This window comes from Haemorhous mexicanus, chromosome 6 (assembly GCF_027477595.1).
Source record: "Haemorhous mexicanus isolate bHaeMex1 chromosome 6, bHaeMex1.pri, whole genome shotgun sequence".
Lineage (NCBI taxonomy): Eukaryota > Metazoa > Chordata > Aves > Passeriformes > Fringillidae > Haemorhous > Haemorhous mexicanus.
The window spans coordinates 39,373,863-39,662,220 of NC_082346.1; the positions used below are offsets into that span (position 1 = coordinate 39,373,863).

Genomic DNA, 288,358 nt, shown 5'->3' on the forward strand with positions numbered 1-288,358 from the left:
TGTATTTTGCTCACTCTTAGCCACTAGAATGTCAAGAAAGGCTTTATCCAGGAAAGCTAAAACAACCTGCCCAAATATGCAAATCAAAAGAAAACAACAAAGAACCACTCTAATGTGTGCTGAAAAATCAGTGTAGAAAAGTTGTTTCTATGCACTGCTGGCTTTTTGGAGTGAAAATTAGGACAACAAAAGCCCAAGATGGTGTAGAGCAGTTAGCTAATAAAGGATGTTGAAGTAATAAAGAGGTAATATGAAGCAGCTAATTTGTCTTTGTCCATTTTAATGCTAATCTCTTTGTACCACATCATCTCCCAGAGACTGTTCTCACTGCAGGGTAAACCTGTACTGAGTTAGGAAGGACCAGGAAACACAACTGCTCATCACAATATGTTTGACTCTCTGAATACATTTCTCTGTATGAGTCTGGCACTACACAATTGTTTTCAATGTCTGTATATGTTGTAGTGTAGAATTTTTTTCTGATGTACCTCATGGCAGTTGTCTAGCGTTATCATTTCCAGCTAGCCTCCCTGCTTTTTTATAATTGAGAACATAAAATTATATGAGCTAGGAGCAGATAAATTTAATGTACTGTTTTGGGCAAGACTTCACCTTTTTTTGTGGTTGAATTGGTTTTTCTTTTTCATATACATAACTTAATATTTGTCTATTTAAGTTTAGTCTTGTATGTTATTGCTCAATTTTTTCTGCCTTGTGACATCTTTCATTTACTCCGAGTTTATATTTGTCCCCATACCTCCTACAAACCTTTTCCACTTGATTTTTCACCCATTTTTCAGGTCATTAATCCGTTTATTGAGAAGCATAGTGCTTAGCAGAGGTTTCTGTGAAACCCTGCTTGTGATCTGCATTTGCTCTTCATTCCACTGTTTACTGTTTTCATTATTTATCCTTTCAGGGGCCTTCCTTCTTATGCCATGGCTATTTAGACTAATTTAGCCTTTGGCACTGGATTTTGTTAAAAGCATTTTGTTGGAAAACACCAGTGCTATGCTTTTCAGGAATAGTGGGGGAGGGTCTTCCTCTAAAGAAATGGTGTTGCCTCATTCTGCTACAGTTTCTACAAGTTTTCATGACATAAACATCATGTGAAAGGATCTGCAGAACCTTTCTTTACAGTCTGACATCCTAAGAACGAAGGAAGTTCCAAATGGAACATCATGCACACCCTAACCAGCAATTTACCTTTTACCCATGGCTTCTTGGAGATTGCCTGGGTATGAAATGCCTGGACCTTACAGACTGTTGGGTTGTTTCATACTCTCCTACTAGGCCACCACTTTCACACAGATCCTTTGCTAAATCCTCCAGTAGAATTTAGAATTTTCCTGATTTGCCACAATAATTTTCAGCTTCTGGTTGAATATTGCCTTTGAGTTCCACATTTTTCCTTCACCTCATATTAGAAAAACAAACTGTAAATAACAAAGATTATGTTGGGTCATTGCAGTGTCTTAAATTCTGATTTATTCCCATAATCAGGAACTTGAATGGCCATGGTTGGATTTCCTCAGTTAAAAATTGATGGTCTGGCTTTGCTGCCATTAAAGCCTTGGGGGCAGACTTTTTAATGGACTTTAAATCAGTCACATTAAAAACTGTAATCATGATTCATGTTAGTGTTCATGTTTAATACTGGAATTACTGTGCAAACCTCTTTGGTCTATATCCTGAAGGAATTGAGGCATCATCCTGTTCTCTATCAGATATACTTTCGAAGAGTGTCATATATGGAATAGGAGGCCGAGCAGTCCTAAATGAAAAATTGTCCAATTTGTTCAGAATTTTTAGTATTATAATAGGATGATTGTAAAGGAGGTATTTCTGAAACACACTCCCTAGGAATGATATAAAGAGAGAAACCTAAACTGGGTCCATTAAAATTCAGTTATTTCAAAACGTTTTGAAATGGTTTTATTTCTTAAATCATATAGGAAATCAGCAACAAGATCAGTGTAGCATGTGATATTAAATTCAATTTGCCCTATTTGTAACTGACATGATATATTTCAGGTTTTTTGTGTACTGACATAATTTATCTTTGTAGATGATACAGTTAATTGCATTTTCAAGGAAAAGTATAATGAGTCTTATAACTTGGCAGAGAATTCCTGAGACTACTGAAATGGAAAAGACATTATAATATAACTTGTCTGTGTGAGACATTTGTTTCCACTGTATCTATTCAAGAAAATTCAGCATCAACCAGCTCGGTAAATCTGATGTTAAAATTTACATCATTAGATTTCAAAGTCAGCAAGCAGACAAAATTATTTACTGCTGGAGTTTCTCTGGGTTTTTTGTGGCATTTTTGAGATTGAAATAAATTATTTATGTGGCAGTCAGGTGGCTGTATAGTGATTGTGGCTGATTTTAACACTATGTGACAGTAAGGGAAATTAGTGCTCATTAACATTCATTCGACCCAGTGTCTGCACCACTGATCAATGACTGGACTACTCTGTGGCTTAAAATGTTTAATGATGCTTTGTTTGACAGGAGCTAACTGCTGCAGGAGGAAAAGGTGGATGATCTGATGCTGGCAGAGTGAATGTGGCCTGCAATTCATAAACAAGGGAAATGTGAACAACTGGGGAGCAGAATGAGAGCGAGAAGCCTTCCAGGGCTTGGGGTGATTGATGAACTGTATTATGGTTGACACAGGCATTCTGTGTTTGGTGTAAGAGTGGTAGCATCTGAGTGAGCAGAAAGGCAGGGGAAAGTGAGATTGTCTGTGTGATTAGTGGAAGGTAATCAGCCATCTGCTCGGTGTAATGCACTTACTGAAGATGAAGAAAGCAAGCATATGTGTGCATGTGCTTACACAGGATCTCTCACCTTTTATACAAGGATCCGTGACAATGTAAAACTGTATATAAAGAATTAACACAAGGCAGAAAAATATGCTCATTTCATCTATTTTTTTTTCTCCCACCAGAAGGAATGCAAGCTGGTAGCTGTGTTATACAGCTCTTAAATGTGCCCCTCAGCAGACTGAAACAGTAGTTTTTGAAGTGGCAGAAATAAATAATTGGAGAAGTATTTTTAGAAATAATGTTATAATAACTCTCAATCTGATTATGACGATGAAAATAAGGTTATGCCCTGCACATGTTGAAAGATTGAACCTTTTTATTGATCAGGATATTTGACATTGGATTTTCATCTGTTCACCTGTAAATTTAAAACAGCTAGTTTGTATAACTCTTCTGGATACAGAAAAGGTTTGGCTTAGAAAAAAGCTGGAATGTGATTTAGTGTTGCTCACCTAAAACTGTCATTGATGCTACCAGGATTTTGTGATGCAGAAAATGAGGCTGAGCATAGCTTTTGAGTTTTATAAAAAAATTTGGAGTGATAAGGTCCTGCTTAGAAGGAAAAAAAAAAAAAAATCCCTTCTTTACCTTATTTCAAAAATTATTTTTGCAAGGTATAAAGATCACCTCTAAAAGAATTTATTCGGTTTTGATGTGTTCTAACATATATTGTAGTGGTTTGCAATCCACTATTTGTACATTTTGTCACAAAATCTGGAAAAACAATACTCCAGAAATATAACCAAATTTAAGGCCAGCATTTAAATCAGTCACTTAAAATATCAATATAGAACCCCAAAGTATTGTTTATTTTTTCTAGCAGATCCTACTTCTGATCCCAGAGTGTTTCGACAAGTTTTATAACCCGTGAATTGCATAAAGGGGCTATGTCTATGAGGTTGGCTGTTGCTGCTGGGCCTTGCTGTCTGCCATTCCGTACTCCAACAGCAGAAATTTGTAAAAGCCCCTCTGTCGGGAGATTTCCCTGTTTTCGGCGGTGCCCAGGGCGGGGCGGGAGGGGCGGCGGAGGTTTCGCTTTCCCCGCCGGCTGCGGGGGCTGCAGCGCGGCCGCGCTCCTCCCGTGCGGAGCTCCTGGGGAGCGCGGGAGAACCTTGCCGTTGTCCTTTCTCGCAGCACACTTGGATGATGATGCCTTTTTGTTCTGCCAAGAATCAATCTAAAGAAATGTGTGTCCTAGTGTTTGGATTCAGTCATTTATAGCTGCAGGTTTCTGCTTTCAAGCGTTTGTGAGCTTTTTAAAGCTTTCTCAGACCATGCTAATTAGTGTCCACAGTGTATTTTATTACTTTCGTAGATTTTTTTTTTAAGAGGATGAAAAGAATGATTTATTTTAACATTTCTCCGCATATTCTTAATTGAAGAGTTGCAACTTGTGATCTGACAGAGAGGAAAGAATGCAAAGGACTTGACTGTAAGAGCTGCTGGGATTAAGGAGGCATTAGCTGTAATGCTGGAGAGCCACTCTGACAGAGTCAAGCACACCGTGACAAAAGCCAGGTCAGCAGGTTCCTAATGGTTGCTAATTGCCCACTCAGTGCCTGAAAGAGAGAAGGGCACTCTGCATGCAGCATGGAGCTGCTTTTGTTTGCTTCTGCAGGAGCATGTTTTCGGTTCTGTTTGCTAATTGCTTTAATGTCCTTACTAGAGCTGAGTCATACTGAAAAACTCTGCAAGAGTGCCAGAGTTGCCTTTTTTTTTTTTTTTTTTTTTTGGTGACAAAACTAGGAAGCAAGCACTGCTCTTCCTGTGCTTTGGTATCATTTAGTGATTCACAACTGTTTCTCTGGTAGGCATTTTTAACAGTAAACTTGCAGAAATAAGGACCACGTGTGTTTCAGCGAAATTTCGCTTTCAGGAGGAAATAATGTGAAGAATATGTTTAAAATATTGAGATAGGTTCAGCTGTTAGGTGAATTCTATGCTTTAGAACTGGGGCTATGATCAGCAGTGTCTCAGACAATAATGTTATTACTCTGATTTTTTTCTAACAATTTCTGTTGAGTACTTATGGCCACAGAGTTTAAGCTGAAAAATAGGTAAAAAGATGAACTTAGGAAATACTCAGCACGCTGAAATGTTGCTTTCACCTAACTTTGCTGCAGAACTTTCTATTTAACACAATTTAATTAACAATTTTTCAAAATTTGAGCTAAAAGTGTTGGAAATTGTACAGCAGGCACTAAGAATATTTGGATTCTTCTTTCATTTCCTCGCTTGATTGCATTGATAGAAAATTTTGTTCTGAAGTGCCAAATTTATATTTAGTGTTAATATTTAGTATAACTTTAAGGTTTTGTTTTGTGAGTGTGATAGATGTGCAAACACTGATTTACTAAGTAGCGGAGGGGTAGAAAAAATCAAATTAACACAAATGGTGGTACTCCCACTGCCTGCAGGAGTAGTCTCTGAATGCTGAGAGTCCTCTTGAAATATTTAGGAATATAACTCAGAAGTCACAGTGTTGATTTAACATTGAAAAGTCTGTTTTTTCCACAGCCTTCTAGATTTTATGTTAAGCAAGTAAAGTTGTTTGGGGTTATTTTTTGCTTTGTTTGTTTTTGTGGGTTTTGGGTTTTTTTTCTTTTTTTTTTATGCATAGGGTTTATGGCAGCCTTCTTCATGTGTAGTACACAAGTAACTAGAACATACAGAGGAAGAGGTACAAAGTAAAATGTTTTATTTACTTTTTCAGTAAAATGTTTTATTTACTTTTATTTACCTTTTTTTAGTGGATCTCATGAGTGTATATTGATGACACAGCATTTGGCCTTCATAAAGCCACTTTGTAAGATGGTGTTTTAATTTTAGGTACATGTTTTAACCTTGGGAATTATTATATCTATGTTTTGTTAGAGTTGTTGCTTATTGCAACAGTCCTTAATCTAACAAAACTACTATAATTTAAAGTTCAAAAGGAAAATCAATAAATCAACCAAGTGTCCTCAATAATTGCTTCAAGTTTGCGTGCAAATTTTTTGTTGTGCGTGATCAATAGTCAAGTGGACAGTAGGGAAATGTAAATAAGTCTTGAAATATTCTGTGTTTAGTCTTAAATTTGAGGCCAGGGAATACGCTCCAATATGTACTAGTTTATGAATACCAGTCTTGTATCAACTTGTGGAGTTCAGTAAAGTTCTGCTGACTTTGTCAATGTTCATTTATTTATGTTACAGTGTAAAAAATCAGAACATGTTTTTCATTAATGAAAACTATAATTTCCAAGGTGATTGGAAATTAGACGAAAAATTACTATTGAAAATTGCAATGAGAGAAATGCAGTATTTTACTTTTCACATACAAGGATCATGTTTAAATCAACAAGGTTATTTTGAAAAAATCTATTTGGTCTTGAACTTCTGTATAGATTTTTAGGGTGAAGAATTTATTTAGACGTGCAATAAATCTCAGACATTATCACTTCTTGTCTTTGAGCATTTTGTTGCTAAACTTGGTCTCAAAACAGCGGTGTGTTTTCTTTTTATCTTTGCAGCTGGTTTTGAGAGAAGTATGGTTTAGGCTTTGGGGCGTCAGCCATGGATGTAGCTCTTTCTCCCATGAGGACGCAAGAACTGGATCCCATGCCGTCTGATGCCTCTCCCATGCTCATAAACATGACTCCTACAGTGGAACAAGAAGGGGAAGGGGATGTCATGAAGGACCTTGACTCTGGCCAGCAGTATGAAAAGCCCCCTCCTCTGCACACCGGCGCTGACTGGAAGATTGTTCTGCACTTGCCGGAAATCGAGACCTGGCTGCGGATGACGTCGGAGCGCGTCCGGGACCTGACCTACTCCGTCCAGCAGGACTCGGACAGCAAGCACGTGGATGTGCACCTGGTGCAGCTGAAGGTAGGATGGGTTTTACATCTCAGGGAGGGTGTCTCATTCAACTCTGCTGTTAGTAAAATCAACGAAAGGGCTTTTCCTGACTGCTGAAGCATATCTGACAGCCTGTGTTAAAAAGTGAATAAATCCTTTTAAGGGAGATAATAGAAACCACGCAATTATCAGATTTTTTGCAACGTTATTTGCTCATTGCTTAATTCAACAGTCATAACCATATTCATGAACATGTTCATATTCCAAAAGCAAGCAATAAAACATTATCAGTAACTTGACTGGACATCTCTCAAGTGCCCAGAAATATTCCCACTTATTTTAATGGGCTTTTGTACCTAAAACTCCCAAATAAAATTCCAATAAAATTCCTAACATTCCAGTAAACAGGGCCACTCATTTGAAATTCAAGGCAAAATTCAAATAATTAGTGCCTGGGACTGTAAGTGTATGTTCATTTGCATGGGCTGGTTTGCTGCAGCAGATGAAGCATGCTTTTGAGGGTAGCAGTCTCCAAAAATAGCGCAAGTGTTATCTCTTCAGAGTGAGCTGTCTTCAGAGTTGCATTCTGAAGCCTGTTTATGAGAGCACAGTCTTCCTTCACGCTCACTGCATTGGTATTTTATTTGTGTTTATTTTGGGACTGTAGCTGCAAGCTGTCTTAAAATATAACACTGTGTACTAACACCAACCCGAGGGATTGTACTGTAATCAGTCCTAACCAAATAGAGAGCTGATCTTGATTTATTAATGGTCCCACCATTTTCCTAAAAAAATTAGGATAGATATTGCCAGTTTTTGACAAGAAGAAAGGACTAGATCCACAATGTGCAGTAAGTTTTTAGCAGATACTGTGAAAAGAGTTCTGCAGGCAGGCATGAGGATTCTTGCTGGTCTTGGTGCTAGTTCTGATCTGGAATTTCTTGTGGCTGTATTAACGCAGCACTGAGCTGAAACTGGAGCTCTGTGGAGCTTGTGGGTGGTGTTTGCACCCAGCTTTGGGCTGGTTCAGAGCACAAGCAGAACTGATTTGTGCCTGCTTATGAAATGAGAATGTTCTGTACATATATCTCACCCTTTTATGTCCACTAATACATTTTATTTATAAATGGAAGTCAGTGAATGAATAGCATTCCTCATGGTTTTTCTTCTTTGTAGAGTTTATTTGTGAAGTCACATGAGTCAATGGGAGTTCATAAAAAACTGTCCTAAGGGTTTTAGCTATGTAAACAAATGAAGGAAAGTTTTAACAAGCACATTAGGAAGACAGAACTTCTGTAACTTGCTGACCTGTAAAACTGTATACAGGCAAAAAGAAATATGACTGTAGAAACAAGTGTTGTTAAATTATCTTATATGGTATAATATAACACAGACTTTAGATAAATTTTGAATAGTTTATCTACTATATAACAAAAACTAAGCAAAAGAGAAAACAAAACCAAAAAATCCAAACCAAACAAAAAATCCAACTACAACTTGATACAGATATTGGTTTTCTTCTATCCTCTGAAATTATTCCTGAGGGGCTACTTCCCAATGATGTGTGTCCTTCTGGAACTGTTGTGCCCAGGCTCGACAGTGGGCTCAGTGTGAAGCTTGACCATTGCTGAGTAGAGTGGAAAAAGTGTTTCACATATCTCTCAGGCAATACATACCAGTTTAGTGTTTTCTTGCTTTCCAAAACAGCAGGAGATGCCTAATTCAAGTTCAGCTTGTAGTTCACTGCAACTCCCAATCTCCTTTCCCACAATGTGGTGTTTTCTCCTCTCTCTTATCCATGAAATTTTACATGTAGGATTTTACTTTTGTCTAGAATTAAACTTTTTTTCTTTTATCTCATTCCACAAGTATCTCCTCCAAGCACTCTCATTGTTCTCATCTGCCAATTTAAGAAATCTTCATTCTGCTCCTTTGTCCAAATCACAATGAGAAAAATTAATTAAATGGACACTGGATAAAATTCTATAACATAATGATTTCTGAATAGAATTTTCAAAATGCAAATGTAGCAGTAAGACAAACACTTTTTCATTTTCTCATAGTTTGTTTTCTTCAGCCAGGAGATGTCTGATTTCATTTTCATGAATCTTTGAATTTGTTTTGGATGCTTAGAGTTAATTTTCCTCTGGCTGTCAGTTGGCTTGTGGTGATAAGACTGGTTTGGGGATCCAGGCCACAGCAGACTTTTTTTGTATTATTCCTTGGAAAAATTGCTCAGCACACAGATCATCTCTTTCTCTTGTGAAAATTTTCTCAATATCTCAGTTGCAGCTCTGTCTGTGCTTCTGCTCTTTCTGTAATCAAGAGCATTGTTTCTTTATTGTGGCTAGTTCCCAAGAGATTTTGGTGTTTGCTGCTGGTCTCTTTTCGTGCTACACGACTTAGGGCTTCACTAGCCACCACTGATCCTTTGAAAATTCTTGTTTGTCTCACTTTTGCAATGCCCTTTCTCAGAACTAGCCACACAGCATGAGTGGGATGTTTTTCTTATATTGTCCCTTGAGAAATTTCCTGGAAAGCTCAGCTTCACATGAGTGCTTCAGGAATAGAGTTGGATGAACTGTAACCCTTCAGATTCCTGAATGCCCTATTTTAGTCATTCATCTGGCATCAGACTTCAGTCAAGCTGTTCCATGATACTTTTACATTGCTCTAACACAGTCACTGTAGCTGTTAGCAGTTGCAAATATTGTAAAAGAGATTTTTAAAAATTATTGTTTTGCTACGAGCAAATATAGAAGTGCTCTCTGTGTCCTTGTATTGTCTTAAAATGCTGAGATGCTTTCATGATCCATTTAGGTTTTTATATTTTTAATAAAATATATTTGCTTTAACAGCAAAATCTTTCTTGGAATCCTTCTGAGGTATAACTTGGATTCAGCTCCTGTTCTGCTTTACTTTATATACCTTTACTCTCACAAGGAAGGGTCTGCTATTTCAAACTATGGATAGCTGCTTTGTATCTTTTGGAGAAAAAAACAAAGGCAATTTGAGATGATCTAGTGCAATATTCTGTATCTGAGATGTCTGTTAATTTATAACCTATTTTAGAGTAAAGCACTCCCCCTCTGCTTTGTGATTTTATTATCTGAACCATATATCACATGTTGACCTAGAAACAAACACAGTTTATGATATGACAGTGTCTTTTTTGCAGACACTTTTGTTGTCTCTCTTTCCAAGTAGAGAGGCTTCAGTCATCTTTTTCCAGGATGCCTGGGTTGGTCACAAACACTTTTTGACTGAATCTCTCACCTTTTCCTCTTGACTCCTACCAGAAAATTTTCATGAACTTTGGATAGAGTTCAAACATCCCATAACCATTATCCTTTCACTGTCTCTCTTTCTACTGTTTTGAGGGACAAAGATTTTTCACCTGCTCTTTTTCCTTGAATTTAAGTCCTGGCTAAGAGGATAGTGTGAGAAAATGTCAAAACAAGTTCTTAAAGATATTAAAGCATATTAGAGTGTAATATCTCTACAGTTAGGTAGAGGTTATTCCTTTCTCCATTACACTATGAGCATTTTGAAAAAATGTAAAACCCAGGGTACAGTAGATATCTTTCTCATCCCCTCCTCTTTAATTAGCCTTTTAAAATTTTCCAGGTAGTTTAGTAGGCCTACATTTTTTAAAATGTTCAGTTTTCCCCTGTGGCCTGAGCATACGCCTTGATTTGGAAAAAAGTCAAGGAATAGCAGAAATAGATAATTGTTTTCCAATGTTATCTGGTCAAACAATCAGATTGCTTAGAAACCTTCCAGCTTTTCTGGCAATTCTACGGTCTTGCTCAGACTGAAATTTTTATGGAAAAAAAAGTGACTTGTTTACCACATCTTAATGTGCTCTATGACAATAACAGCACATCTGTAAAAGTCATCTTGGTTTTGTAGCTCTTGGGCTAACTTCTCTTCTGCCTAAGAGAGGAAAAATCACTTTCCCCACATCCCTCAAAACCTGTCCAAATCCCTTGCTATGTTTTATCAAGCATAAACAGAGGCTAATGCTGTGCAGAGGGCAATCCTGGGCTGTTCACTTGCCTACCAGGTCAGTGCCTCCAAGGATGAAAGTGATTACCAAGCCAATTTTCTAGGTACTAATTAACTTTACAAATTAGGTGCAAAGTTCCTTGTCAGGATTTATGGCAGTCTGAGCTCAGAAAAACAAAATTTTAGGCAGTGGAATACTTACACTGAAATGAGCAACAGAGGTGTTTTTGTGGTGTTTAGAAATCTATAGGCTACATGACAACTGAGCAAGATGATGCAGGACTGTGCTTTGTATGAGCACAGAAAGGGCAGATGTATTTTACTGGAGACTCAGTTGCCTTCTAAAGAAAGCTGGATCAAATTAAGATAGAAATCTGTTGGTTAGAACAAAATAAGAGGCTCGAAGAATTGGGAGCTAATGAAAAATAGAAAAAATTGAGAAACAATAAGAGGTTCCTATCTGTATCTGAGTAGAGAAGTGAGTACTGTTTGGTTAGTCTGCTGTTATCTATTATCAAGGGAATAAAAATTGCTGAAAGCTGGAGAAGCCCTAACTGGTAGCCCCAGAGATAATGGAAGATCTGGCTTGCATAATTTATCAGGAGGAATGAATAATTAAAAAATGTTGCAGACAGCATTCTGGACACTTTTAAGCTTGGACTTCCTTTCTGAAGAGGCAGGAAAGGTGACCGATAAAAATTGTTGGAATTAGTGTTCTTGTGATGAAGGAATTTGAATATTCTTTGGAGGGGTAGAACATCAGCTCTGGATATTCCATTCAGGCTTGGGCAAAACAGATTAAAAAAAAAAAAGGAGAAAAGAAAATGCATATGTGCATATGTTACCTGATACTCACTTGAGGTCACAGACATGGCCTTTGGAAAGGAATTTTGAACGATGTGTGGAGTATCTAAGCCCTTCCCTTAAAGCAAGGGACAATACGAATAGCTCCTTAAATCAGCTTGAGTTTCTACAAAGCAAACACCTAATGACACGCTGAGCAAAAATTCTGCAGCCTGTGATATTTTTTTCCAAGGATAGAGATGCATTCATTAGTTCTCAGTGACATATTTGGACAGAGAAGGGCGATGTGTAATTCAGGGACTTTGTAGATATGAGTACAGCAGCATCTGCAGTGCTGTGGAGGTGTTGAGGTTGTCCTAAAATAGACATTTAGATTGTTCAGCAGTCAGGAGACTGGGAAGAAAAAGGTGATGCCTTTGCCTGTGATGAGGAAAAAAGTGGGTCTTCTACCACTTGCAATTTCTTCTAGCTCTAAAATAAAAACTCTGCAAAATCTCATTTTCATTTAGATATTTACACTTTTGAAACATACTTACTCCAAAATTTCTGTTGTAGATGTCACCAAGACATGAATGCATCTAAGCGCACTTTGAACCAATACAATTATTATTTCTTCCTCTCCTCTCTCCATATTGCTCCTACATTAAAATATGTTAATACAGGCTGTAGAAAATGAGCTAATATGCTCTACCAATGGTCTCTGGAGAAATATTAAAGTGACTATCATATTCCAGCACAGATGTTACCTATTACAGTCTCCTCTAGCCAATATCTTAGTCTGATTAAAGTATAAATATTTACTGGATACAACGTTGTAATGATATAAATTTCATTAGGATGAAAAAATTTTGTATGTCAAGCCATTGGGCAAATTCGTTAACATAAACATTTGCTGAGTGAATGTATTGTGTTGTTTAATATTTGTGTATGTGATGATTATAACACATATTGATGGTCAGATTTCCTGGAAAACTATAAATTTATATTATTTCAGTGGTGTGAGTAAGAATTAGTACTATCAAATTTTAAAACAAGAGGTCATTGACAGTATATAAATATTTTTATTCAAAAGTAAGTGACAGGAATTTGTTATGATAGCTGTGATGGTTGCAAGAATTTTTAATGGATATCTATGCAAATACAGATGTGTGTGTAAGCAAAAGCAGACACAGAAAAGCAATGCCACATAAATCCTAGTGGGGATTCTTCTCTTGATGATTTGTGTGAGTCCTGTTACGAGGTAGAATAATATTATGTATTATGACAGTCACCTGTTTCTGATCTGCATTGAGAACGATGATGTTCACAGATGTTTTCTTGCTTTGTGTATTTCAGCAGTCTTTGTGGATGTATTTCTTATTGGCCATTATAGGGGCTGGGTTTCTTACTTTTTCAATTTATAATTATGTGTCACTGATAATAGATATCTAAAAACTCTAATATGGCGTAAGGGAACAGTCGCAGAAAGGCACAGAAAATTGCACAAAATGTAAGAAATTTTTATTTTTTAGTTTGTTACATTGCACTTAAAATTTCCTTATGAGCTTTTATTATGGAGAGTTGACAGAAGAAATTTCAGTTTATAGGATGATTGCCGTCTGAATGCCAAAAATGCAGCATGAATATCTCAAATACATAACAAACTTGTATTTTAGTAAGAACAGGTTCTGAAAAGTTGGTGATTTTTAAACAACCTTGGGTATTTGCCTCTTGCATTATGTGAATTACTCCTCAGAATGAAATCCCTTTTTCAGTAGCTAAGTATTGTAAACCCTGCTGTGGATTGATGTGATTGCTTCGTAAGTCAGCAAAACAAACAGGTTCTATGTATTTTTTTTGTGGAGAAGGCAAAAGGAGAACTAATACCTGCCAGTTTCTCCCTGTAAATTATTCCCTGGAGAAAGACAGCAGCTTTCATGTAGTCAGTTATGATTCTAACCCTTGCATTTCAAAAGATGGAGCACTTCTTTTTTTTGGACTTGTTTCCATTTGTTTTTGGAAAACACATGTAATTCAAAAGGCATAAAGCAGCACTGCATTACAGTGCTACTACTACAGCAATCACAGCACTCCAAAGTTCTGACAGAACATTTATAAGCTTTCACAAAATATAAAATCTACTAGTAGTACATAGCAATTTTCCTTTCCCACTGAGCAGTGTACTTCCTTTTCCTAATCTATGCTAGCTGAGAAAAGGCATCACACAAATGTCTGAGCCATATTCTTTTATTCTCCTCAGCTGGCTCTGGAGCCATACATGCCCTTCACTGTGGTTCCACACTTCAAAAGGGCCTTGAAGCAAGCTTCAGGATACAGCCTTCTCTTTTGGTGTGGCCTTTCATCTCTTTGTGTAGAGATGAATACACTTGCTTCTGATAAAAAACAATGCAGATATTCCACAGGCAAGAAAGCAAGTTTCTTCATAATAGGTTCTGTGGATTTAATCATAGCTTATCTGCTAATGTATGGGGAAAAGATGATTTTATACATGCATTTCCAGTGTGATTGTGATCTGAAATGATGAAAGCTGTTATTTTTATAACTGACACACATATATGGGCATGTGTAAGTGTATTTGTATGTGTATGTTTGTAGTATCATAACAGAAATACAGCGCCACTACTCCCTCAGTGTTTGCATATACACTTATTCCTCATGCATTTCTGGTTTTTCTCAAAAATTCTTCTGAATTACCTGCCCTATAACACTAGAGAAACGATACTGCAGTTCACATTAGTGCACCATTAATGTTTGTAAGACCTCACCTCTGTGTTTGCAGTTCACCTTGTGCTTCACAGATATTGAGGGGTTACTCTGTGTCTGTATGCCTGTTTATACATACACTGACATCTTCTGATGTGATGGAATATGGTTAGTACCCTTTGGGAAAAAGAAATGATAGTTGAGGAGAAATGTTTTATTTTAAATGGTCCCAAGTGTCTGTACTTTTGGGTACAGTAAACTATCCAAAAAACCCCACAAAATAAAGAAATAGAATTATATTTTAAGACCATTAAGCTGTGTGGGATGAGCGAAGTGGTTGATACACCACACAATCAGCCTGTATGGAAGGTGTCACCGACACGTTCTATGAAAAATCCTTTCCTTAGGATTTTTCCCTCCTGAGAAGCTGAGAGGCCTCAAGAACAAAATGCAAACAATTCTTATCTGCTGCTGTGGAATGCAACAGGTGGATCTGTGATTGGTCTCATCCGGTTGTTTCTAATTAATGGCCAATCACAGTCCACGTGTCCAGACTGTCTCGGTCAGAGACAAGTCTTTGTTATTCATTCCTTTTCTTTTCTTAGCTTAGCCTACTGATGAAATCCTTTCTTCTATTCTTTTAGTATAGTTTTTAACATAATATAGATCATAAAATAATAAACCAAGCCTTCTGAACGTGGAGTCAAGATTCTCGTCTCTTCCCTCATCCTGGGACCCCTGTGAACAATGCATCAGGAAGGCATGGCTGACATCCCTTTCTACATCAGCACTCTCCAGCAGCCAAGCAGACAAAACCATCAAACAGAAGTCTGCAAAGTAATTAGCCAACTATGCTCTAACATCATAGAGCTAAGATTCTAAACTGAACATTCTTGCTCTTCCACAGGTATTTTGAGGAAGAAAGCAAGGCTAAAATACTTTTAATTAAATCTAGGATTTTTAGGCCCTAAATGAATTTCACAATCTGGACATTTAAGAATATTATCAGGTACTGTAAGACTCATGATAAAACAAAGGGAAGAGGGCTATTTCCAGGGGCAATACAGTAGGATTTGTACAGACATGGCATCACTGTAGCTAGCCTGTGTTTTCTTTGCTAAGATCATCTGCACTCTTCCATACAGTATTTAGGGGGACTTCCCAATAGTTCAGATGCTTGGTATAACTGTTTAACTGTGACAAAACAATTTACTACACAATTGTTTATCTATTATCAGATACAGGATCCCTTTTTCACATGGGACTAGAATCTTAACTTGAAATAGATAATTTTGATACATTGGATTAAAAGACCAAATTTTACACAGTAAAATGGATAACCTCATATGTATTACAAATATAACCTTCTCTTCAAAGTGTACTTTAAGTATCCACCTTGTTTCGGAATCTAGACCAGCAGTTCAGTATAAGGAATTAAAACAGAGGTAAATTGAAGAATACATGGGAAGGGAGCCCACTCTCTTCTCCAAAGGAACTTTACATTTTTGTTTACAAATAGGATTGCTTTCAAAGACCTCTCAAAATCCTGAATGCTGTATTACTTTCAAACTTCAGGTAGACTAAGAAGTGATGAAGACTTTTTTTTAAGCCGCGTTACAATTTAAATGATATGCTTTTGATTTTCAGCTGAAATCTGCAAGAATAACTTCCCTGTCTCGAATCTGTAAAAGATTCAGTTTTGATCCTAAGTATGAATGAAATAGTTATAGTATCTCTCAATGTTGGTTTTATCTTTTTTAAGCTGATGAATAGCTAAATCACCAAACTGACCATTTGAGCAGCAAAGACTTCATGGTGACCTCCACTGCAATTTAAATTACTGTGCTCAGGCTTGTAGTTACAGTATTTGGGTGTGATTTGTGAATTTTGATCAATTCCCAGTTAGATGGATTTTCTTTTCTATTGTGTTATCTGATACAGGAGACAGCAAATCAGAATCAAAGAGCCACACCTGTAAGTTATTAAAGAGGTTGCTTGAAAGTTGCCAAGAAAACCCCATGTTATATGGGTGTCTTACAAAACATCTGAAAAATGCATTTTCCTTTATTCACAAGACGTGTCAGATTCAGGTGCAGATTGGCTTGGGACTTTTATTTGTTAGCTTGAAAATCATGTTCTAGCTGTTGTTTGTTAGCTTTATTTTCCAGCCTCTCTCTCTCCTGCTTTATTTTCCTTTCAGCTGTTTTCAGGTTCTCTCTCAAAGATTTTGTTTTCCAAAACTCCCATCTGATTCCTGTCCTTTTTAATTTTCTTTTTCCTGTTTGTCCTTGGCTGAAGCACAATGCTGAGTCATCTGCTGCCATGCTGAATCCCTGCTTCCTTCCTTAACCTGGACCAGCACCACGTTCTGGGGAAAGAGCAGGAGTCTGACAGAGCTCATGTTTAAGAATACTTACTTCATTAAAAGTGAAGGAGGGAAGTAGATGACAGTACTACACATGGGTCTTACTTCTGTATAGAGCATTTTTGGTTTAAAATCTGGTCTTGTGTAATGTCTATGACCAGAAAGGAGTGAAAAAAAATCAGTTTAAAGTGTTTAATATGTTTTCTAGTAAGCCTAAATCAATGAATGCATAGGTGCAGGACTTGCTTTTACTTCAGAGTTTTGAGTGTGGCCGTGGTGTGTTCTTGCACCATCCTGGCTTTGTGTTGACACTGTCCTGCATTACTAGAATCCGACCTTGCCAATTTTATTGGATGTTTTATACTTAGTTTTGTTTGTTTCCCTATGAAAGATGATGATTCTGTTGTTATAATTGATTAATGATTTTGTTGCCTTGATGATTGAATAATTTGTTCTTGAACAGGAAATACAGCTTTTAACATTTATGGAAGGGAGGTGATTTTAATTTTGGTGGTGAAATACTGCAAATGAGAAGGAACTGCAAATTAAACAGCTACAAAAATTTCTGAGAATTCTCCATTAAACAGCAATTATTAGATGCTTCAAGTCTTCTCTGAAGGCCCCACTTCATCAAACTGTTCCCAGCAAATGGACTCTGCTCTTTGCAGAACCAGTTGCAATTGGCAAATTACCAGCGCATGGAAGTCTACTTAGCAGGGCCAACCGAACAGAAATAATAATAATAACAACAATAATGATAACAGCAACAGTAACAATGGCAAAAATACAACAAAAATTGTAATTAATTAAAGAGAAATACACAAAGTAAAAATATTTGCATTTAGTAATATAAGGAAAGCCAGGAAACTAATGGACTTTTAAGTATAGTTTTGCAAATGCACACATAGGCAACTTTATACTCCTGAGAAGCTGTTGAACTGTATGGAAATACAGAAATGGGGAGTTTAATAACACATTTGAATTACTTTTTAAAGTGTAAATAACATTTATAATGCTGTGCTTTTTTTAGTTACTTCTGTGACTCATTTATTTCATTGTATTTCTATTAGAAAAATTACTTTCACAGGGTACAAGTTTTGTGTTGTAGTATTGTAGGAATGTCTTTGCTATTTGTCTTCTTGGTTCACTGTATAAGATAAAGTATCTAAGTGATAACCTTAAAAATTACTTTGTGTGTAATTAATTGTATTTATTATGTATGTCAATTTCCTTCTTGTTCCTTATTTCTATTCTTAAAGCATGGGCAAGAAAACCACACAAAGCATAGGGTGCTAGAAAGCTAGAACTTATGTTAAAATAAAGAAAAAAACACAAAAAACAGCAACATGAAAACCTGGAGGGCCTGGGCAATAGTATTTAGTAGCATGTTTAGTAACTTCAATATTAAAAAGAGCAGTGAGACATTTCAGGTCCAGCAGACGTCAGAGGCAGCAGGTTCTGCTGCAGCTGTGCTGTAGCACCATCTAGTGCTGCAGGAGCTGCCTGGTGCTGCTGAGGAGGGAAAAAAGAAATAAGGAGGAATGGGAAAAGTTTGCTATCACGTGCACAGAACTTTGGAGCATTACCAATAGTGATTGGCAAGTTTTTAAAAATATTTATGTGAAGAAAATTGTCTTTACTAATGTCAGTTTTAGCATACTTGTGAAATTAAATGCTTGATCTTGTAGTGGTAAAGATGACATTGAACCCTCAGAGAAAAATGAGTGCATTTATGTACATATATATATATATATATATATATATATATTTTTTTTTTTTTTTTTTTTTTTTTTTTTTTTTTTTTTTTTGCTACCCCGAACCATTCAATATCTACAGTGAATTTCTGCTATTTTTTTATATCGAAAAAATACCAGCCTGGAAGTACCACTAGCAGGAGACTGTTTAAAATTAGGCTGTCCCTGAAGATGGAGATAGCTATAACCCCAGCCCTTCTGGCTTGGATACAAAATTAAAGCTTCTTCAGGTTTCCATGGATTACTGGGTAACTTCATATTTTAGTAGGTTTTGCCTACTGTTTTGAAGTTGTTTACATGGCACTCTCACTGTATACTTGGTGCAGTGCAGACCATACAGACACAATAGGGCTTGTAGGATGTACAAAATAAACTGGCAGTGAAATCAGAGGTAAGAGCAAGTTATGGCAGTTCAACCCATCGTGAGACCACCGCTGTTATCACCCCTCACCCTCCCAGACAGCCCTTAAGGCAAGCTCTCTCTCAGCAGCATGGTTCTCTTACTGTTTTGCTTACAGTTCCAAATTTATTTAAATCAAAATGAGCAGTTAATGACCATTTTGTGGTAAGGGTTGTTACAAAATCAGTTTTCTGGAAGAGGTGTAGACATCAATTTAGCAACATCCTAGAAACATAATGGACCCAGCATGATAAAATTTTAGAATGAGAAATATCCTTATGTATTAAGGAGACTAATGGACTTTGTTTAACTTCCTTTGATAAGTTTAGGACCATCTAAATATCTATTATCTAAATATATTTCTAAATGATCAACTCCTTTTATCCAAACGTACTCATCATTCACTGAAAAAACCAAAACAATCCAAACAAAACCAGTGAAAAAGATGAAAGGTAGGCTAAGTTTGAGGTAGCTGATTATGGGAGCTGGCATGGATCTTCAAAAGTTATTTGTGCTCTGTCTTAAAAATCTCTGTGTGAGTTTTCCGCTCCTTTCTTTCTGTCTATGAAGTTCTGTAAGAATTATCCTCCCATAGCACATACAGCTGTGCACATCAAATGCTAATAAGAAGCAATGTGAAATATGCAACAAAATACTGTACTGATTTTGTGTGTGGGTTGAATAAGGGGCTTCCAGTCCACTGAAGCATTGATAAGACCAAGATTTTTGTAGGTTTTGTTTTCTTTCTGTTGCTTTGGAACAATATGGGCATTCATTTAACTATGGAATTAAACAATTTGGTCTTCTGCACAGTTTCATTTCACTGCAACTCACATGGCCTGAAAGAACAGCTGAATAACTTGATATGGAAAACTTACAGGTCATGAATATTGGATGTAACAGCTGTTTTCTTTTAAAAAAAAATTGAATGATGTAATCCCACTGCTTAGAAATGTCTAGAATGTGACAATCAATTGCTTGGAATAGGAGAAGGAAAACCAGTTTTAGCCAGCCTCTCATTTCCTAGGAAATACCATGTTTAGAGTTTGTCATTATTAAATCCTTCAGAAAAAAATAGAAAACTGTTTTTGTATTATGAACTCAATATTTTTTATATAAAAGACTAAAAGTGCAGTCCTTGTTCAACCTATTTATTCTATTTGTTCTCTGTGAAATTTTAGAAATGCAATTTAATGAAAGCGTTCCTCTGCAGTAACCTTACTTACCTTTGGCTTGTCAGGAGGATGATGAAATGTTATAACAGAGAAGTCTGACTCCACTTAGAGTCTTTGAATTGCAGTATATGTCTTCAAATATGTCAGCTCATACTTTGTAATGATAATGCATTGAGGATTTTTTAATAGGATTCTGAGCTTGAATTGTGTGAGTGAAATCTGCAGCCCCAACTGTTTTCAAGTTCAGCTGTTTGCTAGAATAACAAGGGAGTCAATGTGTGCACTCCAAGCTGGTCCATTTAATTCTTTGTTTCCTGAAAGAAAGAATTTGAAAGTGTGGGGAAGAAGAGATTAAACCTTCAGTCTGGCTGGGTACTAATGGAAGATAGGCTGCAGCCAAGGGCTACCTAATAGGTATGCAGTGAAAAAAGAGATTCTCAATGATTCTCCATTTAAATTACTGTAATGAAAGTGCCAAAGGTGGTATTCACTCTTTCCTTTGTCAAAAGGAGATGTTAGTGTCTGCTCCCTCTCTTTGTCTCACATAGGTGCATTTCTTCCTGTAGTTATTCTGAAGATATTAAATAAATGCAAACACAGGCAATTGGACAAGCACTTGGGAGATATTTGCTGTTAAACTTTAATTTTTAATTATGGAGGTAGATGGCAAAACCAGTATTTTTAAAATTCATCTGCTTTGCTTTCAATCTGTTTGTTGTTTGTAACTGAGATGTTTTCCATTTCTGCTTATAATGACTTGGTGAGGTGTTTAGGGAAAATTTTAGGGGAAATAATAAAACTGTCTGTTAATTGAATCTTCATTAAGTTTGAACATTCCCACTTCTTTATTTAGACTTGGTTATATTACCTGCAAGAGAATAAAACCATCCTATTCTGCTATTTTCAAATCCACAAATTGAATTTTATCTTAAATTTTTTATCTTAAAACTTTTAGAAGAAGATCATGCATCCAACATTTGTCTTGATACCTGCCTTGAATTATTGTGTGTAGGTCTTTGATGTACTCCAAGGATAGCTACACTTGTGTGATTCAGTAAATGCCAAGTAAAAAAGAGGTCTGAATTTTGGTCTCTTTTGTTGTCATTGAGAATCACAGAAATGTAATAGAATGTTGTAAAACAATTTTTTAAAATCATACACATTTCAGTCACCTATACAAAGTGGATATCATGGAGAGAAAGCCTATTCTGCTGTTGAGAAGCTTTTCCAGTTGAAATTTCTTAGCAAAATTTTGATTTAAATCAATACTTTTTTTTTCCAGTGAAGATTTCTTTAACTGGAAAGTTTGAAACCAGCTTAACTCTTCTTATCCAGGTCAGTTGGCTATACTTATAAAAGATCAAGTTAGTTGCAAACAAGGGCTTTTAGTCTTTTATATAAAAAAATGTTGAGTTCATAAAACAAATTTTGTAGGCTGTCTGATTTGTAAAGGTTAGCTCAAGGGGAAAAGCATAGGAATTAAACCAGAAGTATATAATTGAAAAAAGTTACAGTGATGTTACAAGTTTGAAATTAGAAGCCTTTCATATAAGTTCTGAATTTTTTTTTCTCTAAAATAACTGCCAACCCCCTCATTTTCAGCAAATAAATATATAAATCAATAATAATAATACACACACCCCCTCAGTAATTTCATTTAGACTGCATAAGTCAACACAAGTGATGAAATCAATTGTGGGTGTCACTTCATTGAGCATTTTACCTAACCCTTCCACAAGTGTGTTTGTATTTCAGGGAAAACATATGACTCATATGATTCATTTATGCTAACCTCAGATGTTTTCCTTCTGGCCTTCTCTCTTTTCCATCTCCAGAATAACTCACTAAAAACATGTCCTGTTCTGCAGTTAGCAACAAAGATCTTTCAAAACACTTGTGATGAAACCTTGCACCTTTGCTGAATTGTCTTCCTACTATACAGTGTTTGTTATTAACATAATGTATATTATTCTGCTTGTATTCCTTTCACCATGGTATGATTTTATGATTTTTGTAGTTTTCCTCATTAAGATGGTTGTCCATTTCCAACTCCTCAGTAGTCTAAGTGCCTTTCTCACCCAACTTGATTCATCTCCTGCTCCCTCTTGAAACAGGGATTGCAGTCAACAGGTAAAAACTACCTAGTAATGCAAATAACATTCTGAGATGTGTTTCTTGGAGTTACCTGACATTCACAAAAAATGGATTTCCTGCTATTAGGCAGGTATGAGTCAAGTTTCAAAGAGAGAACTGAGCAATTCACCCTCAGTTATTCTTTCTCAGTGTTTTACAATTTAAGCCCCAAACCAGAGGAAACCCTGGTAGAATCATAGTATCTCAATGTGTCATGCTGTTGTTTTCCATAAATAAAATTACAGTTTTAACTAACTCAGAAAATCTATTTCACATTGCTAAAAGGATACAATCTACTGTAGCCTATGTAGCTACCTGTTTAAATACTAGCAGCTGAGGAAAGCTGAGGTTTTTTCTAGGAAAGATACAATATTTCTAAAGCCAGATTATCTAAACTGAAACTGAAGAAATTATTAACTGATTTTTTTTTTTTAAATTTAGCCAGAAATTGTTCTAAACTTCCTTATAGTATTTAGTGGCTGAGGCTATGCTGCAGTAGCAAGCTAATGATTTCATGATGTCTTCAAATTGTTATGTTATGGTATTTAATAAGAAATGTTCTCTCATAAAGTTACTCTTCTGAAGGAAGGTAGTTATGTAATAATGACAGTAATGTTTCTGATATTTATGTTCAGATTTCAGCACTGTGTATGTGTTCAGGTGCTGTATACTATCTGGGGTGACTGCAGTATCCTTCTGAGAGCTGACCATCTCAAAAGTATATGAATGGTCAGTTCATTCAAAAATTCCAGCCCTTTATCTTGTGATATATTTGAAGACTTTGCTGCCTATATTTCATTTTGCATTTTGCTATTTAGGATATCTCTAATGGTTAGCTAGTTGCTAATTGTTTTGAGTGCTGTTTCAAGTTTGTATGTAACTCAGGATACCTTTGATATTTTAAAAGGATAGCGGGAGTTTATGTTGTTTTCACCATTGTTTTCTTAGTGCTCTTAGTATTCTTAAAAGTGCATTTTGCCTATTTTGCCTCCAGTGAATTTTGCTACAACATCAAAGGAGTAGTTTCATTGTGATAAGTGATGTGTAGAAGTTATGAAATAGTTTGCAGAAGCAGCAACTTTTCTTGGATTTTGTTTGGCTGGTTGGTTTTGTGGTTTGTTTTTTCTTCCCTTCATTTCATCTCCTTTAAAAGAAACTCTCTCATTTAATAGCATTTCTGATTGTAGTGCCCTCAGAAAAGCTTCTCCTGGGTGTGTGTGCACACAGGTGGACTGGCTGACCAGTACAGCTCTAACCTATACAGTCAGATGAGCTGTTTGTCGTGGTTCCCTGTGTGAGGTTCGGTCTGCCACTACTGGAAGTATGAGGATGGGTGGGAACAGGAAAGCTGATCCATGAATTAGAAAAAAAGAAAGGAGGGGGGAAAGGGGAAGGAATGAGACTGAACACTAAATGAGGGCGTGGAGGTATGACTGAGCCTTTAAACATGACTTAGAAATAGTTAGACAGCCAGAGAATTCCAAAGGAATCTGGGGTTACCAAAGGCCTGTACAGAAGAGGGAGCCCTTTTCAAAATAACCAAGGGGAAACTAAAAGGTATTGTTTTAGAGAGTCCAGCTGTAATAAGTTCAGCAACTCAAACTTATTTTCTTCTGGCATTTAGAATGCAATAGGTAATAATTACAAATATGAACATTGCAAAAGTAACAGTCTCTGTTTTGTAAGTAATGAATCTCTCCATTAGGGAAGTAATAACTTCCTATTAATACATTTGTTCCAAGCATATGATCTACCAAGTCCTAAAATAAATTCTAAGCTTCCTTATATGAACCAAGTAGATATTTCCACTCCTTTCAAAGCTTAAGAACAAAAGCTGAAGTAAATTTGGGGTCAGTTATTCAATTTTATGCTGCGAATTAGAGGGTCTTGTCTCCAAGATCAGCTTTACAGGGTTACCAAGTGACTGATATGATACTGGATTCCTTCCTGTCATAATGCCATAAACATTCTGCTGGAACTTAGGTCAGTGCCTAAAATAACCTTGCTAATTGCAAGTCTCCAAGTGCCGGCTGAAATTTCAGTGAGGTGCCACACAGCAGATCTGGATGTTGGGAAATCACTACTGTAGCTCAGAACGTGCAGGGGAAGAGCAGACAGGCCTAAACTTGATCTGCACAACAACACAGGTAGAGGCAACAGACAATTCTCCACATTTAATGTAAAACAAAAGCTGTTGACTCTGCGCTGAAGATGGATTGGGTTACAGATCATCTATGGCTTACTTGTCTGTCTTTTAAACAGACATATATTTTTTGAATTGCTGGTTGCATGTAACTCCTTTAGCTGAGGAAAGGAAATGGGACATTCTTTTTTTTTGCAAAGCTGATAACTGAAAACTCTTCTTCCAGTATAAGTGAGGTAAGACACCGTTAAGCTGAAATATTTTACAAAATGTTAAAAAAGTGTGAAGCAATAAATTTTCAGTTTGATTTTTTTTTAATAAATCAGTTAGTTTTTAAATTCTTTAGAAGTACTGCATGACCTAAATGTGTTTGGTTTGTGTTTGATTTGTGTTTCCTGTATACTGTGAATCTAACTTGCAAAACTACAGATATTTTCTCTGTAGTTGTAGATTTCTTAATTCTTCAGTCTCTTTCACTCACTGTTCTACACACTGTAAAGTTTCTGCAATCACAATCTTAGGCTTGAACAATTAAAACTTTTCACTTCTGAATGTAAAAAAATGTTTGTCATGTGTAAAGTTCTTGGTCTCCTGTTTCTATGTGGATATTTTAGCTTTTTACTGGGTGTTGAGGTGAAACTTAATGCTCAGTCTTCTCTAGTCTCTTAGACATTACTCAGCTAACTTTTTATAGGTCACAGTATAATTAGAAATAGACACTTTAAGATTCTAATTGCATTACTTTGGCTACAATTTTGACCTATATTGTAGAAAGTTTTAGGAAACCATCAGAATGAAAATAATGTAGGTAATAGGAAACAAGGAACTTCATCATTATATGCAGATTTTACTAATTCTATTAGAACCTTAAAAAATTCTGTAGCTTTTCATAAGGAGACCAAATGTCCTGAAAAAATCTGTTGCTTATCACAGTTGCACTGGTTTAGCAGACCATTTAAAAAGTATTCTGAGCATTGTATGCTTTTCAAATGCCTTTTGTTTTAGTTTTGTTCTCAGCTAACAAAATTCTGTGTGTGCCATATCCTGAGGAATATGCTCAGACTGCTCAAAAGCATCTGTTCTCTCTGAAAAATTATTCATTCTTTTGAAATTGTGTCTACAGAAAAGTTCAAGAATTTTTAGGTTAGCCAAGGCTGGTTTTTTTAAAGATTTGCATTGGCTTAAGATGATAAAGGTTTTTGACTTCTCTGAAGCAAAAGTTGGCAGTGGATAGAGAATTGTTGACGTGTAGCTTCTACAAGGTGCCAGACGAATGGGAAATCAGCCCATGGATTATGGCAGCAGTTGCATCTGTTATTTGGATAGGAATTTTTCGTTGACTTTTAAAAGATTTTTATTTTTGCTCTTCAGCTGCCCATGCATCAGTGGGCAATTGCTCTTGTTTAGACTTTGCTGGCTAAACAAGTTAGTACTTTTCTTCTCTGTCATGGCAGTTGCCATATTCTTCTCCAAAGTGCTATTTGTGAAAGTTTCATTTAGAGCTCAGAAAGGAGGAGTGGAAAATTCTGCTACAGCTTTATGTGCTTAAGACTAGGCTAAGTGTAGTAGGTGCCTATTCTTGCTCCATTTCATATCCTTTTCTGATTGCTGCTTCATCTGTTGAGATGTGTCAGTAAAGTAGGAGTCTGAATTAATTCTATTCCATATAAGTAAAACTACAGAGGAGTTTTTGCTCTTCTCTAGGCATGTCCATAATACCATTTTATTTTGGATTGGGAGTGTGATTTTGAAGTGGATCTGCTGTTTATCCCTATTCAGCACTCCTGGGTTCATGCTGGAGAGCAGTCCCACCATGTGCAAACTGCTTGCTATTGCTCACAGTCCCTGCCATGTAGAGGTTTCTTTTTAAAATTTTCTTACTCAATTCCCTTGTCTCTGCTTATGTTTCATTTATTGTCACATCTGTGGTGATATTTTCTTTTGCCTTTCTTCTAACTTGGTAACTTTTTGTGCAGTCAGATTTTGCATTTAATGTTGATGTGATTGCCTTGAATGAGATACATAGTTGGTAGGGTAATTAATTGCCTCTTCCATATCTATTGTCTCTACTGAAAAGTGAAGAAACTTTCTCAGGAATGAATACTTCTCCTGGCTTACTTTGTTTGCACTATGCTTACCTCAGACACAAAATCAGAAAGTGTAGAGTCAAGTTTAATTCTGATTATTACCTGAATTTCATTTTAAGTCTGCAAAACGATTTTCATAAATTAAAACATATTCAGCTGAAATTTATGAATTATTTTGATGATCCTGATTCCATCTGACATCGTAAAAGACATAATGAAATATAAACAGTAATGGTAAATTTTAGAAATTCTTCATACTTTGAAATTCAAAGGATGGTAAGATTAATGTTTTGGGAAAGGGTCATTACAATGAGCAATTGTAATGTTCTGCCATCCTTCATGCTTCAGTCTTGGAGTGTGATACACCTCTGTTAAGAACTGTGGCCTCCCTTGACCCTTTATTAAAGGAGCTAAACAGTTGCTTTGGGTTTTAGTACCTCTTCTTGCTGGAAGTTAATTTATAGTAATAGCTGAGAGGAATCACAATGTTCTACATAACATATTAATATTTGATTAATGTAGGACATTTTTGATTAATATTGGGCTGGATACTGAATTATAGTCAGTGGTAGAATTTTAAGAGAATTGATGTAGAGGGGATATATAAATATATTAGGTTTGGCAGACTTGCTGTTATCAATACTATTTCAAGAATTTCTCAGCTGACTAAGCTTCCCATTAGCTCAGGGTGACTCAGTGTCTCACGAAATTCTTGATGAGGTCTGTGAAAAGGCCTCAATATTTAGGAGCTTTAAGAGAAATAAGAAAAATTTGTTTCAGAATATCAATGCTCCTTTTGTTTTACTCAAACTTGCCAATATTGGCTGATCTGACTGTGGCTTATCAAGAAAAGGAAAATATTTTTTGTTTTTCTATAGCCTTATGGATTTCATGTGTCGATAGAACATGACCTGCACAGAAATACATAGTATTTTTGAAATGTGTTGAAAATTCAAAATGTTCTTTTCAAGATTGTTGCACAGTAAAACCATAAAGATTGCTGTACAGTAAAACCTACCAGAATTAGACAGTCCCTCAGTGTCTGTGGGTGTTCTATGACCTGTGTGAGGGGAGGCAGTGCAGCTGGGCAGGGTGAGCAGGCTCTGGCAGGGCTGTTGGCTGGAGCAGTACTGAGCAGGGGTTACTGTATTTCCAGGCTCACATCCAGCCCAGCCCAGCACACCCCCTTCAGCTCAGAGGAAAGCTTGTGACCCAGCTAGGGCTCTGCAGAGCCAGCCCAGTTGTTACAAGAAGAATATGGAAATATGAATACTTGTAATTTATGTGCCACTTACCTTTTCTCTTCCCTGTCTGTTCTTCAGAATACCACAATTCAGGGATCCAGTGCCATTTTTTGTTCATCTTATTATCAGAGGAAGAGAAAAGATTTGCCTTTGTCTAAATTTTGGATTCAGTTCAAGGCTAAATTGATGATGGCTACTTTTGCAGGAGATATAAATTTTTACACATGATTTAAAGGCACAAACACACATTAGAAGCTTGAAGCCACTAGGTTCATTAACTTCTGCACAGACAAGTTTGACTATTGAATTTCAAAGGGTTGCTTTACAAGCCCAGGCATGGGAACAACCATTCTCTTTCTCATTGAGCCTGCACAGTGGCAAGAGTTACAACTCATCACTGAAAGCTACAGTCTAGACAAAGATAATTTATAACTTATCACTTTAGCTTGAAAATAAAATGGCACATAAAGAAGCTTGTTCAGGGATAAAACTGTTTACTGTCAGCACAAGAAACAGTTTATCTCACAGGCCATCCTGTCTTGCTTTCCTAAAGAGGGAAAGGACACTGTCTTTGAAAGTGCTTTATAAATCAAGGATCCTATCCCAGTATTCCAGTTAGCAACCTGTAATAAACATATTTTCCCCTCTCTCTCTATATATATATATATGCATAAAAATGAATAAATATTTAGATAAACACTGCTCATTTCCTCCTTTCAAAGCACTCCAGTCCTACTGTGTAATGCACAAGTACTTTCTCAAGCAGCAACATCTTAACAGCCATTTAGTGCCTTACACCAGAAAATTCTCTTGTAAAGCCAAAAATCAGCACCGTTAGAATTATCCTAACAGAGCATAAGCTGTATTCTCAGAACTGTCACACTGGAATATGCCTTGTAGGAATTTGTTTTTGGAACGTGCTCTACAGCGTTGTAACATGTTTCTAAATTACAAGCACAGTGTGTTTTAATAGTTTTAACTAAAATATTATGTCTAATTTAAATATTTAGACCCAATTCTAGTATTAAAATGCTAATGTCTATCATGCCTATATTTATAAGCAGCTAGAACAAGCAACTATTATTGACAGAGAATTTTAGTTTCCTTAGAGACAATTTTTTTGTAAAGAAGTGCTTTATGTTGCAGATATGGCAATTTTACTAGCTTATCTTAGGAGAATTTCTGACCAATTTTCTGCAAATATGGTGCAAAAAGTGAGGTTTTGATCATTTGTATACAGCACACTTTCCTACATCTAAATCAAAAATTTGAGGATACTATGGACATAATTTTTAAAAAAAAATTTATATATAAATCTGTATTAATATTATAGCCATGTAGGATGACAGTGAGATTTGGAAATAATCAGAGAGCATGAAATACTAGTTAATATTAGTTAGTTGCTTTTGTGTGTAAAGTCCCGTGTAAGCATGCAGTTTGAATGGTTCAGATAGCTTTGAATGTCATGCCAGTCCCATAAGTACAGATTTCCAGTTTGTTCCCCATGATATTCCTTCTAAAAAAGCCTGCAAAACCCCCTACCCTAGTTTTCCTTTTGTGAGTGTGAACTTGGTGGGGGGGATTGGTGGGGTGTAGTTTTGTCTTTATTGCATTTCAGGCCAAAAATGACAGGAACATTTTCTGTGATATATGTTAAACATATCAGACTAATGAGGAACAATTTTTAATGTATAATCTAATCAGGAATCACAGAAATCATAACCACCAGGAACTGTAGTGACAAGACAAGGGGAAATGGCTTCAAATTGGAGGAGAATGGGTTTAGGTTAGCTATTAAGAACAGATATTATTGGGGAGGTGGAGGGGCTCTGGCACAGGTTGCCCAGGGAAGCTGTGGCTGCCCCATCCCTGGAAGGGTTCAAGGCCAGGTTGGATGGGGCTCTGAGCAGCCTGGCCTAGTGGGAGGTGTTCCTGCCTGTGGCAGCAGGGCTGGAATGAAATGATCTTTACGGTCCCTTTCAACCCAAACCATTCTCTGATTCTGTGATGAGGGACTTGATCAGTCTGCCCAAAGAGTTCTTTCCATAATTAAATAAATTTCACATGCAATTATAGAAATGAAATTAGAAAAAAAGTCATGTACATTTTAGATGTCTTTAAGACATATTTTTTTTCCTAAAATTGTTTTCTTTATTTCTTCATTCACTTAAGACATTAGGTAGGTAAAATAGTTTTCTTCCAGTCATTTGAATAGTTTTTCCTCAAAATAGAAAATTTAATTTTTTTTTTGTTTGTTTGCTTGGTTTTTTAATTGTTTTGGTTTTTTTTGTGTGTGAATGTTTTTTAATGTGGTATGTGGAGATTATTTTATTTATTTATTTATTTATTTATTTATTTATTTATTTCTGGCACAGCTTTATACATTCTGACCCTGACTCTTACAATATAGTAAGTGATATCCAGAATGGAAGAATCCTCCTGGTATGCTGGGTAGGTGGTAGCTGTTTCAGAGTGCAGGAAGTGCCTCCAGATGCTCTAAGTGTTTTGTAATTGTTACTAACTCATTGGGAGATCTTCAATGGCTTTCCAACTGACTTCAATGTTTGTCATTCAGCAGAGAGGGCAGGAAGGTCACAAAAATCAAGAGCACACAAAATAGACTCCAAGGCTTCTTTTCCATGTTTCTAAACCAAGCAAAAAAAATCTCAGTAATTACCATAAGATTGCCTTAATTAAATACTAGCTTTTGGTCTTTTCCAGTCAAAATGATTCTGTGATTCATTGAACAACATAAAAGTGGACCACAGTGCCAATAAAGTGAAGTCTGGTAATAAAGACCAAGAGAGATTGTGTCCCTGTTGCTGTCCTAAATAATGACTGATGGAAAATAACTTCAAAGACATGCCACAGAAGCTCTTGGAAGCTTAGCTGCAGTGATATAAACAGCCACTTATCTTGAAAACTTCCTATCATGCTATCAATTTTCATTATAGGAGACCTGGCACAGATGGTAGTTCTTCACTTCTGACTCTTCATATCTCATTTGAGATGAGAGTAGAGTCTCACCATCCTTTATTAAATTCTGTTATAGTCACTAAGCATCAGTCAAAGAGAGTGAATGGAGTTAGTATTCTTTGGCTTAAGCAAGTCAAAATATTTTGATTTAAATTTTTCGGTTGTATTCTGCATGCCTCTGCAGAAGGGCCTGAGTTTTTCTCATGTGTGAACTTGAAGTTCCTTTCATTCAGCAATTCAGTGTTGTGCAAAATACTGTGCTATTTATGTAAGGATACATTTTGTTTGTAATTCAAAACTTCATTATTTCAAGTACAAGACTTTTTTCCAATAATTTTTTTCTCTTTTACCTAAAATCTTCTCTTGAGAGCAGCTGTTTTCAATGACCCTAATTAAATCTATTGAATTTAATAAAAACCTGAGTCTTTCTAAAGAAATCTATAAACTGAAAAAATAAGATAGAAACACCTATTTTGATTGTCTGACCAGAAAATCGAACTCAGACAATAAAGAACCTATGATTCTGCAGAAAGCTTAAGCAATTACTGAAATTTTCTAAGTCTATGGCAAGAGTAATTCCAAATCTTCAAACTGAAAATTATGAGACAACAAGAGTGGGACACATTCAAAGCTGAACTGTCAGGGTTAATAGTTTGCTAGCCTAGATGTTTGAAGCTCACTATTTTCAAAAGGATAACCAGTTTTGCTGGAAAATTATTGAACAATTTGTGCAATAGCATTGAATTCAGCTAGCTACTTCATATTGTAGATAAAATTATAGAAGTTATGATCAAATAATAGGAGTGGTCTTCTTTCTGATTCTTCATATAGCTGACATGATTTTTATAGCATTAAGTTTTTGTCTGCATTGGCTGGAATGGTAGTCAGGGTTTTCTCACAGCCAGGGAAGTGTTCTCTACACTTTGAGGTCAAAATCTGCCTCTTCCTGGCCAGGCTATCAGGAACAGGTTGGCTTAGCTACTGCAGAGTTTAAATGTTCACTCTGAGGAAAATGTACTTCCATTTGCATCCTCAATTTTTATTTCTGTGTGTTTATAATTAAAAATAGTTAGAAATGCTTTTAAATTACACTTAGTAGATATGGTATATAGAAAGTAAGAAAATGCTGAGTAAAGAGAGTTAAAAAAAGTAAGAATCAAAGGCAGCTATCAAGAGAGTTGGAAAATATATCCTACAGTCTTCTATTATGGTAGAAAAAGTAGAGTTATGTGAAGAGGATGACAAGGTATTTGAAGGATGTTTTCATAAATCTCTCTTCCATTTAATAAATATGAATAGATATTCCATTTAGATATATGGATATATAACACATGATGAATGTGCTTAGTATAAAGCTAACTCTTTTTTTTTTTTCTTATTTCTTTGTGATCTTAAAAAATCAGTGTAATTTAGAAATATATATATATATAAATACTATTATCCAATGAACTGGCATTTGAAGAATGCATTTTTTTTCCCAACTTGTCTCTACTACAACTTGGTTTACTAGGTTTTCATAGAAGTTTGGTATTTTTCCTCTTTTGTCAGAAGTAGCTGGAGACAAAACCTGCTACTCTATTGCACAGTTCAGCACTATTTATCTTCTTGTGTGAAGAACTGTTCTAGAGTACCCCTGCAATGATGCCTTCCAGGATGTAGTGCAAAACCAGACTTGATATCAAATGTCATATTTATGCTGAATTAAGTTTTAATTATTTTAAAAATTTCAAAGATAGGCCTTGGTAAAAATCAGTTTGCTTTATCTTGACTGAGATAAATGAAAATTTGTACAGTTATGCATGGAAGGACTGTTATTCAGTGATAACTTTAATAGGAAAATTCTCCAAACACCGTGGGCACATTGCACAGTAGAACCACTGGAAGTTCAGGAATGTGAAAACAATATTTAGTTGCAGAGTTTACATCACTTCCCACAACAACTTTTTGGCTGCATTCACCTTGGATTTGCAGTTTCTCTCACAAATGTAATTCATGTCTGAGTGTTACCATTGTCAGGAATATCTCAGAAGTGGCTGGCCCAGACCTGTCTGCACAGTTCTCTTTCCAAACAGCTCTGATGTGCCTCATTTTATTGCCATAACTTTTCCTGTGACTCTCCAGTTTCACTGCTGGCCTTAAGAGTGATTTTGTGCCTCAGCTATTTGAAGATTCCTGAGTGATCCAAATGCTTCCTTGTAATTAAGAATCTGGCCTGTGGTGAACGCTGTCTTCAGAAAGTCTTTTTCCATTAAATTACTGATTAAATTTAGTAGGAGAAATAAACATTTGATAGCAGCCTCTCTTCCCTGCAGCCATTCCCTCCTGCAGAAAAAGTGCAGGCTGGCCTAGGTTTGTAAGACAGTGCAGCTGGTCCTGGCAAGTGATCTGGAATAACTTCCAGCAGCAACTGCCCTGTTTCTGGACAAAAGGATCCTTTTGCATGTTCCCAGTCTGTTTGATCCTTTGGCCCTAGCAATGGTCCATATGGCAAAACAAATGCAAATTGCTGGAATCCCAGCACAGGAGTTTCACCATTAACATTTCAGGCATTTTTCCTCAGCCTGAAGTGCTTGGCGTGTGATATCACATCTTTCTTCCATTCTTCTTGCTCATTTTTCTTGCAGAAAAATAGTCAACCAATATACTTACACAACAAATAAACTAATAAGACACATAAATACTAATAAATTATCACAGATACACTCTGTAACAATTACATAGAAACCATTAGCAGCTCTGTCAAAGAACTGATGATTTGACATCTTTTTCACATTATTTCTAAGTACAGGGATATAAGAATGTAACTCACCAATTCCTGAGATAACAAAACACAGTTGAAACATGCCTACTTAGGGTTCACAAACCTAATATTTATTTTCAAAACTTTTTTGAGAATTTTTCAATTGCAATATTTGTTCAATAGAAAGTGGATCATCTTAGATCCACTTGCTGGAATTTTGCAATAATTTAAATGTTCCTCACTTAAAATAATGAGAGTAAATTAATCAAAATAAAAGCCAAGCTGGAAAAGAGAATAATGTATAGAAAACAATGGCAGGCCAGGAAAAGAAACTATCAGTAGCATGTGTGGTATCATGAGGGAAGAGCAGAGAAGCTTTGGGGACCAAGGTATTTCCAAGGTGTCAGTGTCAGCAGAAGGCAAGGGTCAGGGATTTCAGAGCCTTCCTGGTAGCTGCTTTCCTTTGCATTCTTCACCCAGTATAATGCATTCATTTCCCTCAGTCACTGAGTGCCACAGCCACACAAGGTGCACTCCAGCACTTCAGAGGCTTTTTGACAGGCTGCAGGTAACTTGCAGTCAGTCCAGGCCTTTCCCTGACAGTTGATTTTGCTTAGTCAAAGTCTGGATTTTTCATGTATGGTTATTTTGTTTGACTTGTTTACCTAAAAATAGCTGCAAAAAATTATGTGTGGCATTTGCTCCTAAGGTTTTACCAGTAATAGAAGAGAACAATTTTATCTTTATTGTAACACAATGTACAGCAGATATGGAGGAGAAAAATGAGAAACTATTTCTTTGTGAAGTCAGAGTGCATTTTAAAGGAAAAATACCATTCTAAAAGATGTTCAGAAATAAAAATCTCTCTCTTTTCCCTTCTAATATATACATAAGCATAAAAGGGCAGTGCAGAGAGTTAATTTATAATTTTCAAGATCAACTAAAGTAACAAATCTAAAAATTCTGTGGCATTTATTCAACTTTTTTTTTCTGCAGAGAAGAATTTGTACATTCTGATTGGAATATTTGTCTTCTGAAGAATTAAAAAGCACTTAGACCAACTAGATAGACATTTTCTTAAGTCATACATTATATTTACATGTGCAGCAGTTGTGAGATGCAGTACCAATCTGTTTTTCCTGCTGAGGTTTTACTGCAAGATGAAAGAAAACAATCTCCAATATAGCTTCTCTGTCACTGATACCAACTCTAAAGCAACATAGTCCAAACTTGCATCTTTCAGTACTTTCACATACATCTTAATACAATTTCTTAGGGACCAGAGAGAAAATACTTTTAAAGGTCAACATCAAAGTGGTTTTCATTGACTCTTGACTCTTGTTTATGCTCTTTTTCTTCATCTACTGCAGTGTTTGAAATTCAGGTTATTTTAGTTAACATGGAGGGCTATGAGGAGGCTGAAGGATTCAGCAGCTGCAAATTACAGGATCAGCTGTCTGCAAGACTGAGTGAAGTGGGCAGTTGGCAGCCAAATGGGGTACAACCCCTGTAGCCTTAGAAATTCCACAGTCATACTACAGGAAAGCCCATGAGAGGATGATAAAATCTTTACCTTAATGTTGTTATGAAACAGTGTAAAAATAAAAAAGCCTAGCTGACATGTGAGATTAATGATTATAAAAATTGGTTAGGCAGTGGTGCTTTCTAAAAATCTAATTATATTATCTAAAAATTTCATTATCATGATATGAAACTATATACTATTAAAATAGGGAAGATTTTGTCCATATATGTATAGGCTTTATATTATTCCTGTTGACATGGAACTATGCTTATTTACAGACAGATGCCCATAGATTATTACTTAAAAGTGCATTATTTATATTATCTATCTGCCACTTCTGGTAAGAGCAACTGGCACTCATGGCAGCATTTAGTTACTATCTCGTGACACTGCTGTTCTTTATTTATAAATACAAAGTGCAGAAAGGCACAAAGCAGTGTTCTGCTGGTTTTGCTCTATCTAATGCTGTCACCTGCAAGGAGTTAGGAAGAATGAGTAGAATGAAACCATGTTGCACCAGGTCTTGATACTGAGCCTCAACAAAATCATGAACTTACTGTAACTTTTACAAGACTTTTTTGTGCACTATTTGAACTGTGTGAATTATTACAGAAAATTATTAAATTCAAAGCTGTGCTATTTGTAATTATTTAACTTTACTCAATTATATGTAAATCTAGATATCAGGTACAGTAAAAAGAAAAAGTGCAACTAGAAAATGTCAACTGGATTTGACATTGCATTGTTTCCTCTCGATATGCTTGATTTGTGCCAGTCAAGTGTAGAGAAAAGATGCAAGTAAATAGGATGCAGATTTAATAATGCTGTTCTGCTGAACACTAATCAGCATTAACTTACATGGCAGAAGTTAGCATTTCTTTGTAATTATTTTCACCTGAAGGCTAGCATTAACTTTTACACAGTTATTCTGTCATTGGCACAGCCTTCACCTTCACACCATCATATGACAGTTAAAATCAAGGAAAGGGGGTATCAGTAGGGCCCAAAATTATTTTTTTAAAAGCTTTATGTAAGCCACCCATGCTGTCTATAACCTAAATCCTTTAAGAGCTGGTGCTTTGTCTTTTACTGACATGGTAGTCTTATATGATAAGATCAGAGAATGTGATTTTGGATGTGACCAAATGCGGGCTTAGGTCTTCTCCATGTTACTGAAGCTGTAAGGAGCTGTTAATTCCTTGTTAGTACATAAAGCACTTGGCTGTTGCTGTGTGCCACAGTGATCTGTAAGAAAGTAGACTTTGCTTTTTGAGGAAAAACAAGCAACTTCTAGCTAGCCAACTTCTAGCAAAAATTAACAGCATATGTTGAATATCTGCTTCTTTCAAACCTCAAGTGGTGCTGGGATTTGCATTTCAGTACAAAGTTGGTTTGTCGTGGAAAGTTTGTCTACTTCAGAAGCCCGAGATGCTTTTGTAGCTAGCATAATGGGACATCAAGAGAAAATTTGTTTGAAGTGTGGGTCTGAGTTCTTGATTTAGAGTATTATCTAGATACAGTAGCCAGTATTTTCAGTGCATTATCAAAAAATTGTCAGAAGACACTTGTTCATTGTTGGTTCTTTTTATGGCTTTGTGTTTTCAACCACTTTGAGAATTCATGTGGTGGTTGAATTCAGCATGTAACTGTATGTGTGAAGCTTGAAAAAATTAAAAACTTGTTTTGGAGTCTAGCACATCTTTAAGGTCATTCACATAAATAGTCTAAATGTATTAAGTACTTTTCTGTAGACTGTATCTAATTTACAAAATTACTGTTACTGGACACAATCTATTATTTAATCATTGAAATGAAAATGAAACTGCGTTATAGCCAAGAGGAAAAAACCATTAACAATCTTGAAGAATTAAATGCAAATTGAGTTAAAGTAATTCATTAGAAATATTCTTTAAACATTTGAAGCAACATAGAATTATAGCTGTGCTTTTCAGTCGTGTATCAGTTGTAGTTGGCTAAATGAATAATATGATCTTTTTCCAAAGCTCAGCGAGTTTTAGCTTTGCATGTTTGTAGCATAGATGTGCACACTAATCTGGTAACAGGAGTGTGCATTTGCTCACCTGGAAGTGTGTGGAAATAGGAAGCCCTGAGCACTTGTAGCACTACATGTTGGCAGGTGAGGCTGTCTGTGTTGTACTTGCCAACAGAGATGCTGACTGTTGCAGCAAGGGGCTGAGGGTACAGGGGAGGAGATGCTGCCTTTCTCTCAATGCATCTGCAGTGATCTGCTCATTGAAACCCCAAAGTTTTGTGCTCATCTGGCATTTCTGAGAACTACAGCAGAGGACTTGATGTAACTGTCAGTGTTTTATTAAAATGAGCCCCCACCAATGGAACCTGATAACAGCTAATATTGTACTATCTGTTGTACAAAATTATTTAATATTATCTAGAGATTTGATTTTAGTTTAATTTGTTGCATACATGCAATTACATATTAAATACTTTGCCTTTACTTTAATATTGAAGATGCCAAATCTGATCTTAAAGAAAGTACTGTACTATATTATTAATTTATAAATAATCAGGCTTTCTGATTTTCCTGTTATGCTACTGCTGTATAAAATGCTTAATCATCAGAGACATAAGGTTTCATTGTAATTGTCTGATAGAGTTGTTTCAATAGCAAATTTGAAATGAAAAATTATAATTATTTTCACTTTTATTTATATAGATATATAAAGGAGATTTCAGAAGGTTTGAATTAAATTTTTTTTTTTAGGAAGTAGCTCTTGGATTTAAATATGTTATTAAGTCGCCTTAATCTTAGTCACCTTAAGTCACTGCCAGAGACATTGGATAAAAACTTCTAGGGTCCAGTGCCAATTTTTTTCAGTGTTTTAGTCACATTTCCTTGTATATAACATGCTTTTTACACATAGTTTTCCAGCAGAAATGTTATATAGAGTGTTATTTGCTCAATAGCCTATGCCTAAATGTTCTTTAGCATTGTGATTTGTCCTTTCACAAAGAGAAAGAAGAGTAGATTGGAATTATTTTACTGTGTATGCAACACAATCTTAATAATCTGTAACATTCATTTTAAATTTGGAGGACACAATCCTATACAAAGTTTAGCTTTGTAACCTGGTAACCCATATTTTCTTCCTTCTTTCTCAACATAGCTGTTTCCAGCTTCCCTGTTTTCCCTCTTTCTCCTTTTCCACCCACCTTCTGTTCAGTTTGGTGCCTAGAGCAAAAATCAGTGCCCTGTCACCACCACAGACAGCAATGGGTAGCAGAAGTAGCTTATTCCCATTGAGTCTATCCCAGACTTTTGTCCTTCTTGGTTATAAAGGTTAGATTTAAATTCTGTCCAAATGAATTTTTTTTTATGATGGCACAGACCAGGTTCTTTGCATTTTAACTGGAGGGTACGTGTGTGTGAGTAGCAGAGAGGGAGACAGCTCCTGGCAATCTTATCACTTTCATTGCTATTGCTGTCTTCTAGGATGTCACTTAATGGTGTTAGTTTTCTGCTTGTGATTCATGTGATCTTGTTGTGCCATCCTTCTTTATTGTGTGCTGTCTCTGCACTTACTGAGCAGTACTGCCAAACAGGACAGCTGCTGGTTCAGTTGCTGTAGCATTGCCATGAATTAAAAAAAAGAAAAAAAGTCTGGATGTATTAATTACAGTTTACTTCCTCTATGAAAAATCTATTCTGCATTTAAGTAAAAGTACGTGAAAAGTAGATCTGATCCATGAAATGACCATGCCAGTAGCTAAATATCTACTTTATTTTTCCATTACAGGATATTTGTGAAGATATATCTGATCATGTTGAACAAATTCATGCTCTCCTAGAGACTGAGTTTTCCCTGAAGCTTCTGTCTTACTCTGTCAATGTGATAGTCGATATCCACACAGTGCAACTGCTCTGGCACCAGCTACGTGTTTCTGTCCTGGTTCTGAGAGAACGTATTCTCCAGGGACTACAGGACGCCAATGGAAACTACACCAGGCAGACTGATATTCTGCAAGCATTTTCTGAAGAGACTAAGGAGGTACAGTAACTAAATCCCATTTGAAGGGTTTTATCTGTGTTCCAAGCACCTCATCCCTCTAGCAAATTTAAAATTGGTAGGATGACAGGTTTAAGGATGACTTAATTCTAGATATTTTGCTAAATTGGTTTTAATTCGTTAAAAAAATTTTAGCTGATACCTGTTCTTTTGAACCAAATTAGTGCAAATTAAGGTCAACTTTCAGAAATGTCATACTAGTGGCAATATTTTCTAGCAATGTTTCCTCTTGATTGAAATATTTTTCAGAAAGGATTTGAAAGACTTACAGAGGTGCATCTGTTCCAAAGCTAGTCATCATCTGGTCACTTGGATATTTAAGGTTTACAGCCAATTCAAAAGTTAATTTCAGTCTACTGTGATTTCTTCAGTGAAAGTTTAGACATTTCCTTTCTGCATACACAAATGTGAAGCTTACAAAATGTTTCCAGAACTTTCCAGCTTAGGTCAACATTCCCCTATAGCAAGATGATGGTCTTTATTTGAGTGGCAATTCTGCATTATGCCTTTAAACAGTAGTGAATTTTTTTCTGAGAAACAGTGATGCAAGAATCGTACACAGTTTTCTCTGACTGTGTGCCAAATTTACATACCTGTAAATGGTTTGTGAAGTTGGGTTCTATTAACTAAAATGCCTTTTCCTTTGAATTTATCATTACTAAATTAACTTAGTCAAAAGGACACTCCTGGCCTACTTTTTTAAACTTAAAGATGATGGACATTTTTGGTAGGGTAATTAATGGTTAATAGATAGCATGCCAAAGACTTTTCATTTCAGTCCTAAATTTAGGATAAAATGCTTTAGTAATGGTTAGGTGCATTTTCAGAAAGACACCTCTAGATCAGTGGCATAAATTCTGTGACCTGTTTTACAGAGGAAGTCAGAAGTCACCTAGACATGTCCTGAGTTTCATACCACTCAAGTTCAAAGAGAATATGAATAATTCTCTGCTCCATGTTGGGTTTTATATTTTTCTTTGGCATAACGAAGAGGGTGGTCCAGAAATCAATGCTCAGAGATGCCCAGGCCCATCTTTCACACCCCTTCTTCCTGGTGTGTACATACCTGGCTCTTTCAGATTCAGTTTCTGCTTTGCCCTTGCCGGTAAAATGCTGGCAGGGCTGAAGGAAATCTACTCTTGTCTTTATACCCAGGTTTGTGAGTCAGTGGGGAATCATTATTTTATGGCAAGGACATGGTAATTTCAAGACATAAAGAAGCTGCATATTCAGATACTAAGAAACAGGAAATGTTCCATCTGGATCTGATTACAACTGCTGTAAAAAACATCCCTGCTATAGAGAGAAGGACTGACTTAGGAAGAAAAGATTATTTTTCTGTAGGGAAAACACATGTTGCCAGATAGGCTTACATGGTACTATGACATGAAATATGCTGACATTACTTTTTTTATCCACTCCAATTAAAACATAAATAATATTTGATAAATTTAATTGCTAGCAATAGCAGGGACACAAACTTGATATCAAATTTCTGCCCTATTGCTTGAATAGGTCCACAGAAATTGCTCTGCAGTTTCTAACCTTCAGGTACTCGAGCTTTTTATGAGGTATAATGATACTGGCTTTAGTTGATAAACATAAAAAATAAATAAAATACAATGTAGGGACAATTGTATCTACTCTTAAACATCTTTTTTTTTAGTGTTTGGATCTTTAAATGAAGCATTACTACATATAAAGGAAAAAAAACCCTACGGCATTCCAATTGATGGCCAAACAAATAAATACATTTAATATTTTTCTGAGATAAAAACAATAAAAGCATGATAATACTGGCATTAAATAAAATTCATATGAAGCACACAATTCAGAGGCTGCTTGGAAAATGATCAAGTAAGATGGTTTAATGCATAAGATTGTAAATTCTGTTAATGTAAATAAACACATTTTTAAGAGACAAAGGAATGGACCTCATTTTCTGAAAAAATAAAGGCCTTTAGGGCCTTGGAAAGGGTTTGATTTATATATGGTTTTACAGTTTCTAATAATTTCCTGAGATTAGAAGGACAATGCAGCTTGCTTAGTCACTATTTTCCTTAACAAATGCAGCTCCAATTTATAAGTTTGACAGATTTATAGAAAATTCCCCTTTTAATTCTGAGCTGTTGACAATGCCAAATTTGTGGCATGGGATCTACATCTGGATAGAATTTACTAAAGATACATGCAGTATCCAAGACTATGCCTGATAACTACCCTTCTAGTAAATTTTTAACAAATATTTTTATCTTGAGGATTTTGTTCTATTTTTACTTTAAGTAAAGGGGGGGTGGATGGAGTACAGGGCTCAGATATTGTATGTTTTTATCTTTATGGGCATTGGCAAACAATAGCCTTCTTTATCAATATAATTCCTGTTCAGACCAAATCCATGTAGTTTACTGTGGGATGGAGAGATTACATGGTTACTGCACCTTCTTCAAGCTTGATGCTAAGGGTCTTTAAGCTATGGACTTGGGCAGTGTAATGAGACAAGTTGTTCCAGGGAATAATTCAGACATATAGACCTATTGCAGATACTCAGGAGTTTGCTTCAAAAAACTGTTATGAGAACAAACCTGGAAAGAAAGACCAGTATACTGATTTAGGCATGTAAAATTAGAATCCTAGAACATGAATTTTTCCCCTTTGTGATATTTTTTTAAGTAGTCTCTATAAAGAAAAGTCCTGTGTATTAGAAGATCTACTGAAAATATGCTTTACACTGAATATTAAAAATAATTTTGCTGTTTGATGTAGTCAACACAGGAAATACTTCAAGTCTGCTGTATAGAATTTCTGAATCCCCACCTACACCTTAAGTAAAACTGAAAGCAGAAATAAATGAGGAAAATACCAATACAAAAGTGAGTTGCTGTTTTAGGTACCTTGCTGTACCAGACTGAAATGAAGCATTTTTCAACTTACTGCCAATTTTAATTCCCAAATACTTCAAAATGGTTAGCTTATTACAGGGTACTGCAAAAAGAGACAGGTCAGTGATGAACCCTTCTCCAGATGTTAGGCAGTGAAACACAGGAATTGATTTTTATTTCATTACTTTGTGTGTTCTGTGTATGAAAATTAATATTCCAAAAAAATACAATTTCTTTGTGTATTTCAGGATCGTCTCGACTCTTTAACTGAAGTTGATGATTCTGGACAGTTAACCATCAAATGTTCTCAAAATTACTTGTCCCTGGATTGTGGTATTACTGCATTTGAACTATCTGACTACAGTCCTAGTGAAGATTTGCTTGGTGCTCTGGATGACATGACCTCCAGTCAAGGGAAAGCAAAATCATTTGAATCCTGGAACTACAGTGAGATGGATAAGGAATTTCCAGGACTTATCAGAAGTGTGGGTTTACTTACAGTAACAACAGATTCCATTGCTTCCCAGTGTAATGAATCTTTGGAGGAGAAAGAAAATCATGTACCTCTTTCAGCAGAAGATGGAGAAGAAACCAAAGACAAGAAAACATCACATGATCTCTCACTAGCATCTCCTTCAGGAAATTCCTCTCTTTCTAAAGGACCTTTCTCTGAAAATGGTGTTTTACCTACTGACAGCAAAGCAGTTTCCATATCAAAGAATCCAGAGTGCAATCCTCCACAGCACACTGGTGAAGATATCAAACACACTCACTGTGAAAATTCAACACCTAAGAGGTCCATAAGAGACTGCTTTAACTATAATGAAGACTCTCCTACACAGCCTACATTGCCAAAAAGAGGTCTGTTTCTGAAAGATGATGTCTTCAAAGAGTATATGGAAGACAATGATTTAAAAAGGCAAATCTCTCAAATAGTTAAGAATGAAATGAGTAGAAGTACACCCTCATTGTTAGATCCACCAGACAGGTCCAAGCTTTGCCTAGCTTTACAGCCACCATATACTAACAGTCCATCTGCAGTTAGTCAGTCATACGATTGCTTAAATACAATAAGTGATAAGAATCTTGAGTACACAATAAATAATCACTTCAAAGACAGTCCCATAATTCTAGGAAAGTGTACTTTCTACAACAGTAAAGAAAAATCAAAGCACAAGAAGTCTCATGATTCCGCAGAGAAACTGAAAACTGACAGAACACCTAGAAGTATGTGTAAAACAGCTCCATCCGCCCAGGTCAAAAAAAGAGGGTGTTCTCTGCAGAATGGAATTACTTCACATAGCTCTAAGTCTCTGGAGGAGACAGAAACAGATTCTTCTGCATCTTTAGATTCTTGTAACCAGAGAGATCCAAATGGGCAATCACAAGGTAAAACCGAGCCCTTCAGCTCACCAACGCATAGCCAAAACAGTGCTTCTTCAGCTGGTTCTGAGCTTTCCAGCTCATCCCCTCTTCTGCTGAGAAGAAAGAAAAATAAAAGCTTATCTTCAACACCACACTATACTCAGAAAACCACTAAGGACAATGAGGTGTGGTATGGATCTGATGAATATTTAGCACTTCCTTCACATCTCAAACAGACTGAAGTATTAGCTTTAAAACTTGAAAATTTGACAAAGTTGCTGCCCCAAAAGCCCAGAAGAGAAACCATTCAAAACATTGATGACTGGGAGCTGTCAGAAATGAACTCAGATTCAGAAATGTATCCAACATACCAGACAAAAAAGCACAAAAAAAGGGGTAGAATTTCACCAAGTTCTTCAAGTGATATAGTATCCTCCTTAGGTGACAGTATTGAATCTGGGCCTCTCAGTGATATTCTCTCTGATGAAGATCTTTGTATGCCTGTATCTTGCGTTAAAAAATACACTGAAGAAAAGTCAGAAAGGACTGCTGCCACTCAGCCCACAGGGAATGAGACTTCCCCTTCAAATAAATCAGCTTTAATTCATCAACTGATGCAAGATATACAGCATCAAGAGAATTATGAAACCATATGGGAAAAAATTGAGGTAAGGCAATAATCCTATATTCTTTTACTATGTTCTTGAGAAGCCTGTATGTGGAGATGGAGCTGCTGGCAGGGATAAGGTTGCTTTCTTTGTTTTCTTCTAATGCTGAAAATCATTTTATCTAGTGACTGCTGGAAGTAGAGAAGAGCAACAATTATTGTAATTATAATGGAATGAACTTAACTTTAACTAACTAAACAGCATTTGCCTATGTTATTTTACTTACATCAATGCCTTTAAACTTGGTAAAACATGATTATACCAACAGCACTTCTCTTTGCCAGGATTGGGTACATGACAAGTTATTTTTTGTAGGAAAGGTAAAATAAAATTAAGGAATCAGGGATCTTTGCTGTATTTGAATGAAATTATACCGTCTGCACATTTTGTTCATTAAAATGATTTGCTTTAGTCCAAGAATAGGATTCTTGATTCCTGTCAAATTAGGTATAATAGCAACATTTCTTTCTAATTAGTTCTCTTCCCTTGCAGTGATTATTTTCCCTCCTGTGTTGGTGGAACTAAGCTTCACCTTATTTTTATTAACTTACATAATCCTTCTTAAATAATAGCAGTGTATTAGTGCAATATGCTAGAGCAATAATTGTATACTATACCATTAAACTTCAGATGAGATGGGACTTCACTGAGAAGTCTTTTTTGAGAAAAAAGATAAACTTTGGAAAGGGAGGTGAATTTGAATGAATAATCAAGTAAAGATCTAGCCATCTCACTAATACAATTCTTAGATTACATTCACAGTAAATGTTTCTTTCTGTTTTTTGATTAATTTATCTTCCTGGCCATTGCAGAGAACTCTTCACCTCAGAACATTTCATGTCCATCCTCAATGGCATTTAAAATTTTTAGAAAAGAAAGCTCCATCTCTATTGGATTTCAAAATGCTTTAAAATTCCTAACACATCTGTTAAAGGGTGATGTTGGCATCCAAATGCTAAATCTGATATGTGCAATATTTTCTGTGTTATCAGGTTGTGTATGAGCTGAGAAAAAAGGACTAGTTTTATATGGCCAGAAAGTCCTTCTTACCAAGCACAATTTCTATAACTTTTGAAGGCACGGGAAGTATTATGACTAGTAGGGAAATAGTTGAGCTAGAGATATTTGAATATAAAGTAGGGGTAGAAAATACAGAAAGAGAAATTTCTTCTAAAACAAAAGAGGGTGCAGCAGCTGTCAGCTGTAAAGGGCAGTGTGTAATGATGCAAACTTCTCCCTCTGTCTTCATGGGCGAGGCTCATCTTCCAGACTTTGATGAAAGAACTGTCTTAGTAAGTGCAAATTGTTTCTGTCCTTGAGTCTGTGTAGTGTTGAAAATTAGTCCAGCTGAAGCTGACAGATATTGAGACCTTCATTCTGTGAAAGCAACAAAGCCCATCAAAGCTGCTTGTGAATACATAAGATGCTGTTTTTCAAATGGCACTTCAAGAGCCTGTTTAAGAATGGGATTGTTGAGTGTCGAGGGACCAGTGCCTTCCACTAGACGCTGACTTCCTTTTGGCACGAAACAGGAGGCAGAGAAACTTCTTGTATCACACTCTCAAATCACCATATTTATTTTTATCTAACTTTTTGAAAAGGTAATTCTCTTTTGAGGGGCTGTCTCTGTGTGAGTCCTTGCAGCTGCAGTTCAATCCTACCAGAATGGAGGAGTAAGAATCTGCTGTAACAACTGGCTGCAGCTGTAAACACCCTCTCCTCCTCCATCCTTTCCTCCCCTCCTCTGGAGAGTGGATTGAGCTTGTGACAGGAATTAAAAGTAGTTAGCTGTTCTGTGGCCAGGGTAAACCCTTCCAGCTAGTGACTCCAGCTGCTGCTCCTGTCCTTGAGGAACTTGACTGCTGCTGACACTGCATTTTCTACAATTTCTCAGTGTTTCTGGTTGTGATAAATGTTTGGAAAATGTTAATGTGGAATTTGAAAATAATCTCATGAAGTGTGTTTGGCTCATAGTAAAAGAAGGGTTTTAAACAGAAAGAAGAGCAGATGCAAAGAGGACTGCTAGGAAGAGAGAGCTGAGCATTCCATCAGCTTAAAAGCAGCACATAAGTTTCATATTTCACTAAATGTGCTTCCTGAATAGTGAATAAAAATAACCAGGTGAAAATTTTTGAAATACTTGAGAAAAATTATACTATATTAAAGAAATATAGGTTTTCTCCAAGCTGCTTATTTACCCAAGTTTTTCTATTACTGCTAGTTATTAAATCTTCTTCTTATAAGACTAGTTAAAAACTGATTTTTCACTTTTTTCAAAAGCTCTGACCAAGGTAAATCCTGCCTCAGTGACAATACGATGCCTTGCTGAGATATTTTAGTTTGACATAAGTAATAAGAAAATAGAAAATTCCTTCTTTATGTGATGCTATGAAATATTGTGAACAAAGAGGAATCTAAGGAAAAATACCACACCTGTATAACAATTAAGTTCTTTCTTTTACTAGAGCTCCTGTTTCACAATTCATTAAGAAAAGAATAAAAAATATGTCATTGCTTTTTTCAATTACTGTAGATTGGCTCTTATGTAAATTCTGTTATCTAAGAACATGTATCTGACTCAAAAAGGAGTTTCCTAATTTCACAAATATATGTCTTAGCAATAATTCAATGCTGCTTTTGTTAGTAGTTTTGTGCTGAAGAAATCAGATCTGAAAGGTGAACTTCATATTGAGGACAGAAGAAGCATGCCTATTCCTATTAGTAATCCAATCCTGTTGCACTACTGCAAATGTCTAGCATGATGTATTTTATTTATGAAGATTCTAAACAAAACTAAAGTAACTTAGTCTTTCATTTTGAGGTTAAACAACTGGAAGCCTCAAAATCATTGAAAGTAATATTTTAGCTAGGCAATAGGAAAAAACAAGTAAATTTTGGTATTTTATTATGATTATTATGGGAATAATTTTGAATTAGTATAAATCTGGTAATATCTTCACAGAAAGTAATTCGTTGAAAATATGCTTAAGCATTTAAAAATTTAATAATTTCTTAGTTATAGAAATGGTAGTCATGGGCAGAAACTGATAAATTGTTATTTTTCATACTTGCAAATTATGTTGATGTCCTTGCATGGGCATTATCATCCCATTAATATTCCTGTCTATCTACAGATAGAACTCTGCTCAAAAGCCCCATTTGCTGTTACATAGGGCCACTTTCTTGCTTTGCAATAAGTATTGCATAATCTTGTCATATTTTGTCTTCCACGGCAGGTAACCCTCTGGCACATGTTTTTTGTACCCTTAGCAATAAGCACCTTTATTCTGGGGTGCAAAACAATTTATGTGGCTGTTACTTTTATGTTTCAGAAATTATTTTTTGGAGTTAAATGTGAAAACAAGTGATAGCAAATTCTGAAAGTTCCTCTCATTGTTTTAGTTCAGCTTTCAAGAGCTGCCCCAAATGAATTTTAGAATGCAGATTAAGCTCTATAGTTTCTGTTACAGTAGCTAAAAGGGGAACAGATATAACAGCAGCATTCTCACAGATAACACCAACAGAGTTCTTTGCTATAAGAATTTGGCTCTTTGCCACTTCTCATATGTGACACTAGGACTTCAGAGTATCAGTTTGAGAATGCTTCAAGGTTTGCTTTCTGTGAGAAAGCTAAGTTTTCCTTAAAATCATATTAATAATTGGGTTTTTTCCCCCCCATTTTTATGTGCAAACTGAAAAACTGGGAGAAAAAACTTATTTTGGACTGATCTAATGGCAATATATTTTCAATCATTTTATGTGAATAAAATATAATAACAATAAAGTTACCTTGTTCAGGCAGTTTTATCTCTTTTTCCAGAAAGCGATACTAGGGTAACTATACTGATATCCTTGTGCTGTAATATGTAGTCATTGATAATTCCATCTGCTTGTTTTTGGAGGGCACTATTATAAAGGTTAGGAATGTAACCATTTGCAAGACACTTCATTTAAGTGAAGATGTGTTTGCTTTGTAGGCCTCAGGGTTAACTGTATGGAGCAAATAGCTGTTTTATTTTGGTTTTGTTATTGTGTTGTTGTTGTATAGATTTACGGCTTGTTTTATCACAGGCTCCATTTTTGAAAGAGGCAGCTGAATTTCCTCTGCAAGAATCAATTGATCCCATATTTTCAGTACATCACATTTCATAAACTTGTCCTGAGATCTATTGGCTCCATATTTTGTCTGTGTAGCCCAGTCAGTCTTAGCATCCTGCCTTCTGGATGTGATAAGGAGATAAAATAATGCTGCTCTATGAGTTTTTCAGCTGTCAGTTACAGCATGCCCCAGGGTTCCTACAGCAAAGAGATGGATAAAAATTTTACTGCCTTCCAGGACCAGGCAGGGAGCCCCTCAGCCTTCTGTAACCATTTACCACTCCTGAACCCAGGATGCCCCAGGAGAGCAGAGATCTAAGAACCCTGTTTTAAATTGTAGTAATGGGAATAACTTTCCTGTTGAGGAGGATCTAAGGATCAGTGCAGCCTGCAGAAGAGAGTGCAATATCATATCTAAACTTGTTACTGTGACAGACAGCTGGTCAGTTGGGGTGGGAAAGATTTCCATTTTTAGAGAATAGTCAAAAAAAGTAACTAAATAATAGACTTCTGCAAGTGCTTAATGGACTTGGTAGAGCAAGTTTGTGTTGGAGATGTGGCTGGAAGTCCATTTGAGTAGTGGAGAGCCAGTTTGTTGGGAAATGGTTGGAGAGCTGACACAGATGGGAAATAATTTGTTTAAAATTGAAAGAGGACAGACTTGCTTCTGGAAAAAGAGTGGACTGAAAACACACCAGTATAGCTAAGGTAGAAGCTGGATTGCTTTAGGGGGAGTTTACTTGTGTTTGGAGGTGATTAGAGGGAAAAGCTTGCAGAGAGGTCAAATGCAGTATGAGCTGTTGGGCTACGGTACTGAAAAACTAATAGGAACTGATAACTCTGATGAAGCTTGGTAACAAAGAGAAATGTGGAACTGAAATCAGTTATGTCAGAATGGGAGGAAAAAAACCAAACATAATCAACATGGCACAGACCTGGCTTTTTCGAATTACCAGATAAAGGACTTTTTAAAGAGTTGTAGTGCTCCCCTTATATCTCTTGCTTTCAATAACTTAGTGCTTCAATATTTGCTCCTTTAAAATAAATGGCTTTTCATAGTTTTCCTAACAGTATGCTTGCCAAAATCTGTTCATTTCTGAATCTTACTGCTTCATACAATTTAGATTGAAATACTGCTTTTGGTCGCTGACCAGTTTATAAAAAACAGTAAGTGAAAGAGGTACCAGATCCAGAAATTCCTTGGCAGCTCTGCAGTTTTCTCAGCAGTCTTGCTTCTTGGTGCAGCATAATTGAAAATGTCACTTCACATTTTGTTCAAGTTTGTGCTTTGCTGTTTTGAGTCTGATGATGCTCCCCTGCTTCAAAAGCCTTCAAGCTGGTTAAACCATTATTAAGCAATAATGTTGTATACATATGGAACTCTCTGATTTAGGCAGACAAATAGAGCTTTGCTAGAAGATATTGAAATACAGTGAGCCCTCTGTTCCTCCAAAACACTTAGTTCCTAACAGTTTGCTTGAATTTTAAACAGCTCTTCCAAGTACATTCACTTTTCTTTGGCATTTGCTTTGCCAGAAATAGTTTGAGCATGTTTGAAACCAGCAATTTCCAAAAAATGGCAGCTTCTTTCTAAGCTGTGAGTATTCTGCATTTTTAACTCTGCAACTGACTGCAGGAATTATGCTTCCTTAATGAAACATATCTATTGTGGAGCATATGCTTGTTCAGAATGGTTTGAATTTCCACTGTAAAGACCTCAGAATGATTTGGCAGTGAGTAGTTTTAGATCAGGGATTTTTTTACATTCAGGATTTTGCAAGTCATTCCAAATAATTTGTGGTGGGGGAAGGAAAGGGAGGAGGAGAGAGAGGGTGAGAAAGAAATAGAAAGAAATCTGCTCCCAAATAATTTTAGTGGCATTGCTTTGAGGGTATGTCTTCACTAGCATTTAGAACTGGTAGTAGTGGATATGCCTATGTCCAATGTCTGGCTCACATCTGATGTGAGACCTTTAACTGCAAAAAGCCTCATAACTCTGTCCTTTTTGTACATATTTAGATACCACAGCGATGGCTATGAACAGTTTAGATGAACCAAGAAGCAGCTGCTTTTGCATAAATGTTTGTGAGCTCTCCATTTCCATTCTTTCACAGTCAGGTCAGCTTTATATGACCATTGGCTTTATGACCTAGAGTCATATCCTAATCATCTATACCACAGCGTAACCACAGGCTACAATCAGAGCATCCACATTCTTTATTTGTGAACTGGAAACTTTCTTGATATTGGTTGAGGATCTGTGGATCTCTGCTGTTAGGCTAAAGGGTGTAAAAGGGTTGAAGGTGGAGAGATGGAAGAGTAAGACTGCAAGAGGTGAATTCCTTTCTGTCACTGTAGCCAAGGATAGGCAGGAAGGTGAGCAGTGGGTACCAGGTGACTTACCTGGATAGCCAACAGAGGCTTCAGATTCATCAGGGACACAGCTGTAATTTGGACAATGAATCATTGGTGACTTCAAGGTGATCCTATGATATACTTGTTTCTATCAGTGCAGAGAAGCTCTGTTGTCTGTGATTGTTTGGTGCATTCAGTTTTCTCATGAAGGCAGAGAAAGACACACAGAAATCACTGAAGTAGGTTTGGAAGCTTTCAAAACAGTCAAATTGTGATTGGGAATTTACTTCAGTGTGAATGTGGTGGTTTAAGAAGAATCTTCTGTTATTTAGGATTGAATCATCTGTAACTGCTGTCTTACAGGTGCTGGTGCTGGGGAGAAGGTTGGTTCATTGTGAAGAGTTTGAGATAACTTCTGATCTGTCCTGTTACTTACTTACTGTATTGATTTTATGGCTCCTTGAAGTTGCCTCCATTATTAAACAGAAAACTATTACATTTGAAATTCCAGTTACTAATATTCACTTAAAAATGGTAAATACAAAGGAGTGAGAGAAAATGCTCACTGCCTTTTACATTCATACTGCCTTCCACAATGTTTTAAGGTCTAGCTTACAATATTATGTTACATAATATACTTAGTCTCTGTGGTACTCATGTTTTATGTATCTTCTGTGAGGAAGTACAGGATATTCCAGAAACATACAGTATACCAAAATCACTATGCTCTATTCTAAATATTTAATTTTTTAAATAATACATTGCTGCTAATTTTCACCTAAATCAAATTCCAGTCAATCTACTGTTAACACATCATTGCCTTAAAATGTGTACATGCTAGAGATGAGTCAGAGCAAGACAAATGAGCAAGGGTCTTGAGAGGATTAACCTGAAAGGAAAGATCAAATCCAGTTACATAAGACTATTGCATAACTTCTCAAAATCTCTTCATATCTTTTTCTTCTTGTGTGTCTTTATATATTTTGACAGCAACTAGTTTTCTTTCCTTTATCCTTTCCATACCTTATGATCAGGAATGAACCATTAAATCATGCTGACTCTCAAATCATAGTTGTCATCATTAGGCATCAGAGTGAATATAATTTGTGGTAAATATGGTCAGGAAGCTATCTCTCAGAGGCTTGTTTCTGACTGTCTGCTTATGCAGTTTTTCTTTATTTATCTTGAAAGTAACCAAAAGGGCAAAAAATTGTTTTCTTGTATTTGCTTCAGGTTTTGAAGCAGAGAAAAACCTCACAAACAGCTGAAGTATTCTTCCTGTATCAAACTGGGGTTATATCTGAATTTTCCTAAATTCTTAATACTTATTTTGATTGCTGACTTAGATTCAGGTCAAGTAAGATTTTCCCAAGCGAGAGCTAGATTTGCTTCTGGTTTCCTTTGCCAGTGTTTGGAGTCTCTCCAGACTAACACTGGGAGAACCACTAAGCAGACAGATTTTTGGTAGTAGACAGTGTAGTTGTTCAAGTCACAGTAACTTAATATTACCAAGTGCTTTTTCTCTGCTGATGCCAGCATGTGACTACATGAATGTTTCCTCATGGAGCTGTATATGACTAAAGACACCCAGGGTAATTTAAAATCATCTGTTGCACCATTAGCTGCAAGACAATTATAGCAGCTAACTTAAAAATGTCTCAGGTAAGTCCAAACTAGGGTCAAGTATTGCAGTTCAAATCTCTTGCAGCTTTGTTGAAATAGAGAAAGCCAGGGGATAAAAAGTGAATGTGTAAAAAACCAGAAAATCATCTGCAGTTAAAAATAACGAAGACAAAAGGAAACAAGTACCGAGATTTTTAAAAAAATTTGTTCCATAAATATGTCCAAATCTGTGGATAAAAAATGTTCAGAATTAGGGTCTAAAGAGGGTGCAGAAGAAGGCCCCCTAGAGATCACTAAAAAAAGAAGCTTTCTAAAATGGAAAGTTGATGAATTAGGAAGCAAATGAAAAGAAGTTAATGGAGGAACTAATAGTGACAGGATTTCTTTGGAGACTGCAGGTGAACAGGAACCGGGTGCATAACAGGAGGCTAAATGAGGAAACCAGAGGAATAATAATGGAGTAAAGAGAAGAGGTGGTGAATCTTAATCTCTCCTTACTGTTGCCATATTTAACAAAGAGTGGCAATCACAATTTCCCTTTTTAAAAATTCAGGAATCTTAACTGCAAAACAAGTTCATGGGTCAAAGAATTACAATATCTCTTGTGAGGTGACAGACTTAACCTCTTCTAACCAATTAGCCTTGAAAAATAGGAAATGCTGAATTAAACGTTCTGATTTCGAAAAGGAATGGTGGTCATTATATCCTAAGTCATGTCAGTGATACAGCAGAGGTCAATATATTTAGCACTTGCCCACAAGCAAACGCATCTGTTCTATTTTAGTAGAAAGTGATTTTTTCCTTCTTTTTCGAAAACTTTTCAGACGTGGTGATATATTGCCCTCTTGAGGGAAACACTGCTCACTGCAATTATTCTACAGCTCTTTGATTTCCTTCTCAAATGAATGAGCCCCGCACAACTTTACAAACGTCGTTGTTAGAAACTCGGAGAATAAATATAAGCTAAAACATTTCCTCCTTGTTAATATAATTTTTTCTCTAGTGTAGTCTTCAAGAAACTTTTTGCTATGTATTTTATCCCAACAAATTTAATGTTGAAATAGAGAACTAGAGTAATGTTATCTAAATAAACAGTGTTTGCTCTGGCTTTGCAACCATCAGGTCAAGAATATAGTGGCTTTCTTTCTTTATCTGTCACTTACTGGCTTACTTACTAAAAATTTTACGCAAAAATAGTGAACATAACTTTTATTCAAAAGGCACTGAAAATCCCATTGAATTAATTTTGTGCTATGGTGTAAGGGTATAAAATCTGGCTAATTTCATTCTTCTAATGTGATTTATTCTTTGTTGTGAAAATGTAGCATTTTTGGAACTTCACAAAGCATTGCTTAATTGACATAATTCCACTCAGACTTCAGGCTACAGGCTCAACATGGTGTGTGTATATCATGTGTACCTTTCAAGGAATTAAATGCTTGGGGAATGAGGTTAATTTCTAGCAACTGTGAGATCAAAGAGGAAAGAAATGTTGGGACCAGTTGGGGAGGTGCCACCATGGCTCAAATTGAGTGTCCTCCAGTGCCCAACATGCACGTGCAAGGTAGCAGCTGACCATTCAGCTGGAAACAGCAGCTGCACAAGGGCATTCCACCCCCAGTCCACTCTCTGAAGCCCAGACACTCAGGGTATGTAAACCAAGGAATGATGGCCATCCATAACTGCCTATCTTTCAGAGCAGAATAAAGCTTTATATTAATATATTACATAAATGATGTAATATGGATAAAGCTGTAAATGGAGATTAGTTTGTCTTTTGGATGCAGTTCATCTCATAATCAATACATACATTAGCTGTAAAAAAATCTGAAAATAAATTATGTTGTCAACACAACATTTAAAATAATTACATGAAGAGGAAATGCAGTACTTCCAAGTACCCTTACATCACTGTAAGTTGCTTCAACATCCACAGTTATATTGGCAGCACTTTTACACAAAGCATCAGGCTAAGTCCTAAATTTGCTGAAAATTAAGATCTTATTTAGAGACTTCCACTGTCATTAGAGTTTGGATCTAGGTTTCTGAGTAACAGACATTTCAAATTGAAAGAAAGGGAACAGTGCTTATCAGGAGACTTGATTTTAGGTTTACCTGTAGAAGAAATAATAAATGTATATTTTCAAACAAGAGGTCCTGAACTAGCTTCTATATTTTCTATTCTAGTTTAGAGTGCACAGAAAACCCAGGGAATTTGGGACAGTGAAGTGGATGTGAATTTACTACAGCTTTGTGCTACTATCCTTTGTACAGTACATAATACCTCCTTTTGGTGTCTGGCGTTTTTACCAAAGACAGGCCCCTCTCCTGTGCTGCTGTGCTCATGGTCCCTTCAGAATCCAGACGCTCCTTCCAGCTGCTGCTGCTGCAGAGCTGAAGTCACCCTTTCTGGGAATTACTGGCATCATCTTTTTTGGCTCAGATTTATTTGCTGTTATCATCCTTTTCTTGATACATCCTTGGCTACAAATTTCTGGAGACATTCTTTCTCCCTAGTTTACTGAGTGAAAGAAGAATATGTGACCTAAAAACACTCACATGTCTTACCTGATCTCTGGATATGGCCATTGACTTAGACAGGATCACATAAAAAGTATCAGTGAAAAAGGCTTTAGTTTAGTATATTTGCTGCTGTGATACATCAGACAAAACTTATCCTGTATTAGATGCTTTGGGCATCTTTCTTTGTTTGCTAGATGCTACTTAGACCTCCTGAATTTTATGTAGAAAATAAATTACTCAGAAAAAAAAGTTGTTTTAAGAGCAGGGAGAGTTTCTATGAGACATGACCAATAAAAGACATTTCTCTTTGTAAATAAATATATTTTCAGAAATTATATGTCAGTCCTAGTAGTATGATGAGCTTTGAAGACCAGACTTGTATGATACTTCAGAAGTTTGTACATGACTCAGACCACTCAATATCATGACTTCTGACTGTTCCACTTTTAACTCTCAGAGTTTCTGCCTGCCTGTTTTATTGCCAAAGACCATCACACTTCCTTTTTTTTAAAACTACCTATAAATAGCTATTTATTTATTTTCCTTGTATTTCCTCCTCCTCCATTTTTCTCCCTGCATATATCCCATTTCCTTATAGTCTGTTCATTCTGTTTCTGTCTCATTTTCAGAGCTCTTGGTATCCTTCAACTCATGGGTTTCTCCTTTCTGCTGCTTATACTAGGCACTCCATAGTTTCAATCTTGTTTCCTAAGGAACCTTTTTCCAGTGTACCCCAGTGATTTCACCCAGACTCAGAATGCTGAACGAGTTGAATGCTAGAAACATTTTAATATAGATCCACACTGTAGAGGGTTCTTGACAGAAGCCAGTGCTGATTAGAACAGTGGAAAGCATTTGCTTCTTTAGCTGATACCTGTGTGCCTGTATAAGGCAGTGGAGATGAAGCTTGTCTGTGTACAGGGATGTGTTTTGGTCAGGGTGCCTCCCCCTCTTCCTGATGGCTCAGCAGCGCTGGCAGGGGGCACGTGCTGCCTCCACCAGAGGGCTCATGCCCACTGGCCCACTTTGAAAATAACTGGAATTCAAAGTAGTGGGCATGATAACTTAGGATGCAGACAAGCAAAATTATTGTCTGTCATCCAGAATGTGAATGCAGATGTAGGATTTCTCTGTACCATGAAGGACATGCTCATTAATTTACTCGGTTCCCCAGGAGTGCTTTGAACCTCACACTGCTTTTGAGGTACAGCACCCATATTTTCTCAGCATGACCTCAGTCCTCACCTGAATGAGGGCAGGAACTTTGGCTCTGTTCCTCTTAATGTTACATCTCAGGTGGGATGAATGGCCATGTCAGCATGAGGAGGCCAGCAGCCATTGCCATCAGAGCAGATGGCATCTCTGGAGGTTTAAAGCCAGCCCATACTGCTGTTCAGTTCATACCAGAGGATTCTTTAAATGATGGAAGAATAAGGTGTTTCTGTCTTTCTGCTTCCTTCTCTCTGCCAGTCCACCTTGCTCTTCAATCCATGCAAAGCCACAATGACACTGACTTTTCCTCTGCTGCTGTATTGCATTCCTATTCAAAGCTCCCTTCTCCCCAGCACTGTCCTTCCAGCCCATGGATTTTGTTTCTGTGGCTCTGGCTGTTCACTGATCCTTCAAAAGGCTGGGGGAAATGTTACCAGTGGCGTTGGAATCTTCTCTGCTAATCTAAGAATTAGAACAGGGCTCTCTGGAAGCATTGGCCTAGTTTTCCCATATCTATCTTTCCTCCACTGTGAATCTGCTGGTACCAAGGATCCCTTTTTTAGATCTTGCAAGTTTCCAACAGCAGTGAAGGCCTTGTGATAGTACTTTTAAAGAGAAAGTAGATCTTCACCTTGAGTCAAAGGTAAGACAATGCAAAGGGCAAAGAAAGAATTATGTTGGTAGCATCATAGAAAAGTTTAAGTATCTACAGAGATACATTAAAGAGTGATTTTTAATATTCAGATTACCATAACCTGCTTTTTTGTCTAAAAGCAGAAACAAAGTCAACAGTCCCACTGGGGCGGTGAACTTTCTATTGCACAATTGGATGCACTGTTGTCAAATATAGCTGTTTATAGTGGATTAAACAGTAACACAACATGTTTCTCTTCGCTTTTCATGCTTTTAAAGCAAATCCTTCTTTTATAATTGTGGTTCTTTTACCAAAAGGCTTTAGGAAACTGAGAAATTAAACATCTGTTTTGCTATTCTTGCTATAGTCAGAATACAGTATGGAAAAATAGCTTGGACTCTAAACCCAGGAAAAGTAATGAGCTATTGACTATCCTGTGGTTATGGAACAGAAAGTTCCATAACCATATAATTCATGGCCTATTCAATAGAAGCCCATTAGAGAAAATGCATTTAATAATAATTTCTGTGTGTTGTAGGTGGGTACAAAGCGTAAAGGTGGCACTCAGGAAAGATTTGTGTAATTAAACAGTCTTTGAAATGCTTAACTAGACAATATATGGAAGTAGAAGTTGCCATGTCTTTACATGTCCACTAGGAAAAGTATTTGATCTTTATCTTTAACCAGTTTGGAGGGAGCATTTAAGGCACACATTCAATAAACTGTGGTTATTGAGTAAATGTTGTGCTTCTTTAGGAGAAAGCCTCCAAGTTCTGTTTCTGAATGGTTCGTGAATATATCCTGAATCTCATGTTAAGTATTTCCATCCTACGGATGTGTTTGGTCAGTTTTATGTTTCTGTGAGGTCACTGCCTGTCACAGCATCTTGATAATATCACACAAAGAATATTTTCCATTGTGGCATCTTGGTTCCTTTGGGATCCCTAACATCTGTATTGCTAATGGTTTTATTGTTGCCTCTGGCTCTACCTCCAATTAAATTGACCATGGCAGTTTGTTGCAGCCTCATCCTCTTGAGTACCTGGATTTCTCTGACTTACCTTTGCCTATGAAGAAAGCACACTTTTATCCTTTTGAAAATAAAGTCCATGGGCAGGAATGTGTTCCTCCTGAGACTAATATGCAAGTCCTTTTGTGGTTAGACAAAGGGTTTTCTTAATGTATTCTGTGATAGAAGTGCCCTAAGAGCCAGCCCATCCTTGTACACAGACACCTCTGTGAGCTCAGTCTTTTTGTAAATTGGGAACAAACTTTACAACACTGCTGGCTTGCAACAAAATTGGGCATTCATTTTTAAGCACACAGCCTCATAACCAATTCTTTTAAGAAGAGAACTCCCTTTGTGTAATAAAAGGGAAGGTAGAAAGAAAAAAGGTCTGGGGTAGTGATTTAACAAGCACTGTTGTCTGGTGCTTCCACGCTGAGGCTTGTGGAACAGAGTAGACCTTCCACCATCAGACTTAGCTAACATGGCAGATAATTTTAGTATGTTTGCATTTAATGGTTTGGAGTGTTGCTTTTATTCTGATTTTAATCTTATTTTAGGTTATTAGAAGGGCTTTGTACTTTTAGAAATGCAATAAGCAAAAGTGTCTTCAGTACAAGCCAGAATGCATGTAAAATGAAAATGTAAGAGTAATAAATTGAGTGGTGTTAAAATTGCATAGCTTGAAATTACAGGCCAAAAAAAATTGAAATAAATTTGCTACCCATGACATGTAGGCAAAAAAATCTGGGATTTTTTTTCCTCAAAATGGAAACCCAAAATTGGATCTAGGATCAGTACTGTAAAACTTTTCATAATGATGCTAGTTGGGTGCAGTTGCTTCCTCTGTTTTATGGCATAATATTGGCAATATTAATTTTGGTATGTGCACTTTCTTAAGTGTGTATATCCAAATTCCCCATCTAAAGGAATCCCATATGAAAAATCTACCAAAGGCATATAAAATGCTGCTACTTTTAGTATAACAACAATAAAAAAAGGTTGCATGTTTCTACATTCTAATTTTTGTTAACCCTAAATATGCTTTTGGACTAAAGCTCTAAACTACAGAACTGGGCCTTGGTTTACTTCCATTCTAAATGTGGTCCAATTAAAGCTGGAGCTGTTATATGATAGCTGCAGCTGAGATAGAAACTGCCTCTTTTCCTATTCCATTCAATTAATGAAAGCTGAACTTCAAAGTCTAAATGAGATCATTTGAAGTGCTAAAATTATTGAACACCAGAACTGTTTACTTTCCTATGTGACTACAAAAAAAAAAAGGAGAGCTTGTAATGTAAAAGTAAAATTAAACCACTGCCATGAAGTTAGGAAACTTTAAAAGTTCTAGTGCAAGAAGTGGTGTTGACCTAGCTGAGAGGAATGTGTGCAAAGTTTTAAGTGACTCAATAGCCAACTCAGTTTTTTCATGACTGTGATAGTAAAGCTTTTCTGGGAGGTCTTAGTTGTGTGCTGCTCAGAAAATTGCAACCCAATGAAAAGATGTCTGAGCAACACCCCTGACAAGCATGAGAACATACAAAGATATTGTCAGGAGCTGGAGCCTTTCTATAATCTCATAAGCACTTCAATAGTTATCACTAGCTTTCTAGTTGTTATCAGAAGTTTTTTGTTAGGTCAGCTCCTTGTTACTTTGCTGGCAGCCCATAATATTTTTCCCGGGCTCTATTTTGTCCTTTTAAACCATGAGCATTGGCTGTCCCACCAATGCTTTGCTCCAGAAGCAAAGCTACAACCAGCAGATACCAAAGCTTATTTGATTGACTCACTTGGTGGCATTAACCTCATTGCGGGGTCTGTTACTACAAACTAGGAAGTGGAAAATTAATGGAGATATATTTCTAAAAGAGGATGGATCGTCTTTGGCCAGAGATGCAGTGAACTTCTGAAATTCAGTGGGAAAGCATAGGAGGGGACTGAGGAAGTTGGAGAAATACAGAGAGTGAGGGAATCCTGGTCCATGCCAAGAGGCAGTAGTGGGGTGCAGGTGGTGAGCAGTGAGGTGTGCTGACCAGTCATCCTGATTCGGGAGGAATATCTAAACAGAATCCATCAAACAGGAGGAAGGGATGGAGTCAGGCACAAACTGTTTGGTTGCCAAAGGCTACCTACTTCTGTGTCTATTAAAAATATTCCATTCTTATGATGCACATTTGGGATAGAACACACACAGAGTCCTTTCAAATGTAACAAATTGCACGTGAGACTTGTTCCACCTCTGGAGGCCTTGCCCCCATGCTCCAGGGTTTCCTCCACTGGTGGCACAGCACTGCAGCTGCTCCCCTGCTCTGTTATCCCACATGCCAGACTAAACCAGGCTGCCTAAACCAAGATCCTTTGTGCAGTTGTACTGGGTATACAGAGCCCTGCAGCCCTGTGCAGCAGGTGGGGCATCTGTATCTCCCATATGACCTTATGTTTAACAGAACAAGGGTAGGAGGCACATTTCCAGACACATCCTCCCTCAGCCCAATATCTGTGCATGCCTTTGGCCTCTGAGCATGCCTTTGCATGACTCAGCAAATGAATTCTCATTCTTGTGCTTCCAAAAATTTGAGTGTTCTGGTCATTAATAAGGAAGTGTCAAGATATTTTGTCAAATCCCATCAAATTTATATTTAATACTTCAGTTAATTAATTAATTCCTTAATTGTGCAGAACAATTGAATTAAGTATATTTTCATTTTATAAGATAATTAAGCAGACACACTGAGTTAAGCTTCCTCCCCCCTGCAATACCTAGAATTGTCTGTCTTTTTCATTCTTACCCATCCAGAAAAAATAGAATTAGACCACAAAAAACCCCAACTTTCTATGTGCTAAGTTTCAAATGAAGCCATTTTTGCTCTAGCTTTTTTTCAGGGGTGTGTGATCAGGACTTTCTTCTTCCCCCTTGGAGAATCTGTAAAATTGTCATGAAACAAAATGGAAAACTGAAGGTTTTAAAGGTCAATGTTTAAAAATTTCCCATGTGAGGCATGGCTTTATCATTATCTTCAAACTTTACTATAGAAGCAGCTACAAATCATCCAATAACAACCAGAAACATTTGTTACTCTACTAAGCAGTGTAGACTAAGAATAATTTTATGCTGTAGGAGCTCAAGTTTTTATGTCTAGCTTGCTAGCACAGTGCAAAACTATAATATTTGCAAAACTGAACCAGCTGCTCTAAAGGTAGAGACTGGATTATATTAGTGTCTTTTTTTTCTGTTCGGTTCCCTTCTATTCTCTCTGAGGAATTGTACAGTAATTTTTAGATTCAGTGTAGCCAGCTATGAGTTTTCAACTTCCAGTAAATTTTGATGGAAAATACAAAGTTTTAATTTCCTGTTAATTTCTACCAAAGTACAAGCTGGGTAGCTTTGGCAGTATTTTCATTCCTGTTTGATGCTGTGTAGATCAGACCCTTACACAGGAAAAATCAGCATACCTTTACTGAAGTTTTTACCTGTTGAAACTTCTTCCTTTTTCCCATCTTAAAAATTATGAAGAAAAATATCTAGAGAAAGAAAAAAATCATCTCAATTTTAAAAGACAGAAAGGTAAGTGTCTGGAAAGGGACATAAAGTGTTTTCATGAATATCTTATTAAATGAAGATAAAAAACAATCTCCTCTATTGGTTAAAGTCTGTCATCCTAAGAATTCATTTATCTCACTGAATATTCCTGGACTAGGATTTAGAATTATCTATTTAGGTTGCCTATCCTTTGTTTTAACATAATTTATCTTGTAATCTGTTTTTAAGAGTATCTCTGTGAGAGAGTCACAATAGATTTTTTGTGTTGTAAGACAATGTTTTCCACATTATTTTTTAGGACTGGTTTTGTCTTCGCCTTTTATTTAAAACGTATCCTGGGAAACATTTGAGCTGGTAAGGAGAGGAACTATTCTAATGCTATTTGTGTCCCTGACGACAGGTGCATCATTAATTGAACTCTAGTTACCTAGGCCACCTTGATTGCACAGAATTGGCTCTGTGGTGGTCAGTCTGCGGAGGGGCAGTGGCCCTTCAGTCAGGGATAAGTTATGTTTTCGGCTTCCACTCTGTTATGAGCCTTAAGGGGATTAAAGATCCGGGTCTATACTTGTGACAGGGAGCACCGACACCGCTCCTTCTCTGAGCATGGGAGAGCGGGCGGCATTTGTTCGTGCCTTTGGCTGCCGGGCCCGCCGGGCAGGGTCGTTCGTGCCGGGGCTCGGCCACAGCCGGCGGCGAGCGCTGGCCTCAGCCTCAGAGCCTGTGGGAACGAGCGAGGGCCGCTCAGGGTCCGGCCGGCTCCGTGCCTCCCGAGCCGCTGCCTCGGGGATCCTCGCACGGGGTTCAGCGTCCGAGCCGGGGCTGCTCCTCCCTGGCAGGGAGAGCCGCGGGGCTGGCGGCTGGCTCATCAGGGCGGCTCCTTCCTTCCCCCCTGCCATCAGGCTGTTCCAATAAGTAGGATGGAATCCTTGGCACGGCAGTGAAAAAGAGAACCCCGGGGCATTGTTTTGATCACTAATTCAGGGCGAATGAAGTGGGACCTGCATTGCTGAGATTTAATCTCACGTATAATTTGCGATACAAATAATTTTCTATTTCTCACGCTCTCTAGCAGCTGAAACCGGACCGTCTGTAATTTGTGCCCGGGTATGCGCAAAGGGGTGTCCCTTCGGTGGTATGCCGTCGCTGGTGTCCCCGCCGTGCTGTCCCGGTGCCGGGAGGTGGCGCTGTGGGCCCAGGCACGGCGCGCGGGCGGGCGCGCGGCGCTCCCTCAGCCGGCGGCCCGCGCCGCCCGTCCCGCCCTGCCCTTCCCGCGGCCCGCGCTCCGCCGCGCTCGGCTGCTACAGATGTGCGCTTGTGAATGGTTTCAATAAAATTTTATAGCCGTCATTTGAAAAATGGTAGGATTATTGTGATTTGTGCAGCCTGGCAGAAGACAGCCCGCCGGGGCTGGCCGCGGCCGCTGCTCCCCCTGCCGCGGGCTCCCCTCGGGCACAGTGTCCCCCGCCACGGTCCCAACGTGCCAGGTGGCACTGGCACTTCCAGCTTTTTCTTTTTCTTTTTCTTTTTCTTTTTCTTTTTCTTTTTCTTTTTCTTTTTCTTTTTCTTTTTCTTTTTCTTTTTCTTTTTCTTTTTCTTTTTCTTTTTTCTTTTTTCTTTTTTCTTTTTTCTTTCTTTTTTTTTCCTCAGATAACGTGCCTCATGGTGGTTTTGTAGCAGACTGTCTCTGGTTTTTCATCCAGGCCTCCAGACGAGGCCCCCGGCATTCCCCGCTCCGCGCTGGGGCCCGCAGCCCGCCTGGCCTGGTGTGGGGACACACGAGGCTGCTGGAGCTGGATGCTTGCTGAGCACCAGCGGGAAGTAGCAGACTTTGCAACACAGGCAGGTTTTGTGAGAGGACAGAAGTAATTCCGTGGCTAATAGTTGCTTTTTATACTGCTGCAAGCCTTCAGTGTTTCCAAGCACCCTTTTGAAGGCATACAGATATTGAGTACTGCCGGCAGATGTTATACGTGTCTGTCTCTGTAAAATACATGACGCATGTACAAGAGAGAGCTTTTTTTTTTTTTTTTGCTTACCATATCACCTTGTCTCTCAAGGACAGCACATTGCTAAAATGCAGGCAGAGATTTATTGGAGGGACAAGAAGGACTTTACTCCTCCTGTTCTTTTCCTCCTCAGCTCGCGTCTCCCACTCCTCTGCCAGTCTGGCATCTCATGCTCTACTGTGAGCTGGAAGAAAGTAAGCAATAGAGCAAGAAGAACATCTTGCCCCTGCCCTTGTCTGTAGATTGACATAGGGGAACATACCTCCTGTGGTATGATAGCCTGCTGTTGGGAGACAGCAGATGTAGTTGCCTTCATTACTTGCCCCAGAATAAAGGCACGTTGTCTCAGTCACCATAGCCACTGGATTGCTTTCCCAGTCTTTCTTGCCTCTTTCTGGAATGTCCTGGAAAATAGCCTACCATGAAACCTGCACAATACCAGTTTTTCTTCCTTGATATACAGTGGATTCCATAAGTAGAGACAGCAATAGTCTGCTTATCCTGAGGTCTTGTGTGGAGTCACATAAAAAAGTCCTCAGAGTGCTGAAGTGGGTGCTGTCATGCCTGCAGTATGCACTGCAGCTTCCTGTCAGACTCTAGCTTTGGTTTAGAAGCACTGTTGTTTCACCTGGGAGCCAAGAGTTGGTTGCTGTACCCTGATTCTTGGCAGTGCTGGACCAAAATGGCTCTTCTGCATTGAATTTTGAAGGAAGTGTGGTTCTGCTTGGTCTCGGTTATTACCATTACCCCTTTAAATAGCATAGCTGTGCACCAGCTGTTCAGTCTCAGACTCCTTCTTCTGCCTTGTTTAGAATTCCAGTTTCACGTGCAACTTTGGAGAAGAGGATTTGGGCTCCTGAGACACTTAGGAATGTTTAAAAGTTCTATACTTAGATGCTTTTAGCCATCTGAATGGACTAAGCAGAAATCATTTAATAGAGTGGGGAGACTGAGGTACTGAGTGTATATACTGAGTGTATATACTGAGTTGTTACCCAACTGGAAATTAAAATTCCCACTATGCTGGAAATTTGTAGCTAATGACTAATAATATAACCAGTATTAGACCTAACTTAATCTAGTCTTAGAACACTTGTAATAGATGCACATTCCTCTTCAGAGTTAATTTTCAGGGTGCTTATAAACATCACGGTCAGTTTATTCCATTTACTCTCTTGCTTTGTGGTGGATAAGACTTCGGTAAAATTATCTGTACTCAGTATGTGCTGATAGAATCATCCAATCATGTAAATTCAGGGGCACTATTTTTAATCAGACAATATAATTGGTACTAATCTTGAAATAAATGGTGCTCCTGAGAAGCAGGAGCTCCTGTCTTCTCCGGAGCACCATCTGTGTGGCTCAAATGCAATCAGCAATATTTATATTAAATGCTATATATTCTGCCTCATCTACTGTTTGATTTCCTCTCTCTGAGTCTCATGCTATGAACCAAAACAGGAATCACAACACCCAAGTTCTGACAAGTAATTTCTTCCCTCTGTCTGCTCTGTATACCTTGTTAATACAGCTTTGTTCAGTCCTTTTGTCAACATTCAGTGCTCATAGTACACCCAGTCTGCTCAGTGCAAGGTCTTAAGCTCAATTTTCATTATAAATTCTATGAAGCTTTTTATATATCTCCCTCATATTCTCTAAAACTTTACTGTTTTCTTTATTGCATTACAGTCATATGGATCTCGCATTGTCTTGTCCCAAAATATCACACTGGATTATTCCCAGAAACACTGTTCTGCTACTCAGTTACCAGCAGTAACTGAGTGTTTTCTTTGTTTGTTTTAGGTTGTAAGAGGTAAAATTTTACTCTTTTGGCTAAAAAATATAATAAAATTGAGCATACATTTTTCACATTGCCATTTTACTAACCAGTGCTTTACTTGTTCTTTCTTTTTTCTCACATGGTAAGGGGTTTGTGAGCAAGCTGGATGAATTCATTCACTGGTTAAATGAAGCCATGGAAACAACAGAGAACTGGACTCCTCCTAAAGCAGAGACAGACAGCCTGAAACTGTACCTGGAGACACACTTGGTAGGACAAGATTATACTATGATTGCTATCCGTAATTGAAGTGTTCTGCTGTGCTTTTTATTTTATTATTGCTTTTTAATTACTAGTGTGCATCTATATTTTAATGTAAGATTTGCAGCATTGCAGTTTATTTTAATGAAAATGCCAACAAATAATTTTAATGAAGATACCAACAAATTATTTTCTGTACTTGAAATATGTGCTGATAACTTTATAAAAATTAAACTATTCTAGCTGGTAAAAAGAAAAAAAATGTACAGAAAATTAAACTAAGAAATTTCCTCTCTTTCTGCCAAAATCTTAGATTCTTACCAGTATGAAATGGAAGAAAATGTGGTGATAGTACTGCTCTGAGCCAATGACCTAGACACCCCACTTATATGAAACAGTATACTTGCTGAGGCCACATCAGATCATAAACCCCCAAAGTTCAGCCTCATTTCCAGTCTCTGATAATATTATGGTAGAAAATTATTTGACAGTCCCAGGAAGTCACATGATGCGTTACAGGAAAAAATGTCATCTTAATCCCTACCGTAATACTGGAGTCACCATTATTAAATTAATTAAGTATACATCAACTACATATACTGCTAAAATCAAGCTGAAAACTGTCTTTGGGGTTTCAGCTATGCAGAAAGCTCTTAAACATTTCTATTGTAGTAGTGCCTATGGGCAGTCACTGGATTAAGTGCTCATCGTGGTAGTCTGTCAAGTGTTGTATGAAGACACTTCATTTTTCCTTATGTTGCAGATTTTGGTTTTTGTGACAGAGTTCAGATTTTTGCCCTGCCTTCTGCACGCACTCAGTCCCATGATTACCATTGTGTTTACAGGTGCTCTGAAGGCACAGAGCACGTCATGAAATGAGACCTCAGAAAAGGCATTGGTCACTTAAATTTGTTTTCTTTGTACTCTGCAACATGAAACTTCTGATGAGAAGCTTTTATGAGTAGAATCGCAATTTCCACTCTTGCCTGGATAAAAGGAAACATATTCCAGGTAACAGGGCAATCACCAGGCTGAGTAACTCTCCCATTCAGTTTCTTTTCCCCTTTCTTCCTTGGAGAGGAGCACAGTAGCTCATTTGCAGACAAATTACTTCCAACTTTGCCATGTGGTTCTTGGGGAGGTGAGGGCAAACCCATCTATATCAGAACTGAAATGCGGAATAGTAGCTCAGAGGCAACCCCATCATTGCTAGAGGTAGTCCAAAAAAATGAGTATGTGGGCACTTGTACTTTCCCCTGTCAGTAGTTAGGCTCCTAGGTGCCCTCTGTGTATCTGGGCTAAGAAAATCCTCATATGCTTTCAGGATCATTATGTTATGAAGCAAGGTGGGAATTTTTTACTTCATTGCAGAAGTAAAATATCTAAAGAATGGTTCCTTTTCTATTTGATAATATTATAATTATTTTAGGACATCTATATCCAGTGAAAAACTCACTGCATAACCTGAAAGACCATAACTGAGTTTTGTTTCTTGGATTTCAGAAAATGTGTGCTATCATTCTAGTTTTTACACAGCAGAAAATACAGAGCATTTTGTAGCATGGAAGATAGTTATTTATATTAACTAGATGGTCAGCTTTTCAGTGGCTTGTATCTGTCAGACATCCTAATCTGTGTTTAAACAGAAGTATATGAACTTCAGTTCATGTTAAGCTCACTGTTGAAATTTCCTTTAGTTGGGCATTGTAAGGCCGTGGTGATCGTGGCTTGTGTGAAGGACTTATTTTCTTCTTTTGCCAGTCAGGTTATCCATGTCAGACTCACCTAAGATATAATGAAGTAAAGTATTTGGAACTTTACATGATTAGGTTCCAGACTTATGGGTTTATAATACAGACACTGGTAGTAAACTAGATGGGAAAACAAAGAAAATTTCTTGGTTGTTTCCTGTCTAGTGCATCTACACCAGCATATCTCATAGCTGTTTCCTCACTGGTGCAGGGTTTCTCATCACAGAATGGGTGAAAACTTGATGAAGTTGATTTTATCGGTAGGGACATATCCTTAGCCTTTGGCACAAGTTATCAATTTCATGAAATGTGATACTGCTTTCTTTGAAACACGTTTGTTGTGATGACAAAATTAGTGCCATAAAGAGAGAATATTTTGCATTTATGAATGAAATATCTTCTGTCAAAATTTAAGAAAAGAAAATAACAGGAACAAGAAAACACAAAAAATGTGCTTGTTCCCTTTGTCATTGGTTGGGAAAAGTTCTGCAGAGGAGACAAGGAGAAGGTTGTGAACAACTTCCAGATTTTCCAGTATGTAAAATTATAGGCTGTCACTTTAGGATTTTAATGTAAACTGTTGAAAAAGGTTTGAATTTTAAAATCTCTCCCCACTCAGCCTTGCTTTTCTTCATCTTTGACATTTCAAGAAATGGTGTGGCACAGACACATAAATAGAGTGCGTTTAAAAGAAAGGCATCACAAGAAACCTATAGCATCAACTTATAAAAATCTTTGCATAAAGTAATGCTCATGTGAGGCGTCAAATCTCTTGAACAGGATGGCAGTTCAAGTGTGTGCATGACATCAGCTTAAACTGGTACAATTCCCCAAACAATTGTTCTTGTTAATTCTTACACCTGGCCTGGCAATACTGTCCACAAGGATGTTAATCAATATTTTGAAGCACATGAATAGTGTTTGTCTATTGCTCTTGGCTCAGCAAGAGCTGCATGCAGAAGAATCTCTGTGAGTGTCTGAAGGTCCTGCCTGGACACCTCCTGAAGTGAAGCACACTGTGATGAAGGTGGAAGGCAGCCTCTCCTCAATTTGGTCTGTTTTTTCCAATTATCTCATCTGCACAGAGACTAGCTGGGGAGTTCATGGGCCACCCAGGGAATTCACAACTAAATGCATTGTGTGTGCATGCAGGCACAGGCTTAATACCAAATACACTGCAATTATAACTAGTAACTGTAAGATCTATTCGAATTTCATTCTTAAAATCACAGTTACCACTTACACTCCATAGATTTTGCCACCATGAGAAATCATATATTTTGCTAAAGAGTATGATCTTTTTCTACAGACTGAAAGGTATTCTGCATCTTGAATGTGTGCTGGAATAGACAATTTTCAGCTTGGAGAACAGTTTTCTTGCAAATTTTAAAACCTAGCTCCCTGATGTTGTGCAGAACAAAAGTTGCTATATGCTTCATTTTAGATAACACCAAAGCACAAATCTATAAATTGAAATGCTATCAGAGATCCCTGAAATAGTGACTGAAATTATTCTTTCAATTTACAGGTCTTCACAACTCAGTAATGTTGGTTAAACTGATTTGGGAGCTGTGTGCTTCCCATTCATATGGAAGAGCTGACATGGAACAGCCACCCCTTGAACATCTGGCACTCTGCAGGCAGCCACCCAAGCCAGCAGATGTTGAAAACACTAATACGTTTTCATAAAACAGGCGTGTTTTTCAGTAGAAATCTACTTTTCCACAAACGTCTCAGTCAGTCCTACTAGAGAGAAAATGAAGCAGGTTTTAAATTTTTGAACAATTAGGTTAAAATCCGTTCCTAATGAAAAGATAGCTTCATTTGCCTCACCAAAAAGGAACTTCTGAAACTGGTTCCTGATTCACTTCGTCTTTGGTATCTCTCCTTTTCTGTTATGCTGATTCTTGCCCATTGGCGCCCTGATCAAAATCAACTGCTAGCACACCCTCTGCTTAGACTTGGTGGTATGCAAATCAGTTTTCATTAAAGACAGTATCCTGAAGGCAACTTATGAGCTAAAAGCATCTGTCTAGGTGGTACTGCTGTGCTTGTGAAACCAAGCAGACTTTCTAACCAGTTTGACAAATAAGAATACACCATGTATCTCCTGACCATTTTAGTTGGCTGAAAAAGACATTTAACTTTATCCATGGCCTGATAAGATACATTGTTTTAGCACAGTAAAGAAGTAAGCTTGCTGCTGCGAAGAACCACTGAGGAAAAGGTTTAGACAAAAGGTACTATATATATTTGCTGAGGCCTGGAACTTCTATAGTTTTAACTTTTTCCTTTGCTGTTAACACAGTACCTTGTGTTTTTGTTACTGCTCAACTCTTACTTTTGCGCTGTAGTGTGGTGTGCTCTTAGGTCATTGTACTAAGCCATTTCTGTGTCTGGAATCATACTTAGGGCTACGGAACACAAGATATTTAAAAGGGATCCCGCAAATGAAAAATATAATATTTTACACTTATTTAGGTGTAACTTTTTAAATACTTCTTGCATTATTAGTAGATGCTGGCAAACAATATTTTTTCAGTAGAGATAGAGCTAATTAAGGTAAAGTCTTGTTAGAAATTTGGAATTAGTAGTCAAGCATTTTTCTCTATTTTTCTCCAGTAGGACTGTTCTTGGTTCTTGGATATTTTAAGCAAAAATAAATGTTCTGTTTAGTTGAAACTAGAATAGCAAATATTGTTCTGTAAAACCACAGGTGGTGAGGATTGCATGTAGTTATTGCAGTACAAAGTGTGGTTTGGGTATACTAACTGGTAATATCCATGAATAGTAATTTCTTAGTTTTCTTTTCAGATCCCTGTCAGTAATATTTACTCTGTTTTAGTCACAAGCTTTGTGCCACATTAAAATCCTTTTTAGCCCAGAATCAGTTCATTATATTAACCTTCTTAGTCACCATATTTACTTTACTTGTTAGAGTCTTAAAAGTATCATAGTGCAAGCATCATTAAAATTTCAAAGCAAATTAGACAAGTTGATTCACACTAGCATTTCCTTTCCTTCTGTACATAGAGTTAAGATATCATCTCCATTCAGAACCAAACTCTTCTTAAGATACACGGGGCTTGAGTTTTATTATCCAAAGAGAAATGAAATAAGAATTTTTCTGTCTCTGTTATAAATGTTTCTGGCCACATCATAGCTCAGCAATTTCCGAGCTGAAAATAGCAAATGCCTTCATACAGAAAATAGATTGTATTTTCACATTTAAGAAATTGTGTTGGTGAAGTAATGATGCCTCAGTGATATTTCATGATACCTGATTGTCTGTTTGTAACAAGACTGCTATGTCTGAAAAAAAAGATCATTCTCATCTCTCTGGAAAATCTCATTTTCTGAAAAATGTCAGTTTAGAGAAGTATTAAATATCTATTCTTATTGAAAGTAAGGTTAAATACACATGCCTTGGGCTAATCTACCAACTGTCTTTGTAGTAGCAGTGGTAATGGTAATTTTATTAAAGGTATTAAAGCTTCTGAAATGACTAAGTTATGTATTGTACTTTTGCTATATGGGAATTTCCAATGTGCACGGAAGCTAATTTAGATAATTTCCTCAAAATATAGAATACTTTCCTCAGGATCATGGCACTAAAGAGTGTGCACCATGTGTGGCCTAACATTTTGTTTCTCTAAGGATTTGGATTTCAATTTGTTTAGCCTACTATTATTTTGAATTTTTAAATTTTATGTTTTTTTTTAATCTTGAAAGGTGTTTTGAGTGTGCATGGCTTCCTGAATGTCTGTCCTTTTCCATTGGAAGCTGTCTGCAGAACATACTAATAAGAGATGTAGACTAAACTCAGCAGATTTCATAGGCTAATAAAATTATTTAATAGGAAGTAAGACAGCAAACTTAAACAAATAGAATACAAGTATATTGTCAGTTTTGACTATTATTCAGCTTTCAAAATCTGTAAACCAAATCACCTCTATGTAAACTTTTCTGTTTCTTGAGTTAAAGCGTAGGAAATGTTGCTGTCATTTCAATACATTTGGCTTTACCTGTATTATAGTCTGAACCCAGGGAATGTAAGTTGCAGACTGTGGGAAAAATAGAGGTTTTGGAACTGTTTGGACTGTTCTTCAAGTTTAAAAAACATTTTTGGTGACTAAGGAAGAGTAAAAGCAAGCATATAAGAAAGAAAATCCAGGTATATTGCCCTTCTAATAGCAGCACTGCTGTCCTGACCAATATAAAAATACTGCACATGATCTAAATATGATTACCATAAGGTCATGCCATGAAGAAAAGCTGATACAAATCTTTTCTTTGTAAAGGAGAAAGAGTGGGCCATGGTTATGGTCCTAGGAGCACAGAAGTAGATCTATTATGATTTGGGTCAGTTATTACTATATATGTTTTTAATGAAGGAAGAGAATGTCGATTTACTGTCTTCCTGTACACATAGTCCCACTCCAGAGGTTTGTTTTGTGCAAGCTTGCAGTATAAGAAATAGTTTCTTTGTAATTTTCCTAGAGACTTCATACTCTTAAGAGTACTATCGTTTTTTCTATCCTGTCTTTCAAATTTGTAAGTACTTACCCTTGTGTAGGTATTTTGTACCACTGCAAATTAAAATAATATTGCATTTACTTTGGTTTTGGATGGGTTTGAAGCTTCCCAGGACAGTCTTTGCTACCCCCCCCCCCCCCCCGATTTACACAGTTTTGCATAGGAAGGGGATAGGGCACAATAATAAAATTTAGGTCTGTTGGGCCTGCCTGTAACATATTGATTGTTAACTATCTTCACAGATAGCTGTACCAGCTTTTCTAGTTGTGAGAGCTACAGTCATCTCTGGACAGAGGAGGCTTTAAACCAGAGGCAGAGCATATTAGGATGTCATCCTAAAATAGCTTTGCTTCTTCTACTGACAGAAAAGGGAAATTGTAATGTTCAAAATCTGAACTTCACTTGTGAGAATTTTGAAGTCTTGTATTCTACATGTATGAAAGTATAGTGTATGATCTGTGCCTCAAAAACAAATGTATTGCTCTCTTGTTTTGGTTTTTTTAATGCATGATGTTTGAGGTTTAAAAAGTTAGAATTCAGACGTTGTGAAACTTTTAAATTCATTTGCACTTGTTGGTAAATCTGTGCGAGGCAGGATAACTTGATTTGGCAGTGTTGCAAATGTTCACTCCCTCTCAATTCTTACTAACCAAAACTGTAAAACTTTTAGGTCCTGAGGTATTCCAAAAAGGAGATACTGTAAGTCTGAGTGGTGAAAGGGATTCCACTGGGTCTGTTGTGTGTTTGGCCTGCAGAAGACATTATTTGCATATACGTGATTCAGAGACTATAATAATACAATGAAATCAAATTACCACTATAAAATACGAGGCACTAACCTAAAAAGAAAATTTTAGTGAAAAGTATTTCACATAAGTTGTGACTTAGAAGCTTTGGAGCTTTGTGTATGACAACCTGGTCATTCTCTTTACACAAATTTATCGTAGTAACTTTTGAAACACCTTTAAAAATTATTTGAAATTAGTGTTTATTTTACTAATAAACTGCATCATGCTTATGTGGGAACTCTGTTAACTGTAATTTTTTTGTCTATTAAAATGCATGCTATTGCCTAAAATTTTAGTATTGTTAGGCTGGTATTATCAATATAGATGTAGTCAGTAATTTGTTTTTGGAAATGAAATTAAATTTATTTTTATTAAATTTGGAGATTGTAAATCATTAAAAAATATAATGCCAGCATCTCAGAGGACAAACAAGCACACTTTCAGCAACATTTAAATAGATGCCAAGAGCTATTGACCACTCCCATGGTTCTGTGCTATGTTACTCAGAGGCATGATATCGTTCACATTTTAAGTACTCAAAGTAGCACAATTATTGTCTGTGTTTTGGTGCTTGCAATGCCAAAGCATTCAGGAAATATACAGAAAATCCAGGAAATGAATGGAGGTTTTGATTGGTAAATATTTTTATTTGCATCTCCTATGATACTTTTTTCTCTTTCTTAATTCTACAGATTAATTTGGTTAATAATCTGGGATCGGAATTTATTAGCTATATTTTGCTAAGATGGAATTTTAGTTTACCTTCAAATTACATGAGAACTTTTGTCTGTAAAATATAAAACAAACTAAATCTCCTTCATATTCCCCTGAAACTAAAATCTTTCAAAAACTCTTTTAAAACTACATAGTGTTATTTAATTCCAGAGAGTACATTTTGGTCTGATAGTAAGTAAATTTAAATAAGATTTAAATAATATACAACTGTAAGTTATTTTCCCTTTGGTAACTCCATATTTGCCAAGGCTGCTATGCCCCATGAACTCATCTTTGGTTTCAAAAGCTATTATCTCTTAGTTGGCTTTTTTTCTGCATGTGGTTGGGCAATACAACTTGGACATATTTTCATTAAATAATTTTTGGGCATGGTGTGTCTCTGGGTGAAAGAGATGTACCTAGAAATGTGTAAGATAAGATAGAACAACAAATCAGAAAACTGTGGTTTCTGCATATTATTTTCTGAGTATCTCAAGAAGGCAAGAAATGATTAAGGGCAATTGTATACAGTGGGCTGCATGTGAAATTCACCATGATTATGGCAACTTAGCAATCATTTCACTGTATAGCAATTTTACCCATGCCATTTCCTGCCTGTGTTCTTCCCTCGTTGTCTCTTGCTAATAGACAAACAGAGATTCAATTTAGGAAGCCTCATGTGAACTTTTTTTTTTGACAATGAAATATGTTTGGACAGACACAATCAAAGAGAAATTTACATAGTGAAACACAGAAAAAATAAATTAGAGCTGGCAGCAGAAGAATTTAAGTGAATTGAAACAAAAAATATCCGTAAAAATAGCCTCTATATCTTCTAAATCTGCCAAATAGGCATCCTGGGGAGTAGGGCTAACTATCATTTTTCTCAATGTCTAAAATTATGCATTCAAAACTTGGCTAAATTACCTAAAAGGTGGCAAACACAATGAGGAGTGAGAAACAGAAATTGAGAGACCTAAAGCGCTTAATGTGAGGAAGATTAGGTTATTCATATTTAAGATGTAACAAAGGGAAAATCCCCATTGATTGTTTAATACCAGTATGGCAGAAGCTGTGACAGAGAAGAAAGGGGTGAGGTGATTTTACAGAAGTATGAATTACTATGGGACTGCTGGAGTAGAGCCTGCCTCTTTGTATTTAGTTTTGCCCACCCAACACAAATTCTGTGGCCATGTGACAGAGCTGGGTTACTGCTCTGTCAGTGCATTTGCAGCTCTTACTCCTATATTTTTATCCAGTCTAGATTTAATGGTCTCAAGGGATCCGGGCTTTCACTGTTTCCCTTAGGAGGTTATTATACAATGTAATAGATCTGACTTTCATGGGAAATTTCCTATTTGTCTTAAATTTTCTCCTTCTTATTTTAACTCCTTCAGTCCTATCTACTATACCTTCTGATACTGTGCTAAGTCTTTTTCCTGCTTGGTGTTCAGATTTATGAAGTATAAAAAAAAAGCATACCTTTCTTTGAATCAACACTTAGTCTTGTTTATTTCTTATTTGTTCCACATTTCCGCTTTTAAAGAGATTTTGCTTGTTGTTCACTAAATACGCAGCAGTTTGTCTCCTATAAATGCAGTTGATTCCAGACAAAAAGTACATTCAGATTAAGTGAAAGATGGAGAATGCATATGAATCATCAGAAGGTAAAATCATTCCCAGGGTTGCTATAGTTAGCTCATTACTAAGCATTTTGATGCCAGAATTTTCAGTTAATATTATGTTTAGATGAATTATAAACTTACAGAGAGAAATTATCTGAGCAGTCAAATGGACTTACATCTGATCTACATCTACAGTAGCACAATGCCCACATCACATGATGATTATGGGATTTCAGTAGTGAGGTTCCCAGTTTTATGTCAATTTTAAAGGCATTTTAGATTATAATCTGGTATTGTGAACCAACATAAGAAGTGAAATATTTTAACCATTTTTATCTGCCTACAGATGCCAGTGGAAGGAATTGCCCCCAGAGAAACTCAAAAAATTTTATCTTTTAAAGTCTTCTCATTGTAGCAGAGACTAGAAGACCAAATCTGCTTTCCACTAACTATTCACTCTTAAAAAATATCTAACAGTTTCCGCTGGTTACAGAAGAAAATGTGTGGTTCATCTAAGGCAAATGATGGTCATGTTGTGTTAGGCATTAAAGGTTTGTTTAGCATTTGGTGATAAGTGGTCATCATTGCTATAGGGAAGGCATGTTCTTAGTTTCAGAAGAGAAGAAAAAACACATAGTGGGTGCTGCTGCTTCAGAGGAGAGTTCATCACGCTCTCCTTAAAAAGCAAAGGTAGAATCCCTGCTATTTTAAGGCTAACCTTGCCTATGGAGCTGCATAAAGCATTTCCATAGTGCTTGTGTTCCTTTTAGCAGGTGGAGTGTCAGATGAAACTGCAGCTTAAATGAAAAGAAGAAAATTAAAAATTCTTTGTAGATACCTAGGTTTTATGGAAAGCATGAACAAAGGAGACATTGACTGAAACAATTTCACATGTAATATTTATTTCCCAGAAAAATATATCCTAGTGGTGCTTATTTAATACTAAGTAAGCTTAATTTAAAAAGTGAGGCTTTAGTAGAAGCTAAATATATAGCCATTTCCATGTTAATATAAGGACAACTTACACAGAAGTTCTTTTTTTGATTTACTGAATGTCATTGGAAGTTAGTAGTCAGGAATCTGAAAATAACACTAGGTTATTACATGGCTTATTAGGTTATTAACTCAAATTATTAACCTAAATTATTAACTCAAATTCTTAAATAGTAGGCACTGTCCAAACAGGGACTTTCTGTGTCATCAAAAATGCTGAAGGAAAAAAAAAAGAAAAAGAAGAAGAAAATAGACAGCTGCCATTCCATGACCAAAAACTGAGTCTGAACTTGGTATCTTGGTATTTTGTCCTAGCAAATTATTGGAAGATAACTGTGCCAGGAGCAATACAGCTACTTGCAAAAGTACCTGTATATTAAGCATATAAAAACAAATTTTCAGGAATTGTTTCAAGTCATATTCCCTTTAAGACAAATGAAGTGGGCATCCCGTATCTTATCTACCAGCAATTGTTCCAATTACTCTGAAATTTCACAATTGAATTATATCTGTCACAGTGGGTGTTATATTAAAAGTGCTACATTCTTAGCCAAATTATATATACAGCTATACCTAAATATAGAAGTCCATATTTCAGTAGTGTAGATTTCTCAAAAACACTATTAGGAAATTTTAATTAATCTTCCTTTTTCAAATTCTGACACCATAAAATCCAGGACAGATAATTTTTAATTGTCTGTACTATTGCTCTAAGAAATAAACACTCTAGAAATAGTAATATTATTCATAAAGGTATTTAAAAATATAAAAAAATTAACCTCAAGAAAATTCTCTTTCAGGGGTACCCCACTGTACCACACATTCTGATAGTATACTGAACTGAGAAAATTAAGATATTTCTTTTAATACATTGTCTTAATCTGAAAATAGGTGTAAACTGCTGTGTCATCCAAATTAACCTATATTTATGAATACATTGTAGGTTCACATGATACCTAGTTGCTGATTTATATTTCAGAGACAGTACACAAGAAACAATCAACTGATACATTATGACTTGAAAAAAATCATGCTTATAGTAAGTCTCCATGCCTCAGGAAACAAACAAACAAAAAAAATGCTAGTTATCTGTCCTTACTGCAGATATAAATAGGTAAAGACCCGGGTGTTTTACCAAATTATTAAGATTTTCCAAGAACAGAGGGGGAAATGTTGCATATCAGAGCTTAATATGTGTACACAGTGTAGGATACCTACACAATAGAAGCATCCTAACTTTAAGTAGCTACAACCACCAAATAAATCCTATGAGGAACTTAAAATATTTTTTTTTTCTCACAATATTTTTCTTCCCCCACTTGTACAGAAAAGTGAGATATGAGGGAGAGATTATTATATTCTGGGAAAGGGCTCTTTTATTTTAGTGTTATCAGAGTCCAGCATAGATCAGGAGGTGCTGCTTTTTTAACCCATGGATGTTCGGCACAATTGTAGTCTTCTGGATCAATAAGTTTCCTGAAAGTCAGGGGACGCCTTCATTTTGTGAAGGCTGGGCTCCTTTGCCCCATGCCATCAGCAGAAGATAGCACTCCTGGCACCTTGTATTTACCTTGTTTTAATTTCATTTATTATAGTAGTGCAGCTTTTATAAAACTGCATGATTCCTACCTCACTTTTCCTTTCTTGCTAAATAAGGGCAGTTGATAGTTATATATAGGTACATGGTGATCACAAAAAATGAAGAGAACTTTGTAAGGAAATTTGGCTTGTTGCAGCTTGTAAATTACGTTTTATACACTGTAGTTCTAGGGATGACATTAATGTGTTGTTTAAAAAGCTGCTGTCAGGCCAATGCACATGCATTTTCCATAATGTATACGTGCTCATGTGTGATATTTAGACTGCTCTGTAGCTGCAAATGTGCCTGGAAAAATGGCTTTGATTAATTGACTTCCCTCCTCTTCTTTCCTCTCTTCACATGCAAAGGCTCCATTCATTATCAGGAAAGATCAGAGGAGGAGGGGAGCAGAGTACCTGGGTCACACGCTGTTAGAGTTACAATTTTCCAAATGCCATAAGTAAACGGTAGGGAACAGGAAATATCCAGGTTCGGAGAGGACCTCTGTGTTTGAAGGTCTTCCTTCTTTCCAAATATTTGGTCTGATTTCATCTTTAGCTGTGCAAATTTGCATTTCTTCATTGTATATACATGTAATACTTGTTACATTTTCAACTCTTGTCTTTTTCATGTGTCACATTTTCAGCCCTTCAGGTATGAGAAACCTTGAGCATTGATTGAGGGCTATTCCTTCCACTGTTCCTTGTCCAGTTCTTTTTCCTTAGGAAATGACTAGGAATTATATGTACATATCTAATTCTAAATTCAAAACTCATTGTGAACTACATCAACAACATTCACTTCTGTTTATTTATACTTATATGAATGGTTCTCTCCTTTTAATGTGTGTTGATTTTGGATGGGATAGAGTTGATTTTCTTCACAGTAGGTAGTATGGGGCAGTGCTCTAGATTTGTATTGATAATACAAGGATGTTTCAGTTACTGCTGAAAAGTGCTTGCACAGAGCCAAGGCTTTTTCTGCTCCATGTACCACATCACCAGCAAGTAGGCTGGGGGTGCACAAGGAGTTGGATACAGATGCAGCTGTGACAGCTGAGCCTGAGTGACCAAAGAGGTATTCCATACCATATGACATCATGTTCAGTACCTAAATTTGGGGGTATAAGAAGGAGGGAGGGGATGTTTGGAATTACAGCATTTGTCTTCCCAAGTCACCATTATGTGTGATGAAGCCCTACTTTCCTGAAGATGGCTGAACCATGGGAAGTGAGAATGAATTTCTCATTTTGCTTTGTGTATTTGCACGGCATTTGGTTTTCCTATAAAACTGTCTTTATCTTAACTCACAAATTTTCTTGCTTTTACCCATATGATTCTTTTTCTCATCCCACTGAGTGGGGAGTAATTGAGAGGGTTGCTTAGTGTGTGTGCTGCTCAGTTTTTGGCTAGGGTTAAACCATGACATGCTGCCTCACTGCTGGGAAAAGTTTATTTCTGCTAAATTTCATGCATGTTCATGACATTTGTGCCAATCCTAATTTATCCATAAAATAAGAATTTTGCACAAGGAGAATATTGCTAGTCAGAAACCAAAAGTTTGGCCCCATCTTTATTCATCCTATTTTGCTTCTTCAGTTTAACGTTATTACTGGTTAATAGGTGCACCTGAAAATCAAGCTGTATTGTGGTAGCTGGTGCGTTATGTTAAATGAATCTTTTCTAGGACAGCAAGTCTCTTTTTTTTTTCCTAATGAAAGAGAATACCTCATCTTTTCCAATTTTCCTATCAAACACATCCACATCATCTTGAGACACTGCCACATCCAGCTGCATCTATACTCAACTTCAATTACATGAAATTACACAACCTACTCTCAGGTCCTTTAGGTTCTCTTTGCTGTGTGAGGCACACGCATAGTGCATTTCCTGTGAAGTGCATGATTATAAACTATTCAGTACAAGCCTGTTTTAAGTAAACAGTAAATTAAATATTGTCAGTGCTTGTTCAGACACGCTCTTATGAAAGAAAAAGAACTTGTAGATTTGGGTTCATAAAACTCTAGATTTAAGAAAGGGACAGACATAAACTAGGCATCTTTTTTCCTTTTTAACTTCTCTTGACTGGCCCAGTTGTTCAGAGCTGGTAAAGACTCTATTCAGATGTCCCTACAAGGAAAATTGGGCTAGTAAAAATGCTAAAGGTAGCAAAATTTCTGTTTATTGCTCTTTATTTGAATGAAAAATTCTCAAAAACATTCTGTCACTGTCAGGTACAATGCTGCCTGAAAAACTGTTAAGACTCTGAGCAACATGTCTTTTTCAAGAATGAAAAATTACAGTAGAAGTACTTCATTTTATTACTGTTCTGGCAAATTTTTTTTTTTTTTTTTTTTTTTTTTTTGCTATGCCAATCAACTTGACTGCAAGGGCTAGGAAGAAAGAAAATGGTTTCTTCCTTAAGAATTAAGGGCTCTTGAGTATTCTGTGCTACCTATCACTCCATTTCTAGCATGGTCACTACCATTTGAAGTATTAAGTTTTATGAAAACCAGAAGCTATGAATGTGCACTTGCAAAGTCTCCTTTCATCTCTGCCAGTTAACTTATTCCCAAGAGAAGGAAAAGCTCTTTTTTTCCAAGTGGTCAAATATTGTTTCCATTTATTCTATAGACATTTCAAAGAGAAAATACGTTGCCTGTATGCGTTTTAGGTCTGCACACAATTTATGATTAAATACAGCAAGTATCCTGTTCTCTATTGCATTGTGTTTCCCTTTCTTACAGGCAAGTATAGTGAGAAGGTCTGGAAAATGATTTCAAAATTTATCTGAGTTATCAATGGTGTATTAAATAGCATAACATATAGTAGATCATGTTTCGCGTTCCTTTATTACTAGATCTTAATACAATTTGTAAAAATAAAATAATAATTTAAAAAAAAAAATTATTGACTGTTAAAACAGAGATCCTTTGCAGACTACTAAAAATATTAGGAAAAAAAAGGTTGAAAAATAGTTGCTTTAAAAAGTAAGAAGGCAGAGATCTAAAATAGTCTGATTTGTTCTTTGAAAATGGATATGAATGTTAACTCAGGAACACAATATTAATAGATTTGTATAAGTGCACATAAGGCCAATATATTCAATGTTGTAATTTTTTTATGGTTTCATAAATAGTGCTATCACCAACATTTCAAAGAACTCTGAAAAAAACAGAGCTCATATGTGCTGGCATAAATTTAGTGTATTTTATAGAACACTGTTACTCCAGATATAGCCTACGGGTTGTGACTTTTCATAAAACCTAATGAATGTCTAGATTTGTCAGCTGTTTCAACACAGATGCACTTTGCTGATCTAATGGAAACATTTTGAGCCCAGATCCAAAATATCAATAGCTTTTAGTATCACAAATTAGTTTGGCTATTGGGTGAATTGGGATGTGGTTCTTGATAAAAACCAGCAAGTAATTTTGTATGTGTGTTTTATGATAACTGCCTCTCCAATGTCTGATGCTGAGGTTTCTTTCCCTCCCTCTTTTTTTTTCCTTTTATTTCTGCAGAGTTTTAAGTTGAATGTAGATAGCCACTGTGCTTTGAAAGAAGCAGTGGTAGAGGAAGGACGCCAACTTCTTGAGCTTATTGTATCTCACAAATCAGGTAAATCCTTCTGAAATATTGCAAGTCTTTATGTCTCCAGACTATTAAAGAATGAAGAAGCATTGCTGTAAATTACTGCATATATTCACTTCCTTATGTATTATTAATATTTACATTATCAGATTGACCTTCAAGATTTATAAATGTTTCATATACTGCATACAATGCAGTGATACTTATAAAATGAAATACTGCCTGCAAATAGTCTGTTCATTTTATTTTGGTCTTGCTGTTCGACTGAGTTTCAATTGAAATCACATCACTGAAAACTTCACACTGACATATTCTTTGATGTAGGTGCTATGGAAATAACATTAAGATAATGAACTAGGATTTCAAATATATATATGTATTTACATACTCTGCATGAGTAATTGCATTGGTAAAGCTTTATTTTACCACTTAAACTAATTCTTACATTGATTTAAATATATTTATGAGGACTAGATTAAAATTAAAAATACCTTTTTCCTTTGGTTAGGCTTGTCTTTTTCTTCAGAGGCCTTAAATTGAGAGGAGGGAGAGAGATATTCTTATTTCCCTTTATCCCTACAACCTCCTATATTTTTAGATGTTTGCGTGACTTGTCTGCTAATAGGGTTTTAATCAGCATATACTGCTATGGAATGCCATCTTAATTTTGGCCTACTTAACATGCTTTTCATCCAGGTTGAAGTTATTCTTTGCTATACTGTTTTCTCATCATGTTATTTGTGTGCATCTATTGTTTCACAGCATCAGACATATCTGTGTACCTTGAAAGCTATAGGAAATTACTGACTTCTATGTATAGTTCCAAAAAGATAGAGAAGCCATAGCTAAGGAGGGTAGTGGGTAGTGCATGTAATCACAGATGTAGGAAAAGGTAACGTGTAAATTACAGGAAATATTTAAAGGAGTTGGAGGTAAGGAAAATATCTTTGGAGGATTACAAAATGTTTAAAGACAAAGACTGGATATTAGAGGGAGAGATTTCTCTGCAGAGTTCCCGTCTGCAGAGAAATGACAGTTTATGTGGAATTTTTCTCTTGAAATTGTCAACTGAAACTCAATCAAAATTTAACATGATGGCTAAAACAAGTGTTTGTCTCTATAGCATTGTTTTGCAGGCTAAACAATAATAAAGCTTGGATTTATTGATGAGAAAACACATTAAAACTCTTGTTGCATTTATTATTTTAAATATCCTTCTAATTATTTGAATAAAGGGCAATATTTAAAGATGCTGTTGAGTTTACAGCTTTTATTTTTCCCCCTTCATTTTGGAGAAGGACTGAAGGACATGCTGCAGATGATTGCAAGTCAATGGAAGGAACTACAGAGGCAAATCAAACGGCAACACAGCTGGATTCTTAGGGCTCTGGATATCATCAAAGCAGAGATACTGGCTACTGATGTGTCTGCAGAGAATGAGGAAGGGACTCGGAGCCCTAAGGTAAGTGGCTTGAAGTTTGCCTTATTTCCTCTTATTTCCGTCTTCTTTTGAACTAGGCACCACTGAAGTTTTCTTTCCACCCTAAGGCTTTTCATTTCTACTGGGTAAACTTTTTTTTTTATAAACAAAATGAAATGCCTTACTCTGAAACAATAAAAAAAAATCTTAGAACTTTCAAGTTTTCCAGCAAGACCTGTCTTATTGTGTGTAGAGGGGCACGAGGGGAACATAAAACATTTAGTAAACAAAACATAAAGCATCTTTAACATGAATAATCAGAACGCTTTTAAATTGTTTTGTTGCAACTATAAATCACTATAATCAGTGCAATCACTCAGCTCTGACATCCATTAGCCGCTTGGTTACAGCAAATTAACAAAGAAGAGAGAAAGTGATTCATTATCTCATTCCTGTTAATGACTATCAGATGCATTGCTTAATTAGGGGATGGCCATTGTAGTAGGAAGAAGGTCATATGCCTTTCCACAAATCTTTTTGCTCTAAATCGTCCATAATAGTACTTGTGTTGAATACAAGTACTTTAAGAGTAAGTTATTGACACCTGTCATAATTTTGTGGATATTAATTATTAAAGGGGGCTATAGTAGTTACCAGTTGCCAAACCTAGTATTTGTAAGAGCATTTTAAATACAGACATGCTTATTCAAATTGATGCAAGCAGTATAGGGATACTGCACACAGTAGAAACTTCTGATTTAGGGTCCATGACCTTTCATCACCATCAATTGTGAGCCAGAGCTGTTTCTTAAGCAAAGAACATGCAGGAGAACAATCCAGTAGCTCAATATCTTGGCACACATCTGGCTGAAATGTTCAGAAAAATTTATGGCTTTCTGGAAATTCTCTTTCTGGAAACAACAGAGATGCTTGTGCTGAGTGGATTTTCTGGTTCTGATGCTAGACAATTCTTAGCATTGGTATTCAGTGCTTCCAAGAGAGTAGTTTGTTGAGTGACTCTTGGCTATGATTATATGAAAAGTTCTGTTTATGTCTTACTATTCTACATAGCAAGAATGGTCTTAGAGATGGAGGAAGAATCAAGGAGAAAAATGAAACAAAAATACAGAAAAACACATATATGCAGGAGACAGAATTTGAACTGATATCCCTCATCACTTTCATGATGGAAAGTGCTCCTAGGCCATACAGCTCCTCCTTTATAAAGTAGATTGTTGGAGTAACACTTGATTTCCTAATGGGATCTGTGAAACTAAACAACTAGCCCAAAGCTGTTTTTAGCCTGCCAGTAATATGATCCCATATCTCTGAACATTTTGACTCATCTAAGTCAATGTGGCCAAATGTTTAACAGCTTAATCAAAATTATCGTGTAACAACTATTCTAAAATCCAGCTGGATTTTGTGATGAAAATTGTGGCATCCCTGGCTTGGAATGATTATATTCAAATATTTGCTTGAAAAGGTAGAAATGGAGGCAGGGTTTATATTGCAGTAAATTTCTCATATAGATAGGGGATAGCTCCTTGCCCTGTGGTTTTTATCATAGAGATAGGAAACTGAAGAAATGCTTTTTTTGTTTGGTTGGTTTGGGGGTTTTTGTTTGTTTGTTTTTGTTTGTGCCAAAAAATAAATCTTAAATAAAGTAGACCAAAAAAAGAAATCAAACAAAAAAATATGCGCAGGTTATTTCAGTGATGTAAGTATGTGCAGTAGAGCAGTTGAATACCATCTACTTCTTCACACTAAAAGATTAACTAAAACTAAAATAGAGCTAATAATATAACTGCACATTTCAGTTTGCATTTGTTTCAAAAACCAAAAAGAGCCCGAGAAGTGTAATAGAAAATTGAAAGATTATACCTAGAGGGTATTTTTATTTTTGCCTTTTTTGAGAAACTACAGGAGCAGTGTTGGTGTTAGAAATCTGTAAAGAAATAGGAAAAGGAGGAATTTCAAAGACCCTAGGAAACTTTTCCCTTAGGACTTTTTAAAACATGTTTTCATAGCACTGTGTCATCTTTAATGAGAAAACTGAAGAGTGGGAGGGGGAAGGGGATGTTCTGAACTCTAGAAATATATTGTCCACATTTGTAGTAAAGAATTCAGATTTTGCTTAGGAAATTTTCTCTTTTTTTTCATATGGATATTTCCTAGTGCCATAGAAGATTTAGAATTGATTTTAAACATTTCAGATCCCTAATCTCTTCTAATATATTGTGTCCTCTGTAAAATCTTAGGAAAACAGTGAGTTCTTTAGGTATTTACTACAACTATTTTCCAGTCATTTTTATAAATGAAGATTTGATGACTGTATTCAGTTTAAATTGAAGGATATAAAGTTTTGCCTTCTTACTCCATTGAGAAGTTCTTTTAAAAATGACACAGTCCAACAAGTACTGATCTAACGATATGAGTAGTACATGAGATGTAAAATACACGTGACTATCCTTTTGAATCTTGAGACACTTAGCTGCAGTGTATATTTCTTTTGATGGAAATCAAAATAATATTCAAAAATATCTGGAAAATAGGAAGGATGGTTTCATATATGTGTGTATTTTTCATTTTTTTCACCTTCTGAAGATGTCTGAGACCACTTGTTTTGTAAGTGATCTCTTAAATCGGGTCACTTCTCCACACAAAAGCAATACTGGAACAGTATTGCTTTAAATAAACAGTAAAGAGTGGTATTGAAAAATAACACAATTTACTTTCATATCTAGTGGCTGTGAGTGTAAATACCTGAATGTTACCCTGATCTATTTAATTCATAATTTGTTGGAAAAGTTCATTGCTTTCTGAAGAGCCTGCAAATTTGTCTTGTAACTGATGTCCTTTAAAAGCATACAAACCTTAATAGCATTTGCCCACATTGTACACATTCTCCTTCACTGAACATTGTATGGAATAATATTCTTAGTGTCAATTGCAAGTTCTGCTCCCAGCATGCATTTGTACATTTAGTTCATTACTATGATTTTTGAGATCTGGATATCTTTCTTCTGCGAGTAAGTGTTTGAATTAAGTTTTATGGGTTGTTTTGGTAACAGTTCAGAATATAACATCAGAACTTAAAGGCTGGTAGGTCAAAAGAATAATGGTATACTCTGCAAATATATCTATATATGTATGTGTATATATATATATATATATATACATATATACATACATATACATATACACACACACACACACGTATACATACACACACACACACACACACACACACACACACACACACACACACATATTGTTTCCCATTCCAGCTTCAGAAAACTAAGCATGTAACTGGTTAAGACATTGGACTTAAAACACAGAACACTGAAATCTGACTCAGTTGTTCTAGGTAAAAAACAGTCTTGGGAAGAATGTGTTAGCTGTAAAATGGACTTGTCAGTGGGTTAATGATAAAAGCAGTCAGGATTTGAAGAGTATCCTACTTGGAGGAAGAGGTAAAAAACCACATTTAACAAAATAAATGTAAAGCCACAGAAATAGTAGGTGGCTCAGGAGCAGAATTTGAAGTGTTTAAACCAACCTTTGTAAAAGGGAAAAAGAAAACTCTTGTATTTTTATCTTGATATGTAATCAAACAGCACATGCTTCCAGGATCATTTCCCGCTTAGTTGCATATAATTTTACAGCTTTTACAATAATTCTAAACAAACAGTCCTCAGTACACAGAAAAGTGATTTTCATTTAAAAATTGGAAACTTGGTGAAGCTGTTTTGTATTGATCACTGTTTGGGATTCTGGGAATGCTGCTTCACAGACAGGTTTATAGTGACACTGATCTCAGTCCTAGTGGGTGGACTAAAGACCACAGCTCAGAACAATTATATCCTGCTCAGTCTTTTCATACAAAGATGAATTTGTGAAATGGCCAGCAAGGCAGAGCAAAGTTTAGAGAACAGCCTTTTTTACTTCAGACTTGTAACTTGTCCTGGCCATCTAATCAGGCTGCTATGACTTCCACATTTAAATTAATAGTTTGATGTAAAAGGAATATACAAATGAAATGTTTTGGCATCTTTGTGATTAGTGCAGAGTAGATAATTTTCTTTTCCTCAGTGTCTTTATCAATTCTGTATTTCATGAGTGTGGAGCATGGGCTGTAATATTAAAAGCAACATACCAGTATTTTTTTCTGACATCTTTCATTGTTTTAAAACAGGGGAAGTTAATTACTGAGACAGATTTAAATATTATCAACAGATACAGAGACTATGATTTCAGAATCTAATATTTTTACTTACATAGCCACTTTGAAAACTGGTGACCACTATATGCAACTGGAGTATTGCATATATTATTGTAGTCGGTAGGGCTTTGAAGTTGTCAAATGGCGAATGTAACTGGCCTTCATTCTCTTCTCCTTCACTTGCTTCTGGTGGAAGGGCAGGAATAACATATGCTGGAAAGATCATTTTACTTACCTTGCTATAGTTACTTCGATTGCAGCAGAATTTTAAAACTTTACATCTCAAACTGAATTTTTTTATTTAACTTACAGTCTCTCTTTCTCAATTTTTCTACATGCAAAAACTCAGGATCAGGCTTTTGGATTAAATCCTATATCTCATGTTCATAATACTGTGGAATAAAATGTCAAATAAATAGCCTTTACTTATTCAGTAAAAATTTGAAAAAATAATGAAATGGAAATAAGACTTTCATCTCTGATGTACAGACATATGGAAAGGGTTTTCATCTGGTGATACGCATGCCATTCTGGTCTATTGTCTCATGGCTTAATCAAGTCTTTTTTTTTGGAAAAGAAATGTACAAGAAAAGTTGGTGTTTGTGCTTTAGAAGAGGTAATTTTTTCCTCTAATGTGTCCATAATGAGCCACATTCCCATCTAAATATGAGAGAGTTTTATCTCATGAGTGCAACACCTCATAGATGAGACATTAAACTGAAGTTCTAACCACCTTTACCCAGGCTTACTTCCAGTATTGGTAATTACCATCTGCCACCTTAATTCTTTGCAGTTTCAGCTGAATGTGTTAGTTTCTTCTGTTCAGAGCAACTGGATAGTCTTGGGCTCAGTTAAATAGTTGTTACCTTTCACTGGTAAAACCAATACTTTATAATATCCTGCAACGTATTTCTGTGCTGAAGAATATTACAGCAAATCCACAGTTCACTATTCACTACTTCAAAGATGGTTATAGGGAAGTGCTTTCCGTTAATTAGAACTGAGGGCTCTGATATGTTCCCATTGAGGCATAGTCTCATATTGTTGAATATCTGAAATGCTATCTGTACATAAATACTATTATTGTGCCTAACAGCTGAACAATTTAAAAGCAAAATGTGACATTTCAATTCTGAATCTTTGGAAACTTTGGAAGTCTAGACTAAAGATACTGTCATCTCAGTCATAAGTACAAATTATGCTGTTAATTCTACTGGAATAGAAAAAATTAGTTGCAGTTACAATTTTGCTTGGCTTTAGGTATTTATTTATATGACATTACAGTAGTCTTGATCTGTCAGCTTCTTGGGTGGGGATTTGAACCATGTATGAGTTGGCCAACAAGATTAAAAGGGTAGCGGTGTTTACAAAATCCTTCTGTAAATGAACAGACGTAATTTTGGTTTTGTGAGAAATAAGCCTGTCTTTTAGAGCTTTTACTGGAGTATGTGAAACATGACTGAGTTCTTTTGATATTACTTGTTATCCAAATACTGAATTGAAAACACTCATTAAGAATTTCCAAGCTAATCAAAACAAGCTATGTTGATGTAACAATGAAAAGGACATAAAAAGGAAGCAAGAGGAAGAAAAGTTTGTGTCCTTTAGCACAGTTAGACACTTCACGTTCCTCTGTTTTCTGGGTTTTAATACCTTGCTTTATAAGTTATGTAATTATAATGTTACAGACATTATCTAGACTGTGCACAGACCTAGCTATCATTGTAACAAAAAGTATCTTCAAAAAGGATTTGAGAGATGACACCATAATTCTACATGACATTTTAGAGTGGAAGAATAGAAGGAAAGAGAAAGATGGTTTAAAATAAGTTTAGAAGGAGAAACTAGCATTCCTAAAATGAGAGTCTGAATATGGATTATTGAATGGGACTGACGTATAGTGAGTCTTTGTTGAAGAAACAAGAAGAAAGGGTCTACTGAAGGATATAAAGGATGTGACTGCGGCAACTGAGTAGAAAAGCTTTGTTGACTTGTAGTACTGTGTCGCACTCAGAATTAGCTGAAATATTTTGTGTGATAATTTAAGTTCAGATAGAAAGAAAACAGTTTTAGTACTTTTTAATACCTTTTTGGTACTGGGCTTGTCAGGGTACAATCAGTGCCTTGACAAGAATATGTGACTCATCATGTTTTGAAGCAAAATTTTCTTCAACTGAGCAGAATCTTTCAAAAGCCCAGGCGAAGCTATAGTGATCAGGTAACCTCTCATGTACAGCGTGTTTCCATTAAGCTTCTAAATGTATATAATCTTAAGGTGATGTTTCATTCAGAATTATAGTCATAAAACTGCCATTATTCTTCTGTCTTGTATTTTATATCTATCCTTGAGTAAAGGAATTATGTAGCTGAACAAGTTCTTGCTTTGTTACAATACTTTAACTGAGCTAGTAATTTTTGGGTGATTTTTACATTTCCAAGCTGATAAAATTTGAATTTTTGTGTCATTATACCACGGTCTTTTTACTAAACATAGGCATAAGCAAGCTGAACCTTGGTCAGCTCTTTTACAAGAGCTTACTCCTCTGCACACCCTGAGAGAAGCAGGGGTCAGAACTATTGTTCCTTTTCCAGAGGGTGAATGTTACATTTCATAGGGCTGTTCAAAAGGATTTACACAGCTGAGATCTTCCAGGAAAGGCTGTAAATCAAATTATGTCACAGGTAACCTCCTCTTTTGTCTCTGTGAGCCCATTGTGGATTGTGGTAGTGGTTGGCTGTTTCATAGGGAAAGAGGATGTGGGTTCTCCCCATATGCCTTCTCCCTGATTGGCTGGAAGTCACAGTCTGTATTACTGAGGCCACCTGGGATAAATCTAACTCAATGTTTTGAGGGTGAAATGTTGCAATAATAACTAAATTTTTGTTGTGTGATAACGCCTGGCTAAGGTTCAGGATTACGCAGGTGGGCTTGTAAATGTAACGCTAGACCACTGCTTTTGGAAGTAATTTTCAGTTGATAGATTTTCAGGTTACATATCTACAAAAGCTCTATTTTGAAAATGTTTCTGTTGTTCAAATAGTCATAGTTTTTTTTCCAGAATGATTGAAGCAAAAGCATCAAATGTGCACAAAAAAAACCAACCCAAAAAACCAACAGGCTGTTAGATGTGTTGTCAGGTTCCACATGGGAGATTGACTGCTTTTTATTGGAAGCTGTTTCTCTTGATTTCCTAATTGTATGCTTTTTAGTGGGCAGGAGGAATGATTTTGTGTTTAATTTAGAACCCCCCTTCACTGAAAAATGAAGGAATCTAAGCAGTCACTCTTTGGGCTGCAATAAGACAAGACAAAGGAATAATAGCTCCATCCTAAACCTCATCTTTCAGGTTACATGAGCCCTGGTAAAACTTCTCTATATCACAATCTAACTATATATTTTTCTAGTTTTTCAAGTAAAAACTAAAAAAGACTAGTCTTGGTCAAACAAATCTGGGTCCCATTTTAGCGCAGAGATATGGTTTTCTCCTATATCCATCAATCTCCTGCAAATTCTATATGACAGTATTGTTTTCATAGCATCTAAAATAATTTTAATAATTTTTAACAAGCAAATTTCTAAAAAGTAGTGAAGGTCCTCATTTTTTTCTTTCATTGAATCTGACAGTAATCTTATCTGTGGCTTATTTAGCTCACTACCAGGTTTAAAATTGAGAGAGCCATACTTTAAAAATCATATTCTTTTGCAGCTAAATTGTATCTACTGTTAAGCACAATATTCAATCCTGTAAAGAAACATAGGTGCTTTTAAAACCAGCATATTATAAAATTTACTACAAAAATATCAAAAGTCGTATTTGAATTGAAGATGTGAACAAGTGCTCTGAGGTGTCTGTGGAACTTACAATATGCTTCTACAATTTTTACACTTTAGTGATTCTAAATATTTTATATTGATGACTTTAGCAGCTATTGCCTTGTTAACATCCGTCTCTGTTAGTAGAAGCAGTTATGCTTACATAGTTAGCAAAGAAATTATGACTTTTTACTTCAGGAATTAGAAGGGCTACTTTCTATTAAAACGTAGATCATGTTCAGTTTGAAAGATATTTTTAATCTAAATCTCTCCTCTGAGAACAAATGCAGAATAAGAACTTGGTGAGGACAGATATTTAAACCAGCATACACTCAAGGGGCTTATTTTATCCTAATGCTATTTGAATTTGAACATTATTACCTGGAATTCTGAAAGTATGTTAGGCTGTTGTTACTTCACTTGCATAACTGGACCAACTCTGACAAGTTTTATTTAGGCAAAAATCCCATTTGGGTTTGTCCTGTATTTGAAAATAAAAAAACAGAAGGGCATTGAGTATGTGTTCATATGAACACATTTTCCTTAAGTGACCTAAACAAAGTATTAACCACTCAAGGGCCTTGATTTCCTAATTTGCCAGTATCTGTTCATTTTGCTCTCTCTACACAATCATATTGTTGCATTTTTGTTCTTTTATTTTTTATAGAACATTTTTTCAGAATTGATGGAAGCTTTCACGTATTTATATCTGCCCCATTGTTTTATGTGCTTATCAGATTTCTAGAAAAATACACATTTAATAACTTTTAGTAACATGCACACACAAATACAGACTTATTTTATTGAGAAGTCAACGTCTCCCAGTCTACAGCAGAAATTTCTGGGATATCCTGTCAGAGCTATTACTTTTCTACTTCTCTATAAGGGTTTAGAATCCCATGAGCTCATTCAAGGTTTTAGAACACAGCAGAAAGAGAGCTTTTTAAAAAAAATGTTTTTGAGTTTGAGTTCGGAAGTTGATGGAACACAATAAATTAATAAATAACCAAGTGAAAAAAAAAAGCCTAGCTGACTAAAAATGCCTTGGCAAAGCAAGTTTGTAGTTGAATTTAAAGACCGTGATCAGTTAAAGCAAATTAGTTGAAATTCAGATCTTTTCAGTTCAGTTTCTCATATCTTATTCCGGCTCCCTCTCCCTCCATGCCATCTGTTGCTCCTCCAAACAGTTCAGGATTTCAGCAGGATCACAAGTGAAATATAGGACAGGAGTGTGTGGGGAGACTCTCTCCCAGAGGTCACTGCTGGCAGTGCATGGGGTCGGAATGTCTGGCGCTCCGCAGGCATCGTGTCTGACTTCTGACAAACGCGGTGCTGGCCAGATTGAATGGGAAAGCTTGAATGTGTCTTCTAGCCAGGTGTTGTTTACCAGCCATCACAATGATCAATATTTTTGACTTGATCAGCTGATGTGACATAAGATCTAGGTGTTGGACTTAAAAGGTTATCTTCTATTTCCACTAGTCTATTTCTTTTCTAGCTCTGGTAATAGCAGTGTAATATCAACTCATGCTTCTTATCCTAAATACCTCTGCTAATGCAGGATTTAGTGGCTTAAACTAAGATTACCTTCTGTACTAAGATACTTTTTTCTTTTCTTTTTGTGCCAGACTGTTCCACCATGTTTTTCTTTTGAAAAAAAAATCATGTTTTAAAATCTAATTTTTCCCTTTTGATATAGTCTCATAGAAATCTTGTACTTTAAATAGGACAGCTCAATAGGGATGCTGTTGTCAATTTTCATCTCTAAAGACTGTTGCTTCTGTTAATAGCATTCTAACTTTGCCATTTTATTAAACTCATATTACTGGTCTGAAAACAAAAATTACTGCTTTATTCCAATAGAGTGACTGGCATGGCACGCCTCTGATCTTTAAAAAGAAATTTTACTTTCATTGTATTTGTGCATTAAATTAATGCTCCTATCTACAGAATAAACTAATTTCTGATAAATATTACTGTGCTTAATTATCAGTTAGGTATTTGAGTTTTTGCTGTTATGGTTGATGTCCAAGAGTGATTAAATGTGTAATAGAGAACAAAAGAAACATTGATGTGAACAAAGATACTATGAGATAAAGGTAAATTTTGTCTTCTTCATGCTTTTATTCTTTTAAAATTATTTTAATTACTTCTATACTCAGCATGATTTGATGGCATTTCCCTTTGTTTTTTTCAATATGCTTCTTATTTTAGTCTTTCACAATATCTAGCAATGATTTAACTTGTAGTATCTTTTAGTTCTTGCCTCAGCTGTGTACTTTAAACATCTGTTCTTCACTAGGGAGGTCACAAAAGAGAAATCAGTTAAAACAATGTTTGTTGGAAAAATCTATTTGGAGATCCTGCATTTTCAAACTGATTTATTCTTAATGTCTTGTGGCATAGTATACTTGACTACACTTAAACTTTAAATGCAAAGTGATGTTACAGATTTTGCTAGTTTTTAAGCCAGTCTATTAGAAGGCAACAGAATATGGTGCTAAGAATAAATGTGTGACCTGATTTCTTTATGTGTATTTACATTGTGGAAAAAAAAAATTGAGTAGAGCATTTGGTGAAATATAGACTAACATTAAAATGCCTGCAAGTTGCTTATGTTAAAAGCATATGTACATTTGTATATCAGGTCTAGTAACTTTTGGGTTATACCTTTTTGTTTTGGTTTGGGTTTTTTTGGTTTTTTGTGGGTTTTTTGTTGTAGTATTTTGCCTGGCTTTTTAATTTAGCCTTTCTTAAAGTATCTTAGATGCTTTAAGATGCTCATTTATTGGTAATTATACTTACCCAAAGTAATGTAACTAATGTGGGAGATACAATGGAGACTGCATCACATTTAGCACTTTAAACTTGTTCCTTAAACACCTGGAAGAAACTGCAACAAAAATATGTGTGGTAGTAGTGTACTTTGCCATATCTCATGGGCAGCTGTAAATGTTAATTACAGTTAACCTAAGATGGCTTTAAATGCAAAATGGGTTTTCTGACCAGAAGACAGGTGGTATGCCATATTCTTTTATAATCGCCCCATAGCATGCTTTATGAACCATCATGACGCCAGAGAGAAAGAATAGCTCATCTGGGCATGTACACTTCATTTCTTCATCCTATTTTCCCTCTTTGCGGTCATGTTGTAGAAAGGAGACAGGCATTTAGCACAGAATGCCTTAATCCTTGAATTTATGAGCCCTAAGAAAATCACAAGTATGGTTGAAGCCGACAGTCTTCATCATCCCTTACAAAATGAAGAAAAATCTTGAGAAAATAGAAAGAAAATTGCAAAGGAAAAAGTTCAGATCTGATTAAGGGCTCAGCACCATGTGTTCTGAAATACTTTGACTTAAAGCTATGTTACACAACAGAAGTTTAGAATGTTGCACTTATGGCTGCTTACATTCAAGGATTATCATTTCAGTTTGGAGGAAGGAGAAAAGAAAGGGATTGAGGTCAGGTCAGCATGTCTTTTCTGTCCTTGCTGTTGATTTGGCTAATTTTCCTGGAGACAACAAGGTTATTGAGTAGCTTATATTACTTTGTACAGTCTGCCCTTCCTATCTTAGATTTGAGGGGCAAGCAGTTAAAGCATTGCATAACAACCAAGTACTACTAGAACTGCAAAATAGAAAAAAATAGATGCAAAACCAGGGTAAATTTACCTTCTAAAAATTCTGTGTGTGGTAAGATGAAAGAGCCCTGAAACAAGGAACGTATGTTATGTGCTCAATTTTTTAAAATATGGCAGTTAATGGGTTACTTTGCAAATCTGTGGGTTTTTTGATATTAATTAATCAAGAACAATAAGGTTTAAAAGTTCATACTTTCCTAACGTATTAAAATGCTTTTAGACAATGGATAGGAAATGTATTAAGTAAATAAACAGAACAAATATAAGTTCATCTTTTTGCTAGTTCATTTATTTGGGCATTGATTCTTACTCTTCAGTATAGGTCCTGTATGAAGCATCCATATTTATCTCAGTAGACTTATTCCTGACACGTATAGCTACAAAGGCTTTTGTTTGTAGAGTATCAGCTAATTAAAATAAATCTATAATTAAACATGAAAAATGTTGATTTCCAATTCAGTGAATCCTAGCAATATTAAAATAAGTTTGGTTTTAATTCCCGAAAAACATATTAAAATTAACTTTTCTCCTATTTATGTAATGCATATAACTAAACTTCCTTCCTACTGTGAGACAGTTTCATTTATTGTTATTTGTAAACAGCTTAGTAAAGATGCATAGTGGATTGGTCTAGAAACTCCTTGAACAGTTTCTTTTGAAATAACACTACATACGTTAAGCTCAATTACACATCCAAACAGCCACAACACACTTTTGGTAATTTATTCATTGATTTAACATAGTACCCAGAAGAGTCATGCCTGCTGTCAATTTTGTAATATATTATGTTTTAAATATACTCATGCTCACCCATGCACGCCATTAAGGTGTGCATAAACCTGTGTTTTTCTCTCTTGACAGCTATAAATGTTTGTTATTATTACACAAAACATATGTTCATGTTGTTTTTGTCTAAATTATTCTATCTGGGGCTATAAAGTTTTAATGTTATTAGTTGCCCTTAGAATTTTAATGTTTCACTGCTGTAACCTTCTTAGGATTTCTCTGCAATTAAATAGAAACTATTTCACTACAGCCTGGAAGAACAATATATTTTATACAAATAAAAAAATCCTTCTTGCTCCATTTTCTTCCATTGTAGTAAAATGTCTAGCTGACAAGGCTCTATACACTACAGTCCTATCTGTAGTATTTTCTGGAACTGAACTGAATATTATACTTTCCTGTGGTATTGTCATTAATAAAAATCCTAGCTTAAGTCGTCTAAGATAGAAGGCAAGTCATAAGCAGTTTGCTTTGAAAGCTTCTGTTCTCTGTTGTCCCCTTATTCAGAAAATAGAGAGGAACCTCAATGAATTTAACACTTATACTATGAAAAAAGCTAAGTCTTTAGGAGATGGAATATGAATGTGAAAAAATAATTTGGAGAAATTTCTCTTCTGTTTTCTTTTAAATAGCAGAAGTGTTGGCAATAGGAAAATGGTTCCCCCACCTTTCAGTTTAGAGGCCTTTTTTCTAAAGACAGAGAACATATGGGAATTCATCTGAGACATTAAAGGATATTTATTGCTTTTAAATGAGCAAAGGCCTCACTCGGGCTATTCTTTTCTGCATACTGTTAAGGCATTATACGGACTTACCTTTTTTCTGGTGTTTTGGACCAATATAGGGGAACTGATGTAAAATTGTGCCACGCAGTCTTTAACCAGCTGACATTTTCTATCTTATCTATAAATATAGCACACTGGTATTTCTACTAGATTCTTCAGGCTTTATTCCACAATCTGACCATAACACTACTCATGTGAAGAGGTGCAAGGGTAGTCAGAATATTCAAAATAAACCAATTAGAAGATGCTTACTCTCTTAAATTGGTTAGGTAAGATTTGTTTTAGGAAAAAGAAATAAGATATTTCTAAGTGAATTTGTGCAAAATGCTTGAGATGTTTCAGCCTGAGAATTTGAATTGGGAGGTGTTTCATGAATTTTTTATTAAAACTGAGGAAGAAGACATGCTTAATGGCATTGGTAACTATTAATTCTTAGTATTTTTGAAGCACAGCATATGTAAACATCATAAGGCCTTTTGAAAAAAGGTAATTTTCACAGAGAAAGGAACCGAAGCAGAGAGGGGGAAGAGCCTTCCCCACAGCTACAGTGTGAGTTGTTAGGCCAGCTGGAATAAGAATTTATCAGTTTTGTCTCCCAGGCTTGTGTTGAGCTCATTGAACCAGTAATTCACACTTCTACAGTAACATCCTTTAACATTTAATGCTTCCAGGAGTCTGCCAAGAAGACTTCTTTTTTTATGGAATTTAATTCTGTGCCCCCAAATTTAATTTGTCTTGCCTCTTTTCCTTGCTCTTTATTTGTTCTTCCATTCACTTTTTTTCCTTTGGTTTCCATTATGCTCCCAAATATTTCTGTCTTATTATAATTAATTCTTCCTTTTCCTTCTTTTTCTACATGCCATTAAAGAATTGTGTCTTTTCATCCCCTACAATATTTCTTGATTTTGTTCCTCATTATCCCTTGGCATCTCAAACCTGCCTTCAGAACTGCTCTGCTTTACAGGGCCACAGTTGCAGCTCACAAACATTATTTCATAGCACCCTAATTTTCAAGATTTTAATTATATCTGAAGTTTTGCCAATTATATTGTGAACTTCTGCATTGGAAAGAATAAGACCACAGGCTTCTATACTCAGAACTGAAAAGCCTACAATAGAAAAAAAATGTACCATTTGTTGAAGAATAGAGATAACGGGGGAAAAGCAGTGTGTCAAGGTACTTGGTTAAACAATAATCTCTTACAGAGCACTCATTACTGCTAAATAATTGCCTGTGTTGGGAGAAAGGTTTCTATGTGAAGAGAGGTTCAAGAAGGTCAGTTATCTAGTGGTAATGACCGTAGCGGTCATTAAAGGGTATTAATGTTATTAAGAACAGAACTTTAACTTTTTATTGAAGTTTTTATTTAAATTATATTAACTTTGATTCAACTTTTAATTGAGGTGCAACCATCCAAATTCTATAGTCAGGAACCAAGAAGTAATGAACATAAAATTACATGTTCTTCTGATAGGCTGATGAGTCTTTAATATATTATAATTTCAGGAGTCTCTACAGAGCAGTTATTAGTATAAAACTATTCAGAGGTATTCTATTAGAATTAGGGCTGGGTGACTGATTCAGGAAAAGATCCCATCTTGACCCGTAGCAAATGTAGCCAGTATATTTTCTGAATCAAAAAGAACTTCTTTTCATAAAAATAGTTACATACAATCTCAAAACACTTGCTAAGTTAAAGCAATCCTCTGGTGCTTAAAATTATATGGTTTATAAACCTGATACATAGTGGCAGCAGCACGGATTTCCTTCTGAAATTTATAGTTCCATTTTAAGTTCAGTGCTTGTTGTATAGAGAATCTCATACTGAAAGGCTATAAGGACAGTACTACTCTTGTCCTTCCAGACACGACAAGAACCAGAGTCAGGGTTTGGCAGGGGCCCCCAGGAACCTGAAACAGCAGCTACTACACGGAAGGGGTGAACTAGTACTCAGTATTCCTCCCGGTCCAACTTTTGTTGTATTTTTCTCTAGGACATTTCAGGACTAGGCTACTGAGTTAAGTCTAAAGGGCTGAAGCACTAGAGAAGAGATGTGAGACTGGAAAATTACCTCTTAGGGATCCAGAGGAGTCTCACTTGTCATACCACCTTCTACTCTTGCAACAGAATTTTTTGTCCTTGCCTTTCAAACCTGAGGATGCAGTAACATGCTGTAAAATAAGAAATCAAACCCATCATGCTACCAGAGCAAGATACTAAACAGTGCTTCATTCACATGGAGGAATGATAGACAAAAGCATGGCTGATGTATGTTAGGAGTTAATCACATTGCCAAGTGCATGTCTGGGCAGGTGCTAAGAGACTTGGGTAAGAAAGGAGCAGCATAGCCTTCTGAGGATTGCTAGCTGAACAGAATCCTCAATGCTGTCATGGCAACTTTTCAAGGTACTGTTTCAGAGCCAAAAGCTATATTGTATTTATGAAAACCTATGACATTGAGAGATCTAGCAGTCTTACAAAGTTGCAAGGAGGAAAGAATCTCAGGTTAAGGCATTTGTTACAAAGGAGAGCATGCTATCCAAAAGATTTTTTGCTGCTTTTATGTTAACGCATTAGATAAAGCAAATGATGTCAAACAGTAGGTATTTATTGCATTCTTAGCTAAAAGGTTTTGATTTGCAGTGAAGAAAAGTGCCAATTGACCTTACTAGAGGAAAAAGAAGGTCTGGGTTTTGGAAATGTTCTGCGTGTTTCCAAAACTTCCATGAAAATATTAAACTTTCTGCTCCATTGTTGATTATATATTTCTGTAGTTTCACCATGTGGAGTTATGTACCATTCTATGAAAGCATCTTCTACTTCTAAAATCCTTTGAACTTGTTTTATAATAATTACAGACTTGGGGAATACTTTGTATTAAGTTGCTCTACTGCTGTTTTCTTGCAGAGAAATTTACCATAAGAACTGATTATGGCTGTTTTCCTCTTTTAAAAAAAAGTAAGGGGCTTTAAATTTTTGGTGGGAAGCCAGGTTTGTGTCATTTAGACATGTCACATCATTATGAAAACATCATTCATCATAACACAATATAACAATGAGATCTACTGAGCTGCTGACTCCTCTTGAAAAATTGGAAAGTGGCGTGTGCATATTTCCGTGCAAAGAACTTCTTCAGTATTATAGAGCATTTTCCTGGGGCTACCTGGTGGAGTGGTCTAATGTATTATCCTTGTAACTGGCAGAAGATAGGTTCTAAAAAGTGATGTGCAAGTCTTTGTGGTTCTAATTCATAGGTACATGAATATACAAAAAAATCATAGAAGAAAGTATTAATAGACATTCTGTAAGGTCATTTAGTTCTCTGCCCTGCCCAATGCACAAAAAGTTAAAAAGCATCTGAACTGTTTCTGCTGTTTGTCTGTTTTCTTACAATCAGCCAGTTGTGGGTATTCTGTGACATCCAAAACAATTTCTTTCAGTGCTTAGCAAACTTGAAAGCTTTTTCTTGCTTTCTTGACTAAATTTACCCTACAGCAGTTTATACGCAGTTGTTCTTGTCCTATCCCCAGAAGACAGAGAGAATTGTTACTTTATCCTGTGGGGCAAGCTCTGATGTATTTGAAGATCACCATCAATTTGCTATTATATTTCACATTGTATGGGTTTGTTCTGTCAAACTATGACCAGAGTATAAAACTAATAATAAATAAAGGTCAAGATAACTTCCATGGTAAACACACAAAAAAAGAAGTGTTATCCTCTAAGGTCTAGGGTGTTTTAATACTTTGCTGTTCAAAACTCCTATTTTCTTTAGTAGACAAGACTCTCTTGCCAACCTCTTTATTAGGACAAAGTTTCTTTTCCTTTGCTGAATATGTGGAAATATTCCTGGATTGTACAAGGAATGAACCCCTGCATTTAACTTGCTAGTAAACACATATTTACTCAAAGAGCTGCACACTTTCTCTCCTATTCCTTTTGTTGCTTTAAATTCTCCTCATTGTTTAATGTACCTTCTTCTGAACCTTACATCTCATAGTAATATCTATGTTTAAAAAGGTATTTCTACTAGGTTCTTCTGTTAAGACAGTTGTTTTTAGTTTTTACTATGTCTTGAGTAACTTTAAGGTCAGTAACAGTTAATGTCTTTGGGATGTTTCATCCACAGGGTCATTCCTTTGAAGGAGACCTTAATTGAAGACAAATAGATGAGTAGGTAGGGAGGGAGGTGGAGCACTGGCCAGATAAAAGCAAAAATACTTTATAGTATTAATCACTGAAGTATTAGCACATGCATTATCTATGTATGATCTTATTACAGATAAAGATTAACATAAGTAGAGCTAAGAAAGTTCTCAAAGGCTGCCAGAGTTGTGATGTCTGTATAAGCACACCATGATTAAGGATAAAAAAATTGTTGGTAGTAGGAGCTTGGAGAAATGGGGGAAAACAACAGTAGAAGGTGTACACATTCCATGTGTGCATTGTGGTAGCTAAAAATTAGGGGTCAAACTCATGTTCGTTTGAATATTTGCAGTCCTTTCTCAATTGCCTGTTGGAACAGTAGTCTAAAGAATTTGTGGAGAAGGAAGATGTCTGAAGCAGGCTGAATGTGTTTAAAAATTGAAAAAGTAATGATAAAAATATGAGGAATAGAAGCAATATAAAGCAAAATAACGGGTCAAAAATTAAGGTTGCTATCTTTTTTTCTTTAATGACCAGCCTATCTAAGCAAGAAAGTGGGCTCTAAGCTTGATGGAATCAGAGCCGCTCTGCATTACCTCTCATGAATGGGTACTGTTTTTCAGAGGTGGTAAAACAATGGGGAGCATACCTAACACCACCAAATGATGTTGTTATGAATGATACTGAAGATGTATCTGGAGAAGTTACAGTTACAAAAACACAGCGTGGGTGAACAGGCTAGGCAGACCTAAAACTTATTTCCCTGGTGCAAACTGATGCTGGGATCAGGGCTTTCCTGGAAAAGCTCAGCTCCTCTCAGAAGCTCTTCCCAGAGGAGGTAGAGATAGGGGCTCTATGAGCAGTCTGGAATGAGTAATAATGCCCATCCTGTGGTAGTACTATGGCATATGGTGCATTTCATATTTTCTGGGTTTAAAGTGTGCTATGAAAGTAAAATAAGGCAAATTTTCATACCGTCTAGTTTATTTTGAGAATTTTGTGAAAGATCAGCTTGAGTAGAGTTCCTTCCTTATAAGAACACTAATATTATCCCCAAAAGACTGGGGAAAAAACGACCTTTAAAACTCGTTGACTATATGAATAAATGAGTCATCTTTTGACAACTCTCATATGAATTGCACTGTTGGGCTCATGTGTGCTATGTGAGCAATATTGTCAGAAAAGTCAAATGACCACAAGTATTGATTTTTAACGGTAACTGAAATAGCTTAGTGTCACATGGTATCTGGTTCCAATTTGTGACTTTGATTTGTAGGGATTGTGAACTAATTGTGCCATCACATGTTACATTTGTAAACCAAAGTTTTAAATTGTGCTGATCAGACATATGTGGAAAATCACAGCTGCACTGCAGACTTGCACCTGCAATTTCATCTTTTCTAGTCCCTATTCAGAGCACACATGTAAGCTATGAGAAAATTTATGGTGTGGGAAACCTGTATTAGTAGTATGTGTACCAGAAACAAGTGAATAGGAAGTAAGATGTAGTTCTCTTTTATAGTTAGGGAATCAGAGGCAAAGAGATGGCAGCATGATTAAGAAGTTCTCATAGCAGGTCAGAAACAAAGCAAAATCAGATACATATGTCCTGACTCTCTGTTGCTCTCTATGACTCTGCAAGTCCAGTCTGCTTCAATTTCTAGCCCACTGGTAGCTACCTAAACGTGGTAGAACGCAGTGCAATTTATCTTCAATTAGCAAAGAGTACTGGAAGAGCTCCCACAGGGAGTGGTCAGCAGTGATACTGTTTCTTTTGCATTTAAAAGCTTGTTTACACTGTGAGCACGTAGGAAATCTTACTAAATTTATGAAGTTATTGTGCAAAAGTTAAAGAGCATTAAATTCCCATATGAATGTTATGAAGTCACCGTGGCTTGCTCTATCTCCTTTGAGAGGGATTAAGCTACAGGAAATTAAGGCCACTTTAGTCCTGAATGAGTGTCCACACGTGTTAATGCACTTTAACTCACACACATTAGTTTTGAAGCATTAGTTAATTAATCTTTCAAGTCTTTTCCCCTGTTCTAGTAAGGGCACAGAGAGCTTCCAGAGATGTTGATTCCCAAAGCAACAGTGAGTTAATTTTTTTTTTTCTTCATCTCTCCTTATATGACATTTTCTGAAGGCACATATTCTTAAATATTTTAAGTTCTGTATTTAAACACATAATTTCTAAATGTGTGGTTTATTATTTTGCTTATTTAAACTGCAAAAGCTCCATCTCTAATAGATTATGTATGTTGACATCATAATTGTGTCAGAGTAGAACTCAGTACAATTCAGTAAATGACAATCATTTTTAAAGGGGGAAATATCACATAAAAATACGCAGAGTTAGATATACATTCTCCACAAAATACTATGATTTCTGATAAGTATAAAGAGACTTTTCAATTTATCCTACACCAGGCATACCTGAATTTAGAACAGAAAACTGATATTAAAAATAAAGAATGAATTTCTAGTAGGTAGAATTGTCACTACCCATAATAAAAATAATTCCATTTAAGGTGTTTGGAAGCTGGATGTTGAAAAGTAGCTGAATGGACATTAATTTCAATGGAGGCATTGTAAGAATGAAAAAAATGACAAATTGGTCTGAGTTCATTTATCTGTGATTATTTTCTTAAATGTTCATCTTGAGTGCAGCTGTTTGAATAGGAAGCTGTCTAGCTATAAAAAGGGAACATTGAAAATGCTCTGGGTTTTTTTTCTGTTGCCTAACCTAATACTGTGTAATTGATAAAATTAACCCTGAGATAAAACTGCCTCAAAAAACATGCATTTTCTCCCGCCCAGACCAAGATAGATCCAGAACATTACTTTACAAAGCTGTTTATGTTGTTAAGCAGATATTAATTTATCCCCTTGTATACTTTGTTGCTCAGATTGTGGAGCATACAGAAAAAAACCCCAAAAATGAACAGAACAAAGCCCTAAAACAAAACCAAGATAAAGTCTCAAAGGGGAAAAGATAACGCTTTATTCATCATGCATGCAGAGTTGTCTGTTCATTAAAGTATACCTATAATTAAAAACTTAAGTTAATTAAGTTTTTGGTTTTTTATGTTCTCATTATCATAAAAGGGAAGAAAAGTCTGAAGGGATCTTAATATCTCACAACTGTTGCTAGTTGGAAAAGATCCCACCTTTTTTCTCACTGAAAAAAATACAGTGTGGTTTTTCAGGATGAAAACTGAAATGTTGTGGGTGACAATTTATACTAAAAAATGGTCATAAAACATTGTTGTAAAGTGCTTTTTACAAAACAACAAAATATATTGTTAAACAATACAAGCAACTGTCCAGAAAATGAATACACAGTGTGACTTCTTGCTTTGTAGGCTGGTCCTCCATATACTTTTGTGTCCTAAATGATTTTTTCCAGTCCTAACATTGTTTTGTGCAAAGGAATAAATCAATTACTACTGGTGACCATAGTTTGACATACGGAAAAATTCTATCTTTTCACCTCTAGGATTTAATCTCGATGATGAATGTAATATATTTGAGACTCTGTATGTTTTCCAAAATATATTGTTTAACACATTGAAAAAATGGAAGTGCTGGGAAATTATCTACATGTTTTACTCAGCATTCATTGCATTCAATTAATTTTAAGTAGTAGGTGTGAATGGGTTTGGGAATAACTGCTATTGACAGATTTGTACTTAACACTAGTAGCAGATTTTGCTGTCTTTTGCACCTGAAGTTTCATCAAAAAAATCTTTCTAATGAACTTACAAACTCAGAGAATTTGTGGAGAAGGAAGTCAAGCTGGTTTCTACAGATCCTTTGGGAACGACAGTGTCGAAAGGAAGTCTTAGTTTTTAAAGCTGTCATTTATATACTTTATGTCATTATTCAGCTTGTGATAAATCGGGAAAAGCAGCTATGTTTAAATTCTTCTTCACTTTGAATTGTTTAACAAGTAATCTTTACTTTTTTCTGTGTGTTAGGTGTTCTGGTTTCAAAAATATAAAAGAAAAATAATCTATTACATGTTGCTGAGTTTAAGTGCTCTCAAATTATTTAAACCAAAAATGGGGGTGAATGAAGGAATTTGTTCAGTTTTGAACTAATTTGTTTGTCTTCTTCCAAGTATAATAAAGCTTTACTGAGTGCAAGCCATTCACCACATGCGCGGACACATCTATGGACACACATACACATGGAGACACACACGCAGAGATATATTCCCATGAGGAATCAAATCCCTTAATATGAACAGTCCTGTTCCAAGGGTTCTGGAATGGTGGCTTCAGCAGCTTTGTATGAAGGTCCTCAATGTGCTGCTGAATTTTTATAATTAGCTGGCCCATGGTCCCATGTGTGAAGGGGCCATTGCCACCAATTATTAGCAATTAGATTTAAAGCATCTATTTATTGTCTGAATTATGTACAAAGGAATGTCTTTCTGCATAAGCATTTCTTCATCTGCAGAGACAGTTTCTACTGACTATTTACAAGTGTATTTGTATTTATGTCCAGTTCGGTCAGTTATGCCTCAGGAACTGCTGGGCAGCCTCTGGTCCTGCCAGGTTATCCACCCGGGATGCAAATCAGCACTTTGAAGTGTACAAGTAGTATCTGTCAGTTGGTCTAGGCACAGCAGGAGCTGCCTGCAGGAATTTCCAAGACTGAGAGTCCCACCTGGAGAGCTCATGAAACAATTAGCGTAGCACTTTTTTGTGAAGGTGGCAAGGCAGTCAGGCACATCTATGGACACACATGCCTCTTAAGTTGGTCTGTTGTCTGCAATCAACCCATTATCTCTGTTCAGAGACTGGGAAAGTTGTTCCTGGGCCATCCAGGAATTAATGACTAAGAGCCAGACCCATGATGTCCTTGATTTCCAGCTGCACCACAACTGCAGCTTTAGCACAAAGCTGAATTTTGTCCTTATATTACAAGTGTATCTTAAATTCCATAGCCCTTGCCACAAATCTCTGCTGTGAAAGACTAATTTAATGTAGGAAGAAATTAAATATTTCTTGCAAAGGTATGAAACCATGAAGAAAAAAGAATTACAGAGGTGTTAGTATGTAAGAAACAAAATTCCTTGTTTTGTCATATTAAAATATGAGCATGAAAGAAAGAGGATTTGTATTTGCGTATTTCATTGTCTTTTTCTATTTATGTATCTGTCACTCCAAAATCTGGACTGAGCACACAATAGAGATTAATTAAAATCAGAGTTACTTCAGAAAGCACTTCCTATAATAGAGCTGTATTAGTAAATTAGTTGTGACTAATAGTCTTTTGTAGATGGATTAGAGGAATGAATTAAAATGTAATCTGAAATAGCATTGATAGAAATTATGTCTGATAAATCCAAGGTAACTTCTATCCTTGGCTGGAAATAGAATGTCATTATGCCATTGTGTACTCCTACAGCAACATAGACTACAAAAAGTAACTGTGGTCTTGGCTGTTCATTTACAAAAAATTCATTAACAAGAATAATCACAAGCCCAAACAATGCCCACTTATTGATTAGCTGAGCCTATCTTTGGATTCTACACACCTAATGCCCTCTGCTTGTGTATTTATACCAAGGCACAAATTAAGCTAATGTTATATGTATATGTATGTGTGTACATATTTTCTATTTATAATACAGTGTTTCTCAGTGTCTAAGGGGTTTTTATAATTTAATTCATTACTGTGACTATTTATTACTACTTATCTGGTCTGAAAATCCCAAGTAATTTTTTAAAAAGAGTTCTATTTTGTAGAGGCAGATGAGGTGTTCCTCTTAAAATTTACTACTGTAGGTTATTACCTGCAGGATATTTTCCAGATTAGTTTCCATGTGAGAATAATGCACGATATAATAATTTTATAAACACTTTTTTGAAATATAATAAATCTGAGACAATATAATATAAACCTCCATCCATTAAATCTAGAAATACTTCTAAATTAAGAAATATTTCTGTACATACAAAGATGACTAATAAAAGTATTCAGGTTGCACATATCAAGTTTCTGAAAGACCTTTCACAAACTAAAGCTGTTTGGACATCTCAAGTTAATTTGCATGTTTTCAAGGTCTGTTTTGAATGATCATCATGAAACTAGTAAGTTAAAAGCATCTTGTATCATTAATTCACTGTTTGAACACCAAAACCAAAGTTTACTTTGGGACACATACAAAGTTTAGCAACACTTCATTGTTTCCATGGAAGGCTGTTTCAGACTGAGCACTTTTCAAGTCCCAAAAGCATTATGTATTTAGACATTGGAAGCAAGGGTGATTTTTTGAAAGAGATAGGTTTAAAGGGAGATTTGTATGAGGATTCAACTGCTGCTTGACACATAGGATTTGGGAGGCTGATGAAAGCCTTAAGAAGTAGTACGAAGAAAGTTTAAAGCTGGGAGTGGGACTTGATAGAAGATAAAATTCACTGCTATGGGAAAGGCCAGCACAAAATCTATACATCACTTAGATCTTAGTTAATCCCTCAACGCTGAGGTTTATATAGCTATGAACTGTTTGAAGAAATTATGATGGAGCTTAAGGGGGACTCATGCAGAGCACTGATCTTGTGCCAACTCACTACAAAATGAGCACTTACCATATGGGGAGGATTGTGGTGAGTCTTAGGAGTCATATGAAATATATATATATACACACACACACACACACACACATATATATATATATATATATATATATATAGTGAAATGAGAGTACAGGTAAAGAAGGGGTCATGATGAAGACTTTAAAAGTATAACAGGATGAAAGGAAAATATATTAGGAAGTATAAAGAAAATAATATTTCAAGATGTACCTTCTTTAAGTAAATGACAAGTTATGAGTCTTCTCTGACTAACATAAAAATGAAATTAAAATTTAAAAAATATGATCTCTAACACCTATCTTGTTTATACTAATCAGGGTTAGCTTTATCCTAATCAACAATCTTAGATTCAATCTGAATAATATTTCATTAGCTTTTCAGATCTACCTTTCCTGTCTAGGTCTAATTATATCTAATGGAATGTAGCTCAACTCACTATATTAAATCATTAAAAAAACCCTCATCATTTTAAATGATTATGGGGCCTTGGGAAAGAATAGTCCCTCCTTCTCCTAAGACCTTAAGGGCTTGCCCCAGATACTTGTCATCATTTTTCTCCAGCCTGTTGTACGTCTGGAAAGAAACTTAATATATCCATTTTCATTTGTAACCATCTATAAACAGCTACATGAGTAAAAACATAAACATCTGTTCTAATCAATCCTTAGAGAAGGTTACTTATTCATAGAATTCTGCATTCTCTGAAATGGAGAGATTTGTACAATTAAAATACTTTTATCAATATACTTTTTTGTCTGTTTAGTGTCTTGCATATTTTGTTATTTATAAAAGGAATAAAGCATGCCTTGACCTGTATTCAAATAAGCTATGTATGAAATTGCCAAAATTGTCAGTACAGTTCACCCATGCTGTAAATATTAGAAATAGAGACATATATCACTTAAAGGATGTTTGCCAGAGCAAGATATAATATAAAATAATAAGCTAAAAGAAAAAGTTCAAAATATTTTAGAAATACTTATTCCCAGGCAGATTAGAAGTCTGTACAGTGACAAGGAATCCTTACTGGAGAATCCACAGAAAAACGTAGCATACTGGTTGATCCCAGGATGTATCCTAGATACTTAGGAGTGCAGTAAAGCAGAAGTTGGAGAATAGTGGAAGATGCTTGAACCTTATCAGACAGGCTCAAGAAAATGATACATCTGGATTTCATCTCTTATTTTTTGAGTAGCTGCTAGCTGTGTCATGTTTTAAGGGCTAAAAATACACTTCAGGAGTTCCCAAGAATTTAAGGAATTCAGGGAAAAAAAAGATATTGCAGGTTTTAGCACTGGTTATTTATCTTGCTGGCAAATATAATTCTGTATGTGTGACTGTTGTATTGTGAACCTGAAAGAATAAAGCAGTAAAACATTGTAATTCTATATTTTTATGTGTTAAAGTTGGAGACCAGAAGCACATATCTTAAGATGGAAGGGAGAGACCCAACTGTGTCATTCTAAGGAATCTTGTCTTGAGTTTAGAAATTTTATCTGTTTATGTGAAGAGGCACAGAAGTCATGTTAAGACATTTCTGCTGAAAAATGTGTTTCTAGCTCTTTGACCATTCAAGAGTTCGGCTCTATCATTAAGAAAAGTATTGGTTAAGAGTAGATTTCTGTAAATGTGCTATCATTTGTAGAGAAGAACTGGAGATCATTAATAGAGTCTTTTTGTTTGAGGGAAGCTATTCCACAGCATAAAATGCTGTTCAGCTAGTTAACTAGATATCAGTATTACTTTACTTAGGATTTTATTCATGTTTGAAACTAACTTTAGTGTTATTTTGTTCTTGTTATATTTAGATATATATTGTTGATAAGAAAACAAAATTAAGATGAAAGATTACGACACAGTGGTTGGGTTTATATTTTGTAACTTTACCATTGCCCTTTTGGAGTCTTACCCTTATTCTGCACTTGCATTCGGTAATAGGCTTGCAGTCAGAAACTTTGTATTTGCACAGTTTTGCCAAAACTGTCGTTGGTAGAAGAATTCTGTTTCTGTTTAAAATTTTAATGTAACTACTTGCCTCCCTCTTTCAGTCAAAAGGTGGGGTTTTTTTCACTGATACTTCCTGTCTATAGCTGTCTATTTTTCTCATAGATTTTAATTGTAAATTTAATTCAAATAAAGTGCAAAAAGGAAATCCTTGAAATTAGATCTCTACCTCTTGAATAGATGGTACCAATAGCAGAAAATTGGACCAATGCCCATGCGTAAAACTGTGGAAGTAACTTTTATGTTATACTATGTGAAAAGCTGTGTCCTGGCTACATGTAAAAGTGAATTGTTAAAAAATTGTTGAATAAGTCCCAATAAATTTATAATGAAGCCATTAAAGTACTAATAGTACTGTGAGTACACTTTCCAGGGTAAATGCATGATGCTGGTAGTATACATTGGAAAACGGTCAGCTCAGCAGAAATCTGATTATCTTTTTAGTCTTCATTGTTTCATTGTTTTTTGTTTAAACAACCACAGCTGACATAAATTAGTGTACATACAAAGCTGCGAATATGGTTAAAGAATACATGTATGATATATGTAATATATATATTATCCATTACAATACATAAAGAAAGGAAGGAGAAATGATAGAGAAAATGCTCTTTCACTCTTGAAAAGGAGATATTTTAAGATTTTGTTTCTGTTTGAAACATACCTTTTTTCAAAAATTCTATGCTGAAAAATTACTATTGGTCTCTAGGTTAGGGCCAGGAAAACAGGCTCTCTTTTGCTTTTTTTTTCTTTGCTCGCAAGATTGTCCTTCTCACTGGATGATAGGTGGGCAACTCCCTTCTGCTCTGGCACCATGAATCCCACATTTCTGATTCTCACTGCCTAGCTTCAGAAGAAAGAGCAGACAATGCCTTTCATGCAGTCTAACTATCTGAGCAGTTACTATAAGAAATCAAATCTCTATTTTCAAGAGAAATGCTGTAATTAACAAGCTATCAAGAAACAGATTAATTGTAGCAGCTCCAATCCCAGATTTTTTTTTTTTTCCAAAGAAAACAGTGGTCTACATTTCCTGTAGAGCAACCTAGAGGGATATCTTATATACATTTTCTATGTTCAGGAGGCATTTTATGGTCTGAATTCCAGACCTCTGTGACCTCTATCTGAGGCTTATAGGTGACAGCAGGAAATTTGGCCTTTCTTCATCATTTCCTATTGATTCCATTTTTAATGTTATGCTCAGTACACTGAATGTCAGAAATCCCATTTTTGCTACCCAGCTATCTCCATGCTTTGCAAGGAGAAGTTGGCCACCTTGCCTGTACTTTGAACTCTGTTTCTAAATTCTCTCCCATGTGTGTTTCTTGATCTGGGTCTGATATGTCTCTCTAATTTTACACAGCTTTTAGGTACATGCTATTCAACATGTGTATAAGTCATGGCAAATTCAGGATTTTAGTTACAACTTTGGGCTGAAAAAAAGATTAAACAGCAGGGAGCCTAATATTAAAGTGCTGAATTGAGTAGGTGTAAGTCAACAGAGAGTTATGCATAAAATTTTTCCCGACCTTGGAAAGGTCACTTAAGTAAAAATATTCAAACCTAAGTGTTTAAGACTGCATACTTAAATCAACACTTCAATGCCTGAGTATCTCAGGCTTTTTTGGCAAGAGCTAGGGCTGAGAGGGACAAATTCTGACAAGCAGGCTATTTATTGTAACATCCGGGTAATATTTTAGCTATATAATTGTATGTCTGAATGTTTTTATCTTATTATCTGCATCAGAATGTCTCCTGGAAAAAAGGTTTTCCCTCTGAGGTCCTCTAGATCTCTTTACTGTTTGTTGGGCTGAAGTTTAATTTCACTGCATTCAAGAGGAAAAGAAGTTAAAGAATATGAATCATAAGTATTCAAACAATATACAGGGACAGCTATAGATCAGCTATGTATGTGCATATTGTTTGTAATCTTCTTAACTATTATTAGCAGTGGCTTTTCCTGTCAGCCACTGTATGAATAACTCATGGTTATTCAAAGTAACACACCATCAAAGTTTATCCCTTTTCTTGTAGATAGTCCAGGGGGTTATCATAGGAAAATACTCCTGGACCTAGCCTTCCATATCCTAATTTATAGTTTATAATTTTAAATTTGCTCTTGTTGCCTCTCCAAGTTGAAATATTTGCTACATATAAATCACACTGTCTGCCTCCAAGATAATGTTCATTTCATAGCCATACCTTTTTCTGATAGTGAGTAGGAATTACTTTCTGTTTTCAGCTACACAGAATCTGTCCATTTAGAAAAAGAGAATATCCTCCCTACAGTGATCTGGTCCTCAGGAGATCTGTAGTTCAATTTTATATTCTCTTTTCCTGTAGGAATATTCAAATGTGTACTAAGCAAGATGCTGATCTTCACTACTTTTTAAATATACTTTACACATCCTCCTCAGAATTCCATTTTCCCTGATTTACTTAATTTTACTTTCACTCCTCTCTTTCTCGTAATCTTATGATGACATTTTCTTTGACAAGGGGCTGGATACTCCTTCACTTGGAGACCAGCTGAGAATGTCTAATGACTTGAAAGGTTTTCTGGGAGTTCTCGTAGGGCTGCCAGCACTGAAGATATAGTTAGCATAAGCACCACTGTATTCAGCCAAAGAAGTCACAAAACAGTCAGCTCTGTTAAAGATTTATTTTGTGTGGCAAATACTGAAGCTAAATCCTTTATTATTATCTTGATCATAAAATGTTCACAAGCACATTACTTATATTTACACAGTTCCCCTATAAAAGAAGAATATCTGCTTTCTCAAAAGACTGTCCTTTCTAAAGGTCAAAAGAAGTCACTACCATTCTGACAATTTGCACCAAAAAATAGAGCAGAAAAAGTTGTTATTAATTCCTATGCAAAAATCTGTGCACATTTTAAAAAGCAGTAGTGGCTAAAGCTTATTTTTAGCAGGTGCCATGTCATGCTGATGCTGAAAAAGTTCCTTTAATTAAAATGACTAGAACAATCAAGAATATTGTTTATATCTCCCTATGCAACAGTGCAAATGCCAAACTGCCAGTTCGAATCCAGACAGTCCTACATTCTGGAATGGGTTCTTTTTTATGGTTAAATCTTGCCACATTTCTATAAAAGGCTACAAGAGATCTCAGTAGCCAACTATCACTATTTTTTCTCTCATGTTTATATATATTTTTAATTATATTTATTTCTAGTTACTATCTCATGATCCCCAAACTATGCTGCAATGCCATAATCCTGTGCATTTAATATTACCTTTTGGGAAAATTAATTGTAATGAAACAGTGAGATATAATGTAACAATAAAAAAAAAAAAAGTGGCAGTTTTCTTAAAAGAAGAGTTTACAGGTGTATATTGTGGTTGATAGCAAGCATAAGAGAGGATTTCAGATAGTCAAAGAGCACATACTTTTCAGGCTTCAAAAAATACTATGGTGCTGCAGTCACTGAAAGAGACAGTTGCTGAGGTACTTTGATGCCCAAACATCCCAAGGGTCTGCAAACCTGTAGGTGCTTTTTAAAGAATTATCTGTACAAACTGGGCATTGATGACACCCAGAAAATGATGGGAATTTGGACACATGCATACATAGTTGTGAGCTTCTCAGTGTTAAAATCTTCATCTTGCAACTACTTATTCCTGAGCGGATACCTACTGGTCACAGTGGAGCTTTCTATACTGGGGTCCAAATGGGTTGGTCTGTCAATTTGTAGCAGGCTGCAGGAATTGAAGATAAAATTTAAAGAGTCTCTGGGAAGTTCTCATAAAGGAAACTGTATTGAGGTGGTAAAAATTTGGGCTGATTTAGATCAACCATTTTAAAGGTATAAGTCAATATGGAAGAATAATAAATAAGAATCTGCGATAATTATGCTCTTTCTTGGTGTATAAAAGTTATTGTGGGCATAAGTAGCTCTTAAATGATTGAAAATGCATTATCAGTAGAAAGAAAATGTTTCAGTGTCAAGAGCAAATCAATAAAGACATGGAAACAGCCAGGGAAACTTGACTGAGTAAAAGAGATTTTATTCATCCCTCCAAATGAACAGGCAGCTTTACCTGACGCATTTCCCTTACCTCTTGCATAACTGCTCAGAAAGAGACTGTGGCATGAATTCAGTGAAATGCTTAAACATGCACTAAACCTTAAAGCATATATGTTGCTGCATTGACCTTGCTGAAGCTGCTCATGAGTCTAAAGTTCCTCACTCCACTGGGGCCAACAAACACTGCACTTGAAGGACTGGTTAATGACAAAGGTTTTATTGCAGCCTTCAGTTCTGGGTATAGTGAAGATAGTTATATTTACCAATGGTAGTTAAGCTCCTGGGTGTTCCATTTTCCCCAGGCTTTTTTTTTTCAGAATAAGGAATTTTCAAGTCCGAGTAGTACAGCCAGAGATGTGTCCAGTATTTCAAAATCCATTTTCTCTTTAAAATCCTGGCTTGGATTATTTAAGAATTAAAAAAATTTTTAATGCAGCATCAAAATTATAAATAGAATAAATTATGACATATAACTGTTGTAAGCATTAAATCTTCTTTGATATTAAGCTCACATCTGTGTCTGATCATGAAACTGTTAAAATTAAACAGAATTATCTGTAAGACAGGTTGGATACTTTATAAAATTTAACCCTACTAGTACATGCATTTTGAATTGTATATCTCTGCATCTGCATTGTGGAATGTCTAAATTCCTTGTGCATGTGTGTTCAGCAAAATAGTAAAGTGTTGTGGTGCTCTTGTTTACAGAAAAACCCTCAACAAAAACACAGGTACCACTTTTTCCAGTGTTCCTTCAGATGGTGAACTAAATTGTAAAGTTTTATGTTAGCATCCTGTTCCATTAAAAGCCATAAAATACATTTTCCGACAGTTAAAATGAAAAGGCCTTAAAATCTTCTAGTATGCAATCCCTGAACACAGGTAGCCTAAAGGTCTCTCCTGAAGAGTGGGCTTTTATGCACTGGACCCTGAGAGGAACAAAAGGCAGCCTATACTGCCTTGATAATAAACAAACTGCTCAGTGTTGAATTGCTACATATCTACTGCGGAAGAGGGCTGAGACACTGTTTGGGTAAGACACTGTCACCTTTCTTGCAGCTGCTGTGCTATTCCAGTACCTTTGAAAAAAATAGGGTAAAATCCTCTTTTAGTTTTGAAAGAAAGTTACTCCTTTTTTGAAGGAGCTGTAAGTGTAAATTTTAGCTTTCACCTAATCCTAACTGCTTTCAAAATGCTTATGCATTGCAATCCAGAGTCTCAGTGAACATATATGGTAAGCAATACCTAAAAAACCCAGTCTTTTAATGTCTTTTAAATTAGTTGCCTTTTATTTCTGAAAAGCTAATATCCAAAATAGCAACAGTAAAGATGTCCAGGTTTCAATGAAATATATTTCATAAATTAGCTTATCATTGCACTGATTTAGCATGCCTAGCAGGTGAAAGACAAAAACATGTGTTATCTTCCCTAGGGAACCTTCAATGAATGTCATTCTAGCTTCATATGTCTTTCTTCTCTCCCCTTCTTGAACTGATATAAAATTCTAATGTGTGCCCTCTGGTTCCATCTTCATTGAAATCTAGCAAAACCGCTGAAGGTAAGATAGTGGCAATGGTGCATGAAAAAAGGGAAAAGGAATACAGTGATTCATAGCATACTTGAAGAAAGTTGCAGTTGTTAACAGCACTACTTTTGTGTGTAGACAGGTTAAAATGTGTCATATATCAGTGTTAAAAATAAAGTTATTCATCTTAGCTATTTTTTCAAAGTTTTGGAAAAAAAAGCCATAAAACCTATGCCATGTGCATCTTTAAAAATTATTTCACATATCTCTGAAAACAAACAAATTCACTTGCTCCCAAAGGTAACAATAGTAAAGGCAGCATTTTTACATGGATTTGCTTGTGTAATTTCTATAGTTTTGAATAGTGATTGCTCTTTACTGAACATGTTCATGTCTTCAATCCTTTTTAGTCCACAGACATGAGTTACTAGTATTAGGTGACATATTTTTAATTTGAATTTTTCTTGGAAATCAACATTAAAAGTAGATATGGAAAGCAATCAATAGATCATTGTCAGAATTTTAATTTATAGGCACCACATTGACAAAAATTCTTGCTTAACTTAATAAATTTGCACAATAAAGTAGAAAATTTAACCAAATAAGGCAAAGTATCCTGTTAAAATTGAGCAAATCAATAGAAGAAAGTTAAATGAAAATAACACCGTTTCCTTGAAAACAGAGAAAACACTCTGTTTCCTTGAAAACAGAGAAAATACTTTCCAGAGAAAATACTCTGTCTCCTTGCATTCACAGTAATGAAAATGAAGCAAGCAATAAAAGAGTTATTCAGAAATGAAGTACTATGACCAAGTTCTTTCTTCCTTCTGTGAAAGGACAGGAATGTGTCTTGGTACTTGCTATGTCAAAGAAATGGAATCTTGATCAAAAGATTTGACAGGCCTTGCTGCCTTCACTGGTACAGACAGAGTCTGTGGAAGTTGGCTGGTCCAACTTTACCATTCCATTTCACAGCTAGAGCAAAAAGTAGTAACAGCCTCATCTGACAAACCTATACCTGTGGAAACAAGTGATCACTGGATTAGCTGCCATGGATTTGGAAATAGGACAATAGGAATTTTCTCCATTAGTCCATTTGTGGAGTCTGACTTGGTGTGCTGCCTACTGAACTTGCACTGATGTCACAGAAAACTGCACATGTTAAAACGTAGGCAGTGCTTTGAAAATATACCCGGAGCACATCAGGGGAGTAGGACATCCAGTGACTTCTGACAGGCATTATCATGCTGTTCATCTTCAGCTCCTCAGTTGAAGTCTTCTGCAGCTCACAAATGCACAAGCTGGTTTGGGGGTTTCATCACTCGCTTTTCACTGTTATATGCTAAAAGCCAAGGATGACTTTTGGACAGTAAATCGTTGAAAAGATCTCTAGCCATCCCATTCTTAAATGACTAATGACCCTATAAAAGCCCCTATCCCCTAACTGTATTTCAGGCTTTCATGATATTTTAGAATAACTGTAAAGAAATAGAGGTCTGGAGACAAATATTTTGAATAAGGATATTTTAATTGGTTCATTGGACTTGCAATCAGGCTATGAAATTTTTCTTCATTAAACACTTGAGGAAAGAGGGGAGAAATATAAACTGTACTGACTATGTGAAATAAGTCATTAATGTGTTTATGACAAGACTAAGAGTCCAGTGTCATATCTGTAGAGGAGAGCTTTCCTCTTTTTCAGACTTGAAATAAAATCACCTACTGCAATTAGTCTTTCCATAATGGTGAATTTTTTCTTAGATTTTAGACCCATATTTAAGGAAGATTCAATTCATAAGTAAATAACACAAAAAGAAAAATAAGTAGATGTGGAGGCCTCGAGTCACCAAAACTTTTAAGCAAGTCCATGACTTGAAGCAGTAACTGTGGAAATAATACTATTGCCCTTCAATGGGACAGATGTATGCTTGAAGGTGTTTTACAGAAATAGGGTTTTAGCAATTTCATTTGTGTTTTTACTAGGAAAGTACTGTCACTTTTCACAGACAGTATTTTAGATCATATAATTTATAGCTAGCAAGTGGTAACAAACCATGCATTGTAAGACCACATTAATACCATATCCTTATGTGGTATGAAACTATACAAACCAGTTTGATTTTAATCACTTTCTCACTAAAAGAAAAAAAGTAGGTTATTCAGTGGAAAGTGGTCCACGTAGAAACCAAAATTACATCAGTAAGACTATTGGATAGGAAAACAGTGAAATACTCACACATGGTAGATAATTTTTTTAAAAAAATATTTAAAATTAAAATTTCTAATATTTGTTTGCTAGTTATAAATTGAACTGAATCTGTTTTTTCCAGTAATGCATACAGAAAAGAAATAATTTGCAAAAGGATTCCAGTTCATACTAAAAGTATTTATGGACACACTGCAGAGAGTTTGGTTAATATTAGTAACAATGCATCCAAAATACTTGGAGGGACTCACTCCATCTTTGTTAGATTAGGGTTTCTAAATGGCTGGTAATGGATTCAAGTGTACAGCCAAATGAAGCTGCCTTACTCATAAGCATATGTATCCTCATATTCAAATGTAGTAAATCCAGTTAAGCTTCAGCCCTTCTTAGTTCTTCATTCATGAGATGATACCTTTACAGCAAAAGCAAATAAGTAAAAAGTTTCTTTTACCCCAAATTAAAAAAAACACAACATTTTTTAAATATAAGTTTGAAGTTAGTCTTCCACAGATAGCCAATTAAATTATGCTAAAAATGACATTTTTAATTAAACACCAAGGTAAGCATAAATGGATTTCAAAATAATTAATCAAACATCAAAAAATTGAAACCTTTTTCTGCTTGAGCAGCAGAAATGAAAGAACCAGTCTTCAGGTCTCATAGAGATTCAATCTAATTTAATTCTCTGTCTTCTCTAAATAAACATTCCTAAAACCTTTTTTTCATCTGGGGGAATAAGGATGAGAGGGGTAATCAATATTTCTAGCATTTTAATTAAAACCGTTAGTGGAATAAATCCATTTAATTATCAGTTAATGAAATACAAGGTCATTTACCTGACAGGAACTTTGAAGGTGGATTACTAGCTGGAATAAAGTAGAAGAACCCAATGTCACAGCCATTTAGCTTCTGTCAAATTTAAGGTTAAAATCCTTTTAGACTATTTAACCTATTCTCTACCATTTTCTATTATGTATGTCAATTGGCAAGAAGAAATACATGATCAAAACTGGCCTATCTTTAATTTTTCTCCAGTTTCTGCTAAATTTCTAGACTTTTTTTTTTTTTTTTTTTTTTTTTTTTTTTTTTTTTTGTCTAGAGAGATGCAAAATGCCAATGAATCCTGGGGTATTTTGACTTATTGCAGGTCTTGCCCTTGAATTATATTAGCATACTATGCCTAAAGATTATCAGGAAATTATTACCAATTTACAAAATAAACACAGATGTAGTATTTATATTTATTAGCAAGAAATATTGTGCTTCTCTATTTTTTGACCTTATGTAGTAAAGAAAAATAGGTAAGTTTTTTAAAGAGGCTTCCCACTGCTGGTGTTCTCATTAGATGGGTAAGAAGGAAAATGGAAACAGAAAGTGTTCTCTTTCAGTACAGCAGCAAACTTCCCATGCTCCTGATAATGTTTCAATAGGACAGCAAATCAAGTGGGGAACAAAAGTTCTGCCAGAGGCACAAATAGTGAATGCCAGCATTGGCTAGCAGCAAGACCAGCACAGAAAGAAATACTCTTCCCAGGATCCTGGGACAGCCATGCAAACACAAGGGGGAAAAAAAATCAGCATGTAAGTGGATTGCTTCTACTTTGTGGTATGATGTTTAAGTTCAGGGTTGAGTTTATGTAATTAAAAAGGGTTATGTGCAACTCAGATATGAATTGGAATTAGATCACACTTCTCTGCTATCTTTAAATGTGTCTATCAGTGTGACTGTTTTTCATGTTCCAATGTCTATACTATGACATTTTAAACATAGAAAAATAAAATGAAGGATTTAAAAATTGGTTTAGTAAGCTGACTTCCAAGGTGAATTCCCTTATTCACTGTTACTTTTTTAAGTGTAAGTCACATTTGCCAAATTAGTTATAAACCTTCAAGAAACAAAAACAATAGTTATCATTCCACTTTTTAGAAGATGTTAGCTATGTATTTTCATAGCCTAAGAAAAGTAGTGGTTCTTAACAAAAAGACATTGGGTGCTATATAGCACATACTTTTAATTTTTAGTCACTACAGAACTGTTACAGGTGTGTTTAAAGTTGTGCTTCAAAACATGTCAAACCCTATAGGGTACAAGATTTCTCTAACTTAAGTGTGTAAGGAGAGCTATGAACTGTAGATAGGGGAGGCAAAGTTTAGTCTCTTTTATCAGACCACCTGCTAGAATCAGAAAAAGATAAGAAATCTTCAGGGATGGCTCTCAGTTCAGCCCAAGGTAGGTGGTTGGTTCTGGTAGGAATGACCCTGCTGTTTGCACCTTTCTGTGTCATGGTTCACCTATAGCTACAAATGACTAATTTGTGTTGGAAGGAGTGGCAGCTAGTACTGGAGGGCAAAATCTGCTTCCCAAAGGGAACAAAATAGATTTGGTATCCCCAGCCCTTCCTTCCTGCAGTATTGGAGAAGCAAGGCTGATATTTCAAGTTCCAGCCCAAGTCACTGAACATGATATTGTCCTGTTTATCTCGTGATAAATGTGGCCTACATTATTCTTAGAGAAGTGAAATTCTGACTGAATTTGCTGACTTTTCTAAATTTGCTTTCAAACTTTGCTTTGCTTACAACCTAATATAATAACTAACCCCATCAGTTATGCAATGATATGAATTCCCTATCTTAAAAATGTGTAGGATATTGCTGTCCAGAATCCTTTGAAATTATGAATTTAGATATATATTAATTTTTGTCACATGATTTGTAGGAGTATGTTCTGAGCTTGCTTGAAACAGTAGTAATAAGAAACAACAATAAGAAGAAAAATTCCATTGAATTTGACAGAATGCAACCCATTCTTCATTTTCTAGGTTTACCCAATTTTGTTAGGGGTGTTAGAAGATTTTGATGCTTAGCACTTTAATGACCTCACTGGGGGGACAAAAAAATGGAGAAACATTTCAAGATGTCATGAATGCAATGCATTTCATTCCTTTTGTATTTATACTTGTTACTGAAAACTTCTTTGAGGCAACTGTTTTTAGAGAGATCACTGGGGTGAAGAAGGACATCCTACCTATAATGCTGACCAATCTGAGAGATTAATTTCTATATTTTAAAGATGATAGCTTTAGCAAATTTTGAAGTAGCATATTTATAATATTGTATGACTAGTGTGTGTTTTTAGTATGTTAGGACTGTTTTAACCAGTTCATTTTTTAAAAAGTGTCTGAACAAATTTGCATAAGGAAACTCAGAATTGGTGGAGAAGATTAATAAAGATTTGATATTTATATGATAGAATTTCTGAGTCAGTCAATCCAAATTTTTATTTTTATATTTAAAGGGTAAGTGTGCCTATTTTAACTTTGTGGTAATAGAATGAAGAGTATAGTGTTTGTAAAATCCATCACCCAAACTTCATACTTGTGGAAGTTGCAGCATTCTGTAAAAGCAAAAATAAACTCTCTTTCATCCAAACTCAACACCCCTTGCAGATTACTGCATTAAAGATTGAAGTATTTCATTGTATCTTTCTGTTGTCCCCATTGCCCAAAAATAGGGAGGATTCCTCTGAAACAGTAGAACCAACTATTTCATTAGCTTGTAATGATGACCTGAGAATGATTTTCTGATGGGGCTGTAGAGGACCTGGCCTTTTGCAGAATTGAATTGTTCTACAGAGGAACAGGAGCTTCCGTAACTCCTTGATCGTTGTGTGGTCAAGACACTGTGAGTTCTCTACCTCAGGATAAGTCTATCTTGATTCTCATTGTGTTGCTTAGAATTTTTTAAGGTTGGTTTGACATATTTTATTCTTGTTTCACTGTTACTTACCATGGGAAAAAATATATAGTCAAATTCAGTCAAGTAAATAAAAAAATTATGTATGGATTTATTCAGCATTGCATGTAAATCTGAGTATGCACAGACCTGGAAGAACTCTGTATTGTGAAAATCACTGTTTTTAATATGTCATCACATTGCTTTATAAGAAATATTTTTTTTCTCATCACTGTGAGTTACTCAGATATAAGTCAGGTCAGATTTTTTGTTATTTATGTTGGTTTTGGTTTAGCTGTGGTTTTGCAGGTTGTAAATTATGGTGAATTCAATGGGATGCCATGAAAAGGACTCAGCAAAGTATTCTTTTAGCTGTAATACTCTTTTACTTTCAGGGAGAATTGTCAAAATTCCACAATATGTCCTGCAGACTCCCACAAAATCTGGCAAATTGCACCAAACAGACCTAGCTTTTTTTAGCTGGAAGCATTTTACATTCAGTATCTGGGAAGCCTTACATTTGAGATGTGTGTGCGTATGTGCTACGAATATGAAACACAATGTGGGATTTCCTCCCGTGGAGAAAAAGTACTTAAAATTGATTAAGTGAATCTTTCCAGTTTTAAATATTTTTTAAAAATCTTTGTGTTTCTTTCATTAAAGTTCTTTCCCATTTAACAAAAAGAAACAGAGCCCTGATGTGACATTGATGTGGAACTTTTAAGGAGCTTCAGAAAGGACATAGTCTTTTCTCTGCACATGTGCATGCTGTCTTTGAGATCTTCGGATATTTGGATGCAATATGAATAGAGTCTATAGATCTTTAACATCAACCATTCCTTTCACTGCCAATTGCAATGGATGTTCAGAATGTGCAGAAATTGCAGAAAAGGATCTAGGTTTAAACTGACTATTATTTGAACTGACACATCTAGCATTCTGAGAATTATATAAAATAAATTAATACATGTACCACTTGCACATATTAAGAAAGAAAACATAGGAAATAAAGTGAGTGGACTGGATCAGAAATCCTCTTTGTAATAATAATGAGTTAGTAGAAATGGAGCTTACTATATTTAAAGCAAAGCTTTCAGGATCAAATGGATAAATATATAGCAGAAGGAAAGTTTAAAGAAGTTGAAAGTATCTTTGCTTTATTTGGAAATGTATTTTGAAAGATACTGATGTTAAATTTTATTTCAAGAATTTTAAGCTGGAACTCTGCAACATTTAATTTCATGAACTTGGAAGGAATTCCTTATGTTGTATATGTCTGAACATACTATGGTTCTAAATAATTTTTAATTTTAATCCCAACTCAAAAGGAGATTGTCTGTATCAAAGAAAAATTCCTGCTTTTGGTCTGAAAGCATGAATGTATCTGCACTTGTTCCCTTCCTTGTGAAACTCCCCTGAATACAGAGCTTGTACAGCTGTAAATGGGAGCTGCTGTGCAGAAAGGCTGATCTGGAGCCAGCTCAGTGGTATCACTTCAGCTCTCCAGTTACTTGGTGTCCCAGAGGTGATGGCACTCCACAGTGGGCTTTATGACACAGTTTGAGGCAACAGGCTAGTTCTTGAAGAAGTTATTTAGCCTTTGTGCAAGTTCAGTTCGTATTCACACACATTTGCAGTCATGGCATGGTAAAATGAGCATGACTGGAAACAAAGCTGGTGCTGCTGAAAGGACATTTGTTTTCAAAATGCCAGTTCTGGAAAATGCTGTCTTGGACTCCACCATAGAGTTAGAAGTAACCAATGAATCTGATTACAATTGAATTATTTTAATTTATAAAGTAACTTGATACAGACACGTATGTAATATTTATAAATTTCAGGTAAAAGTTTTGAAGTATTATGTGAGATTCCTTCATATTTTAGATATTCTTAAGACATATTTTCCACCATTTAAAATGTTCTGTTAAAACACAGATGTACATTTTGTATGTCTATTTTTATTTTTAAAATATCTTGATGTATTTAAAGAAAAAAAGAATTTATATGTTGTATGATTTACAGTCTTGGAAAAAATAACATAGTCATAACTCTGCAGTTTTTGTGATGCATGAAGATCAGATTTTTTAATGTTGGTTAATGCTTTACTAATTAAAGTGTGCATGTTAATTAAAGCAGAGGCTAATGTTAATTACCTATATTAATGGAATCTCATGTAGCACCTGCCTGAAGCAATGGGTTCAATTTTCAAAATATCTCAATTAAGACTGAAACTTTTGATTTGCATCTAGTAGGGTTTCAATTAACTGCATTGCAAACTTAAATAACACACTTAAAGGGATAATATCACCAATCACATACAGCACAGTGGAATTGGTCGGTTCAATTATCGACTACGGCTGTGAGAGCTTTCACAGTCGGTAGGTAAGTACTGTGGTATTGGCAAGTGATTATTGTCTAGGGCTGTCATCACTTCTGTGGCTGTTGTAAGAGAGATGTTAAATTGCTGTACTTGGGCCGCACTGCAATTCCATTGTTGAGGGAGACAGAAATAAAATGATGTTTTCTCACATCCAGCATTTAATGGTGAAGATTCAGCTTGTTCCTTTGAAATAAATGACCACTGTTCCATGACATGGTAAGGCATTTTATCAAATGGGAAAACAGCATTTGTGATAAAGTGCACATGTTGCAGAGTACTTCTCAGCCAAACCATGAGATGTGATTGTATTCCCAATCTGTGTTTCAGCCACCACAGCATTACGTGTTGACATAGGAGCTTTTAATGAGCAGCTTCAGGAAGCGATTAACAAAGCACTAGAAATAGATGCAATCATGCTGATTGGAAATTCTACCTAAGCTCCATAAATAAGACCATAATGTCCTGCTACCATACAACTTTCTAGGATAATTATTTCTGATAGCTCCAAGACTTGAACTTTTAATCTGAGCCTACTCCATTGAAATATTGATGGTTCAGTTACAAAAAAGTCAAGATGCCCAAAAAAGCATGCTAACTTTTTCTGGTTTGGACAAACAATTGAAGAATAAGTGTAGGGTTTTGTGGTTGGATCCAAATTTTGTGTGTACGTGTAATGCAAAAGTACCTCTAAGCATAATTCCTATGTGGCATCTGTGGGAACAGATTACTACAAAGTCAGTTTTCAACCATGCTCAGCAAAGAGGACCTGGAGCACAAGGTTACTTGTGTAGCTGTAGTCTCTCACCAGTGCCTATCCATTTCCTGCTAGAAATACCCTTAGGCTTTAGACCATTCCACTACATGGGTCCTGACTTCTCTGTATAATAGATTTCCTGTGCCTATTAATAAAATCTCTAATATAACCTTCCATTGTAACACTCAGGCTTAATGCTTGCATTTTAATTAATGCTATGACAAAAGCAAAAAAATATTCACAGTATCAGTTAATCTGTTTAAGAAATTTGTGAGACTGTAGTAAAACCTTTTTACCAAACTGCGTTTAAAATATTTATTTTTAAATATATTAATAACCCTTGACTTATCAGTTTGTGACCTCTCTTAGGTCTAGATTAATCAGTGTGTAATGATTCTTGTTGATAATTTCTCTTCTATAGAGCCTGTGTCCCACACCATTTTGTAAGGTCATTAGATGGTTTAGAACTCATGCTTGTTTTTGTCTGTGAAAACAGATTACAGTCTATTGTAACCTGAGTCCCCAGAATTCCCACGTAGTGATATTCAACTTTAACAGTTTAATGTAAAAATGTAATTTACTGCCTTGTTTGTGGTTACTGGAAATGTGCATCTTTTCATTAAAGCTTTCCCTTGACATATTTTTTGTAGTAATTGAACTTCAGATTCCTCGAGTCACTATTCATCTTCTTTTAACTGCAGAAAAGTCACATTTTCATGGGTCAGGTGTTAAACTAAAAAGATGCAGCAGATATGATTATTATACTGGGCTATGTTATTGTCATCTCAGTTATACTTCCTAATGTTTGAAGGAAAAAAAAAACCTGTAAATGTGTAGTCACGTGAACATTTGTTACGCACATCTTTGGACTTTATAACTTGAGAAGGGTGATTTTGCTATTTTTCAATCTATTTCCTTTTAATTTTGAAACAAAACTATTTGTTCATATCCATTTAAACAGCTGTCTAAACTTTAATAAAATAGCTAAATATCTCCTTTTTGTTGGACTTTCAGAAACACAGAACTCTGTCATAATAAATCTTATAATAAATAATCTGGCAGCTTTAACTACATTCTAAATGAGAAAGACTACAGCACCAAACAGGCAGAATCTCATGTAATGGTCATGTCTTTGATGAAAATCTGTTGAAATCATTGTATTTACAAGATTACTGAGATTAGGTCTCTCTGGGTATTAGCTGGCCCAAAGGCACTTAGCCAATTAAGGCTATTGAAAAAAAATGAAAGCAATCCAACCTGAAGCTTTCTAAAAGGAATCTTTAACACCATTTACATCTCCTGTATAGGGACTATAATACAGCACTTCCAATATCTTGAGCATGCTTCATTTGGTTTTACATAGCTGGAGTGTTTTTCTAAGCATGAGACAAAAAAAGTTTAATTTGCTGTTTAAATTACAAAATAAAATTACTTAGAAAGCAAGCAATAATACTGAACAAACAATGCTAGGGTATCATCGTATTAGAGAAGAAGGAAGAAGGTGTCTTCAAATCACTATTAATAGAATCCATCCAAATTTGGATGGATTTCTTTTAATAGTGATTTGAAAAGTAGACCTGTAAAACTCTTATTCTTACATTTTGGCATATATACTCCTCCTGGAATGTTTTCTTTATAAATTAAGATTTTGGGTGCTTTAGCCAAATCAGCTGTGCAGGTTTGGCCTCTGGAATCATGACAAGCTTGTAACAGAGGCCTTGACAAAGAATAAAGGCACAAGTAAACAGAATGCAGTCTGTTATACTGCAGCATTTTCAACAAAAGTGGAAATAGAATGTTGGTGAAGTCACATTAGACATGGGCTAGATAGAACAAGTGGTTTATTTTTTGAATATATAGGGTTCACCTATAGCCTTTGCTCTGAAAAAATTCCCTTATACACTGTGGAAAGCTTACCTAAATAAAGCAGCTAAGGAATTTGAGTACTGGATATTGGCTTTACTTTTAAAGTTATTTTTGGAACTTTGATACATATAACATAGATGTGAATCAAAATGTACCTTAAACTGCTGAGAGAAAAGTTTCCACTGTATTTTGTCTTGCTAGAGCTATAAAGTGCTATCACACTGGAATTGTCAAATTAAGGTGTCTGACATGTTTCTGAAAAGGCACCATTCACCAAAAAAGGGCATCTTTTATTGTTAGAAAAGGATGGCTCTTTTTGTACAATTTTGGGCTTTAATTATTCTGCTACTTTGTTTTAGCCTTGAACAGTCTCTCTACATGAGTGGATCTTATCTTAGTATTTTATATGTCTATATAAACACACTATTAAACATTTTTTTTATCACATCTGGTTTTACTGCGTGTTGCTGCATGTCTCTAGAGGCATACAGAATTTTTATTTTCAAGCAAATTTATATTAGTTACAGTCTCCAGCTGTTTTAGATATAGAATCATTTCCTGTTGGTACAGTTTCCAGGACAATGCCCTTTTTTTCTTCTCAAAAGAATGAGAAATTTAATTTAACAAAGACATCCTATAATTGCCTTTGTATCTACCAAGGTATCTAGCAATCTAAATATTTTATTTTATTTAAAACATCTGTCTACATAATATCATATGACTATACAAACCTATATCAGCCTTCTGAAAGACAGCTGCTGCCACTTTTATTTCATTTATAAGAGACCAACAAAATTGCTCAAGAAAAAGCCCGTCAGCCACTGAGTCATATATAAAAAAACTTTGCAAGATGAAAAATTGCTTCATTTACAGTTCTTGTAAAACTAATCTAGGTCTTTTACAAATTTAGAAGCGTCACTTTTCCTTTTCCCTGTTCTCTTACCCCCATCCCAGTCACTATGGAAACATAGGAGTTTTACATACACTTTTTTTATAAACTCTTTTTTTTGAGATTGGAGGCCCATTTCTTTGAAGGATGAAATGCAAACTAAAGTCATATCTTAATTGCCCACTTGTGGGATCTATTTATCTCCTGCTATCTTCATTTTCACAAACATTTGGTGTGCATTATATTGGTTAGAATTTTCATGCAGTTTTTTAGAAAATATATAGGGGAAGTGATAATGTCAATATAGATCTTTATCTGTTTTGTGCTACTAAGCTTTACTTGCAGTGATTGTAAACTGCTCCTTTTTATGAAGCAACTCATACTGAAAAGAAAGTATTTAATGGATAGTTTCAATATAGGCACAGCAGCTATCCTAGAAAAATAGACATAGGCATTTCAAAGTATGTCTAAATAAGACAAGTTTACCTTTTTCCAGGGAAGTAATGAAAATATTCCTTTTTGGAGAACTAAGAGTATGAAAGGAAAATGTTTATGGTTCCCTACTGGCACACAGTTATGACTGACAGGAAAAACCAACATGAATGCCACATGAGACATCTTGTTCAGGAACTTTCAGGAGGGTAGTAAATTGGTGTTGGCACAAACACAAAAAAAATAAAATGGCTTGATTCAGCAGTTTTCAATTCTAAATCCCCAGGCTCGAAAGAAAGAAGTAAATATTCATCAAATGATCAAAATTTATATTGATTTTTATTCTGCATTAGCAGCTCAAAGTCAAGATTCTTGACAGGGTGGATGTCGGTTTGAATGATTCTCTTTGAAATAAGGATACAGGCACTGGGCTGAGTGCTACTGTGCATTCCTGAACCATAGGAAAAGACTATTAGAACCCTAGGAAGCTAAATTTTTTAAAGAATAGTATAAAAGCATGCTTGTTCTGTACTGTTTTGATAACTAAATTGTTGTTATTAGTATGTAAAGTGATTCTTGTTGTTCCTGCTTTACTCCATCCTTTCCATTATCATCTAAGGACAACTTTTTTTACAGTACTTCAAAAGAAACGGTACTTCTTGTACTATAGTAACGGAGTTAATACCGGTGCTTCCCAAAAGAAGTGCGTTAGAGTGCTAGTCTGGCAGAGAAAAGGAAGCAGAGATTGTAGCTGCACATTATACATCTGTAATTTTGCAGTTTCTGCTAGGGAGTAAATAAAGATCTGGGGGAGGGGATGAGGGAAGGAGGGTGGAAATCCAGGGAAGGAGAATGTGAGTGTGGATGAAGCACTGAAACACAAATGTGATGACTGTGATTACCGAGCTGTGAGATTTAATGAGAAAGCCTGTATTAGAGTGAAGTAGAAAATCATAACCATCACCTCTAGACTATTGGAGTATAATTGGATCTCAGCCCCAGCAAAAGTAAATAGGTAAGTTAGTGACATTTTAACAAACTTAAATATATTGAGAATAAGAGGGGAAGTTATCTCGATTACTGTACTGTTGCAGTATACTTTGTTTTAAGTTTCTCAGCTTGCACTAAAAAGAGATTCGTTGTCATAAAATGAAAGAAAATAGTGTGGTTTTGTGAGGGGATTAAATAGGAAGCAAAGTAGGGCAGAAATAATATAACTATCACTGTATTAACAAATTTCCCAAATGTCCTAGGTGCTTACAATTCAGTAAACATCTTTAACAGCATAGCTTTAAAATTAAATTTTACAAACATTATGGGTAATGCTTTAATAGTATGCAAATTGCAATGAAGTCAGCAACGGCAAAGCTGACCTCTTAGCAATACAGATATTTTATGTTTAAAACAGTTATCTTTTTACAGTTCCCTCTACCTCAGTAAGTGTCAGGTGCGTCAAGAGCCTCCTCATCAGAGGAGCATAAATAAACTCAAAGGAGCAGCAGCCTGTGCCTGATTTTTACACACAGCAAGGCAGTTGTACAAATCAACATTTTAAGCGATATGTTTTGTTGTTGCTAGAATAATTGCTAATATTTTTGCTAAAAATCATCTATACATACGGATAGGGAAAGTTATGTAAAGAGGAAAATGCTTAGCCTGCATTTCCCTGCTATTTTTAAATAAATTAATTGACATTAGTTGACATATCCTCCTTCAGAGTCTGACTATTCTTGCTTAATTGTGCAGTGGAGACAGAGTAGTGTTCATATTGCACAATTTTATGTTATTAATAGTTCAATATCTAAAAAGCTGATAAAAATTCCCAGTAATTTCTTCCTGTAGGAGGAAAAAATTGTGTAGTAAGAAAACATTCACATCTCTAGGGGTAACATAGCATCAAATAGACTATCAAGGCATGGAAAGAATCTCCTTCAATTTCAGAACATGTTAAATAAGCATTCCGTGAGTGTCTTTGAGGAACACAGTGTAGGAGTTTTGACTTCAAAATGTTTGACACTTTTGAACCTCTCAAAATATTTGACTCAAAACATTGAATCAAAAGGAGATTTTAGGTCAAAATTTCTGCATTTTTGTGAGTTGATATGTCTAGGAAATTTTGGAACTAGTTATTAAGCACAAACATATTTTTAATTATTAGGTTAATAAATATGTAGCATTTCTCAAGCATATAGAAGTTTAAAATGGACCTACTAGGGGAAAAAATAAGCTGCATTTGTGCTAGTAGTACAGCATGATAACATTGCCAAGGAAAAGGCTGTAACATTTTTATCTTTGCTCTGCCATGCCTTCCTGGTCTGTTTTGCATAGTATTCCATAGGAAGCATTGGTTTTGAGACACTTACCTTTCCTTGCTATTTTTAAGTAGACATGTATGTGTCAATCTGCTGTGGGAACGGTGGCGCAGAACGTGCACCAGCACTCTGGAATTTCTCTTGCATGAGTTGTTCTGTCCTAAATCCTGAACCTGGGTAGCTTTAGCCTTAAGAGCATGGCCATCCTGAATGCCCAACCCTACAAGCTGAGCTAGGTGTATTGCTGGTCCATGTGATTTGGTACAGAAGCCCTATAGAAAAATGCAGCTTTTAGATGTATCTGTGCATTGGATGATAGATAGACTCTTTAACCATCTTTTTTTTTAGGGCACTGCATTGCTTAGGAAACACAGAAGATGGTAGGAACAATAAGAACAGCGCAAATAATGGAGGTTTTAATTAAGTAAGATTAAGTTTATAATTTTAGCACATTCTGTGCATGACTAGTCTTTCCTCTTCACTGTTTGAGAGTCCTGAGGCTGACACAGAAAGGTCTTGAATCATCTTTATGTACAACATATTTTTGTTCTGGCCTTCTACAACAATTTTTTTCTCTTCCTGACAGGGAAAAAACCAAGGTTGTGTTGACTAATTGCTAATTTAAGAGGACAATTTCTGAGTTTGTAAGAATTGGGCTGTGTGGGTTTACGGTTGTTGGGGCATATGAAGAGGAGTCACTGAAGGACATGGAAGGCATGTAGCAGCTACAAAGAAATGAACTCTGTTATGTTGATGGGTTTGGCTGGATCTGGATCCTTGTTAATTTGTGTCTTCCACATGTCTTTAGCAAACACTGCTCTGTCATCCCAGCCCTTTCCACTGTCAGAGGAAGGCTGTTCCCCACCTGACCCCCAATTTTTACTCTCTCTGTCATTCTGCAGGCTGGAGATGCAGACCTGCATGACAAGAAAAGTAGAAAAGGGTCCCAGCCTTTATGTGATTTCCATTCTTACAAGAACTTTTTTTCACCTGGCAATTTTGGGATGCTGTTATCAGAAACTATTCAGTCTTAATTAACCTCTGGAGAGGTTAATTCTTTCATAAATTTTCTTCAATGCTTTTTGATATTTATGATGTAGAGAACTTCTCTGGGTTTATAACAGATCTGTATAATAGACAGGGCATGCCATGCTCTTGTGTTGTGTTTAATGTTACCCTGAATGGAATGAGAGGCAGGTGAATAGTCAGGAATAAAGACACAAGAGGTGCAGATTTTAAATTAGCAGCATGATCATGGCATCTTCATGGATTTGGTCAGACAATACTGCTGAGGCCACACTACTGATTGCATTTGCACTCCCCAGTCTCGATGTCACAGGTCATGGATTTCAGAAAGCCAAGGGAAACCCTGCAAAAAGGTATTACTATTATTTTATAGGCTTCCTCCCACCCCTCCCCCCACAATTTCTGATGGCTCTCAGAACTGCCTGAAGTTCTTCTTGCTATAACACAGCCCTAAGTATCTAAAATTTCATTTTATAGTGTAAAGAGAGATCTAAAATTCACTGTGCTGTTACTTAAACTCTACATGGAGTTTAAGTACCCTGATATGTATGAATGTTGTTGTCTTGTAATTTTGCTCATTCTCTGTGGCGGTTTCACATTGTTGTGATGGTTTTAGCACACTGAAAAACAAAGCAATAACATTATTTTTAATATAAAAACATTTCTGAGATTTATGACAATAGAAACACTTAGCTAAGATTTTAACTGGTAACAAGCATGCCCTGATTAGCAGAATTAATTTCCTGCATGATCAAAACACAGTGTGTCCTTTTAAATAGGACTTTTAAATATTCAGCTCAAAGTAAACATATTTCATGATACAGGATTTTAAAAAAAAATTGATTCAGTTCTGAAGAGAGTGTGCAAGATGAAGAGTTAAGGAAGCCAAAAGCAGGAAGGGTAACAGACTAAGAAGGTATACAATAGCATCAAGGTCTCTGTTTTAATTATGCAGAGTAAGGGGGGAAAAACAAATGCCTAAACTTAGGGTAGAAGCAGTCGCTTGAAGTCCAAGAAGGCTAATGCTGCCAAATGATGGCCCAGTGATCTTAAAGGTATTTCCAACCTAAATGATCCTATAATTCTGTTATACAATGCTTTTTAAAATGCTGATGTGTCTTCTTGAAAGTATTCCTTCCACCTTAGGTGTTTTCTTCAATAGAAGACCTGTTGGCTGGGCGTAGGGATGGCGTGATGGATGATTAAGTCTGTCTGTATAGAGTTTTTGTACAAACTCTTGCTTGCCAAAGAATGCTTTCTGTAATCTACATCTTCATGGAAGATACTCTGAGCCATAAAATTCTCAACATCATTTTATTCAGTAGCTATGCTGGGACAGAGCCAGAATCTTTTTTGTGTTCTGTAATAAAGCCTCCAAATAAATACAGGGACAAGTATGCAGAATATTGTGACAGAAGAAAATGCATGAGTATTTAAGCACATAAATGCTACTTTTGTCAACTTAATTCTGGAAAGAAATTATTCTCAATTTTAAATCTCAAGAAATTTCACCAATTGCAGATATACAGAATGACAAGCTGGAATGTGCATCCTTTTAGAAAGGGACATCTGAGTTTGCAGTTCTTTAAAATATACATATGGGTGAGTATTCTAAGTCTAACTGCTGCTTGGGGCCACCCGACCACTTACTTGTTGGCACAAACTGGATTGTGTGTTTTAATTTCAGAGGCTGTTTTTATTCAGCTTAAGTTCTAATAATGGCAGAGGAACAAAATGTCTGTATTTCTTATATCATTCTCACTAAAGACAGTGTAGTGTGGCAGAAGTAAAGTTTCTCTACAGAAATGTAAAGAAAGGGTAATGCAAGATAGGATGTTTCCATAATTTAAATTTAACTTAATGTATTATATAAAATTTGTATATTTAAAACACAGAAGTATTTGCCTACAGTAACATGGTTCCTAACAAATCACTTTTGCTCCCTGGGAGACACTTTTGAAAATACTTTCCTTTTAACAGCAAATCAATTATATTTATTCTGGTAAATTCCAAAATAAAAAAAAAACTGTAGCAGAAAATCACTACCTCTGAGTTCATGTCTCCATTTTACATTGGTGTAAATTTTGAGTCTCTGGTTTGACACATTATACAATATAACCTTTCAGTCTCCTTCCTCCTACAATAAGAGTCATTATCCCTTGTCTTTCTCCACTTCAGAATTAGGTCATTCCAACATGTAGGTCTAATAAGAAATACAATGTATTTTCATTGATTTCTATTGTCACTGATTACTCCTTCATGTTATATAGTGATCTGTATAGTAAAGGACATTTTATGTTGTCATGCAAAGCCAATCTTAAGGAACAGGTTTGTACCCAGGTTCTCCCGATTTATTTCTATGTTCTTGATTTTTAGAAAATGAGCTTTAGAAAATAACCCTGAAATTATTTACCATTATTAATCAATCACTAGAACTGAGTATTAGGCACTAGTCTAGATTTGTTTTCACTTTTTTACCCCAGACTACAGTTTTTTCATAGTCTTGTTCAGAGACTGGTTCCCTCAGGCTCTGGAAAATGAGAGAATTTTGTTATTTGATTACTGGAAATATTTCAGTTTAATTTTAGACAGAATATTTAAAAATCATTCCATCCTAGTAGGTAGAGAATCCCTACAAGTGTGTAACAAGACTGTCATCAGCATCTTCATTGTCTTTTTATTGCAAAAATAGTCACTTAGAAGAGGAATATGAAGTGGAAAACTACTGCTGTGTATAATTCCTCGCCATTTTTTTCCTTTGTGTTCAATTTTTCACATAATCAGATGCACAACATCCTCAAAAAAATTAAGGATATGAATTTCAATTCTAAGATGGGGCACTAGGAGTAAGTGAATGATTATCTCCCACCCGATTTCTATTAGCAACATTTGGGACTATGCATATCCAGTAGACTTTTTGAGGGTTTGCTAGATATCTGTGTCCATAAAGCTGTGTTTGTTATAGAGATTGTTCTTGAAGTTTGTGTTATGTAATGAAAATTATATGTAGGGAAATCTGAAAATGCACATAGTGTAGGTTTAAATGTAATCAAGTAGCTTTTCTATATTTGATTAGGAATTTATGAAGTTGTTACTTTATTCCCCCAGAATATTGCAAAACTAGTCCTTCATTACCACTAAAGATTTTAAGTTGAAAATGAACTACAGTAGGTTTATTGCATACCTGTGCTCTGTACTTTTTTGTATATTGTGCCTTGTACCTGCTAGCTCAAATTGTGTAAAATGTAGTTTTTTGAGACTTAAGCTGATCAATACCTACTCAAGGTCTTCAAAGCCTCTTTGGATTTGCAGTTGATAACAGAGACAAAAAAAATGTTAAAGTACAACAGTGAGATGGATGAATACACAGAAAAAAGAAATCAGAGAGATCCATCTGAAACTCTGTGCTGTCTGAGTCTGAGTTGCTGTAATTGTTCACGAACGTTGAAGACAGAAATTGGGTTTAAAAATAAAAATAGTTGATTTATAGAGACATCATATTTCTGAAGTGAAGGAACTGGGTTGTATTCAGGCTTTGTAGGGTATGATGTTGATGGAGTTCATAATCCTTATTATAACAGGGCCTTACAGCTGCAAGGAAGAAATAGCGGATTCTTATTTATCACTCTTCATATATTTACATGCCCTTTACATCCTGCTTTTTCTTTCCCCCACTATTAAATTTAATAATTCTTTTTCTTCTCCCATTTTCCATATTTGTCATTGGTTTCCCTACAAATATTTTTGCAAGTGAATAGGGCACGACCAACCTGTGAAAAGCTGCTGCCTTTATTTTTACCATTTTTTATTTTAAAATATTGAGGAAATTGTAGGATGGGGAATTAGAAAATACAGGGAAAAAAAAAAACTAGCTAAATTATTGTGATTGTTTTGCTATTTAAGAAATAGCCTGTGTTAATACAATTCAGGGCTCAGTTTTAATTATTATGTGTGATGTTCCAGAGCTTAGGCTACTCCCTCTTTATGGAGTCTTGGGGTGGGAGGGGATAAGGAAGGTTGTGTACACAATTTCAATAACAGCCAAGAAAACCCCAAAACCTCTACCTAAGCTCCAGCCAAAACCTATAGCTAAAAAAGTAGGAATTACTTATCTTGATTTACAAACCTTTCCTGAAAATAAGGGAATTTTTTGCTTCAAGTTTTCCACAAGATTTCCCCTCTAGGCTTAAAACACTCACAGATTTTAACTGATAGATCTAATTGTTTTAGCAAATTACTGGTCACTGACAACAGAGCTTTAGACTGAATGTGTCATGTCAACATATATAACAGAAATTAAAATTATAACAGTGGATTACTGCTTTGTGGTAAAAAAAAATGAGCACATTCATAGCCTTATGTGCACAATGCAAAATATTCTGCTGAAAGATTATCCTTACTGATGAAGAATCCTTCCAAAAAAAGAAATTTGTTCAGGAACCTCAGTATACTGTGGAAGTGGACTTTTTATGAATTCATAGGAAAATGCACTTGTGGGTAAAAGGGGAACAGGAAGGTGATGCAGGTTATTTGCTGGTGTGGTTGTTTCTGAGTTATATAAATGGCAATTTTAGTTATAGTTTCTGAGAAAGCAGAATAGTTTTATAGCTCTCTCAAACCTTAGCATTTTACTCTAACTGGACAGTCCCAGCTGGTTTAGATAATGTTTCTTCACTGGTAACTTCTGTGATTTAATTTTCCACTATTTTAAAATAGGTAGGAAAGCCTTGAATTATATTTAAATACACAGTGAATTACCTGCATGGACTAGTCAGAATTTTTAGCTTCTCTCTCCTTGGAAAATTGCTAGCATTTTCTGTATTTTCTGGGGTTTTTTTTTTGCATGTTGCTTTGTTTTTAAATTTCTCAAAAGCATATTGGGATTTACTGAAAAACATAACTAATTTTACTGTAAGAAGCAGTTGAGAGAGAAAGCTATAAAAGTTTGAATGAGAAATTTTAAAAGGAAATGGAAGTTCCAAATCACTTACATTATTTTTCAGCAAAAAATTACACCAAGGCAAGGCCTAAGCAAATATAGAAACTGTTATTGCCACTAGCTTATAAAGACATTCCAGTCTTCTTTCAGACTTTCCCTACTGACATTCTTCAGTGCCTGTTTCCCTTCACTTGCTTGCATTTTTCTTACATTTTACAGACTGCCCTTCTCTCTAGCCCTTTCACTACCTTCTCTTTATGACTTCTGTTGTTCCACAGATTGGTAGCTCTGCTGTGCTGTCAGCAAACAAATAAACTCCTTACTTCCCCGCCTCACCCAGCAGAAAATACAGGCGAGTCCTTACACCAAATTTCCTCCATGCCATTTGCATTTACTTGCCAAAGCACCAAATAGTTAAGCAGGCATTCCACTCCTAATGGAAATAGCAGTATGTAGTTACACAGAAGTAGTGATTTTTGAAGCATTATCAGAATTTGTAATGTGTTTTTCTTTCAATGAAGTATATTAAAAGAAAACAATGGCATATCAGCCCCAAAGTGCTTTTGAACTTACTCTATGCTCTGTTCTTTCTGCTGTTCCTAGGGGCAAGTGTGGCCAACAGCAGATTTTATCCTTGTGTCATCTGGTTCTCTGAGCCTCAGAAGAATACTGATCACCACAGCTGCAATAAATAAAGTGTCTATTCAATAAGTTATGATGCCAAATATTATTCCACATTCTTCTGGACAGGCACAGTCTGATGAAAAACAGCACATCTCACTTATTGCCTTTTTCCTTGCAATTAAAGTTGCAGAGTAATCAGTCTGTTCCAGATACAGGAAAGGAGAATGTGAATAATGCCAATCTGCTTGGGTTTGTTTACAATTACTGTTTAAAGGAAAAATACCTATAGCAATATGGCTTTCATTAATTATGAAGCACAGACAGTGTGTTAACAACATAAATCTTGAAGCCTGTAAGAAATATAACTTTATGTATCTACCTGTTCTATCACGGTGCTTGGTTTCTAATATATTTATTATTCATGTCCAGACATTTTTATGCAGCATTTGATTGGATATACATCTCATGGACTATATAACACATTCTCTGATAGAAACTTCAATAGCTCATTTCAAGCATTTGGGATTATGCTGTAGTTCTTTGAATTAATGGTTCAGCCTTTTTCACTATGACGTACAAGGAGATAACCAATGGTGTGAATAATTTGATTAAAACTGTTGCAGTCCAAAAATATTTGTTTTAAACGTATTCCTTCTGAATTATTTTTTTAATGTTCTGTTTTGTTTTTTTCCCTCTTTGTTTTCTTTTTCTAGGCTGAGGTTCAGCTATGCTATCTGGAAGCACAAAGAGATGCTGTTGAACAGATGTCCTTAAAACTGTACAGTGAGCAGTACAACAGTAGTAGCAAGCGAAAGGAAGAGTTTGCTGATATGTCAAAAGTTCACACAGTGGGAAGTAATGGGTAGGGAACTATTCTTTTTGTTGTTTTATTCTCACTGATCTGTTTTGTTTTTTTTTTTTACACGATATACTTTTTCTTACTACTAGTTAACCAGGTTTTTTCTTCCTAGGCCAAGAGGCAAGGAAAAACTGTTTCTATTGCTCTCTATTTTTTTTTAATATATGGATGCAAAAATAATGGGCTCTGGATAATTTATCCAAATGATGGTTTGTTCATAGGAATACCTAATACTATCCAATAGTAAACTGTTACCTGGGTTTAAAAAAATTTATTTTGTCCTTTTTCTTTAGGCTTTTCTTCTCCAGTAGCTTCATATTATTTGATTTCTTACCATCATCCAAGGAAGAATCTTGATAGTGTAATCGTATCTCTGCAAGACCTCTATAATCATTGTTCTCCAAGTGACTAAGAAATATGAATATGAAGCCATTCAATTGTAGTTCAAACATCCAGGGTTTTGTACATCAAGAAAGCATTTATTTTAACTGTTTTGCCTTTTTTTAAGACTGTTTTTCCTCTACTTGTTTTTTCTTTTAATTAATGTTAGCACACATATACACGTGTTTATCATATAAAAAGTGTGCATTCAACAGCATTCTTTCTTAATATTTTGAACAAATTAATCACTGGAATGTGCTAAAATGAGTTCTTGCTTTCCTCTCTATTTCACAATCAAGGAAACCTTTAGTTTTGGAAGAAGACTTTTTCTTTAAGGTCTTCTGAAAACCATGTCTTTCAACTACTAGTGCCCCAAAATGAACTTGTGGGATCATAATAGTGTAGGCAGGCCAAAGGACCCAGCTAGTGCTCATTGTTCAGGAATGCCCTCATCCTGAAGTTTCCTTGTAACTGGCAAGTAGAGTAGACCTTTTGCCTGCAGTTTCCTATGCAAGAAAAGTCATTGACAAAGGTGTTCATGAGTTCTTTATCTCCAGAAATCCCCTTTCCAATTGTTAACTCGATGTTCAGGTCTTGGAAACACAGTTTTATTAAATTACCAACTGCAAAGATAAATGAGCCTTGTAAACATCCCCTCTTATTATACAGAAAGGTGTCTGTTTTAGAAAAGTTGATGTGGGCTAATTATGTAGGATTACTGAGATCTTGATTACATATGCAGAAATCTGTCAGATTCTCAAACATGCCAGCACAGCTAGTGCCAACCATAAAAATAATTTGTTCAGAATTGGTGTGTATATGTATATAAATGTACACTGAGGGCTACATGTTCAAAACCAGCTTCTAATTTTGCAGCCATCACTGAATGTGAGCAAGGCTTAAGGTTGGAATATCGAGGAGGATGTAAGACACATCAACAGACACTTGATTTTCCTGAGGGGAGGGGATGTAACATGCTTCACAGAGAAATCCAGTTTGTAACTCTACATACCATATGTGATAATCAAATAGTTTCTTAAATGCACTTGTTTTCACTTGTAATTACATGCTTTGAACTGGAAATTACCATTTGCTAGTATTTCAAACTTTTTAGTGCTGTGGCCCCCTTTCTGGGCCCATAAGGCCATCTCAGACCTTAGAGCCTCAACAGTGTGTTCAGGGGCCAAAGGGCTGGAATCAGACCAGTACAATACCACTTTTTCAGCCATTGTAGAAACTAGTGGGGACTAAATTCACCTGGAAAACTTTTAGTTAAACCCATCTGAGGTGCTGTGTTGAAAAAAATGGAAATTCCTTTCAGTTATTTAAAAATGTAATTGATGCAACATTTCCTTACTGCATAAAAACCATGGACAGAAACTCCACAGTAGCGTGACCTAACTGGGGTCTGAGTTCTCTACAGAGAAGGGGACATTTGAACAAATGAGGGTATCTATCCATTTGCTATTGTGAAAGTTTGATCTAGGAAAAAGAAGAATGTCCACAGGGAGAACAAGAGCTATTTTAAACTTAAGAATTTTTTATATGATGTGTGCGTGTGTGTATGTATGTGTGTGTAGGAGATTTGGGAGATGACTTTGTGCAGGAAATAACTAAACTGAGATAGGTAGGGTAGTATTTGCAGAAAAGTGAGATTCTAGTGGGTGTGTAAGGAACCAGCGATTTCCTGCAAAACAGTAATCTTGTTAAAACAGCAATAGAGAAGGTTTTCATGTATTAGCATGAAAATGGACAAAATGACAAAGAAAGAGAAAAGGATGAGTATCCACTGCAGGAGAACACCAGCTAGCCAGGAGGTAAGAGGTACCTGAGAGTAGTTTAGGGCAAGTGCAAAATGTTATTGCAAATCTGGCTGGAAATACTGTATCCCCTCAAAACTGGAGATGAGTGCATTCAGGTCCTGTTGGGACATATGGACAGCGCCATTGCACAGCATGAAAGCCAGACCCTAAGATCCTGTCATCAGTGGGTATTGGGCCTTCATGCATGAGATTTTTGAGAGAAATGCATTAGAGGGGGCTTTAAGTATGTGCTGAACATAGGAAAGTTTTAAAACTGTTAAGGTGACAACTCTGAATTCGCCTATATCTCCCTGAAAAGAGTTCCATGAAATTATGACCTGGAAACTTGAAGGGACATTATATCTGGTTGAATTTTTTGGTGGGTGTACCAGTGTGTTTACAGTACTTCTAAATGCCATGTGAGCTGCCATCAAAGAAATACTACAAACTGGAAGTGCGTGTTAAACATGGGGGAAAAGGCTGATGGAAATAGCTTCACATTCCTTTTTATTTATTAATGCCACAGAAGAACTGGTGTTCTCATGAGAAAGGTGCTCATGAATTTTCATTCAAAATAATAAATTGGTGTCCACATTTTAAGAAATATGTTTAGGGTTCAAGGGATTAGACATGCAACTCTGCATATCTGATTCCTGGTTTACCAAGACAAAATATACTACTTAATGTAATTTTAGTTATTACATAGCTAATGGTTTTAGCTTATTAACCAACAAACTTCATCAAGGAAGCAGTTTTTACCTGCCCTTTAACTAATATTATAGCATTTTTGTTGGCAATGTTTGGGTACTTTTAATAGAGGATTTTTTTTTCTTTTTAAATAAACAGATGAACTAATTTATTCATTTTTTAGTGTTTGGTGAATTAATATAATCAACCAAAACTGGATCTTTTCTATGATAATTGTATCTTTGACACTCATCGGTATTTCAGAAGCCATGCTTTCCCTGGTTCTGCCTGTGGCAATATAAAAGAAAGATCTGCTAAGCTCAGGAAAAGTAGATTCTGAATAAAAAAGAAATATTAAATATACCCCAGAAGTACTGACAGATATGTTTAATCTTAACCTCTCTCTAGTCCTACAATTTCTTGATTTTTCTGAATATCTTTTTAGCAGCTTAGTTACTTGCATCCTCTTCCAAACAGTAACTTAATAGCGATCACTAAATTAATTCATTTAGATGCAAGATATTAATTTTAAAAAATCTGGTTTTAAAAATATGTATCAGAGATATTCTAAGACCATTGAAAGTATTGCAAACATATTAAAAAATATTGATAATGCTCTGTAGGCTTTGCTATCTTCAGGGTCAAGCAAATTTCTGCTGTAGACAGTTGCTGCTTAAAAACACTCCTAGATGACTTGACTTTATTTCAGAAAACAAGAAAAAGCAATAAAAAACCAAAACAAGCAGACAAAAAAACTCCACCAAAAACCCACCCCCCCAAAAACGAAAACAAAAAAACCCAACCAATGAAAAAAATAAAAACCCACTAAAAAAAGAAAGAAAGAAAGAAAAAGTACATTATGTAAACTATTAGGAAGAAAATCAAATCTCTTTTGTCTTGTATCACTTCCTGGGCTTTTTCCAGTGAATCCTGTTTCTCTCACTCTTGGTTTTGGGTTGAGTTTCTGTTTAGAACATTACTTTGAAATCAAATTATTCAGTTGTTTTCTAATGCTTATCTATGTTTTATAAAGGTCAAAGAAAAGTGTGTTTCTGTTTCTTTAAAGGATTGGTTCATTTCAATACACAAATAAATGGACCAATTTGGACTGTAGGTAAGATGTGGACCTTTAGACACAAAGCAGATGTTTGGATCCAGCAGATCTCTTGCCTATTAAAGAAAAATCCAAGTCCACGTTCTAGTGCATTTTCCTAAGGCATCCCATGCCGTTCTGTATGTAGGCTTTGTTTCACATCATCTTCATATATTAATTTAGGATTTGCACTGGTACAAACCATCCAAGTCCAACTGAATCTGTACCAATTTACAGGTTATGAAACCTAACATCTTCTGTTATAGAAGATAGGTTTTAACAACTGCCTGCCAGGTTTACATCTTTGAATAATATTTGGATAAGATGGAAGAGAAGAAAAGGAGCAGTAGGTACTGAAGATGCAGAATGGTAGTACTGCTTTCTGAGGAAGGGATGAAGATTCAGTAACACTGCCAAATATACAATTCAAAATGGAGTTTAGTTTTATTTTAGTTTCCAAATGATATCTGAGTCAAACACCTCCTGAAACAGGAAAAAAGCCCTGAACTCTAAGTGAGACTTATATTTCAATAAAAGTAACCCGATCTTTTTTGCTTGCTCTTCTTTCTTTGTGGTAACACTGCTTACCTTCTCGGGGCAGCAAGCAGTTTTAAGTAAGTGCACCTCATAAATTATTGAGTAAAAGTATACTAAGTACAGTGGATTAAACTAGAGGGTTACTTCAGACGCAGGAATCAGCATTCGTGCATTATACAATACTTTCTTTGTTGTCAATTCATTGAAAATAATACCACGGAAAGCAAACGCTTTCTTGAGCAGAGACAGTTCTGCTTGTCACAGCTTTATCTATAACCTTTCAAAATTACCACGCACGTGGTACTCTCGTTAATAACAACTAAAACTGCAGTAGGACTAATGACATTAAAAGCCTGTTTAGCTTATTGTTTCTCTGTTGAACCACTCCTCATTTTTTAATGGAGTTGCAAAAAAGTTCTTAATAATTGGAGAAATTAGCTTCAGTGGAACATGCTCTATTCTTTGATCAGTATGGGAGTTTTTTGATACTGGCAAGGCTTTTGTTGGTTCCAATTTTGCAAGTTTGAAGATCCCTTTTCAAGAGGTATCTATTTGACGAATGTGCACTTTTTCAGCATGTACTTTCTGTCTTGTATCACAGTGTTTTAGAAGAATCTATGCTTTGCTTATTCACTAGGCTTTCAATAGAGAATCACATTAATCCTTTTAAGCTCCTTATTCTAATGATTTATTTTGTTGAAAACCGTAGTGATCCTCCTTTGAATTTTAATGATTGCTGGCTATTCAAGGATTCATTGTTTTGACTTCCTGTCCTTACCTTTGTTTCTTACATGTCTGTAGGGAACACCTGTCTAATACTGTATCTGGCCTTAGTTCTCACTGGCTTACCATATTCACTCAAGCCTATCTTAAGGCATTAAGTTGAAATGCTAGCTACTCATCCATGAAAATAAACGTAGGATATTTACAGAGATAGGCAGATAGACAGCAGAGGGATGGCTGAATGGATTGAGTAATTTTTTGATGTAAATATTATTTTCATATGAATTATATCAAGGTGAATGTTGCAAAATTTGCTCAATATAAAGCTAGCACTTAAAAATAATTAAACAACACCTATAGGGGATTTATATTTCAAAATTTTTGAAGCAAATGCAGTATGCCAACAGTTGTCAGGATTTGGCATCAGCTGCTGAATTTAGGTCATGGCACTGGCTTAAATTGGATTTCAGGTTTCATTTTCATCCGCACTGTATAAATACAGAATGTCTCTTTAGAAATATAACTTGGAACATCATGAGTTTTCAAGAATATATTATTCTAATTCAAGATTTTAACAACTACACAGTATTTATGCATAATACATTTTGTTCCTTATCTACAGCCTTTTGGACTTTGATTCAGAATACCAGGAGCTCTGGGATTGGCTGATTGACATGGAATCCATTGTGATGGACAGCCATGACCTGATGATGTCAGAGGAGCAGCAGCAGCATCTTTACAAGGTTAGCACTACCGTTACTGCCTTTACCTAGCTATAGAAGATCTGATTAGCTTGACAAGTCTTTCTCTCACAGGATATCGCGGCGTTCATTGTATGTATCATGGTGTCTATTAGAATTCCCTTCCCTGTCCCCAACCTCATTTCCATCCCCTGTGCACTGACAGGCTGCACCGACATCATAATTGCAAGAAAGTTCCCTTTATCACATTCTATTTGGTGTAATTCTATAGAAGGACAAAGATTTGTCTTCAAGATGAATAGAAATAAATGAAACTGCATTAATAAATAGACTGAAACAAAATGAAGGAAAAAAATGAAATGGGAACTTTTAACAAAATGTGTTTTGATTGGAGCTTTCAGCTGGATTTTTATCCACCTTTCAGACCTCATCTGGAAAGAAAGACATTTGCCTTGATTTTGGTTTGCTGCTGCCAGGATTCAGGACTCTTCCAATTTAATTTTTATTAGTTACACATAAAGTACATATTGTCATGTTAAGTCTTCACACTTGGTTGTGATTTGAGCAACATGATTTTGAACTTGTAGGGTGAATCTATAGGGTCTAATTCTAGCATATATATTTGTACATATATGCATGTGTATATATGTATATATGTATATATGTATATATGTATATATGTATATATGTATATATGTATATATGTATATGTACATACATGCATATGGACACACATGGTTTCTTTTATTTGCCATAGCAGTCTTAACCCAGATTTATAATTTCTTTAAGATAGATAATACTTGTAAGAACATTCCTCAAAATGTGTGACTTGATCCTAAAATTGTTTCAGGCTTCACTGTGTGTCTGAGGAGCTATGGGTCTGAAGGGTGGGGGTGCAAGGAGGGGCTTTCAACAGAAATATCAGGCTGCAGTAAATCTTCCTCATTTAGGCAATTTTTATTGGAGTAATTCTGACAGTTGTCATCCTTGAATTGCTTTGAGCATATGGCATATTTCAAAGAGCAGATTGTGAATCATAAAAAATAAAATTAATAACTAACCACAGAATCAGCAACACTATAATGACAAGAAACAACTACCCTCTAGCTTTTTTTTATTTCTTATCAAATAAATGGTACATTCAAGGTCAAATAGAAGTTGTTCTCTTTCTCCTATGATTGCATGATTTGATAATTTGTTAAATACAACTATTTTTTTCTTGCTTTGGCATCCTGTTTTCTTAATAGTTTCTTTGAATTTTATTCTTTCTTATTTTAGTTATTCTATTTAAAATGCCCAGTAAGAAGGGGTTGTCATGTGAGTTAAAATATGTTTATAAATGCAAATATAATTTGGATCCAAACTATTTTAGGCTGTGAGTTTCATTCACTGGTCTCCATTTCTTGCTTTGACAATTATCCTTTATTTTTGCTATTGTCTTTTTCTTAACACAGTAAGTACTTAATCAGACTTAATTGCACATTAACAGACCTGGCCTTGGTCAGGCTCAGAAATAAACAATGTCAGAAATGAGTAAAGATTTTCTTGTGACTCTAAAATAGGGCATTTTGGTAGTTAGTACCTGTCCGTATAAGGCCAGATTGTAGCATGACTGATTTAACCGCTAGTTTTAGTCCTATACTAAAAAAAAACCTGAGAAATATAAATTGTAACTTAACAATCCATCCATCAGTATGAGAAGGAACAAAGATTAAGCGGCCAGTTCAAGTATTTTAGATACTATTTAATATACTTCCTTTCTTATTTCTAAATGTAACCCCTAAGAATAATTATAGATGGTAAGGCTGAGATAATAGTGCATGATGAGCAGAGTAAAAAAGGGCAACAATTTAATAATATGTGCAGTATAATATGGTGGAAAAATGGGTAATATTATATATGCAAAATGGGAAGAGTTTCTTAATATTATGAAATTCTGAACCGTGATAGGCATGACACTTCTGAAAGCAGAAAGTTTGATAGAGTAGCTCAGTCTGCAGCCTGTGCAGCAGAGACAAACCAGCAGTGATTCCAAAGAACAGGCAGCTTATTTTTCCTGTAATTTCTGCCAAGAGATCACAGGCTACTGTATCAGATTTGAACCCCTATCTCAAAACTGCTTATCTGGTACTTGGTCACTACAAAACCACTTGAAAAAGGGTAGGAATAGACTCCTTGCCCTCCTGCAGTGAATATTCACTGCATTTACCTTTCTAGTAAGAGCAGCAAGGAAATTTTTAAGGACTGAATAAAAGCCCTAAGTAGAGATGTGGAGTTTGCTTAAGAGTTGACTGAGAAGTGTCCACAAAGCAAGAGGAATATTTGCAGGTAATGTAAAATTCTTAAGTGCATTGCATTTAGAACGATCATTCTTTCAAAAAAAAAAAAAAAAAAACAAACAAAAAAAAAAAAAAAAAACAAAAAACCAAAAAAAAAAACCAACAAGAAACCTCCAACACGACAGTGAGCAACCTCTCAAATTGTTGAAAGCCCGATAATTTCAGACATTTAAAAGTAGACAAAGGATAACATTAGCTAATGGAATTGAGGGAACAATTCTGCACTAGCAAAGGAACGACCAGATAAATCACTAGCTCTTTACCATCCCTAATTTTAGAGATTTGTGTGACAATGAATCATGTCCTCAAAAAGAGTATTAATAGTTTTATAAAACTAGCCTAGTAAACCTCTCTTTTAATCAGTGGTGACACCCATTTTATTCAGAGGCTTTTTGAGAGTCGTGAATGGTCGAGTGCTCATGAGCACTGCCTGCTCTTCCCAGAGAGCGCAGCCGTTCTGGTCTGCAGGGACAGAAACCCAGGCAGCTATTATTACCAGAGCTCCTCAATGACGTGGGGTCTTATGAAAACACAGGTCTTGCTCTGGTTTCTCTTTATCAATTACAGCTTCAAATGTGAACCTGCTAATTGCACTCTCTGCATTTTCGTGGATTCTCCTAAAACCACAGATCTCTCTTCTCAGTTGCTGAGCTGACAAGTAATTGCAGCTCAGAGCCAGCTCAGCAAGCAGCCCCTGCCAGGGAACCTGCTGTGGTATCACTATTACCAACAGTAATCATTGCCCCTAAGGAGTCTATGAATGGGAAGGAGCAATGATGAAACAGGTAATTCAGAAGGGGCAAGCATACATTAAAGCAGCATAACACAATATATAAATGCTAATATTGTATATAGGAAAATGAAATATATTTTCATGGTTAGAGTATTTTCACAGTATCTATTTTCAGAGGCAACATATACTTAAGGAAACTCTCAGCTTAATTTTTTTTTTCTAATATTCCAGGAACTTTATAGTTTTTTACTAGGATCCCTATTATCTCTCTTAACTAGGTTTTATTTTTCCCTTATCATAGGATGAGCATAGCCACATTTTTTGTAATACTGAATATGAATATACTACTTTCTCCAGACTTCCTAGATTTCAGTTCATAAATTTTAAAAAAAGAGAACATAGACCTAAATGATTTCTGCATTATAGCCCTAAACTAGCTAATGATTTTGAAAATCAGCTAGTCTTTGATAAAATGGCAGTAAAAGAATGAATTGATGACAGTTTATTTTTCCTCTAATGCTTTATCTATTATTTAAGAAAAAACTAAAAGGAACACTTCCATGTTTTGGATTCTTACTTCTTTGTACTTCTATAGCAGCTCAGTTTGATGCCAAATGTATCATGTTTATTTCATTTTAATCTACTGCATGTGAGCCTGATCTTATAAGCTCTAAGTACACAGAACTTGCATTGACTTCAGCTGTATTCATATGCCGTTACTGGAGGATCAAATCCAAAGAATTTAAACTCTGCTAATTAGCCCTTTAGTAGGAACTTGAGTGATTCTGTACCTTGAATGTTCAAAAATGAAGCAAATCAGTATTTACAAGAACTGTTGAGATTAGAAGTGAGTATACTGGCAGAAAAGTTAATGATAATTCTTTCCATTTTCCTCTGAAGATTAATTACAAAACTTAATTGTGTTAGATTAAAACCCCATTTAAATAAGTACAGTATGATTGTTAAAATTGTTAGTATGTTCAGAACAAAATTAACCAAGCATTTGAAAATATAAAATAAAATAAATATTTTTTTTTCTGATTACAAGCAGTGTATGGTGGATTTATTGCAACCTGCATAAGCCATAAGTCTTTTACTAGTAATTCTTCAGCAACGATTATGATAGATGGAAAAAGATCCATATGTAGTAGTGCAAAGATTTTGACAGTATTTAGTTGGTACAGCTTTTGAACAGGTTGACTGCTGAGCTCTTTCATCAAGGGGAAGTGGTCCAGTGTATTAAATAACACAAAAATGCACATCAAAAACTAAGGATATATTTCAAAAAAAAGTTGAGGGGGAAAAAAATCTCCCAGCAGTTTTTGTTTCCCTGCTGGAAGCTCAATCCCTGCTTGGAAGGTGCAGTTAATTTCCTCCTCTGGGTGTGCTGCTGCTCCATTGTGCCTTTCTCGCTGGCTCAGTGTGCTGTGGCCCGGAGTGGATCAAACAAACCGTGGTGAAAGTTTCCCTCATTTGCATCACTTCTAGACAGCCCTGTCGTACTCTTTGCTGACAGGAAATCACTGTCTTTGTCACCTTTTTTCAGTGATCTCCTTTTGGCAGAGATTGGCCATGTGACCAGGATTAATCACAACAACAGTTCTGGCTCAGAACTCAATGACATGTTTTCCTCAGCACTTCAATAATGGTGTAGAGGAGTCAGTAGGAAATGACTACATTAATTTCAGAGTGAAAAGATAATTAACACTTAAGGACTAGTGCTATAACCTATGGAGCTATTATTCAAATTAAAACTAATTTATTGCAAACTTGTGAAAAAAAACCCCACAAAAACCTGGTTTTTAATGCAACTGTTAAAATAATCTCGCAAGAGTCCCTGAGTTTAAAAAGAAGCACAAACTATATTTAACGTGGTAATATAAATACATAAAGATTTCAACATTTGAAACTGGAGGCTAAAGTATGTAAAGTGCTTACTTAGATGATATGAATAGGATACTGGCAAACAAAAGCAGCAGTGTGCTCCTAGAATGCTGTGCTTCAAGGAGTTTCCTTGGCAACAGAAATGCAGTTCCAAAAGTAGACAGAACTTTCCTCAGAAAACATACTATTAATAACAACCTTCCGGAACAACTTGGAACAATTTGACTACTTGGCAATAAAATGCCAAGTGTTCTGCAAATTAATCTAACACATAAGAGTTGTATGTTTCTCTTGCCCATAATTCTCCTGAACTGGAGAGTTCTCTGCTGTTAGAGGATACAAATGTGCAAAGCTGTTCCAAATGCTGCACAAACAGAGAGACGGCTCAAATAGCAGCAGCCTATAAGGATCAATTAATGTTCTTCGTATCATTTTAACTTGTAAACCAGATTAGTTTAATTGGATTACTTTGTTCCATTTAAAGCAAGTTCTGTGTACCTACTAAAGCTGCATTGCAGTTCAGTCTTTATTTCAAGTAGATTTTCCATATAAAGAAAACTTATTAAAAGATTAACAGCCTGCAGAGTGATATATTTGGACAATATGCTTAGGGGATTGGTTATAAACTATAAAATGTGAAGATATTTGCTCCTAAGCAGCATATTCTGCACAGTCCAGGATTCTTTCTGTCTGTCTGGTAACCCATCAGTGCCTGCATGGAATTGCAAAAATAGTCAGTTTTAGTCAGAAGAAAATGATGGTTGTCAGTTTAGAGGAAGCTCTCAGCACACGTCAGGATTGAACCCCTTGTAGGGAGTAACTACAAGTCTGCTATGCATGCAGTATTTTTAGGCATGTCATCATTTCTGCAAGAGCCAAAAGAATAAACTAATTTCAGTTTTGCCTTGCCAATAGGAATCATTAGAATTCCACCAAAGGCCATAAGTTTACTAGACAGGAAAGGTAGGCTGTGCTAGTGCCTCGACTTTTCCTGAATTCTGAGCTCTAAAGGTTAAAAGTAATCAATATCTCATTGTGCAGCCTGATAATAAGTAATAACCATGATGTTAAAATCTAAATGACTGCAGATAGCACTTAGGTGTGTTGACCCATTTGGAAGGGCTTTTTAATTGCAATCAGAAGAGTCATTATAGTTTGCTAATCAACTTTTAGGCTACCTTGCAAAAATCACCGCCTTTATGAAAAATTACTTTAATCCTGATGGCAAATTATGTCCCAAAGTGAAAGCTTTTATTTTATCTGACAAAGTTTAATCTGACAAAGTATGTGCAAAATAATGTCCATAGAGATACTCATTAACAATAGCATGTCTATTTCTTAGATAATAGTATGTCTGTACTTATGTCAACATACATGGGTTGATACATGCCTCAGTGGAAGTTAATCTTTGTTTCTTACACTGTAGTATGTTTTTAACTGTCATGTATTTTAAAATGACTTTGCACAAAACTGGCTTCAGTTACTGTTTTTCACAAAGTTCAGTAATTTTCATGTGCTAGGCTGGATTTTTTTTCCCAGCAGATTAAGAACCTCAATGACTTTCTCCACTAGGTAGGAAAATCATGTTTTGTATGAGAAGTCTCAAAAATGCATGATATACCAAATAGCAGTAAAAGTCTGACTGCTATTACAGTGTTAACTAGATGAGTTCAGGACCTGACACAGCAAAGTTTCCCACTATCTTATTAAGGGGTGATGAAATTGGTTACATTTTTCTGCACATGTATTTTCACTTTAGTTGCACTGGGGAAGAGAGTAAAAATTCCTTTGTCACCCATCTTATAACAACTAGTTCATTTTTCAGTGGTTCATATGTTCCTGTAATAGGATTAAATTCCTTGCTAATTCTGGCAAATTTTGTATTTTTCAAAGCAGAAAATATAAATATTGTTGGGAAAATTCTTAAATGAATGTTAAGAAATAATGAATGTAAGAGAAATGTTAAGTTTTAATGTCTTATATAATTACAATAGGAAAATATCGATTCCCTCATCTACAGAATTAAAACATCTAGAAACTGAATACAAAAAGAATGTGAAAAATATTTTTACATTTTCTTGGTTGCTTTCACAATATATTTCAAATGTAAACATGCATTTTGAAGACAGTATTGTAATTTCTATGGAGCAGACTCCCTGTATTTATGCAAGAAGTGGCTTCATGCATTTCCCAAGACTAAGTGGGTTTCTTCCACTTTTTTCCAGCATGATGTTGACGATGAACTTCACATTGTAGCAAAGCAGTATTTACTGAGCTTGTAGCAAAAACCAGCACAGCTTTTTGGAGATTAAAGCAGTGTGTCTAGAATGAAAGAAGCATTTGACTTCAAACAAAAGTAAATGTGTACCACATAGCTGTCATCACCATTCCTTACTACAGCTGCAAAACATGGACAATTTACAGTCATCACGTCAAGCATCTTAGTCAACTCCACATGCTCTCTGTTTGTGCCCTTGCTGCTATAAAATAGCAAGATAAGGTCCTAAGCAGTGAGACTTTAAAGCTGCCTTCCACTTGTCTCTCCAGTTAATATATTGAAATAAGATAAAATGAGGAATGTTAATAACACAATAACAACATGATTTTTGAAGCTCTGCATGGACATGATACTGGTTTTTTTTAGCAGCTTGGCATATCCCTCTGTTTTAAAGCAGTGAAGATAAAAATATCATGAGCAAAAATTATAGGTGGCAATAGCATTATTACTCTATTCCTCAAGTTAGTTGCCAATTTTTAATGTACTTCCCTATTTTTCCACATCATAGTCCAGGAGAAAATATAAATTTTTTTTTAACTCATAGGAACTGTGTGGTTTGTCTGTGATGTTTTGCTTCATAAACATAATACAGGAACTACTATTTTCTTTCCAAATTAGTCCTCATCAGTATACCTCAAAAATAATCAATACTGTAATATTTCATTCATAAAAATAAACACAAAACAAATGACCACAGAATAGCTTTTTGGCAGGTTTTCTATAGGAAACCCAAATTCACTAAATCTTCATAAACTTTCAGTGGCAATATATACAATGAATTTATGTCTAAATGATAAAAAGTAAGTTGCAGTGAAGTATACTGGTTTATAATCTCCTGAATTTTTATTTGTATATGTATTGTATTTTTATTTTTATAAATATATATGATAGACTGTATTTATATATTGAAAATATGTAAAATATCAATATAAATTATTTATGTGTATATATTTGAAACCTTTTTACATACTTAAGGTTGGGTGATAGTTTTACTTTGTGTGTATACACTTTTGATATATTGTACCAAAAATAGCTACAGCATTTTGTCTAAATTTCTCCTTCTAACAAGGTAAAATAAGCAATCACTCTACTTTAATTCATAATTTTTGCAGTTGTGGCTACATCAGGTCCAGTGGAGGCTTAGGGCAGGCTGCAGCCAATTCCTGTGGCAAGTGTGAAATACTTGTGGTTCTTAACTTCTTGTGGATGCTGTTGTATTGCAGAAATCATGGTAGCTATAGAATCCCAGTGATCATGAATCTGTAAATATTAAAGTTGGCTCTATGATGAGATGCTTTTGGGGGGAAACAGCTGTAGGGTCCTTCACATCCTGTTCTGGAACGACAGGTGCTATTACAGATGTGAAGGACATGTGCTAGCTATGTCACAAGCTGCAGGGAAAACTATGCAGAGGTTGTCATTTCCCCAGTAATACTCTGGGACAGGGAGCCATGTGTGAAGACTACTTCAACTACTCTGGGAGCAAAGTAGACCAGCCCCTATCATGAGGAGTTTTCTCTAAGGGCTAATTCAGAGCAGAAGCTTGTTAAGTACTCTGAAATATTTTCAGGAAAACACTTTCTCTCTTACCACTTTCTCCACTGTTTGGATAAAGAGGCTATGAAGATCAGACTCTCTAAATTTACCACTCACTCATCCTGATATCACAAAAAGAGGGTATTTTTTGTACCACTGTATAGTGTTTATGCAAGGCTCCAGTTTGAAACTCATTTGTGATACGCCCAGATTTTGACAGACATTGCACTGGAGTTTGATTATCTCTGCTTTACCCATTGCTTTTTCTCAAAAATAAGCTACATGTATTGAGACTAACACGCTTATTTTTTGATGACCTTCTTCCAGACACATTCTACCGTGTCTGCTATGTAGGTGGAAGAACAATAATTCCTAAGAACTCTAAGCTTGTTGAAATATGTTGAAAGATCAATTAAACACCATCAGAAGTCAGAAGTGGACAGTCCTGTGATCCCATTTTGTTGCCTAAAAAATTTCATTGCTATTATTTTCGTTTTTCAGCAAGAGTATATAATTCTTACCCTCTAAGAAGAACTGGTCAGTGGGACACAAATAATGAAAAGTCAATTAAAAGCTATAAAAAGTTTTCTTAACCAAAACCAGAAGCAAAAAAAAAAGGATATGGTAAGGTGCCAGGAACTAGAGCAACCGTGTGTAACTATAGACATGAAACATTTCTTAATTTTATCTCTTTGCCAGGATCACTTGTGAAATACACAGTTACCATTCAGAGGGAAGACATTAAGGTAAAACCAATCTAATATATGTCTCCAAACAGTGGGAGAACTATCCAGAGAAGTGCCAGAACAGAAAGAGCAGAACACACACGTAGATGTAAGTTGAAAGAACCCATGAAGCAGGGCAGATGCAGACTGGCTGAAAATGTTGGCATTTCAGTGCAACATATGTAGTGTAACAGGCAACAGAAAAAGTAGAAATAGAAGTGTTCTTGACAAAAAAGAGACAGGCAGCCAGATTGAATATCACAGTTACCTTTGAAATTAAAATATAGTGTCTGAAACCATTGACAATTTAAGGTTTTAATGAAGAAGTAGATATTGGTAATGTGGCTTGAGCAAATGTAAAGATTCTCAGTGCTCTAGCAATGCAGAAGGCTGCCAGGCATTCAATTGCTATATTTGCAACTATGCTATTAGATCAATGACTAATTTGATACCAGCTGGATTATAGAGTCAGCTGCAGAACAACACTGATAAGGAGCAAAATTAGACTGGAAAGATGCAACCAAGCACTGCAGATGGGCAATGAAATCATGATGAAACCAGTGAATAAGTGCAGTCAATCAACAAACAAGCCCTGAAATAAGAGATGCCATCTCTTAAAGTTTACTACAGTTGTTTTAGAAGAATTCTACTCACCCAAGCTCTGGTTTCAATTGAAAGACAATAATCAAAGCAGTACCTGAAAGAAGTAGGAAAGTCACTGTGATTGCTCCCTGGCATTCCAGCTGAATATAGCATATCTGAAGAAGATGAGCACTTACATGTGAAATGGAAAATCCCCCAAATCACCCTAAAGAGAAGGAAAAGGGAATTCTGTTAGCCTGGTAAAAGTGCTGGAAAATGCAATGTGGCAAAGCAAAGACCCTGAGCCCACAAAATGTAATGGACAAAACATTTACTATTGGTCAAAAAATCCTGGTATAAACTGATTCCAAAATACTTGTGAAAAATGCCAAAAACAGGATATTTTACAATTTTTTTTTCCAGGGCAACAGTGCTCACCATGGTGCCAAAAACATATTTTGGAACAGTGATCTGAAAGGACAGCAGAGCATTCTGTTGTGGATTTTGTCAGATATCTGTAGGCTTTTGTGCTCATCGTTCTGAGCTTCTAGGGGTATTCCAGTGTAACATAGACCTGACACCCTTCCTGTAGTTAGTAGCTGATGTCAGTGTAAGCATAGGAAAGAGAAATGTCTAAGAGGAGGCAATCCATAAACAACCCTTTAATGGAAACCTGGACAGGAATATTAATCTAAAAGCAGAAAACGTGAAAGAATGTGAGTCATTTGTGGGGGCCATATGTTGATTTTTGAAGGACTTTGTTGCTGGCCAGGAGAAACTAGGAGTACCCCAGGAAAACAGGCAGAAGAGCTGGCAGACGATTCTGTCTTCAACAGACACAAACAAACACTTTTAAAAATTTTTTGCACACTTGGCAAAAGCCTATGGATTTTTGCCTTGATCAATACAAAGTGATGAATAAAACAGGTTAATGGCCAAGAGAAAATAAAAAAGAGGAGGGGGAGAGAGGACAAGAGGGGTGGGCAATGCAGCAAGATACCAGTCATATAATAGTAAAATTATTTGAAGGAACTGGGCATTAGGAGAATCTCCTGATTATACAGAGCTCCTGTAGCAGTTCCTCTATAATTTTTCCTGGCACCATAGCAGAAGTAGTGAATGAGTGTGACATAAGTTGGAATTAGAGTGGATTCCTTCCAACTGAGACCCTCAGAGAGCTCTGGTTTCTAAAATCAGTGAAACTAGAAATTTCTGTCTTGCCTGGAAGCAACAGCACAACTTTTCCCTTATGAACACTGCACTTTTCTTCCAGGAGAAGTAATCCCCCATGAGTTACCTGGTGGGCAATAGATCACCTTTAAGACACCACCAGCTGTCTTCATCTGCAGACAGACCCACATCCTACCTGTTTTTTTTCCTCAATTGAAGTGCTGGATTTATCTCTACACATCAATGATCAATACTCAGTCCTCCATAAAATCAGATTAACATATTCAGGAATTTAGCATAGATGCAGAGAGAGGAGAATATAGCTATTTAAAGAAGTGTGTTTTCATTTAGCTCAGTTGGGCATATATATATATATTTGTGTGTGTGTGTGTGTGTGTGTGTGTATGTGTATCTGTATTTTGTTTAACAGCACAAATGCTAAGTAAGTGAGCTTTGCTCTTCTTGGCACATTTCAAAGTTACTCAGCATATTAAATATTGAGCAATAAAATGTGCATTTCATGGAAACATTTCGGTTTGGTTCATATTAATTAAATTCAACTCTTCCTGTTTGAAGCCAGATTAAAAGAGACATTGGATATTGCTGTCCAATTGCAACAAGAAACAGCAAGCATTGCCTGTTTTGCAGGGTATATGGGAAGAGTTTTTTTCTTCTGAAAGCCATGCCTTCCACAAGCTGTATCTTGACTTAAGAACAGGGTATTCTCTCTGTGAACTAACCATTTTCATAGACAATGTTTTTACTGCCATGGTAGGAAATCTTGCCTTTAGTGCTGAGGTATGCTCTAATGGTAGCTAAAAGATTCTGATTTACCCCTGTATGTTTAAATAGCGAGGAGAAATATTTCCTGTATTTTACCCAAGTGAATTCATGCCAGAAAATTAATCTTCTACCATTTTCCTGTTTCCTTCCCTTCAAGACGGTCACTAGAAATATACTACTATAATAACTTGCACACCATTCAAAAACTTTTATGTTTATTGGTGCCTATATGTATCATGAACAACTCTCCAAACAGGGAGACCCAAAGTGATGGGAGATCTGATGCTTCAGGTTTTTGGTTTCATTAAAATCAGCATAGACCATTTGGATCATAAATATGATATTTTTGTGAATTTCATGTAGAGGTCTTGTGAGGAAAGGCTTTTCTATTGATGTTAATGGTTTTATAAGGCTAAAAATGGCACAGAATCCACACCTTTTCCAGTCACATGCATTCTGCATTGCACTCTTGTGCTCTCTAAATTCTTCCATTCAGGAGCATAACGTCAATTTTCCAGGTTCTTCAGAAACTGCTGCATCTTTGAATTCTTTTTGTAGCTATGTCTTTTAACTTGCTAACTTAACCTGCCATGGCCAGAATTTGTTATCCTATTGCTGCAGATTTTAACTCCACCAGATTCTCATTAAGTAAATCTCAAAACCAGGCACTTTCCCATATTTTGATCTCTAGTTGTCAGATCATCCAGAAGTTGAGGGTCTTGCTGAAATTCTGAAAAGAATTCATCTGTTCAGGCATTTCTGCAGCTTGTCAGTCCTTATATATCACATGCTCTTCTTTTGTGAGTCTGAATGCACAGTGTGGTCAGTACATTGACTGTTGTCCCTGCTTTGTATGGTTATATTTGGATCCAGACCCATGGGCACAGTAGGCTTAGTTCCTACATCCTTCTAAGGAGCGATGCCAGCCAACATATTTTTGTTTAGCCTGTGTTTCCAGGGAAGATGCTTGCAAGCCATATAGGATTTTCACATCCAGAGTCTCCTCTAGTCATTCCTGAGAAGCTGGCTGATATAGTGTGGCAGATGACCTGCCATGGAACCTTACTTAATAAAATGATGTGTGAAAGCCTAAGAATATAGTTACTCTGTGTTTTTAACACAAGAGACCATTACTTCATCAATTGGTATCCAGAGTCAAGTGGTGACCACTTTTGGAAAACCTAAAATAAGATGAAGAATCACTCCCTTTTATATGTACATTTATATTAGTTCCAATAGTCTTTAGCTGTTGGGGTTTATGCACTTGTATGTTTATCTCTTCTTTGTATGATCCTCTAATTATTAGATGAAAATCGCTAATTGGCTGATTTGGCCAGCAGGTGGCTTACTACACTGTGCTGTCAGCATGTGCACTGGCGTCCTGAGAAGGGTCTGCAGTAATGTTTATTAGGATTTCTGATGTTCAGTGGAGTTATTCCATGAGAGCAAGTGTGATATTTGTACTCTGAACGTAGTCTTTTTTGTGGTACCAATCAAGTGTAAATGTATTCATACTAGTGGGACTTTTTCAGGCCTATGAAATGTTGGAAAATTAAAAACAAATATAATGTCCCTAAAGAATTTTGCATGGTTTAAATATTTGAACTTTTTTCTTAAGAGCTTAAGAGTTTTACTAAAGGACAGTTAAATTCTGCTTCTTCCATTTCTTTCACACTTTATTAAAGAAGCATAGAATAAAATCAATACAATGGCAATTCTTCAAACATCAGTACCAAATGCCAATCACCAATGAGCTGTAAAAAATAACTTTAATAGGGTTAATGTAGTGCTAGTGTAGTAATTTAATGTACAAAAGCTCTATGGCCTATTCTAAAATATGTATTCATTACTTCAGTTTCTTTGGACTTCAGTTCTATAGCAACATATTATAGCTCTAGCAAAATAGCAAACAAAATGGCCTAAAATAGTTGAATTAGACATAGATTTGAAAAAAAGGTAATGTAGTAGTGTTAAGGATGTGGAGTATTCAACAAGGTGTACTTTTTTATTTTTAGAATTGTTAGTAATTATAAAATGATTGTTAAGATAGGAAATACAGCCACTTAAACCTAGAAGTGAGACCACTTTATTCATGTTACTGAAGTGCAGATATCATTGACCAAGGTTCTGTCACCATAAAAATCAGTCACATATTTTGCTGATATTCTCAATAGAAGATACTCCATAAAATTTTTGAAAAAACACAGTATAGGAAATGGACTCTTGTTCTTTATCCATCATCCTTTCTGATTTGTTTTCTTACATTTTTTCCATCTTTCTTTGGGACTACTAAATTCCTTACACATATTCCCATAACAAACATCTATTAAAAAGGCAGCAGTTAAAGTTGAAGATATCAATACACATTACTGTAAGCATATATCTTTTTTTTAATGGCCACAGATCTTTTCTAATTTGTATTTGAACAGCCGGGCAGCTATTGTGGCATGCATGGTTACCAGAACAGGTTTTCCACAAAGCAGGACCAGAATCTCTTGAGAGAATGCCAGGAAGACAAAAGTTCATGTCTTCCCTAGTATTCACTATAGCTGATGTACATTCAAAATATCCTAAATTTGCTTTGTATTATATTACTTCTCTACTGGTTTTGTGTCCTGGTATTTCCTGCTGCTGCAGTCCTTTGAAGCATTTTTCCCCTCTCAGATATATGCATATCTTTTCCCATTTTCAAGACATGTCCTGTTTCATCTTCTAGAATTCAGACATTAAAATAGCAATAACTTACAAGTCTCTATAGCCACTGACATTGCAAGTGTTACATAGATTTGAATATCGATGCTGTAGCTACCAGTTTATCAGTTTGTTTAGAGTACAGTTTAGCATTTCAGTGAGACAACATAAGTCATCATGAACTTGTGATGGTTTTCTGCTGAAAGCAATTTCTGAATTTTTTTTGCTGTATCTTTACAGAACTATTTTTTCTTTTAATATCCTTAAGACAGATTCTATTACTATGTGGATGTTGTGCTGTTCATTACAAAGTGCTAACCACAAAGGGCAGATTCCTTGGTCTGTCATGATCATTTTGCATTCAACTTGACCGTTTCCAGAGTGGATCTAGAGCAGTTGATCATGCCTAGTAGAAAATACTCATATTGTGGATGAAACTCTCATTGATTATTAGGATTTCTGATGTTCAGTGGTGTTATTCCATGGGAGCAAGTATGGTATTCATACTCTGAATGTGGTCTTTTTTGTCATCAACTTCACCTGCTGCTATGTTCTTTTTCTCCTGCTCCCTATTCGCCTTTCTAACATGAATAGCATCAATCTTTAAATGAACCAGGAAAATGCAACAAGCAAAAGCCAAAATGGGACTACAAGGCAATGCTGTACTGTCCATAAGCACAAATTAAATCCAAATCCATAGTTTTTCATTTATATTAGGGGCAAGTTATCAAAACTTCGCTTCCTAGGAAAAACCATGCACCTTAAGAATCTCCAAAATGTGTATATTTGAGTTTACTAGCCTCTGCAAAAATTGTTCATCTTCTCTGTGTTATGGTTCTATAAATTGTAATCCCAGAAACACCAAACAGAGATAACTCAAGATCAATGCAAGTCATCTGTTTTTGTGTTTGATTCTTGTAGTGACTTCATGCTTTCACAGACATTCAAGCTATTGGCAACTGTATAAGAAGATAAAACATCTGGAAGTTAAAAGTAAACAAGTGAAACCTAGGAATGAGGCATACATTTTCTAACAGTGAAATAAGCTAGTTTATCATTTTACCAAGGAATTCTGTGAATTTACTATTATTTGTGTCTTTATGTCAGGGACAGATGCAATAGCAAAAGATTTTCTCCAAGCCAGAAATCCGACAGCTTAATATAGGTGAGATGATAAGATTAGGGTGCATTTTATACAAGTGGGGAGGCTAGATTATGACAAGTTTTGAACTTCAGATCTGTGAATCAACCCAAGTTTTGTCAGAGAATATTTTGGCAGAATGCCATTAGAGATGAGAAGAAGCTTTCAGCTTTCATCATGCCAACAAATAGCAGAGTTCACATATAACAGCACCGTAAATCCTTGAGAACAGACACCTGAAATGAGAGAAATAGAAAGAAACAGAGGGAAAGTTTCTTTTATTTCTGTATCAATAGTTGTTCAGTCACAAAATGAGTTCAGTGTCACTACATTCTCATACTCTTTTAAAGGTAACTATTAGTGTTAGCTCCTAAATATCATTGAGAATGTAAGAATGTGTAGAGCTATTTTCTGCAGTGAATAAAATATACTGTAAGTGCTATAACTATTTTTTTTTCTTTTTAGTCTAGCGTGAAACAGAGTGTTAAGTAGTTCTGAGCTCAGAAAACATATTGTCTTGGACAGAATAGTGGAGTGACTATGGGAAGACTTGTGTTCCCACATCAGAGATCTTTGTTCCCTGGGGCTGTACATTGTGTCCATCTGTACCTCAGTTTCCCATTTTAAATCAAAAATAATATTTCTCTATCTCACATGACTGGTGCAAGTCTGCAATTCATTGAAACATAGCAAGCTTGAGCCTGTAAAAGGCTGCATTAGGTGTACCCTTGCTGATGGCCCTTTGAAAGAGGCAAAGTGTCTCTCCTAGGCACAGCAGCTGCTGGAGATACAGAGAGATGCTTTCAGCATGTCCTGCATTTAGTTTCCAACATTCCTGCACAGACTTGAAGTCCATAGTCACATCTCATTCCATCACATCACAGTATAACAGCCGCAAAGTTCTGCTTGTGGTGGTGTACAAGCACACTTCACATGCCTCTTGGAAGATACAGGGGTCTAAGAGAGCAGGCCCAATGCCTCATGCAGGTAGCCAGAGGTAGATTTTTTTTGTCTTTTTCCCTTCTCCCATTATATGTGTGCTAGTTCCTCTTATATTTATGGCTTCAGTTTTGTCTGTCTTAAATTATTTAAAATATTGAAATATTATTACATTCAGAAACTCCATTTTTACAAATGAATTCAGAGTCTAATTTTCAAAGACTCTAGAGGTTAAAAATAAATCATACAATTTATCATTTATATTAGCTTTTAGAAACAATGGCCACTGTGATATAGGCCTTTAAATATTATTCAGCAAATGTAGTGGAGCTGCTAATGTTCTAGAATTGAAATATATCTTGGAAAGAGTTCTGTCACCTTCAGGATTCTGGGTTTTGCTGAAGAAACATAGTATTGTCCTGTTTTGATCGCCAGTGAGAAAGATGGAAAGCATCTGTGTTAAATACCCCCAGGTCCGTCAGGGTGTTATCAGTCTCAGGTATTCTGAAGAAGACTAGTCCTCAGTTCTTGCTGCTCAGTCATCTTCATATGCTTAGTTTGTTTCAGGGACTATTGAACTGCCTATTGATAAGGCTAAAAATGATCACTGCTGCAGCATTTGCTATCAAAGCTGTTAATAACATAAAAAATGAAATATTTTATTTTAATTTAAAATACTCCAGTGACATTTGTGAGGTGTACAACTTCTTGCCTACTCTTCTAATTTAAAACATTATCTGTTTGAGAAAAACATATGTTAGAAATTTTTAATTCAGTGATAGGAAAGACACTAATGAAATATGCATGTATGAATTTTGTATTGCATAACTTTCCTCTTTCTTGAAATATGATTAAAAGCCAAACATCTGGATTATGTTTAAAAAGCCTGAATTTCCAGTTTTCAGAGAGATTCAATCTATATTGACACTGTACACTTAGCCTTAACATTTTCAGCATGCTGTTAACATTACTTGATATTGTAAAAAAAAAAAAGTTCAGGTTTAAACAAAGTTGAACTTCTCCTATTGCTAAAAATGTTTTCTGAAATAGCTTTTTCTGCAGCATTCACACAGCCATACTTTAAGCTGTGTCAGCAGTTCTGTTATATATTTGCTCTTGAGAGCAGTTTGTATTTGATCATAAAAATAACATTCCAAATTGAGAATATTTTTTCTTTTGTTTTAAAGTACTATGTTTTTTCCTAGAATAATACTAGAAATAAAATACTGAGTTCTTAACAACTTACAAAATTCTTCTAAAATGAGATTATTTAATTGTAAATACTAATAAGGTGGGGAGGGTAGGGCACCAAATTTTTCCTTTTGTTTTAGTAACATTAATCTGTACTAGAAAAGAGAATCACTATTGTTTGCTGTGTCTCTTAAAAGAGATGTAGCTCTCTGCAGATGATCATAAGCAGTTAACTATAAGACTAACTTTTTAATGTGTTTTGCAATAGTTTTGATATCACTGTAACGGTATTGCTGTAAAAGGAATTGCAGCATGTGCCAGTGTTTTAGATAGTGGAGATCTTTTAGCACTTCCCATGGACCTGGTGCATGTCCCAGCTTTGCCATAGCACAAGGGACATTATAAGGAAAAAAATCAAATAGCACATTGTAAAAGCTATAGCTTTTGCTGTATTTAATACAGTACTGGATGAACATTTAAAATAAAAATAACATTTTTCATTACAACTGTAGGGAAAATTGAGAAATCTGCTGTCAGCACCCTTTCCAATCAGCACTTGGATGGGCAGTCAAACAGGTGTAAGTTCTGTTGTGTAGGAAAAGGTTCAATTACTTTAAAAATCACGTTGTTACTCTAGATACTACAGGTAGTGGGAACTGAGATCCACATGGTCTGAGGTTGGAGACTGAGCAAGTTGGATGCAGAGTTTTTCTGACCTTGACTTGAGGTCAGTCATCAGCTTGTGAAGACTGTAGGGCTGTTGTCACAGGCCAGGGATGACTTTCTTTTCTCACAGTTGACAAGGTCTGGTTATTTGCATTACTAAAGCCACTGTGCCTGAAGCGGTGTGTGTACTGATCTTTGAGGAATTACCTGTGCCTTGGTGGAGACTGAGTTCTGCCTCTGTTGATCTGAGGAGCTTCAATTTCCATTTGGATGTTTTTCCAGCAGGGAATCCTCTTCTCCCATGAAAAAATATAGCAAATAGGTAAGAATATGAGGATCCAGAGATATTCTACCCCAAACACATCCCAGTAGTGTTGCTGGAAGAGCGAACAATTTATTTGTAGATTTTCAGTCAAGCTTCTCTCAAGGAAGGATATTACTGATCACCATTAGCAATCCAGTGGGTTAACAATGGAATAAGGACTTCAGATGAGCCAGTCTGTGAAAGATAAATGCACAAGAACATCCATTTCAAAACAGAATGATGCCTGTAACGTACAGCCTGACAATAGTAAGTGCATTTGGAATTAAATCTTTGTGTAGAAGAATTCCAATTTTATGTTTCATGCATACTGCAACAGCAGGCACAGCTTAGCAGAAGAGAGAATAACAGGTTATAAATTATTTTCTTTGAATATCTCCAAAAAAATCTCCATAATCTTACAATGTTGTATTTTAGTTTGTAAAAATGTAAATGTAAAAGTGCATCAGTATGAGATTTCAAGAATATCCAGCCAAGGATGGAGATGCAACTACACCTTTTTGGTTTCCAGGCCAAAGTTTTTCTCCAACTTCAGTTGTATTTTCTGCTCAATAATGGACAAACTGTAGTAATACACCAGTATTTTGGAATCTCCCTTACTCTGTGGAGATTTTTTTTCCTCAAAAAACTATACCTGAGCATTAACCCAACAGTGTAGTAGCCATTAATTTCTAAAGAGCACCATTTAAAAAATTGTAATATCAATTTTCCAGGCACCTACATACATGTAAATTTAGCTGTAAATTTACCCTAGTATGTTAAGCATGTCTGTTGGTTGCATCTGTACTTGTCTGTACCAGAAGTCCCATCTAGCATTGCTGAAATCAGCGCAAGACCAGTCTCAGAAATTCCTTTATAAAGCAGCCAAAGATGCCAGTAAAACACATGGTTTACAAGATTGATGGGTTGTTAAACATTAAGTGTACCATCTCTGTGGCCTTACCTGCACTATAACCTGTGCAGTGGCTCCATGTTCTAGCACACCTGCCAGGGTTTGCCTTTCTTTGTAGGTGGGTGGCCAGCTCAGATCTAGTGGGCTCTTGTGCACCTGGTGCTGTATTACCCTCACCATATGAATTGAAGCAACTGTATTTTGGCTATGGGTTCTCAGAATTTAATTATGTTTAAAAACTGGTTAATAGTATAGTAAATAACTGGTATTGCTACAAAATTGCATTCTGAAGGTAATGGGATTGAATTTCAACGCAAGTTGACACTCAATTACAATTTCCATATATCTAGTGAATAAGCCAGTTCTTGGCTGCTATATTAGGGTGGATGTCTTCCTGCTTAACTGAACACTGTGCAAGACAGGCCAAATGCATAATAAAGCCAAATCAAGGCTAAATATACCCGCTCAAATTTTTTATTGTTTGTATAAAGTAGTAAGCTTGAAGAACAAACCCAGGGATGTGGTTTCAAAAAAATTAAATAATCAATATTTGAGTAAAATTCTGCTATATTTAGAATAACAAAGCTTAAAAAAAAAAAAAAAAGAAAAAAACCAAAACAACCAAGCCTTTTAAACTTACTGAATTACTGCCATCAACCAGTAGATCCATGGGGCTTGTTCGGCTAAAAGCCACAACAGACTTTGTAATGCAATGATGTAATCTTGGCTTTGTGTCATTTATATTCAACCTAAAAAAACAATTTTCCTGAATAGACAAGCTGACAACAATATTGTTCGGTGTTGGTTTTTATTTGGATTGTTTCCAAATGATTCATATGCCTCCACAGCAACACCCCATGCCTGCTTGAGTTTTTACTCTGAATTCCGAAGTTTCCCCTTTTTCCTCGCGTTTTATTTTGCTTTTAAAGTCCCAGTTATGTTTGTGAAACTAACCAGCTCGGCCACAAAATTAGGATGTATCTTGCAGAGTGCATTCATTTTACTTTTTGCATATTTTTCCCGAGGTCATGTCAAGGTTAGTTTGAATTCCATCCTACATTAAGACTTCTTTCACAGCTATTTAGCTCTGCAGCCTGCGCCCCGCTGGGGTCTGCCCCTTGGGCACGTCAAAGCTTCAGACCTGACAAATCACACACAGATGAAGCTGTACAGTTTTTTAAACAGTTTCATCACTAACGTGGGGTTTTTTTGGGGTTGGGTTTTTTTTCCTTTACACTACAATTCTCCCATCCCCCGCCCCCACCCCCCCCACTGGAGTTTATTCTCTGAATTGCAATATCCTGAAGACTGATTTCCATATGGAAAATTCCCTTGCTCGGGCGAGTTGTAAAATAGAAATGGCGTTGTATAGTATGTGCCACTCACAGATCCCCAGAAACTGAAAGCGCTGCAGATCCTCTTTAATAACAAACTATAGCTCCTTGTCTGATATCTCTAATCATATTGTTAATGCCTATTTGCACAGAAGAGCCTAGCATAATAAAGGCTGATAAATACTCAAAAATTGTCATCCATACTGTGAACCTGTTAGTTTTCCAGGAGAGCTGTTAGTAGTTCACAGGAATAAACTTCTGTCATGCTTGGGATTACTCAGACGACTAAATGTTCATCGGTGTCAAGAAATGACGTTGTGCTTCAGCAGCAATCCTTAAGGGACTTAGGAAATTTTAAGTGGGTGTATGTGTTTGTATATTTATAATTAGCTTTACAACTATCTGCAGGGCTTTCACCACCTACGTTCATGCACAGACAGACCCACACACTCCCCATGTATATGTCGCTGCATAAAAATGGTTTGAAATGTATAATGCAGTTTGCAGGTTAAAATAGAATTTCTAAAATTCCTAACTGTAGACTGCTATCTGTTTTTTAGCATTTTGTGAAACTAATGGTGCAACACCATTTCCTGTTTAATTGATGAAGTTAAAATGCCTGGCTGCTAATGAGTGTATTAGCAAACAATATACCCTTAACAAGCTTAAGCAGCTCAGGATTTTAAAAAGCAGCTTACTGTCCTCCTCATTTTTATAAGACAAAATGTACTGCCTTCCACAAATTGCTTGATCGACTGATGAAGTACTATAATTATAGTTGTATTGCAGTTTTGACAAAGCCACAATAACAGATTGTAGTTTAGTCCCCACTCTAGGCACACAACTCTTTGCATTACAAAACCCAGTTTTACTGGTCTAATTCTTTGAGAGAACAAAAGGCACCTGGAGATGTTAACTATATACTAAAAGAAAACTTGGAATCTGGGAAATAATAATATTGAAGCATGACTTTTCTTCTCGCAGTTAGTTCATTGGGAATGGTATCTAATGAAGACTTGTCTAAAGGCTTGCTTGTTTGGAACTAATTAAAGACAGATATCCTAAATAGAAAAAGGATCATGGGAATTACATTAGGTGTCTGGAGACTTGTTATTCTTTTGGTACTCTGAGTAGATTGTGGAAGTTGTTAGGGATTCAAGAAATAAGGCAAGCTAATAAAAAGTTCTATTTTTCTGGTTATTGGCCAACTATTGTATTTTTGTTTGCAATAAGATTTGTGCCAACAGGCTAGGGGCTTGAATAAAACATTTAAACATTTGTGCATTAACACATTATGGTGAAAAGAGAGTCTTGTGCTTTCACTCGGTGCATTTCAGCCTTCAATTAATGTGAAAGCACTACAATGCCTATGCAACTTCTCTTGCCTAGTGGTGCACCATTTATCATTGCAGTTTTACATTGACCTTGACACCCACTTCATTAGAATAAAGATTGTCTACCATTTAGGTTACATTGTTCCTCTGCACAGAGACCCCATGCAAATTTCTGTTCAGATAGAAGAGCTGTGAGCCTGTCAGAGGTCATCTGCATTAAATGATTGCAGCTATTTTCCAACTGCTTCTTTTCATTCTACTCAATTCAGGCTAGGAGGATCAATCAAGCCCTCTGCCTGAAACAGTGGGACTGCTGGGAATATAACTGTTTTTGGTAGTAGTGGATATGCCCTAAACAGTATTAAATATTTAATATAAATTCATTAAAGGGCACACAAAGTCTTCAAAAAGATATTACATATATAGTAAAATTTAAAGTGTTGGGATCACTTTTCTTAAAAAAAAAAAAGGCAGAACAATGAATACCAACTGCATAATTTTTTAATGTAGGCAAAATTCAGTTCATGAAGTTGCTTAATATTTCTTTCGATGTGTTTATTTCTCAAGCTGCCGCAGAAGGAAATGCATAGCAGACGTGTAATCTGCATTTGTTAGTTTCTGGAACAGAAAAACCTCAGGTGTCTGTAGGGGTTTAAGATGAAAGTGCTAAGATTTGTTTTGTCTTATAGGCGTGCGCCCATATGCACATGCACTCTCACACAAATACATATTGTGCTGTTGTGCTTATTTGTAGGGGAAAAAGGCAAATGGAAATAAGTTAGCACTCTCCTTCTTGAGTTTTCCAAGTGATATAATTGGAATTAAATTATTAATGGGAGATACTTTAAAAAGATTGTTTTATGATCTTCTATTACAGAATTTGCAATTCATTTTAATATTTGTAGTTTGATTTATATCAAAGATAATGCAATCTATGTCCAATTAACAATACATAGCCAATGTAATATGATTTCCAGATCATGCAAATGGAATAAACTAGAAGAGGAAAAACTGATTCTTAACCTCAGATGTAATTTGCTCTGTGAGTTCTGGCAATTTTAAATGACATTGCACTTTTTAATTTTTCCAAAGGCTCAGCAGCAAATTTATCCCAATCAAGAAAGCCTATTATTAATTTACAAGGACAATTGTAGGAGTCTTTATAATTTCTCTATGCAATTATTTGCCATAAATTGCTAATGCAGAAATACATGAAGTTTGAAAGAAACAGAAACTGCTTTTCATCTAGACAGATCACACTGCCCAGATCTTGAATGTTGTCCAGAGGTTCTAGTGCTATTGACAACATAAGAAATATAAGTAAGCTTCTGGACAGTGTCTAAAATGTTTCACACTGACAGTACCAAAAAGGTAGAAGCATTAAGAGCTATTGTGAAGGGTAGGCTGGCCTCTAGCAGATTCCTTCACTTTGCTTGTATACAGCTGAGCTTTGGACCCTGGACTTTAGAATAAAAAGACTCTTTGTTCACCACTGAATGGCATTAGGCATGGGCTTCCTAAGGGGCCACCATGAAGCCTAGCATGAAGAGTGCAAACATTATCCAGAAAGCAAAGTGAGAATGTGCGTGAAGAGATGATGGACAAATATTGCTATGTATGCATATATATGTGTGTGTGTGTGTGTGTGTGTGTGTGTGTGTGTGTGTGTGTGTCTATATATATGTATATATTTATGTTATGTATTTGGTGAATTTGCTTCCAGAATATTATTTACTCAATTTTCTGTATGCAGTATATTTTGCAAATGTGAGCCATTGCTGACTGTGCATCCCCATGCAGCCACCGAGGGTATATGTCTGTATTTATTGGTGTCTGCCACAGCCAAAATACCCCAAAAGGCAAATCTTTAAAATTTAGAATTGCAATGCAGGTAAAACTAAAGCTGCAGGGCACTTGGTTCCGATCTCAGTTGTATATCCTACAGTGCCATGTGACTGAAGATACTTTGTTAGCATGTGAATGATGGAATGCAGAACATCTACAAATAGCACACCCTTATTCCAGTAATGGAGAAAGTTCATTGGCTTAATTCTTCTGTACTTCGTAGCCATAGCTCCACTGTGTGTTCAGTATGTCTGGTCTCTTTTCACTATAACCAACAGAAGCACCATACAAAAGTCTTACAATGGATGTCTTAATCTCTCTGTGTGCTTTTAGAGCATTATTTTGAATTCCATCATGCAGGCTTTTTTTTTTTTTTCTTTTCTCTTCTGAAGTTTTATTACAACAACAGAATTCCCAGGGAGCTTTAGGGGCAAGGTTTGCATAATATTGCCCTAAAGTTTTGCTCAAGGGGTGGAATCTGCTGATCTCCTGATCATCTTTTTGTTGTGTTTCTCTTTCTGAAAGATGCTGTGCGCAGTCTTACAGAGTTGTTAACTGTGTACAGATTTTTTTATTGTTTACCAGACAGTGCACATCTACGAACCTTTCATGATGATTTCTTTCTCTGACCTCTCAGTGACTAGGCATCTTGTTCCTTAACACCGAGGGAGGCTGAAAAATGCTTGAGTTGCTCAATGTGTGCCTTCTATACCAGTTTCAAAATGGCTTATTCTTCTGGTTTCCATGGTGACAATTAACACTGTTACAAGGCATTGTTCCAGTCTCCATTTGGACAGAATTTTCGGGTGTGATTTTTCACACAAAAAATGTTTTATATAATTTTTTAAAGAAAATTAAAAAAGAGAAAAAAAGACAGAGTTTAGCATAAAGTGTCAAAAAATGTATCTCAATCAGCCTGCCTGGATTTCTTAGGATGTTTATATTAGGGGAAATAAGGTTTTAACTTGCTTTGTTTTGGAATTCAACTTCTTTGGCTTAAATATTTTTTGCCAAACTTCTTCATGGATAAATGGTGCTGCATTTATTTTAACTCCTTTCTTTGTGCTTTGAGAAGTATTGATCATATTGAGAGAGAAGGAATAAAAGGCCAAATTCTTTAACTTACATAACAATGTCTTGGATTTATTTAGATTGTCCTCGGGAACACAAAACCAAGCACACATGCACACAGCTAATCATGCTGTAAATATTTTGCAGCTTTTACAGTACATTTTTGTTTGGGTTTTTTTCCCAGTTTATATGACAGGTGTTGTGGGAAATTAAATATTACCCATTTATTTATTGTTGTGGTTATTGCAAGAAAACTGTGACCTTAACTTGCTTAATCTCATTTTTGACTATTAAACAGTAATCTATATCATAACATCCACAGACTGTCACAATAGAGCAGTCTTTGCTCACTTAAAGCTGAGGAAAGAATGAATCTGAAGATTAAATTATCTTCTCACCACAGGATTAAGTAGTCCTACCAGACTAGGGTTGTGCAGCACTGATAGAGCCGGTAGCTAATTTTTCCATGCAACTGCTCAGAGTGTAGGTGTTTAATGGATTAAAAAACAGCATTAGCAAAAGCATCTCATGCTATCAGTTCTAAAACCATACCTCCTGTACATTAAGCTCTTCCCTTAACTTAAAATATGCACTGCATATTAAATATCCAGGAGTGAAACAATACTGACTCTCAGTCATATACCAATACATCTGATAATCAACTGAAATCTCTCATCTTTTACTGCTACTGTATAATGCATTTTCTGTCAATCAGCAATTTTGTCATGCTTGTTTATACAGTAGGTTACACGGTGACAAAGACAGCACGTACATAAAACCTAGCTTATTTAGTTTTTAATGTAATAACCTTTTGTAACATCTGTCACGGTGTTTGGATTATGCAGTGCTGAATTATTTTTTCTAGTCCAAAATTAAATGAAATGTCTTCTGTTTCTAAGTTAACAAGAGCATTGTAGTGTGTTTTATTTCGTCATCAGTCCTGCACTGCCCAGGAACATCCCCAGCTCAGGCAGCAGCCAGTGCCAGGCTGGAGAGGGTGATGAGCAGTCACTGGCTGTGCCTGCACCAGTGACACACAGCTAGAGGACTCCCTCAGTCTATTAATTCACTTGACAAAAGAAAGGGAGTCGCGCATACTGGGTTTCAGCGCCTAGCAAATTGGACTCTGGATTCCCTTTGATATTACATGTACTTATGGAAATAATTATGCAAATCCTTTTCGGCTATATCATCTTTAAATAGAAATCAGATTACATAAAGAAGATTGTAATCTCCTCCAGCAGCCATTCTAGCCGAGAAGGCAATAAAACAGGACCAGGAATCTTACTTGTTGAACACATCAGTCGAATAAAATGGTGCTGCCTCTTGGGGTCCAGCCCTAGTGCCCAGCCTGGTGTAGGCACTACCTGCAGTTGTTCACATCTCAGACCTCAGCCACAGCACAGCGAGTGTCAAAAGGCAGGTTCTTCATAAACAATTCCTTGGGTTTTACCATGCATATTCATGCAATTTTGGTTACGCAGACACCTGATCAGTGTTCATTAATAATGAGAAATGGTTTAAATCACCTCATTTAAAACATTTGCTCTATGATCCACAAATGACTAATATTTGCTGAAGTTTACATAATACAAATGATGTGCATGTGTTGTGTAAATGAGAGATTAAAATATGAAACTAACAATATGCAAACATATGCATGGAAATGCTGAGAACCTGTTAGCTGAAACAGTGATTTCACACCTTTATTATTTTCTTTAAGCTGTCTGCAATTGTATTTTTGCTTTGTTTTCCTACAGAGCATGCTCTTGGATCTGGCAAAGGCACCCATGTTTTAAACATTCCTAATTTTGGTTTAATTTTTTATATTTAGCTCAGTTATTAACATTTTCAGTATGAGCTGCAATAGCAGTTTTCTTGACTGAATTTGAAGCAAAGAAAGCTTAATGTTTAGGAAGCAATTTTCTAATAGCTTTGCATAATTTATGTAAGTCTTGTAAACACCTTTGCAAGTACATGAACTGAACCCTCTTCTTTCAGTAAAAGGCACATTTTTGGCCATATCAGAAGTTTCATTTCAATGAGTCTTTTCACACTTAATAAGCTTAACTATATGGAGGGTATGTATATGTGGTATATGTGGATGTGTTTTTGTTTTTTTTTTTTAATTTACTGTACCAACTATGAAAACATAATTAACAACTATGGTAACCATTATATGTAATAGTTAGGTCAGGTTTTCAGAGAATACAGTTTTAAGAAAAATATTTATTTTCTAGTTTGTCTGTATATTAGAGTACATTTTTATAGACTACGTAAATAATATAGACCTAAATATTTAGAAATTTAGAAAGTCTTATGAAAGAATTTCTGAAAGAAGCTTCTAGTTTTCTCTGTTTTTTTTTTTTTTAAACAATAAATGACAATGCACAAATAGAAGATATTTTCAACTTGAAGAAACCATTGGACAGTATTAACATTTTGGCTGTTTTCATTTGTGTGCCAGTTCACTGTTCCTGTTGGTTGATGCAACAAAAATCAAGTAACTGCTATTGTGTTTTAGGGGAGCTATTTCTAATTGTTTTTCGAAGGTCAAACTCTCACATTTTCAGGCCCATATGTGACACAGAAACCACAATGGGAAAGAGAATAAATAAACTCTAGAGGAAACATAAGTATGAAATTATTTCCTTGGGGTTTTTTGTTTCATTTTGGTTTGTTTTCCATGAAGAACCTCAGTGTTACTTGCTGAAGCAGCATGTTTTAAAAATAAGATACCACTAACCTGGATGAGACAAAGGCAGATCAAGTTTCAGATGGGAGAGTGTTAATAGATATTATTGTACAAGTGAATATTGTGAGAGAGTGAATATTACTATGTGCAATCAATTGCTAACCACCTTCATAGATGTGCCACCCAGAACTCTACATGCTTGGTACCCAAATCTCTTATGACATGTTACGACAAGGTTTTGTGCTTAAAAAAAAAATAAAATGAGAAAATGTCAGATGGAGCATGATCATAACATCCAATTAAAGTTTATTTTTTTATGGAAAAAACTCTCTACAGCAGCTAATACTGTACATTTCTTTTCATTTTAGAGATACAATGTAGAAATGTCAATCAGGCACCCAAAAAAGATGGAACTGCTTAGTAAGGTTGAAGCTCTGAAGAAAAGTGGTGTTTTACTACCAAACGATCTCCTTGAAAAAGTGGATTCAATTAATGAAAAATGGGAACTGCTTGGGGTATTTGCATTTTTATTACTGTTTGTGGGTTATGTGTACATTTTTGTGTGTTGAAGTACACTGTCTGTCTGATTTCTAATTTGGAGCACAAATATCTCTCTCTTTCAATCCACCACGTATATTTCAAACAAGCTACTCATTCTATTATAAAAACTCCATAGCCTTTTCCCCTTCTGTTGATTTTTTTTATTCCATGCTTGTCTCCTGTCTGGCTTTAATAATTTTAGTTCTTTAATACATAAAAAATGTAAGTAAAATATGCCATGTATTATGGGTATGCACCAAGTCAACTATAATGCAGTATATCTGATATACACTGACTGTCATGCTTGAGTGAATGTTAATAGAATTTATTCTGAAGGTACATGTTAGAGACATCTACTGTTTAACTATTTACTATACCTTTAAGATGAAAAGTGGGGTTGTCACTGCATATTTCAGGTCACACTGATGGCTCAAAAACAAATACACAGATTCAGTACAAATCTGCATACCTGAAGCTGAGAATACAGCCAGGATATGTTTCATGCTGCTGTATTCATCTCACTTTTGACAAAAGCCAAAAAAGTTTCATGTAATTCATTTCACGCTATGATGGGCTGGGTCTCAGCCAAAGAGTGAGATACAAGAATCTGGCAAAAAAGCAATATAGGGATTCTGTTACCCAGAGACCGGTGATGGCACTGTGCAGGAGACACTATTGTCCTGTTGTTGTAAAACAGCTGAGAGAGAGAGGTCAAACTATATATTTTTCCATCCACTTCTCTCCTTAATTGCCTTCACTTCAAATCAAGGGTAAGATAAATTTATAAATTACTTTAAATGATTAATTATAGATGTGTGATATTAGCAATACAGTTACATTGCATAATTTTGCATGCTATTATCCTACTTTAAAAAATATTTCTAATATATTATGAGTAAGATATACATGCAGCCTGCCAACAGCATTTTAAATACTGACTTAAGTCACTTTATGTGATGTGGTAATGCAATAGCCATTTCAGAGGGTGGGGCTTTTTTAGTTAAGCAGAGTTGCTTCTAATCTCTTGATTCTTGAAATGTGCAAATTGTCAAAAAATGTTAAAATTTGCCTTATGAGCAGTGGGCTTATTACTTTTAATTTTAATTTGCAGCATCACCGTAAGCATTTTGATCTTGTTTGATTGTTAGTAAATTTACTGATTTAGAAAGGACTTACCCAGTCTTTTGCATCTGATCATGAAAACTTTTTTTTTTTAAATAATTTTAGATGTAAGCCTTAAATTTATGAAATTCAGTGTATTTAATCAGCTTAATTCACTGGCACTGATTAAAGCTGGTAGGATATAAAACTATGAAATAAGATCCTAATTCTTGAAATCTAAGAAAACTGTCTTAAAAAATTTTGAAGCTCTTTGCTTCTCAGTATGTTAAAATCAAAATATACCTCCATTTTAAGTTTTGCCATTAATTTCAGCATTACAGAAAAATAAAATGTGACTATTACAGTGTTTCTGCTAAATGCAGTTTCATGAATAATAAGCAGAGTTTGATAGAGTTTTGTTTAATTTAATAAAAACCTCTGCAGAAACTAACAGCACTAGACATACTGTTTTAATTGGCATGATTACATTTTAATTGGCATGAAAAAAATTAAAGACAAGGATTTTAACTTCTAACAATGGCAAAATAGAGGGATATGGTTTTTAATATTACTTTCATCTAAGGTGAACACTGTGGAATGGAAATACATTAGAATGAAATGTCAGTGGTGCGTACAGTTTAATCTGTGAAATTTTGTCCCCTGTGCTGAATATTACTCTGTCTCAATTGCATATTAAACAACCCTATCAAGGCAAGCATTGGCATCTGCTGTGCTGACACAAATTGTGAATTAAATGAAATTGATGTCCTCTGTCGTATATTTATGAAGACGGACCATTCTCTGAAGTATTCTGTTTATGAAGAATTTATGATTGCAAACTGTTCCAGAACAAAAAAGTGGCAATAAATTCTTTTTTGTGACCCTACCCTCCAAGGGCATTGATTTCACCTCCTGCTGCTACTTTTGTTGCAGCATAAAAACAATAGCTAGTGCTGGATTCCACTGAGGGTCTTCAAATTATCAATATTTGCACCATGAAAATAGAAGGGTGTTGCCAAGAAAGCATGTTTTCATTTATGATCTCCTAAAGACGTGATTTACAGAATGCCACATAGCAGATTAATATCTGTTGCTCTAATTTTATTTGTGTTTTAAAGCTTATTTTTGGAAGCTAATTTCATTGTTATAAATTATATTCCAGTAACTTTTATAGCATGCACTTCCAACAGACAGACATACTGGGTCACCTAAAACTGTATCTTCATGTTACAACAATTAACCACCACTAATTATCAGTTTAAAAGGTTATTGGATATGAGTGTCAGTGTATATTCAATATTCTGCAATCAGTAACACAGATCTACTGCTTATAATAAGTGTCAACCTGACAGCCTCTTATAGGTCAGATAAAATACTGCTTGGCATAGGAGAAGCAGGCAACAGCACATCTCTCTTCTGATGTTAAAGGATTGCCTTTCAAAATACTGAAAAGGAAGATAACTCTCTATCCCTGGCCTCTTCAGAATATTCATTAAGCACCCAGTGTCCACTATCAAAATAATATTCAGTGATTCTGTTATTAGAAATACTACTTTGAAAAGCTGGAGTAAATTAGTTTCATTAGCAATAGCAGACAAACGTTTAGTCTGGTCCATTATCTCAAAGTGGCTGCTTAAGACGGAGAACTGAAATTCAAATTTAGTTGCCTAAAAAATTGGCCTTATGTTCAGGAACAGTGAGGATTTTTGGTGTCTGAATGAGTTCAACCCCGTTAAAAACAAACCAGCTTTTGTGGCCTAACTGTTCCTCTATACAGCCTCAGGGCTACATGAATGAAAATTATAACCCAACTGTTCAGACCTCAAAAAATATCTCAGTGTTTCTCCAAAAATTTAAATGCTACCTTGGATAGGAGTCTGGTGAACTCAGTGATTGTCATATTTTCTGTTGCTGCCTAGAAACCAATAACTCTTATACTGGTTATATACTGGTATATACTGGTCTTATACTCTTAGCCATGAGTGTCTGAACTCATCAACAAATTCTGTAGACTAAGTAGTTTACAAAGTTATGAAGAATTTTGCTTCCTCTGTCCTTAATTATTCTTAGTAAACACTAACTTATAATCCTTCTAGCAAAGTCAGTGACCCAGAGAGAACAGCATAAGTGAGAAACAAGGGTAGGAAAATTGAAATGTATTGAAACAAGGAAAAAAAGAATGAAATTGATTGATATTAGTCATAATTATTAAAAAACCACATCTCTAGTTATTTAACAGATCCTTCTTGTTGCACATTAACCTATATATGTTTTGGTACATGAGACTAATCTATGTTTTTTTTATCTGATGCATTAGAAAACCCTAGGAGAGAAGATCCAAGACACAATGGTAGGGCACAGTGGGTTAGGTCCACGTGACCTGCTCTCGCCTGAAAGCGGCAGCCTGGTAAGGCAGCTGGAGGTCAGGATCAAAGAGCTGAAAGGGTGGCTGAGAGATACAGAGCTTTTCATCTTCAATTCCTGTCTGAGACAAGAAAATGAAGGAACAATGAATGCTGAGAAACAACTGCAATATTTTAAGGTAATAAAAAAAAATCATAGCTTTTGTAGAGAAACTCTTCTTTATGGTGGGATAAAATATTTATCTTTTACATTACATAATGCAATGCATGTATATATTTAATTATATATTTTCATCTTCATTTACCTGTTCACTCATGTTTATTTTATTGAATTTTTACAATAATATTTATAAATATTTTTTGCAAAAGAGGTCTTTAGAGGGCTAATTGCACCACAATTGTAAAAGCAATAGTATTCTTTCCTTCTGCCTCAGTATAAAACATAGAATCATAGAATGGTTTGGGTTGGAGGAGACCCTAAAGATGATCTATTTCCAACCCCCCTGAAATGGGGAGGGGCAAAAAAAAAAGCAGCTGAATTTTGTCTCAGAGGCTTCACTCTGAATTTCACTCTCAGCATAAGGTAATTAAGGTCTTGTGTGATCATCAGTTTAATAATCTATATCTCTGCACATATGAGTCAAGAACAGCCTATCTGAGGTAACAATTACAGTGAGCTAAATTTAGCATAGATGAGAAAACATTCAAGGTTGTGGTGATGAGATACGTGGAAAAGACATATAGACTATAAGATTTGCATTAATCTAGGCCACATCCTAAGCCTAAGCCTGAAGATTTATAGAAAAGAGGGAAAAGATGGTAGTCACAATGCTTTATTCAGATAAGTCCTTTAAAGCGAAGGCCAGTGTTCAGCTTTGCAACTGACTTAGTGGAGGTTGCATGTTTTGTTCCATTCCCTGTAAGAATTGGTAGCATTCAGGAAAGAGGGCTAATTTAGCAAACACACCTGGTAGAACTGTGCAATTTTCTTCTCTTCATAGTTTCTAAATAAACCCTTACCCAAGTCATCATTACAGGTCACTTTACTCTGCAAGTGATCTTTGACCAAAGAATAAGAAAGGAATCACAAGTCATTGTTGAGCTTTAGAGGTAAAGAGGTTTTTTTCTCTTCCACTAGTACACCAGGGTGTCAAGGGCAACTGCAGTCCCAAGGGGATGGACAATTTCTTAAATATGCACCTCAAAGAGTATGTTGCCAACACTTCTAAATGTACTTTGTTTTGTACAAGCATTGAAGAAAACAACAGCAGAAATAGTATTTTCTTCCTGTGAAGCCATTTCCTTAACTCTTCATTTTTCAATAATGATGATTAGTGAGAAGGGTGTGTCAGTGTAGATAGTCAGTGATTTTCAGGTTCCTGAACTTGTCCATTTGAAAGCAATTTCAAGTTTTCTTATTACATGAATACTATTTTTTAGTATTTATTCAGATTTGCAGTCTTCTGCTAATAGGGAAAAAAAGTCATGGTGATTCTGTTTGATCTATCAGCAAACTTCAAAGCAAGTGATTAGGAAGGACTGTTGATAGACCTGCAGAACTTCCCAGCAATAGATGCATATTTTCCATAGGAAATGTTGGACGTTTTTGTTCCGGTAGAAAATTATGGCATTTATTTAAGAGCAGAATTATATATTTAAAAATCTAATTTCAGGCAAGATTTTTTAAAATCAATTTTTAAAAAAATAATCGTATACACACACACACACACATAGAGTAGACCCATAACAATCTTACATATTTTTTGCATAAATCTCTCAAATTAAATACTTTTATGCATATATGATATGATATGATATATCATGCCAAAAGCTCTAGAGATGTTAAACAGCATAGTGTTATCCGCCATGATGTAGCCAGAGTATTTCCTTACTTGGTTGATTATCTATTAATTACACAAATAATACATTAATTATTTTCAAAATGGTAGCCATTAGAGTATAAAAAATAATTACCTATCAAAAATGGCAAGAGCACATCATTTTGTCATATACATTGAACCATCTTTGTCTCATTAAATCTGAAATTCACTATAAGTAAGTTTTCCATTCTTCACTGATCTCCTGGGGAAGTGTATAAAAGAGAAAATTGATATAATTAACAATACTGCAATGTATAATACATATATTTGAGAGAGAACATTTAGAACATTTTCAAAAACATTAGCTATGCCACTAGTAGAAAACCTGCTGGGGTTTAGCTTGACTTGCTTTCCACTTAAGAGTTTAACCTTATTACTGCTTTCACTGTGGTAAGTGAATCATTGTTTCTTAATGGAAATTTACTGTGATGCACCATCCCAATACACACAGCCACTGTATACAGGGAAGCATTTTTAATAAAATAAACTCAACAATGCCATTGATTTTCATTCCATAATGTTATGCTTTAAATTACAGTTATGCCTTAGGAAAACCACTATTCCATTTTTGAGGTGTTTTCCTTCCATTTTGCAATTGGAGGCTGAATTGAATGTGTAGCTCCCATGCAGTTGGGACCCAAGAGGAGAGTGATGTTGTGGGAGGAGTAGTTGTTAAATTCACTAGTAGGAAACTATTTTGACTTCTTTGTCTTTTTCCTAGAAAATAATGCCATATAAATTTGAGTGTTCTTTTTATTAAAGAATTCGCTACTGCATTATTTTCTTTTGGAATACTCCTGTGTAATAACAATACCTAGAATTTCTATAGTACTGTCCAGTCTAGGAGCTCTACATGCTGCACAGACATTACTGAACTAAGCCTGTCTAAACAGTTAAGGTAGATATTATGATCATCCCCTTTTTAGAAATGAGGGAAATAAAATACATGGAGATTAAATCACTTTTCAAGGTTTTCACAGAAATTCAAGTGTGGCCTAACCACAGCTTCTGTTTGAGAAGAATGAACACAAGTTGCTGATCTGTAAAGGGGGAAGCCAGGTTGTCTGACTGCAGTTATTTCTTCTGTTGCAACGCAAAATGTAGACTACAAAAATTTTAAAAAAATAAATAAAATTAGTTCAAATTCTTGAGCTCATTCTAGCTACAAATATATGTTTATTTTATTTATTTGTGCTTTTTATTCCTGTTTAAGTCCTTTGAGTTCATGTTTTCTAGCTTTCCACAGAAAACAATGTGGGCAAGGACTAGAATTTTACTTTTTAAATGAAATCCAAAATACTCAAGTGAACACATAGTTCTAGCCCCTGAAATACCAGATATAATGAGACTAATAATTGGCACAACTGATTTTCTAAGCTAACAATATGCAGCTATTTTGTGGGTCAGGAGAGATTTGGAACTGTAAAGAATGAGAAGCAATAATAAAAAGAGTTTGCATTCTTTCATGAAAGTTTTACCAAGTTTCATTTGAGTAAGGTCTAGCCAGAAATTTATGTGCCTGTTAGCTTGTCAGTAGAAGTGGTCTGCCACGTTTCTTTTATGTGTCTGTGACTTCAAAAAGCATGCTTTTTTCTCTGCAAAATTCCCTCAAAAAGCAGCAAGGGAGCCTAAATAATTGGTCATATATTTTTGTCACTTGCAATAAAACTTAAGACATTAAGTGTTTTATACAGAGAAATGATCAGCTTTCAAAAGTTGTTTTGGGTTTGGCTCATGGACCAGCTACTCGAGAACAAGCTTGGACTTGTGAGTACCTGTCTGTCTCAGAATCCCTTCTCAATAATGTACAACTAGGAAAGCCTCTAGTGCTTCCGGTAGCAAGATTTATAAAGGAACGTGTTCTCTTTCTTCTCCAAACTGGGATGGGGAACAAGATTTTCCTCTTCATGACAGGATTTTAGCAGACATTTTCTGCTAAATTGTGTTTGGCAAAAATAATGTTGCATTTCATGTCATTTCCGGATGTGGTTTTATTTGAAGCAATAAGCAACATGCTATATAGAGTCATACCTGTCTCTTAAATCTTTATTCGTGTCTTTAACAAAAATAGTCTCGGTTTTCAGTAGTACTGAAAGCTGTGGTTTTCATTCACTTTAGTCAATATATCCATTAAAGAAATCAGACTACTTAATCATACAAAACATGTTGAAAATTTTTTCTCATTTGAAATTTCTAAAAGTCAGCGGTTTATTGAATTCCACAGCTAGTATTATTTGTTGCCATTTCTGCTTACCTTGTAAACAGTGTAAATTATGTGCTGGTTGTAACTATTTCTAATGACTAGACCCACTCAGAACTGTAAGTTTTCATCTTCCACTACATTTATGACTTGAGCATACCAGATGATGCAGCATACAGTGATGCATTTAAAAAAATAAAGTATTTCTCAGCAGCATCTCTTCTTTCTCCAGCGCCTAAGGCAACTGAACTTTCTGATTAAATAATACAGGTTGCATTCGTAATTAATAGTCAATATGTCTTATGATGCTTTTTGTATTTACTGAAAAGTTTGTAGAAGAGTCAACACTGTACATCATACAAAAAAAAACCAGTTAAACATACTTCAGTCAAATAAAACACAAGTGACTTTGGAAGCATTTAAGATTATGGCCAAAATGAAGTAAAATTATTAATGTTGAATAAAGGTTTGGAGACAAGAAATTAAAGAAAATGCTGGCTATTCCTACTGGTGGCAGGAATTGCTTTCACCATTGCATTCTGGATCCTTTACAGTTTTTAGAATGATGTTTCTGGCAGAGCTGCAATTAAAGAATTACAGAAGTTCAACATGAGTGTAACAAAAGTATGCGAAACAGTCTGCTGCAGAAAGTCCAAAAGAAGTCAAGCTGGATTTAATCCTTTTCACACCTCCATGATCAAAAAAAAGTGTTAAAAAATTTCTCAAAACGAGTGTGACTTCAGAGACCTAAAACTTTTCACAGATGAAGAATTGTTTACCCAAATTTTGTTTGGATTCAATTTTAGCAAACAGAAAGGCATACAGTACTAATTTGTACAGAACCAGGTAGGATTCTGAAGTTGAATATAGCCTAACGCCTCTTACAAAGGTTTGAAGTGAATTTAGACTGAATTTCCATGACCCACCATCCCAAAGTAGCATTTCTGTGGACCACTGAAATGGGAAGCTGCATCTTTATAGTAAAGCAGCTGTACATACATATTTTTTGGTCCTAATGCAATAACATTGTATATGTCTAAGTTGATTTAATTTACTAAAATATCAATGCACAATACTCTCTATATATGCAAATACACATAGAACATTTAGATATTTAATGTACCTCAGATTTTTATTTCATATACTTATTACTGAAAAAAAGTTCACTTTGTGTTTCAATAAGCTCTCCCTCTTTAAGGTAACACTGATATGACATCAAATTCCCATTTAAGAATAAATGCTTTGCTGAGATATCAGCTGTCCTTCCATCATCTCATTTTGGCTTGAATACCGAATTGTAAATTCTGGAGATTTTTTTACAATGTTACTTACTTTCTGATTAATCAAAACATCATAATTAATCTTAAAGAATAGCTAGTTGTCTAAACCCTTTTTTCCCTCTCAATTGCTCCCTTTGCTGGGACAAATTTTTTTGTCTGGAGAGACAGAAGAGTCTCTGAACTAAGACTGGGGTGTTGGATGGAGGTTTCTCCAGTAATAGGAAGAGCTGAGCTCAGCCAAGCTAAGATACAGCAATATACTGAATGCTTTGGTGACCAGAGAATGAGCTGCTTGCTATTTTTAGGGTACAAATTTATATTTTACTTACTTAGGTCTATTTTTGTGTACTGATCCCTTATTTCTGATACACCAAGATGTTTGTCCCACAAACAGTATAGGTAGAGGCATGTTAAAACAGACTAGCTACAGGGCAGAGATCTTCTCTGAGTTTCTTTTCTAGTAATTGGAAGGGAGAAAAGTACTTTTGGGATGCAATTAATCCATTCTGGTTTAGGCATCAAAAAACCAAAAACTTGAAAATTTAGGCTATGGACGTACTGTACCTCACAATACCTGCTTCTAAATTACTCTCTCAGGCTCACATTTTCCATTAGTTCAGATGAATCCCACTCAAGAAATTATCAGGAGTATCATTAGGACAGAGGGACTTGGGGATGAGACAATTGCAATTCCAAGTTAGAATGATTTACTTATGTCTGTGAGGTTCTTCTACTCTAATTACAGGTTTATTTATTTTCCAGAAAGGTTAAGCCAAAATTTATCTTTCAGTCCTGCTATATGTGCAATAGGGTGCTCATTTGAACCATCTTATTAATGGGAACTGTTGAGGAGGCAGTTGAGCCCTTGTCCTTGTCTTTCTTACTGTACTGAGAGGATCTATTTTTAATTCTTTTGTCGTGGGTAAGTTTGAGAGACTTGAGGTCCCACTCAAATTGACCAATACAGAAGACACTGGCCTACAGAGGAAGCTGTTCCAAACTGGCCATTACAAAGTAAAGCTTGCAATTTCATAGTTACAAATGGCTTACAGTTCCTTTCCCAAGACTTTCATATCAATGACACCTACAGACTTGGAGCTATATTTCCACCGCTAAGTCATGGCCTCTTGAAGACTCATATGTGTAGAAGTAAAAAAATGGCTTCTTTTCAGTGAACATTTTTGGTTCTATCACTTATTATTTTCATTACGATTGAAGATATAATTGGCTTCTTTTTCTTTTGATCCATCCAAATGATTCCTTGAAAATAAGACTGCTTATTGTTCTGCTGGTTCCTTGAAGACTTATTTACTGTAAAACCAGAATCATTCTCTTTTGTTACTATCAACCTGGAAAAGGAAAATGAGAAAATGAGAAAAAAGCAGAAGATGAGAAAAGAAAATGAGAAAGAAATATTTCTCCTAAAAATAAGCCAGGATTTACTTGCTCTAATTTACAGAGAGGGTTGGTACTTTGGTTGGCCTCAAAGCTTTACCTTTGTTACTGATAACATGTAGAAAAACAAGTAGAGCATGGACTGGAAATATGAGACAGTTAAGAAAAATTCAGTGCACTATCTCCATCAAAGTTCACTTTGTACTACTGCATGTGATTAGATGATTTATTTGATTGTCTATAACTGCCTCTTTGGAGTCATAGCATTGCATTTTCAGGTGCAAATCTATCCAATATTGGTGGATTATTGATTGGATAGTGTCTCTGGAGTCATTAAATTCTACTAATGAGGTTTTTCTTTAATTGGTGGATCATACTGGAGAGTTTTCCCAAGTTTTGTCTTTGTATGTAAGTTAAAAGATCATAGTCCCAATGGGGAGTATTTTTATGGACTTTATTTACCTGTATTAAAGTAAGTACCTTTACTTATAATGAAAATAATTTCATACTGCCAGGAAATCTATTGATTTTAGTAGAATTTGCAGGGTGAAGTATAATTTATTATGAGTAAGAATATGAGTGTAAGAGAACAGGTCCTCTGCATACATTCCTTAATGTTTATTGCAGCCCTTTTCAGGTAAATTATGTATCACAAATATGAAATGTCAGTCAGGAATGGGATTTGTAGACTGGTACCATATTTCTAGGGACAGGAGAGTGGCTTAGATAATACTTGCTGCATAAAGTCAGTGGGGGAAAAATATAATGTTTAGATTCCTGTGCTTTGAAGGATGTCTCCTTTACTGTTCTCTTAAAGAAGAGGTACATTTCCTTGTGTCAGAATAAAACTGAAGGCCTAGCCCCGAATCTGATGGATTTTCTCTGCATTTTGTCAATGGCTGATGGTGCAATGTCATTCTTGTGCAACTATCTTTCCCTCTGTCACATTGATGCTTATTTTCATATTTTGGTCACAATAAGAGGAACCTCATAATGTTCTAAGCATTAGTGAAGGAAGAAGGGCTCTTTCATGGCCCCTTGGCTTTCACCCTATCTTTCCTTCTCACCCCAATCTTGTTGTCCAGGCAATGGAAAAATGGCACTTGAAGGCACAATGCTATCAGTACCACTGAGTCTCTAAGACCATCACAGCAAGCAGTCACCATAGCCAGACATTTGGTTTTTGATGACCCTTAGCTTTTTGACTGCCATTCACAGTTCATCTTAACCAAATCACTGCTTCTGTCCTTCCTTCTAATTCAAGCCTTCTTGCAGTCCTGAGACTAAATGGTGTGTGTCAGTCATGTCTGTCTAACTGGTACAAGGGGCAAGTTAGTATTAATTTAAAGCTTAGCATATTTATAGAATCACAGAATCATAAATTTTAGAAGAGACCTCCAAGGCCATCAAGTCCAACCTTTGGCTACATACCACCATCTCAGCTAAACCATGGCACTAAGTTCCTTTCATCTGGTCATAGAGAGTGATACTCGGAGCCTCCTTTCCTTCAGGCTGAACAATTCCAGCTCCTTCAGCCACTCCTCATATGATTTGCCTTCCAGACCTTTCACCAGCTCTGTTGCGCTTCTTTGGGCATGCTCCAGCAGCCCAATGTCTTTCTTGGAGTGAGGGGACCAGAACTGGACACAAGACTTGAGATGCAGCCTCACCAGTGACACATAGAGAGGGACAACTACTTCCCTAGTCAATGTGATTACTTGTCTTAATCTTATTTACCAAGTTAGGTGCTGAGGGAGCTACCCTAAATCTGAGAGGGGTGAGCCTACCTCACCACAGTGCTGCCTGGGTCTGGTTGATTCTGCTCTAAGTAGCTTCACTTGTTGGGGACTTTTAGTTTTGTCTTGAACCGAACCCAAAAACTGTGGGCCTGACTGTATATTTATGCTTAAGGTAAGGCAAAAGAATGTATATCCATTCTGAGGATGCACTGCTTTTGGAAATAAGATGAACACAATTTCTGGAAAAGCATGTTTGTTGCCCCTTTTCCACAATTTCTGGAAAAGCATGTTTGTGCATATACAGATGGACATGAAAACATCACACTGTATTTTCCTGAGTTTAGCCTGGCACAGCTCAACCTGTGTGTTTTTGTGTCCAGGCAAAGTTTACTTCGTTGACATTAAGAAAAAAGCCAGAGGAAATATCTTTTTCCTTACTTATTACATGTGTTTATTTTCCCTTTCCTGTTCTGAAGTCTCAAAAAGAATAGTCTAATCTATTTTCTTTTTGCTGCTTTCCCATAAAAAAGGTAAAACCTATACACTGCAGGACATGTTTTTCCACAATTCAGAATAGGGTCTAAGCTCTCAGTATATTTTGGAATATACCAGGCCCATTGCACAAGGACAGCAAAAATACATGTCTACCACCTATGAGGGAACTAGATTAAGAAAGGGAGTGAGTACACTATTAACATCTGAAGCTCAGCTTGAGATTTACAGATATTGATGTACACCCATGCAAGGAAGTTTTTCCTTTGAAGCCCAGTATACCTCCAAGATAGAATATGAAGTTTTAACAGTTTTAACTCTCCACAAAAAATTCCTGAAATTCATACCTACAGTTTTTAGCCAATTGGAGGTTGTTTCTTGGCATCTAATATGTGATCTATGTGGAGAAACAGCTTGATTTCTTTTAAAATGTAATTCTAAGTGAATTTCAAAGACTGGAAGTCAAGTTGAACCTAAATGATTTTTAAGAAATGTTTCCACCTGTACCTGAATTTGTTTACTGTCTTGAATTTATGCACATTTCATTTGAAACCCTGCTCACTGGGGTGACCTAATAAAAATTTCAAATTTAAAATGTCCAGTATGGGCAAGCATATTTTTGATCAGTGTAGTTCAGGATTAACCACAAAAGCAAAACACAACACTGATGTTTATCCTACCTGTCTGTTGATTAGCCAGCTTTTATCTTAGCATTTTCTGGGGGCAAAAAAAAGGAACCCTGGAAAATTGTGGCACTTTCTGCAATATTTCTCCTTTGAATCTTTTTCACTGGAAAGATAATTTCTCAAATTAACTGAGAAGAGGACACAAACCAAAGGCATTTAAAAATGTGATGCTAGACTAGAAATATGAATCCTCCTGCCATCCCCTCTGGCTCCTCTGGCTTATTCCCTGCAAGTGAGTTAACCCCAACTTCAAAGTGGGCTGTATATAACTCTAAAATACTTCCGTTTGAAAATGAATCGAATTCCCTGCATGAAACACAAGAAAAATAAGTCTTGGAAAAGATTTGTTTTATTTCAGTAGGGAAGATTCATTTTTATCCAGCAACACTTTACTTTTATTTTTAAAAGTTATCTTTCTGTAATTGCACACTAGTTTAGAGTTAAGATAGGAGCATCTTAACAATAATGGGCACTTTTTTAAACAGATTATTGCCAAAAGTGCATTCTTTATTCCAGGGAGACGCTGTAATAGATACCAGCGCTTTCGTAATGATACAAGCAATCTGTAAGCTATTATAGTTTCTTTTATAGTAACTTAATCTTCATATTGTTTTATACGTCTGGAATTTTAATAGTGTTTTTAATTTATGAAGAGGAGTATATTACATATTACTAGTTACATGGGAGTATGAGCTAAATAAAAGACCATTGAATGGTATTCTTACAAACAAATATTTTGAAGTACTTAAACAGGCATAAGGAATAGAACAAAGAAGTTAAAGAATGCCATACACATATAATAGTAGCTTTTATGGAATGGGTCCAGAACCGTCTAATCTGAATTGCAACTTTTTTTAATGCATATATTTTACTTCTACAGAAAAATGGGAATGCTATTTAAAAGTAAATATTTTACTCAATATAAACATATTTACCTATTTAATGAATTTAATTATTAAAATAATAATAAAATATCATATAAATAATGTATTGTGTTAATAATACATATAATATTAATAATTCAATTATTTATTCAAATAAGTACAGGTACCCATGTAACTTTTTAAAGCTAGTGAAAAGAATTCATTAAATACTTGCTTATATGCAGAATGCAATGTACATTCCTAAAGCTAGTGCAAAAAGAAAGTCTTTTTTTCCTTCTAGTTCATTGTCATTTTTAATATGTCTAAAAAGAGACACAATTCTCTTGTAAGAGAAATATCGTAACACTTTGCAGTGAGTTACAGAGATACGATCAGTGTAGCAATTTAGTGGTTGTAATACTATTAAAAGTAGGGCTTTTAAATGAAGAGAACCAGTTCACTATTTTGAAAGAAGTGATATTCTACTTTAAACTGTCATTCTGTATTTCTGACTTGCAATTAGATGATATTTCTAAAATGCCATTCCCAGATTCTGTTGTGACTGTCATCATAATAAAATGTGACAGGAAAGATATTATATCAATACTTTTCCATAATTAGCATTACATTTCTCTCAAGGGTTAAGTACAAAGGTTTTTCACTGAATGGTCTGCAAGCTTTGTGCCTTTAAAATCTTTTAATATAGGAAGACTGGTGACAACTGGGAGACAGATCTCTGAACAAACCCGTTTGGAGAGAATAGTTTTGTGGTGTGTGATATATGTTACGCAAATGAGCTTATTAGGGCTCTCATCTATTTTATTATTGGTGCCCAATTTAATAGAGGCATTTAAAAAACAATATTTCTGCCTGCGTCCTTGAAATGAAGAAGATACATTGATATAATTGAGAGCAAATGATTGCATGTTGTGCCATTTAATCATGTCATTTTTCAAGTGCTGTTTTTTGCACTTCACTGCATACTTATAGAATATTTAGCTTCAATATAGATTAAGTCACACAGTATGCAACTGAGTAGATTTTCCACATTAGGTGACATATTCTTTTAACCTTGAAATCAGCAAAAGCACACAGGTTTGGCAGTATTTTTCTAAACAATGACAAGTAATCATTCATTTTCTATCTTTGTCATTTAACTTTTCTATTTTAAGGAATTACTCCCCTAATAATATTTTTTGAGAAATTGTTGATTTTCTTTTTCATTCGAACCAAAAATTCTTTTAACCATCTGCCCTGCAAGAATGCATTACCCTGAGAAGTTCCAACAGGCATTGCCATTTCACAGACAACACTGAAAACTACATTTTACCCAAACTTTTCAAGCATTTCCTCTTTTATTTTTCCTGTTTTCCAGTTTCTTGTTTATCTGTATTGATTTATTATTTCTGTTAGTTGTGATACTTAAAAAATTTACATTATCACTTTTAAAACCTGAAATGCTGCCCTAGCCAAAAATCAGGCATAAAAAGGCAAATAAATTCTAAGAGGTGTAGTTTGGTTGGTGTACACAGAAGAGTGACTTCCATTCTCAGATCCTGCCTTAATTTCTGCATGTGATTGTTGTACTAAAGAACAGCAGATCCATCTTCCATCAAAGAACAACTGGTGAAATCAGAAGTGTATCATTCCCTCTCTCACATACTCACATTATGCAACAAGGAGGAAGAGTAAGCCCTTAACAGACCAAGGTTAGACCGACACTTCATCTTAGATCTGGTCATTTATCTGCAGCTGAACTTCTTTTGTGTTCCTAAAAACAGCCTGTGTTGCCCATGCATACACAGAAGCCCAGAAATAGCACTTATCTCAGTACACCTTGGCATTTCTTCTGGACCTGAAAGCACAAAGAAAATCCGTCTGTTTAAATTACTGTTTGTCATAGTCCAACTATTTGCAAAACTCTGGCCATGTCTACATGAAAATTTAGTCCAGTTGTAGAGTGAAAACAAGAAGCTTCAGATCCCATAAAAATGAGTTCTCCAAACAATATGTTATAAATTAAGCTATGAAAGCATCTCAATAATCTATGTGGTGAATGTGTGGATTATGTGGATTTAAGGCAACTCAACTGATTTTACAATGACTTTTAGACTACTTTTAAGCATAATTAGTCCTACTGAATTCATCAAAAGTCTTAAATAGTTAATATCTTGGTCAAGATTCTTGGTATAGCATGTTTCATAGCCTACTCATCTTACACCTTGTGTGAGAAAGCTGACTTCCCATACATGTCTTTCAGTCATGCAGAGCCGGTGGTGCAGCACATCTCAGGTGCTGATATGCTGCAGGAAGGCTGAGGGATGGAAATTCACTGGGGCTTGAGGAACAGTAACATTCCTCAACTTCCCACCTTTCTATGCCTCTCATGTGCTCTGGTGCTGCCTAAAGCTGCACACATGTTTCTGGTCATACGCCACTCACTTAGGAGTCACACCGCTAAGGCAGGCACCTTCTGTTCAGATCATGGCCACTTCCATCCCCATAGATAGTGCCATTAGCCCTTGGCTTGGAAGGAGTGTTTGATGTCATTTGACTCAGCAGGGGCTGTTCCAGATGATTTAAGTCATGGTATTAACAAACTGTGAAAGTAGTTTCAGGTAGCCCTTTTTAGCTATGCGGGTGATAACTTCAAAGCACTGAAAATAGGAGTAGGCAGGGGGAAGTAAAGCCTTCCAAGGTTCTAGCAGCATGGACAGGAATCCTCAGTATGGCAAGCCATGACCACAAAAACATGCTAATGACTAACAGCTCAATGATATCAGGGTATCTGTTGTGAAACAAATGACTCAGACACAAAGTCAACTTCATACACAGCAGTTGCAGTTACTTTGTATACTCTTAGCCTGCAGCAAAAAAGTCAAATACATTTATTTAAGTTTCACTGCAAATGGCCTAAGTGAATATATTTCTCCCACATTTGCAAAGATTTGGATTGTGTTTACATTTACCACAGCTCAATGGACACATGATAGTATGAGGGGACAAAATTGTAAGTCTTCGACCTCTTTATTTACGCCTCAGCAAATCTTCTGCACACACAGAAGACTAAGTGAGCCTAAGTGATGCACCTTAGTGTACAGCTAGATTACATCCTTAATTTCTGAACCTTCAAGTGCCCAGTAGCTTACAATAGCAGCTGTAAACCATAAGGCCCTAGGCTCAAGAGAGGTACTCATCATATTTCCTTACTCATCAAATTTTTAAATTAATTTACTTTTATCAAACATGAATTATAGCTTCTACATTCACAATGTACCTTGCAAATAATTAATTAAAGTAACTGTCATTCTGGTAGCATATTTTGCATGTGCAATTACTGTATTGACAGGTTTTTATACAAGGATGCCATTTTAACAATAGCAAAACCTGGATGGATATATAACACCACAGTGTATATATTATGTCGTGGGCTATAGGCAATTATTGTGTCCCTTTAAGACATGGAACACAAGACCCTAATACTGCTTAAAGTCATTATTGCTAGTGCTATTATGTAGGGCTTAAAGATGTCTTTACATGATTAAGCTCTCTGGGTTTTAAAGTATTGTTTCTATAGCCAACTATTTCAATACACTGTTAGATACAAGCACTTCATTCTTCTCCTATTTAATATTAACCATAATATCATGTAATAAAATTGAAACAAAAGTGCCATAGGCCTAATTGTACTGTCACAGCCATGTAAATCAGAAATAGCTTCAGTAAAGCTATTGTTATTATGCTGGTGTAAAATTGATATAAATTAGAAATGACTTGGACGCTGTAGCTCTGCTTTCAGATAACACAATGTAAAGGCCTCACTTAAAGTCCCCTATAATGGCTTATGAATGCAATTCTCCTTACCTCATCATGTTAAAAGGCATTGTATCAGAAAAGACCGATATTTATAAGGGATGACTTAATCAGATAGATCAAGGTAAGTTAATGTTATGGAGCCTGATTCTGAGCTATATTGACTTCTATGAAGTTAATGCAGACCTACATAAATTTGTCTGTGATTGGTGTATACCTCACCATCACTTCCAAAAAACCTGAATTGCCTAGCTGTTATAAAATGTAAAATAAGAACACTGACTTTAGATAGATTTTTGGTCTGGTTTGGTTGGCTGGTATTTTTCCTGATCTGACATTAAGCTAATGAACAGCATCAGAAAGGAAATGTACCAGACGTGGTGGTTACATCAAGGACCATGAAGGAAACTAGTAATGAACTCTTGGAAAATAAATAAGGGCAAGTTCGGAAAACGCAAGAGAAAATGCAGCTCTGGTATAAATTGAATAATAAAATTCCTGGTCATATTTTGCCATAAATAGTCGTTTGGAAATTTGTCATTCACTTTATTTAAAATTCAGAAATATTAAAGGTACAGTGTTCTCTCATTACAGAAGTAATAGAATTCTAGCTATTATAGAGTTAGGGTAATTTAAATAGCTATAGAATGCATTATATCAATAAGTGGAACATCTGTATGAAATGTCCACCTGCTACTATACTACTCAGTGTATTTTACAATGAAATGTACTTAATCATTTTAAGATGTCTTCTAATGAAGGCTTATCGGGAATAACATTTTGAACACAAATACTTTTAGGCACTAAAACTTCTGCTTTAAATGAGATTGCATTGCCTTGTTTACCCTTGTTGATTAATAAGCAATCTGTTAGGATGGCCCAATTGTGCTAGTGAAAGTAGATTAGTAATTCAGCTATGTTTGTGAGTTTAATCATCATTTCTCTTGAAGGCTTTAAAAGAAATCCCTCTCTTTTGCACACCGTCCCTATGCAAAGAAAAGATACATGTTTTTAGATGTATATACCAACCTTTTGGTTCACACTTTCAGCTTGATATTATTGATCAAGAGCAGCAGCAAAATATTCCTTTGAGTTATGACATTTCTAATTATAAATTTCAATTTTTAAAGAAACAGTGACACAAAAACTGGAACTGGAATTCACTTTTTTATAGAATATTTTTGTTTTGCTAATAAAATTAAGAAAAGTGATCCTGAAGTTTAGAGGCAAACACCCTGTCTTCAAAAAAGATGATAGTTCAAATTTTCTCATGGGGTCATGCACTTTCATCTGTGGTGTCCTGCAGAGGGAAACAGATGTTGGTAAGTCACAATTCAAACTGTCTGTAAAGCTCCCATGTGTAGAGCACAGTCCTGTTAAATTCAGGAGTAGTACATCCCTATGATAGTTATTGAATACTTGAGCTTTGCAATGTTATAAAAGTAAAGGATCTCAGAACCTGGGCTGAAGCAGTCATCCTCATGTGCATTTCTGTCTTCTGTACCCCAGCTTCATATATGTTATTATTAAAATTTGTTATGAATTAAAAAAATCCTGGTTTGATGTACAGTGACAGTAGAGTATAATCATGGATAAAACCATGCTTGGAAGCACCCCATGCCATTAATTGCTACTGGGTGGTAGACCTTGCTCACGTCCTGCCATGTAGGATGCATTATTTATTCTGCTGTTTAACAAGATTCTCAGTGCAGTTTATTAGGGTTTTGGTGAGGAACCAACATATCCTGGCTCCCATCAAGTTTCAGTATTAGGGCTTAGCAATTGTCTCCCATCGTTCAGTTTACATCAGACTTCATTCTAAGTAGCACTGGAATCAGTATATGAAGTAAATGCAGTGAATTACTCCTTTTAAGGGATGATACAATTGTCACAGTTTTCCTACATTTACTTGAATATGGAACTACCCTGAAAATATTTTATCATAACAAAAACATCTGTATACAATTTTATACTGAATTTTCTCTTTCTGTAATGTTTCTCCTGTGACAGGGCACATATGACCCATAATTTCTATTGTTTTTTCTAAAAAGATACATATTCTCATTGCATGACTACAATTTTTCTCTCTAATTTTTCTGTAGAATTTCTGAAGCTGATTACTGTCAGGGTAACTCATTTCAGATGTGACCCAGTTGAATGAAAAAGAAAGGAAGAATAAACGAGTCTACATCATAAAACTTTCAGCATTATGGAGACAGTTAGCTATGTATGGCATTTGTTTGAAGAAGACTGAACTTACTGTTAGTCTGTGCTATTAAGGTTAAGACTGTATTTATCTGAAAATAAAACACTAAGCTTTGACAGAAGTACAGGAATTTATGGAAGACCTGAAAAAAATATTCCAAGACAGAGATTGGGCACCGCTAAATATCAGATAATAATTAATATTTCAGTTTGCAAAGTATTCCTTGCTGACATCTGCTGTTTGTCTGTCCTTCAGTCTCTATGCTCTGAGATCAAGCAGAGGCGCCGTGGGGTAGCCTCTGTGCTGCGATTATGCCAGCACCTCCTGGATGATCAGGAGACCTGCAACCTAAATGCAGATCACCAGTCCATGCAGCTGATAATCGTAAACCTTGAGAGAAGGTGGGAAGCCATTGTCATGCAAGCTGTCCACTGGCAAACCAGGCTGCAGAAGCGGTCGGAAAAAGACTCGGTGAGTGTTGCTTGCTTTTAAAAGGTCTTGTGGGATTTCATTCTTCACAAGAAACACTTTTTCAGCACAAGAAAAACATACCCATCTCTGTGTGTTTTCTTCTGACAGAGATGCCCTTCTTAGTCTTCACTCTCTACAAGTAAATCTTCAGTTTTTCACAGTTTTGTATGGACAACATTGTTTAATAATATAGACTCACGTATACATATTGTATTTGCTGGATATTTAATCTCATCATATCTGATCCCACCCAGTAAAAAAAAAATCCAATCCTCTCCTGGTGCTAAGTTGCTCAGGACCTAACAGAACTGGGCCCAGAGACATATTTCACTGATTGTAAGAATATTTTAGAAAAAGAATTTCCTGTGTAACTAAAACTGGTTTTAATTAGCATCTCAGCAGTAGATGTGTATTTCACATAGAATGCCATGGGTAAGTGATTAATATACAATCTTCTGTTATTTGAATATAAGTAAAATGTAGTAATTTGCTTTTATCTCAGGGAAATGATTCCTAAGAGGCAAAATAGCACTCAGCTTAAACCATCCATTAAGTGGCATGAATTAGATTGGTTTTCTACAGCATAAAACTATATTACAAAGCAGGGGGAATAAAATAATCCCTACTGTAACACCATTGACTGTAACGGATGAATTGGCTCAGCATGTCTTGTGCAACTATGACACTGCTGAAGTCTGTATACTGCAGCTGCATTGACAGCAATGTATATAGTTCCTGTGTAGTTCATATCCTGAAGAGTCTTGGTGAGATTTGGGAATAAGTGATATATTTTTTTAGGTTTTTAAGTAAAGCAAAGGAAAAAAAGCTAGACATTTCTTTCTTTGCAATTATCTGACTAACAGTGAAATACTCTTTTTGACTTCTTTTTTTTAAAGTTCCTTTACAAAAACATAACAGAAGCTATAATTCTCTGGTTCAGTTAGGGTCCTACAGTATGAATATATTTAAGGCATTGTTTAGAAACTCTAGCAGTTCCTGAGTGAAAAACCTATTAATCTAAACAGCCCAAGAAAAGGTGAGTTAGTGAGAAGGAAGCTGTGGACAAGTGAAGTTGTGAAGGTAATAATAATGTTGCTTGCCTGCATTTTTCAAAACTTATAACATGGGAATGCTCCTCTACTTGTTTGTTTTACTGGCTCTTTTGCCTTAGGTATTGATATAGAAATGGGACTCGATGAAGGAAGAGGTTTGAACAGTCTGTTAGGACAAGTCAAAAGGGGCTCTGTATGAGGCAGCATGGAAAGAACTCCTCTCTGAAAGGCAGATGTAGTGTTAGTGTGGGTTTTATAAGCATGGGATTAGTCAACTGGCAATGTCAAAAGTGAAGATAATTGAGATTGTGAGAAAATATTACAGAAATTTCAGTGGAATTAAAGAAAAAAACAGAATTAGTGAGGATCCAGAAAGAAGTTTTATGGAAATTGTAGGAAGGAGTTTGAAACAATGCATTACATTTAATTGAGAGGAAAGTCAAGAAATAAAAGACTAATGCCATCTCAACAGTTGCAGAGAGTTTTGATGGTAATGAGTCTGGGAGAGCAAGAAATAGGAACAGAAGTAAAAGAATTCATCAATGAAATAGGCTGGGCAAGTGAATGGGTTAGAAGATAAATATGAGGCTGAGGAATAGAAAAGATTGATAAAGAAAGAAAATACACTAGCAGAGATTTTTAATCTCTTGAGAAATGCTGGTTATGTTTTTGTGATAGTTCCATCTTAGGAATATTTTTAGTCACATTACTATTGTGTTGCAGCAATAGCTCTAATAAATTTTGTTAGTGCTACACAAAATGTTTAATGATCTGACCAGCAGTAGAAGAACAGTTGAACTTTGGAGCTTGAGAAATAAGTATGTGGAGTATTTAGGCAACAACCAAACAAAAAAAACAGGTCTCAGATTCCTGATTTTTTTTTGTTAGAGGCTGAGTATTGTTGGGTCTGTAACAGCCCAAGAGGGAATGAACCACATTCCAGCTGTGTTATCTTAAAGGTAAAGTACCACAAATCAGCAGGTTTGGGGTTTTTTTTTAGTGAATGTGTATCTCCTATTTGACTTGGAACAGAAAGAAGTTGCATTTGTGAGATATGTTAGAGAGTGCTGACAGAGGTCCGAGTTACTGTAATGAACACATACTATCCTCTTTTGAGTGTGGGCAGTTGCTGCATGGAAGCAGTTGCTCTAAATAAACTGTTAGGAGGTAATTAGAGCTTGGTGCTGCTCTTGCAGCAGGAGTGAAGTCCTGTGTTTCTGTTTGGGATTGCAATCAATCCGGAGTTGAGGCATGGTGAGGATATGAGTACAGAATCTCACTTGATATCTGGAGGCTTGGAACTTTGCAAGGTACCCGCTGCTTTGTTCCCATTTTGCCTGAGGTGGTCTGACTTTCACTGGCTGAGGGGTGTGTCATTCTTTCTGCTGAGAGATAGCAGCCATTTAAATAGCTGCTCATGGTGCTCATCTCATTTTCACTGTTTTGTTTTGGAACTCTCATTTTAGGCTGCTTTATAATAATGCTTCTTTTAAGTATGTCAGTATCTACAGGTTTCTCTTGCTGATAAAACTATCCATATTCTCAACATTTAAATATGCTCCAGCCACTGCAGGATTTCTTTGACTTTCCTTGCCTGAGTTGGCATGTTCTAAACTTCCTTTTCACTCAGTTCCTGTGCAGTCATTTCTTGGGTAGGTACCAGAGCCATTTCTTCTCTACCGTATCTCTCTGTATTTGATGGTGTGCCAGTCTTGGCACATAAAGTATATCCCTTGGTAACAAGTCTGTCTTTGTGGTTGCCCACAAAATACTGTAATTTATGAAAACAAATGTGATGTTTTTATAGCCTGATGGCATCTGACTCATTCATGGCATCTGACTTGCTGACAGTAAATAAGATACCCCAGATAATTGTATAGCCTCAGTGCAAGAGTCACTTTCATCTTCTACTGTTTTCTAATTGTGTACTGGGATCTTCCTTTGTCCCCTTTCTGCCCCTTTTTACATTCAGTCACTTATCTGGGCCACTAAAAATATTACAAAGGTATGGTGGTATTAACCACAGAAAATTTTTTATGTTTCTTTTTGAATTGTCTTCATTTATGGTCTTCAGCAGTTTTAGTTTTCCTCACCTTTTGCAATAGTGGACACCATAAGATTACAAATAACAAGTTATTAACATAAACTTCATGTTCCTACAGTCAGGTGAAAGCTCATAAACAAAAAGTTCTATGTAGAATGTGAAATTACTAATAAGAATGGCTCCAGAAAGATGAAATATGATTAGATTCAGTAGGTTAAGCTATACAGAATGAGGTATTCATAAAGTGAAAAAAACTCAGAAAACTGGAAGCAGTCCTAATTTGTTTCAGCAAAAGAGGTTTTTATTTCCCCCATCTGTTTGTTTTAGTGTTGTGGTTTTTTTTGGGGGGGGGGTTTTGGTTTGGTTTTTTTCTAGTAAATTCTTTTCATTCAGACTTATCATTCCGTGTTTTGCTGATATAATGTTATATATCACCTCAATTTTTACTTCAGGATTACACAGATGCCTTATAGCTCGTCTAACAAGACCCTGCTAGCAATCATCTTAAAGGAAAAAGAATACTGCCTGGCAATTGCAATAGCAATAGCAACAATCTTCATTTAACTAAACTCAAAATTGCCATCTAAAATTCCTGCTCAACAGCTGGAGAAGCTTAAACTCACTATGCACTTTCCTTTAGAAGCTACAGTCTACTTGGAAGACTGAAAAGTTAAAAAATGGTTTTGGGACAGATTCAGTCATAGTTGTGCCGTAAATTAAGTCAAAGTGTGAATATGTAAGTTGTTTTCTGCAATTTTTTTAAACTTCTTTGCTCTGCCAGTGGTATACCCAATGCAAATTATGTGTTTAATCTCAATGGATAATCCCAGCTGCTGCAGGGGATTCCAATTTGTGTATTTCTTGCCCATATCAGGTATTTCTCTATATAGAAAGCTGCAATGAGGTGACCGTGGAAATTCTCTTTTTTGGGACAGGGAGAAAAAGAAAAAAACTGTGGTTTCTAGTGGATTTTACTTTAGCTGCCATTCAATATTCCTGCCTTTTTGGTGAGTGGAGAAGCTGCTTTTTATCCAGAATGCTCGTTCATTGAATGAGAAACATACCTGTTTTATGGAGCAGACAATTTCTTTTCTTATTCAACAGAGAGGGCTAATTATTGAAGGGACAGTATTACTCATGCATTTAAAATGGAGATTTTGAGCTAAGGCGATTTGGGTTAAGGTGCCCTAATTCTCACATTGTCCTGAAAATGTCTGGAATATTAATTTGTCTGATCACCATGTTCACTACTATACCTCATGAAAAAAAAATTATTTCTATTCTTCTGAGTCATCTTATGTGTACATTACACTGAAAGTCCAGTGGAACCTTCATCTGTATTGGCTTGAAAGTATGCTGTACATCCAGCCACATAATTGAAAATAATAAGGCCACAATAAATGGGATGGCCTTGGGGTATAACACCCAAGGGATTCAATTGGTGTCGCTTTGTATCAATGTCCATGCATCATGGTAATTGAGGTAACATAACCAATTACCACATTTTAATTAGAGTTACAAGGACTTGGGAAAATCTGCAATGGTGAGACAGCTCACTTGGAAAAAAAAGAAAAAGAATAAAAAAGAAAGGCACTTCTTTCCACAAGCTTGTTCCTTAGGAGGTAAAGAGCCTGCTTAAATGGCTGTTCAGGATTTTTACCCAACAACGTCCTGGTTTCCTTCTTTATATTTCATTTGGACAAACAAATTGTTAAAGTATACTATATTGCTTCTGATTTGGTATCTTTATTCTTTTACTCTATTTATAATCTGTTTCTGTGATGCTTTCTGGGAAAGAGAACAGTTTTTCGTAATGTCAGGCATGGTGTCTTGACTTCTCTGTATTTACTTCACTGATGCAATATTTTTTTCAACCCATAGAATGACACTTGTTCTAAGCTTAAAAAACACACACAAACCCCCTTGTTTCAGGGGTAAAAAATGAATCTGTCATTGTTCAGTTATTTGCTAGATAGCTTCACTTAAAAAAACTTGGTTTCTAAAAGTTTCCTTTTTCATAACAAGCCATCATTTTGTAAGGTGAGTCCTATAAAAAAATCTTGCATAAAATTTAGAAGTTCATAAGGAGTGTCTAGCACAGTGAAGTACTGAGAGATGATTAACTTAATTGGATGAGAAGGGCACACTACATATAATACTACACCATTACATGATCTAGCTGTTACAAATTATTTAATGACTTATGTTTTTATTTTGGTATTGGACCTCTTCCATATAGTCTATGACAGTACTGTCTTGAAGGCTTGCTTTTCCTCACTTTGGTGCTTCCTTAAAATACTAAATTTTCAAGTGAATGGATATTTGATTTTAGAGTTTGTAATACGATGCACCATCCTCATACCTGAGGTGTGTATGCTTTTGAGCTTCTGGGTTGCATTGTATATCTGATTTGTAACATGAAACAATTACCAGTAGGATCTAAAATATAGTTATGCAGATGCTGAACCTAGGTCTAGATTTTTATTGAACTTAATTGAAGATAGGTAATACATCCCACATTCTTGCAAGAAATTCTGTGTTTCTCATAATTTTCTTAAGGACCAGCCATAGTTATGAGGGCAGTCATCATGGCAGTGCACAGAGTTTGGATGATCTGATAAAACAAAGCTGGGAAAACTCTTGTTGAGCAGATCTTAGTAAAAAATTGCAGACCCAGTCAACTTTAGTCAAAATTCAGATAAATGGTATGTTATATTCTTGAGAGAGTCTCCTGAGTGGTCACCTGCAATGGTAGGTTTTTAGAGTGAATAGAAGGAAGAAAAGAAATATGTTTAAGTCTTTCAAAGGAGGGCTCCATCCTCAGATTCTGCAAATCTTTCTGTCACAACTAAAAGTATGAGGTAAAAATCCAAGGGTGAAATACTCCCTGCATTTCACCAATCTGCTATATTATTCTACCATGTCCCTCACTCTGGCAGATGTCAGGTTTTGCCATGGCTTTTTAAAATGATGAGAAGTTAAAACTCATAGCCCCAGCCAAACCAGAAAAATTCTCAGGGATAATCAGCTTTAGTGGGAAAATAAGTGATATTCAGAAATTGGAAATATGATGTTTCCAAAACACCATTTAAACAGCAAAAATACCTCATTAAAAAAATAAAAGCTAAAATGATTAGGTTTTAATTTTCAAGGACAGTGGTCTTCAAAAGAATTCACTTCCTGTTTAGGCACTTAAGTACGGGGTCAGATATTTAATAGTGCTCAGCAGACACTGACTCTCATCGCAATGCAATGTGTTCAAATTACAGTATGAAGTCAGTGTTCTATTTAGATGCCTAATATCCACTAATCATAAGTACATGACTCAGGCCAGGATTGTTTAAAAAAATACAGTTAAGGGAAATATGAAAGTCACAAACTTGTGATTTTTTAGTTAATTTAACGACTTGTTGCTCTGCATATCTAATCAATCATGTTCTGCAAGGAACAGTATATGAGTGTAATTGAGGCTAATCTTCAGATTTTTTTTTTTAAGAATTCTCAAACAAAGTAGTTTTTAGCAAAAGAGGAAGAAACCTTATTTTCTGATAGGTTGAACTTCAGTTTTTTCCATCTTACAAGGGCCTTCCATATTGGATGATAAGGCCATCATACTTATGCTACTATGGAAATATATTTGCAGGATCTTCAGAAGGTATATGCATAGTCAGTATCTCATTGTTCACTATTGTAAGATATTCTAGGAGCTGCACCAGGTCTAAGCAGACAGGAATACAATTAAAAACTATTTTAAAAATAAATGAAAATAACTAAGGTACAATTATTTACTCTTTTTTCTTAACACACAAAGGAAAAGGTACCCAATAGAATTATCAGGCAGGAGATTTAAAAAAATCAAAAGGGAATACTGTTTTCATGGAGTGCATAATAAGAATGAAATTTGTTCCTACAGGATGCGGAGGATAGCAAAAATACAAATGACTTCAGTAAGCAATCAGACAAATTAATGGAGGAGGCATCAATTAATGCTTATTAAATTCCAGCTCTGAAAGTCCCCACAGTCTGACTTCTCGAATTTGGGAGGGCATCTTCTATATCCTTCTATGTGTTTGAGGGTTTTCTAACTTTTCCATAAACATTCACTACCTCAGGAGATGGGCTCAGCTGAATGGATGGTTGATCTCACCTAAAATGACTCTTGCTGTTTGAAAGCACATGAACTTGTAGAGTTGGAGGCCTACCTATGCTATATGTACAGTAAAGAAGTTTTACAATACACCTAGAGAGTTTTCATTGTATTTCGAGGGCTTTTTGCTATTTCCAAAAGCTGTGACTTGGCCATTTAGGTAGCGTGCTTTCACCAGAAGAAAACTTTCAAAAATGTACCCACTTAACAGTTTACCAAGACATTTCTAGCATTGTATTTTTGTAAAACATACAGAAATTATAATAAATACATCTACTTAATATTTAAATATGCACATACATTTATATCAGAGGTACTATAGTAAGACTATAATAAACATTAAATAATAAAATTTAAATAATGAGCAAGCATGATCTAAGTTTCATTTCTCCTTATATCTAAGACGTTTGTGTCATTGTTGTAGCTCTAATCCATATCCAGGTCTTCGTGTTTGGTGTGTGCAGTAATATGTAAATTACCTAGCCAGCTGCATTAAGCAGTGTTTGTTTATTCTATTTCTTTTGGCATAGCATACAACTGAATTTCTGCCAAAAATGTGGCTGCTTCAGGGAATACTGTTCAAGTCGAAGGAAGTTTTGAAAGGAAAGATATATCATGAGTCTTTACTCTGTGAAACAGTATAATCAAGAGAAACTCTGTTCATAAAAAAGACCTGTATTAACGTAAAATAATGAGTTTGTAAAATACAATGAGCAAACAGAATCTTTTTAGAACACTCTGTTTACATCGACATTGTAAACAAGAATACAATACTAAGAGGCAGTGACTTTTTTCATGCGTGGGAAGCATGACTAAAAGTGGTGAAATGTGAAAATGGAAAATTTAAGAAAAATTATTTTTAAATGGCATGTTAATATCCCCTAACACATAGAGTTAAGTGCATTTAAATTTAGAAACTAGTGATGTTTAAATGTTAAAAAATTGCATTAATGATGCAAGAGCTATCTACTTACACTTGCAGTCCTTTCAGTCTTGTCTGACACTTCCTTTTTTATCCAGCCAGCTAATTTCCCCTCCTTTGTGAGGAGTAACTGTTTTCACACTAGTGCTTACCCAGCAAGCCTCCTCATTGTTTCATGGTTAATTATCTTCTTGAGCTTCACCTTCTCAAGCGAAGGGAGAAGGACTGGGCCTCCCCGCAGCTCTAATGAAAGCTAAGTTTGAGAGATTCACTTTGTGAATAAATGCTGTGTCTGATCTACAAACATAATAAATGAGTTCCTAAACTTTATGGAGTCACAGCTCATTCAGCAAGTTTACTGGTTTACTGAACAATCCAGAAAGACACTTTATTCTAAAAATCCATTTTGAGTTTTAGAAGGGAATATTGTTTCAGTGTGAAACAAAATACCATAAACTGTTCCAAAATTTCTAAACACTACACAAAAAGTACATGTCAAACATACAGTTTCAGTAAAAACCTGAGCAGCTGCATGAAAGACTTAGAACTCTATACTGCATATTAACAACACTTCTACTGATAACATTAATACTAATAGCCCTGTGCCCCTCAGTTATTACTTTGTAAACTCTTAATATTCGTTGGACTTTTAGTGCCTCACCAGCACTGAAAAAAGTAATTGTGGAGAGACTGAAATCTTCAACTTATGTTTTGATTTGAGCCCAAGTTTAAACTGCATAACATTTACAATAAACTCACCTGTAAGAGAAGAAAGTTGAATAATGGGAATACAGTGATTTTGTAACAGTAAGTTACTCCCCCTTGTAATTTTTTACTCTGTGTGACTAAGACAGGATGTATAAACCCCTCACAATAGCAAGATATATTTGTCTACTACTTTGGCTTCTTCCAAGTGAATTTCTACAAAGTTTGCTTATATCAAATCATTTTGCAAGTGACCAAACCAAACTGTGCACTTGAGACACTGCACAGGACTTATTCAATGTACTAGCTTAGATTGGAAATTCCAATCCTTTTTTTCCAGCCAGCTCCAGAGCTGTGTTGACATCTATTTTGTATAGAGAGAAGTATAAACATCATCACTCACCAGAGAAGGTGAAAAGAAAATAATCTGGAAGTTCAGAGATGAGATGATCTTGGTGAAAGAGCTCTGCCTACCTAGGGACTGCTTATATTTGAAGATTAGGCCAGTGTTTCTATATTGCAACATTTGAAGAGCGGCTTTTCTTAGATATAGGCTGTGTAATGGCAAGGAGCAATTGTGCTGTTGTAGCCTCAAAGTGCTTACCATTGTAATTTTGATTCATTGCCAGAACTCCCTGCCACTTACTGACAACTGTGGTGTTTAACTTAGCACTTGGAAATCCATAGGTGGGCAGACTGTACAAGTACTTGTAATATACAGTATTCTTCTAGCCTTTGATTTAACAATGCTTGCTTATTGTCTCCCGTCAAGTTGATATCTTAAATTTACAAATGGTGAATCAATCGCTTCAGGAACTGCCAGAGAAATTGCATTGAAAATTTAAATAAGGGGGACAGGGAGTCCATTCTCATTGATAATGTGAATTTGGTGGTCTTTCAACTGATTCAAAAGAAGAAACTGATGATAGGGATGGGTATTTTTCATGCAGTCCTGTTATTCATAAATAATAGATAAAGTCTCCCTTTCCAGTATACTGGAAGAATTTTTTATTTAGAAATTCAAGTCTCTCTATTCTAGCTCTTCATGAGAAAACTTTCTTTCTAGGTTTCTCCTAAGGTCAAGATCTCAAGGGCTTATGTCCTGCTCTTGTGTATCTTATATCTGTCTATGTTTCTATGGTGATTCTCACTCTTCAGACGTTTTCACAAACCCTCATTTCTGCTGAAACAAAGCTCTTTAATAAGCTGTGATTTTGGTGTCCTGATGTGCCTGCTGTAGATTGGAGATGGCTATTGCATCTACTGAATCCATTCATAGCTTCCACTGAGTTATTCTGGTTTAACTGAGAGTAGACTGTTAAAGGAGTACCAGTTCCATGTAAATGATACTAAATTGAAAGTATTATCAAGCAGAATGCAGACCTCTTAACTAGTACGAAGAGAAAGCAACAGTGATTTTATTGTGCCACTTTGCTTTGTTGGTTCAATTTTGTTTATGAGCATCTAAATGGGGAATGCAATTGATTTGGCATTAATATGATGTTCCACAGGTTCCCTGGTTTTTCTGGATATTTCATGGTCTTAACCATAAAGAAGCCATTTGGGTCAAATTCTGAGACTGTGTATGGCTGAACTCCCACCAACTTGCATGGGCATGTATGTGAGGTGCAGTGCCAGTGTTTTCTCTGTTCTGAACTATGTGTGCATGGAAACATTTTGGTTTTAGATAAAGCCAGGAATGTTTTTCTAAGAGTTTCATAAAGGGCTTGTGATGGATTCTTGAACAAAGGAAAACATATATTTCTCTGAAGTAAAGGTGAGATATGAAATGACATTCAAGGGCAAAGAATCCTGTCATGTAACCTCTTGACAGATGAAAAGAAAGCTACAAAGCAGTAAAAACAACACTTGGTAAAATATGTCATGTAGTCAGGTTTTCTCATCACAAAAAAAAGCCCAAATACACAACTTGGGTATAGGTCTGGGATTGTAAACCTATTTGGATGACAATATTAGTCAATATAAAAATGTTATGGATGTTCTTCTTTCTAGTAACATCTAAAGAGATTCTTTAGCAAATAAGAAACATAGGTGTTATGATATGGTGGCAAAAAAAAAAAAAAGGAGGCCAATGCTTCTTTAGAGGATGGAAAACAGATAATGGCAGGTCATTAACAATGATCCTTTGGACACAGAGCAGGGACTGAACTCCTTGAGTCCCTGCTTTTACCTTGATCTGTGATCAAAGTTAGTTCCTGCAGGCCTTCTGCTGACATGGCTCGCCTTCTGTTTCAGCCTGGCTTGTACACTCCAGTGGGGTGTGTGAGTGGAGTGTGATGGAGAGGCTGGAGCCTTTCACTCTTTTGTCCATCTGACACTGCAGGCAGCTTACCAAGGGGGTTAGAATACCCTCATAGGACTCCTATGCAGGTACAACTGACCCTGGAATTTTATCTAGTATCAAGTGACATAGAAATAGTAGAAGAATGCTTAGAAAATAGACATTTTCCCTGACTTCTAAAACACTTCTCCTACTAGTAGGAGTTAATGGTTTTCAGCTGGGCATCCTCTTAAAATGCCACTGCATTTATTTTACCTGTTGCTTAGAAGATGTGCCCACAAAGCTGCTGCCATGATAAGGAAAATTATCTGTTTTAAAACCTAGGTATGAAAATAGTAGTCCTTTAGACTGTTACCTCTGAGCATTATCAGAGAACTTCAAACATCATCATAGAGACCTGAGCAAAGGTGGAGTCTCTGTTGTTCCCAGCTCACACTGCGACCCTTGCAGGTGACATCTGTGACTGCAGAGGGCAGAGGAAAAGTCAGTGTCCTTCCTGTGGTACAGGAATCTGTGCATACAACCACCCATGGAGGACCCTGGCACTACGTGTAAGCATACATGACCCCTAAAAGAGCAGGAGGAGCTCTGCATGTGCAGGGTTGAGCATGTAATGTCATAGAGAGAGGCAGTAATAACTGTAAAATGCAGTAAGAGACTGCCACAGATTTAGATCTTACTTTCTCAGGAAATAAATGTGTACTTGCTTTTAATTGCAATTGTAACAAATATCTAAGTTCATGTATGTCTCTTTCATGCTCTGTGATAAAGCCTGATGCTTTCACATATTCTGAGAATATGTTGTAATGTGTAGCCCACTTCGGTGTTATGCACAGGGAATATTATGCATATGATTATGCATATTAAAAATTGGTGTTGGGAAATGGGGATAGTTTTTTTGATGACTGTGATGTAGGGAACACCATTTAGAAAATGAGTTTAAGTGAGGCAGAGGTGAAGTGGCACTGTACACGGCTTTTTCCCTCAGCAGAAGTACTTGGCATGCTTGCATTTTTCCAAAGACAAAATCATGTTTGTCTTCCTTGAATGTGAACACATTCCTGGAGGTGGGGGATGGCTTTCTGTCCTTTTTCTTTTTTCCCTGGCCCTTAAATGCAGTTGAGTTTGGATAATTTGGCCACAGCAACTGAAGGATATGTTGCAGGGAGGGAGGAAGAACAGAGTTTGTATTTATTATTGTAAAAGTTCTTTTTTTCATGTTAATTCTTTTAAAAAAATATAATAGTACGTAGGGGTTACATTACAGGCCTGTTTCACCAACACAAAGTATCTGTACTGGAGTAGCACATGCAAATGAAGCCAAAACAGAGAATTATTGTTTTATATATTTTGGTTCAGAAAAAAGCTAAACTATTCTTGTTTTAGTAAAAAAAAAAAAATCATATTGACACTTTTCCTTAAAGAGAGTTGGGGCTGATAAAATATCTTTATTTGCCTTAATAACCTTATTTCTTCCCATTAACATTTTCTGTAGAGTAACTGGTTAGCCATTAAACACTAACTCTAGAGGGATTTAAGCACACACCTAATTGTGCTCACAAGAGTTATCCCACTGAAATGGGAATGCTTTCCTGAGCAAAATAGTTCTGTATTCAAAGTAGGAATAGCTAAAATCCTTAAAGCAGCACTTTCAAATACATTAGAATTAATTTAACCTTTCACTCTTCTGCGTCTATAATTTGATTGATTATTCACTTAATCATACTTAAAACTTTTCATGCAACAGTATACACTTCCTAAGTGTTGTTTATCTAGTGGTAATATGCAAAAAAATAGTAATATGCATAATATTGTGCGTCTTTTGATTCTTATTACATTGAGTTTTTTTTACTTTCTTGGTCAAAACTATTTGCTGTTTCTTACTTTCTTACTGATCTTAGAGATTTTGTCTAAATGTAGTGGTATTTAGTGACTTTATAATGTTAGAGACCACTCAGACCTACTTTAAAACTACCCATTTTTAGAAAAATTAAATACACATTTTTACTCACACATTCCTTCAAGTATAAAAATAAGTTTCTGAATTCCAGGAAATTTAGTGCCATCAATTAGACAAACCTGTATCCAAAAAGTTTTTGCCAGACAGGACCAAAAAAAAAACCACAAAAAAGTTTTTTCCAGAGAGGACAGGTGCCACAGACTTCAACAAAACCAGGCTTTAAGAGTCAGCCTATGGGGCTCATTCCATTGAAATGTGATGTTCTGTAGCACACTCCAGGACTTTCTTTAAATATAGTCTGTCTTACATGTGGAGATCAGTATGTCTGTCTGTGATAGACCCCTTCTTTTTTGGGTATTTGCATTTCAAGAAGGGATCATAGAATCAGAGAATCATACAGTCAGAGAATGGTTTGGCTTAGAAGGAACCTCAAAGATCATCTAGTTCCAATACCCCTGCCATACACAGACTCTTTTCACTGGACCAAGTCACTCAGATACCTTGATCCAGGCTCGGTAGAACTTCCTTTGGAGTCTTCCTAGACAGTCAAACTCTCTAGGAAAGACATATTCTTAGTTAACTAAAACAAATAAAAACCATGCTGCAGGTCTTACACAAGTAAAGCTTTCCCAATTGGAAATGGCAGTAGAAGATTCATCTACTTTGTGTAAAAGATTAATTGTACAGTACTATAGAGCTCACTCAAATGAAAAACATAGAAGAAGAAGCAACACCATTTCTCTCAGTAAAGTGAGCAAACAGAATTTATCTCTGGCACTATCTGACATTTATCATTTGTACCCTCCTCTGTATAACACCAAGTAAAGGATAAGGTTGGCGAATTTTAAACATTCTGTTGGCAAGACCAAACAATCTATTACTGACACGATAACTCTAATCATCCAGCATCCTACCTCTGCACTGAGCAGCCTGAAAAAGAGATATCTGATATGATAAAAATGGTTCCTAAAAATTCCTGGGTTTTTACCTCACTACTGCTGTCAGTGCAAATGTAGGCTGGAGTGACACCACCTTCCATTCTTCACTCCAGACATTTATTCCAGAGGCTATGGTGTGGCACTTCCAAAAACTACCTCAATCTCTGCCTTGTTTGAACAGTTCACGAAATTTTGTAAAAAAATATAGGGAAAATATATACCTGTACTAAAAACGCCAAATACAAAATGTGTGTGACTTAAGCTGAGTGGTTTGTTTCAAAGTTAAAACTTTTCCTGTACTTTGGAAGTGCTGCCAGTGTAGCTGACAACCACTAAAGTTGTACTTCAAGGGATATGATGTTTATAACTACAGTAGTAATTTACTAATATCAATTTAGTCAGTTCCTTGGAGAAAGCAAGCTATATTAGTAAAACGACCATATCTACATAAGAGTCTTTGCAAGTACAAACAACAATCAGAAGGAAAATAAAATAAAATAAAATAAAATAAAATAAAATAAAATAAAATAAAATAAAATAAAATAAAATAAAATAAAATAAAATAATATTCTTAAATCCCCTGCCATCAAGCTAAGCCTGCAAAACTTCTGATTATATGCCAGGCCTCAGAAAAGCATGTGCATTTTAAGAATAAAAAAATAGGCTTTGAAGTGGGGAGCACTCAGGGAAGATGAATGGGCTGAGGTCACAACTCTACATGTTTTATTGTTTTAGTCCATCTGACTTGCTGAACAAACAAGCAGCTGAGTGCTGATTTACAGAGGGAAGGTTATCTTCCTGACCAATGAGGACCAAATGTTTTGTTTTGAAACAGAATCAGATTCTATGGAACATAAAATTCTTGGAACCTGCTGCTGATTTCCTGCCTGCAGTAATTTCTTCTTGCAGCTGGCAGAAGCTTAAAACAGTAAAATCAAGCAGTTTAGGAAACTTCCCACAGCAATGTCTTCCTAGTGCTGAGTATGACAGGGTCATAAAATATGACACAGAGAAAGTGAGCCATTGAATCTGATTTCTTTTTTAATCTAACAGGTTTTCAAATAATTATCTTTTCTTGCGTTTCACTTAAATGTTAGTTAAGGGTCAGCTAGAGCTGGGAAGCTGAGTCCAACTAAGTACAAACCAGGAGCTTTTATTAAAACATGGCAAACTGGCAAATCCAAATAAAGATTTCTGGACTCCACAATGTACAGAACTGCTCTGATAGCCATAACTGTCTAGCAAATGGGTTTTCACAGGAATTTTTCTTTAGCCAATATCTCATGGGGGGAAAAAAGAGAACTCTAGCAAAGGTACACTGTTGAAACTTTGGGGTAGGTAGATCCACAGAGACTCAAACCTTCAACATTAGTCGTGACAGATTCGCGAAATACCAAAGGCCTCGTCACCTGCCAAGAATGAAAAACTCCTTTCACACCTGCAGTTCTGCCCATTATTATATGTGATATCTTAACACAGCTGCAAGACTCAGGGATCTACATTACAGCTAAGCCCAATGAAGCACGAGCACACAGATTTATCTTAGATGGGAGAGAGTCTTGATTTATCAAATAAGTTAATAATCGCATCACCCCGTTGAATGGTGGATAGCTGCCCAGTTTGGAGAAAATAATTCTGCCTGATTTCTGTTGATTGTTTTAGCCCTTTGTTTACTGGGCATACTGGGATGATATAGCCTTGTTTCTTGCACAGAAACAATGCCACCTATATCCATAATTAAAGAGGCACTGGAGCAGATATTTGGCACTATCTGTGTCTGTGTCTCTTGCTGGTTAAACATGCCAAACATAGCACTGCAGGACAAAATCCTCCTCATCTATCTATGACCAAATTAATATTTGTTTTATGCAAAATTACACAGGACAAGAAAGCTTCTTTTAAGAAGAGTGTGCAGGTAGGACTTCTCCTGAGAGAATAGCTTGGTTCATATCTCTTATGCCCAGTCTGGCAAAGTGTCCCAGCTCAAAATCTGTGTCCTAACTATGGAGCTCACAAAAGGGCTGTGAAGCTTTAGTTCCTACTTCAAAGAGAGTTTCCAGCTGAGAATTGAAGTCAGAAGTACGTGCCTTTCCCTGCACAATTAACCTTGGCTGGGTCTTGATGAATCTAAGTCAGTAACTAAGTTGTGCAGAAGTGCACTTTGTTGGACTACAGAACTGCACTTTGTTGGACTACAGAACTGCACTTTGTTGGACTACTACTATATTATCTGCTTTATATTTGCTGGGATTTGCTCTTGCTGTTTGGCATCATGTCAATGCTGTATTTTAAAAACATCACTTGCTCAAAGAAAATTGGAGAAAGCAGAAGATCAGAGCTGAAAGGTTTCTTGGAAGAAGTTTTTGTGTTTCTGGATACAGTGATCACTGTTCAGCTGTTCAGATGATTTAAACTAAACAATTCTACATTAGTCAACAGTTCTATTACAATACTCCTTGTAAAAGCAAAGCCTTCTCTAATATGGAGACCTCTCAGGAAATAGAAAAATAAAGTGAAATTAATTTGTGCTCAGCCCCTAAATCAGGGACAATTTCAGTCTTATTTTCGAGGGCTTGAAGTGGTTTGGTACTGTTGGCCACTTGACAAATCACATCTGAGTGAGAAAAGTTGTCAAGGTGTTCTTCCTCTTCCACACATGTTTCTAGAAGGAACAATTCTTGTTATCATATGTTCTGAGTCAAATTAACAAACATTGCTGGAAAGTTACCAGTATTTTAAAAAGAAAATTAGGTTTCTCACACATATTTATCATTCCTTTTTCAGAGAAAGGTACCAGAGCAGACATTATTTGAAACTCATGTAGTACTTGATCTTTCAGCTGAACATATCAACATTCATTAGTCTTACTTACTCGTCCTTTGTACTGCCTTCATTATCAAGCAAAGAATAAACACAAATTCTAGCAAAAATTCATCAAGGCTTGGGATCTGTTGTTTTAAGTCTGACTACACAGAAGTTTGTTATAAACAATTCAAAAATCCTGTCATAAATTCTTTACATTTTAACTATTTTATACTTAAGTAGGCTAAGAAAGCTTTTTGTACATCCAACATAATTGCTTGTTTTTCACTAACACACTCCTGTTGTGATTCCAAGTTAAAACTTATTACATATAAAGTGACTAACCACAATTAATATATATTAAAGTAAAATTTCTGTACTATATTTTAACAGCAAATAAAAAGAAACAAAGCAGTCTAAGAAATCTTTGAAAATGTAATTGGTTTCATTTTAATTGATCATTTTAATAGCACACAAGGCGTAACAAAATTAAAAGCCTATTAGTGATCATTGTTCCAAAAATGCACTTTACTTCCATTAACTTACAAGATTTTAGTGGGAGCATATTTAAACTACAGCTGTAAATATTTTTAATCTTTGACTTTTTCTTTTACAGGAGCCTCTAAATGTTATTGATCCCAGTTTGATGGATCTAAATGGTCCAAGTGAAGATGCACTAGAATGGGATGAAACTGACATAAGTAATAAGCTCATCAGTATTCATGAAGACTTAAGTGATCCTGATCAGGAGCTCAACAAGGATGATCTAAACCAGAAACCTGCTTCAGAAGAATGTGGTGATAATGATGTGAATGAAGATGAAAGTATCAGTAATCATGGAATTCCTCTTTATTGTCCCAACATTACTTCCCCTCCAAATCCTCACATCTATCAGGTCTATAGTCTTCATAATATTGAATTATCAGAAAAAAAACATATGCCTTTTTTGAAAAAAACATCCAGACTCTCCAATGTAATGCAGTCTAACATTTTAAACAAAAGTCTCAGTAAAGATTCATCATTTTCATCTACCAAATCCCTGCCAGATCTATTAGGAGGTACCACATTGGCAAAACCATATAACTGCATGTATCAGAGTGGGAACATAAGCAGGCATTCTGAGAGTGAGAGTGGGATAGTGAGTGAATGTGATACAGAAACTACAAATAATTCAGAAATTTTTTTGCTAAATGATATTGAAAGCAGTCAGAGTAATCCTGAAATCGGGCATGTGGAAATCCAAGTGGATAATGTAATAAAACCAAAATTAAAGCAAGATGAAGAAGATCATACTAGTCTTTCAGATGATTTCCAATTGGCTCCTTCTGCATGCTGCGGAAGTGAAAATGATGAGGATTTGGACAGCATTACTATGTCTAACCCTGGTTGTCCAGAAGAATTGCAAGGAAAACATGATGTGTTTACATTTTATGATTATTCATATCTTCAAGGCTCCAAATTCAAATTACCAGTGATAATGAAGCAATCGCAGATTGAAAAAACACATACAGAGGGTAGTTTGTTTCATGACTTTTGTTTGGACAAAGTACCTGGTAAATCCGAACATAAGTCTGGAGAGCCACAACCAGATGGGTTTATTCATGATCATACTCTGGCAAGTATCTGTGGAGAATCAGATCCCAATTCTAGTAAATCTGCAGAAACTGTAAAAAAATTACCTGTTACAGAGAATACAAGACAGGTTTCCACTTTATCTCATAGTTCTTCTTTAGAATCTCTGTCGGTAGTAGGTGATTTGTTCAGCTCAGGTATTTTTAAAAGTGGAGATGGTCTTCAGCGAAGTGCCTCTTTGGAGAGCTGGCTTACTTCCTACAAAAGCAATGAAGATCTTTTCAGTCATCATGGCTCTGGAGACATAAGTGCCAGCAGTGATTCTGTTGGAGAGCTCAGTAAAAGGACATTAGATCTTCTGAATCGTTTAGAGAATATCCAAAGTCCTTCAGATCAAAAAATAAAACGCAGCATCTCTGATATGACACTCCAAAGTAGCTCTCAAAAAATGTCTTTTACTGGACAGCTGTCTGTAGATATTGCATCTTCAATCAATGAAGATTCAGCAGCTTCTCTCACTGAACTCAGCAGCAGTGAGGATCTTTCTCTCTGCTCTGAAGACATTGTACTACACAGAAATAAAATACCAGATTCAAATGCATCATTTAGAAAACATCTTAATAGATCTGTAGCTGATGAGAGTGATGTCAATGTCAGCATGATTGTTAATGTCTCCTGCACTTCTGCTTGTACTGATGATGAAGATGACAGTGATTTGCTTTCAAGTTCCACCCTTACCTTAACTGAGGAAGAGCTAGGTATCAAAGATGAAGATGACGACTCTAGTATAGCAACTGATGAGGATATTTATGAAGAATGCAATTTAATTTCAGGACTTGATTATATAAAAAATGAGCTCCAAACCTGGATTAGACCAAAATTTTCCTTGACAAGGGAGAAAAGAAAAAGTAACCTCAGTGATGAATTTCAGCGCAGTAAAGAAGTTAGTAATGAGACATCAAAGGCCACAGATACATTAAGCATTGAAACACTATTGAATGGCTCAGTGCAGAAAATATCAGAAAATAATGGCAATAGTAAGAATATACCATGTGATCGTGAAAAAGGGACAAAGAGTCACCCAGTGAAAGACATCTCTCAGGTTGTGAAGGATCAGCTTGTGGATGATATGGAGAATGGAAATGTTGAAAATACTCTTGGCAGTCAAAAGGAAGGTCTTGTTAGTGTCGCAGCAACCCCCAAAACTCATGCATCACTTGATGTCAGAGAAGCTGAAAATGAGTGTGGTGTCTGTGAAGCATTTACAGACAGTTCAGATGATTCACATATGGATGGCAAGGAGACTGTTCTTTCCTCAGCTGGATCCAGGAACCCTCCAAGAGAATGTCAAAGTCATCTTCAGGCTGATCATCACTCTGTTGCTTCCTCTCCTGCAAAAAAGCCTTGCCTTGAATCTCCCTCAGAAATTAATTCTGTAGGCATACAAGATACAGCTTTACAGCCATCCTTACCTAGTGGTCAACAATATAGAATGAACGCTACTGAAAAATTTCCCGATTGCTGTGCAGCCTTGAAATCCAGTGAAGCAGAATGCAACTCATCAGCCAATGGTTTTGATTTGTGCTGTAACTGTGAATCTGCTGATTTTGATAAAAAAACCATGGAAGATGGCTCAGTACATAATTTTGTGAGGGAGATAATAGACATGGCATCAACAGCTTTGAAAAATAAGTCACAACCTGAATGTGAGTCATCTGCTCCAGCTTCATTAGCACAGATCAAGGAAAAAGTGTTAGAACACTCTCACAGACCCATCCAGCTAAGGAAAGGGGACTTCTATTCTTATCTTTCACTTTCTTCTCATGATAGTGACTGTGGAGAGGTAATCAAATACATAGAGGAAAAGAGCAGCACTCCTGTGCCACTGGACTTCACAGATGAGAGAGAAGATATTGAATGCTTCTTTGAAGCCTGTCCTGAGGAAGAACGGGTTGAGCAGCAGCAACAGCCTATTTCTAATGGTTCTTCTGAAGCACAAGTTGAGCAGCAGCAACCTATTTCTAACACTATCTCTGAAACATCTGCAGAGTCACTAGGTGAAGTGACTTCAGAGTCATTAGAATTAAAAACTTCTTCTGAAGGTAGGGATTTATCCTTCTTATGTGGGGATGACAATGATAGAAATATTCCAAATACTAACAAAAAATGTACATCAAGCAATTCAAAAAATGTTGATGATGATTTACTGTTTTCAGATGGACGAAATGAAAGTTTGGAAAAGAATTCTCCAGAGGTTAGCACTAAAAAGAGTAGTGCAGGAAAATCACCTGGAACAGAAGATAAAAAAGGATGTGTTGCCGCTTCTGAAGAGGCTTCAGCTACAGAGTTTCAGATAAAGCCTGGCCATTCACAGAAAAAGGATGGTTTGCATCAGAACAGAAAAACTCGTACTTGTGAAGAAAATCTCCTGAAACTTCATAAGGAAAGACATATAAATATGCACAGATAGAATGTAACCCTCTCCAGGCACATAGATTATTCTAAAAACAGGTATGTACTTTACAAGTTGCACTTTTTTTTTTTACTTTTTTTTTAAACTTTTTTTTGTACGGTAAAAGGAGATGAATCATTAGCCAGGGCTTCTATTTCATGATAGTGCTATGTAATCTGTTTGATTACACTATAATCCCAGTTTACATGCCACTAGTCAACAAATGCAGTGAATACAAATAGCTTTTTGCCCTTTGGCTTTGCACTGACTGGAGCTGCTCCCTTCTGGAACAAGTCTGTTATCTTGCAGAACCTGGGAATTCTTCCAACATAATATATCACCCTCCATTCCCTCCTCAGCTGAGGGAACCAGAAACCATCCCTGCTCATTGATGCCTTTCTCTGCAGACATCTGGTCTTAGGAGGGGTTCAAAAGCACTTGATAAAGCTGAACTTCCATTTCTACAATAACTATCTTGTTTGACTAGTGAGTTGGAGTTCTACAATAGTTCTAGACAAACCATGAAGAATGGCTAAGCAGACTGGAGAACAGAGAGATAATAAGTAACCTCCTGATACCAGTTTACCATTATTTTAATTCAGTAAGCCATTATTAAGAACAGAATTATTAAAACATAGCATTAGGCCAAAAGCTGAGGTTTCCAAAACAGCAAATCTTTACAACATCATGAAAGTATACAATGTGAGGGTAATGGAGATGGAAACTGGTGACTGTCCAGTACCCAGCAGTACTGCAACCTTCGGTTCTATTTTGTGGTAAGCATTTTGAAACATGAATAATGTGATGGAACCCAAGGCAAAAAGGTGGTCCTGATCTCTACCAATGTTTGAAAGTGGTTCAGATCTGGAATTTCTGACCTCACATAAATGTTGAACAATAGCTGCACATTTAATTACAGAAGAGGATCTACAAAGCAACTTTTGGATCAGTTCCTAGCATTCAGCACTGCTGTTTTGAGTCTCACTAGTTTGGTGACCCAAAAGCCAGCACAGCTCTATCAAATGCCATTAGTCTTTGAAAACACTCCTCCAGCAGACCACAGCCAGAACAGCAACTCCAAATGCCAATCCCATTCCAAAAGCTGCTGCTTGCCAGAAGCTGTAGCAAGGGAATTTACAATAAAACACAAGGCTAAGCATGGGGCAGATTTCTTTGAGGAGTTCTTGAATCTCCACCTGTGGAGATGTTCAAAATTCAAGTGGACATGGCCTTGAATAATCTTTTCTACCTTTGAAAAAAGGACTTCCTTTTAACAGGAGGTTGGACCAGTTGATGTTCAAGTTTTCTTCCAACCTAATTTATGCTGTGATTCCAAGATGTTGGCAGGAGAAAAGGCTGTTATTCATCACTGACCATGGAAAATATTAGTACTCTCCTATGGCAAACTATGTAGCTGTAGCAGAGGATCACATCTGATTTATACAAGATAGATTTCTTTGCTGCTCTTAGAGATCTAACTTCCTCATTTTTGATTTTGTTATGTTATATTTCTAAGCTTTGGGCTTTCCATTTATTGGTGGTTTACCCAGCATTCCCACATTCACAAATATATTTCTAGCAAAGCCTTTAGGTTATGGCAGCAATAGTCTACAGCTTGCTGCTATCTCAGCACATCTCTGTTTGACTAATGCTTTATCTTGGAACCATCATCGCAAAGAGGATATGTCTGGAATGGCTTTGAAATAGGCTATCATGACCTGCTGGTTGACAATTAGGTTAATACTGGGACACATCCAAACAATTGGAGAAGCAATGGAAATTAACTATGAGTTACAAAACTCATAGATAATCCTATGTATTCTAGAATTAAATGTGTATATAGAAGTCTCTATTTGGAAATTGAGGTGATGAAAAAAGTCTGAGATTATTAACTGAAACTGATATACACAGAAGCTTTCCAAGTTATTGTTTTACTAATTTTCTCATTTTTTCACTCATTTTTATAATATTATTTTGAGGAAGAATACTTGCTGTAGTGAGTGTGATTTTATCCTTGTTCTCATTCTTTCACTGATAATGGCATGTCTTTTCAATTTGTTAGTATTTTTGCTCTGAGGATCTCAAAATACTTCATAAACTTACCTCACGCTTCAAAACTTTATAGTTATTTGCATGGTAGCCAGATGTTTTTTTTCCACAAGACTGGAAATGAAAATATGCAGTTTGTGTGAGGTCTAAGATTGGACATAGAGGATAGGTTTAATAAAAAATGCCCCACAATGCAAGAAAATATAATGCAAAATCTGGATACAACAACTTAATAGGGTTGTGTTATAGCTTCCACTTTTGCCCAGGGGCTGACAAATTATTTTAAGAGAACAAAGCTCTTCACACTACATTCCCACTTTTTATATGTAGGAAGATACCCTGGTTCTTAACTTGTACATATAGCATTACTTCCATGGAAACTATGGACTGTATTAGTCCCAGGAGTAAAGTTCTAGAATACATATAGTTTATCTCTGACACACCAACAATGAAAATATGAGCTGCTAGGTTTGATTGCACTAAAGTCTGAGCTCCCTTCCCCCATCCACAAGCTTGATGCTTTAACTTCATCTTTCATGCTATGGGGAATGAATTACAGAAGCAATCTATCCTAATTTGTTAACTTATTCAAATAACAGTTATTATACTTAACTATGCTAAAGATTATCTTTTTGGTGGCAGATTGTTTATTTTTTGATGAGGCTAATTACTGATTTTCCAAAGGTAATTTACATTTATTACTAATACATCTTTTAAAATGTGACAGATAAATGTTGTTCCCATAAGTGTATTATGAAAAAAGTTACTATTTAAAAACACATTATTTAATTTGAAAGATAAATGGCAAACACCATTATTTTTTCCTGAAGCACCTGTGCTGTAAGCTCATTTAAATGTGTAATTCCATGTGTAGCTGCAATACTTAGAAAAAAATGTATACTATATGTGTACCTTAAAAGCATACTGAGAATTCAAAGCTGAAAAAGACATGATTATTTCAAATGTAGGTTGGTTTTGTACTATTTAAGTATTTAACCTGGCTTTAGAGGAGAATAAAAGTAACAGTGAATAAATAATTTTGTCAAATGTTGCGATCCTGTTGTTTAACAGTGTGCTACCAAAAAAAAAAAAAAAAAAAAAAAAAAAAAAAGAAGACTATTGTGGAAAAATTATAATAATTCTATGGGCAGATTCAAAATATCTCTGACAGCACTGACTACTTCTTCACATGAGCTGACACAGATAAAGCTGCACTGATTTTATTTCTCAGTTAGGGGTCACCTTGAAAGATCTATCTGTACATGAGATCATGTGATCTTCTGCTGCCACTGTGACCCATGACTCACCAATGGGATGGGGACTTTTAGTTACAAATTCAATATGCATAGAGATCAATACATTCAGAACATTTATGTGTTCTACCCAAAGTCTTTTCTTGAGGATGCCTTAGAAACCTGTGCGCAATCTGTTAGATTTTATAAGTAAATCCAAAAGCTATTACTTTACTTCTGTATTTTAAATTTAAGTTTTAACTTAATTTAGGGCAAAAATAATTTACTTGCACTTAAGAAAACTAAATTGATTTTATCTGACAGTGCTGCAATATTAGATAGAATATTCTGCCACTTACTATCACCAGGAGAAACCCAGCACTGGTGCTCAAAGCACCTGACTGTTATTTCCTGCTCAGCAATAGATATTTTGTATGACTTTTTCCTTCCTTGTCTCATTTTTTTTAGCAACAAAATAATGATCAGTGAGACCTATGAAGAATAGCTTATTTATGTAAAAGTATTTTGAGATCCACAGATAAAAGATGATACATAAATGCAAAGGACTGTTAGTTATTTATTTCCTACAGGAGAAGAAAACCCCAAGTTTACACAATAGTTAGTATATAATAATTTACTTTTAGAGACTGGAACTACAATAATAATCTAAATCTTTGCTTAATTTTTTTTTCCTAGAGATTTTTATAGGGAAGTAAATAATATAAAGTTTCTTTATAGAGTTTAAAGCAGTCTGACTTTTTAGCTCCTTACAGTACCTTACGTTAAAAAAGCTAAATAAACAGAGAATCTTATATTGAAATCTATAAATTACATAATTTTTGAAAAATCCATCAGCGAGACTTTTCTTACTCATGCCAGAATTGTAGAAACCTTTTGATACAATCTGCCACTTTATTCAGATCAGTTCTTCATTAATATCTAAACAGACGGTTGAGCTTTTCAATATTTTCCAGTAAGAATATTTCTTGTACAAATGGGGAAGGATGTGGTCAGTTACAACAGAGAAGATCAAAGGAGATGGTAACTGGATAGATCCAGATATTCCTGCTTAACTTGGAAGGCACATAATGCATGTCTGGAGTGCCTCCTAGGAAATGCCTATGAGATATACTTTGCACTAATCTTTGAGCTGTATTCTGACAGTTATTTCTTTATAATTCTCATCATAAGCCCATGCTCTTTGCTGAATAGTTTAACCATAAACTCTGAGCTGGATAATTCTACAGCAGGCAAATTCAACTCATTGCTGGTACTTGAAGTGTCTAAATGGTTATTTACAATTTAAAAATGCAGTGATGATACTGACAATTCTATTCACAGACCGCTTCTGTGACAGTCTTTTCCTCTTCTCCATTGAAGTCTCAGTATATATGTTTGCAAAAATATTAAAATAATTGTTGGATAGATCTTTTTGTTGCTTGACTTTTGAAAATTTCCATGTTTTCATTAGTTGGTGCACTTCTGTGTGCTGGAGATAAGTTCACAGGTAAAGATGAGGACAAGATCCAGGGAAAAGGTCCAACGTGATGAACACCCTTGTTTCTTTAGAAGCAAAGTCTTTATGAAAATCAGTGACTTTTCTATATCAATTAATTTTTTCACATTAACTTGTACCTCAGGCTGTTAAAAGTAATTTTTTGCCATCTGTATGCTTCAGCATTAAAGACTCTGGCATGTGACCATTTAATGGCTATCTATTATTGTTCTGAAAGACCTATGTTTTGCAAATAAAACTTCATTTTCTGTAACCTACTATTACTTTTCTGTTTCCTTTTAGAAACTTGGCTGCAATTCAGGTGCAGGTTCATCCTGTAAACCCTGGGATGACCTCCAATTCCATTGTATCACTGCCCTTCATAAAACTGACTCCCAGGATAAATATTTTTTTTCCAAATGTGGTTTGTCCATGTTGGCTTTGTGGTCAGGCTGCATATGCTAGTCCTATTTCAGTGATCATTTTATTTTGTAGCAAGGCCATTTGCCTTCATATGGATTCCTCTCCCAAGCTACCTCTAATGACCTCCCCTTCCTAAATTGGATGCTCCTGTACTACTTAGCACTGGTTCTGTTCTTTAAAGTATAATAGAATTCACAGTCAGTCTGGTTCATCTTTTCAGAATTGTACCTGTCAGTACTCTTCTATTTTATGTATCAGATTTAATATTTATCTGTATAATGCATAAGTTTATTGAAACTATTTTGCTTTTAAAGTGACTATTTTGTTGGATTGCAGCAAAAAAAAGTCATTGGTCCTCCTGATTCAATGCATCTAAAAATTAAGCAATTTAAATAAATGGCATTTTATTTATTTAATTTAAAAATTTAATCTATGCAACACTTCAAGAAACAACTACATAGTGTTGTATATTAGAAACTGTTGACATTCTACTGAATTAAGTATAACATTTTGGGTTTTTATGCTTCTTGAGGTGGTAAGGAGAAAAAAGTTTTTAAAAAATGTGTGCCTTGCTGTATTTCTTATACCATTTATTAAAAAGCTGCTTTCACAGTAAAATTATGTTGGTTTGAAAGGAGGAAATAGCAAGGTTAAGATGTGTGAATAATTTCTGTATATATGTATAACCAACTGCAAACATTGATGTATAATGACAGTATAAAATGCTTTCATGTTTGTGATGTCCAGTGATGTGGAAATTATAAGCCTTAAAACCATTAGATTGCATGGTAATTAGAATTGGCACAATAAACATAGTTTATTGGGGAAAAAAAAGCAGAATTGGTGATCTGTTTTACCTGCGTTCCAAGCACAGAATGCTTTATCAAAATCCCAAAGAATATGGTTTTCTTTGCAAATAGTCCAAATATTGCAACTCTTTAACTGGTGAAGATTTGTATTATCTAACTCACAGCTAAAGAACTTCGTCATTAAAGATTCTGTAGGTCTTTTGGGCCAAACCAGGAGACACAAATATTTAGTATCTCATACAGTATTTTATAGCAGATCTTTTCATTGTTTATCAGCAACAGTTTGTTGTCCAATTCTTAAAATTTCATTCATTTACATAATCATATTGAATAAGCTCTATCTAGACCTCTAGCTGTTGGCTGTTTTGAGGACTTAGATTGTACATTTCAAGTGCTTTTATCTTTTGCTAAAACGATATTGAGTGGCCAAAAAAAGCCAACCAGCCGTCTTTGTAAGTTAACTCGGCAAACATGGCATTCATCTCCTAAAAACACTATTGGGAAGGAATGTCAGGAAATTTAAGACAAGCAATGCCCTCTGATGCCACCTTTAATCATATTTCCAACTATATAAATGTTTTTACAAAAAGTTTCAGCATTCCTTCTTTAAAACATGGCCATCAGTTTGACAAGCTTAGGTATAAGCAGAGAGAAGCTACACTGACCAGAAGATATATTCATGCAACACTGAAGGAACAGATATTTAAGAACAATCTCATGTTTTCCAAAGTATTAACAGCTTCCTATTACTGCAAAAGGGAAATTATTTGTTTCTCAATTTAAATTTCCACAGTGTAGCCTTAGGCAAGCTATGAGATTTGTAGGGCAGCAGTAACAATGCTTATCTTTAAGTATAAATAAGAAGTATTTGTTATGTGAACCTTTTGAATCTGCATAGATTTTGCACATGCATATCTTTTATCAGGTATAAGTCTAACAAGTTAACCAATAATTACCTAAAATGTATAATTATATAGCTGAAGACCACTTTATTATATTTTAAATATTTATATATTTTTATATATATATATATAGTCATTCAAAATATAGCTCCTAATTTTATTTGCAGTGACAATTATGTTCATTTATGAGTTATCTCAACCATGATTTTTTAAATGGTCTTGACAGAGGAATTGAGTTAATAATTATTCTTCTTTTCTCCCTAGTATTTTCTGGTTTATGCTATCTTTTCTTTTAAACTTACTTTGACTATGGTCATACCTTGCACTGTGACAACAGGCAAACTAATAATTCAGAGGTTTTTCAGATCTGTCATCTCACCCAACAGACTGTGCATAACTCCATCAATTACTTGTACCATTCTATTAGGCCATTTGCCACAAATTCACTTTTTCCTGGGGGAAAACAGTATTACTTGTCAAATCAATAAACCACATATTCATCATACAATATCTGGAATACTATATGGTCACAACTCAAATTTCTGTGGTTCCTCTCTGAGAGATTGGAACATTTTAATTTGACTAGTAATCCAGATCTATATTATTTGGTCTCATGAGATAAAGTTACCATTTTTAGGTTTTTTTTGGCTAGAAAATGTACCTTTTTACAATTTTTGTTCTCAGAATTGACTTTGTTGTAAATAAAAATAGATTTCTAAGTGAAACACTGATATATCTATTCCACAGGACTGTTTCCTCTCTTAGTGTAAGTCATGCTTATGGCCATATTGTGCTGGAACTTCATGCAATTTCCTAAAGGAAAATATTGGTATGGTATAAAGAGTACAAGAGTACCTTAAGATCAGCCCATGCAAAGAGTCCTGTATAGAACTCATTCCTGCTGGTGAAATTCTTTTTTGGCAGAGAGGAATGCTGCAAGCTTTCTGCAGAATTTATTCCCTACTGAAGTTCCACAGGCTGCTTTTCATTCCACACACTCCCTGGCTCGTGCTTGAACAACATCTGCAATGTGTGAGGAGGCCATTTGACAGCAATGGCCCTGACACATGGATCTCCTTTTCCTGCCTACTTCACATTTCTCCCACAGTGAGCCAGAGCTCTCCAGCTCCAAGCAAAGGGAGTGCACACTAACACTAGTGCTAAAATACATGCCTGGGACTAAAGTTAAAAATGCTTTCTTCACTCACATTAGTTTTAAATATGGATAGCCTTCTAAGCCATGTCCCCAGCCTTTCTCACATAATGGTTTGCATTTTCACAAGGTAAGTAAAAGATTTTTAGTGATAAGAGATACAGTGCATCTGTACCACTGTACTGGTAAGAAAGTCAGGTGGTGTCTCCATGTTCTTACAATTGTTTGTGCTGTTCATTGTATACATGTGTACACATCAGCATGCAAACACGTGAAAATATTCTCAAATTGTTCCTGTTTGATTTGCAATAAACTCAAATAAAGAGTTGCTGTCATTTAGACAACATCTTGACCTTCCTCCTTGGTAACAGGAAGCACAGAGGACATAGCCTTCCACACCACATATTTTAGCATTCATTGCAATTCCCCTGTGTTGATGAAAACAACATATTTTGAATAACATGTATCTGCTAAGATGTCTGCTTTTGTTTTTTTGGTCCTTTTTTATTTGGCCAGAAGGCATTGGGAACAATGTTGTAAATTTTTCTGTGCTATTTTGCACAGAAAAGGAGTTATTAATGTTTAGGCCAGACTGTACTTGGCTCAAGAGGATTAACAGGGATGTCAAGTTCTTAGCCAAGTCAATGTCCTCCACTGACAAGTTATAACAAACGTATTCCTAATAATAGCATCACTTTGAGAGGGGTTTTGGCCAACAAATGACATCTGATCTATTGCCTTCGGTGCTGTGTCTGATTTTTCAGAGTTGCCCTGTCTTTTAAGCATTTCCTACCAACCTGAAAAGCTTACATTTTTCATATGACCACTGTTAGCTCAGTAAATTCATGTTCACCTCTGATATTAGAAATGTGTTAAGGACTATGCCATAAATGAATTTGGCATCACTTTAGTCTGTGTACTAGAGGTATTTTAAGTGCTTCAGTGCTTTAAAAATGGGATCTCCTTTGCATTAAAAAGCAGTATTACTCTATTTCTGGTGAATGGAGAAATAAGCTAAGTCAAAACTGAAGTTAGAAGTGTATAAATCAGTAATTTTAGATTACAAATATTACTGTGATATCATAGTTATTGTCAAACTAGTTGTTAAAATTGACAAGAATTACGGAGTCATACAATGATTAAAACTAAATTAAATATGGTATGAAGAGAACAGTTAGATAAGTAAATATTTTTACCTCTGCCTTGTGTTGAGCCCATGTCTCTGTGGCATTCTGGAAGTGGAAGGGAAAATAATTTTTAAAATATATGAAATATTTTAAACATTTTTCTTTCCTGTAATTAGAGTAAGGATGTTTTGAATGCAGCAAAGATCTAGTTATAGCATTTTCCAACCATTATGAGAGAGACAGGAAAAGGCATATTTCACAAGATTTCAATGGTGAAAAAGACAAACCATTCTTGATGGACTTCATTTACAGAATGAAAAAAAATGAGACCTTGGAAGAATTTCTAGTGAACATCAACCATATATTCAAAATATTTTCCTTTTTTTCATGTGGAGATAAGTAGTACTGAAAATAACATGCCCTTAGGCAAGGTGGTATGTCAATTTCTCATACACGCTATGGTGCATATATACCTGAATTTCTGCTCTGTAGCTCTTGAATAAAAAACCTGATCATAGAATTCACTTTAGATGCCATGGGTTTTGTTGTTTCTTTAAAAGGAGGTGGGCCAAAATTGGGCTGAGAAACATCTTCTCTCTTAAAAGCTTCAAAAAGAAATTTTAGCATGCAAATTTTAAATAATACACAATGGCAGACCAAAAATTATAAAAGGAAAAGAAACCAAAAAAGCAATCATTCTATCAATCCTAGTAGTCCCTGCCAGTAGTTTAATCAAGAATATTCCAAGTTGAGTAGCATTATTATACTTCTATTAACTGATCATTATTTATCCTGACACACTGATGTTAGACAAATCTCTACAGTTTTTGCTTTACTTACCTCAAAGTAAGGCTTTTCAGAGTGCTGAAAAGGTTATGGAAATGCCATTTCAATGGTTGAAAGGGTTGCATGAATCAAAAAACCCTGACATCGTAGTTCTGTTGGGTTGCTGTCTGTGCCAGCTGAGCTGATCAGTGCTGCTTTTGGCCATATTTTGTGGAGGCAAAGCCTTTAAAAAGCTTTTCATGCACATAGACCTCAATTTTCCACTATTAATATGACTACTAAAGAAAGCTTCCTCTGTAAGGAGTTTGCCTTAAATGACAACATGAATGTTTCTCATACTTGCTGCTGCTCATTGTATATATTCCTGCATCTTATCCCCTGCCCTTCCAAGCTGAACATTTCTCCACTCATACCTTTTCTTCTTGCACAGCTCAGAAAGTAAATGAAGGGTTTGCAACTTAAGTTTGTAATAGACAATTTAAAGGTAATGCTTTAAAAGGTGGGCAAGTAGCACCAGAGCCATAGTGGCTTGGAGTGAAGAGACAGTGGTTGGCAGGAGGAATTCTAAGTGCTTCAGTGCTTTAAAAATGGAATTTCCTTTGCAATAGCAAGCAGTATTATTTTATTTCTGGAGAGTGGGGGAATAAGCTAAGTTACAACATGAAGTTAGAATTGTATAACTCAGTAATTTTAGAGTACAAATATTACTGGAGATGCATGATGCTGAAGCTATGCCAAGGAGACAGGAGGGAGGATTCAGATCGGCAAATGTCATGCTGGCTGATAAAAGACAAAGAAGAGAGAAGCAGAGGAGGAGGTGGAGCTTCAAGGATGGCTGATGGGAACTAGCTTTGGTTAAAGTATTTGTAAAATAATAGGAGCATACACTGTTTTGAAAGAGATTTATCTCTATTGCTAGACTTGTTATTGAAAGTGTAAAGTGATACTATTCATGAATACTCATTTTTCTGAATCTGCTGTTCAGTTATGCCAAGCATATCAATCAGGTGTACCATTGTCAGTTAATTAACATTTGATTGCATTAAACACGGGGTGTGGAAGAGGAGGTTTCTTCTCAGAGGGGGAAGGATATCTGTGTGATTTCTTTGGAGGGGGAGGGATGTGTTCTTAGTAATTATTGTCAGCTGTGAGAAAAGTCAAATTGTATCTTGTTAGTACATATTTTTGTGCCACTCACCACTCTTCAAGACCGCAGTAAGATTGGAATACAAAGGCAGCAAGTGTATCAGCAGCTTAATCCTCAACCATGTCATATACTGCATCTGGAAATGTAAATGTTGCCTGTGTAAAAGTAAAATAAGGGAGAGGAGAGGAGAGGAGAGGAGAGGAGAGGAGAGGAGAGGAGAGGAGAGGAGAGGAGAGGAGAGGAGAGGAGAGGAGAGGAGAGGAGAGGAGAGGAGAGGAGAGGAGAGGAGAGGAGAGGAGAGGAGAGGAGAGGAGAGGAGAGGAGAGGAGAGGAGAGGAGAGGAGAGGAGAGGAAAAAGGAGGAGAGGAAAGGAAAGGAAAGGAAAAAGGAGGAGAAAGATGGAGGGACAGTGAGAAGGAAAGCTGAGTTATGCCTGTAGTATCTAACTCTTTGATAGCATTTTGTAACATAATAGACTAGATAGCATTCAAAATAATGAATGATTTGGTTAAGAAAAATCTGTCTTTCTTTTTCTCCTAGTCATAATAACAAGTCACTCATGGGAATGGACTGATAGTGAATTCAGATATGATGAAAGGAGATACTATACTCCTTCACATGATATAGAATTAATCTATGGAATTTCATTTTGTCATTAAATTATTGAGTCAAATAGCTTAGTGAGCTTGTAAAGGAGTGTAAATAGTCCAAATGAATGACAGTAGAGAGCAAACTTAATTCTCCATGACGAAATCTGTTGTCTGCTGAAAGGACAGGGGAAATTTCCCAAATTCAATGCAAAAATGTCTAAAGCAAGATGGAAAATTTCTGTCTTTCTCTGAGGCAATCAAAACTGAGCCAATGACACACTCAAGGCACATACAAAATGCACAGAAAATGTCTGGGTATCTTTTCGTTACTCATCATTCCACTGTTGAAAATGAAGATGTGAAGTCAGAACCAAATTATTTTAATTCCTTGACAAGCCATTGTGTTGCAGCATAAAAACTTATCACAAATATTATTTTGTGGATAATTATACCAGTTTTTCACATGTTGCATTTAACATACACATGTTTAGTTAGATGGAGTTGACCGTGATAAATTATATTTCAATAAAGGAAACACTCATATTTCAGTCCAGTTGGGTAACAATATTTCAGAAGAATACCCCTTCTTAATCACATACTTTGATGGAAGAATGCTCATCAGTACAACTCAATTCTTTCCATGGGGAGTGACATCTTAAACTGTTCTACACAATGAATCACCTTGTCAAATCAAGTGCAAAATGGAAAACTGTTTTCAAACTCATCTGATATAATGACATTTACAATAACATGTTTGAGGTGATACACCGATAATAATAATAATTATATTTGTTATATAATTAGACTTTCATGGTGCTTTGAAAGTTTTATGCAATAATAAGATTTTTTTTTCATAGACAATTCTGTACCAGGGCTTTTACTTTATGAGTCTTTAAATGAGCCTGTTTTGCATGAAACTGGAATTCTTAATTAAAAAAAATTTCTTAGGAAAAAACCTATACACAACAAGCCAATTTATATATCCTCACACAAAGATTCAAGTGGTTCTTTTAGAATATGGTATACACTAAAATTATTTTTTATGTTTTTTCAGTCATGATCAACAGTATTTATCTTTATTGGTTCTTACTGTGACAGTAAACGCACTAAAGAAATAGATCTCAAAGTATGTCTTAAGCTTCATAAAATTAAAATGATGATATGATGAAAGTTTATGATAATTTTAGAAATCTGCATTTTACTAATTTTTTTTATTGTATACTCATGAAGTTTATGCAAAGACAAAAAATTTCAGGAACATACTTCCTGTCACTCTTGCACTGCCAGAACAATGTTCTTGGTTTGCCCTGTCTCACCTTCTGCAACTGGCACCTGTGAACAGAGGCTGAGATTTCATCAAAACAGATCTGCAGCTGAACCCTGGCTTCTGTGAACAGGAGCTGAGATTTCATCCAGCTCTTCTAAAAAGAAGTTTGACATGACATTTTTAGAGGTATTAGAACTGCAGTTATTTAGTGTCTGCAACAAACACATAGATCTGGTGCTGTGGAAAAATGGGCCTCTGGGGAAAATCTTGACTTTCAGCACTGAATATGTGTGTTGAGCTGGAAAACAAAGGCTTAAAAATGTGAAACTTCCCAGACACCCTGGTGAATGGCAGCTGACAGTCTTTAATAGGAAAGAATGAAATCACAGATCAGTTCTTTTAAAAGCAGAATTTTATAAATGATATATGTAAGCCAGCACATGGAGTGGAGTGATTGGTGTGGCTTCTGCACAACAAACAAAAACATTTCTCAAGGTAGGTGTGGGCTACTAAAAGAACTATTGCAATGTCTACAATTATATACTTTAATCTAAAAAACTACCCAGTAAATATACCATCTTTACAATATTATTTGCTGAAACATCAGTTTGGATAAAAATGTCCTTATCTTATGCTTCATTACCAATGAGACGACATGCCAAAACATTCAAATGAACATCTTATTTGAGCAATTTTTCCCAGTCCTTCTCTTGTGACTATATTGTCATTTTTTTCTTGCACTAGAGGTAACAATACAATAGTTTTTGGGAGAATATCTGTTTGTTTTTAAAAGGTAAAAATAAACAACCCCCACAACTTCCTCTGTACTCCTTCTCTCAAATAAACAAATTGTTTCTCATCAGCCAAATTTTAAAAAGAAGCAAACCTTCATAGTATAAAGTTCTTCCATTTATGCCCATCCACTTTTAAAGATAGGTCTGAAGTCTGTAAGTGTAATTTGATTGTGATAATCTTAGTGAACAGAAGCCAAGCTGTTCTTACACAAGGACCCCTAAATTGTGGTTCTGAAAAAGGAGCTCTTGCTGCTTCATCTACTAGTAATGCCTACACCATAAAGCAGGCTACAAACTCTCACGATTTGTTTTGCATACTTGGAAATTCTGTTCTTAACACAGAGAACCTGGTTAGAGTGAAAGGGGAAAAAGATAATTTATCAGTTATATAATACATTACCTAGCTACATATTTTAATTTGCATTGCAATTTGTGATCATCGCTGCCAATATAGATTTTGCAGAATTTAGATCCTTTTCACAATTCAAGCTGCTAAATGCACAATGTAATAACACATGACAAATTGCCCTTTAGTACTGGCTAATGACAGAGACCAAGTTTATTTGTAGCACACCATGTGTATTAGAATATAAACAAGAAAAAAAGAAACAATTACAGGAAAATATCTTTAAGTGTATCTTTCCAATAATTCTCCTAAATTAGATTATGGGCTAGTGCCTTGATTTCAATTCCTGGCCACTTGTACAAGACTAAGCTTTTAATATTTTTTAAGACAAAAATGAAATAGTTATGGCACTATTAACTTGTTTTAAAACCTAAGAGTTAAGAGTATTTATATAAGACATTTCTGAAAGACTTAGTTTTTATTAGTGTAAAACCAGAAAGTTTAATTTTTTTATATTTAATACTCTGTGTATTTCTAGTGGTTGTGTATAAAATCTGGGCAGCTGAATAATTTAGTAATTCCAAAAAGTGCAGTTACTTTTCCTGTCCCAGTCATTACTTGCCTCTTTGGTCTCACCATGGCTAGACAAGCCCATATTTTTGCAGAGAACAAAAAACTCTTATTCCCCTCCCTTTTGAAAGGCACAGAAAGCTGACCATAAATACGTGGAAGAAAGTGTAAAGAAAAGTGTCTCAGTGTGGGGCTCCACAGCAACAGTCTTTGCTTACACTGCACTTGAATTTCCTTAAAATCAGTCCAATAAGGCCAATATCCATGTTCTAAGGCTGCCCAGAGGAAAAGGTTTGCCAGACTATAATCTTTGTGGAAAAGTTCTTCCTTGACCTTTTTTGCCACTGTATGTCTATGACAGCACAGGGAGGTCAAAAGTGCACTAGTTGTTAGAACCAAAGATGAAGCTTAACCAGACACTGAGAGCAATGATTGTCAAACGGCTCCATTTGCAAGACAAGAAGTGTATCCTTAGCAGAGCAAGAGGGATGAAAGAGATTATTTTCTAGGGGTCACATTTGTTCTTCTTTTTTGACCTCTCTCAAGTTTGCAAAAGAGGCAGTGAGAGTTTTCTATAGCAAAGAGGTGCAACAAAGAGAACAGGACTGTGCTTTCCTCATCTCTTCTCTGCTAGTCTTCCAGCCTCAGTTATGCCTGTCTTTCTTTTTCATAAGAGCCAGTGAAAGCATAATAATTGAATACAGAAATTAAAAGGACAATTTCAAGTGCCTATAATTTTACATTTTGAAGCCCTTCTTAGAACCTGGATCTGAATTTGGAGTAGGGTTTGGAGTCCTTGTTTGCTTCTTTTACTACCTCCCCTGTTTCTGTCTTTAGTACCAGTATGGCCATTGCACATAGGAGCCTTACCCATGGGTGTGTGAGATTCTAGAAAGGACCAAGCTGTTTCTGGTTTTCATTTTGAGCTCCCCTCTGTTTTTTATTGACTATTGCTTGAAATGAACTAACTCAATTTAATTTCTGGTTCTCGTAAACAACTTCATTCTGGGTGCTGGAACATTACAGGGGACTTGCAGGTTGCAAAGCTATGCATATTCCTGCCCTGGCTGGAATTCAAATACAGGGTACAAATACAAAATGTTGCATGAAGACAGACCATTAATAGGTACTCAGAGTTCTGAAGACACTGCTATGGTAGTAAAGCAATTTTTAGAAGTATCTTAGCTGAGTTTAAACTGTTTTGATTCCTCTTAGAACCAGGCAAAAACCATATCCAAAAACTATTAGAATTATAGAATGTTAAGGTCTTGAACTTGAAATAATAAATAAAGTTTTGATTTAACACTCAAGTCTTCAGGTTATCATATATTGATAAGATGAATTATTTTTCAATCAAAATGATAGACTTTTTTTAATAATTAGTGAGTGTGCAACTCATTGCTTCTCAGCTCTTTGATAAAACATCAAGATGGTGGATAAATGAAGCAGTTATTATAAGGCACAGTATGAAGTAGTTACTGATTTTTGTACTTCTCCACTGTGACCTGAAATTCAAGTTTGACCCCATTTTTAAAGACCAAGGAGAGGGGAAAGAGAAGTTCTAAGCAGAGGTGACTAAGAAATATGTTTCAAAGCAATTGTCTGGAAATACAGGATAAAACTCCCAAAGTTACCACGAAAAACAACTATTAATTACACTTTCAAATACTCCCATCTTGACAGAGTGGTTAACAATCAAGATGTCACTTGATAAACTTCCTCATAGTGGAAAGCTCAAGCTATGGCCAAGCACTTCATGGCTATGCAAAAATAGTTTTTAAAAATGTGGCAAGTCAAATAATATCTAAGGCTAAGAAAAGAGAAGAAATTCTGACAGTAATGGGCTACATTATTTACATTCAGATGGGATTTCATGTACCTTTGGAAAGCTTTCTATCATAGGAATGGATTCTGTGATTATTTTTCTTATGACTTTAACTTATGTTTTACTGTCAGTCATCAATGTTTATTTAACACGTGGAAAAGTTCTGTTTAAACATTCCCTCAAACTACTTGGCTAAACTTGCTATCCATTGGGTGCCTCAGAGGATAAATTATTGAAATCTTAGCAGACAAATACCTTGTGCTATTCCCATGGCTAACACAGAATTTCGCAGTTGGAACGAGCTTTAAGCCAAAATTTTATTCAATGGAAAACTTGGCCCGCCTTATAAAGTAAACAGGTTCAAGTTGCCTCTCAAGTTGGGAGGAGCCCTTAAGAATCACTAGATGTGGGAAGGATAGGCTGGTTGTCCCTGTGAGCCCACTGAGCAGCTTTTCAAAGGTGCTTTTCATAACTAAAACTCAAGCAGGCAACTTCCAGGTTGCAAGGATAACCTAGGAATTGAGAAGATCTTTGGAGGTATTGCATTTTGTTCTTGAATTTATTCACATCAGATAATGGTCTTCTGAAGAGAGTAAAGCATTATCTTCAATGGGACAAAACTGTCACTACTTTATTCCATTTCTGGTCTTGTTCAAAACATTATTTTTCTGATAGTTAGAAACTTTCTGATTCATATTACTATAAACAAGAATCTCTATCAACGAGTTACTAATGATGTCCTCAATCTTTTAATTGCCACATTTCCTTGATTCTATTAATCCTTGCCTTGTCTAAAAATTGTGCCCTACTTCTTTCTGTCAACAGCAACTATTCAGCTCACTGTTTACAGTTCCTGTTAAAAGCTCTGAAGATATAGCATTTGTTATCAAGGCTGACAAAAGAGCCTTTTTTCCCCTCTTCTTAGATAGGTATCTTCTAAGAAGTTTTAGAACTTCACAGTACACCTCTAGTGCCATAAAGCACCTTAAAAAATATCCTCTTGTTTCACTTCAAGGGAACAGGGGGAAAAAACAACAGAAACTAATCTATTCTTACAAAAACAAGATCTGAATGGAGAAATGCCCATGTAGGGCTGCTGTAGACACTGTTGGCTCCCTCCACATTCTCTGCAGCTCTAAAAGAAAGAATATCATGATCTAGTGCTAAATAACTGAATGTAGGTCTCAAAACTGGGGTTTTTAATCCATATTTGAGTCTTGAAACATGAGAGGTTTTTTTTCAGAAATTCTGATCGCCCCTGTTTAAATGACAGATTTCAAATTAGGTCATGTAGATTGAATTTAGGCTCCCAAACTTGAGACACCTAATTTAGGCGCCCCAAAGTCATTAAATCTGATGATCTGAATGCTTTTCAGAGCTCTCAGAAAGCTTTTAATTATCAAGGCCTATATTAAATATAACTTTTACAGATAATATGGCTTGTGGCTCTACCTCCTCAGTTCTCTTTCACTCTCTGTGCTTTTGAAACTAAAGATCATCCTTCATTGTAGCAGTGGAGTTTTAAGCAAAATTCAACATACTGCTCAATACTACTATAATAAAAACTGGCTGTGATATGGACCAGGCTTCCAGCAATGAGTACAAAATCCTATACTTAGTCCACTGTTTTTCTTCTCTTAAATCTTCGGCAAAGCACAATTTAAAGAGCAGGCATGACCTAGCTCATTGTGTTTATCATGTTTTACAAACTCAGCAGAGATGTGGAGAACACATACAAAAACCATACAGCTGCCTTGAGATAAATCAGAAATAGTCAAGACTTTCACAGAGTTTGACCTCTGAAATAGCATTATAGATTTATATCATGGACCAAGCCAGGATATGTTGTAGTTTAATTACTTCAGAAATATCTGAATGACAAATAGCAATGATTCATTTAACAGCAAAAAAGTTATGCAAAACATATCAAACCTAATGAAGATCCTGCAATTATTTCCTTGTGCTTGCTAAATCTTTCAAAATCCAGATGCTCTTCCAATAATTAATTGCATAACTTACCACGCTTCTCTGATTTAACTTTAAATTATTTCCTTTGGAGAAAGGAAGTACTCAAGTTGGTTTGGGTTTTTAGGTGCAACAGTAGTTTTTTAAACACAGAGGTTACATCTTACATTAGCTTTCTAATTATACATTACTCTCTAAAAAGTAATTCATTTCACAAAATTCAATATAATTGGTTACTCTGCTCCCAGAAGGAGTTGGTGTTGTTGGAATGAATGTCTTGCAGTGGGATAAAAGTAAATATGTTGCCCAAGAAATATAGACTTCATGCAAAGAATCAAAGATATGTTTTGTATTTATTATAACACACTCCAACAAAAGTAAAAGCATAATATGATACGAGGAGTGCAACTATAAGGCCAGCTTGTTCTGAGCTATAATAATGGTATATGATACCATAGATAATATCATGAGTGCATATAAACAAAGTCATTGATACCAACAATTGGTCTATATGGTCTATATTTACAGGAAGGACTCAGAAAACAGGAAGAATGTGCATTGTCCTCACAGGCACCGGTGACATTAAAATTTCTAAGTCAGCACTTGATACTGGGTGATGTTGATGCTCTAGTTAGAATATGCTTGGAGTTAACTTAAATGTTCAGGGTGTTTTTGTTTCAAATTCTCTAGGACCTGAAAGTTCAGCTTTAAAATCCAGGGGGAAATACCTGCTTTCATTGAACTCTTAATAAAAAAGACTGAGGGCTTAAACCCAGGTCTTTTGTACTACATCCACTCCAACAAGTGTCTTAACTGGTGCAGAGCTACGTTCACAGTCTTTGTCCTTGTGAATGTTTCATCATTCAATAGACAGGACTAACAAGGATTTCCTTTCCAAAATCCTTGTAGTCTTGTGGTTGCAACACGAGCCAAACAGTTGAAAATTAGGATTCAAATCTCCTGAGGCAGAGTAATTTAAACTTTTTCCCATATTTTCCATACTCTTATCACAAAGATATTGTAGATAGGATGGTGTTTTCTTTTGAAGGAAGACCAGTCATCCCAACGATTCTCAAGTCTTTAGGGGGATAAAATGATTTTCTAACATATCGTAAATCTTCTTCAGTTTAGAAGGATGGTGTATAAAACTCTCCTTTATTTTGAAAGACTTTATTCTAAAGGTATTTGTACAGTTATATACCAGGCTATTAGCTGAAAATATTGCCATATTTTCTTCAAAATTACAAGTATTAGGCTTCTTTCTATTTCTTCACAAAGTTGCATATTTTATCCAGATGAGATAAATTATTTTTGGTGGACAGGTAAAACAAGTTACAGTTTCTTTTTCTAGTAATGTGGCAGGGAGTTTCATTTTGGTTTGTCTGTTTTGGTATGTTGCTTGTTTATTTTAATTAATCACTGATCTGACAATGACAAGAGAATAGAATCTATCTGGAATATTCAAGAAGATTTTGTAAAAGATTTTAAAATTGCTTTGAAGTTCTTATTCAGAGCACAAGTTCATGTGCAATGGTACACTGTCAGAGTGTCCAAAAAAGCCACTGCAAATGGAACGCTCTTGCAGCTTAATGAAACAAGCAGAGTTTATAATCTTATTAAGCTGATGGCCTGCCTATATATAAAAGCTTCTCATGGCATTTGTATATAAATTCGATATTCTCAGTACCAGAAGAATATTTACTTTGCTGCAGTTAGGCCTCTTTAACAGAAAGGGAAATAAAGCACAAAAATTGGCATTGGGGAATGAATTCATGAGCAGTTGTACTGAATCTATATGAGGTGAGCAACCGACAGAACAGCTATAAACAACACTCAGTAATAAGAAGAGAGTTTTACATTAATGTTTCTTGGCCTGCTTTTGAGGAAGGCTATGTCAACAATCTTAATGGCAGATTTAGTCTCTGCCCCTGTAAATCACTCTGGCTGTAAATAAGAATCTGTATATGTGGATGTCTTCACTGAATTCGGGACCACTAAGTGTTGTATTTTTGCTGGAAAGATTAGGAGTCAGTTCAAACTGTAAATCCGAATAAATTTGGGTACTAATGAGGCAGTTCTAACACCAGCAAAACTCTCACTGACTTGAAGGGAGTTTTGTACATGTAGAGAACAGGATTAGCCCCTCACATAGTTATTTTCTCAGAGAAAATATTAGTGGAATGATACACAAGCCATTTTTTTTCTGGATTTAACATTATTTGTTCAAAATAGTTTTCTCCTTTTTGGCGTTTGCATATGCATATAAACTCTTTGTGTTATTCTATACATCTGAAGTCCACTGACTTTAGGATCTCTTTTTTCCCTTTACATCTATGTCATAGAGCTCAAAAATGGCTTCTGATCTCTCTTGATATTATTTCCCAGATATTTTTATCATGCTATTAATTTATCATTAATGAGAATAACCCACAACAGAACAGCTGTGACACAGCTGCTTCTGAGAACTGCATGCTGATGGTACCTTAAATTCACTTAGTGGGAATCTACGCAGAATCTGTAGATCTAGTGTATCTATAAATGACAGATGTAGCTCCACTTCCTGGCTGGTGCCTTACCAAAGTCAACGAAACAAATGAAAAGAACTGGTATCTTCCTTGTTAATCTAAATCAACAAAGCCCTTTTCTAGACAGAAAATTAAAGCTATAATAGAAAATATCTGATAATGCAGGTTAACAGCTACTATATTAGAGACTCACGTAGGTAGAGACTTAGCTAACTGAACTAATACCACAGGAAAGAAGAGATTTGAACTCCAGCAATAATCTTTACTTCATAAATACACGAGTATCATGTATAGTATTCAAGTGTAGGAAGAAGAGAGTAACCATTGCAGAGGTCTCCAATCTGAATGACAGTTTTTCTCTGAAAACAGTCAGTCCAGTCAGTAAATTGGACAAGTAGTAATGGGCAAAATTGGACAATTATTACTAATTCTGCTATGTCACTCAATAGAAGATTTCAACCTCTAAAGCACCTTTCAAAAGTACTACTTTACCTTGAAAACAGAGGATTTGATTCATAGCATACTTTGAGAAGGGTAGGTAATTGGAAAGCTGTAAAAGTTAGTAAAAGGTTTTTAATGTTTTAAGTGTGCACTGGCTCCCCTACATCACGCCATATATCTATAGACATGCTAAAAGTGTGACTATCACATAAAAAACTAACAGAAAACTTCAATCAGTGCACCAAAGACCAATTACTATATCAAAAATATAATAAGAGGGAAAAAAAAAAGAAAATAATTTAAAGTATTGCTTTATGTGTACACAATGAAGAACAACTTCTTCATTGTGTACACATAAAGCATTCTTCTTTGGTAGAGGTTTCTTACCTCTACCAAAAGTGCCTACAATAAATGTCTGTTTCCTTTCAAAGCTTCCTGAAAATTTTAGTTGGAGTATCTCTGTTTTCAAAGGAGTAAAATTATTACTTTGTACTCTTAGGGGAGGCCCAAAAAAGAATACCTGAACTTTGCATCCTCTTGCTGCAACATATGTAATCAATGCCTATCATTGCCCCATAAGCTTTATTCAGTTTCATCATGTTGTCTGCTCACTCTGTAATACCATTAATTCTTCAGAGCATTTTTTTCTTTCATGTGGAAAAATAATTATATCATGCAAATATTGTTCTTCGGGTGCTAGGCACTTTATATTTCTGTTGGAATTTCAAGAGAAGGAGTGTAAACATGAGCAATGATTATTCAATGTATTTCCTTGCTTTAACCGTACTTCAATTAGTCCCTTTCAAATGCTTTGAACAAGAAGTCAGACTAACTCATGTCAGATCCCTCTTTTTGAATAGTCTGGAAAATGCTATTTGCTTAAGGGTTTTGTGAGGAAACTGTAGCTAAAAAAGCCAACCCTGAGTGTGGTTTCAAATATGTTTATTGATCCCTTTTTGGTTGTGGCAAGAATATTGCACTCTTGATGGCAATGGATTAATAGCATCTGCACAGCATATTCCTTCCTGCAATTAATTCTTATAGATGGGTATTGTGGCAGTTAGGTCCCCAAAAATTACTGGACCAGTGCTCTGTGTAGACATAAACCTTTATGTTAGCCTTTCTGCTACTTCCCATCTTTCTGAAATCTGAGCCAACATGTGATGAGGAATGTCTTGTCTACACAAGGTTGCAAGGAAATTCTGAAAAAAATTAGTTTAAAGGAAGTTCTTTCTTTACCTGTTTCTCTTGTGTCTCAGAGAAAAATCTTGTGTTATTCGCATGTAGCAGAGACTTTCACATCAATGAGAAAGTGATGGAAGAAAGAGACATGAGGAAAAGGTGTGAAGGAGAGACACAAAGGTTACAAGTGGTCAGAATTAATGTCCATGTGAGGATTTACATTTTATTTATCACTTGGACTCATTTCCTTTCAGTCTCAGAATCACCTTCTGAACTCAGATCCAAAGGCGTTTTATTATAGACATCAGTACTACTTCCGCATGAAAACATCAAAATTTAATGCAATAATCTTGATAGGCAATTTAGAAATTGAGACATACCATTCAATGTCTTAAACAGGTTTCTAATTAATTACAGTGCTAGACTAGTTGGAATTTCATCCTACTATAGAGTAGAATCTAAATGGAATCTCAATTAAACCAATTTTACACCAAATCCATCAACTTCCACATTTCAAATAAGAGGAGAAATATATGACAAAGGAAAAAAGGGACTCAAAAGAATGCTAACATAAGGAACATAAAACGTGAGGTTGCAATAGCATAAATAGTTTTCTATAATCACTGCCTTATGACAGACTCTTGGTGACATCAAAATACACCAAATCTGCAGTTAGTTGTGTTTATATTACAATGAGATTTATTTCAGGGATGTGATATCATGGTTGCATCACTTAAGGAGTTGTTTATCTTTATGGATATGAATGTGGGATTTGTACCACAGATTCCTATGCCGCCACTTACCCACTTCCTGGTTAAAATTTAGCTGCCATATCTCTCCCAATTGCTGATCATTTTCTTCAGAAGTTTGCCTACAACTTTTATAGCCTTAATTTGCTGCAGAACATTCATATTTTAGATGATTTACACTTATACTACCATTTTCATTTGGATTCAAAGCATGTTTTTGAGCGTAGATCACAATGATTTCCACTTTCCAGACTTTGCTTCATGTTGCAGGTGATGTGAAAGCACACAGCCTGCACTGCTCTCAGGTAAAACATTTTAACCTTATGGCCCAATGCCCTTATGTGTAGGAGCTCTATCACACAGCTCTGATGTGTAGCACCAGACTAAAGCAAGTTTGAAAGAATCATTTTCCCATCCTTTAGGTGGATCTACATTAGAAAATTCATGGTATGGGTGCTGGATCTTCAGCATCAGATGTTTCCCTCTAGAGATCTGACTTAGGCTGTGTTTATATGATGAAGTGGTGCAGCCAAGAGAAGCAGATTTGTAAAGGAAAACAATTCAAAACAGAGTAAAGAAACTTCCAATTTATATGATATTTTGGTGTTTCGTTTGACTTTTACTGAAGTAATGCCAGTCTCCCCGCTGATTTGAGAGCTGATTCTCTGTGTCTAATGAGCTGTAATTAAAAATAGCAAACATTCTCCTCTCCCTCCTCCAAAATATGCCTGTTGCTCATCTGAAAGCTTTCTCTTCTCAATTTGGTAATTATCCCTACTGTATTTCATGATTACTTTTTTCCTCCAAGGAGCAGTGCCAAAAATTAAGAGGGTGTATCAGTCTCAGCAACAAGGTATTCACAGGCTGCTAAATCTGCTTTGTAATTTCTAAAGGACAGTTGTCTTTACCTGCCTGGCAGCCACACATAAGACACATGAGGTGAGCTTAGAGTTGGAGCTCTGCCCAGAGGAATGAGAACTCAAGATCAGAGTCCTGCTATTCCACATAACCTTAACATGAGAAAAAAAAGCTGGGACTTGTGTCCTGAGCAAGAGCATCTGCTGGTGGTGGGGGAGTCAGCCAAACTGACTGTCAGAAAACCAGTAATTTTTTCTCACAGTCTGATAGTTAAATTACTTGTAAAGAGAACTCTACTCACTTCTAGAGGAACCATGTTCTACAATAATTTGTTGCTTTCCTAAAGGATTATTATTTTAATGCCTTCTATATACTTTGACATTTTCTACCTTCAAAGAATGAAAGAAATGGGCCACCCTGGGAGGACTAGTCTAGTAGTAGACTAGTCTACCAGACTACTACCTAGTCTACTAGTCTACTTAGTCACATTTACAAGAAGGTGCAATATGCCCTCTCAACGTAGGTTAAGTTTAGACACTGGTTTGTGCTCTGTGATCCCAGAGCTTAAGTTCAGTCACTCCTGAGGTTGCCCATGCAGTCGTGACTGATGTTTTTAAGGGAGCTTTAATGCTCAGAAAGCCTATTAGAAACAGACTGCTTTCAATCTTCTGTGGTTTTGCCTTTTGTTTTTGATTTTTTTTTTTGTTTGTTTGTTCTGAAGATTCACAATCGTTCTTTGCCACTTCAGGGGTTTTTGACTGAAAGTTATTCACCAAGGTTTCTTGAGTTTATTTCAGTTATTCCTTCATCTAATGTACCAGGTGTCTTCCTTATTTTTTTACAATAAAAAAGAATCTACTACTCCTTAAATGGATGTGATCAGAACTTGAAGAGTGACTACTTTGTATGCCATGGAGAGGAGGAACAGGGCCACTAAACATTTAGATGACTAAGTAGTCATGCAAAATACTCACTGTGAGTGTAAAACTAGTAAAATTTAATGGTTGAACATGATTTTTTTTTTCTGACAGAGTAACTGATGCCCTTATTTGATAAGGTAAGGAATGGAATGTCTGTAAGAAACTGTCTGGAGGAGCATGTAGTGAAGTTTATAGTGCTGGCTGCACTACATTTGGATTCTGATAAAACATTAAGCGCTATTTACTACTAGGTTTTATAAAATTCACATTACTTTGATTTGGAAGATAGTTATGACTTGATATGACAACCTGGATGACTGTATACATAAGGTATTGATATGAAGCATCACAGTCAATGGCAGAGAGAAAACAACATTACCACAGAAATCTGTATTACACAAGGCCCTGTTTTACTTCATTCAGAACCCCAGAAACTCAATAAATAAAGCTAAGAATTTTCATAAAATCTGTTGAATTGGGGGGAGCAAAAATTTCTTGTTAGCAACAGAGAAATAATAGCAGAGGAAATCTAGAAAAATTAGATTTGTGAATAGAAGGTAATCAAGTCATATTTCATTACAAAAAAAAATTAAAGATAGCACAGTTAAAACAATATTCCTAAATGACCTAAATCGAAGAAAAAGACCTAAAATGGTTCTTTCATTAAGACAGTAAGTTATGGTGAAAGCAAGCTAGATACGAAGATACTGTTCGGTAGGGTACAAAAGAAGGAGCAGGGCAAATATGGCCTCTTTGTGCATGTCTATGGTATCAGGAAGCCAGGAGGCAACATCCTTATAAAATATCCAATTCAAAGCTCACTGAAGCAAATGGAAGGGCTCCAGCCTCGTCAATAGACTTGGATCAGGCCCTAGGCATGTCTGTGTGAAGTCACTTGGAACATTTCATTCCTTTTTTAGGCACAACCATTACCACAAAGACACTGAGAAACTAAAGGAAGGCCAGAAAACTCTACTACCACAGGCACAGAGACTGGAAAGACTGAATTCAGGGTGGAATGATTTAAATGAGCACACAGGAAGCTTGGATTTGTACCACTGAATATTGTCTTGTTCTGCATTTGTACTTTATTTTCCTTAAGAAAAAGTTTATTCTTCCCAGTAAATGAGCAGTAAAACATCTTGATAAATAATGTTTTTAGATCCCTTAAATTTTAAATTTTTTACTGTTTCATTTACAACAATCAAGTATATTTTTATAAACATGGTTTTAATTTATATCCAATTTTACTAAAGACAGAAAGAAGTGATTCTTTCTAGTTAAAACGTCCAAGATTTTATAAATAATCCAATTCATTTCCCCCAGTTATTATTTGTAGACTAGAAGAAGAAAAAAAAAAATTCCTGCTTTTTAAAAATTTCAATCAGTTTTACAGTTTTGAAAGAAGTAGATAATGAACTGAACCTGTTATAAAAACAGAAATATTTTCTCTGAATCTATATGCAGGGTTGTCACCAGAAGGTGGTTTAGCTTTCCAACAAACTCTGGCTTTAGGTACACAGCTACTGGCTTTCACCCAGTTCAAAAGGCTTTCTGTCTGTATTTTGAACTTCCACAGCAGAGAAATACTGTATGTTTAAAATTAAAAACTACCTTCAATTTAAAAAATTGGGGTTTTAAGAGGCTTTCCTCAGAGAGAATCAAAGAACACGATGGGTTGAAAGGAACGCACAAGGATCACCGAGTCCCACTCCTGGCCCTGCCCAGGACACCTCAAGAGTCACACCCTGAGCCTGAGAGCATTGTCCAAACACTTCTTGAACTCTCCCAGCCTGGTGCTGTGACCCCTTCCCTGGGGAGTCTGTTCCAGTGCCAACCACTCTCTGGGGGAAGAAACTTTTCCTAATATCCAACATAACCTTCCCTGACTCAGCCCCGTGCACTTTCCTTGAGGGTCACAAGGATGGTGAAGGGCCTTGAGGGGAGGCGTTATGGAGAATGGTTAAGGTCACTTGGTCTGCTCAGCCTGGAAAGGAGGAGATTGAAGGGAGACCTCATCGTGGTCATGAGGGGAAGCATAGGGGCAGGTACTGATCTCTTCACTCTTATGACCAGGGACAAGATTTGAGGAAACTGCATGAAGCTGAGCTAGGACAGGTTGAGGTTGGATACCAAGAAAAGTTTCCTCACCCAGACCGTAACTGAGCGCTGGAACAGGTTACACAAGGAAGTTGTCACAGCACCAAGCCTGTCTCTATTCAAGAAGACTTTGGACAATGGTCACATGCTCATGATGTGATTCTTGGAGTGTCCTGTGCAAGGCCAGGAGTTGAACTTGATGATCTTGATGATAAGTGATCTTGTTCTCCTTCCAACACAGGGTATTCAATGAGTCTATGATTCTGATGAATTAGAGAACCAAAGAATTAATGTAAGGATAGACCACCTTACAGCTACTGCTGCTCTGCTACCTGCGCTCAAGAAGTCATGCCAGAAGGCCTTTCAAAGTGAGCCTCTGCACCATTTAAAAATATACACTCACTCCAAGAAAAATTTCTTCAGAGTGGTCTGCATAAGGAGCTACTTACAAACCATAACAACCTTGCTGGCTTTTCATGTGACGGTAGTGACAAACTTCTGATCTAGCCACAGCACTTTTTTATAGACATTGTTCTAGCTTTTCAAGCTCAAGATGCTAAGTGTACCTTTTATATCTATAATTAGCTTTTCATGAGAGAGTGAAATTTAGTCAAGAGCTAAGGACCTGAACCAGCCTCAGTGAACCAGTTTACTGTCTGATGAACTCCAAAAGAGAGATTAAAAGCCCTTGCTTTTAATGGCCACTGACCTGCTGTCTTTAGCAGTACTGGGTGAAATTATATTTCATTAAGTCTTGAGCATTCCTTTATTGTGAGGAGAAACATTGTGCAAGGTGACAGAGAATAAAGAGATGGTGTTGAGATTTAATGTTTATGTTGCTCCGCTTGAAAATATTAAATTTAAGTGTCAGTTGTTATATAAGCAGCATTTTATCTCATTCTGGACTTTTGAGAAGCTGGTTTCATCTTGGCCTCCAGGATGTCTTGTCAGAAGGGCATGTAGCCACATAGGCTGTAGTCTTTCCCAAAATTACTCAACATTTGGGTCTTTGTGTTTCAGAGTATTAACGAGATTACAGGTCATAATCTGTAAAAGCTCCCCTGCCACTGCTCTGCTTGACTCCATTCCAGATGAAATCTCTTCAAATAAATCCTGGATCACAATGATACTGCTTTGTATGTCTACAGCCAAAAAGATGAGAGCAGAAAGGAGGGGAGGAAGGGAAAAAAAATTGTATGTATATATAAAAAGGCATTTCCTTCAAGGGTAAAGACCTAAATTAATGAAGTTCTTCATTTATCATCTCCGGAATTTTAAAGTATCCATTCTTGTATGAGAGGCAGATTACAATTTTTTCAGTAAAGTAATTAATCTAGTGATCTCTCGTCCATTTGAATCTTCTTAATTCCTTATGTCCTTTTCTGTGGATTCACAATGTGAACATACCTAGGCAGGCACCCGTTAGTTATGGCAATTTAGAGCAATTACTTAATTAACTATGATATATGGTTTTGTTTTACATTGGAGGTATTAGACCTGTTTTCTTTTAAATGAGAAAAGAAAGGCTAGGTGCAGACAATACACATGAATGGAATTAATTTGATTTGTTGCACTGCATTAGGCCATTTATTGTTTACTATTCAAGACAGCTAGGGATCCAGCTACCTGTTCTAAATCCTTCATGAAATGAATTCTTCATCCACTTCTTCCCTTCATGGCAAAGATGTTACAAGTGCACAAGTCAGAGAAGTTGATGCTTGTAGTTAAGAATGTAGTTAAAGTAAAATGTGTTTGCAGCCTCTTCCGTAGTATGACTCCCCACAACACATGACTGCTCCATCCTGGATTCATGGCTGTGAGAAGGTAAAATTTAACATCACTGGTCCTGTTACAAGAAGGACAAATTTCTACAGTGAAGAAGGATGGAATAAACAGCTTTTTCAGAATTACTCAAGGGTTCTGTGGAAAAAAGATTATCTGAGAACTCTTCATCTTAAGTACTACCTTACTGTATCTAAAATCTAGACATTACCATTCAAAGAAATGGAAGGAAAAAATAAATCAGCTGGCAGTTTTATCTGCACTCCTATAGGTAAAAGCAAGGGTTTAACATTAAATCCATTGCAATATTTGTAAATAATAGAGGTGTTGGTCTCACGCTCAGAAATGATTTTTCAATCTCACTGGTTTTTCTTCAGTGGCTTTTTTAAGTTGAAACCATTTTGGAAAACAAGACTCAAAAGCCTAAGTCCCCAGTGACCTTGAAAAAAATCTGCACTATACAAGATGAAGACTGAGTTGCAATTAAAAAATCTTTTGGTTACTAGTTAAAGGAAAAATAGTAGCTTTGCTTAGATGTCATGCTCACACAAAAAAAGTCCAAAATTCATTATCTAATCCAGCAATATCTCCTCTGTGATGGAGTTCCAGATCAAATGTGATACCAGGAAGAACTCAGCAGCAAGTCCAATAGTACACCAAGTATGTTATAGCAAATCTTAGCAAGGTCATAACCATCAGATCTGGGTTTGGTTTCTCTCCTACATTCAGGGTGTTCCAGATGTTAGAAAGGAAAGTTAAGGTTTTTTAGGTTTGTTGATTTGGGCTGGGTTTTGTTTATTTGGGGGTTGGGGAGGTGGGGTGGTTTTCTCCCCATAGTTACTAGTTTTTTGGGGGAAAAAGCTCCATTGGAACCATCATGCAGGGCAAGGAACAGCCGTTTTCAAACTGGATCTTAGCTCTAGGTTTTCAGATTTAGCAGAGATTTTATTTTTTCCCTTCATGGTCCAATGACAGCTCATTATAAAAATTATTAGTTCTAGCTACTGACTACATAGTTATGCTGTATTAAAACCAAACTGACTTATATGAAGAATAGGGATCTTCAGCCCCTCTCAGGAAACAAGTCCTGAGTGAGGATAACCAGCTTTGGTAAGGCACCAGAACTTAGAGAAAAACATTGACTGCTGGGATTGTATACCAGGAAAAGTACTACTCTGTCTGATGCTTTTGATACTGCTTCCTCAGGATCCATTTTTGACTACCCAACTGAATGGTACCCAACTGTCTCAGAACAGCAAGCCTTGCTCTTAAATGATAAAGGTGGTAGTACTAGCAGTAGTACAACCAGAAGTATTACCCCAGACTGCTCACTCTTTAGGAGAAAAATGCATATTGATGCTTCATCGACCAATGTCAGTTTTTACCCTATCTTGTTGACTGTTTTTCAGACTTTGAGCACCAAGACAGTCTTGTATGTGAGATGCCATTACTGAGACTGCTAGTGGGCTGATGTTTCTCCTGTTGTCCTGTAAGGAGCATTGCAGAGTTAACTATTAGTCTGAAAGTCTCCCAAGAAAGTAATTGTAGTTTACATAAAGCGGGTACCTAAAATGTCATTGATATTCTAACATGAATTCTCTTTGAATGTGTCTAGCTGGAGGAAAACAAAAGAGAAAAAAAATAGATATTTGTCTGAGGTAGAAATGAGAATGACAGTGACCATTGTTTCTAATAAAAAATCACCCAAGGAAACTCAAAAGAAGAAGCGCAACAAATTAGAAAACCTGAAATCCAGAGGCTTGAGAAGAATATTCCATTTCTCAGAGCTGGCAGGAGCCATGGAGGGCCACCCACAAGGGTTCGGCTGCTTACCTTGTTAAACATTGCCTGGTTTCACCTGACATGATCTGTATGCCTGTAAAGCAGTCACACTTCAAGTGCCTTTCATGTGCACTTCAAATCCTTTTTCTTTTGAGATATTCTTCACTAACAGGATTTCCCACTTTGGAAGGCAGGACTCTTTCAAAAGGTTTTAAAGTGTCTCAAAAACACAACAAAAATGAACAAAATAAATACAGGTAAAAACAAAATCTGTTTGGCACAGCCCTAGAAGGCAATGTTAAATACAAAGAACTTCCAGCTTTATTGAACAGTTTTATTACCTTACATGATTTTTCACTTTAGTATTGCTTAAAAGATTGTTTTTCCTGTAATATATAATCTCATAACAAATTACATGACAGAGAAAAATGTGTTTGAAAGTGTCCTTGCATCCTTACCATTTGCATTTTCAACTGCCCATGTGGGTCATACACATATCACAAGGCTTGCTGCCAAGGCATTCAGCTACAACACAAAATGTTTTCAAGTTCAAAGCTTGTATCACTTTTCACCTCATTCTTATGTTTCTACCCTCACTTCTTTTATATCTTTAGATGTTTCCCTTGCATTAATAAAATCCTAAATACTTGCTCACTTTTAAAATGTGCAGGCCATAAATGAAAAAAGAAAAAGGCTGATACACAAAAATAAAAGATGGAAGCTTTGTACAGCTGATATATTCAGCTGTTTTTAAACACTCAATGTATTAGTCAATGTATCAATGCATCCAGAAAGTTCAATTAACCCACCCAGAGAGATATTATTGCTCAGTAACTTTGCCTCCCACTCCAGAGCACGTCTGCAGATCCTGGTGCCAGGAGGGTTCCACACAGGCCTGGAGCTTCAATGAGAAATCTCCAGTTGCAGCACCAGAGCCTTTGTACTGGCAGTCAGTGGCAGAAAATATATATATTTTTAAAAATATAGGTCAAGTTACCTGAGTATGCTCTACTTGCATATAGTATCAGTGGTCATCTTTCTTTTGTATGTTTCCTGGTATTAAATTATTCCCTTTCTTAGTAAAGGTTTTAAAAAATAAATAAATATATAAATAAAACATGATAGAGCTGCTTTTCCCCTCTCAACAGTCAGGTTTTCTCTCTTGAGTGCTAAGTGGGGAGGGGGAGTACAAATCTTGCTTTGAATTTCTTGATTGCATTTTTGTCTATGTTGCCAAAGTTTTTCTTTTCTTTATACTTGTACAGTCACAACAGAGACTTGGAATAAATTCTACTTGGAAAATACTTTTTAAATGCCCCGAAAGTATCTAAAAATAAGATTTATGATTGAGTGGAATATCAGAGCGGTAGACAAACATCTCTATGGTGTCTAGAAATTATCTGGATTTTCAGATCCTCTTTATTTGTTCAGCAATATGCGCAGGACTTCATTGTGTCTCATGACCTATGGCACCTGGGATGATTTACAAAAGTTAAGGATTACAGCTGCATACTTGCCATTCTCGTGTATTGTACACATTTTTCTTTGTGTTTCTACCCATTTATTTTCAAGAAGCAACAACCTCACAGACACTTGTTGATTGCTGGACTCACAGCCTGGAAGATCACGTTAGGATGCCTGTTCTTACTGAGTACATTGTATCCCACTTGAAATGGTGGTGTGGCACAAACACAAATCAATAAAGAAAGGAACACAGCAGTCAGTGCTATGCTCTAAGAACAGATTAGCGTGGTGATTTGGGGCATGCACTCACAGGACAAGCAGTGTCACTGAATAAAGCCTGTTATGAGTAGACTTCAGTACTCAATCCCACCCAGACTGTCTTGAACTTTAAGAAATCCGATCTATCCTACTCATTGGGGATAAATTATTTGTATCACAGAAAGGAAGACTTATTGTCTCTCCAAAAAATATAAATAAATGTTTAACAGAAGTATATGGTGGAAAGAAATAGTTTTCACCTGGATGAAATTCTGCATTTCAGGATGACAGCTTTCAACAACTGACTGGGTATGGAGTCTGAAATTTTGCTTGCATTTAACTCAATGTAAACTTCATATGTGTTTATCTAAAAAGAAAATAGGTTCTTCTAGAGCCACTCCAAACACAAGGAAATACTGTTGAGTATGTGTTGCAATAACCTTGCCCTTTTTATATTTTAGTGAGGTGAAATGCTTTGGAAAATGTTCTGTGAAGCACATGTTCAATTATTTCAGTTTATGTGTAATTTTAATGAATATGTCAAGTTATGTGGCTCAAGTTTGCATGATGAATCAAAGCCTATGAATGTTGTAAATAGAAGGTTCCCTGAAATTCTGGAACTGACAATTTCAATTACACAGGAAAAGGAAAGGAAAAATGCTGACAAATAGGTCAAAACAACTCCAACAGAAGCTCTTCAGAAAGAGCAGGAAAAGGGAAAGTTGATGAGGAAGAGTGTACCCAAAACCTGTAAAATGCCTGCAAAAGTATGCTCTTGGCAGAACAGAAATAGTTGGTGGCAGAAGAGAAATACAGAAATTAGTGGACCAAAGCTATGCACATCATGGCTTACAGAAGAAGCTGCAAAACTGCACTTCCTTTCCCTCCTCTTCTCCATTTTCTGTCCTTCCTCCCCTCTTCCCCATCCAGTGTTTACAAATATGTCTTTGGAAGCAAACTATTGATACTGTAAATTGAAATAGAGCTGTGGTACCAGCTTCAACACACCACTAGCCTGTCCAGGGGGAAGATGAGTTGACCATCATCAGAAATTTAGGGCACAACTCAGTGCCCAAACACAGATGGGCTGCTGTCACTATTGCTACCCAAGGATATGCCACCTGTGCTGTAGCTACCTCTCCTGGAGCCCTTTGGTATCCTTCAGGATCTGATATCCCCATGTCACTGGCTTAGGTACCCCAGGATGACTCAGGGGTCTAAAATGCCATGATAAGGCACCCACACTGTACGTAAATTCACTCATCATATTTTTATCCAGCCTTTTGTGCTATTGACAGCCAGTTTCAATGAATGGTCAAAAGCTGCATGGAATGAATAATCATGCATCTGTGCTGAAAGGTCAACAGTGGGAAAATGCACAGCTGAAATGGTAATCTTTTTTTACCATGTCCACATAGTAAAATTAAACAGATCTACAAACACTGGTCTATTTAATGTAACTTAAGGCTGCTTCAATGAATATTATGCATGGTTCTAATGTCCAATATCTCAAATTTCAACTTAGAAAAAAAAAATTGCAAATGGAGAATGTCTCTTTACTAATTCCAAGAAAATACTTAGAGCTCAGGACAATCACTGGAACCTTCAAGGTACCAGGTTGTGTGGGTCAATGTCAAATGTTAAACTAGGTTGTACAGTCAGAGAGCTTTAATGCAGACACTACTGTGTTATGAAATTTCTGGGAAGTAATAAACTGGCACTGGAAGTGTAAAGGAAAAAAAGCAGCAATGTGGAATGGCCCCTTATTCAGGAAACTTTGAAAATGTGCAGCCATAATAGCCGTGGTGAAGTTCCCTTAAATGAGGCCTTGGTATGCTGTGGAATAAAGTCAAAATAGGAGATTGTGGCAATCCAAGTCATACTGAATAAATGCATACATTGGGCCAAATTGTGATCTTACTCACATGGGAACATTTTTTTCCCCCTTTTCAATAAAAAAAAAAAAAAAAAAAAGGGAGCTGAGAACACTTTAAGATACAGGACACAAATGTGTAATTATTCTTGGCTAACATGGTAGCTGTTGATCATTTAATGAAACCATAATTACCATATAATGGCAGGGTATTTATATGACAGATTACTACATTATTACAGGGTAAGTGTGTGATTATTTCTGTCCTCAAAATCAGAATAAAAACACATGGAAGTGGAAAAATAAGTTGAAAAAAGGGAGGAAAAAAAATCTGAGTTTCCCAATGCCACTCCCATATTGTTACTCTATCCGCACCTCAATCACACAGTGATGGCAATGGCCACCAGCATTCATGATGAAGCCAAATCTCCTCAGGAAACCCATGGCACAGCACAACAGATCATAAGGCTCTTTGCCAAATGGCTACAGCTCTAGGCTTCATTGTACTCACAGTTCAACTGATTCAATAGCAGTTTGGTTGCTGGTCTCTTGTCCTCAGAAGACACTATACTCCGGCTTGTTTAGAGGCATCTGTGCATGATGGATGTAAAAAATTGCACTGAGTGGTCCTTAACTCCCACTTCCATGCCTTTAGGCAAGAACAGTGAACTAATGTGGGTTTCAAAGTAATACCACTTTTGTCCTGGGTGGGTAAGTTTAATTTGTCAGAGCTGAGCACTGTTTGCTATGGTTTGATTTCAGTCAACACGGCTGGTGTTCACTGGTGAAATTTTGAGCATTTAGTAAGGATTGATTTAAGTTGTGGGAAAATACTTAAATGATTCAATTTATGGGGAAAAATGTGATGACAAGTTATGAATTTACAAAGTTACAGAGAGAGTTTTATAAGCTAAACACAGTCCATCTCAAGCTTTATGAACAGCATGGCAACTTTCCGTGTAGGAGGCAAAATCAAATTGTAAAGCCAGCTGATTCCCCAAGCCCAGCCTGGGTGTTAAAAGGGACGTGCAATCATGTGCTTCACCTGAAATTTGCCTCTGCATCTTCGTGGTGCTACTTCAGCTGTGAGGGAGAAGGTGGCCAGCACTCCCTGCTTCCAAAAAGCACTTGCTGAGCCAGTATTCTAAGATACCAATTATTGTAAATGAAAGGCTTTGGCCCTGAATCATAACTTTGGAATTTTACGGAATTCTTAAATCTGGGTTTCCTAGATTTTTATCCAAGAAACAGTATTACTGTAGCTATTTTCAGTCTTTTCTTTATTATTCTTGAAGTTCTTTAGATTGAGGTAAAATGGACTTCGTTAAAAGCCACATACTGTTATGTTTGCTCAGGATTTATTCTGTAGGTCTGTAAAAGAAATACAGTTTGGAAGAGAAAAGGATTTGGAGGCACTAAGAAACCAGTCTGTGTATATTTATCTAGAAGTTAGCTGCCATGGCAGTACCTTTGTAAAAAGCTTCCTTAATAAACTGGTCATTACTCCAAATGGTCAATGATTGTTCATAACTCACGGCTGCCAGGTAACTTCACTCTGCACAGAAAAAAACCCCACTCTGGTCCTTAAAAAAACAGTTCATGCAAGATGTAGGTGGGAAAGCAGTTATGTCAGAACCTAAGGCAGCTCTCCCTGAAGCCAAATGGAGCCCCAGTAAACACCCAACAAGCACCAGTGTTCATTCATAAAGGCAACTGGTAGGGAGAGGATGTATGTGGCCTGGAAGAGTAACAAGAGACATCTGTAAACTGCTTCACACTAATTGTATTTATGAAATCTTGTCATCAGGTGCTGGTTCCAGTGGACTTCAAAAACCAAGACATCCAGCAGCAGAATATTAATAATCCTATGCTTCTTCTTTTGGGAATAGTGATGTTTTAATTATTAACATTTCCATTAGGAAAAAAAATTAAGATTTTCAACAAATATAGTTTTTTAAAAATGCTCAATCACTCAACAGCACATGAGGAAACATTTGTCCCCTCACCGACCCACCTTATGCCTAATGCTAAGCTTTTAAAACATCTTCCAGTATTTAAGTCATATGTTACTGTGGAAATCCCTTTTTGCCATGATAAAGTTGTTATCAAGGACCCAATCCTTTCTGGTGCAATAAAATTTTGGTGACTTCAATCTAAAACAGTACAACTTCAAGCAAGTCTCATGAGGATGGGCTTTAAAATGCAGTTGAGAATAAATTGTAATTACTTCTTATAAATATATACTATTTTTCAGGTATTGTTATTTGTACATCTTCTCTCTCATCCATTTCTAAGCAAAGGTCATATATTAGTCATTTTATTATCAGATTCTTCTGGAAAAAAAAAAAAATCAGAGGCTCAGGAAATTTTCTCCCAAGCTAAAATAAGTCAACTTCTAGGGTTTCAAATTCTGGCAAGCTAACTTCTCCAAGGTCTCGTAAAAATTCTGGGCTGTTATCTCCATATGCCTGATAGTTTTTTGGGATTTTTTTTTTGTGATGGTAATTAAAACCGTCTGTCCTTTCTCTGTGACTTCAGGAGAATGGCAATGAATCACAAGAGCTCCAAAACAGATAGAAGGATAGAGGCTGAGGCTGGCAGCTCAGAATCACTTAATCTGCTGTATTTCATCCATAGAAGTATAGATCCAAAGCCCTGCCTCCTAATTCAAACAAATTCAGAACAAGTCACCATGGCAGAAAGCTGTCTCACAGTCGTCACGGGGAAATGGAGGTAGTCCTGGGTTTGGATTAAAGCATAAAGAGATGTAAAATAAACTAATTTACTTGATATGGAGCATCACTACCTCTCAATGCTAGCTTTAACTCTTGTATCATCTGTTCAAATTTTCCAGGAATCTTTTCAACAATCTCTCAGTAATACATGTTTTTTGAAATAGGATTGTGTGAAAAGTGAAATAAATTCGTGAAGCACAAAAATGACACTGAAACCAGTACTACAGTCTTATCAAGTCAAGAAATACTTAACCTCCAAAATAAAATTTATAAAATTAATTCACTATGATGTTTTCATATTCTGTAGTATTTGACACTACTCTTTCTTTCTTACACCTTGCTATCCATTCTACAATTTTAATTTTCCTGTGTTTTTTGAGAAGTTTTCTGGTTTAAGATTTTTTTTGTCATGTAGAAGAAGGTTGCTCACTAGGTGGGTCACTTCCCCCTTCTCCTAGAGGCATTGTCTCCTTTTGAAAAGAGAATGAATTTCAGCAACAAATTGATCTGATCTCAGGACTGGAGATCTGGAAGATACAACCTTAATGAAAGTCTTAATAAGCTAATCACATTCCTGAGGATCTCGTACATTGGTAACCTGTTGCTCAGGGAGGAAAGCAATGTTTGACACGGTCCTTCGAAGTCCAGACCCTCCCCATGAGTCAATTTCTTATGCAAAACTAAACAAACATTCATGTGCTCTGCTCCCATCATTCTCAGGCTATATTTAGTCAGCAGCTTTGGCTCCCAAATTCAGGGGAAAAGGCTGAATGTCATGTGAGAATGACAGCATATGTCTGAAGCATCAATATGCTGGCTGCCTACTGAGACTTGATGACCTTGGCACTCACTGAAGTTCAGAAAATCAAGTATCACTGAAGATCTAAAACTTAGGTAGTATCACTTTTTCATTTTATAAAGGAGTTGGGTACATAAAATTATTTAGGAACATGGATCTAAGCACTCCATGAGGTAAAGCTTTTTTAAGTAGAATAAGGTTTGCTGATCAGAGACTGGTTTTCTATCAAAGTGTGCAATGCTTTCCTAATAAAACAAAACATACAACTACCATGAAGCAAATACTCTAAAAGGAACAGATGCATTCCTGGTATAATTCTTTTGAAATCAGCAAAAGAGATGAAATTAGAATCAACCTTCTTATGGAAAAATCTTTTATTTTTATTAAACTATATTTGTACAGCACATAGTATTTTCAAAAGTCTCTTTTATCAAATTTATTTTGATTTCATGAAAACATGTACAGGTATTAACATAAGCAGGCGCATCAGTCCAATTTCCTACTAAATGTTCTTTTTTGTTAGTTTTCTTTATTTTCTTTTTTAGTTTCCTGCTTTATTATTCAGAAGGTTTGCACTGTATTCCTGTACATATTTGGTTTGGTGCCCAGAAATGTATTATTTTAACAGGGCTATTCATTAAAAGTTATTACTTTACAGGGGTTCTACCATGCATACATAATTATATATATGCCCTTCTACGATGAACACTGTGATAAAGTTACCATAAAAGATTTTTCTTTTTAGGGTTTATAGTCTCTGCCATTTCATGTCACATTGATTTGACTAATCCTGGCATCTAACTTTCTAACTTCAATTATTTTTTCAAAAGGTACTAAACTGTCAAAACATATTTTTCATTATTTTTTTCAGTAACATTAATCCTTCAGAAAGTAATGGGATTGTGACTTGTCCTCCCTTTATGTTCTCCAAGGAAGAAGTGAGCACAGCTGCTAAGACACAGAACTTGCCTTGGCCAGAACCAGTAAGCCAGTTTTCAGCGGCCTGCCCAAGACTGACTGTGATGTTCTCCCAAAATAATTTTTGATTATCCCATATTTCAGTAAGTCCATGAAGAGAGCTTTTTTAACAATCTCTCCAGATATACAATATTGGTTAGGGTGTTTTCTTTTTCTTTTTTTAAGACAGAAAAAGTTTTAAATGACTACTTTTATGATGAAAACAATCTAAGAGAATGTTTAAGATAAAAAGGTAAAAAGCATGGTATTTCCTTGCAACTACCTGTTTCTATGAATCTGCATCACAAGGCCAAGCAAGAGCAGATAAAAATTCTTCACAACCTTTGTGGAGAGCTGGCAGCAAAAGGGAGCTGGCATCAGTGTGAGCAGTGTAGCAGAGTATTGTACCAGTGTAGTTGGTCAGGAGCCAACAGTTCCAAGTGGACCTGAAAAGCATGCTCCATGCTGGTGTGACTTTCAAGTTACAGAAATGTCTTCAGTACTGAGATATCTGATTTGCTTCCAGCAGCTAAGGCAGAATGAACTAAATCACCTGTTAGAACTGAAGGAGACAGAATATTTAGCATTTTTCCTGCTTCATTCTCATCACTGCCCACCTGGAGTTTGGGAGGATAGATTTGAGACCTAATCTACAATCTGATTTAGACTTTTTAAGTCCTACATTGCAAAATATTTTGTTTAACTTTTGTTACCCTAGACACATCAAAGATGACTTATGTCCTTTGTCCCAGTGTGGATGAGACATTAAGTAATACTTTCACTCCAGGGGTCCCACAATTACAGAATTATTCTGAGCTGCAAAGACATTAATGAATATAAAGAATATTAAGCATCCAGTGAAACTTGGAATTGCTGTACTTGTACTAAAAGAGTTTGTATTATAATATTTCATTGATAGGAAATAAATCTAGATTATAGAGAATATTTTAGATTTGTGGAGGGAAAAAATCCCAAAACCTAAAACTGCACATAAATTATACAATATGTAATCATTTTAAACTCTATACTTACCTTCACATATCTGATTCATGCTTTTATATATTTTTCCATTGACACAGTTTTCTACTGTAATGTGATTATACAGTGGTGCTTGTGGAATGACTGAATCCATGGAACGGTAAAGCAAAGGATGTCTCTCATTTTGGATTCATACAAAACATAACAGCCTCTAGTTGTGCATCTTCTGGCTTTACTTAAGTTCCTCTGAACGTTTTTAGAAGTTAATTGCAATTATGTTTAAGTTTAAAAAATTTTGAAGATTGCTTTTCTATATAAGTAGCTAAACTTATTCTCCATTAATCAAATGTTGCAAACCCTCTAAAGCTTCACTGAAGTAGAAGGTAGTTTTGCTCTCATTTCTTTAGTTTTCAGAGAGAGGGGCAGTGCATGCGTCTTTTTCCAATTGCCGCCCTCTGGATGAGACATCAGAGTCCTTTAGCCTTATTCTCATGACTATCTAGCAAAAGCAAGAGCTTGAGGCGCTGTTCAAAGCATATAGGATATAGGATATCTTGCCTAATATTTTTCACTTGAAAGCATGCTGTAGTAGTATGTGATCAGTGCTGTTAAGTGGTATTGTGCAATTATCCTAAAAGCCTAGCTGCACTAGTTACCTCACCATCCTCTGCAACACTGCCCTAGTGGGTTTTTCTAACATATTGTGTGAAAGTGATACACCAGTCTCGTACTTAATAAAGTGGTTTATCTGCCACAAGATGAGGCTACATTGAATGTAATTGAATGTGGGGTTAACTTTCTGCAACCTGTTACCTTTGACTTCAGTGACTCCACATAAAAAAATTAATCTCCACAACTCCAATGAGACTCACTTCTGATAATACTGGCCCATTGATTCCAATGAAACACTATTAAAAATTACTCTCGATTCACTTTAGTAGTAATTTTTAACAGCATCAGGCCACTCATTCCACTATCATACTTTCAAGACTGAATGTTCAAGCACCTCATAAAGACAAAAGCAAACATCAATATACTTCAGTGAAAACTTGTTTCTTGCGATTGTAGTTGACTTACTGATAAGCAGTACTGAATAGTACCTCTTAGGAAAGGAAGAGGCATCTTCCAGAGTTTTATGTAGTACTCTCCTATAATTTTTTTTTGGGGTGGCATGGGGAAAAATTAAAAACTCAGAATGACATATTAAAACCAAACGGATTAGCATTCCTTCTTAATCTTCATGAAAGCCATATGAAAGGTTCAATGGCATGTAAGTGTGTATTTTGAGAATGCTGTTTTGTTTTAGGGGGTTTTTTTTGATGATGCCTAATTTTGTGTGGAGTTCTTTTCTTTTGCTTTGCTTTTGTTTCATTTTGCACTTTTGTTTGGGTTTTTTGCTTTTTGATTTTTTTTTTTTTGGATGACTGGTTGGTTGGGGTTTTTTGTTCAGTTTAATTTTTAAGGAGATGCTGGATTTCTTTAATTTCTTCCTTGAAACTAAACTGAAAATGGAGATAATTGAGAGACAGGGAGTATGTTTTCTTTTTCTTCCTTGCTTGAAACAGACTGCATCTCCATTACTCAAATTCATGACTGAATCAGGCTTATTGAGAATCTAACCACTATGCTGTACTAGAACACTGTTCTTATTCTTGTTTTTTCAGAGGAAAAGTATCACCTAACCTTTATTTCCCATCCATCCATGTCTTAGGCTTGTCCTCTGCTCAAGACATACACGTCTTCTGATATTCATGTACTAAAATTTGCTTTGTTTGAGTTCTTGGGAGTTTGTTATTCATTCGGATTTTTTTTTTTTTGTTCTAACCTCTGATTTAACTTGAAATCTATCCCTCTAAATGCAAGACAATTTTGCCATTTTCCTTCAGAAGCCAGACAATTTATAGATGAGCTCAGACCAAATAAATCAGGCAAGATATATTTATAGGTATAATATACCATATATATTAATATATATTTTTAATCAACATCATACTGTCACTCTGCAGAAATAATTAGCTGTTAGGAAAGCACCCACTGCCGCTATCCAAAGCAGACACTGTTGCTGGTATCCAGGCTGGGACACCAGAGCAGCCAGAGATCAGTCAGCCACTGCATACAGCTTGTGTCCATTAGTGATGGAGTGAGTCCTCTTTGTTTCCCTGCACTAATTCACTTGAATGGCTGTGTAACGACAATCATCTTTAGATTGAGCAATCTCTCCACAAGAGAACATCTACAGTAATTCTGAGCAAAGAAATAGAGACTCAATTGCACATTAGCTTCAGTACTTGGTGGTGGGAAAAGGCCTTGACTCATCTTTGCCTCCCCTGTTCTCTTCTCACAGCATGCAGCCTCAGGAAATCCCCAGTTTTACTCTCCAAACAAGGACTGAATCTCAGATAATGGTCTCCATTCTGGATTGACTAGACTTCTGAATACTTGTGCATGAAAACCAGTGGCCTAACATTCCAAGGTAACAGGAGAGTCAAATCCTAATGCCTATATATGACAGTGAGGCTTCAACCCTGGAATCCTTTTGAAAGATTAGTACCAATTTATCACCTTGCAGCGTCATAACTGGACCTAATAACAAATCACTAGGCATCTGCTTGCAAAATGATGTTATTTTTTAAATTATGGAATAATATGTGTATGATATAATCAACAATATCAAAATAAAGTTCCTACTGAGAGAAATATTGTTTGGTACTCATAAAGGTACATTCAAGTTAGAATTCACATAGCATGTATAGAGTATGCTTTATTTTTCTTTTCTCTTTTCCCCCAAATGCTGGTTTTCATTGTAAGCCATATTAAGGGATATTCCTTCAAGTTTTAAAGATCTTTCTAACTAACAGTGAAGACAGCAGATATTTTAAAGTCGATACATTAAATAAATTAACTCCAGACATGTGTGATCCACAAACCAAACAGCACCATATGAATGCATGTACACAGTCTCCTACTGATATCAGAACTTACAAGTAAAAGGAAGACAGAATGATTGGCAATTGTCAAGCATCATCTGCTATAACAATGGTTTGAAGAGTTTAGAGTCTCTCAAAAGTCAAATTATTTTGCATTATTCCCAGTCACAGACTCTTCTTCACCTAAAAAGCAAAGGTAAAAGAGCAGTGCTAGTGAAAATAGCAAGGATTCATAAGAATATTCTGAAATTTAAGAATACTGTTGCTATTTAAATGGAAACATTCTTCTTCTCATCTTTGGTTACGCAAACTTTGAAGTATTATTAATGCATACCATAAAAAGTGTAAGGTGTACAATGAGTTCAAGAAACATCTTGACCTTCTTTTTCTTTTTCTTCAGGTGTTTGATATATCAGCTTTAGTCATTTTATTAATTCAATACTTTTTTGCATATAGTATATTCTTTATTATGCACATTTTCACCCTCTGTATTTATTTATAAACTGAAAACAGTTGACTAAAACTGATTAGAATCAAGTTCTGCCTAAGAAAGAGTAACAGATTAGAGTATATTCTAGATAAAACTAGCCACTGTGCTTGGTTGGCATATAGACAAGTTGTTATTGAATTGACAGCACAGAAAATAGCATGGACTGTTTGTACCATTATCCAACACAAACTGTAACTTTTTAATGAATTAGTGATTGCATTTGAATCTCAGAATTACTGCTATATTATCAAAATTTTCAAATTTTACTTCTACCAGTATGATAGCTTTTATCTCCATATGGTTAAATTACTTTAGGAAAAAATATTGATTAAGTCAGTTAAGGGAAGAAATAAATAGTGATTATTACATGTTGCAATTATAAATAAACTCTGACATTGTGCAGATGTTGTTGCTGTTGTTATAATACCTATTTGTATGGACACTCTGATATTTCTTTTTGTTCTGTACTAAAAAAGCCAAACCTGTATTAAATTAAATGCTCTTGAGAATCTGTAGGAGGTTTTTTCCTGAAATGAAGAACAAATTTAAAAAAAAAATGATATTTTGCTGGAGGAGTTCCTGTTGTTTTTCCTTCTGTCATATGTGTGGAGAAGAAATAAGCCATACCATCAATAAGTAATATTTTTTACCAACCTGTCCTACTGAGATACTAGTAAAATGCATTTTGTCCCATATTGGGTCAAAAATAAAAAATGTACAATAAAGCCTCTTTAATGAATTTTGAACTAAGAGAAATTTTAATTCTCTTTCAATAGACATCTATATATACCCAAATAATAGATACTCTATAGCCAAATATATGTTGCCTCAATTGTATAATGAAGAGAATAGTGGCTTAATTCTGAAATGCCTAACACATCTATTGACAATGACAAAATCACATTATCTGTTTCCTTCAGAGTGTCCAGAAGTTCTCCATCCAATATGTTGCCAATACCTAATCTTGTTTGAGTCTCAAAAGTCACAACGATGTTTTCTGTGTTGTCCACTCATTAATACAAAAGTGAGGTAATGTGATACACTGGGAGTGAACAGTCAAGAATGTTAGGTAGCCTTCTTGAGTATATTTAAACCAATGGACCATTCAACTATTATTTAGATACAAACTACAGTCTAGACCACTTTCCGATAATGGAAATACACTTTGAGGTGGTGGGAATTCTTACAGCCAAAGAAGAAAAAAAGAAACTAACTCAACTCATACCAGATTTGGTAGAATTTATGGCCGGTTTGTGGGCTACCCTACCTCTGAGAAAGAAAATTAAAATCAAGGTCTAGCAGTGGACTTAGATGTCTTCTAACCAATTGTTTTCCAGTTTTGTCAAAATTAAGTCCCCAAGAAAAGAATTTTGAAGTGTGAAATGTAAGGACCCTTCTCAGGTGCTGCATATAACTTCAGTAGTTATTTTCAATAGTTATTATAGTATGGATAGCAACAATAGAAATGCAAGTAATGTGGATGGAGGTCCATCTTCGAAGGGAATAAAGCTTCCTCTTTAAGGTTTGTGATAGACCATATAAACATATTAGGAAGGTTTTGCTGGTTTTTACCCAAGAGAAATTTGAAATTTAAAGAGTAAGATTAGATATATGCTTAAATTTTGAATACCACCTGTGAGTATGCTTGATGCTTGAATTAAAGTAAAAAGGAATGAAAAAATTTGGAAAATCATCCTCATAGGGTGAACTGAAACTGCAGAATAATAAATAGTTATTAATAAGAACAGGACTCTGTTAGAGATTCCTATGCCTGCACAATGATGCATTTTCAAACAGGCTAGCCTGCATTCAAGTTTTTGACACATATCTACATCCTTATAAGTTTTAATTATTTTTAGAGAAACACTTAGGCCAAAGATCAAAGTATTTATTTCTGATTCTTAGGTATGCTTGAAGTTTCAGAAACTGTTAGCAGAGCCACAGACGTACGTGGCTGCCCACCTGGGACTGCTGCACAGGAACACAATGCACTGCCTTCAATGAGTGGAAAAATAATGTTCTATTAAAACAGAAAAAGCCCTTTCACACCAGCTATGGAGAAGCATGCCTTTGAGGACCTAGCACAGCTTTAAACTGCACTGGATGCAATTTGGACAGTAGGAGATAAGACACAGGCATGGGAATATTTTCCTTCAATGCTCATTGCTGCATGACTCAGCAGAGCACTACCAGACACCACCAAAGAAGAAAGGCGGTGTTGGACTGTACTAGGCTTGTCTGAAAGAACTCTGAGTGAAAGCTCAATGCTTTTTTTGCTTTATGTATCATTAACTTGGATTTGTTAATCGGAAAATAAATAGGAGAAAGAGAGCGTGTTTGGTTTCCATTCCTTCTGAATGACCACTTAGTAAGGGAAGGAGTAAGAATCCTCCTCTACGTGCAGTCAAAAACCTTGAGCTGTCTTTTGATCCTGACTTTCCAGGACACACTAACAGGTGCTTCTGCAAATTATTTTGTTTAGGAGCAATGGCAGAGGCTACAAATAAATGCAAGCACATAGATAAAAGAAAAAAACTGTGTTGACTAGCTCTGTGTTTTTTAAAGTTTCACTTACCTTATGGATGAACAGGACCAAAAATCTGAATGTGGTGAGAACACAGGATAATATGATGGCATTTCTTAGAAGCCCTGGAGATAAAAAACACCTACTTGATTTGGTATTCCACTTTTTCCAATAAGGCTTCCTATCAGGCTGTGTGGCATGAATGAGGCTTTTGAGGAGGTGGAAGCAGCAAAATTTAGTTGTGGTCTCCATAGTCCTAATTTGATGTCAGTAAAGTAGCAGATTACTTTGGAGACATAAGACTGATCTTGAAGAGATGGGAAATGAAAACACAGGTGCTAAAACCGCCTAGCAGAACATCACAGATCTGTAGAAGAAGGTAGAGTCTGAAAAAACAAGCTGGCTGCCTCTCAATCTGCTCAAGATGCTAGAAAATTTGTGGGTGATCAACACTGCAGAAAACCTCTGGTGCTAAGGGATAACTCACTCACTAAAATTTAGGGCCAGAGCTAAGTACACAACACCAGAGAAATTGACTTTAACACTGATGCTCCAGCCTCGGAAGGTGACCGGTCCTTTGTCATTACATGGTGGGCCAGAGGTGCTCCTTTGCTTTCCCACAGAGAGTAAAATAAAACAAACTGATGGTAGGGAAGACATGATACTCCTTCCTGAGGCAGCTTCAGCGGTCTGAGCACAGCCTAGGTGCACACTTTGGGTGTGTGAGCAGTGCCTCAGCCTTTCTGCACTGCGGCCGGCCGTGCTCACAGGGCTCTCAGCTGCCAGCCCCAATGAATGAGATCCTAGGATTAGCCTCAGCCCTTCTCTGCGTTCTCCCAGCGGCAGCGCAGGGAACTAATCGCTGAGCCACTGGGATAGCCCTGTAGGGCATTCTTCTAATAGTTTTTCTAGTTCTTCCACTGATGTCCTTATACATCTTTTATGATTTCGATAGTGATGCTGTGTTCCCCAGGCACTTTCCTTCTATCTTACTCTCTGCCTGCTTTTTTTTCCTTTTTTTTTTTTAAATACGAGGGTGGGGTGGGGGGAAGGGGCTACCTTAAACTTGCCCTTCAGTCCTAGCAAAATCTTTCAGAAAAGACATTTCCCTTATTCATTTTTCCAACCATGAATGCATGTCAAGCAATGGTGAGGATGGAAAATATTTGGGAACTTTCACTTAAGTTGTAATGGTCTTTTTCCTGACTTCCTGTTCTATTTAGAGCTTTTTCTTCAAAACAGATGAACAGACAGTTCTTTTGGATTTAAAATTAAATTTGGAATATTTTCTTTAAACTGCACTCGTTGCTTTTACAAAGGATTGAAAACAAAATGCAGCACGTGACATCATTTGAAAAAGAAAATTATGTTATCTTATATAGTTCTAGAAATAAACTGTATTTTTTTAACTGTGGCTCTTCCCTAATGTGCACTGCTGATAAATAGTAAAAAGAATTTTTTTCCTAACTATATATTTCTCTCACATTATACATATATAAATTCTTCTGGGAATAACTTGAGCAATATAACTTGAGATAGGAAGTAGCTGATATATGTGAGGTATTAATATGAAAAATATTTTCACTGCTTGTATGTTAGAAAGCTCTTGGAATATTACAGACAACAAAAGTATAGGTCAGTTAAAGAATTTCCATATCCCTGTTCTGCCCATAATATTTTTTCCTGCAGGTCCATTTTCTCTTGTTTCTTTCTCATGTGTTATTTTCATTTTCCTTCTCATCTTTCATTCTCTATTATACAGGGCACCTTTTGAGGATCTTCTTCTGCTTCCCACTGACAATACATACTGGCAGCAGCAACCGAAGCCTCAGTCAGTGAACACTTGTAGAGATGGTGAGTTGTAAAATAATAAATCGAATATTTAATACTTAGATAGAAGATGTGGACTTTATCTACACTTAATGGGTGGGGAGGCTGATTACTCATTCATAGCTACACCACTTGTGAATGATGAGGTCACCCCTATCTCAGGAAGATAAATGCCATATCCTGTTATGACATATTCCTTTTATATAAAATTAGTTCAATTTTCTCACTGGTGAGGAATCAGTATAACTAAAAAAAAAAAAAATCACTTCAAGATAAAGGCATTTTTCTACTGTAATTCATTATATATCCTATTTTCATTTTATTTCTGTTCTGTTTTGTTCTATCTTATCCTGTTCTATGTATACTATTTTACTCTCTACCTAAATGATATCTGACTAAAGTGAAGCAAAAATTAGATGATACAATGAAGCTTTGTAGCATTCTCTCTCATACCTGTCACAGGCTCCTTCCAACAGCAGATAATGAAAATTCAAAGTCAAACCATTTAACTTTAAGTAAATGGAAATGAATTTCCAGAGAAGAGATATTTTTTCACCTGTGAAAGGAACAGTAGTATACCGACAATGCGAATAAAGATATAATATATAATTGTGATAGAGCGGTATATGAAAAGCATAAATATGAAATGTTATTGTATTACATATTGTCATGTAGTTTTAATTTTTATTTTTGCTATGTTTTTGCCTGAGAAGAAAGTCTAGTGCACAAAGAAACAGCAGTACTCAATTAAAATATTTCTTTGCTTAATCAATACTAAAGCAACTTGCAGCATATATTGCAATAGTACGTGGTATTGAGACAAAAACAATGTCACTCGGACACCAGAAGCTGTCAATAATTTGACCAAAATGAGAAATAAAGTAAATTTAATATATTGGGGTTTATTCTCATTTATGCTACCACGCTGCAGCAAATTAAATTAAATCCATCATGGTATGTTGTAGCACTGGTGAAATATGTGGCAAATTGGGTCCACACTATTTAATATGGCACAGAGCATAAGCTTGATGATGAACATTTTCATTGGTGTACAAAGTAAGTCTCAGAAATTCCTACTGGATTTTACCATCATGATTAATTTGGGGGGAACAAAAGCTACAAACAATCAAAATGGAGTTTTCTTCAAGTATGAGATAATATTTTTTATTTGGTGTTTTTTAAGAGCTACAGCAAAGAAAACTATTATGTATTCTAGACATTCACAAACCTCTCTTTGAATTCTGCTTGTCTTCTTACATACAAAACTATTTGTCAGTACTTCCAGTGACTTAGTGGGTCTACTTGCACAAGCAAAGTTATCAAGACTGAACTTCTAGTTACATTAACACTTAAGATATTAACCAACACTCATAAAAGATCTTATTAAATATCGAGAGATCCTGGCTCTGCCTACATGGATGAAAAGCAGTGACTTTCAAGACTAAGCTGAAGCAAGCTTGGCTAAAGGCAGCCTCTCCATCCTGGCTGTCTCTTTGAAATGTGAAAATCTGCTCAGAGTTGCCAATGTAGAGCAAAGAGTGACAATCAATGGATGGGTACTTCGACATGATTACATGCACTCTACTGCCTGGCCATACATTGACAGACAAAACTACTGTAATGGAGTGATCATTTGGAAAATGGCTACTGCCCACATTTAAATTCCTTTCAGTGTTATTCCATAGCCAATTAGAGTGGTAGCCCAGCCTATATTCATGCCAGTCTTGTACTATAATGTAAGAAAAAGGAAAGGAGCAGCTCAGAAGTCTTTAATTATTCCTCCAGCCATTTATTGACCTGCTCTCTAAAGGCCATATAGGGGCCTTCATCTGCATGCAAAATTCCTATTGACATCACTGGGAGGGCCACAGGCAGATGGAGAGCACTTTGTAAACCTTACATTTTAAATATGTTGCAGGAGAAAGGCACGGAATTTGCAATCCTTTAAAAAAGTGAGCAGGTAAATCTAATATTGGTCTTTAAACATGGAGTTTGAATAACAGTTTTCCTAGCAATAACAACCCCCCTCTTCTCTGCAAGCTATCTAACCTACACGTTTCTGTAAAGTCTTCATATTTAACACTCAAACAATTGATGTCCCCATAGTATAAACAGGATAGATAATGAATATAAGTGGGATAGAAAATTAATCCTACTTGCGAGGAAAGAGAGTCATAATTCACTTAGGCTTCTCAGCTCTTACGTTATGAGGTCTTCAGTTAACTCATGGGATCCATTCCACATCCCACAGATGCTCATTATGAATTCTTTTTATGTGCAACATGTGGGGACTAACCAGTTTCATATCTCCTGGTATTAGCTGCAATCCAAAGCATTTTGTATTAAAACAGAATGCAAACACAGATGCTATTTAAAACGAAGGATGTGAATGCAGTCTCTGTTTTAACATAAAGTTGGTGTATCTTAATTTGCTTTGAAACAGCAATGGGAAGAAAAGTCAAGATGAGAGGATATTTTTAGATTAGGAGCCAGGCTTTGACTCTAAAAGGCACACAGTTGCATGGAAAAAGGGGGGACTGGCTCAGGTGACTGCTTTGATTCAGGGAAGGTTGCAACGCCTTTGGAGCGAGGGGACAGCCTGGGACCTCTGCCCATTTCTGAGATGCTGTCATAGCCTTTCCAATGCCACACACATTCTGGAGTGCTACTACCTGCGTTCTGTCCCATGCAGCTCCTCTTGGTATGAGCCTCGGTTTCCTCAGAAACGAGTTAGCAGCACGGCTGCTGTTTGTGTAAGGTGCAGTAACGCAGCGTGTTACTTTCTGCTCTAGCTGTCCACTCACTGGGCTGGCGAAGAGTCCAGCTCTCCACAAGCACCACGCTTTTTAGCTCCAGCAATCAGCAGCTTGGGGCTCCAGGTCCGTGGTTTCAGAGGCGCCCCCAGAAGCGAGGCGATCTGCTGGGACCCTCCTGCAGGAGGGAGTTTTTCTGCCGTTCCCCTGCTGCCTCTGACTGGGCACAGCCGCTGGGCTCCCTGCGGGACGGGATCATCGCCCCTCATCTCCCACTGCAGCTGCGGGAGGAGGGAGCGGCCCGCGCAGCACTCGCCGAGCACCATGGCGAGGAGGGCTCGGGTCTCCGCGTCCCCTCCACCGAGGATACCCACCCCAAGGCGGGAGCGAGGCGAGGCAGCCACCTGGGCAAAACCGAGGAGGGTCCGCTGCCGACCCGCGCTAACGCCTAACTTTCCGCGCTTCCTTCCCGGCGCCCGCCCCCGCGCAGCACCGCGGCCAGCCGCGCTCGGCGGCGGGTGGCCCCGACCGGGCAGGGGCGCGGCCCCGGCGGGCCGGTGGAGCCGCGTAGTGCCGCGTCCAGGGATAAGCACTTGGCGGAGATGGATGAGGGCAAACGCGCCGAGCGAGGCGGGGGGCTGCGCGCAGCCTCGGCTGGCACAAAGGCGCCGCGGAGTTGCGGCCGCGCGTCCCGCGGGCGGCGGAGGCCGGGCCCCTCCGCGCCGCTGCCGGTGCGGTGCGTGCCGCACCCCGAGGGGAGCTCTGCGAGGGGGCTCCGCGCAGCGCTCGGCCCTATAATTGATATGTTGAAGCAGCAATAGGGATCAGTGCGTGCATAGACAGCACACACCTTACAAGTTTGACTCGCAATAACATTGCTGCACACTAGGAGGGGAGGAGAGTCAGCTCCCTAGAATAAGGAACAAACTCTGCCTTTGCACAAAAGCGGCGCATTTCCTCGCTTGTGAAAACCGTCCCTTCATAGAGAGAAAGAAAAGAGACGGAGGGGGGCTGCGGGGTGCCTCTAGGAGAGCAAAAGCAAGTTACCAAGAGCGAGAACTTGTGCTGCAACAATCCTCCACTCTTCCTCTTCTCCTCAGGACTCTGGGAGCAGGGATATTCCTCCCCTTCCCCCCCGCCTTCCCACTCCCCCGGCCCCCCCGCACAGTTGGCGCTAGCCCAGACTGTGGTCAGCCGCCTTTATTATTACTTCATTGAGACAGAGAAATCCTCTAAGACTTGCATTTTGGGTGGAGGGTGGGGGGTGGAGGGACGAGAAGGAGGAGGGAAAAAGGCAACATTTGCTGCTCATCATTTTCACTGCACCGCTAAAGTAATTGCGCCCCCCTCTCTCCTCCCCGTCCCTCCTCAGCTTGGATTTTTCGCCTATATCTACAGCTCCAGTAGTATTCGACATACCTTTTTTTTTTTTTTTTTTTTTTGGTAGCTCTGATATTCCACTTCGCTTCTCAAATCTTCACGCGTTGCATGTTTGCAATTCGGTAAATTTCCCCCCCTCCCCTTTACCCCTAGCCCCCCCAAACTCCTCAATCTCAGCCCAGCCGCTCACATCAAAGCGCCCGTCCGCACTCACAGTGGCCGCCACTCACTAATGGGATTGCAGTGTGCCTGGCTCTGCTGCTGCAGCCGCCGGAGGGAGAGTCGCTGCTGCTGCACCTCTTCGCCGACACTCGCCGGGTGCTGAGCCGCGGGGATGATCAGGATCTTCCCGGATTTCAGCGTGCAGGTGACGGCGGCGGCGGCCGGCGGGGCGGCCGGGGGGGTGCCGGCGGCGCCGGGCATGGGGCGAGCCGGCGCCGCGGCCAACGGCAACCCGCAAAACGTCCAGGGCATCACCTCCTACCAACAACGGTGAGCACCGAGTGGGAGAGGGGTGTGCGGCTCTTCTTGAGGCTCCCTCACTTGCTTTTTCTTTGTGCTTTTGTGTTTCTTTGTTTTCCTTTTTTTTTTTTATCTCTCCTTTCTGTTTGTTGGGGCGGCGGGGTGGGGGGGGATGTGAGAGCTTGGTTGGAGGGGAGGGTGTATTTTTCTCTTTTTTTATTTTTTACTTTAAAAAAATACAGCATCTTTTAAAATGCACTGAGAAGTAAACGCAATCTCCTAGTTTTGTCCTGGATGAGCTGTAAAGCAACAATAGAAAAAAAAAAAAAAAAAGAAAAAAAAGTGAGACCCCGGCATCTTAGCTTGGCTGCTGCAAAGTTTGGGATCCCGTCCGCTCATCCTTTCTAAAGAGGAATTTCTCAATGTCAATGCCTTGTGCAAATCCCAGTGTGTGGCAGCCAGGGGGATAATTGATCATGGTATGCTGATTGATAATTTTCTTTCAACCAAGAATGAGTACAATTTTCACTTGAGGTTGCACACTTGCAATTCCACATTGCAGTTTTAACAGTTTTAGCATGTCACCTGTTACTACAGGGAAATATAGCCGAAACTCTAAGTATACTCAGCACTGTTATTTTTTTTTTTCATCTTAAATGCATTCTAATGCAAATGCAGGAAATTCACAGAGAGCGCCTTTAGGAAGCAAAGCCTAGAAAGTTGGCAGTAAGTCATCATGAAGTTTAAAGACATTCCCCATTTGCCCTAACAATTCATCGATATATGCTGATACTAACATGAAGCTTAATTAATTACCTGACATTTCTTTATGTTTCTAAACCTGAAGTCTGAATCTGTTAGTTAGTTTTATCATAAGCTTATACTCGTAGCCGAATCCTCAAAAAAAAAAAAGTACACAACAGATCTACTGAAATCAGAACAAAACGTTTACATTTCTCTAAAAAGGGCACTGCTCCGAGTATCTTGCTTTCCACTATTGCATTAAATTAAATACCGAGAAAAATGCTGTATAATCTTAAACGTCCAAAGTAAACATCCCTACGATGTAAAAGAGAAATAAAATAGGAGGCTTCAGCATAATATTTCAAACTTAAGTAGTTTAGGAGCCAGATTTAGATAACTGACCATTGCCTGCTCGGTCGTTCAGCAACTTTTGTGCTGCTTGCCATAGTTTTGATGCCTGTGATAGAAAACGTTTGATAGTAACTTTTGAAGGCTTTATCAAATGAGAGTTAATAGGGAGCTGATACTCCTGAAATAAGCTCTGATGATACCTAAGGATGTTCTTAGCTAAGAAATATTTGAAACTAAGGAGGCGTCTTGTTTTGCTCAAGCTAACACACTAATCCTTCATATTAAAAAAAAAAATCTTGAATGTGAAAGTTATAAAGAACAGATTAAAGTTTCTTTCTTTTTATGGCTTCTGTATGATTTTTGTCACTTATGAAATATTTAAATTACAATGGAAACTGACGGACACTTTAACGAGGAAGTACAGGCAGCAATCACAATAGTTTAGTCTGTGAAGTGGGGAAGTCAAGGGTCAGAAATGTCAGATTGGCTTTTAGACAAATGAAAGAGACCTCTGGAGACTTTAAGTTAAACAGAATTATGTAGAGAAGGCAGCATACAATTTTTTTAGTACTTCGGGTTTAATAGTTTGCTTCTATCAGTCTGTAATCAGGAAGAAGTTATAAAAGCAATACTTCTCTGACAAACTACTAACACCTCTAATCCAAACAGTGCTTAATAGATATTCAAGTACTTTTACTACCACGAATCCAGACCAGTCTGGATGCCTCGCACACTAACCTACGAGAGGAAACATTTATGCACTTCTTCCAAATTTTCACTTTATATTATGGATGAATCAGCATGGTTTACGTCGGACGATTTTTCTCCGCGCTTTCTCAAAACGCTTAAAATACGGCAGACACGACACCTCCTTATTCTATTTCCACAGCCAAGGAGACACCTGTTAACTTTTTTTTTTTTTTTTTTTTTTTTTGGTTTTTTTTTTCCTCCCCTCATTTCCGAGGCGAGCAGACAGGACTGCCGGCCGGGAGCGGCATCTGCTACTTTGTGTAGTCAGCTCCCCCCGCAGCCCACCTTGTAGCCGCGGCGCCTCCCGCCGCCCGGAGCGCAGCGCAGCCCTGCCCGCCCGGTCCCGCCGCGGGCTCGCGGCTCTCGAGGCCCGGCGGCCGCCGACGGCCGCGCACGTGCGCAACGGCCGCGCGAAGGCCGCACGTGCGCGGCGGGCGGCGGCGGCCCCGAACCGCGGCCGCGTCCCCGGCCCCGCGCCCGCCGCCCCGCGCCAAGTGACGCCGGCCCGGTTGCCTCCTGCGGAAAGAAATCCCTCGGCCCCCGGTGCGCGGACGGCGCCCCGCAGCCAAACTTCCAGGTGTTCTGCTAACTTCTTCCCCTTGGCTCTGCCCTGCGGCTCGCATACGCTCTTGGCCCCCAGCCTCCTCCCCTCCCCCCCCGAAAAACTTTTGGAGTAGTCGCGGAAACGTTTCTCGTGAATAAATGCGGCCAGCCTTCGGGGCTTGCCCCTTTCCCCAAGGAAGCCCATTCGATTTTCCCAGGGAGCAGGATCAGGCCTGGGCATTTGTACTTCCAAGGGAGCAGCAGACAGCCACAAAGTTACCTTGGAGATGAAAAGCTTTTAGCGAACGAGTAATTTCCTCTATAAGGGTTAGCAGCGCTCGGGTTCTCCCGGTGTCCTGGAAGGAACGATTAAGGTAGCGGTTTCTTTTCCCCGCTCCTTTACTTCATGATTAGTTTCATGATCTCCAATAAAACCGCGTGAAGTGCTACACCCTTTGCCAACAAAGCGGGTCATCACTCTAAGTTCACATTTTCAGCATTACCCCTTTTTGTCTCACTGGTACCCGATGCCCACTCTCAGGACGTGCGGGCGCGTTCTCGGAGGTGTCTGGGGGATGCGCGGGTTTCCCCCGGCCCGGCCCGTCCGGGCTGGCTCGGGGCACACCCCCGTACGGCCCCGTGGGTCGTAGGGCCCTCGCATCCCCCGGCCCGCTGCTCCCACCCGAGCCCGTTCTCCACTGTGGAAGCCCACGGGTGACACGCTGCCTGTGCCCAGTGTGTTCCCGCCGCGTTTCTGCGCCCGCGGTGTTGAAGAGACAGTCCCTGCCTCCCCCTGCTCCTCTTCGCTGCTGGAGCCCAGACTCCAGAGGAAGAAAGTGTGCGAAACTGCAACTGAGTGGCGTTGTTGCGCCGGCAGCAGAGGCTGTGTCCCCTGCACGCAGAGCGGGAGCGGAGCTGGGAAAGCAGCTGGAAAATGCCCAGAAATACTTTCACAGCGGTCAAGCCTGGAGATCCCTGACACCCCTCCTTCCCTCCCCCGCCCCCGCCCCGCTAGCCCGATGGCCTGGCACCCCGCGTAGCCCGGCCCGCGGGCGCGGGGGTGTGTGTGCGAGTGTGCGAGAGAGTGCGTGTGCGTGCGTGTGTGTGTGAGAGTGTGTGTGTGTGCGTGTGCCGCACCTGCCGGGCGATGCCAGCGGCCGGGCTGCCCGCCGGGGCTGCGCCGCGGCTCGCTCTTCCCGCCGCCGCCGCCGGCCGCCGCCGCTGCCTGCGCTGGGCATGTCTCTGGGGCCGGCGGGGCCCCGGCTCCCTCCGCTCCTCGGCTTATGGACGGCGGCAGCGGCAGCAGCAGCGCTAGCAAGCAAGCGAGAAGCAACCTGCACCAGGACTGCGCGGAGGAGTGGGAGCCCGCGATGCTTTGGCCTCAGTACTTTTCCTTAGCCTGTCTGGCTAACCGGGGCCATTGCTGCCGCCGCTGCTGCTGCTAGACACACAACACACACCAACATCAGGAGGGGGAAAAGTAAGGGAGAGAGGAGAAAAAAAAAAAAAAATCCCAGGAAGATGGCGCCCACCAAGCCAAGCTTTCAGCAGGATCCTTCCAGGCGAGAACGGTAACACTTTCTCTTTATTGAACCTGCAGCAGCAGCAGCAGCAGCAGCAGCCGCCGCAGCAGCGCCGGGCCGGGCCAAGCCGCCGGCGCCGGGGGCCGGGGCTGGCTGCCATGCCGGGGTGGGGGGACCTGCCGCCGGCACCCGCTGCTCGCACAGCCGGGCACCGTGAGTTCCTCCTAGTGCGCACCGCCAGCCGCCCGCACACACACACGCACACACACACACACACGCACACACTCAGAACAAGCCGCGCAGCAGCGGCCCCGCTCCGGTGGCCGCACCGCCGCGGCTGCCGGAGCCGGTGCTTGGCGGGGCGCGTTGTGGAGCGGGCGCGTGTGCGTGTGTGTGCGTGTGTGTGTGTGTGTGTGTGTGTGTGTGTGTGTGTGTGTGTGTGTGTGTGTGTGTGTGTGTGCGCGGGACCGGGAGGCCCCCCCGGGCGGCCCCCGCCGCTCGGCGGCCCTGGGGCGCCGCGCCAGGCCCGGCGTTCCGGGCGGAGGGGCCGGCCCCGCCGGTGCGGTTCAAGTGCGGCTAGGCCGGAGCGGGGGGGGCGCCGCCAGCTGCGCCCGCGGGGCTGCCCGGGCCGGCCCCCCCGCCCCGCCGCCGCCGTGCCGGCCGCGGGTGCCCGCGGCCCCCGGGGTGGGCAGAGCGGAGCCGGTGCGCGGGCGGGCGGGCGGGCGGGGAGGCAGGGAGGCGGTGCGCGGGGTCCGGGGAGGGAGGCGGGGGGTGATCGCGCTGCCCCCCCGCTTGGTTCCCGGCCCGCCGCCTGCCCCATGTACTTTTGTTGGGAGAGAGTGCTTGTGATTAATGTGCTCTGCTGGTGACACGAATTGCCCGTAGCGGATTTGTTCTAGTAAAGTGAATCTTTCTAGAAGTGACTGGTAGGAGACAAGAGTACAAGTTCATGTGATGTTACTTTGTGATTCTTACAAAAGTATTCAAAGCTCCTTTGCTACACTGCGACGAAATATATGCCCAGAAGAAGAGCAGCCAGAGGGTTTGGGGTGGGCTCTTTCCCTCCCGCCCTCTTTAGCGTTACAAGTGAACTTGAGTGTGAGGGGTGAGGAAGGTTCCTGGCTAGTTGGAAAAATGGAAATTACCATTTAGATAGTCTTTAAAAGTAGCTGGATCATGTGTTAGTCGGTTTATATTTCACAGCACAAATAAGTCTGAAAAATATTTAAACAAAAGTACTTCAGCCTTAATTTCATACTTGCATATTTTAGAATGATCAGCGTTTGTAGTACAACTTCCAAACCCCACAGATTTTGTCTAAGTAGCTGTGCCATTTTTCTTAAGAAAGCAGACTGCGTGGCATAAAAAACCTATATATCTCATATTCACCACTGAAGTGTTAGTGTGCTTGTCTTAGATACATTAGTGTTAACTGTTGCACCTTGACGAGCCTATGTTGATATGTAGCAAAATTAGGAGATACACGTAATGGAAAAACAGTGCATCCTCATATGTCAATGACTTAACTACAGATTTTCATTTTCAACTATAAACATTTTTTTTCTTAATCTTCATTCCAGTGGCTGCACAGTTTCTACTGTGTTAATAACACTTAAAGCAGCAGGTTTTTCTCCTGCAGAATTCTTTGTTGGAAAAACAATTCATATGAATAAGTCCCGTTCCCCCACAACAAACAATTCTGCTGTCTTCTTTCTGAGAATGTTACTATATTAGTGCTAAGTGTGTTTGCCAGGATAGCTTCAGTAATCTCTCCAGCAGAAGCATATTTGTGTGCCATTTTGGGAATTTCTCTGAGATAGGAATCTTGAAGATAGAATTAATTTCTAGGGGAAACTTCATAGCCTGTGCATGAGTGCTTTCTTTATCACCTGTCTCCATTTGGCATTCGGAGAAGGTAAATCAAAGTGCGCGATTTGTTATTCTGCTCCACTTGAGAGCTGAACTAAATAACACTTGGTCTGAAATTCTGATTGAAGTTGTAGGAGGATATACTGTATTTAATTTAATGCCCTTTAATAGCATCTTCTTGTTCAGCTCTGATGCTGTCATTTTAAAGGTTGGATCGGAGTAGTTTTTCCCTGTAGGGAGTGGGAGGTGTAATCATTTCAGGAGAAAAAGGTAGTCTAAATTCCTAGAACACTAATAGCCACAAACTTGGCCTAGTGTCCAAGAAGTTGTTTTTTGCCCTTAGGGTTCACTTTGGTATCACTCTGTACAGTGTTCTGGATAGTTTAGGTGTAAGTGTTGCATGTAGAAGTTGATGACATTTTTTTGTAGCAAAAGTAACATTAGTCTGTTTATTCCTTAAAGTTTTGGAGAAAATGGATCAATGCTTCAATAAACAGATACTGATGTACATTTTATTAAAAGTTGTGTAATGTGCTCATGAAATCTTGCATGTAACTATTTTAGCTGTCTTTGTACACATTCTTTCGTCTGTGGGAACCAAGATATTTGAAATACAGGAGCATATCACTTACTGAAAGGGTTTTGCAGTCTCTCAGCTACTGCTTCAGTAAACTAGTTTTCAGGATTAAGAAACCTCTAAATTAACTTTGTGTACATTGTTTTTTTAGTCTTTACTACCGCAAGTATTTAGGTAGATTGTGTTACATTTTTTCAAGCAAAAAAATGGGCTTACAAAACAGATGTAAAAAGCTGTAGTCTCTGATGTAAACAGGCACTTGAATAGTTTTGAAACTTTTTTCACCTGTTTAGGATTTTAAGAGGATATGTGAAAAGTTCCACACTTACATTTGTTTGATTTTCTTTTAAACTGTATTAGCAAATTTTACAGTTACAGCCACAATTTAGTTTTTTTCAACTGTGTGGATATACACCCAAGAAAATGAAATAGACAGAAGTGTCATGCATATTATATGCCAGCGTTGATTTGTATAGCATATCATAATATTAGAGTGCTATTGGTTTAAAGTGAAAGAGGAAAAAACCTTTATTTTGGCACTTTTTCTAGAGCATGAGCTTAAGCATAGCAGTGATAAATGATGATATGCATTGTCTAACACTTGCTTTTATATAAATAGCTCCAGAAGATTGCTTAAATGATAATCGAAAATATGAAATAGGGTGGCCTTCATATCACAAGGCCAAGGGTCTACAAATGGAAAAACTGAAATAATGAAATATTTCCAAGGCAACAGACTGTCAACAAGAACAGTAATGCATGGGCATATCATAGAGCTACCAGAGAGGATATTAGATCTTATAGCTCTAGAGCCAGGAGTTATAATGACCTTTATTAAACAGAGCCCTCCCACATTACAACAATCTTTCTGATTTCTGATTTATGGATTAGCAGTCATACTACTCTTCATAATTTGAAACATTCTCCCACCATATTTGATTTGCTGCATTTTTCTCCACTGGAATCATACATTATTTAGAGCTTACATGAGAGTATTGATCAACAAAACTTATATTAGGTATTTTCGGTAACTAATGGGATTCTGAATAACAAGGTTTTGTCTGCAGCACCATTTTTACATTCTTTACGTATATAAAGCACAACTGTTTTTTTCTTACAAACTATATCCAGTTTGCTTGTTTTCTAACAATTTGATGGCATTATATTCTAATGCTGTACTATAAGTTACAAATAATTAGAGAATTTTGTTAACAGATTAGTACAACACTTAGACCCATAGATGTTTTTAAGAGAATATGAGAATCTATTGTCAGTACCCATCTCTTTTTATTAGGATCTCACTTGAATTTCAGAGTCTAATATACTGGCAATTTCAAATCACATTTGTTTGAAACTTGGCACACAGGTTGCCAGCCCAGATGGGAATTTTACTGCAATAGGGATGTAAAACAGTTGTTGAAATTTGACATTCTAGGTGTTAGTTTCATCACCATACTTCCTAAAAAGTAAAGAGTGTTTAAATTTTTTTTTTGTTTCATAAAATGATCTTTATAACAATATCCTCTTTACTGGAAAATGTATTCTAAGATAAGAATTTTGAATAGCTGATGCTGATCATGAAAACTACCTGTTACCATTTATTAACATTTTTGGAATGATTCTTTCACTGAGGTCAGTAGAATGAAGCCATTTAACCAACGTGGCAGAAGTTCATTTGTTAGCAATTAAGTAACTGTTTACTGTTATGAAACCATTTCCTGAAATCTCGTCTCATGTGAATAAACCTTACATTCAGTTATTCCATCAGATCAATTTTATATTATTATCAGCAGTAGCTCTTGCAGGTATAAAAGCACCTCATCTTGTGTTTTCAGCATGGTCACGTCAGCATAGTCGTAGCATATTTTATAATGAATCAAACAAACTTGTTCTGCAGGATGTCACCCTGGAAATTTGTTTACATATCCTTAACATAGGATATTTTTAAGGTACATAGTAAAGACTGCATTTACACCCCAGTCGTTTGTTTCTTTGCTTATGCTTAAGGTTTGACTTTTTTTTTTCAGAAACTGCCAAAGATTTAAGGCCATGAGATGAAATGTTTTGAAAATTCATTTCAAAAGAATTACATTTTTTCAGAATAGGCTATTTCTTTCTATGTGATATTTATAAGGCTACTGTATGTAATCTTTAACATACAAAATCCCATTAGTGTGAATGAGGTGTGCGACTTTTTGTTTAATAGGACTTTGCATAATAAGGATAATTTGTAATAATATTGTATTTTGCTGCATAAGAAGATGTGCCATAGTAAGAATATAATAGTTGGTGCCATGTCTTATATGACTAGAGCATTGTTCTGTGACTAGCTCGAGCAGTGGTTTTGCAATACACAAAGTCCTAGTCAAATGAATAGGACCGTTGTGCCATTCATTTGAACAGGACTTTGAGTAGTACAAATATTCCTTAATTTTGTATGCCACAGAAGTATATTACACAGGACAAAGAAGGTACAGTAAGGGAAGGATAGTATTTGTGTCTCTAACTTGGCAGAACTGGACCCTGTCTTTGGAGAATATTAAGTTCAAGTCGTACCTTAATCTTTAGAAAAGTCCCAAATGAAATTATGTACACAATTAAAGTATACTACAGAGAATCACAAGCAAGGATAAAAGTATTTTTAACATATAATTTAATAGATGTGAATTTTTCCTCAGAGAGATAGCAATGACAAATATACTTAGTGAGAGGAGGAGTGAACTTTGCCTCTGTATGTTGTTGCAAAATGCGAAAGTCTCGAGATTGTCAAGTAAAAGCGGGGTGATTCTCAAGGAGATCCTGATCTCAGCCTGCTGCAGCCAGATACTGAGAGTTATGCCAGCCCTTAGCCGGCACTACATGCAGGTGAGAGCCGGGCACATTAAAGAACAAGTGATATGTTACAAAGAATTTGAAATGGATTGCTGAAAAGAGAGTTGTGAAGATTTTCTTACTAAGGCTATTTCCCCAGACTTACTTGTATGTCGCAATTTGGACTTTCACTCTTCTGTCACGTTCTGTCATTTGTTTGTTCTGGGAAACTTCTCACTGATGTCAGCCAATGTCTGAAGAAGACTTTAATATTAACACTGAGTATTTCTGTAGATATGCTTCTTTATTTGGCTTTGCTTGCTTCGAAAGGTCTGAAATCGCTGTTCTACATGTTTTACCGATGAGATAGTTACACACAAAAAATTCTTGAGAACTAGCAGAAGTGGCAAAAGATGTCAATGTTAGCATTAGGAATAAAATTCCAGCCCCCATTTTGACTGTGTATTCAAAGATTACACTGCCTTCATTAGAGGGATTTACATTTCTTTTACAGGCAAAACCTCCACTGAAATAAAGTGCTTTCAGAGAATGGCTTGATTGCAATTTAAAATTAGCTGTTAGCTTGATATATAATAGAAGTTCAACACTTATGTTAAATAATTTAAGTGGAAAAGTACTGTTCCATTACCTGCAGGCATGTTAGGTTTACATATGTATATAGTGAACTTAGGGGATATAGTCAGAATAATATGTATGTATGTAATCTACCATAATGTCCCAGGGGCTTGGATTTTCTGAAGAGCCTGTTGGATTTAGGCATTCAACACATTCTGCATTTTACTGAAATATGGGCACCTCATTTCTATAAGCTCCCTTTAAAATACTTGCCTGGGAATTTTGTCTCCAACAGAAATTTAGAATAGGCTTCATTAGACATTATACTGTTTTAAGCTGAATTTTATTGTGTAATGAATAGTCTTTGAACAGTCATTTTGGATGAAACTCTAAAGGGTTATAGTTTTGCTGAAATTTAGGCATAGAATGGTGTAATTATATATCAGAACTCTGATGGGTGGGGGTGGGGGATATTCTTTCCCTCTTGCTTAAATGCCATGTTTGAAAGCCATGTGCAAATTCACATTTACAATCAGTCTACTCACAACCTAGGCTTATATGACTTAGGTGCCAAAGCTGTAATTCATTTAGCAAAAGTATAATATACCAACTTTTATAAAAAAATGTTTGTTAGAAAGTTGTTTTTTCTTGGAGATGATGGGAAGCAGAATTTGTTGCTTTGTGGGAAAAAAATGTAAGTGGGCAGTTTTCACAGGTCAAGATTGAGGTCAATAGAAAGAACTGAGTGTCTGAATCTGTACAGTGCTGGCAGCAGGATTAAAAAAGGGAAAAAGTATTGAAAAAAAAAAAAAGAGAATAGCTGCCAGTGGTACTTATCCTTCAACCTTCACAGCTGAAAAAAAAGTAGCTGATTTTATTTGTCTGACTATAGTTAGGTGTAGGATTGGCATGTTTGCTTCACCTTTGCATAAATTGCTAACAGTATGGACAGGAGGTTCTCGAAAATAACTGCATTTTAAAAAACAAACCTGTTTTCTCTTGCTAAGTAACAAACAGAAGATGAACATAAAAAGAAAAACAAATACTTTGGGCTAATTTATCTATTCATTCCTTCCGTGCTGCTGTTCAGTTTTACAACAAAACTTATATTTCTTGGGATAAATCAAAAGTGCAGTAATTTTTTCCATTGGCTGAATGAGCTAGATAAATGGTACTCAAGCAGTTGTTTGCAGAATCCAAGTAGTTTACTAAAGTATCTTAATTAATTGGATGTTCACTTTAATAGTGAGGTTTCCTGTTTGTAGGCAGTGCTCTGTAACAAGAACATATATTTGATGCATAAATGATACATATGGTTTCAGAAGGCCCATATTTATTCAAGATCTATTTTTACTAAACAACTGTTTCAGATTAACAAACAACAGGAAATAAATGGAGGTGATAGAAAATAGACTTCAGATGAGAAGCATGATAGAAAAGATGCAGCTGATTCCAGATCTGTCAAACATACATGCTGTTTCTTTTATCAATCACTCTATTTATGCTCAAATTTCCCAGCTAAGAGATGCTGTCTTTTCTTTTAGTAATTTTTTTTCTATTCTGATTTTCCTTTTCATTCCTTTTTAATAGGAAGAAAAATGCTTCTCTACAGAACTGCACTTTTGAAACTGATATTCCATGCTTTTTAAGAGTAGTATTTCAAATTTTTTTGTATCACTTCCAAAAACCAGGAGTCTGCAGGATGTAGCAAACATTGCAGATCTCCTTTACTTTCCCCCCAGATTATTTGACATACTGAATGCCTATCTTTAGGAGCAGCCAGTATTTAGATTATGGATTTAGAATGCCTTAAGGAGTGATTTTTTTAAAAAAATGTTTATTATGGTACTACTGCAAAAAAAAAAAAAAGTTCTATTCATGACTTGTTTATTGCAATATTTGTTCAATTCAAATAGGAAAAAAGCCCAAAGTGATTAAGGGAAAAAGTGTGTTTTAACTGTCAGAAAATGGAAAGATACTTTGCCTGAAAAGCTAAATTAGAGTTCTTCAATATTTATTCTGCTTCTTACTAATGATGAAGAAAACTTTAAAGGATTTTCCACTGACTTATATACGTGTATACTGCAAAGTGCAGGCATGTGTTGGATATTAGATAGATACAGAATATGTTTTTGCATGAAAGGAAATAATTCTAGTTGCTCATCTTCAGCAAGCTATGTCTTACTTTATCTAAAGTTAAATGTGAATACATGTACTGGAATGGAGATTTTCTTTCCCTCTATTGCTGTGAGCAAAAAGTAGGCTCATCTTTTTTTTTTTCCTTTTTCTTTTTTTTCCCCTTTTTTTTTTCCCTCCTCATTTTTATTGTTCTGTGTAAATGTAATTTGTTAATCCTGTGAAATTTGTCATAGATAAATTTGCTTGGATTATCTTGTCACCACCGTATCTGCATTCTTTTGTTCATTGCTTATTCATAATTTAACAGTCTGGCAGTGAGCCTTTTTGGGATGCTCACAAAAGATATATGACCTCTACCAGCTGCTACTATAACCTGCAGAATGCACAGCAAGACATTAGAAACGTGAGGATTCCTCTACTGATTAAAGTGCTCTTCATTTAAACAGTCTGTTCATAAGAATCTCAGGAATCTTTGTGGATAGCAGTCTTGATTTTTCTTTTCTCACAAAATTATTTCTAACATTTTCTTCTGAAGGGAAAACTAACATTGAATCTTAAGATGGTGATGCTTAGCTCTCAGATGGACTAATGGAAATTAAATCCCTCATTATATATGCCTGTGTATACATAAGTGTCTGTGTGTATTTGCACATTTTCCCATATCTGTACCAGTTTCTATCTATGCATGTGTACATTTATGTCTATTTCCTGCAGTTTTACAATGGGAGAAATTAGTGCCCATGTGTGCTATTTTAAAACAAACTCATCCATTAGGATGTTTTTCAGCACATATTACTTTGCAGTACTAATTTACAGAAGAGTTATCCAATTTAACCCTGCTTTGGCCCTAGTGTCTTACAGTCCCTATTGTGTAAATACTCAACATTATACAGTTCATGAAAAACATTAAATATAATGTTACTTGAAGTGTAACAACATTTTAGATTTTCATTATTCTCCTGACTCAGTTTAGCATATAAATTTTTCCCTTTTTCACTTATTTTTTCTTCTTATCTGCAGATCAGCTTGTGAGTAATGGCTAGTTTTTACCTCCCCTTTGTGCTGGCACATGATTATAGTTCAAAATAATTCATTGCTAATCCATGCAGTATTGGTTCATCTCCATCACTTTGTTTTGTGATTAGAGCCTCGGGCCTGTAAGAACATCCTTCTGCACAGTTTTCTATCCTGATTTTCTTTGACGGCATCCCATTTTTTAGCTAGTTCTACCATTACTGCTCACCTACCAATCCTATTTAATTTTAAAAAATGTATCAGTTAAAAGAAATTACTATTTTGTGGGGTTATTTTTCCAGGGTTTATGAAAAATATTTGTTTTCCACTGCAGTGAGTTTCCAGCAGTGGTGTGTATAGGTCTTGGTTCATCTCAGCTGATGATGGAAATCTGACTTGAGTTTCTCATTTTTCCTTAGCAGTCTGAATTTCCTCTCTACTTATTTACATTAGGTGCCTCAAGAAGTCCAGAATCTTAAAAAGAAACACTGTTTCTTTCTTGAAACAGACTACAATAGAATAGAAATTACTGCCTTGTCATTTTCAACACAACATTTCAAGCAGAGCTGGTGTAAAATAAAGCTGACAGAGGAACTTTTAAAATATATAGGGCGTGATCCTCCTATGATCACTCTGGTTGAAGTTCACTGTTTATTGGGTCAGATATGAACTGATGTGACATTAGAAGTGGGCTTATGTGATACAATGATATTGTACTTTGATCAGATTTACATTGAATATTTCCAGATTTTGAAGAAAATCCATAATTTTATTTCCCATCAAAAGATGCTAATTTTATAAGAAGGTCATCTGAAAGATTTTTCAAGACTTTGTTTCAGCATTGAGTAGTCCTGTGTTCCTTTTAATAATTACTTTCATCTCATTGTAGCCGTGTGTTTGAAAGTGTAGGTCAATAAGGATGATCGCATTCAGAATTTCATGATCTGTGTAGTGGAACAAATTGAAAGCAAAGCCTGTATCAATCACTGTGAAGGGAGGGTTAATTGTTACTGCTTCTCAAGCCTCTGGACAGATAAACCAGTAATGAAATACTTATTGCTCTGATATGTGAATGGTTAAGGATGAAACAATGGAAACAGAAGCAGTCTTCAAAGATAACAAAAAACCAAACCAAAGCAAAACAAAAACCCCTCAAAAAAGAAAAAAAAAAACCCACAAACAAAAAAAAGGCAAAGAAAAAGAATATTTTGTACTAAAGTAAGATACTGTATATGCTGTGTATGAACATTTTGAAAGTAATTTTATTTTCATCTAATAGAGCCTTCTAGGAATGGTGTAAGACAGTAGAATGTATAAGGTTTCTAAAGCAGAAATAAAACATGAATTTTACAGCTTTTATTATGCAAACAATTTAAAAGGTTTTACATTAAGCCTGGACCTTAGGTAAAAGTAACATTTCTACGTTAAATGTTTTCTTTTCTTTTCTCTGTTTTAATTTGAGGTACCTTAAAGTGTTTATTTCTTTTCTTTCTTTAAAAACACAGCTGTATTTACTAAATCAAGTATGTTTTGTTTTCATGTGATGTTGTTTTAAAGCATTTTGCCTACAGCGAAGCAGGACTCTAAAAGAGTGTTTAAAGATAGAAGCAGAAAAATAAAAATAAGTGCAAAACCAAATTACGATACTGCAGTAAATATTTAACTATTTCTAGATTGTGAACTTAACATTTTAAACATCTGTTAGTTACTTATATGTTGAAATATATGCAAAAATATTTAGCCAAATTGAAGTCTTAGGCCCATGACAATCATCTCAACACAGTGGGTAGTTCTGAAAATTAATGAGAATGATAATACTGTAAAGACTGTTCCAGAGTTTGCCCAAATTCATTATCTAAGACTCTTGTTAAGAACATCTCAAAGAATTTTAACCAGGAAAATATATTAATGGTTCAAAAGCATTTTTCAAAATGGTGATTTATAAAAGTATAATGGAATTATATATGCAAGAGCTGTAGTTAGAAACACAAATAACACAGGAGCAGCACATTATGAAGGAACATTTTCCAATAGCTAGACTACTTGGCTTTGATTTTGTCCGTAGGTGTCAAGGCTTCCTTAACAATTTATATTTTGAGATGAAGGCAAAAAGTGTAGGCAAAAAGTGTAGGCAACTTATAAAAAGAAAAAAATGTTTGTCTCATTGTTAGCTACTTAATGAGGCCTAGAGCTGCTTAAAAGCTGAGCAAAATAATTAATAATTTTAGAATTTGTGTAAACATCTTTTAGCACTTTGAAACATCGAAAAGCACTTTCAGGAGGAAGGGTGATGAGACACATCTTTAGATTTCTCTTCAGAATGTTAAGAATTTCCTGTTGCCTGTTTCCTGATGGGATTGACGCAGCTGTGTATCATATGGAATGAAAGAGGAACCAAGTGCCTGACTTTGTTTTATTCAAGTCTTCACTTAAGAAAATGTATGTGTTGATTTTAGCTCTTTTTTCAACACATCACTGATATGAATGCTATACACAAAATTGTCCAAATGGGAGCTAATTATAATTAATTTATCTTTTTTCTAAGGGACAGAAAATGTTAATAAATAAAGTACATCAGTTAGAATGGCGGTGAGTTTTGTTTTTTCCCCTTTTTCTTTGCTGTGTAATGAAAAAGAGAGAGCTTGGAAGATTACTGTTATTTCCATTTGTATTTTCAGAAGTGGTTGGTGTATAGAAGTATCTGTGAGTATTTGCATGTGCACGTGTCATTGTTGGAAAACAAGTTAGTTTATAGAGTTTCTTACTCATTTTGGCTGTTGTGCAATCACATAGCCCATCTACAAAGCATCTTTCATGGGAGATGTGAATGCAAAATAGAGAGGAATAGGAGGATCAAAAAAAATTTAAGTAGTTATTTTGTTCTAGCCTGTGCCACTTCGTGGACCAATTCTTTGAAGACAATCCAGGGTGGGAAACGGACTTGTTAAATTTTTTATTAATTTCCTCCTCTGGCAAGACAAAGCTTAGCAGAAGATGGCAGATGTGTTTGACTGATCTGGGAATGGGTCACAAAGGTGATGCAGATCCATAGCAGTGGGGCCACCCTTCGGCTTGTGTCCCGGTTCCGGGTAGAGCCCATAAAGCTGTGTGCTACTCACTTCCAGTTGGAATTCATTATAGCTCAGGTCAATATGATCTTCTCAAAGACTGTATAAGGCAAATTCAGTTGCTAAATGAAAGCCCTGGGTATTGCAATACTATGAGTAAAGCAGCTTCTCAGCATCTTGCTACGGCCCTATGCTACTGAAGCAGGAGCAGGCACAGTGCAGAGTGCATTGCAGCAATGGCAGTAGTGCTAAGGGCATGCTGAAAGGCAGAGCAGAGGCACATGTGAATCACTTCTGAGACTGTCCCTACAAGCAAGATATGGACTTCTAAAGATCACTTTAATGATTGTAAATTGCACTTTAAATCTTAAGCTTTGATTCTCTCAGTCTGCCAGCCAGCTGTGAAAACAGTTGACCATGTCCCTGTTCTTTTTGCCCTGTGACTTCTTGGCAAATGTCATCTTTCTGCTGCTTTTGGATACTTTGATCACTTCTTCAGCACATCCTTTGGAGGATCTTTCTCATTCATTACCCAGTTTTGTGTGGGAGTTCTGCAACATGCTGTCTCTCAACCGCCCCCTTTTTTCCCCCCTTATTCTGCTCTTCATCTTTGCATAATCTTATGTGGAAAGACAATTTAAGTATCATCTCTTTGCAGATGATTCATAGGCTTATGGTATATCTATCTCAATGAAAATGTAGTCTTGCTTCTCTGTCATCTCCTTATTGCCTATCTTGGATTCCCTTAGTCAAAACAGATCTCCTAGAGTTCTTTACAAGCCCTCCATCTACTTTTCAAGTAACACTGCTATATTGCCTGTTAGGAGGGGTCTGTAATTTGGCACTCTCACTGATACAGACCTCTTCCTCGTAGCATAGTAGTTAAAAAGGCAAGTAGATTATTTGGTGTGAGTAGGAAAGAAATAGAAAAACAAACTGAAAACATGAATGCCAATCTATAAATCCAATGTGTGAAATCTATCTGTGGTGTGTATTTTTGTTTTCATGATGTCAAAAAGACACTGTAGTTTGAGATAAGGGCATAAAGGCTGATGAGATAGATGGAAGGAGTTTTGTCAGAGGAAGAGTTAAAGTAAAATACTTCCTCTTGGAAAAGAGATGACTGAGCAAGGCCTCAAGAAGGTAGTTGGAGAATAAGTATTCATTACCTTTAATATTATGAGAACAAGGAAACATTTTGTGAAATTCTCAGGAAGCACTTTTAAAACATTTAACAGAAGCTGTAATTTTTTGGTTTTGTTTGTTTTGTTTTGTTTTGTTTTTGTTTTCATGGCTTTTCTGTGTGCCTCCCTTCCATCCTACCGTGTAGCATGCAATTGCATTGCTCAGTGGAATTCCTTGCCAAAGGGTGTTTTAGAGGTCAAAATACGAACAGGCTCAAAAATGCATCAGGCATTACTCTGTTACATCTCTGAGGAGCTGTAAAGTGTGATGGTGATGATGCAACTCAACTTCAGAAGTTTTTACACAGCTGACTGCTGGATGCTGACATGGAATGTAATGGGAAGGGATGCTCTTTCTCTGCTATATTGTTTTTTTACTGACCTAGTGTAACTTTTGTTCTGTTCTGAAGTTCTTTGCATTCAGACTGCATCAAAGTCTTGCAGGCTTTTTCTGCCTAACATTCATGCTCTATGCTCTCCTGCCTATTCTTCAGTTAAACACTCATCCTCACTACCATTGAGAAATATTTATTCTCCAGTCCTACCTATCCAGAATTGTCTTACAGAGATAATTTTCAGAGTGATAGACAGTCACACTGACCATGTCTTTTATGTCCCCCCTAATATTTCTGGTTCATGAAATATTAGTATCTTGCCCTAAGTTTCAAGTCCTTCTTCACCCAGCTCCATCATACTATTTCTCACTATCAAGGTTTCCCTTCAGGCTGTAACACCAGCCATGTTGCCCATTTACTATTTTGCAAACACACATTTGTTTTATACCTTGTGCTTGGACTAGAATTCCTTTGTAACATCACCTTTTGGATTCAACTTTCTTCCCAAGTTGTTCCTTACTTGAAATGCTTACAAAAGCATCAAGCTCCTTCTAACTAGATATCATTTCTTGTGATGTTAGCTGCTGTCGTCTTACTGCTTCTAAATATTTTCCTATCTCTTATTTGATACTTGCTCCCTAAGATTTTGGGGGCTCAGGGCAGGGGTTTTGTCCTATGGTACGTGGTTGCATAGTGGATGTGTTAGTACTGCTGTTACTGCTGCTGAGTATTTTATCAGTGTGCTTGGTTGATCTGGGATGATGAGTTCCTGTAAGAGAAGTGATGTCTTTTAAATGTGTTAAGGTGTGAAAAGCTTTTATGAAATTCAGAGGAGATGGAACAAATTAATGACAGAGTAATCCACTGAATATTACTAAATGCATATTTATTTGAGGAAATGCCTGCACTTAAAATGATTGGATGGAGACTTTGGGTGCATACTATATATGCTGTCACTTATGTTGTTCCTTGCAGCTACTTTTGAGGATTGTTGGAGATGGGATACAGGAAACGCTGGTCTGACCCAGTACTCCTGTTCCTGCATTGTTGTGTAGAATGTTTCTGGAAGCTGTAGCAAGTCTCCTTGGTGATTCTCTTGCTTAGAAAATTGTTGAAGACAATGGTCTCAGTTAAATAGTTTTGGCTACTATAATTTTCAGTGCATTTCATGAATGGATATGAGATGTGTCACAGCTTAATTACTCTTCCTACCTAATGTAGTTTTATCTCATGTTGATGTGATTAAGGAAGAGCTTATTTGGACTGTATGGACAAGGCATCATACCATACAATGCCTAGGAAAAAAAAAAAGAGTGCCTGCTTTGAAGAGTTCATAGTTTTAATTGGTGTTTATTCTTCATTTGTTGGAAAGGGTTTGCTGTAACACAGTTAATTTTACACTCCTATTTGAAGTTTTATTTTTTTTTATGATCAAGCAAAGTGCATATTAAACAGATTGAATTCAGCAAAATTAAATGCTTGGATATTATTTTTGCTTGGTGAAACCCCAATGGCATAAAATTAATTGCGGTGCTGACTTGAAAATTGCAACAAACATGTGTGAACTCCAGCATGTATTATACTTTTGGACCAGGATGCAGGCTATTTTATACATGATAAAAGTAAACAAAATCAACTAGTAATGGTATGGGCATTAGTTTAAAGGACGTGTAATCAAAATATGCTTTGATCACTTTTGTCAAAGGTATGCAGTATTGGACCCATATAATTTCTGTATGCTATTTTTTGAGAAATAACTGATTTGTAATAATTGTTTTCGTAAATATCTAAGTTTGCATGTTAGCAGAGAAAAGTTATCATGTATGTAAGTTGCTCAAGTTATCATGTATGTATATATGCTCAAGTATTTGAAGTCATATATTTCAGTATTATCAGTAGTCATATATTTCAGTTGCAATGTAGACTTGGCACTATTAGAAAGGCTTCAGGTTTACCTAGGTAGCTGCAGGTACACAATTTGCTCTTTCTTGAGTTCTAGCTTAAAATAATTCCTCTTGTATTGATTGGTTTAAAGAAAGAGAGGTGAAAGACGAATTATGGAATGCTGTTCATCAGGAGGTTGATATCCATAACTAATTATATAGTAGTGGTCTGATAACCAAATCTTTATTCAGGAGGAGAGATTTGGAGAGCTCCAGGAGGGGGAATTGAAAGTTGGGTGGGCACATTTCCTGTCACCTTGAGAGGGAAACTGCTAGTTGTATACTAGAAAATCATTGTGTAGAGCAGACTTTTGTGGAAGATAAATACAGCTCAGAAACCTACAGGAATGTGTTGGAAAGAGAGTGAAAGGAAGCTGGAATTCTTCCATGGCAAATTTGGAAGTGTAGGAAAAAGTTTGATTTATTTTCAGGTTAGAACATCTATCACCAGTTTTGACCAGGGCCTGATTTTACTGTATGATGTCATGAGAGGCTGAGACTATGACTCGCTTCAAATCCCAAACAGCTGAGGTTGGCAGGAACCTCCGGAGATCATCCAGTCCAACCCCCACTGCTGAAGCAGGGTCATCTGCATCAGGTGTCCATGACTGTGTCAAATTAGGTTTTGAATATCTCCACTGATAAAGATTCTACAACTTGTAGAATCAGCTGACCAACTTGTAGTGTTTGACCACCTCATGGCAAAAGAGGTTTTCCTAGTATTCAGTTGGAGTTGCCTGGATTACAGCTTCTGTCTTCATCTCTTGTGCTAAAACTGTACACATCTGCAAAGGGTCTGGCTCCATCTTCTTTGTAGCATTCCACTAGATAGCTGTAGACAGGAATGTCTGCATCCTGTGCTTATGGATGAACAAATCGTGTTCTCTCAGCCTCTCATACTAGTGCAGTCCTCTTTGTGTCTTGGTGGCTTTCTGCAGTGGCTTGCTCCAATAGGTTCCTGTATTTCTTGTCCTGGAGAGCCCAAAACTGGACTGGGTGCTCCTGGTGCAAAGCCACAGGTGTTGGGAAGAGAGGGGCACCTACTGCATACATTCTTAGTTAACAGAGCCCAGAATGCCATTGGCCTTCTTTGCTGCAAGGCTGCACACTAATGAGGCCCAGCACAGCCCTGAGATGTGATTTTTTGTGTGGAGTACACCAGCTCTGACATTTTAGAGCTGTCTAATATGAAACACGGATTTTTTGCATGTTAGTGCAGTATAGTGAATGCAAACTTTGCAACAACAATGTTAAGGATGGCTCAGTAGCAGCAGTAATTTTGAGTGGCTGAACAAACCCTGATTAAAAGATACACTGCTGAAGATGGTCAGTCTTCAACAGTGATGAAATTTGTTTTATGTGATATTAAATATTATGTAATTGAGTATATTGAGTTTAAGGGATAGAAATTCACCTGCAATGAAATAGTGGGAGTCTACAAAAGAAAGATTAAATAGGAGTCTTTGAAAATGTTGGGGATCACAATGGATATATTTATGATTATAATAGAGATCATATTAGATAAATAATAAAATTATGGCTCTAGCACAATCCATAGGTAAGGAGTATCAGTTATTTTCTAGAGGGAAAAATCACAGGAAGGTACTAATCAGAAGTTTTTTTTAGATCCAAAATTATGCAAAACTGTTTCCAGTTCCAGTGTTCTGTGAACTGTGGAATTTTGTTTGTTCCTCTACTACTTAACATTGTTGACAGGATTCATCAGAAATGGAAGCATGCTACCAAAATTCTTTAGCATCAATAGTTCATGCTAAATTCAGTTTCTGTATATTTTTTTAATTGCTTATAAGCTGTGCCTTGGGCATCAAGAGGGCTCCTGACACTTGGGATTTTTTATATGGTTACTGAAAGTATATTCCTAAGGATTCTGGAAGAAACCAAGGAAGTCAGTTCTATATTGCAGGTGGTAGGTAATTTGAAATAAATGAGAATTTTTCAGAGGTCCAGTGACACTGAATCTTTAATAAGAAGTCCAGTGGAAATGGAAATTTGACAAGAAGAAAATGGGATGAAAAGTTTGTTTCTACATAAGAAATGGGTGCATGAGAAAATTGCAAATAACTTTTAAAAACTCATAAAAGCTGAAGCATTTGGTTAGCTCTGTCTGATGTGTCTCTAAGAGATATGAGGTACTTCAGAAAAGGAAAAAGGAAGATTAAATATTAAATTTTTCCTTAATTGTGCAGAATCATTTTGCATCAAGTTGGCCATATAGAAATGAACAAAATAAAGTCAAGTTGATAGATAATTTTTAACAACTGCTCTGGACATTAAAAAAGAGCTTCTGTGATCATTTACCACTTCAAAGGCTGATTTTTTTAACCACTGTTACATATCATGTTGATGCCTATTATTTCCTGGAAATAGAATTATTAGAGGAAAGAAGATCTTGTTTTGTGGGAACATCAAGCTGCTGGAGAAATGCCTACTCTTCAAATGGGCAGCACACAGATTTAAACATTATTTTTTAAGGGGGGTATTTTGTTTTTGAAGTGAATCAAAAAGGATTACACTGGGTGCAGAACATGTGAGACCACTACCCATATAATTAGGTGCTGTTTTCCCCTGCAGTCAGATGATTTCACTGTTTGTTTCATATGTTAAAAGGTTTGCATGTCTGGTGCTTGCTTCTGTCCTTACATTTGAAGCACTGTGCTTGTTTGTGGGAGGGCAGAGGGCTGAAAAAAAATGAAGAAATTCTCTGGGAAAGCTGACCTTGGTAAAGAAGGAAGTATCTTCATGTTCACTAAGGAACTGGGCTTCATTTGTGAAACAGAGGGTCCCAGATGGAATCTCTCAGGTGAAAATTACCTTCTAAGTAAAAGTACTGTGGAGTCTTACACAGTTGTACAGAGCTGCACAGCTTTTACTAGAGGACCAGATAAAAGTACCAAAAATTTATCACTGTAACCTGATGTCTGGATTGAGGGTAGAAGGGTCTTTTGATCTGCAGGAGGAAGAAAGGAATGTTAGTCGGTGGGAGCAGGATTTTTATGGAAATCTCTTTAGCTTCCGTTTGGAATTATTTGGGGCTGTAAGTGCTGTGGACACCTTCTTCTTTTGATGCACGGGCCAAAACGTCCCAGGTATCCTGATGAAGGTGTACCTGGCTGTGCAGTGACAGCACTCCTGTGTTGCAGCTCCCAGCCCAGAGGCTGTCTGCCCATCCTTTGGTGATAAGTTGGGGCTTTCCCTTTTCTTAAAGAGCCCAGGACATGGGCAAGGATGACATCCTATGTCCACTGAATGGTTTGGTGAACTGGATTGCTGTCCAAATACTCTTAAGCTCTTTCAGTGTAGGTGAAGGCAGGAGGCAAGATCAGATTTGTGATGCTATGTCACAGTAAGTATTCATGTGTAGAAAAAGGAGAAACAAGGATTTGTAAAGTGCTGTGTGTTTCTCCATCAAAGCAGTGGGATGGAAGAAGGGGGGGAAGGCTGAGCAGGCATTACTCCTGATAGCAGGACAGAGTGCAAACAGGAGACCAAGCCTTGAACACGCACTGCTGTCCAGCAGCTGGTGCTTTAAGCATCTTACTTTCACTTTGGAAGGTAAAATATACTATAATCAAAGTCTGAAATAAGCACCTTTAAAGAGAAAAGAAAATCGGTATGCTTTCCTGCTTTTTATGACTTGATGCTTTTTGTGTTTTCCGTGACTTTTAAATTAGAGGGTGAAGCCTGAACTCTCTTACAGGTGGACATCACAGGCCCAGCTCCTTGTTGTAAACAGATGTCATTGTGGTATGCAACATGAAACTACTGTTATTTAATTTGTAGAATGATTTCACAACAGAGTGAACTAAAATCATCATTCACCTCTGTAGATACCTGTTCTGGACAGCTATTTTTAACTGATTTCCTTAGGTGAGTACTAGTGATGGCTTGTTAAACTGAGGCCCAGTAGAATAGGTAGTTTAAAAAATCTTGGTATGGATTTAGAGAACTGTGAAGATGCTTTGTAAGATTTAAAAGATGTTGAAATCATCAAGATGCTGAAAACTTTGTGCAAGAAACAATATATTCATCATTAAAATAGCACTACATAAACTGCTTAATAAAGTGCTAATAGGATATTTAAAAGTGTGTCTTGTAATAATGCCTGAGATATACCTCTCTTAAAGAGATTGTTTTAAGATCACATGTTGACAGACATGTTTTTAGCAGTGATTGTTATTACATCAAACTTGAAAGTTTTTGCCTCTGGAGAGGACATAAAACTTTTCCTAGCAAACTCCTTATTAGTGTAAAGTAATGGATTCCAACAGATCAAGAGAAAAATCTCATTTTTTCATAAGGCCAGCAGCATTAAAACCACAGAATTTGGAGGTTTTATCTCTATGGTCAGGTTCACAAAGAAAAGTGATTGCCAATATACATTTCTCCACATCAGATTTCTTAAGATAATGTAATCAGCTGTTCTGCTGACACAGTATTTATTTGAGTTCTTATTGAGTTCTTATTGATTTATTTATTTGTCTATAGAGATAGCAAAACAACTAATCAAAATAATATAGAGCTAACTTTTCATAAAATATTACCACTTCTGTGAAACTGAGCTAGAAATATAATGATAAAAATAAACCATGATCACTCTTGATCACAAATAAATTGAAAATAATTCACTGGCTGCCTTTTTATAATTAAAGGTGATAAAATTTATGAAGCAGACTTAAGTTCTACATTTTCAAAAATATTTAAACAAATCCTATCAATTGTTTTGTGCTTGCCATGAAGTTTTTAATTTCTCAAGTAACTTGCCAGTGAGACACATATTTTCACATATTCAGGTTTTCTGGTTGAGGCTAAATAAGGAAGATAAATAAGTGTATGTATCTTATATGTACAAAATATACAGATGTAAATAAAGGCACCTCTTGTGTAGAAGATCCAGATATTAAAAAGGGCAAAGAAAAGTAGCAGTGGTAGTTAGTTCATCACAAATAATTTCCTTCCCAGGAAGCACAAAGCTTCTCCTAGAGGCTGTGATTCTGAGTGGGGAAGTGGTGTGTGGCAGAGTGTGCTGTAATGAAGTTGTCAGTGTTTACACTTTTCTTATTGGAAGGGTGTTCATTACTGCTCTAGTGATGAATTTACTACTGCACAATGCAAAATAATTTGGCAGATGTATTTTATTTAGGTAAATGAATATAAATCAGCCTACACTTTTTTTTGAGAACTTAGCTGTGCAGCAGAAATATACTAAAGCTTTTTAAATCTTTCAGTGGAAAATATTAGTTTACAGATTAGAAGAAAAAACTTCAGGATGTCTGTTGAGGGGCAACATTTTGCCTGTGGAAATGTGAAGAGATTGCTGCAGTTAAC

The 288,358-nt window shown here is 36.3% G+C and overlaps 2 protein-coding genes and 1 long non-coding RNA gene across 5 annotated transcripts in view; 2 read left to right on the top strand and 1 right to left on the bottom strand.

Annotated features, from left to right (window-relative positions):
* Positions 1–6,357: 6,357 nt before the first annotated feature.
* Positions 6,358–217,369, top strand: AKAP6 (A-kinase anchoring protein 6). The gene is made up of 13 exons (XM_059849889.1): positions 6,358–6,706; positions 38,510–38,761; positions 41,907–43,691; positions 64,620–64,742; positions 80,243–80,339; positions 81,611–81,774; positions 135,191–135,339; positions 141,182–141,302; positions 169,780–169,926; positions 173,370–173,594; positions 190,225–190,440; positions 207,929–211,395; positions 216,416–217,369. The coding sequence occupies exons 1-12, from the start codon at positions 6,392–6,394 to the stop codon at positions 211,352–211,354; spliced, it is 7,020 nt and encodes a 2,339-aa protein (XP_059705872.1). The 5' UTR covers positions 6,358–6,391; the 3' UTR covers positions 211,355–211,395; positions 216,416–217,369.
* Positions 217,370–249,688: 32,319 nt separating this feature from the next.
* LOC132328353 (uncharacterized) lies at positions 249,689–262,858 on the bottom strand. Of its 2 annotated transcripts, XR_009486754.1 has the most exons (4): positions 262,791–262,858; positions 257,212–257,285; positions 254,202–254,329; positions 249,689–250,803 (listed from the first exon to the last, which is right to left on the bottom strand). It is a non-coding gene; the product is annotated as an uncharacterized LOC132328353 (long non-coding RNA). The 2 variants fall into 2 exon arrangements; XR_009486753.1 differs by lacking the exon at positions 249,689–250,803 and having other exon boundaries at positions 254,165–254,329.
* A 4,125-nt stretch (positions 262,859–266,983) lies between these two features.
* NPAS3 (neuronal PAS domain protein 3) overlaps positions 266,984–288,358 on the top strand; it is a 591,155-nt gene continuing 569,780 nt past the window's right edge. For both annotated transcript variants that reach the window (XM_059849891.1, XM_059849892.1), the window contains exon 1: positions 266,984–267,544. In XM_059849891.1, coding sequence (XP_059705874.1) covers positions 267,495–267,544 — 50 coding nt within the window. In that variant the 5' untranslated portion in view covers positions 266,984–267,494. The remainder of the gene's footprint in view (positions 267,545–288,358) is intronic.

Coding starts and splice junctions, on each gene's coding strand:
- AKAP6 (XM_059849889.1), top strand. CDS start 6,392: ATGGATGTAGCTCTTTCTCCCATGAGGACGCAAGAACTGGATCCCATG. Junction 43,692..64,619: donor CCATATGGGAAAAAATTGAG/GTAAGGCAATAA, acceptor TCACATGGTAAG/GGGTTTGTGAGCAAGCTGGA. Junction 81,775..135,190: donor AAGGGACTCGGAGCCCTAAG/GTAAGTGGCTTG, acceptor TTCTTTTTCTAG/GCTGAGGTTCAGCTATGCTA.